Here is a 232,239-nt window from a genome sequence, read left to right on the forward strand (position 1 = left end):
ATCCGTTAATCTATTTATTCATTCCTTATCCCTTCATTCCTTCATTCACTCATTCAATAAATAGTTTGGGGCATCTGCTATGAGCCTGGCACTGTTATTTACTAGGAAAATGGTAACGTGATACCACAAGGAATTCAGTTATAATTTTCTCAAAGGAGTCCATGCCCCTCAAAGTGCTCTTAACTCCTAAAGCTGTTATAGAAACTCCTTAAGGTGATGAACCCTCCTCTCAGAAAAATGACTATAACCATAAAATTATTCATGTAATTTTAGGGATTTTAATGAACCCCCAGAGTTAGACCTCCCAGTCTGATGACTTCTACCTGGGATCTCCCACCGGTTCTCCTGGACACAGTCTTTCCCTCTGGTAGGCTTCAGATTCCCCATCTGTAACATGAATTCTCTCAACTCCCTGAGGCGCTCTCAAATCTCAAGAGATGAGTGATTTCAGAAAGCTCCCAGTTCGTAGAGAGCTGGCCATCTGAAATGAGATTAGGAAGAGAGCATGTATGACCTTGGAAGTACAGGAGGGTGAATAGAAAGTGGAGGGTACAAAGCAGTGTCCTTAAGAGACAGAGGGAAAGAATGCTTGGTCCCAGCCCAAGGTACAAACAGTCCCCCTCCAGGGCAAAAGTTGTCTGGATAGCGCAGTAATAAGCCCCTCTTGAAAGCTTAGAGGCTATGGTGACGCGCAGAAGCCACCCCTTCTATCAGAGGAATTCCCAGGAGGATGAGGTCATAGAAACCCTCATGCATTCAATAATTAGTGAGGAAGGCTCTGGGGACACCAGGTGAACAAGCCAGAGGAGGCCCCTGACCTCCAGGGCTTCCTTTCTGGAGGAGCAGACAGACCACTCACATGTAAAACAAGGAAGATCATTTTAGGTAGTCACAAAGCAAGAACTGAATAAAACCAGTAATGGACTATCAAGGGGTGGGATCAGTCCACAGAAAATGTGATATTTGAGATTAGACCTGAATGACAAGAATAAGCCAGCCGGGGGAGGCTGGGGGAAGGGCTTTCTTGGCAGAGGGAACCACAAGGGAAAAGGTCCTGAGGTGGGAAAGAGCTTGGTAAGGCACTGAGAGGGGGAGCAGGAGGCACTGGGGTCACACCATGTGGAGCCTTATAGGCTGAGAGCTAGCAGCCATGGAAGGTTCTGTAGAGAATGGATGTCTTTAAGATCCTAGTGGATCCTCCTCCCTTACCTCTTTGACCTCCTTGCAGCACCCCCACCCCCACCCCCCAGCCCTCCTTGCTTTTCTACAAACAGGACCACTCCAGGGCACTTTTACCTTGAGTCGTTCAGACTGGCTATTCCTTCTGCCTAGAATGCTTTCCCCCCAGATATCCACATGGCTCACTCTCACCTGTGTCAATCTTTTTTTTTTGTTTGTTTTTTGGTTGAGGAAGAGTCACCTTGGGCTAACATCTGTTGCCAATCTTCCTCTTTTTCTGTGAGGAAGATTCACCGTGCGCTAACACCTGTGCCAATCTTCCTCCTTTCTGCATATGGGTCGCCGACCACAGCATGGCTGACGAGTGATGTAGGTCCAGGCCCTGGATCCAAACCCGTGAACTCAGGCAGCCTAAGTGGAGCGTGCCGAACTTAACCACCATGCCACGGGGCCAGCCCCTCACCTGTATCAATCTTTTCTCAGAGGATACCCTCTCGATGAGGCCTTCTCCATCTCCAAATTTAAAATTTGCAACTCCTTAACCCAGCACTGCCTAACTCTCTCCTCTGCTTTATTTATATCCAGAGTTTTTACCATCTTCTAACACATCAAATAACTTGCATATTCTTTTATTATCTGTCTCTCTGCTGGAATGTCAGCTCCATGAAGGCAAGGATCTTTGTGTGTCTGTTCACTGCTGATGCCCAGAACCTGGAACAGTGCCCGACACCAGCAGGTGTTCAGTAAATATTTCTAGAATGAATGAAGCACTTAAGAGACAGTTGCAGTGGTTCAGACACAAGATGATGGTGGCTGGTGAAAGGATGGTGGCAGAGGACATGGAGGCAAAGGGTGGCGAGAATTCTGGCATGTTAGGATGAGCAAGGCTAGAGCCAGCTGGTCCCCACCCAGGGCTCTTTTGCTATCCGCCACATACTAGGCCTGTGGAGCCACAAACACAGGAATCCCAGTCTCAAACCTGCACTTCTCCGCTCTCTTTCTTGCCTTTCTATTTAGCGTCAACATCTGAACTTGATCAGAGGCCAAAAAAACCCCTCATTTTTTTCAATTCTTTTTTTTTAATTGAAGTATAATTGACATAGAACATTATATGTTTCAGGTGTACAGTATAATGATTCGATATTTATATACATTGCAAAATGATCACCACAATAAGTCTAGTTAACATCTGTCACCATATATAGCTACACATTTTTTTTCTTGTGATGAGAACTTTTAAGATCTACTCTCTTAGCAAATTCCAAATATGCAATACAGTATTATTAACTATAGTCAATATGCTGTACACTTCATCCCCAGTACTTATTTATTTATTTATTTATTTATTTTTTCCTGTGAGGAAGACTAGCCCTGAGCTAACATCCCATGCCAATCCTCCTCTTTACTGAGGAAGACTGGCCCTGGGCTAACATCTGTGCCCATCTTCCTCTACTTTATATGGGACGCTGCCACAGCATGGCTTGACAAGTGGTGCGTCAGTGAGTGCCCGGGATCCGAACCCGCAAACCCCGGGCCGCCGAAGCGGAGTGCATGCACTTAACCACTGTACCACCAGGCCGGCCCCAGGACTTATTTATTTTATAACTGCAAGTTTGTACCTTTTGACCCCTTCACTCATTTCTCCCACCTGCCTCCTCTCCACTCCCTGCCTCTGGCAACCACAAATCTGTTCTTATTTTTTTTTTTAAGGAAGATTAGCTCTGAGCTAACATCTGTTGCCAATCCTCCTCTTCTTTGCTGAGGAAGATTGGCCCTGGGCTAACATCTGTGCCCATCTTCCTCTACTTTATATGGGATGCAGCCACAGCATGGCTTGAGAAGCGGTGTGTAGGTCCACACCTGGAATCTGAACCTGTGAACCCTGGTCTGCTGAAGCACAGCTCATGAACTTAACTGCTACGCCACTGGGCTGGCCCCCCAATCTGTTCTTTATAAGTTCATCAGGGATGGGGTTTAGATTCCACATATAAGTGAGATTGTATGGTATTTGTCTGTCTCTGTCTGACTTATTTCACTTAGCATAATGCTCTCAAGGTCTATCCATGTTGTCACAATTGCAAATTTCCTTCTTTTTTGTGGCTGAATAATATTCCCGTGTGTGTGTGTGTGTGTGTGTGTATACGTATATATGTATATATATACATACCACAATTTCTTTATCCAGTCATCCATCAATGGACACTTAGGTTGTTACTATATCTTGGCTATTGTAAATAATGCTGCAATGAACATGGGGATGCAGATATCTTTTCAAGTTAGTTTTTATTTTCTTCAGTTAAATATCCAGAAGTGGAATTCTGGATCATATGGTAATTCTATTTTTAATTTTTTGAGGATCCTCCATACTGTTCTCCATGGTGGCTGCACCAATTTACATTCCCACCAATAGTGCACAAGAGTTCTCTTTTCTCCACATCCTCACCAACACTTGTTATTTCTTGTCTTTTGATAATAGCCATTCTAACAGGTGTGAAGTGATATCTTATTGTGGTTTTGATTTGCATTTCCCTGATGGTTAGTGATGTTGAGCACCTTTCATGTACCTGTTGGCCATCTGTACGTCTTCTTTGGAAAAATGTCTATTCAGATCTTCTGCCCATTTTTTAATCGGATTGTTTGGTTTTTGCTATTGAGTCATATGAGTTCTTTATATATTTTGGATATTAACCTCTTGTCAGATATATGATTTGCAAATACTTTCTCCCATTCAGTACATTGTCTTTTCATTTTGTTGATGGTTTCCCTTGCTATTCATAAGCTTTTTAGTTTGATGTGGTCCCACTTGTTTATTTTTGCTTTTGTTGCTTTTGCTTTTGGTGTCAGACTTTTAAAATCATCTCCAAGACAAGAAGCTTACTGCCTATGTTTTGTTTTAGGAGTTTGATAGTTTCAGGTCTTACATTCAAGTCTTTATCTATTTTGAGTTAATTTTTGTGTATAGTGTAAGATAGTGGTCAAGTTTCATTCTTTTGCACGTGGCTGTCAGTTTTCCCAACATCATTTATTGAAGAGACTGTCCTTTCCTCATTGTATATTCTTGGCTCCTTTGTCATAAATTAATTGACCATTTATGCATGGAAAACCCCTCACTTCTGAAACTATTCCAAGACTCCCAAATTCCCTACAAAATATAAATAAGTAGCACCCTAAATTAATGCAGAACTTAATATATTGTTTTCTCTCTATCATTTTTTTGAGATGTAATTCACATACCGTAATATTCACCCTTTTAAATTCAGTGGTTTTAGTATATTTACCACTATCTAATTCCAGAACATTTGCATCACTCCAAAAAGAAACCCTGTACTAAGCAATCACTCCCCATTCCTCCCTCCACCCATCCCCTGTCAACCATTGATCTACTTTCTGCCTTTGTGGATTGTATACTCTGGATATTTCTTATAATGCAATCATACAATATGTGGCCTTCTGTGACGGACTTCTTTACTTAGTATAATGTTTTTGAGGTTTACTCATGTTGTATAACATGTTGACATATTTCTTTCCTTTTGTGGCTGAATGATATTCCACTGTACGGATGTACCTCATTTTGTTTATCCATTCATCAGTTGATGGGCATTTGGGTTATTTCCACTTTTTGGTTATTACAGTAATGCTGCTATGAACATTCATGTACAAGTTTTTGTGTGGACATATACTGTATTTTCATTTCTCTTGGTTGTATACCCAGGAGTAGAATTGCAGGATTTTGTGGAAACTCTATGTTGAACTTTTTGAGGAACTGCCGGACTGTTTTCTAAAGTTTCACCTCCATTCTCATTCTCACTTTGCTGATGAGGAAACAAGTGGGAGGAAGTGAGGTGATTTGCTCATATTCACCAGTGGGATAGATGGGGTCGCTCATGGAAAGGAATCCTCTTTCCCTCCAGTGCATTTCATCCACTCTTCAAAACTTCTGAGTGACTTCTATGTGCCAGGCACTAGTCTAGGTGCTGGAATTACCTCTGAGAGCAAGACAGACATAAATTCTGCCCTCTAGGAGACATAGTGTGGTGGGGAAAACAGACAGTAAGCAAATAATTACAATTTTGACAAGTGTAGTGGCGAAGTTGACAAGAGGGTATAGCTTTACTTATCCTGTCCTTTGTGTAGTGAGTAAGAGCTTGGAGCCAGCTTGCCCAGGTTCAAATCCCTGCTCCTCATGTACTAGCTGGGGGCCTGGGCAAGCTCTCTAACCCCTCAATGTCTCTGTTTCCCGTGTGGAAATGAGCAGAGTAATAGTACCTACTTTGAGGGGTGTAAGGTGGATTTAATGAATCAAAACCTGTAAAGCACTGAAAAGCTGGCACTGGTGAACCCCAAATAAATACTAGCTGTTGAGGTTGCTGTGATACTGTCTACACCTCACCCATCATTTGGGGGTGTGAATCCTGGTCCCTCCAACTTGCACTGTTTCCCACTGCATTTCCCCACCACTGCCCCATACACACAGCTCTGCCAGAATTAACCAGAATTCCCACAGTGCTCTGTTCCAGCATCCTGCAGTTCAGCTCATCAGGTTTGACATTCCAATTAGAATCCCTGAATGCCAGGCTCCTCATTGTACAGAGAAAGAAATACTTTTTATCTCTTCATCTTTTCTTCTTAACCAAATTGCGAGCTCCTTGAAGCCAGACTTTCTCACTCCTGTACTGCTGAAAAATTTCGTCGAGAAAAACAAGTGGAGGCAAAGTGACAGAGTGGGCAGTAGGGCCACAGGAGCACAGGCTCTGGAGCCAGACAGACCTGGATCGTGAGCCCCCCTCTGCCACCTAGAGCCGCCTCACCTGGACAGGTTGCTGAGAACTTCTGAGCCTCCTTTCTCATCTGTGAAATGCAAGGAGTGCCAGCTGCCTCTCAGAGCTGTGGCAGGGGATCTGCAGAGAGCTGCAGAAGGGCTTGCTCGAGCACAGAAGACGCTAGAGAGCTGGTGGTTGTCCCTGGTGTGTCATGGCAGTGCTGCAGAGGAGCCCAAGCCCAGCCTGGGCAGCACGCCTGGCAGAGGCAGCCAAGTACAGGAAGTACACAGGGTCAAAAGGAAAACAAGCTCTCGGAGGCCTCCTCTGATCACTCTCTCTACACTGGGTCGAATGGAACAGAATTTGCTCTTTGGGCTTTTTTCGTCTCCTAACCCCATGGATGCTTCTTTTGCTATTTTTCTTAAATGCCAACAGCAACAGAAAGTATTCATTAAACTGTATCCAGTGAATTATTAAGAAATGCATGTGAGCAGGGATTGTGTAACTCCCAAACTGCCACGCCTCGTCTTCAGCATCCTGGTCCAAGAAATACTGTAACTCCTCAGCTACCCTCTATTCCTAAGAAATTTCCTGAGCTGTCTTTAACACATTACTCAAGAGTTATGACAGAGGATATAAAAAAATTGCTCCCACTCATGATGTTCTGCAGAGTGACCACACATTTGATATATATATAAAAGCTATGTAGGGAGGGTCATTGTCCCTGCAGGGCTCATGGTCCCTGAGCCTCCTGGGCTGTTGAAAAGAGGTCACAGCAGCTCCTGCTTCATCTACCATTTTGTGTTCAGAGGCACTTATAAACCAGGAGATGTTGGACAGAAGGAGCCCCCAAATATAATTCTAGACCCAGAGAAATCACACTCATTTTGGCAGGGGTGGAGCTGAAATTTACCTTTACTCAGCAAACTCCTGAGATCACGCAAATGAATCGTGCAAACAAGATCAAGAGAGGGGGGATTTCTCAATGATTTAAGAAAACTTAAGAGAACAAACTTTTCTAAGACCCCAATTTAGTCAAGAGATATGCTCATTATAAACCATTCTTATCTAAATTCCCTATTTCAAATATTCTCTAAGGCAGACCCTTCACTAATCAGCCTGTATTTTGTCCCAAATTGGTCAAATTTGACCATGAAATAAAAAATTGTTTGGAGCCAGGAAGAGGGCATTGGCTTCCCTTTGGTGGTGGCAAAAATTGGGCAATGCAGAAGAAAAGGAGAGGGAAGAGAGAAAACAGAGGAGAGGAATGAACTAGTCCACACTGAACTGGTATTAAACAGACACCAACCAGACCCCAGGGAGTGAAAGCAGGAGACAGAACTCTCAAATCCACGCCCTCCTACAGACACTACCAAGCCCTGCCCACACACTCCTACAGACACTACCAAGCCCTGCCCACACACTCCTACAGACACTACCAAGCCCTGCCCATACCAGACACCCCAGGGTTTTGCCACAGACCCTTCGTAATGACAAATTTTCTGAATCAATAACCAGGACCCACAACTGAAGGGAAATAGCATATCTGAAACGAACCCTGACTCAGAAAATCCAAGGCCTCTGGACAGAGCTCTCTCGAACCCCAGCCTTGGATACCTGCTGCCTGAATCACTCTTGAACCCTTTGGGGATTTGGTCAGCCCCAACTCAGGGAGGCTCAGCCCACTAGAAGCACATTCTCTACCCTCTCCTCCTGGCCTGTAGCTGGAGGCAGCTGGGAGATTGTGGGTGATCCTCTACTTATTTCCAGTAGGTTCCTTGTGTCACCAGCAGCCCCTCCACTATTGCGAGAGGTATCTGGGGAGAGCTGTCTGTCCTGGGCTGCTCAGCGCATACTGAGGAGATGCCATTTCCAGGCAGCCCAGGCAGGAAAGCCTTTGGCCCACTTTCCTTCCAGATTTCAGTGAGGTGGACACTGTGGGGTCCACTGTGGGTTGGTTCTTATTAAAATCCTAATATCTTTCTCTGCTTGAGGAGGAAAGTCCTAGATACAGAAGAGGCTAGAAGACTCTGCAACCTCTGCAGGTTATGCCTCAGGGAGAAAACTTCCTAGTCCCTTGCAGTGGAATCAGGATTTCAGAGGGAGGGTGAGAACTGGGGAGAAGTAGAGGCCTCTGCCACCTTTTATACCCGTGGGGTCCTGTGCTTATTTCTACCAGTCAGTTTCCCTGCTATGGTATAGAACCGGAAGTGTGGCCTACCCTCCCTCCCACTTCCTCCTCTCTAAGTGAGACAGTAAAAGGAGGGGAGAGAGGGGCCAACCCCGTGGCATAGTGGTTAAGAGCATGCGCTACGTTGCTGGCCGCCCAGGTTCGGATCCCAGGCACACACCCATGTACCGCTTGTCAAGCCATGCTATGGCGGCGTCCCACATAAAGTGGAGGAAGATGGGCACGGATGTTAGCTCAGGGCCAATCTTCCTCAGCAAAAAGAGGAGGATTGGCATGGATGTTAGCTCAGGGCTGATCTTCCTCACAAAAAAAAAAAAAAAAAAGAGGGGAGAGGGCATAAGACTAAGCCAGCAGGGACCTGGGGGCCTGGCTCTGCCACCAGCTGAGCGACTGATCATAGGGAAAATCTCTAGCTTTATTTCTTCCTCCTCTAAACCTGGGGTTTCCACACTGTGCGTGAGAATCTCTGAAATGGTGTGCAGAATTTAAATGATACATGTGAATTCTCCTGGGGAAAAGGGTCTGTGGCTTTCCCCAGGGCCTGAAAGAGTTCCCCGACCCCATGAGGATAAAAGGTCCTGTCGAAGGGCCCTGTTCTCTGACTCTGGGCATTTCCTGGGCTCACCATTTGACAGGGTTTTATTCTGGCCCTTACCTCAGTGACCTCCCACTCGCAGCTCAGACATCTGCCAGAGCTCTCTGGCTCCCCTCCAGGACTCCCGCCACCCACAACTATAATTCTCTTTGTTTCACAAAGCCGTGCTTTTGGCTGCTGAGCCAAGAGGTCAAGTTCCCCCACGGTGACACTGCCACCTCTTAACAACTGGTCACCAGTGTGCAGGCCTTCCACTGACATGTCCACGGGGGTAAGGGGATGGAATCCAGGGACACTGCTGTGAGCTGGAAAGCTAACACTCTTCTCCATCCAAGACCTTCCTCCTCAAGCAGAGAAAACACTCAGGATTTTAACAAGAACCAACCCCCGGTGACCCAGAGTGTTCGCCCCCGCTGAAATCTGAAAGGAAAGTGGGCCAAAGGCTTTTGCATCCAGGCTGCCGGAAACGGTGTCTTCTCAGCATGAGCTGAGCAGCCCAGGAAGTGGGCGAGACTCCTCTCTCCAGCTCTTACCTGTGCCTCTACTTCTGGTTTCCACTAAACAGCTGTGGTCCCACTGAGCAACCCACTGATAGCCCGGGAATGGGTGGGAGAGTGTGGAAGCATCATTTCCAGTTAACCCTGTTGTTTCTGATTTGCTCTGCACACCTACACCTGCCCCCCACTCCACACCTTCAAAGGTTTTAATCTCTTCCAACTCTGAGTTTTTAGCTCTGATTCCCTCCCTGGCTGTGAGCTCCCTGAGGGCAGGGACTGTGTCCAGGTCAGGCTTGGATTCTCCTGTGTCTGCTGAATTGAAGAAAGCTCTCAGGGAGGGACAATGGGAATCCATTGGTGTCCTGTTTCCTTCCTCTGGCTGACATGCTAATAGTAGGGGAAGATGGAAGGGTGAGGAGGCAGCGAAGAGCCCGTAGTCAACAGGCATCAGCTGAGGCTCAGGGCACTATCGTTTTTCTCCAGTCCAAGCTCTTGTTTCCTTGCTGTCTGGGTTGCCCCCTCCCCCGTGGGCTGACATGGCAGAAAGGAAACCCCCAGTGGGGCATCGACAGGAGGGCCTCCCCCAGGCTGCCAAGGGGGGCGAAGGGGTGCTTTTGCGGAGAGATGGGAAATGGGGTGAGTGAGCTGGGGGCACCCACCCCAAGGGGGAGGTCAGATAGCCCTAATCATGAATGGTGTGCCTTTGCCCGAAGCCCACACAAGAGAGCGAGTGACTGTTTCTCCTGTGTGCCACTTGTCTCCTCCTCCGGGGTCAGCAGGGAGCCTCCTCTGAAGGTGCATCTTCACCTCAGTCAGGGACACCTTTGGGGAAGCCTAGGGACCTGATGGGGCCCGGGGCAGGCCACCCCAAAATATCCCACAATTGCATGTTGATTATTTTGAGTTAAAGTTACTTGAGAAGCAACCAATGCATAAAAAAGGTATTTTGACCTTCCTCTCTCTGTTTCCCCTGAAAGCAGGAAATAAATCTCCCATGACAAGATACCCTCCTGGGACCAGGTGATAGACATCCTTATCAGCAGAGCCAGGGAATTCAGGGCCAAGAAACCTGTTTAAACAAACCTTGTTACCTTTACTAATTTACTACTTCAAGCCTAAACTTTATTTAAATTCCTCACTAATTATGTATCCCAAACCTAAGTTTCTTTCTCCAGTCGTTCCTCACAAATTTATTGTTTTTTTATACACAAGATACATATCCTGCCTGCTTTGTTCACTTTCTGAGCATCATTTCATGATTCTCCCATGCACACATAATGAAATTGGGTTTTTCTCTTGTTAATCTGGTCCTGTGTCAATTTTACTATTAGTCCAGCCATAAGAACCCAAGAAAGGTAGAAAGGGGGAATTTCTCCCTCACCGACAGAACGCTTCTCAGAATACTGTTTTATTTTTATTTACTTTATTTATTTTTTTTTTTGAGGAAGATTGGCCCTGCCCTAACATCTGTTGCCAATCCTCCTCTTTTTTTCTTTTTTCTTCCCAAAGCCGCAGTACATAGTTGTGTATCATAGTGGTAGAGTTGTAGCTCTTCTATACAGGATGCCGCCTCAGCATGGCTTGATGAGTGGTGGGTAAGTCCGAGCCCAGGATCCGAACCAGCGAATGCCGGCTGCCAAAGCGAGATGCACGAACTTAACCGCTATGCCACCAGTCCAGCCCCTCAGAATACTGTTTTAAAATACATATAAGATACATAAGATTTCCATGGAAACAATCACATTGAATACCAGTAATCAAAATCTTTTAAGACTTGTGATATAGTGGTATGTGTGCATCTTATTAACGCATTAAATAACAAACTCTAGGAGCAAGTCTAATAATTACCTTAATTTTGAAGTAGGGATGAACTTAAATGATATTTTGAGATACCCACAACAATCATAAAGTGATATGAAAATACCTGTGATTTCTATGGGTGACAAAGTCACAGGCACTGTTGACACTACTGTGGTTTGACACCCACATTAATAATGGAAGAAAATGCTCAGTTTCAGTTAGAGGTTGGTGAAAATTAAGGTGTAGTTTATTCCCATTCAAGTTCAGACTCCTCTGAATTCCATTTGTGGAGCTGTGGGGTTGAGAATTCCTACCCCGATCCCTCCACAGTGCTGGGACAATAGTGGGGCTTCTAGAGCCGTGGTTCTCAAACTGGCTGCACGCTAGAATCACCTGGTGAGGTGATGCCTGGCCCCACTCCTGACCGCCTGGATCGGAATCCCTGAGGAGGGCCCAGCATAGAGCCTACCGTGCAGCCAGAGTGAAGAACCACCAGCTAGAGGAAGAGAATCAAGGGAAGTGAGCCCCACTGGGTTATAGGGCCAGGTGCAGAGCAAGCCTGAACTCTGCTCCCGAGACTGGAGCATGGGCATGGCTGCCCACTCACCCAGCCTTCACCTACCGGGCACTGGCCCGGGCCAGGCCTTGTGCTGGGCCTAGAGAATACCACAGAGGCCGTCCTTGACCCATGTTCCACCTGGCCTTGGACTGGTGATGCTCTTGGGCTGGGCCCTCCCTGCGAGCTGTCACACTCTGCACGCTTGGGCCCATTCTCTCTCCTGAGCCCCACACCATAGTCCATTCCCAGGCTCCCCCCACCTACCTCACCCCCAGGCGACTGCCTTGCAGAACCTAAGGGCACCACTTACATTGTGTTCTGTGAAAATGGTGCCCCCTGGAGTTGTGTGAGGAGGGGAGCTGCCCACCCCCAACTAGAATGCAAAGTCCTTGAGGGCAGGCTCTGCATCCAGCTCTCCTCCCCACTGCTTCTGGCACCAGTCCTGGACACTCGAGAAATATTCTCAAGAATTCCTTTCTGTCCTTTGCACCTCAGCTCCCTTGTGGGGGAAGAAGCAATCACCCTGGACTCTTCCCGTTCAGCCATTTAAAGATTCTTCTCCAGGACCCATTCACTTGTTTATTCATTTCCATCCACAAATATTCGAGTACCTACTATGTGCCAGGCACTATTCTAGGTGCACGGGCTATATCAATGAAGAAAAGGTACAAATATTTGCCTTCACAGAGTTTACAATTTGGCAGGATGGGGGTGAGGAGTGGGGAAGACACTAAGTGACAGATGACGCTTAAGGAATTTACACAGTGTGCTGGGGGGGAACGAACGAAGTAGAGAGGACGGGCGGGTGGGAGCAGGATGCGCTCTTCTTAAATAGCGTGGTCGGGGAGCACACCTGAGAGGGTGATGTCTGAGGGAAGACTTGAAGGAGGTGAAGGGGTGAGCCAGGTGGAGAGCCCACCCCTGCAGGACACTGAGGGCTACCTGCCCCCTTCCGGAGAAGAGCAGGAGCCAGCCTCAAACCCTGGAGAGACAGAGTGAAGTCCCAGGCCTGTCCCTGGGGAAACAAGGGAGAAATGGAGGAAGGGGTTCGAGGAGCTTGAGTTTCAAGAGCAAATAGCAAAGACAAGACCCAATTCCGTTCCTATTGTCTGGAAAGGACAATATGACAATGGCATTGGACTGCTCCAGCAAGAGCCGAGGATAACCAGCCTCCACCCCAGCCAAACAATGGGGGAAGTGGGGCTGGAGGAAGTGAAACCCAGGAGCCAGAAGCCTTGGGAGACCCCTCCGCACTACCAGCCCTGCCCAAGCCCAGCAGCCCTGGACGCAGGGGCCGGATGCCCAGCCCCCAGCCCCGGCCTTCCTGTTGCTCCTTCCCGGCCCCAGCCCCACCTCGCCTGCGCTCTCCCCGACTTCCTTCAACCCATCAAGCACAGTCCTGTTTCAAGAGCTTTGTGCTTTCTCTTGCCTCTGCCGTGATTCTCTGTCCCCAGATACTTCTGCAACTCACTGGCACCTCAGCTCTATTCTCAGATGTCGCCTCTGCCCACCCTATCCTATCAAAAGTAGCCTACCACCTCTATCACCCTGTTCCTTTCTAGTCCCCCGCCCTACTTACCACAACCCGATATGATGCCCTATACCAACGTATCGATCATCTGTCTCCATCACCAGAGGTGAGCTCCATGGAGGCAAAGACTGTGTCATATTTACCACTGTGTCCCTAGAATTTAGACCAGTGCCTGGCACACACTAAGCACTCTGTTCTGCCCTGTCTTCGGGTTAGGAGATGCCAGGGAAACTACCCAAGAACTAACCAGATTCTTTGGAAATATCTTTCTCACAAAAGATACTCACCAACTGTACTGGGTTGAACAGTGTCCCCCCAAATGCACGTCCCCTGGAACCTCAGAATGCGACCTTGCTTGAAAATAGGGTCTTTACAGATGTAATCAAGTTAAAATGACGTCATACTGGATTAGGATGGGCCCTAACCCAATTGTCCTTATAAGAAGAGGAAAATTTAGACACAGAAGGAAGATGTGAGACAGAAGGAGAAGCCCAGGTGACCGAGGTGGTGGCGATTGAAGTGATGCGCGATTGCCAAGGATTGCCAGCCACCACCAGAAGCCAGGAAGAGGGAAAGAAGGATCCTCCCCCAGAGCCTTCAAAGGGAGCATGGCCCTGCCAAGACCTGACTTCTGGCTTCTGGTCTCCAGAACTGTGACAGAATTTTCTGTTTTAAGCCAGGCAGCTTGTGCCACTTCGTTAGAGCAGCCCTAGGAAACTAATACACCAGTGTCACCTGGGACTCTAGTCTCCTTAGTGCTCAAAGATGGATCCCTCCACTTGCTGGGTGTCCATTTCTAGAGGGACCCAGAAGCATAAGACATGCCCCTGCCCTCAAGGAGCTTTCAGTCTAGCTGGGAAGACACAACTTAGAGCTTGTCTTGCAAAGATTTCCCTGCCCATTCTCGTAACTGAATCTTCCAGAAAGAGGAAGTGATGGGCTTACAGTGAAGCAAGAATATGTTGTGAAGGGTGTCCACTGACTGAGGGGAAAGGGCGGTGAGTCCCCGCCCACAGGATGTCAGGATGTCTCTGAGCAGCACTATCTAACAGACACATATGCCAGTCACGGATGTCACTGCAAACGTTCCACCCACATGTTTAGAAAGCAAAAAGAAACAGGTGAAATTAATTTTAATAAAATATTTTAACCCCAAGTATCCAACTTATCTTTTAACATATAATCAATATAAAAATCATTAGTAAGATATTTTCCTTCTTTCATACTAAGTCTTCAAAATCCAGTGTGCACTTCGTGCTTACAGCACACCCCAGTTCAGGCCAGCCACACTCCAAGTGCTCAGTGGCCACATGTGGCTAGAGGTTACCACACTGGACAACACAGTCAGAGGCTTCCAGACGGTGCTTAACATGAGGCCCATGGACCCCCAGGACTTCATGAATGAGCTTTGGGAAGTCCATTAATTTATCTGAAACTGTTAGTCAAAATTTGAGTGCGAACCTTTTCCTCAGGAGAGGGCTGATGGTTTTCTTAGATTTTCAGAGGAGTCTGGCCCCCCCCGGAAGGTTAAGAAACCCTGCAGTGGGTACTGATTTATGGCTGAAGACTGAGTCCAGCTCCTCCGTTTTGCAGCACAGGAGTCTGTGGACAGAGAAGGGGGTGCCTTACTCCAGGGATCACAGTTGCTTTGTGACAGTCTGGACTAGAAGCCATGCTCTGGGACTCACTGTCCCTGCTCCCAGCCCTGGAGGGCAGCTGAGATTCTTGCTGTGACATCATCAGCGGGGAGGGGTGGGCACTGGAGCTGCAGTCAGCCAGCAGCAGTCTCCACAGCTTCTTGCGCCTACACGTGTGACACATTCGTCTGCCCTCATCTTTGTTCTCATGCAAGTTTCCACGGAAAGACGACTTCCGCTTTTGTTTGCTCTTGCCCCATCTTCCTCATCAAGAGCCTGGCACCCGTGCCTCTCCACTCTGATACTCAGAGGGAGGCTCCCAGTAGGAAGCCTTCACCTCCCACCCCAGGGTGGACCTACAGTGAAGGCTCTCTTACAATGAGGGTCCCCAAACCTGGCTAGTCATCAGAATCTCATTGAGGGGGCTTGAAAATGTAGATGCCTGGGCCCCAGACTCATTACACCTGAATCTCTGGGAAAAGGGCCCAGGAATCCTCTGTTGACAGAGTTCTCCTTGTGATTCCATCTGTTTGCCTTTGGGTTTGTCTTTTCCTAAGGAAGGTGGCAGGGCAGAGTGAGAATGAGGCTTTACAGAATCACCTGACTTTTGAAGCTGGACTGCTGCCACTTTTTAGCTCTGTGACTTTGGGCAAGTTTTTGTTTTAACCTGAGTCTCCGTTTCCTTACAGGCAGAATGGAGATAACAGGAGATTAAACCATTCCCTATAAGAGCTATAAGAGCCCTGCTCCACATGCTCGCAGACACCAGCCTCCCCGGCCCCGCCCTCCCCATCTCACCCCACTGACTCCCCGTTCTCCCCCATCTAACTGCGAAGTTTCTTTCAAGACTGTGATCTTGGGCCGGCCCCGTGGCTTGGCGGTTAAGTGCGCACGCTCCGCTGCTGGCGGCCCGGGTTCGGACCCCAGGCGCGCACCGACGCACCGCTTCTCTGGCCATGCTGAGGCCGCGTCCCACATACAGCAACTGGAAGGATGTGCAGCTATGACATACAACTATCTACTGGGGCTTTGGGGGAAAAATAAATAAAATAAAATTATAAAAAAAAAAAAAAAAGACTGTGGTCTAGTGGCTTGAAGGACCAAATGTTTCAGACACCAGCACATTTAGGGTCAAGACACTTCCTTGAGTTCCTGCCAAGATGCCAAAATAAAGATAACCATAGTTATTTTCCCCAAAGGATGGAAAAAGAATATTCCTGCAACCAATTTCAAAGTCTCGACATGATCCCAAGCGAGACTACACATTTCCCACCAAGCCAGTGGCTGGGATCCTGCAGTTTCCACCGACAGAAATGTTAATGTTGATCCTCAGCCATACTCACTCAGAGATGATGTATTTTTAAAAGTCCATAAACTCCCAAGTAGCAAATTATTTCAGAAAGTCCCATATTAGATTACTCCCAAAGATCCCCCGAGGGGGCTGCCATGAGGAACAAGCACGGATCGCCCTCCCCCTGGTGCCTGTGTGTGGATGAAGGGGGAGCGGGGAGCAGCTCCAGCCGTGGCCTCTCAGAACATCCTGACGTCCACACTCTCTTCCCCTCCCCGCTTCTTGGACGTCCACTCCACATAGGCCAGGCTCCTCCTGGTGCCCGAACACTGTTCAACCATCCAGCCTGAGTCCGGGTCATTACATGTGCCCTCTTTTCCTCCCCACCCCTTCTCATCCTTCAAGTCCCACCTCCTCCAAGAGGTTTCCAGGCCTTTCTAGCTCCCCAAGTTTGCAGGCTGTTTCTTCTGAGTTCCCAAAGCCTTGGTTACCTGCGCTTCCTCCTTGGCCTCTTTACTGGAAGCTGGAAGCCTGGGTTGACAGGCAGGGCCCAGTGCAGGGGCCTTGCCCAAAAGAACTGCTCAATAAAGCTTTATTGATTGCTGGGTTTGATAAGCACTCCAAGGGGTAGAAGTGGAAATTCAAATTAACTTAGGGCCTAGACATAAATTATATCAGCCTAAGAACTGGGCCTGCATGACTCATGTTTATGTCAAGTCCCATTGAACCTGAAGTTGCAAAAGAGGAAACAAGGGTTGCTACAAAACAGACTAACCACAGTGTGCACACATCTTGTTTGTTATCTTCATGTGATGCTTTTGGTTTCAGAAACACAGGCCTATAGCAAGATTAGTTTTCGGTCCAGGAAGTAGGTCAGCTGGAGACAGTGAGGGATGAGTCTCTACTTATGGTTAGGACCTCCATCACATTCAGAAACACTTTTCCATAAATGGGCTTCCCTTTAGCAAAATGAATCTCAAAGTCAAGGAGGAAGCAGATTGAGAAGGAAAAAATCCTGCCCAGACTGGGTTTTTCCTAAGTCATTAGCTTGTTTTATTTCGTGGACACAGGGTTGAATTGTGTAATTGGTCTAGTTTCCCTTTTCTCATTGGTTGCTAGGAAGCTCAGAGTCAATCCTGTGACCCACCAAAGTAAGGATGTCCATTTCTGTATTAGTCTCTTGGCTGGCTCCATTTTATGTTCATATCTTCATTTTTTCCTCTATTTTTCTCATCAACCTGCTGAAATTTGCCTTAAGTCCTATTTAGAATAAGGAAGAGGGTAAGGGAAGAGGAGAAGGGAAAAAAAATGGTCCCTGCCCTTGATGAATCAAAAATAGATAAATAAGGAAATAAGTAAAAATAATAAAAATAATATTATGGAAGTTAACATTTATTTAGCACTATGCAAGGCACTATGGTATAACATCTCACTAAATTCCCCAACAGGCCCATCGGGTAAGTACAGAACTGTATCTTCCCCAAATTTGTATTCTAGATGAGGAAAGGAAAGCTGAGAGGGGCTGAGTCATGAGGCCAAGATCACACGGCTGGTGAACGATACGGCTGGGACCCAAGTCGAGGTCTGGGGGATGCCAGAGCTTGGCTCATAGTTACCATGTCTACAATATCACAAGTTGGGGGTGGAAAGTGAAGGTGCCATTGGGGGGTTCATAGAAAGTTTGTGGAGTTCACGGTTAAATAAATCATTTCCAGCCAGCTGGCTCTAAAAAATGCCAATGTCTTTGACTCAAATGGAGACTATTACTAGGTTCATAGTACCTGGGTTGTAATGACAAATAGCTAAGATAATAAAGAGCCTGTAGGTCCCAACTCTACTGCTCCTCACTTCCCCTCAAAGCCAGGCTTCAGGGGTGACACTTGGACTGCATGCCCCCTGAGGGCGAGGACTGTGTCTTGCTCCCTGTTAGGTCCCCAGAGCCCAGCACGGTACCTGGCCCAAAGCAGGCCCTGTGCGGATGAAGGAAGCTATCCCCGAACCCACACGCATGTATTCTGATCACGTACACAACACGGACACACAGACATTGCTCACATAAGTGGTGCACAGTTTTTCAAATTTCAGTGAAAAGGAAAAAATTAGTAAGCTGGCTACTTTATATACAGAAATAACACATTAAAAACAGGTCTGCAGCCAGAGTCAAGTGGAAGATTCAAGGGGCCTAAATTGGCAGGTCACACTTAGGTGGCTGGGACGTTGGTTGCCGCCAGCAGGAAAAGCCGGTGCTGACGTGGAATTGTAAGAGGTGGGGTCTGCCCTGGCGTGCCCCTCACCAGGCAAGGCCATGGGAGTCTCTGGACTTCGTGTTCCCAGTGCTTGCTCAGTCGAGCCCTGGATTACTCTTCCGGTCAATAAGTACCATCAAGAGTTGGAAGGCAGAATGGGGTAGTGATTAAACTCCAGGGCTGTGGAGACCAAACGGGGCTCAGATCCCATCTCAGGTACTGTATTAGTCAGGGTTCTCCAGAGAAACGGAATATACATATTCAGAGAGAGGTATTCATTTTGAGGAATTGGCTAACATGATTGTAGGGGAAAGTCCAAAATCTGCAGGGAAGGCCAGCAAGCTGGAAATTCCCATGGGAGTTGATGTTGCAGTCTCGAGTTCACGGGCAGTCTGGAGACAGAATTCCTTCCTCCTGGGGGACTTTTCTTTTAAGCCCTTTCTTTTAAGACTTTAAGAAGGTCTTTTCTTTTAAGGCCTTCAACTGATTGGATGAGGCCCACCAACATTATGGGAGGTAATCTGCTTTACTCAAAGTCTGCTGATTAAAATGTTAAATCTGGGGCCGGCCCCGTGGCTTAGAGGTTAAGTGCGCATGCTCCGCTGCTGGCGGCCCGGGTTCGGATCCTGGGCGCACACCGATGCACCGCTTCTCTGGCCATGCTGAGGCCACGTCCCACATACAGCAACTAGAAGGATGTGCAACTATAACATACTACTATCTACTGGGGCTTTGGGGAAAAAAAAGGAGGAGGATTGGCAATAGATGTTAGTTCAGAGCCGGTCTTCCTCAGCAAAAAAAGAGGTGGATTAGCATGGATGTTAGCTCAGGGCTGATCTTCCTCACAAATAAATAAATAAATAAATAAAATGTTAAATTTTTTTTTTTTTGGTGAGGAAGATTGGCCCTGCACTAACATCTGTTGGCAATCTTCCTCTTTTTTTGCTTGAGGAAGATTAGCCCTGAGCTAACAGCTGTGCCAGTCTTCCTCTATTTTTTGTTTGTATGATGCCTTCACAGCATGGTTGATGAATGAAGTAGGTCCACACCCAGGATCTGAACCTGCGAACCCAGGCTGCTAAAGCAGAGTGCAGGGAACTTTAACCAGTCGGCCACAGGGCTGGCCCCTAAATGTTAATCTTATCTGCAATGGACTGATTGTTTATGTCCCCCCAAACTTCACATGTTGAAACCCTAATCCCAGTTTGATGGTATTAGGAGGTGGGGCCTTTGGGAGGCGATTAGGTCATGAGGGAGGAGTCCTCATGAACGGGACTAGTGCCCTTATAAGGGGCCAGAAAGCTGGCTCACTCTCTTTCCACCCTGTGAGGACACAGCCAAAAGATGGCCATCTGCAACCTGGAGGAGGGCTTTCCCCAGAACGTGACCAGGCTGAAACCCTGATCTCAGACTTCCAGCCTCCACAACAGCAAGAAATCACTTTCTGTTGTTTATAAGCCACGCAGTCTATGGTATTCTCTTACAGCAGCCTGAATGGACTAAGACATGATCTAAAAACTACCTTCCCAACAACATCCAGGCTGGTGTTGCACCAAATGACGGGGCACCATAGCCTAAGCTGACACATAAAATTAACCGTCTTGGGCACTCACTTGCTTTGTGATTTGGGCCTCCGTGACGACGTCTGCTTCATTAAATTGTTGGGAGGGTCAGACAAGGTGCACATGAGTGCTTTGCACAGTGTCTGGCACATGGTGAGTGGGGTCAGGTCTAAGAGAGGCTCCTGGCAGCAGAGTATGAAGGGGGTCCAGGCCTCTGGACTTCCACACAAGCGTCAATGGCAGCTGAGCCCCCTTTCCAACCAGGAACACGCATTCTGCCAGGCTCAGGAGCAGCCTGGGAGCAGGGACACATCCTCATGACCCATTCCTTCTGGGAACACAGAAACCACAGGTGTCAACTGCCTCTCTCTAGATGGCCTGACCATGGGTCACTTTTGAGCTGCACCCTGAGGACAGTGATGCTAATGTGCTAGCTGAAGGAAGACCAGCTTCCATCTCAAGGAGGGCCAGCTCCAGTGACCTGGCTCTCTGTCCTTTGGCACTACAGGAAGGATCAGGCCATCAGATACATCCATTCAAGAAAGGATCACCAAGGGGCGCTCTGCAGAAAGTTCATCTTGTATGACAAAGTTAAATCTAAAAATACACAGCTTAGAGCAAAAGCACATGTAAAGGGGAATTATTTCCCTAAGAATTCAAGTCCAAAGTTTAAGTAGTTTCCCAGATCTCCACTATCCAGTAGTTTTTAGCCCTTGACACTGCCCTAAGATGCCTGAAATAAAATTTAAAATTAAGAAAGAATGACTTGATTGAAATCATACTGACCTTAAAAATGTCCATTCCAGGCTTGATGGAAAAATTATAGGGACGTGTAGCTGCTGCCTCCAAGACGATGGCCCCCGCGCATATCCTGGAAAAGGAGAGCACTGTGCCAAGGGGAGGGGAGAGAGGGAGGGTCCCCATCCTGTGCACCCCCCGCGCATCTGCGGCACGAGTGGACGCAGATGGGGAAGTTGGAGTCTGTCCTGCAACTCCTCTTCATTCTTCTGTGAGACAGTAAAGAAGGACTAGAGTGTCAATGATCTTCTGCTATAAATCCCAACTTCAAGAATAACATGAAAACACACATTTTCCGCCTTCCACAACATGAAATAAAACAGCTCAGGGGCAAGGTAACCTAGGTAAATAAGCGACTAAGTGTGAAGCGACACCTGAGGACCAGAGTACAGCCACAACCCCTCTCTGACCCTTGTTTGTCCAGATCTTGAGCCTAGTTAAGTGATCTCAATTTAAAAGGATGGCGTTTCAGCCAAAGCTTCAGGAAAGACCCCCTTGTTGATTAAAAGCAGATGTTTCCCGAGGAGACTGGCATCCTTGTTCACAGGACAGCTGTATCAGAGCCATCCCCTCTTCCTCTCCGTACCCCAGGACTAGTCGTCCTTCCCTCTCCCTGGTCCATCTCCACCTCCGCTCCCGAGCAGTGCATTTTCCCCCCGAGTGCATTCAACCACATCAACAAACTGACTGAGTGCCTACTTTGTGCTGGCACTGTCCTCAGAGCTGGGGCTCCGTGACTCGGTCCTTCCCTCACGGAGCTGGCATTCTTGGTCTTTACATCTTCCATTTCCCCCTGTGAATCTACCCCTCACAAACCTGGACCTCCAGCTGGGACCTGAGCCCAGAGCTCCAGCCTGGCTGGTCCATCTGCATCGCCTATCATCAGCTCAAACTCAACACAACCCGATCAAACTTCTCTTACCCCTCCCCCTGGCTCCCGCCCTTTACGTCCCTGGTTCAGATGATGACACCACTACTTGCCCAGTCACCCCAACCCAAAACTTCAGTAACAGTAGAAATGGGTCACATCTACTGAGTGCTGAATATGTTCCAGGCACATATATTACTAATTTAACCCTCACCACAAACCTATGAAGTGAGCTCCATTACAGATGAGAAAAGGTAAGCTCAGAAAGGTTAAATAATTTGCCCAAGATCACACAGCTAGAAAGTAGTGATATAGCACCTCTTAATCTCAAGTTCCTGTGCCTGATGCACAGTAAACCAATCACTGAGACACAGGCGCTTGGACATAAAGTTTTATTGGAGTTGGCCAAAATGAGAAGGTAGGAGGACAGGTTCAGTCAAATCCACCCTAACAAAAGAAGAAGGCAGGGGGTTTTATAGAGCTAAGGGGCTTGGGAGGAAGAGTTTTAGAGAAACAAAGGGGAAAGCCGTATTTCTTTTACTCCAGATAAGCTCTTGGGCAATCAGACTTCTGGGCGTCAATGGCAGCTGGGGGCTGGTTATCTGGTGATCATAACTTCTTTAAACACATTCTTTTTCTTCTGTTAAACAAGCTCATATATCTTTGGGACCCTTGAGTCACCTCTTAGGCTAAACAAGAAAACAGCAAATTAACAAGATTAACTTCTTTTCATCTGTGTCTGTGTTGGGAACAAGGTCAAAGGGTAATCACGTTCCTATTGAATATTTACAGCAACTCTCAGGTACCTGGCTTCAGTAGCATAACCAGAACTCAGACCCAGATCTACTCCCCGTGAGCAGCAGGTTTTTTTCAATGTGTCCAGGATCTTGGGGATCCCTGAGACCTTCTCAGGGGTCTGTGAGGTCAAAACTATTTTCACAATACTGCTAAGATATTATTTGCTTTTTTTACTTTCATTCTCTTGGTACAGTGGAGTTTCAGGTAGAGTGGAGTGTCAGAAGCTATGTGATATGTGGTATCATGATAGACTGAATGCAGAGACAGATATGAAATCCAGCAGGCTGTCTTTCTCGTAAGCTGGACATCAAAGAGATTTGAAAAAATGTAAAACAACACCACTCTTCTCGCTAGTTTTTTCATTTTGGTATATATAGTTATTAATCATAAAATATGTTAACATGTAATGGGTTTATTATTAGATTTTTTCTTAGTTTTAATTTCTTTTTTGTTTTGTTTTTTTGTTTGTTTTTTTTTTTGAGGAAGATCAGCCCTGAGCTAACATCCATGCCAATCCTCCTCTTTTTGCTGAGGAAGACTGGCCCTGAGCTAACATCCGTGCCCATCTTCCTCCACTTTATGTGGGACGCCCCCACAGCATGGCCCAACAAGCAGCGGGTCAGTGCGCAGCCGGGATCCGAACCTGGGCCGCCAGCAGCGGAGCTCGTGCACTTAACCGCTATGCCACGGGGCCGGCCCTAGTTTTAATTTCTAATATGGTAAACATCAATGGATATAACCCACAGCAACAAAATTCAGTAATTTTAAAAAGTACAAAGTGGTCTTAAGACCAAAAAGTTTGAGAACCACAGATTTAAAGCTTCTCTTACTGTCTTTCCATTTCCTCAACATCTCACATCTGAATTTGTTTAAGAACTTTCCGATGTTTTCTGACCTCCAGGCTGCCATTGATCCACCTTGTCCTGTAGCTCCTGTTTGTGGATTTCTCTTGCTGCTTTCTACCCAACATTCCTTATCCTTTTTCTTTTAAATTATGGTTATGCATTGTTTTCTATTTTAAGGCAAATGATTTAATATGACACGTGTGCTCCCAAGTGTATCACATATCACTTTATGCAATAATTTGTATCCCCTGAAAATCCATGGTTGAATCCATTTGTTCAAAGTGAATAATACTCAGGAAAACTACAAAACAAAGAACTCTTTAAGACAGTGGTTCTCAAACTTGAGCTTGCATCAGAGCCACCTGGAGGGCTAGTTAAACCCTACGTTGCTGGGTCCCACCTAGATTTTCCTATTCAGTGGGTCTGGGATGGGACCTGAGAATTTGCATTTTCTACGAGTTTCCAGTTGATACTGCTGCTGCTGATCCAGGGACCACCCTTTGAGAACTACTGTTTTAAGGCAATAACTCCCAATTTATATTTTCTATTAAATTGAATTGCCATACACAGAGTTTGCTTCATGTGAGCTTCACGTACATAAAAATATTACATCTTTTCATTCAAACTGGGCACTGTGAACTGAAAAGCTTAGCGAGAATGCACTGGTAGCTCCAATAGGTTTGGTGAATTCCCACCCCCCCCCCAAAGAAGATTCACCCTGAGCTAACAACCGCTGCCAATCTTCCTATTATTTTTTTGCTTGAGGAAGATTCGCCCTGAGCTAACATCTGTGCCAATCTTCTTCTGTTTTGTATGTGGGTCACCACCACAGCATGGCTGACGAGTGGTGTAGGTCCGCTTGCCCAGGATCCAAATCTGCGAACCCAGGCCACCGAAGCAGAGCACGTGGAACTTTTAATCACTAGGCCACAGGGCCAGCCCCAGGTTTGTGATTTTTTGAGAGTTGATATATTCCTCCACCGGCATGGTGTGAGGCATCTTCTTTTTTAAGTCTGTACTCTTTTCATTGCCGATGACAGAAACTCAAATTGAATTGATCTAAGCATATGAGGGAGTTTATTGGGTGGGTTGGGGCTTCGGGCACGCCAGGATCCAGGTGTGGCAATCATCATTAGGAATCTGCATCTTTGGGCTCTGCTTTCCTCGTGTCCTCTCTGCTCTCAGGCAGGTTCTCTCCCCACATGATGACATGATGGCCCCAGCAGCTCCCAGCTAGGCTCAGACCAGCCTAGTAATCTCTGTGGAAAGACAAAGACCCTCTTTTCTAACAGGTCTAGCAAAAGGCCAAGAGTTAACTCTACAGCCTCAATGATTTTTTTTGTGTGGCAAAAAACACATCACATAAAATTTGCCATTTTAGTCATTTTAAGGATCCAGTTCTACGGCATTAAGTGCATTCACATGGTTGTGCAATTATTACCACCATCGTTGTATTTTGGGTGGCATTCTGCCGCTTTTCTTCTAAGGAACCACCCATCCTCAACTCTCAGTCCGTGTGCTTTGGTGGGGCTCCCCCTATCTCAGCTCCAGGGGTGCATATGAAACTCCTGCCTGGCCCATGAGAGTTGTCTCCCAGGCCACCATGTTTGTTCCAAGGACAGCTCTGGACAGAAGCTGGGTCACTCAGAGTCAATACTTATCATCCTGGGTTATGCTGAGACTACTGGGAGAGGGGACTCATCCTTAACGTTGCCAAGCTGATAGGACGTAAGCCTGGTGCTTCCAGGGGCCTCTCCTAGACAGAGACTGCCTGAAAGCCAACAGAGAGGAAAGAAGATCCAAGCAGTGAGGAGAGAAAGATACAGAGGCCTCGGTTATTTGAGCCAATGTATTTCTTTTCTTTAATATTTACTTTTATTTATTTTTTGCGTGCAAAGTTTCCCAACTAACACAGTATGGTAGGCAGAATAATGGCCCCCCCAAAGATGTCCATGTCCTAGTCATCCTAATCCCTGGAAGCTGTGACCATGTTACCTTACATGGCAAAGGGAAATTAAGGTTGCAAGATGGAATTAATGCTGCTAATCAGATGATCTTAAAACACCGAGTAGCCTGGATTATCCAGGTGGGACCAATGTAGTCACAGGAGTCCTTAAAAATGGAAGCAGGAGGCAGAAGAAAAGGTCAGAGTAATGTGATGCGAGAAGGACTCAACTTGCCTTTGCTGGCTTTGAAGATGGAGTAAGGGGCCATAGCCAAGGAATGCAGGAAGCATCTAGAAGCTGGAAGAGGTAAGGAAACCGATTCTCCTCTAGAGTTTCTAGAAAGGAACACCCTGCCAACACCTTAGTTTTAGCCCAATGAGACCCACGTCAGACTTCTATAGAACTGTAAGATAATAAATTTGTGTAGTTTTAAGCCACCAAGTTGTTGGTATTTTGTTACAGCAGCCACCAAGTTTGTGATAATTTGTTACAATTTACTTTAGAAAACTGAAACACCCTGTATCTTGCCTCCTAACGCTTCCCTGTGCTTTGACAGTCAACGTCTCTACCTGCCTGAGGACAAGCCCACGCTCCTCGCCTACAATTCAGGCCCCTCAGGGCCGCCCTGTCTGGCCTCAACCTATCTTTCCAGCCTCACGTCTCCATGGGTGCCTCTTTCAGTATCTTCTTCAGCCTGGGTTACTCCTTATTTTCCTCTCTGGGCCTTTGGTGTTAAAACTGACCCAATCTTCCTTTCCATCTCTTCCCCGACAATTTATGCCACATTCTCCCTTCTGCCTATTGTAACCCCACCGTCCCTTCCTTTGGGGCTCAGCTCTAGTCCCACCTCCCCTAGGTGACCTTCATCCTCAGGCTCCACACACACACACACACACACTTTCTCTCATTTGGGCGTGGACCACTCCCGCTAATGCTCTCACTGTCTGAGATGTGTGAGGAAAATTGTCTGCCCTGACTGGCCTTGAATTGCAGATCCTGGAGGGCCTGCCTCCTTCCCAGGCTGTGTGTCTGATACTCTCAGCACCTCCAACTCCTTCTTCTTAGAGGGGAGAAAACAGGCTCTGAGACGGCAGCGATGCCCCAAAGCCTCCTGACGTTCAGTCCACAGATCTTTCCACCTTTCCCTGCGGCCTGCAGCCCTCAGCAGAGATTTGTTGCACGTGTGACTGCTTGATTGTTGCCTCGACCAAGCTGGATAACTTTCTCATCTCCACAGCCAGCCATTCCTGCCTGCATCAGCAGGGCTCCCTTCCCTCAAGGCCCCCAAACCAGTCTCTGAGACAAAGAGCTTGAATGAGGCATGCTTAGCGAATTTGACAAACTAGGGAGTGATCTCTGATTCCTTGCTGAGCCCTACACCACTGTCCTAACCACAGACGTGAAGCTTATGTTCAAGTGACTGAGGCGAGATCAGGACTCTTCTCTGAGCCCCGGTTTTCTCATCTGTAGATTAAGGAGTTTGTGCCATCATGTTCAAATTCACTGGTTGGTCAGAAAAATGCAAATTAAAATAACAATGAGATACCATTTTCACCCATCAGGTAAGCAAATTTGTATAAAGTGATGACTTCTGATGCTAGCGAGGATGTGGGGAAACTAATACTTTTGTGCATTACTTGTGAGAATGTAAATTGCTACAACTCTTAAAATGAAAACTCTGCAGGCTATTAGAGGTCAGGAGAGAGAGTACCCTTGGGAGGGGAGTATTGACCCAAAGGGAGTACGAGGCAGGCTCCTCAGGTGCCAGCAATGTTTTGTTTTTTGATCTGGGTATTGGTCACAGATGTGTGTTCTGTTTGTGAGAATTCATTAAACTGTACATTCATGATTCATGCACTTTTTGGTATGTATGTTATACTCTGATAGAAAGTTAAAATAATATATGTATGCCCTTTGGTCCAGTGATTCCAGTTTTAGAAATCCATCCTACAAAAATAAAGCATCAGTATGTAAGGATTCATTCATAAGCATGTTTATTGGTTTGCAGTGACATAAAAACTGAAAATGACCTGACTGTTCATCATAGGAAATGGGTGAATAAATAAGGTATAGCCATGCTATGGAATCAGAAGCAGCTTGTAAAAACAGTGATATCACTCTGTATTGAGCTGGAGAAAGGTCTATGGTAAATTAAGTGGAGGGGAAAGCAAGTTCCAGAGTAAGATGTACAATACGATTCCATTTTTGTGAAAGAACAAAATAGAAGGAACCTATATATGTGTTCACATGTTTGAATATGTGCATTTGAGCATAGAGGTGTAGAAGGGCACCCTCCACACTGTTAATTTAGGTTCCCTTGGCGGTGCAAGTTTGGAGGAGAATGAGGGGAGATTTTTATATATGTCCATATTTGACCAGTTATAACAAACATATATTACTTTTTTAATTAAAAATCTAATAAACCAAGAAAAAGAAAGATATGGGATCCAGGAAAGAGTGGCTACCCACTGGGAGCACAGTGAAGGGAAATCCCAGGATGACGGCCAAGCAGCAGATCTAGGGAAGAGTCAGCGCAGACTGGAGCGGGAAGGAGGGCTCCTGGAGGGACGTCTGTGGGGGGAACAAGGATGAACAAATGATTCTAAGAGTGAGTCTGACAGCCAGAATATAAGGGCAAATACTGAGGGGGGGCAGGGGGAAGGGAGTTAGAAATTCCCAGAAGAACATAAATCTGTATGAGAAAGCAATATAATCATAGTATATTTTACTTAATTCTGCAGTGAGTGATATTTACATAGTCATTGTAATGTAAATACAGTAAATTTTAGAATCCTCCTACCAAGATACAAGAACTTGATTATGACAGAGTAAAATGTGTACATAATAGAATGTATGTCTATTGCAGTATATCAACACTGCAAATGTATAAGTGAAAATATAGATGCTTTGTGAGCTTGATGAAGAAAGGAAAGTTAAAAGGGAAGGGTATGGGCAATAATATCCTTATCTTAGTGGATGGTCGAGAAATGGAACAACACATGTATATACATATATATTTAAATATGCATATTTATTATACATTATTTACATATGTATACATGTATCCAGCATATGTATTATATTTGCACATGTAAATACATGTAGTTGCTATGCATTAATCTACATATGTAAATATATGTATGTTAATTACATGTTATATAATACATATATAGCTTAATCAAAAGCAGTGTTAATATTGGGAGATGTATTGAAAGAGGTGAGAAGGGGAAGGAGGGTGTTGTAAGTGAGCTAAATCCTTTACTATCATTGGGACAAGTCAATAGATAATATTTTAAATTGATAAATCAAGAAATAGTGATAAGAACATGTTATTACCACATATCCAGGTAATCACCAAAAGACAAACAGGCTCCCCACCAGGAGTTCCCCCCAGGTCCCCCAGGCTCCGAGGGGGGTGGTGGTGTAAGGAAGGGTAGTACTGGGGATGCTACTTTTCATTTTAAACTCCTTGAAGATATTTTTTAAATCAAGGCTATTTCCTAAATTGATTTAAAGAGTATTATTTAAAATAACTTTTTTTAAAAAGAAAATTAATGCAAGTGTGTGTGAGTGTAAGGAACATTCAACAAACTCTAATCTGGGTATAAGTGAACTAAAAAGATTAAGAGATCCATATCGATGGTAACCAACATCCTAAGAATGGATGGCATTGCCCTGGGAGACTGGAGAGACCAAGAACCTAGGTCAGAATCCTGTGGATCATCATATTTAAGTGATAGATTTTAAGAGCCCTTAAAAGGAAGACAAGAAACAGCTGGCGAGGTAGAAGTATGGGAAAGTGCAGTGTTGTGGAAGGAAGAGGAAAAAAGTGTTTGAAGAGGGAATGTCAGTCTGTCAAATGCTATACTATCAAGAGGTCAGGAATGATGATGATTGGAAAGTTTCCATTGGGCTGAAAAGCATGGAGGTCCCTGGACTTCTGGTCAATGGCTAAGTCTACCATATGCTTTATGCACATACTTTGGTATATTGGACTATATGCACTGTATGCACACATATTGGTGTCTTGGATGGCCTGGCTTCAGAAACATGAGGGGAGGGTTGCATTTTTCTCGTTCACAAAGTTCCAAGCTCTCATCCACCTGGCATGTGATTCTCATCCCTTCCAAAGGAAGATAGTACTAATGGCAGGTCCAAGTTACAAAAATATGTCTCCATTCTGCAATTCGAGGATTTCCCTAGGGAAGAGATGCTCTGTCTACTATAGGAGAAAGGAGAAAGGATTGTGTCCCCATAAGCAGGCATTCAACTCTCATTTAACCAGATGTCACCAGGACAGAAACTTTCTTGGGGTGAGAGTGGAGGGATCTGAGTATTTGCTCCATCCAAACTTGTCAGGGCCTGAGACATGGTCCTGGTTCTACAAGCAGAGTAGTTAATAGCACACCACTGGAACAATCATTTGGGTATTTCCATTCAAATCTCCCAAGAAATGCCGCTTGTCTAGTCTGTATTCCTTGTCAAACAACCTCTCCCTCCTTTTGCTCGCCTCCCTTGAGGCATTCTCGAATATTCTTCAGGGGCCATTAGGGAGTCCTTAGCTTTCATCTAGGATGCTTCCCCTTGGGCCTTGAGAGACCTAGTGCTGTGGTTACCAGGCTCAGCCCCCCACTGGCATGCACCCAGCAGAATTCTCCTCCTAGTACAGGAGGAGGTGCTCAGAGAACTAGGAGGAGAGAGTTGCAGCTCCTTGGCTACCTAAAGCTGCTGGGAATATTCATTTTGTCCTCTGTCCCCAGGCTGGGTTCTCTTTGGGAACCGAAGGCGCAGAATAACTTTCTGGTTCAGGATGCTTCTCCCTATACAAGCTACTCCAATACACTCTAGCTCTGGCTTCCTTCTCTTAATTCTAAGAGCAGGGGTTCTTGCACTTAATGTCTTAAGAATCACAGGTGGTTCTCCTAAAATGTAGATTCCTGGAACCTACTCCCAGAGTTGGTGATTAGTTCTGGGCTAGAGCCTGGGAATCTGCATTTTAATAAGTTCCTCTAAAAGATTCTGATGCAGGTGGTCCTGGGACTTAACTCTAGGAAACAATGCCTACAGCTTGTGCTAATACAATCTATTATTAAAAATATCTTAAGTATAATTATCCCAATTATTCAATAGTCATTAACTATTATTACATAATTATGTAAATGAATTCCTGATGCTGATCGTGGAGTAACACAACGTTGCCCATGTGAGAAGCAGCTTAATTAGCAATCAATACTTGAATTTGGAGCTCATATTTGAAACCTATTTGTTTTCTCTGTCTCTGGCAGCTTAGTACCATCTCTGCTGAACAGTGGTCACCTAAGCCTCTCACACCTTATCAGCTGTTCTGGAGGGTGTCTGCCTAGTTCTCTAAGCACCCCAAGGAATCTCAAAGTGACTTTCATTTATAATGCATAATCATTGACAAGAAACTTTCACATATTGAGGTATATGGGGTAGCTATTCTGGTTTAAAACTAGTGCGGGTTAAACTAAAGAAGCCTGACTTATGTCCTATCAAACATACACTATACATTTGCTTTAACCATTAAAGTAAAGAATGCATTAAATATTATCTCAAAGTAAAAGAATGCACTCTGAAGATAGGAACACATACTTCCCCTCCTAAGACACCAGTATGTGTAACGCCCCCATCAGTACTCTTGAAGATAAGTTTCCTTTCCCGAATATTAGGATCATGTTGATCTGCTAATTTGTATTTGAATATCTCTTTGAAACTTTGATGAATATGTATCCTGGGCAATGTTTGATGTATGTTCTTTGTCCTAAAAAGGTATAAAACTGTACTGAAAACCATGTTTCTCCCGAATGCTTTCTTCCTTTGTGGAGGCTGCCTTCCTGGATTATAATCCTCAGCTTGGCCCCAGTAAAACTCACTTTCTCTCTCTCATCTGTAGAATAGTTATTGGTAGATTGCGTCAACATTATATATCAAGTCAGGTCATTGCAAACATACCCTCTATATTTGGTATACATGCTCTATTGAAATCATGTGATAAGATATATATTATTTTCAAATTAAGAAGGTAAAAGCAGGCCCATGGACCTTGGAACACTCTGGCACATCCTCAGTGAGTGAAGCTTATGCTAGTCTTCCAAAGGATCTTGGGAATCATTTCTCCTTTGTGTGTGTGTGTGTGTGAGGAAGATTGACCATGAACTAACATCCATTGCCAATCTCCCTCTTTTTGCTTGAGGAAGAGCCGCTTTAAGCTAACATCTTTGCCCATCTTCCTCTATTTTATACATGGGACACTGGCACAGCATGGCTTGATGAGTGGTATGTATGTCCACACCCGGGATCCGAACCTGTGAACCCCGGGTCACTGAAGCAGAGTGTGCACACTTAACCACTACACCACTGGGCTAGCCCCTCTCCTTATTTTTAAGTGGAATGTAATTAGATTTTATGGGCTCCATGCACAAAGAAACAAATGGAGGATTAAATATTCAGAAGCAGAGTTCAAAACTCTTGAGTCTAAAATGACAATAAGTTCTTGACATAAAGCTGTCCTATAGTTTTGCATAATCAGTAGAGCAGATTTGAGATTATTCTGTTTTTCCATTTTTACAATTTCTTACATGATTGTACCATTTTTCTTAGTGTCCAAGCAATAACTTTTGGGTAAAAACTAAAAGCATAAAAATTATCCAAATGAGATTACAGATGATTTTGAAGGGTGATGAATCTCTTGATAAAAACCTGACTTAGGATGGTAACAGGAAAGGCAAAGTGATTGAGATAAGCAGTGGAGAAAAAGTGAGATAATTCAAAGGAAGTAGGGGGCAGAGCTCTTACTGAAAGTGTTGGTGTGTGGCTGCCGCAGGTCATGTCAGATTCAGAAACTCATTGTCATCCAGCAGGTTATCTGGTTTGTTTTTCTTAACTATATTTTTGAACCCTCTTTTCAGACAGAGCATGTATAAAAGGCCTTCTTGTCACTTCCCATAGATGAAAAATTAATATTGGGTCATGACCTCCCTGAGAAAGAAGTTACTGTCTTCAAGAGTCTGGTTGGATTATATGGGTCATATGGGTGAGATTTTATGAGAGCTGTACTTTCTCTGGGATTTCTCCTTGATGCGTAGTTCCTGGATGCTTTCTTGAATTTTTTCCCCATCCTAGGCTTTTTCAAAGTCCAATAATAATAAAAGTAGTGATAAAAACAATTTACATGGATATTACAGCCCCAAATTGATTTTTTTTTCCCCCCAGAAAGATTACTTCTCTCTGGAGTGCAAAATGACTAAAGGGCCCATTTGTGTACTGCCACTCACAGTATGAGTGCATCTCTGTGCACTGGGCCATTTACAAAATATTGTTGCCCTAACATATTTGAGTTTTCTCTCCTCGTATCTCATGATTAGTAACTGATTGTGATAATCAAAAACAGACATGCAGTGCAGGTAGTCATGAAAAGTTTGGAAATACTGCAACAGCTACTTAGCCACAAAAGCGATAATTTTTTAAAAATCTACATCTATACAGAGACAGCAATAAGTATGGTTTGCACAATGTGTGATTTTAGGTTAATCTCTTGGTACAGCTTCTGCCTGGCTTAATGGCTTGTCAGCAATTTCGCTTGAGGTGTAGTTGTCCCTTCTTATGGTCCATTCACACTATAGTCCATTCAAACTAAAATTGATAGAACCAGCAGCCTGTTAACTCTGTGAAAGTTATTCATGTTGACCTGGGTTCAGACAGCTTTGCCACTTACTAGCTATGTGACCTCGGGCAAGTCACTGAAGCTCTCTCTAAGCCTCAGTTTCACATTCTGTAAAAGGAGGATAATAAAGTTTTTAAGACAATTGTATGAAATAATGCATATAAACTGCTTAGCAGAGGGCCTGGAATAGATTAGATAGTGCTTAATAACATTAGCTTTTATAAATATGGTGTAAAGAATATAAACATTATATTTATATAAATATTATATAAAGAGTATAATATAAGGCGTAAAGAAACTCCAAGTAAACCAGTAAAAGCAAGAGTTGGCAAACTGTGCCCACAGGCCAAATCCGACCCGCCACTTGTTTTTGTGAGTAAAGCTTGTTAGAACACAGCCATGTTCATCCAGTTATGTATTGTCTACAGCTGTTTTCACAGCAGCATTGAATAGTTACGATAGACTGTATGGCCCCAAAAGTCTAAAATATTTACCATTTGGCCCTTTACAGGAAGTTTGCCAACTCCTGAGTATAAGGGGAAGAAACTTAATTGGCCAAAATAAACAACATCTGACATGTGGACATGTCTATTTTCTAGTCAAAACAAAAACAAAAAAAGGAAAATACGTGTCTGTCAAGCCGTTCCTCTTACATGATTCAGGGAGAAACGGACAGCATTGGCTCAAACTGGGATCTGAGGAGCAGAGATGAACAAGATGTAGATAACCCAGAAAACTCCACCGAGTTACAGGCAATTGCTACCACTTTCCCCGAGAATTTGCAAGGAAAGAGGAAAAATCTCTCCTTCACCCAGTGTTCTCCCGAAAATAACAGCAAATAATGAGGATGGTATTTAAACAAAGCTGTTCTTAATAATGACAATTTCTCCAGAAGATAGCCTAGACTGTCTGGAAGACCCTAAAATTCATACAAATTTCAATGTTTTTCTCAGACAACTGCTCAGGATTGACAGGTAATATGCACTCTTCTGATAGTCGGCGTTCAATATATAGTTGTTGAATAAGTGAATAAATGAATGAAGTGAATAAATGATGCCTTTAGCCTATTAGTTGTCGAAATCTAGCAAGATTGAAAAGACAATTGTAAGAGACTTTTGTATCCAAAAAACACATTTTTTAAAATTAGTTTAGTATGTAGTCTTTGCCCCAATTGGTTTTAGGGGTGAGGAAAAGAGGAACAAAAGGTTATTTCAAATAAATCTGATATTTGAAATAATATCTGGCTCTGATAGGTCACTGACTCTAGCTCAAACTCTATCATGCAGACAACACTTCTAAGCGTTTTGGGCATATGTATTTCATGTAAGATTTGGCAAAATTAGCCCAGAAGAACGAACCAACTGTTAAGGTAAGGGAGAGCCTCTACTACACTTCAGTTACCCTACAGTAATAGGGATGAAACAGCTTTGGCAGAGTTCAAGCAGATAAAACAGTATTCAAGAATCCAGCATTGCCAAGAAATCCAATATATTCTGTGATAAATAACAATTAAAGACATGACATTGCCATGACTCCAGACTCAACCAAAACCAATGTGTACTAAATAATAGAGGATTCAATTTTTTATTTGGATGTGAGATCTAGACTAGCCACTGTAGCGACATTAGTTTCCTAAACCAACCCTCAACATCATCCACTCTGCACCATGCCCAACACAGAGTAGGCTAGGGCAGCAGTTCTCAAAGCGGGGTCCAGGGAACCTCAGAGTGGGGCAGGAGAGCCCATGAAACTATTTCCTAATAAGAAAACATTGCTTTATCTACTCTCTCACAAAGGTACAGTAGAGTTTTCCAAAGGCTACATGACATGTTCTATCATACCAGTTATAAGAATCAACCTGTTTCCTATTAAGCCAGACATTAAAGATATTTGCAAAAATGTAAAATACATCACTTTCCTTTTTTTGGAAAATAATTATTTTTCATAAAAGATTACATCTAAATCCAATGGATTTATTATTGTCATTTTAACAAATTGTTAAAATTTTAATTTGGATTTCAGATAAGGTAAATATAGAAAGCTATAACCTACATAAACAAAATTTTTTTGGCATCCTGAATAATTTTAAGTGGAAAGGGGCCTTAAGACCAAAAAGTTTGAGAACTACTAAGCTACGGAAGCAATGCAGTCTCGGAGGGCGGCTGTCTTTGGAAAGCCCTGCTCAAGGAAAGCAGTTTGTGGAACAGGCTATGTGACTTGAGTAGGGGATTGCAAAGCAGCCAGTGAGATTTTTCTGCAGACAACTAAAGACAAAGTCTTAAAATATGAAAAGTCACTACAGGCAGCAAATGACAAACAGCAGAGTATGTTGATGGCTATTAGGATAAAGACTGGTTTTAAGACCAGTGCCTTTTATACTTGAATTTTATCTTTTGAACTCAAGTTGAATAACACAGTTGGAAAGAAGAAAAGCTGTCAAGACTTAAGAGGCTGTCTTACAGATCATATTCTCAGAGCTCAGCAGTGACTAGCACACAGAAAGAGTTAAGTATTTTTAAATGAATGAATGAAAGACTACATAAATGAAGTTGAATTAGGTTGGTAGCAAAACGGCTATATCAAGAAAGACTTATAACTGGGGGACTTGTTCTAGAAGAAGTTCTCAAGAGTTGAAGAAATGAGAGTAGCTGAGAAGCAGAGCAGCTGAGAAGCAGAGCCGTATCACTATCCCCAAGAGACCTCCCTCCCCTTTTAGTCCCCCCCCCTTTTTTTTTTGTGAGGAAGATCCACCCTGAGCTAACATCTGCCAATCCTCCTCTTTTTGCTGAGGAAGACTGGCCCTGGGCTAACATCCATGCCCATCTTCCTCTACTTTATATGGGACACCGCCACAGCATGGCTCGACAAGCAGTGCGTTGGTGCGCGCCCGGGATCCAAACCGGCGAACCCCGGGCCGCTGCAGCGGAGCGCACACACTTAACCGCTTGCGCCACCGGCCAGCCCCTTAGAACCCTCTTGATCCTCTTCACTTTCCTTTTCAAGTCTGATTAAGGGATGTTATTAGCAGTCATTTCATCTCAAGCATGTTAACATCCTAAATTCAATATGACCTAAATAGAACTCTTAATTCTAACGCCACATCACCCTCATAAAAAAGTGCTCCTCCTGTATACTTCCACTTACTATGGTTCTTGATTCTTCTTTTCCCCTCACGCCTTACATTTACTCCTTTAGCCCATCCTATGATTCTACTTCCAAAGCGCATCCACTTCTCTATCCCTACTCTATCACCCTAGTCCAAACCACTTGGATTAATCTTAACAGAACCTATCCTGTCTCCCTGCTTCCCCTCTGGTGCCTCCCCTTCCCCTACAATCTATTTTCCCCCTAGAAGCCAGAGTGGGTTCCTAAGAATGCCAATCAGATCATTCCCCTCCCCTCTTAAAAATTCTAGAGGTTTCCCACTGTACCTAGAATAAAATCCAAACTCCTTACCCTCATCCACAAAGTCCTCTCCATCTGGCTCCCTACCCCTGCTCCATTCCACCCCACTCCCCACCCTCTTCTGCTCCAGCCACACAGGCCTTCCCTATCTTCTAAAATGCCAAACTCCTTCCTAAACTCGGTCCAGCCTGAGGGCCTAGCATTCTCTGGAATACTCTACCAAAGAATCTTTGCTGCCTTTTTTTCCCCACTTAGTTCTCAGCTCAATGTCACCTTCCACCTTTTCAGTGGCCTTTCCAGATCACTATAGCTAAAGTAGCACCCCTTCCCATGAGATGCTTACCATATCACTCTGGCTCCTCTCATAGCAGCACTCAGGACCTGAAATCATCTTGCTATTTGTTTATTCGCTCCATGAGAACAGGACCTGTGTTACCTTGTTCATCACTGAATCTTCTATGCTTAGAAGAGTGAGAACAGTGCCTGACTCACAGTAGACATTTAATAAATTTTAGTTAAATACTGAGTGAATTACACATTGCTGTTATACAAAGATTTTTTTCCTGGCAAACTGATCTCAAAGGAAAACCAAGGTGTTTATCACACATACATAAATGTTACAGAATCTTAGAGTTGACCTAGTCCTAACCTTTCTGAAGCAAATTAATAGGCAAGCCAACATACAGAGTTATTCTCTGTATCAAATTTTACTAAAGATCTTGATTTTTGCACTGCATAGGGACTCCATTTCAATTCTGTGTTTCTTAAAATCACTAAGTATATTAACAACGTACATATCCTTTTTCAATAGCGTTTAAAGGTTTATAAATATACCAGGATCCTCTGATGAAAACCTGCAGCCACGGGCCGGCCCCGTGGCTTGGCGGTTGGGTGCGCGCGCTCTGCTGCTGGCAGCCCGGGTTCGGATCCCGGGCGCGCACCGACGTGCCGCTTCTCCGGCCATGCTGGGGGCGTGTCCCACATGCAGCAACTGGAAGGATGTGCAGCTATGACATACAGCTATCTACTGGGGCTTTGGGGGGAAAAATAAATAAAATCTTTAAAAAAAAAAACCTGCAGCCAATGAGAGTTTTCAGGCACACAGTAGTATCTCAGTAAATATTTATTCAATGAATGAGATTTTAATGTTTTCTATCTGTGCAATGTTACCAAAGAAATATTCTTCTCTGGCTTCAAATAAGGCAATACCTTTTGAAGCATCAAAAATAAAACCAACTCTCACAACAAAAGAGTAAATGGAAGCTTTTATTAGTGAAACAAGTCAATTTATTATATTTCCAACCAGGCCTTTTTCCCCTACAAGACAAACTACAACAACATAACTTAATTTTTTAATATTTTCAAAAAGGAAAGATTTCTTTGGGAATTTAGGAAAGTAAGTATTTTGGGAAGAATAACTACAGGAAGTTACTTTTTCAATTTTAATATAGTAACAGGCTTGTCTACCAGGTACATTACCTAGCATTTTTCCTCTTAACGAATTCGAGTACTAGCCAACAAAGAATCTATATTTAGAAACCGAGGCAGGAAAGGTTTTTATTTAAATAGGAAACAAGCAATCTAAAATACCAATCACACGTCACTTTAACAAGGCAACTTACATTATTAGGTGTAAATTATTAATTATCTTTATGGTGATTAAGGTCCTAGCAAAGACTGTCTTGGTCTCACTATCTCAAGTTCGAACTTCATTCATCTGGCTATAAAGGTAAATATCACAATGGAATTGGGCCTGTTTGACTAAGGGAAAAAAAAAACCTCTTCAATGTTGCACATTTTCTTTCATTAAAAATAGAGATTATTAAGTCTGGGCCATTTTGGTTCTGAATCTCTCCATTTTTGTTGGAAGGAGACTCACCATCTCTTTACTAAGTTCTAGCTCAACTTCTATTTCCTGGGCAGCCTCCGGGTGCTTTTCACAGTAATCAACAATAAACTTGTAATGTTCCAATGATGTTGCCAAATTTTCTAGCTCTTTCTTGGGATCTGCAGTGATGATTTTGCCATAAAGACGGGCAACTCGAAACTTAGCTAACATGGCAGGGCGAAGGACATCTTCCCCTATGTGCTCAGGAAATACTTTATTTGGGTCTCTCAGGGAGTCTAAGAAGAGCTGGTAGTACTTCAATGCTGACTTATTAAGACTGTTTATTTTTTTTACGATGTGTGAATCAGGATCCCTCAGCTTGTCAGCAATGGCAACCTTCAAATCCATCATATCATAGTAAGCATGTGCAATTTCAAACTGAATCTGTCTGTTGACCAACAGATAATACTGTGGATTCAGGTCCACAATGAGGGGCTCTAGCATGGCTATTCTACGTTTATGCATCTTGCACCGTCTCTCCATGTCAGTTTCAAAGAACGCAAGCACCTTAAACAGAGCGCTGTGGTCTTGAACAACTTCAATATGGTCAGTGACATAACCATCGATCTGAAAGAACTCTTTTGCCTCAAAGACATAGTGCTGACCCAATAAGAAAAGTTCTCTGGCTTCTTCAAAATCTAAAGGTCTCAGATAGGTCACTTTCTCTTCCACTGCAGAGATGGCATCACACAGTTCACCAGTTCCAAACTGCACGGCTTTTTTCCTAACGCTTTCTTCCTCATCGAGTTCTTTTTTCCTTAAAGCTCTAAGTTCATTTTGTTTATCAAGATCAAGCTCTCCTATGTTGTCCTAAAAGAAAAAAATAAATTATGGTTAAGTAGGACACTTAACCTGCTCTCCTGCTGTCAAATGATATTAAAGCAAACTTAAGAGTAAAGAAAAGAAACCCTCTAACTTCTCAGCCTGGTTAGAGAGGTATTATAACCTGAAACATCTTTTCTTCTAATTATATTCCAATTATATTAAAAATGCAAGAAAGCAGGAAAAAGTAAGATAAATCACTTATATATTACTTTCCTTTTTGAGGAACTAAAACTCATTTACAGTTACTCCTTCAGATAATCGCATATGAAAGAACTTCAAGGACTGTGAAACATTATATACATGTAATACATTATTATTTTAACATTAGAGAAAGACTGTAATCTACAGCCTAAAAATACCTCACAGAGATGCCAGTAAGATTAACGATATGATATTTGTGCTGGGATAAGTTACTTAGTAAAATATATTACAGAGAAATGCTCTAGGTCTCTTAAAGACCCTAAAGTGAAGACAGTTAAATCTACCTTCATAGTTAAATCTACCTTCATAGTTAAAGTTATCTTCTCTACCTCCTGGGACAAAAAAAAAGGAACTAAGATGGTTAAAAAATAGAGTACAGTCAGCCTTCTCTTCTTGGCCAATAAAATTAAACATAAGATCCCTCCATGCTCAGCCCCAAGGCCTTCTCTTCACTTGAATGTTGTCTCTCTAGACCTGCACTGTTCAAAACAGCAGCCGTCAGCCACCTGTGGACGGCTACTGAGCACTTGAAATGTGGCGAGTCCAAACTGAGACGTGGGCTGTCTGTGCAAAATATACGCCCAATTTCTAAGACTTAATACAAAAATAAAGAATCTAAAATATCTCAATTTTTTAATACTTATGACATAGAAATGACAATATTTTTTGATATTCTGGGTTAAAATGTGTAATTTTGATTTCACTTTTTTCTAAAATGGCCACTAGAAAATTTTACATTATGTATGTGGCTGGTATTCTATTTCGATTGGACAGTGCTGCTCTAGACAGGTGACTCCATCCACACCACGGCTGCAATTGCCATCCGTGGAAGGATGACTCGCAAATCTACAGCTACGGCCCAGACCTCTTCTCACGCCCTAGACCCGTAACTACAGCTCCCTAGATGACATCTCCTCTCGGAAGACTCAAAGGTGCCTCATCCTCAACATACCCACAATGGAACTCCTACTCTTCTTCAACAAACAGGTTCCTAAATTCTAGTGTTATTTTAGTGAAGGACACTCCATCAATCTGGACAGCCAGCATCCTAGGAATCATCCTTGAGATGTCCCTCTCCTCTCCCCTTTACTCCACACTTCCAATCTATCACCAAGTCCTTTATGTTTTGCTTCCTAAATACCTCTTGAATCCATTCACTTTTCACTTCTGCCACCATCTCACCTGCACTGTTCTGGTGGTCTTCTAACTAATCTCCCTCACCCACTCTTGCTTTCCCTCAATTCATTCTCCATTCTGCTACCTAAGTGATTGTTCCAAAAACCCTTCAAGGCTGCCATTTCTCGAAGGCCCTGCTTGTTCTAGCCGCTTTCTAACTCTATCTAACATCACATGCTCTCTCACTCTGCCCCAGCCTCACAGGCCTTTGTTCTACCCCTTCTAATACCATGCTCCCTATGCCACAGAACTTTTAAACATGCTGCTCCAGCTCCTTGGAATGGTGCTCCTTCTTTTCTCCAGTCTAGGTAATTCCTACTCTTTCCCAGAGCTTCCTTCAAATGTTACCTCCTCCTGTTACATCTTCTCATATCATGTGTCTCTCCTTTGTGGAACTTATCAAAGTGCACTTTTAGGGGGCTGGCCCAGTGGTGTAGTGGTTATGTTCGCGTGCTCCGCTGCAGCAGCCCAGGGTTCGCAGGTTAGAATCCCAGGCATGGACGTATGCACTGCTCATCAAGCCACGCTGTGGCGGCATCCCATATACAAAACAGAGGAAGAAGGGCACAGATGTTAGCTCAGGGCTAATCTTCCTCAGCAAAAAGAGGAAGACTGGCAACAGATGTCAGCTCAGGGCTGCTCTTGCTCTCGAAAAAAAACAAAAAAAACGTAAAAGTGCATTTTTACATGAAGTCAAAAACCAGGTCTATTTTTGTACATCATAGGACAATGACTCACTGAGCTGGCATAAATTCTTAAATAAATTTGTGTATTATTTTAAGCTTGAATTGAAGAAGGCTTTTCAGATAAACATGATCAAAGAATGAAGTTCAAGTAACAAAAAAATGAGATTAAGGAAAATCTGAGTAACTTAGTAGCATAGCAACTATTTGAGTTTAAAGTAATCAGGTGATAAGTTCTAGTTCATCAACTAAATGAAGGGTAAGAGTTAAACTGTAGGGTATTTTGCTTGACACAATTACTTCCAATGCAGGCTACAGACTCTAAATCTCGTTTACTTACTCGCTTCCTGGCTGCTTGTTTATTTACATGCTTTCTAGGTTGCTTTCTGATGACAGCTCTTCCTGGTTCTAACTTCTCCAGACATAAAACTCCCTAGTTTTCTCCCTACTTCCTTTCTTTCCCAAATATGCCTCATCTTTACCCTCTATTTCTAAAATGCTCTCATCTTTGCAAGACCTATGCTTCTGGGGTTTTGTGGTTTGGTTGGTTGGTTTTGTTTAGTAGTTTCACAAGGTTCTATATTTACTAGTAAATTACTATACTTTAATGCATGCAAATAGAAAAAAAAAAAAGCATAACTCCTCCTCCAGGAAAGTCTCCTACGTATCTACACTTACTATATTGCATCCAAATGATTTATTTTCCTCTTCAGTGGTTAGGAACTAGGATTCAGTATGAACTAGTAATAATAATGATAATGATGATGATAGTTAACATTTATTGAGGACTTGGTATGTCTCTGGTACATTTTTTACCTCCATCTTACTTGTGAGGAAATTGAGGCACAGAGAGATTAAGTAAATTGCAACGAACAGACAGCCACAAACTGGCATATAAAAAAATATGCTGTATAAAGTAGATAAAGATTAGTAAGAACTGTTTCCTGCACTCGAGTTGCTTATAGTCTAAAACAACGTAAAAGAATAAGACAAGAATATGAACAGGGATAATACCAAGGTGAATTTAAGTGACTTAGGAAAGGGTAAGAAAAGTTCTATGGAGTTTAAAGGGAGGGAGATGACATCTGTTGGGGATAAAGAATTACATATTCAGCAATTATTTATTGAGAACCTATTGTGCCTGGAGATAATGATATAATATGAATATAATGTAGACCCCACCTCTCAAAGAATTTATGTTCTATCCAAAGGAAAATCTTCAAGGAAGAGGCAGTATTTGAGATAGGCCTTGAATAGTGAGTAAGATTTTACAAGGCAGAGATGGGGAGAGCAAGAAATAAATACCTATGAAAGCATTCTGCATGTCTTGCCTAACAAACATGCAGAGAACCCAATGAGCATAATCTCCATTTTAAGCTTTTACTTACATCCTGTTTATTTAAGAAAGAAAATGTGACTTTTGACTGTATTACCTGCATGGAAAGTTGGGCATTCTGCATGAGAGTCAAACAGTATTTGATCCAGCATCTTGCTATTTCCCCTTTTCTTTGATGATAAAGCTCTGGCACATCTCCTTCAGCTTCAGTAGCTAAAATTACACAACGTGATTTGTCAAAGTTAATGATCACAACTGTAATTTTCATTGTGTACTGCATTCTTTTTTAATATCACTTTTTCCTGATTATAAAAGTAACAGATCCTCACTGAAGCAGTGGGGGAAAAAACCCACCCAAAACTTCTACCACCCAGAGGCACTCACTACTATTATTTTGGCATATTTCTTTCTAGTTTTTTCTTATTATTTGTAGATTAAAAGTTAAGGTCACAATGTATATTCAATTTTGAATACTGCTTTTTCTTTGCATACTAAACCACTAACACTTTACCCGTATTGTTATCAACTCTTTAACATCATTTTTAAGTATAGCATTATATACAATTAAATAGATGTTCCATGCTTTATCTAACCATTCTTCTAATACTGGGTATTCATTGTTTCCAATTCCAATATTACAAACAACTCTAAACAGGAAGATCTCTGGGCATAAATCCGTCTGGGTTTTGGATTATTTCCTCAGGACAGATTCCTAGAAGTAGAATTTACTGGGTCAGAGTTTACACCATTTTAAATGTTCTTGACACATACTGCCAAATTATTTTCAATAAATACTCTAACCAACAATATATGAGGCTGTTCAATGAAAGCATTTTGGAAACATTAAAAATTGTCATTTTTAGCTTTGTTTTGAAGAATGAGCACAAAAGGATATCTCGCTAGTGGTTTAGTTTTTACTCTTTTTGGACAAGTGCCTTTTAGACTTCAACCAATCTACAAGTAATTCAACATAATAAATAAATAAAGGGAAAAACCCCACTATTATTTGATAATGTTTATTGCTCTAACCCTGTATTCTTTTGATCCACAATGATCAAGAAAATTGTGACTTTATTATAAAATCTGTTAAATGAATCAAATACACATTTTTTATTGAAATATAACTGACATATATTAGTTTCAGGTGTATAACATGATTCAATATTTATATTGCAAAATGATCAAAATAAGTCTAGTTAACATTTGTCACCATACATACTTATAAAATTTTTTTCTTGTGATGAGAACTTTTAAGATCTACTCTCTTAGCAAATTCCAAATATGCAATACAGTATTATTAACTATAGTCACCATGCTGTACATTACATTCCCATGTTTCTTTTACACCTGGATGTTTGTACCTTTTGACCCCCTTCACACATTTCACTCACCCCCCACCTCTAGCAGCCACCAATGTGTTCTCTGTACTATCTATGAGTTTGTTTTGTTTTGTTTTCTAGATTCCACATATAAGTGAGATCGTATGGTATTTGTCTTTCTTTGTCTGACTTATTTCACTTAGCATAATGCCTTCAAAGCCCATCCACATTGTCACAAATGGCAAGATTTCCTTCTTTTTTTTTCCACAGACCATTGTAATAACTCTTTTTTTTTTCAGTTTCCAAGAAATAATTTCCCCCCCTACTAAGAATACATGCTTAGGGGGCCGGCCCCGTGGCTTAGCGGTTAAGTGCACGCTCTCCGCTACTGGCAGCCCGCTTTCGGATCCTGGGCACACTGACACACCACTTGTCCAGCCATGCTGAGGCGGCGTCCCACATACAGCAACTAGAAGGATGTACAACTATGATATACAACTATCTACTGGGGCTTTGGGGAGAAAAAGGGGGGAAAAAAAAAAGGAGGAGGATTGGCAATAGATGTTAGCTCAGGGCCGGTCTTCCTCAGCAAAAAGAGGAGGATTAGCATGGATGTTAGCTCAGGGCTGATCTTCCTCACAAAAAAAAAGAATGCATGCCTTAGGCATTTCAAGCATCTTATTAGAAACCAATGCCTATTATAACATTCACATACTTATTCCCAAACTTACTACTGTGGGTTTGATTTTTATCTGTCCTTATTTCTAAGCCTTCCCAAGGTTGCAGAGTCCCCCACCCAACTCAAGAGAGCAGCTCTCTCTTCTCGAGCCAGCAGAGATCGGGACAGCGGTAGTTCTGCTCAAGCAGTGGAGTTACGAGTTACAAGCTTGGAACCATCCTGCCTGGGTTTGAATGCCAGCTCTGCCCCTCACACTCTGTGTAATATTGGGCAAGTTGATCTTTCTGTGCTTCAGTTTCTCCATCTGTAAAGTGTAGGTAGTAACAGTGACTGTCTGATAGTGTTGCTATGAGGATTTTTTTGTGTGTGTGTGAGGAAGATCAGCCCTGAGCTAACATCCATGCCAATTCTCCTCTTTTTGCCAAGGAAGACTGGCCCTGAGCTAACATCTATTGCCAATCCTCCTCCTTTTTTTTCCCCTTTTCTCCCCAAAGCCCCAGTAGATAGTTGTATGTCATAGCTGCACATCCTTCTAGTTGCTGAATGTGGGACGCGGCCTCAGCATGGCCGGACAAGCGGTGCCTCGGTGCACGCCCGGGATCCGAACCCGGGCTGCCAGTAGAGGAGAGCGTGCATTTAACCGCTAAGCCACGGGGCCGGCCCTGCTATGAGGATTTAATGAGAAGATACCCACAAAGAATTTAGGACAGGATCTGGTATATGTAGGTGTTCAACACCATTATTAATCAAATTGGATTAATAAAAGACTTGCTCATACAGGTTTTTAGAATACTTAGTTACTTCTATACTTCTATAGAATCCTTCTATAATTCATGTCTATATACGGATCTTTATGAGGTGATTGAAAGCAGTTTCCTCTGTTTAAACATTTGCTTTTATCACCTTGCCTATGCTGTAGTCTCTGTTACCAATTTGTCAAAAATTCCAATTTAGTGGAATCCAAATTGAAATGGATTTCTCATGAATTAAAAGTAGTCCTGAGTTGGAAGCATCCCCCAAAATAACGTTCAGAATGACAGAGGTGGTTTAATGAAGGGCTAATTATTTCATTTTGTAATTCAAGTCCCATGTCCAGTTCTACCAAAATATTATTGTTACATCTGTGGAAGGAATTCCCTTTGCAAGGAAAAATTTATTCCAAAAATTTTCATGGTTTACATTATTTTGGTTTTCACTAGTATTTTTTAAAAATCCTTCATAACATGAAGTAACATTTTTGATCACCATGTTAGATTTAATGCAGTATTGCTATTAATCCGCATACTTTCCTCTGTGGTCTTCCTTTTGGGTGTGCCACCAATGCCAAGTACCACAGTTACGCTGCCCAGCCCTACAGGGAGAGAATCAAGCTGCTCACCTCCCAAGCAACAAGGAAACACAGCACTGATCTAAGTCACCAGTGGTTTGGATTGTCTCCTTCAGATGAACATCCATTTCAGTAGAAAAAGTGGTTTTCATCCCAAACAGTAAAACTTTCTACCTGGATTCTCTTACAAGGAAACAATGTACAGGTGACTCTCATTATTCATGATAGCTATGTTCTATAAAATTATTGTGAACACTGAATTGCGAATGCTAAACACTGCTCCTAGGAGAAATATAGGAGTAGGTTCCTATGAGCTTCTGGTCACAACATTTTCATTAACTGATCGATATGTAACCTTATTTTATGTGTTCCTGTTTAAAGACACCTTATTTAATATGTATTGTTGACTCATTAACACTGAACTCATTGCCAAATAGCACTATAACTCGTGCCTGAATGAAGCTTATCTAACACTGTATTTTCTCCGTAAGGCACATCACAGCCTTCACGTGCTTAGGAACACTAGATAGCACTTCAGCTCTACACTTAGGGGCCATTTTAAACAATGGAATCACTGTATGCACGAAAATGTAAAAAATGTGGCACTAAATAGACTGCAAAAAGGATACTTATTTACAGTATGAGAGCTGAAACAAGAAGGCAGAGTGTCACCTTGTTCAACCCCAGCTGGGAATGTGCACCCTGGTTGACTCAAATTCTTTGCTGTTCTGCACATCTGTAAATGACCAGAAAAGTGCCTTGGTACTGACTTTGGGGCTACAAGTGAACTGTAATAAGTAGAGGAATTCGCAAATATGAAATCCACACATAATGAGGATTGACTGTACTTTGGAACCTGCACTTAGATATGAAGTCCTTGATCTTTCTTTTTCAGAAATGGCCTGTGGATCTGGGTACTTGACTTCGTTAAGGTTTGGAAGTAAAAGTTACTGGATGATATCTTACTAAAATGTGCTCAGGGGCCCTGTGTGGGCAGGTTACTGATTTTATAATGGAAAATACCAATCTTTTTTTTTTAATTGAGGTGTAATTGACATATAACATTATATTAGTTTCAGATGTATAATATGATTCAATATTTGTATATATTGTGAAATAATCACAGTAAGTCTAGTTAAAATCCATCACCATAGTTACAAAATTTTTTTTTCTTGTGATGAGGACTTTTAAGATCTACACTCTCAGCAACTTTCAAATATGTAAATACAGTATTATTAACTATAGTCACCAAGCTGTACATTACATCCCCATGACTTAATTATTTTATAACTGGAAGTCTGTACCTTCCTCTAAAGATTTCCTTCTTTGTATGGCTGAACATTCCATTGTATATATATACCACGTTTTCTTTATCTATTCATCCACCGATGGACACAGGTTGTTTCCATGTCTTGGCTATTGTAAATAATGCTGCAGTGAACATGGGGGTGCAGATATCTTTTCGAGTTAGTGTTTTCATTTTCTTTGGATAAATTACTCAGAAGTGGAATTGCTGGATCATATGGTAGTTCTATTTTTAATTTTTTGAGGAAACTCCATACTGTTTTCCACAGTGGCTGCACCAATTTACATTCCCACAAAAAGTGTACAAGGGTTCCCTTTTCTCCACATCCTTGCCAGCACTTGTTATTTCCTGTCTTTTTGATAACAGCCATTCTAACAGGTGTGAGGTGATAGTCCACTGTGGTTTTCATTTGCACAAATACATGTTAACTGTGATTTTTAAGACTAAATAAAACACTATTATAAAAAAGCTAGATTTTTGGACACATAACTTATGTAGTATTCCAACCAAAAATGTATAATCAGAATCTTAGCATAAGGAAAGACCAAACACCACTTGATGAAAATTCTGTGAAATAACTGGCCTGTATTTTTCAAAAATTCTATGTGATAAAAGAGAAGGAAAGGCTGAGGAATTGTCCCAGCTTAAAGAAGATTAAAAACATGTGACAACTAAACTCAATATGCAATCTTGAACTGGATACTCTGGTACTAGAAAAAAATTGCTATAAAGGACATTATGGGAACAATTAATGAAACAGAAATATGCACTATAGATAAAAGAAATGTATCAATGTTACAATTCCTCTTCTATGTGTAAGAAAATATTCTTATTCTTAGGAAATACACACTGAAGTATTAAGGAGTAAAGAAGCCTAATGTATGCAATCTTCTCTCATTGTTCAAAAAAAAAACACAATGTGCTTGCAAATGAGGCAAATATTAAAAATTGGTGAATTTAGAAGGGCATATGATAGTTCTTTGTTCTGTTCTTGAATTGTCTAAAGTTTAAAATGATTACAAACTAAAGTTTTTAAAAAGCTGTATAAGGAAACATGCACACATAAACTTACTGTCTTCTGTGGTTGGCATCTTTCCAGTTTGACTAAAAATGACATTAGCAGCTGATAAACAGTGCCTAGCCTCCATAAAGCATAGCTGTTGAGGAAAAAAACAAGAGTAAATGCAATTATCACACAGCCTTATTTGTAATTTATATTTGTATAATGGCTTTTATAAGGGAAAAGCTATAAAGTCAGGTAAAAATCACTACTAAGTGATTTTTATACAGCAACTGTATAGTTGCTGAACATTAAGAAGGTATTTAAGACATATTATAGTGTAATCTGGTTAAAAAGCTCCCTCAAAGATTAAAATAACAATGCCCCCAAACTCTTAATAATAATCCAAACTTGCAGAAAGACAACTGCTGACTGAAATTTAGCTTTCCTCAAGTAATCAGTAAGTATACAAGAATGGCTATCACCCTAGACTCAGTGCCTCAGTCTTTTAGGTTCAGTCTAAATAGCCAACGTTCCATGCACAATAAATTCTTAACCCATTTACATTGTCAGAGGACTTGAAGATTTAATTCATTTTCTTTTTTTTAGGTTTAGAGGTTCCTTTTACATCTACCATTCAAAGGCAAAGAAGGATAAATTGTGATAGGAAGAGATTCCTGTCTCCTAAAATCTTTGGAATTTACATGTAATGATGCTTCCCACCAAGTTTTGAAGTCAACAGATTTCCACAGGCGAACTTTATGAAACTGCTTTACCAACACACTTGAAGGCTTCATAATTCAAATCTGGGCATGGTAAACTTCTCAAACACTTAGGGAAGATCTCCTTGTTAATATAAACACTTTGCATTTGTCATGTAAGTCACAGGACCACCCAGCAGAAGTACAAAGTTAAAGTCCAACTTTTAGTTGGAAGCCACCCTCATTAAATACAAGGTCTACTTCATATTAGTAACACCTGATTTTGCTAAGATTTTTAATGCTTGGCGATGACTTTAAAATCTCAGTATTAAATGTCTCTCTCCACTATGGCAAATTCAGAAGCCATCTTGAAAATAGCTGGGCACCATGTGTAGTATCAGGCCAGCAACATCTATAAATCAAAATGTTGGTGTTAAACCCCGAGAACCAAAAGAAAGTTAGTTTATATAAAGAAGCCTTAATTGTCCCCCTACAGTCTCTTACTCATCAATATCACTTCAGCTTTGTCCAGACTGGCTCCCTGTGAGCAACCACTGCTAGAACAGTGAGTGCCCTGTGCCCTCTAGGTGGCTGGTAAATGTGAGACTTTAGCACCCTGCAAGGTAGGGACTCACCAAGTAGCAAAACCTTATCACTGGAACCAGATGAAGATGACAGTGATATAAATGACAATTGCATTTTTTAAAAACATGGTTCAAATCTCTCTTTTTGCAATATAACTTAGCTAGCTGTAACAAAAACTTATAAAACATTTTGGTAGAAAAAATAAAAGCACAGGGTGGGGGAGGTACACATGACAATTATTGCATGCTCCACATAAGCAATGCTTAACAACTTTAAATTTTTAATTACACATTACATTAATATCTAGATATCTTAGTACTATTAATATCCATGGAGTTTTAAGTGTTAATTAAAATCACAGTGAATATGTCATTTTAAAGTTGCTAAACAAAACAAACAAGGGGCCTCCAGAAGCTATAAAAAAGGTGCCACAAGCAGAGGCACCAGATAACACTCTTTGATGATGACCACAATGAAATGGATTCATGAGAGTTAGATTTAACTGAATGCTCTGATATATGCAGGAGCATTACTTACACGCTTGATCTTAGACCAAAGTCCTAGAAGCGATGCTGCAGTCACCACAGCCCTTTCTCGCCTGCTAATAGCTTTTCTGAATGAAATTCTGTGGGACAATACTTTAAACATAGGGCGCATTTACAGAACCAGCACTGACAAAAAGCTTAGAAAGGATAAAGGCCCAGTAAGGATACGGCAGCAGGCAACGAGAGAGATCTGAGAAGGAACTCTGATAAGCAAAGAATTACCAAAATTTCAGAGAGGCTTGTGAAATAGAAATACAAATGAAAGTAATTTCTATTGCTGAGCTATCTTATTAAGGATTAATAGCAAATCTGGCTGGGAAAGGTAGCTTAAAAGTGTTTTAGCATTAAAAATTCTTAAGGACTAAAAGAATAAATAGGTCAATTAAGAGTACACCAACATGATTCTGAAAACAACTAAGAAGCTCAGATTTGTCCCTGTGTAATACTCCAGAAGAAGTACATCATACAGACCTAGAACTGAGCAGAGCCATTTCCAGTATAGAAAAATTATTATAGAGGAGTTAATTCTAAAGAGCTGAAATGTGTCACATGCTTTTATCAAAGCCCACATTTAACAGTCAACTTCCTCAAATTCTCATAGTTACCAGACTACCACTGCATAAAGATAAAAGTTATATCTACAAGATAAAATCTGCAATTTAAGGTAACATCTCACTAAAATGAATTGAGATAGCGTGCCTATATCAAAAAAGAATTGGTCTTAGATAACATGTAATTTTAGGCGCTAGCAACATGTAAGACAATGATAAAACTCAGTATGTTAAGATTCAAAAGGATTAATGCAACAAAAAGCTACAAAATTTTAGTACACTAGCAAATTGGGCTGCATTTTTCTGTCCAATTTACATCATAAAATATAAGCTACCTGTTTTTAATTTTATTTATTTCTCTTCCTCCAAAGCCCCAGTAGATAGTTGTATGTCATAGCTGCACATCCTTCTAGTTGCTGTTATGTGGGACGCGGCCTCAGCATGGCCGGAGAAGCGGTGCGTCGGTGCGTGGCCGGGATGCGAACCCGGGCCACCAACAGCGGAGCGCATGCACTTAACCGCTAAGCCACCTGTTTTTAAAAGGTGACCTTGTCAAGGTACTATTGGTTCTATTTTTATACCACTATCGGTAACTTTGTTAGATAACTACTTCCAGAAGCTTACCTTATTGATGTAAAATTGTGACAAGGTAGCAGCATTAATAGCCCACTCTATAGGATGATAGGCATTGTGTTCAAGCTGGCGTTTTAGGGTACTGTGGCAATAATGAGCCGCCTTCTCAAACATTTCCAAATGCTGGTAGACTTGAGCCAGGTAATAGAGGTTGTGAGTATAAACTTTTTCAAATCTATCAAGAAAAAAACCAATATTTGCATAATGGTTTACAATTTATAAAGAACTTGCATATATATTCATCTTGATCCTCCCACCAACCCTTTGAGTTGGGTATGGCTATTGTATCTATTTGACAGATAAGGAAACTGAGCCTCAGATTTGAACGGGGTCACATATCTAGTACGTGGCAACTGGAGGTTTTAATCCAGTCAAAATCCACATTCTATAACCTTTATGAGTGCCTTGAAAGAGAAAACATTGTGCTTTTTTGAACAATCATCTACACTATGTGGAAATACCTGTGAGGGCTGATTTCTAGACCTACTCACCTTTTCGATCTCTCTTGTTCAGCAAGTTTCTCTTCTTCAGGGAGAAAATGCTCAGTAGGATCCAGAGGAGGACTCCCAATCTACAATTAAAGAAAAACAAACTCGAAAATTTTACTGCAAACACCAAGCGCCCTCCCCTGGAGGAACTGGAGAAATCACATTTTAAAAGCCCAATATACTTCTTTACTAGTTCACTTTCATGTTACCCAAGAAGTAATGTTCTTAACCATAAAATCTAGAAGAGTCAAACAAATAAAAAAAGATTACCTACAAGCTCATACCTGACAAAATTTTAAACTGCCGTTGCAGGTGAATTTCAAATACACTTAAAAAAAATCTACCAATTTGCTTTTAGAGATGTGTAATTCTAAGTATTTAAAGTCTCAATTTTGTCTGGTAAAAAAAAACTCTTTTAAAAACCTATATAAGGGGCCGGCCCCATGGCTTAGCGGTTAAGTGCGCGCACTCCGCTGCTGGTGGCCTGGGTTTGGATCCCGGGTGCGCACCCACGCACCACTTGTCCAGCCATGCTGAGGCCGCGACCCACATACAGCAACTAGAAGGATGTGCAACTATGACGTACAACTATCTACTGGGACTTTGGGGAGAAAAAGGGAAAAAAAGGAGGAGGATTGGCAGTAGATGTTAGCTCAGGGACTTTGGGGAGAAAAAGGGAAAAAAAGGAGGAGGATTGGCAGTAGATGTTAGCTCAGGGCCAGTCTTCCTTAGCAAAAAGAGGAGGATTGGCATGGATGTTAGCTCAGGGCTGATCTTCCTCACAAAAAAAAAAAAACAAAAAAACAACCTATATAAGCACAACAAATAGGAAAAATATACACGTCCTTGTTCTAAACTGACCACCAAAGAAAATCAAATAAAAGTTTTTAACATTTATTCTAATATCTTTTCCTCAAGGGAACAAGAAAAGTATATAGATTACCCTCTTTCAACACAGGGACATTAAAACCTGTGATTCCATTGTTTATTGCCTTGGGCAAGTCACCCAATCTCTTGTGCTTCTGTTTCCTCATCTATAAAATAAAAATGATAGTTCCTACCTCATAAGGTCAAGAGGATTCAATGAGTTAATATGTGTAATCACTTATAATCCCATCTTAAGTTTTCCAAAAGAGCAGAACTACTTAACCTCTGCCTCATTTTATTTCTATGAGATGGTTCCATCTACAAGCCCATCCTTGCTTTAAATTGAATTCACTTAAACTCCAAATAGCAACAATGCTTTCCATTAAAAAAAAATGTGATCTTACATTATGGATGCAAACACTAAAATCATCAAAACTTGGGCTCCTAGAATTCACAGAAAGTGAAATGACCAGGAAGCAAGGCCCAAGGCAAACACAATAGATAAGAAATTCTTCCGAGACCTCCTCAATAACTCTGAGGGCTGTTTAGTATGCTTACCCGTCTTGATGAGGGGATTAATCAATGTGTTATTTTATGTACGTGCTTCACTGTTACAACCAGCACAATTTATACTTAATACTAACAATTAAATCAGTCTCTTCTCTTAACCAAAATAGAGGTATAATTAAGTACAAAGAGTTTTGCTATTTTATGTTTCCATATTAATACTAGTTTTTAATGAAGTATTATAGATGTTTAGTACCTTCACATTTTAAATTAACAATTCCATGTATGAGTGTGAGCCTAAAATCATGAAAGGAGACTAACATCTCAATTGGCTTTGTGGTGCTCTACTCCTCTTAGCACTTTAGGAGGAAAGTTAAAACACCAAAGTAGAAGAGCCGACTTCTACAATTCTCCAATTTGGGGATGTAGTCCTCAGAAAAAAGTTGTTAAGGGCCTATAAACACATATTCTAAACGTACATTCTAAAATTCCTTGTGAGTATAATTAACATGTTGGTTTGCTCCAATCTTTATCCTCCACGGGAAGCCTGTTATGGGCGGAGACCATATTTTATTCATATTTGATTCTCTAGCATTTTGCATAGTACCTGGCACACAGTAAAAACAATAAATGTCTAGTAAATTAAACTGACAAAGCAAATAGATATGCTCAGGTCTATGCATTCTTCTTATAGCACATTCCTTTTATCTGCCATCTTCATTTTGGTATAGATATGGGGGTCCTCTCTACACTACACAATTCTTTTTCTTTTTTTTTGTGAGGAAGACTGGCCCTGAGCTAACATCGGCCCTGTGCCGATCTTCCTCCACTTTATGTGGGAGGCCAACATAGCATGGCCTGACAAGCGGTGCGTCAGCGCACGCCGGGGATCCGAACCCGGGCCACCAGCAGCAGAGCGCGAGCATTTAACCGCTACGCCACGAGGTTAGCCCCACACTACACAGTTCTTAAAGGTGCACCTCACACTTGTGTTTTAGACTGAGCCCAACTACTAAGTGAGGCAGTAGAAAATGGTGGTTAAAAGTATGAGTCCTCGGGCTGGCCCCGTGGCTTAGCGGTTAAGTGCATGCGCTCTGCTTCTGGCGGCCCGGGTTCGGATGCCGGGAGCTCACCGACACACGGCTTCTCCGGCCATGCTGAGGCCCCGTCCCACATACAGCAACTAGAAGGATGTGCAAGTACGACATAAAACTATCTACTGGGGCATTGGGGAAAAAAAAGGAGAAGGATTGGCAATAGATGTTAGCTCAGAGCCGGTCTTCCTCAGCAAAAAGAGGAGGATTAGCATAGATGTTAGCTCAGGGCTGATCTTCCTCACAAAAAAAAAAAAAAAACACCACATTGAGATATCATCTCACACCTGTTAGAATGGCTGTCATCAAAAAGACAAGATAACAAGTGTTGGCGAGGATGTGGAGAAAAGGGAACCCTTGTGCACTGTTGGTGGGAATGTAAATTAGTGTAGCCACTATGGAAAACAATATGGAGGTTTCTCAAAAAATTAAAAGTAGAACTACCATATGACCCAGCAATTCCACTTCTGGGTATTTATCCAAAGGAAACAAAAACACTAACTTGAAAAGATATCTGCATCTCCATGTTCACTGTAGCATTATTTATAATAGCCAAAACATGGAAACAACCTAAGTGTCCATCAGTGGATAAAGAAAATGTGGTGTACGTACAATGGAATATTATTCAGCCATAAACAAAAAAGGAAGGAAATCTTGCCATTTGCAACATGGATGGACCTTGAGGGCATTATGCTCAGTGAAATAAGTCAGATAGAGAAAGACAAATACCATATGATCCCACTTATATGTGGAATTTAAAAAAAAACAAATTCATAGATAGAAAGAACAGATTGGTGGTTGCCAGAAGCAGGGTTTGGGGGGTGGGTGTAAAGGGTGAAGGGGGTCAAAAGACACAAACTTCCAATTATAAAATAAATAAGTCCTGGGGATGAAATGTACAGCATGGTGACTATACTTAATAATACTGTATTGTATATTTGAAAGTTGCTAAGAGTGTAGATCTTAAAAGTTCTTATCACAAGAAAAAAAATTACAGATATGTGTGGTGATGGATGTTAAATAGACTTACTGTAGTGATCATTTTGCAACATATACATATATTGAATCATTATGTTGTACACCTTAAACTAATGTTATATATCAATTATATCTCAATAAAAAATATTTAACATAAAAGAGCAAACAAATCAGCAAGAAGTCACAAACTTGAGTAAATAAATGTAAAAAGGTATTCAGTGAACACTTTCAAAAGAGAAAATAATGGGATATAAACATTTAAAATTAATCTCTTTAATCAAAGAAATTCAAGTTAAAATGAGACCATTTTGCCTTTAGTATTAGCAAAGATTTTTTTTTTAGCCATATGAGGAAAAGTAGTGAAGGAGATGAGAACTCTCATACATCAGTAGAATAAGAGTACACTGGCAGTCTTTTTGAAAAGCAATTTTACAATGCATGTCAAATGCTTTTAAAATGGTCATTCTCCAAATACTGTAAGGCAACAGTTAAATGTAGAATTTAAAAAAAAATATATCAGGGCCAGCCCTGGTGGCCTAGTGGTTAAAGTTCAGCACACTCTGCTTCAGTGGCATGGGTTGTTTCAGGGCACGGACCTACACCACTCGTCTCTCAGTGGCCATGCTGGGGCAGTGACCCACATACAAAAAGAGGAAGACTGGCAACAGACGTTAGCTCAGGGCGAATCTTCCTCAGCAAAAAAAAAAAGGTGAACTAATAGAAACAGAGAGCAGTATGATGATTGCCAGGGACTGAGAGGTGGGGGGAAATGGGAAAATGTTGGTCAAAGGCTACAAACTTCCAGTTATAAGATGAATACATTCTGGGGGTCTAATGTACAGCATGCTGACTATAGTTAACTACTGTATTATATACTTGAAAGTCGCTAAGAAGAGTAAATCTTAAATGTTCTTACCACATGCATAAAAAAATGGTACTTATGTGAGGTGATGGACATATTAACTAACCCTATTGTGGTAATCATTTGGAATATATCCATGTATCAAACCATCACATTGTACACCATAAATTTACACAATGTTATATGTCAATTATGTCTCAATAAAGCTGGAAAAAATTTAAATAAACAAATAAAATATTCCTCTGGCTTATAAGATTTTGTCTCTTAACCACCCCCACCCAAAACCTACTAAGAAGTCTTCATAACTATAGAATACATTTTCTTTCTTATTATTCTATATTTGAACTATTTTAGGGAAAAAAGAACTCCTTTATCTTAACACAATAAATATTTAACTATATTACCTTGGAAGCCAGCATGGTAGAGTAGAAAGAACAAGAATTTGGGGTCAAACCAGATTTAAACCCTGATTCTGTCACATAGTATACGTTAACCTCACTGAGTCACAAATTCCTTACCTATAAATGGGAATAACAGTACCCACTTCATAGAGTTTTTGTAAGCATAAAATGTATCCTGCTTAAGTACTCAATAAACATTAGTTTTTATTAGCTACATCTTCTAAAACGAAAATGTTTGTTTTTATTAGTTATATCATCTACTTCATCTTAGCGAGGCCTTATCATGAAAAAATGTCAACATAGTTGTAATCAAAGTGTACATATGTATTGTATACATTTTCCATGTACTGATGATCCAAATATTTATCATTTTAATGGTTATATCTTCTTCCCTTTTATTAGTGTACCATAGTTTACTTAACCATTCTGCAATTATTGGATATGTACAACATATTTTTATGACTCTGCATTAACTACATTATTATCTGATCCCCACATTTCTGTATCATTGAGATAGGAGGGTTATCCCCGTCTTACAGATGAGGAATGGGTGGCATAGAAAGTTTGATTTCTCCCAAGTCAGTTAGCTATAACCACAAGTCAAACTAGAATCCCAGGTCTCCTATCTTCAAATTCAGTGATTTTCTCCCCTTTGTTTAAATCTCTCCTTTACCTAGAACTATATTTTTTATCTGTAGGTTTTTTAAAAATGACATTCTAATTTCTGCCACCATTAGGTCGATAATTTATGAAATATTAAAAAGATTTTTAGGGCCAGCCCAGTGGCAGGTGTAGTGGTTAAGTTAGTGCACTCTGCTTTGGTGGCCCAGGGTTTGCCGGTTCGGATCCTGGGTGTGGACCTAGGCACCGCTCATCAAGTCATGCTGAGGCGGCGTCCCACATAGAGCAACTACGAGGATGTATAACTAAGACATACAACTATCTATTGGGGCTTTGGGGAGAAAAGGGAAAAAGGAGGAAGATTGGCAATAGACATTAGCTCAGGGCCAATCTTCCTCAAAAAAAAAATTTTTATTTAGAATTACTAATTACTGATTAATACTAAACAAGTAGAAAACCATATAAGCTTCTAAACTTCTATAACTGAACACTATTTTTTATATTTTTAAACTGAAATCCTCCATTAAATTCACTCAAGCATTCACACAGTATAATACTGTTCTTTTTTTGGTTGATCTGGATGGACAGATGGAATACCATTTGTTATTTCAAGAAATAGGTACTGTTCTAGATGCTGGGGATACAGCAGTGAATACAATAGTAAAAAATATCTTCGTCATCGTGGAGCTTACATTCCAGTACTGAAGAAGGGTGATAAATAAGATAAATCACTAAAGTAAACAATATGTTAGGGGCCGGCCCGTGGCTTAGCGGTTAAGTGCGCATGCTCCACTACTGGCAGCCCGGGTTCGGATCCCAGGCCCACACCGACGCACCGCTTCTCCGGCCATGCTGAGGCCGCGTCCCACATACAGCAACTAGAAGGATGTGCAACTATGACATACACCTATCTACTGGGGCTTTGGGGACAAAAAAGGAGGAGGATTGGCAAAGGATGTTAGCTCAGAGCCAGTCTTTCTCAACAAAAAGAGGAGGATTAGCACGGATGTTAGCTCAGGGCTGATCTTTCTCAAAAAAAAAATAAACAACAATATGTTAGATGGTGATAACTGCAAAACAGAAACATAAAGCAGGAAAGAGGGACAGGAGGTGTTAGAGAGGGTGGATGGCAGTATTAGATGGAGTGGCCAGTGAGTCCTCCCTGGATAGAAGACATCTGAGTCAAGATCTGCAGGAAATGAGGGAGTGAGCCAGGCAGACAGCTAGGGGAAGAGCAGTCTAAGCAGAGGAGGAAGGTAAGTGCAGAAGCCCTGAGCTGGGAGCTTGTCGGGTGTGCTTCAGGAACAGCAAGAAGGTCACTGTAGTTAGAGCAGAATGAGACAGGGAAAACTAGTAGAGGATGAAATTGGAGAAGTAATGGTAGCCTGATCAGACAATGTACTTGTAGGTCTTCATAAGGTCTTTTATTTTTATTTTTTTTATGAGAGAGATCAGCCCTGAGCTAACATCCGTGCTAATCCTCCTCTTTTTGCTGAGGAAGACCAGCTCTGAGCCAACATCTATTGCCAATCCTCCTCCTTTTTTTTTTTTTCCTCAAAGCCCCAGTAGATAGTTGTATGTCATAGTTGCACATCCTTCTAGTTGCTGTATGTGGGACGTGGCCTCAGCATGGCCGGAGAAGTGGTGCGTCAGTGCGCGCCCGGGATCTGAACCCGGGCCGCCAGTAGCGGAGCGCGCACACTTAACCGCTAAGCCCCCGGGCTGGCCCTTCATAAGGTCTTTAGAGTCTACTCTGAGCGAGACAGGAAAGCCATCAGAGGATTTTGAGGAAAGGAGTGATGTGATCTGATTTACCTTTGAACAGGGTTAAGGAAACACTGAAGGGGGGCATGAGATTAGGAAGACCATTAGGAGACTACAGCAATAATCTCGGCAAGAGATGATGGTAGTTTGGATCAGGTAATAGCAGTGGTCTGATTCTAGATATAATTTAAAGGTGAAGCCAAAGGGTCTTAGACTGGATAGAGAGTGTGAGGAAAAGAGGAGTCTCCAAGGCTTTAGGCCTCAACAACTAGAAGAAAGAAGTTGGTGTTTAAGCAAGGGAGGTGGGGAGAGGAAGGGTATCAGAAGCTCAATGTGAGACAGTAGTTTTGGAGATATCTTCTCCATAAATAGTGCAAATGTCAAATCAACAGCTGGACAGACAACTCTGGAATTAGAGAGGTACAGACTGGGAGATAACGTGGGAGTTGTCCGCATGGATAATGTGGGAGTCATCTGCATAGGGATGGTATTTAGAACTAGGGAATGAATGCAGATGTAAAGAGGAGACGTTCAAAGACTGAATTCTGGGTACTCCAGTGTTCAGAGGTGGGGAAATAAGGAGGAAGCACCAAAGCCTGAGAAGAAGGAAAAACAGACAAGTGGAAGCTAAGCAAAAGAAGTGTTTCAAGGAAGAAAGACTAATCAACTATGCCAAATGCTACCAATAGGTCAAATAAGATGAGGACTAAGAATTCACCACTGAATTTAGCAACATATAAATCACTGGTGAACTTCATAAGACACTGATTCTTAACTCTGAATTTGAAATACCTCAAAATATCTGGTTACTTAAAGGAGTGCTACACATAGCCTCAAAACAAAATTAACTGAAATCCATTTCAATTTTAGAAGACTGCCAACCATTTTTTTTAATAATTTTATTTTTTAGAACAGTTTTAGGTTCACAGCAAAACTGAACAAAAGGTACAGAGTTTTCCTACATACCTCCTTGCCCCCACAGATGCAGGGCCTCCTCCAGATTGCCAACTTTTAGTAGGTAATTTATTAAGGAAATGGATGGTAACACAGTGGTTTGTTACCTTCGTAGAGCTGTGATCTGCTAAAATAAAAGTTTTCAATCTAGGCTCCCTAGAGCCTTAGAAGCTCTACAGCCCCTCTCTTGTACTACCACAGTGGGGAGGGAGGAAGGGATCTGTAGTGGGTTGGGCTCAGGGTCTTTCTAACCTGCTTAATCAGAGTTGCTCAATCACTTTTTATATATTGCATTTCAGAAGGATTTCAGAGGCGGAAAAAAAAAAGTCACTGAAAACCACTGCCCGGAAGCAGTCGTTCTCAAAGTGCTGTACCCAGAAGCAGCATCAGCATCACCTGGCACCTTGTTAAGAATGCAAATTCTCAGGCCCCAACCCAGACCTACTGAATCAGAGTCTGGGAGTGAGCATTCTGTTTTAATTAGCCCTCCAGGTGATTCTGATACATGCCGAAATTTGAGAACCATTGCCTCAATGATCTCAGATATTTTGCTTAAGTATTTGTTTGCTTTCCTTTAATCCCTGCTACTCTCAGTGGAAATCGAAATAGAATTTTTAGATTATAAATGAAAATATGCAAATATCAGTATCTTAGGATGACACTAGAATAATATCTCCAATACAATTATATTTGGACAAAGGTTGCCATTAGACCCTATCCAAGGATTATTTTTAAGAACCCTAAAGTCTTTAATATAAAATAATTTCAACTATTAGGTGACCACCTAGACAGCTCTATAGAGAGGTCCCTGAGTATACTGAAGAATCATATATATGAGTGATTATGAGTGAGGAATTCTTTTTTTTTTTTTTTTTTGGTGAGGAAAATTGGCCCTGAGCTAACATCTGTTGCCAATCTTCCTCTTTTTGCCTGAGGAACATTGTCCCTGAGCTAACATCTGTGCCAATCTTCCTCTGTTTTGTATGTGGGATGCCACCACAGCACAGCTTGATGAGCAGTGTGTAGGGCTGCGCCCGGGATCCAAACCCACAAACGTACCCCGAGCCGCTGAAGCAGAGTGCACAAACTTAACCACTATGCCACCAGGCCAGCCCCAAGTGAGGAATTCTTAACATCAATTGTTGACTAATTTCAGTCAAAACTTAAAATTTATCTGACATGCAACATACCTCTTTCATATACTGATTATACAGCACTTCTGATGATTCTAGGTAAGCTTGTGCAGTTTCAATTTCTTCTCTTTCAGACCACAAGATACCTAGGTTATTCTGGAAAATAAAGAAACGAGAAATAAATAATGACAATATAAATCTTCCACTTGCAGTAAGTTTCATAGTCTCAAAGTCAATATTCACCTAATAGTACCAGAGTCTGATTAACAAATTAATTATTCATAATAATATTGTCCTCATTTAGTGGTAGGCAGCTACTAAGTTGGATCCCCAATGACCCCTGCCTCCTGGTATTCATACCCTTGTATAATCTCTTCCCCTTAAGTATGGACTGGATTTAGTGACTTGCTTCTAACAAACAGAATATGGCAAAAGTGACAGAAGGTCTCTTCCAAGATTAGGTTACAAAACACTGTGGTTCCCTTTTGGGTGCTCCCTTCCACTTGTTCTCTCTGAGGGAAGCCAACTGCCATGCTGTGAGCCACCCTATGGATAAACTCACGTGGCAAGGAACTGAGGGAGGTCAACAGCCAGGAAGGAACTGAGGCTCTCAGACCAACAGCCTGTAAGAAACTGAATCCAGTCAACAATCATGTGAGTGAGCTTGGAAGCGGATCTTCCCCGAGTTAAGCCTTCAGGTGCAGCCCCAGCAGGCCAACAATCTGATGAGAGACCTTGAGCCAGAGGCAACCAGCTAAGGCATGCCTAGATTCCTGATATAATACAAGTTTGTTGTTTCAAGCTGCTAAATTTGGGGGTAAAATGTTACGTAGCAATACATAACTAATATACATAGAGACAAAGATGAGTCAGAAACATATAATGCTTTCAAAACATCTACAATCTCCTCCAGAGATCTTTTTTTTTTGTGAGGAAGATCAGCCCTGAGCTAACATCCATGCCAATCCTCCTCTTTTTGCTGAGGAAGGCTGGCCCTGAGCTAACATCTATTGGCAATCCTCTTCCTTTTTTTTCCCTTTTTCTCCCCAAAGCCCCAGTAGATAGGTGTATGTCATAGTTGCACATCCTTCTAGTTGCTGTATGGGGGACGCCGCCTCAGCATGGCCGGACAAGCAGCGCGTTGGTGCGTGCCCGGGATCCGAACCCGGGCCATCAGTAGAGGAGAGCGTGCACTTAACCGCTAAGCCACGGGGCTGGCCCCCCAGAGACCTCTTAAAAAAGGAAACATTCTCAACAGTAACTGTTTGGTTCAAGCCTGAAGAAAGGGAGATAAGCTCTCAAATTCCAATAATTCAAATTATATGATATGAAAAATCAGAAGATGCTACATGCCTTTCCTCATCAGTTAAATCAGATTCCTAATGTTTACCATTTCAAACTACAAAACATTTGTTTATATTTTCCAGAGTTCTTAAAATTACATAACTTTATATCCAGTCCCCAATCAAAAATTCTTCATTGGTAGTGTCTTTTCTTGTATTGATCACTTCCTTTTGATTTCCAGAGCACCAACTTCCTTCTACTACCATGAAGGCGGTAAAGAGAAGTTGATTAGATTTGGGGTTATACCCTAAATAATATTGCTAAAACTAAGCCACTTTGCTCCCTGCCACATGACTCTTTGTCAGGCTCTATACAGGGCAAATCAGGCCCATTTAGATGGTCAGAACTCAAGACAGGATGCCTAGCTCCCCAATGAGGTTAGACTGCCTCCCATCCCTTGGGAAAGTCCTTCAGGCACAAGAATACTTCTAAGGCTGGGCTTCTACCATCTTTTGCTTACTTCCCTAGGGAAGGGAACAGGATAAGGAAATAGAGTTTTTAATGCAGATTCTTAACCTGGGGCCCATGAACCCACAAGGTATACATGAAGAGAATTCAGAGTCTATAAACGTGGATGGGGAAAACATTACAAATTTATTTTCAATATGTTCTACTAAAATTTAGCATTTCTTCCAATTATGAATTCAGAAAACAAAATGCAACAGTATTACAGTACCTGGGATTTTGTGACCTATAAAGTAAAAAAATCTTCATACTACAGTTTTCAGATATCTCAAAATATCATGTATATTCATTTGCTACTTTAAGATTATGGAAGTTATTAGATACATCATTCAATATTATTAATGTATTAATAAAGAAGTATGTATATTACTATATCGTACATTTGCTTTAAAAAATATTTCAATAACTTACTTCCATATTATTGGTTTCTATTCTAACTCTTTACATTTTATTTTATACATTTAAAATCATTCTGGGGCCGGCCCGTGGCTTAGCGGTTGAGTGCGCGCGCTCCGCTACTGGCGGCCCGGGTTCAGATCCCGGGCGTGCACCGACGCACCGCTTCTCCGGCCACGTTGAGGCCGCGTCCCACGTACAGCGACTGGAGGGGTGTGCGGCTATGATATGCAACTATCTACTGGGGCTTTGGGGGGAAAACGAATAAATAAAATTAAATTTAAAAAAAAATCGTTCTGGGCCGGCCCCATGGCTTAGTGGTTAAGTGCGCACGCTCCAATGCTGGCAGCCTGGGTTCGGGTCCCAGGTGTGCACCGATGCACCGCTTCTCCCGCCATGCTGAGGCCGCGTCCCACATACAGCAACTAGAAGGATGCGCAACTATGACATAACTATCTACTGGGGCTTTGGGGGGAAAATAAATAAATAAATAAAATTTAAAAAAAATCATTCTGTTTTATGAAATACAGGCTTCACTAGACTGCAAAAGGGGCACATGACACAAAAAATTTTTAGAAACCCTACAGATTAAAGGTGACTTGATCATTCCCCTGGAACAGACTGCTGGTCTTCTAGCTTCACATAATACGTTTATTTTATACATATTTTTTTAAGTGACTTGATCAGTCCTGTGTCTAGAACTGTAGGTCATAGTGACAATGTGCTGAGATGGGGGAGTTCTCTCCTCTATGTCACTTATGAGGTTCTTTGCAAGACCCTGAGAAAGTTAAATATAAAATAAAAACAGCTGGGGCCGGCCCGGTGGCGCAAGCGGTTAAGTGCGCGCGCTCCACTGCGGCGGCCCGGGGTTCGCTGGTTCGGATCCCGGGCGCGCACCGACGCACTGCTTGGTAAGCCATACTGTGGCGGCGTCCCATATAAAGTGGAGGAAGATAGGCACCGATGTTAGCCCAGGGCCGTCTTCCTCAGCAAAAAAGGAGGAGGATTGGCGGATGTTAGCTCAGGGCTGATCTCCTCACAAAAAAAAAAAATAAAATAAAAACAGCTAAAAAAGTACTACTGGTGAATTCTACCAAATGTGTAAGGAAGAAATAATACCAACTCTACACAAGTTCTTCCAGAAAAGTGAAGAGAAAAGGACACGTCCCATCTCATACTAAAGCAAACACCTAACAAGAAAACTACAGACTAATATCCTTCATGAACATAGATACAAAAAACGTTAACAAAATTTAGCAAAATTTGAGCAAATATATACAAAAGGGTAATACTTCATTCAAGTTTTACTTGGTAAAAACTCCAAGTGGAGTTTATCACAGGAAGGAAAGGTTGGTTTAACAATGAAAAATCAATGTAATTCACCATCTTAGACTAAAAAAGAATAAAACATGATCATCTCAGACACACCAATGAAATAATGATGCTGAGTGAAAGAAGTCAGACCAAAGTAAGAGTATACACTGTATGATTCCATTATGAAATCTTTAAAAATGTGGGGGAGGAGGACAAGGAGAAGGGAGGGAGGGATTACAAAGGGTCAAAAGGAAACTTTTAGTGGTGATGGGTATGTTCATTACCTTGACTATAGTGATTGTTTCATAACATATACATATGTCAAAATTCATCAAATTGTATACTTTAGATATGTGGGTTTATTGTATGTCAACTGTACCTCAATAAAGCTATAAGCACACACAAAAGGTACTCCTTATACATATATATCCTGGCAGTGGGGAGAATAATCTACTAAATTTTTAGGGAATTTTACTACAGTGGATTAGTTGAATTTCACTCAAGATGATAATGCAAGTATATATTGCTGACAGCAAAAATTAGAAGAAAACCAGAGAGGGCCGGCCCCGTGGCTTAGCGGTTAAGTGCGCGCGCTCCGATGCTGGCAGCCCGGGTTCGGATCCTGGGCGCGCACAGACACACCGCTTCTCCGGCCATGCTGAGGCCGCGTCCCACATACAGCAACTAGAAGGATGTGCAGCTATGACATACAACTATCTACTGGGGCTTTGGGGGAAAAAAACAAATTAAAAAAAAAAAAAGAAGAAAACTAGAGAAAAATCTTCCTAAGGCTCCCAGAACCTGGTGAAGATAGAAGGGGACAGTCTCTTTTGATAATTTAATGTGGGTCCATGTTCTATATACCCATAGTTTCCCAGGAAGGAGACACCAGATTGAGACAAAGCAGTCAAAATATCATAAATTCCCATTAACTGACACTTTCAAACTTTTTCCTATACATATGCACACTTACACATATATAGGTAGTCTTTTACCAAAATGAAATCATTCTACACAATTCCAAACATGCCTTATAGTCTTCCCTCTCCCTCTTAATATTGATATTTTTAGTTAACAAATATAAATCATTATTTTTAATGGCTGCATACTGTTCTTCTCTATGGATGTACCAGTATATATTTAACCATATATCTACTGACTGATATTTATTTTCTTCTTCTTTTTTTAAAATTAACAATGCTGTGATGAACATCCATGTTAACAGGCGTTTGCATACCTGTCCCAATATTATTTTAGAATATTGATGTGGAATTTTTAAGTCAAAGTCTTGACTCAAGAGTTCTGATACCTACTCATCTCCAGAAAAGTTCTACGAATTTATATTTCCACTAGCAGTAATGCTAATGGATAGTATCCATTTCCTCAGTCTCCCCAACAATGAGTATAATTAATATCTTTAATAATCTCTGCCAATCTGTTATAATTTTTCTATTTCATTCTTTTAGTTTGCTTATTATTAGTGAGGTCAAATCTCTTATCATGTATAGCAAATATTAAACATAATAAAATGCTATAGTGTGGTAATACCATTGCAATAAACAGATCAACTGAACAGAGTTCAGAAACAGACTAGCACAAACAGGATCTAATTAAATTACTATTGCTGTACTGTTTTAGCACCTGGTAGGCTAGTTTTAGTGTATTACTTTTCACATTTTTTTCATAGCTAATGCTTATTATTGCTTTAGTACTGTTTTTAAAGATACATCTGTGTTCATTTGGCTTTATGATGCTGTGACTTTTGTCTAAACACACATACTGATTAGATTAAACAAGGTTCAGAGGTGAGGTGAACGTATAGCCTTGTTCCACAAAACATCCATACACTTGGAGCATCTTTCTGCATAGATTAGGCAGGGCTGGGGTTGCAATGTCGTGTCTAACCTGGGCTTCAGAATTGGAACTAGTTCACGTGGAGAATGCAAGTGAAACCGCTGAAGCAATGCAGGAAAAAACAGGAACATTTCCATGGGAGCCAGCTGTTCTCCAAGACAAAATCTAAGCTTCCTTCTTGGCAAAATATCTACTGCTGTCCAGCAATCACTCAGGATAGAATATTTCTGGGTCTCTCCAGCACTTTTCATCAAAGTGCACAGAATAAAGATCTGTAATTACTGTTGTGCCTTTAGGAATGGAATAACCACATACAACTGCATCTACAGAGGCTACATGGAAAATCTCTAATGGCATCATACTACAGAATCTTAAAACTTCACACAAAACTGCCTCAGTATAACGCATTTTGCATTTGTCATCCCAAGATGACTTCCCACTAGGTCCCATAATTAAATCAACCTCTTTCTAAACTTGTTCTTGAATGTTAGGATAAAGGGCCACGAAAAGAACTGCCCACCATAGCACACTGGCTTAGTTTCGGTTCCAGCAACAATGAGTTCACCCACAGAGAAAATTAGGTTTTCTTTGGAGAAAGAAGATGACGGGCCATTTTTACCTTGATCCATCCCATCTAAATAAGCATCAACAAAATAAGGTGAGGTAACTGAGGCTTTCTGTGAACGAAACATTTTCAATAAGCCTGGAGAGAAAATCAAAGACCACAGATGCACTTTTTTTTTTTCAGGGAAAGATTCGCCCTGAGCTAACATCTGTTGCCAATCTTCATCTTTTTTTTTTTCTCCCTAAAGCCCCCCAGTGCATGGTTGTATATCCTAGTTGTAAGTCCTTCTAGTTGTTCTATGTGAGCTGCCACCACAGCATGACAACTGACGGGCAAGTGGTATGGTTCCACAACCGGTTAACGAACCCAGGCCGCCAAAGTGGTGAGAGCGTGGAACTTTAACCACTGGACCATCAGGGCTGGCCCCATAGCTACATTTCTAAACAGCTATTGATGTTTTCCAAAAGGTAAGATGGCAATCCATGGAAAGGTATTAATGAGGAAGAATGAGGCACTGGCAGCTAGCTCCACATTTTCACTAAATAACTGAATCAGTGTCTTCATAAGTGAGTCATTCTCCAAAAATAATCAAATTGGATATGTTTGAAACAGCATTTGTTATTAACTGTTTAAAGTCAAAAGGTCTACTTTTGTATGTTTCAACAGCATCAATGAAAAATTTGGTTTCTTCTACGATTTTAGATCAACAGACTTTTGGCTATATCTAAAATAGTGAAAGCTGTTTACAGCTAATCTTCTGTAATCAACCCGTCCTCAGCTGTATCTGGAATTGAGTAAGCCTCCCATTTTTGTCATCTTCATGAATAAAGGAAAACATGGTCTGTCCACAAAAATTTTCTCTTTGATGAAAGGGCATTCCTTTACTACATCATAGCCATTTAAAACCACAGTTGCTATACCTCCAAGATCTAAACTGAAGATCACTTCCTTCACTGACACTCTGATCCAAGCCACCTTCATTTCTCCCCTATGCTATCACAACAGCCTCTTGTCTCTTTAAAGGTGATTCTCAGTATGGTATCCTTCTGCTTCATGGCCTCTGTACTTGTTCTCTTGGCCTGCAATGTTCTTCCCCTAGATATTCCTATGGCTTGCTCCTTCATTTCCTTTAAGTCTTTGCTCAGATGCCTTCTTTGTAGTGAGGCCTGCTCTGACCTGAATTTAAAATTTCACCCCCTAGCATCCATCTCCCTTACCTTGACTTAATTCTTTACACATAATTTACTTATTGTGTTTAGCTGTCCATCTTGCCCGCCAACTAGAATGTAAGCTACATGACGGCACGGATTTTTATCTCTGTTTTGTTCATTGCTATATTTTCACACCTAGGACAGTACCTAGCATATGATGACAATTGATAAAATACGTTGAATTAACGAACAGTGGTGGAGACACACATTTAAGCATATTATTACAACACCATGGGCTAAGTGCTAATAACAGAGGAACGTGAAAAGTGCTGTTGATGAAAACTGATAATTGCCACATACTTTTCAACCTTTGCTTGGGCTGCTCTCTCATTTGGAATGCCTCCCTTGACTGCCATACTGTCCAAATCATACCAAATCTTTAGGCACCATTCTCCACGAAGCCTTTTTTTGGTGCACTCTCTTTCTCTCTCTCCTTTGAACCACCACAGCACATGCTTAGAAGCTCCCATGGCACTTATCTAATACTACCTTGAACCAGAAACATTCATATTCTTGTCTTCTGCTTGCCTACTAAATTATGAACTCCTTAGAATCAGTGATTTCATCTCTTTCATCTTTGACCGCTCCACAGACTCTCGCTCAGTGCTGTCCACAAAGGTCTCAATAAATCTTACTATATAAATAATAAGTTATCAACTCTACTTACCTTAAAGGAACTATTTTATTGTCCCTATGTTTACCTGAAAATAATCTGTAAACCACTTGTAATTTTTGCTAGCTAGGGAATGCTTCTCAAAATTTGGATTAAGATTAAAGTCACTGCAGAGGCTCACACATTCAGAGTGAATCTCCAAGGAAAGAGTAATTCTCAATGTGGTGCATTTCTGTTTAAGACTGCCTTTAAAATGAAGGTGTAAGATCAGAAGACTGGTTGTCTTCAAGAATTATAAAGAATTGAATTCACAGACTTCATAAAAGTAGGTGTCACTTGAAGTGATTGCCATTTCTCATAGGCAATTTTCAAGTCCAAGTTATTTTTGTGAGCACACACCTCCGAATCCTTCCAGAAGTGCAAGAGATAACAGTCTCCTCCCACTTCCAAAAAAGGTATAGTATTTTAACAACTTATACTAATTTTGAGACTGTCAGAATTGGGAAATACTTCTAAGACAACGGGAGACCTTTAGCAGTGTTTCACAACTAAGATCAAATGCTTCCATAGCTTAAAGAGTTAATACGATAGGCAGTTTTCAACTTAAGTCTAGGCAGATTCAGGCAAACAACGTCTACTCTTCAATGCATACATCCTTTTCATTTTTGCTCCCTTCTTTTTCCTCTGCCTCTCTTGCACCTAATAGCACTGATTAGCCCTATTCGATTTTACCACCTTCAGTAAAGTGCCCTCTTTGTAAAGAACCATGGTCACCTCAAATAGCTGTACCAGCAATGAAACTGGTTAATCGTGCCCAATTCTTAAATACATTGAGCCAGATCTACCTATTCCAAGATGAGTCTTCCAGCACGTTTATAATTTAATTTGTAATCTATTATGATAGGAAACTTAGATTAGCCCTTCCAGAAAAGAATGTTCATTGTAAATACAGCGTTCCTTTCAAATATTTATATATGAAAAACAATTTCCTATTCTGCAAGATACCATTTCACATAATTGGTTTAAAAATACTTTTTTTTTTTTGAGGAAGATTGGCCCTGAGCTAACATCTGTTGCCAATCTTCCTGTTTTTTTTCCTTTTTTCTCCCCAAAGCCCCCAGTATATAGTTGTACATCCTAGTTGTAGGTCCTTCTAGTTCTATGTGGAATGCCACCTCAGCATGGTTTGATGAGCAGTGAGTAGGTCTGCGCCCAGGATCCGAACCAGCAAATCCTGGGCCACTGAGGTGGCACGCACAAACCCAACCACTGTGCCACTAGGCTGGCACCTAAAAATACTTTTAAATTTGTGGGCCTAATAAACTGTTCTGTAATTAATAGCCAAGAAGATTAGAGTAGCACCTAAGTGCTTTCAGTTATTATTCTCATTACTCATATGAGAAAAAATTAAAATTCAGAGAAGTGAAGGTCAAGTTTTATCTGACAAAAGAGGACTCAATCTCCAGTCTCATGCTTTCACATCTCACGATTTCTCTAGAATATTATGATGCTTTGTACCAATATACCAGAGATCAAGTATATTCAATGGAAATACTCAGTTCCTGGAGAACTAGAGGGTGGAAAGTAAAATCTAAGAATTATATATATTTGCTTTACCTAAATCCATTTCCCTTTAAAAATGTAAAGCACCAGAGAGCTGCAAAAACCTAAAATAATTCTTGTAAAAAGTGGTTTAAATAGGATTTAAGCCCCCACCAGAAATAACACAATTACCAAACAGCCCTGCTGTACTTTTCCTTCAAAGCACTCACCACAATTAGATTAATTTTCTCTCTCTCACTAGACTGTAACTCCCTAAAACCCTTCTTCACTTCTTTCCCAGCACCTGACAGAGCCTGGCTCCTTGTTGAGTATAAATGAATGGATTCAAAACAAATCAGGTGAGCTCCATCAGTGCCAGAGCTCTGGAAACTTCTGCCTCCTTCTGAGGTCAGGACACCTTTCCAAACACAAGCTCGTGTTCTGGCCTTTCCCCCTGCCAGTTAGCAGCTCTGTGACTGTCTGCAAGTCACTCAGCATTTCTGTGCCACAGTCTTCTCCTCTGTAAAATGGGAAAGACCTCTTTTCATAGTTTTATATTCCCTTTTCTTTATTCTTTCAGATAAACACATTTCGTCAAGTTCCAAAAAAAAAAGCCTATTGTGATTTCAGCAGGAATTGCATCACACCTATAAATGAATATCAGAATAACAATACCATTATATTTAATCTTGCCACCCAGGAACATGGTATATCTCCTCTTAAGACTATCAGTTCTATTACCCCTAATACTGTGTTGTGAATGCAATTTCTAAAAATAATATTTTTAACAAATTATTGCTTATATAGAGGAATACTACTAATATTATATATTTACCTTATATCCTCTGCTTTATTAAACTGATAATTCTAACAGTTTTTCAGTTGATGACTTTAGGTTTTTTATGTATACAAGGATCACATGTGCAAATGATATTTATTTTTATAAATTATTTTATTTTTCCAAAATTAATAACTCTTATTTGCCTTCTATATTATTGCAATGGCCAGAACCTCTAATCAAGGTTTTGTTCCCAATTTTAGTAAAGATACCTCTAATAACTGACCCTTCAGAAAAGGCTGGCTGTTTGAAATACTGTATTTCACTGAATGTAAGATGTCACAATTTGTTAAGACACATGATTATTTTATCAACAAGAACACACTGCCAAGTAAATTATAACACAAAATCAATCAGCTTTAAGATGCAACCTGATTACAGAGATATTAAAATATGAAAGAATGTGCATATTAAAATCAATAAAATACAGTAACTACTGGAGATTTCTATATTACATTAAGGAGGATTTCTAATTCTATTTATGAGATATTGAATTTTGGGGGGGGGGGGCACGGGCGGAGATCAGCCCTGAGCTAACATCCATGCGAATCCTCCTCTTTTTGCTGAGGAAGACTGGCCCTGGGCTAACATCTGTGCCCATCTTCCTCTACTCTATATGGGACACCACCACAGCATGGCCTGACAAGCGGTGCCTCGGTGCCCGCCGGGGATCGGAACCCAGCAGCCAGCAGCGGAGTGCGCACACTTAACCGCTACGCCACAGGGCCCGCCCCATGAAGTAATTTTTTAAATGTTTATTAAGATCTTAGGCAGCCATATGGTTAAAGAAAATTGAAGTTTTGTCTGAATTCAACGTCTCATGAATTTCATTACATCATTCATCCACTCAACAAATATTTAGAATGGCCTACTATGTGCCAGGTACTAAGGCTATATAGAGTGAGCAAAAAGAGATAGAGTTCCTGTTATTAAGTAGCTTTTAATTTTATTGGGCCATGATAAGAGAACATGACCTATACGATTTACTTTTTAATTTTGAGGTTTTCGTCTGAGGCCGACTTAGCATATGATCAATTTTGGTAAATGTTCCCTGGATCATATATATTAGGAACTGGAAATACTGGATGTAAGGGTTTGTGAGCTGAAGCAAAGAACCTGGCACATACAAGGAGTTCATACATTTGTATTTTGAAGTGTTATGTTCCCGAGGAGAATGTCAGATTTATTTCTTAAGAAACCAAGTACCATATAAATGGGAAACAATAAGTATTATAAGAATTCAAAGGTAGGAGGGAGGAATCAGTTTGGAACAAAATGATCCAAAGAAAGTTACTAAAAATATGAGGTGACTCTTGAGATGGGTTTTGAAGAATGGGCAGGAATTCCCTGGGGTGCAAACAAGTGACAATCACAAGAATGGAAGCTGAAGATTTTATATACTTTGCTTTAAATTAAGAATGTACTCTGCTCACTCTTTATAATTTCCTTGAGACTTTAAGATTTAAATTACTTTGGATTTTTTCTTTTTTTTTTGTGAGGAAGATCAGCTGTGAGCTAACATCCATGCTAATCCTCTTTTTGCTGAGGAAGACTGGCCCTGGGCTAACATCTATTGCCAATCCTCCTCCTTTCCCCCCCCCCCCAAAGCCCCAGTAGATAGTTGTATGTCATAGGTGCACATCCTTCTAGTTGCTGTATGTGGGATGAGGCCTCAGCATGGCCAGAGAAGCGGTGCATCGGTGCGCGACCCGGCTCCGAACCTCGGCTGCCAGCAGCGGAGCGCATGCACTTAACCGCTAAGCCACAGGCCGGCCCTGGATTTTTTCTTAATAGAATGAACAGGATGTCGGCTGGTGGAGGAGAATTGGAAAAGGCATTTACGATTTATGAGCGTCTCGGAAACCAACGCGTTGACCCCGACTAAGCGAAGCAGCAGATGATGCTGCTGGAGCGGCGATGAGGGTGGAGAGGGGGTTTGGAAGCCGCTTATCCCAAAGCTTCAACAACGTGGGGGCAAACTGTGCCTTAAACATTCGCCTTTGGCCTCGGCAAGAACTGGGGCCATCTCCATCCCCTCGCCGCTGGCCGACGGCAGCGGACTCTCACCTGCGCCTGGATGTAGAGGGAGACGCAGTCGTGCGACAGCCGGTACTTGCGCAGCAGCCGCAGGCATTTCACCAGATGCTCCTCCCCCGCCGACAGCTCCTCGGTGTCGATGTGGTTCACCCCGAGATGGAACTCAATAACTGCCAGCCTCACTGCCCCCTGGGCGATGGGTCCCTCGGCCTCCACCACTTCAGCCGGCAGCCCCAGGGCGTGGTCCCCCGCGCCCAAGCCGTCTTCGGCCTGAGGCCGCTCATCCTCGTCCTCGGGCGCGGGGCCCAGCAGCGCCTTGACCTCTTCCAGCAGCGCTCGGGCGCCGTACTTGGACTTGTACGGTTCCTTCTCGGGGTTTTTATGCAATTCAACCCGCGACAAGGCCAGCGCAGCCTGGAATTTCTCACAAATCTCGGCCCACGGAGCATTCGCCATAGCGGCCTTTATAGCCTGGCTTTCCTCAATGTTTGCAATCGGGACTCCCGCCTTCTTTCTGCTTTACGACACTTCACTTACGGCCCCGACAGGCGCTGCAGAATGGTAACCAATGGAGTCCGCCAGAGGAACTGCAAGATGCTCGGCAGTGACCAATGGGAAGACGTACTGGGCACCATAGCAACCGTTGTCATGGAAACAAAGCTGTCAATGAGGGTGGTCACACCTGCTGCCCCGCCCTCTGCAGTAGTGAGTTTCTCTCTCTTGACCCGGTGAAGTGGTTTATATAAAAATATCGGCTGACTTGAACAGAACACATGGAAGTATTATTTACAAACATTGCTAGCTAACTACTCTCGTTAACTGATATAAGGTGAGAGGAAGAAACCTTTTGACATTAGTGTATATAACCCACCTCATTACTGGATAAAAATGTAACAAGGATTTAACAAGGGTAAATTTATTATTAACTAATATATAGCCTCTTGAGTGAAAGCTATGAATGTAAAAAGCACTCAGTGATCGACAAATATTTTCACTTCAACTCTGAAATATAGGTTGTAGAAATGTGTATAACTTCCCAAAGTAACACAAGAGTTAAGTCCCAGAGCTGTGACAAGCCACCTCATGCATGGCATTTTCCATTACATACCTTCGTAAATTATCAAGTCAAATGCGGGGAAGGGGCGTAGAAGGTTTTAACTTTTTTTTTTCCCAGGAGGAAAAGGACATTTATTTCCATACATCAGGTAAACAAAGAAGAGAGAGCATATCCCAATGAGTACAAACCAACTGCGGGAGAGAAGCGGGGACAGCTGATGGGAGCGGCACCAGGCACTGCCCTTGGGCCCCCAAGTCTGATGGTGATGGCAAGATGACCTTTGGGAGGGGGCTGGGACTGTCAGGCCGCATGTTGTCATAGCTAGGATAAGTGTGTGGAGGCAGGGCGATTGGACGAAGAAAAATGACTCAGGCTCAGAGCACAGGGTGAGGACTCGTGTCTAAAACGCATTAGCACTGACCAAAACATCCATCTTCAGTTTTTCTGATCACAAGCCCTCAACCCAAGGCCTTCCTTCTCAAATTGAGCTTATGGTGCAGGCAACCTGGACAGAGGGGGAGAGAGGCAGTGCTTGGATAAGCCCTGAATTGGCGTAGGTGGAAGGGGTTTACTCTTAAATAGGTCATTGCACTTAACACATCCATGAGATGAAGAGGGGTGGGGGCTGGAATTTCCGGATGGTACATATGCACCCCTGTCTGTGTAGGCTTGTTCAACCCAAACCCAGAAGCACCTGAGAGCCCCTCCTCATGCTGCCTCTTGGGAACCTGGACCCAGCTCTGCTCACCCATCTTTGCAGCTGCACAAAAGACTGCTCTCTGAAGAGCGAAGGTGGAGATGAGATTCCCCTAGTTAGTCCCTGGGTCCCAGTTGCCACTGCAGTCCCCTCCCGCTCTCAGGGAGGCAGCTGTGATGGAGAGGTTGGGTATTTAAATTAAAAAGTAAAAAGATAGCAGACACTAAGAGAAAGCCCTCACTGCAAGCCACAGGGAAGAAGTTGCTGTTCCCACCCCCTAACTCCTCCCCATGGACCCAGCAACCTAGAATGTCCCCGTAGGCAATCTATCCACCATCCCTGAGCAGGGGGCTGAGATGGAGGTCAACTTGTTGGCTCAATGCAGTGCCAAGCCACCTGCCATTGCCCATGGTGGCCCAAGGTAGAAGCCAAGAGTATGGCATTTTGGAGGCAGAAGAAACGAAAAGTTCTCTTTTCAGAAACTCCTCTTCCCCTACCTCTTCCAAGTGGAGATGTCAGACACCCACAGCCTGGAAAGCCCCCTGACCAACGAGGGTTGGGTGTTTCCCATGCAGTTCAGTAGTCAGGTGGGGGAGACCTGTGCCCCACCATTTCCTGGGAGAGGCGCCACGGCAGCAGTGAGCCATGGGTGGGAGGGGTGTGGACCACGCCCCTGGGGTATGCATTGGTCTCCATTGGCTTGGTCTCTGGGTCGCTGTCACTCAGATAGTTGTGGGAGTATCAGGGCCTGGGGGTGCTGTCGAGAGGGTCGTGCTCATCTGACCAGTCAGCGGCAAGGGACTTCCAGTAGCTGATGGAGCTGGAACTCTTCAAGCTGCCATCATCGGAAGCTGCCTTGGAAGGCCTCTTGTTTTTCAACAACCACGACTTGACCTCATCGACCCGGTCCTCCAGCTCCGAGTCCACACCTGAATCCCCCTCGCTGTTGATAAGGTCCTCATTCTCATTGCTCTCCATCTCGTCCTCAACGGCAGCCTGCAGGTCCCCGATGTGCTTGAATGCTAATTTTAGATCAGACTGCAGGTGCATCTCCAGCTCCTGTATCTTAGCTTCCTGCCTGCTCACCATAGACTTGTCCATTAGGGGCTGCTCCAGGAGCTCCACTTAGCTCTGGAGGGCTTGTAGCTTCTCCTGCAGCTCTTGCTTCTCCTTGTTGGCTTCTTCTAGCTGAGCTTGGAGATCATTCATTTGAGCCAGGTCCCAGGAGGCCTGAGCCACGAGCCACGGCCGCCTTGTGCTTCTTCATCAGCTCATTCATGTCCTCCTGATCCTCCTCCAGCCAGTACTGGATCTCATTCTTCTCACACTGAAGGTGGCTCAGCTGCTCCTCCAGCACCATCTTGGCTTTGGTGATGTCATCGATCTGCAGGTGTGGGTCTTCAGTCTCCACCTCCATTGCTTTCTGTGCTCCGACACCTGCTGCACAGATGAAATCGGACTCCTCCAGCTGGTTCTTCAGCTGGGCGATCTCCCTCTTGCTGGGTGCAGTGTTCTTCAGGTGGTCCAGTACTAGCTGTGTAAAGTGCTTTGAGATATACAAAGGCGCACTGATTTTGGAAGCTCATAGACATAAAGTTTGAATCTCAGATTTGCTTCTGACAAGTTAACTTTTCTAAGCTTCAGGTTTCTCACACTAAAACATAAATGATAATATTACTTATCTCTACAGAATTATTCTAAGGAGTATAAATGAAATTAAATGTCTGTCCTTAAAATGTTAGTGTTCCTCAGGATTCCTTCCTGAACTCCCAGGAAGACCTTAGGCATTTCCAGGGCTTCCATGACATGTGCTGCTCAGTTCCAAAACTTGGTCTATGGGCCAGATGGCTCTCCTGAGCTCCAGACTGTAATATCCTTCTCCCAACTGGAACAACCACACTTGAATGTTCCACTGACTCCTGTATATCAGCATGTTCAAATCAGAACTCATTATCTTCCTCTTCACATGTCCCCTCCCTCCCACACATTGGCTCTTATGTTCTGCATCTCAGTGAATGGCACCACTATACACTCAGCTGATGATTTCCTTTCTTCTCTCATCCCTTTAAATATAAAACCAAGTATTGTCCAGTCCACCTCTTAAATAGTTCTTACATCTGTCTACTTTTCATCTCCAGTAGTTTAGACGACCATCGTATGAATTACCTTTAATAGGTATTCTTGCTGCCAGCCTGGCTTCCTACCAGTGCATTTTCCACAACACTTCAGATGACTCATTCACTCATTCAATAAATATTTAAAGTATTAATTTGCCGGGCACTGTTGTAGGCTCTGTGAATTCAGTAGTTAAAAACAGACAGAAATTTCAGCCCTAGTATAGGGAAAGATATTAAATATATTAAAAAGTAAACTATACAGTAACATCAGATAATGAGTGTTATGGAAACAAAACAAAGGAGGGGATGAGGAGTATTAGCAGGTGAGGCAAGTTTGCAATTTTTAAACAGGAGGGTCAGGAACAGCCTTTCTGAGAAGACGTCCTTTGAGTAAAGATCTGAGGGTGAGGGAGTGAGCCATGAAGACTTTAGGGGAAGTGTATCCCAGACATAGGAACAGCAAATACAAAGGCTTTGACACAGGAGTGTGCCTGGTGTGTTCAAGGAACAAGGAGACCTCTTGGCTGGAGTAGACAGAATGGAGATGAAGTCAGAGCAGTAATGTGGGCCCAATTATATAGAGTTTGTAAGGCCACTATAGGGACTGTGGTTATTCTGAGTGAGATGGGAGCTGTTGGATGGTTTTGAAGAAAGGAGTGACAAGATCTGATTTACAGGATTATTCAGAAAACGAACTGAAGGGGGGTCAAGGGAAGAAGCAGGGAGACTGGTAAGGAAATTACTGTAATAATCAGAGTAGGTGATCAGTATCTATCTGTTGATGAATAGGAAAGCAATTGACACATGGTTAATAATGGCAGCTAATTACTTACTAGGAGCCAGATAACATTCTCTATATTAAAATCATCTAATCTTCAGAACAATTCTGTGAGATACTATTATTATTCCCATTCTGCAGATTAGGCATTGAGATCCAGAGATTAATAGTTTACAAAAGATCACATGCAGTAAGTAGGCAGTTTTGCTCCAGAGCCCACTTTTTTTTTTTTTTTTTTTTGGTGAGGAAGAGTGGCCCTGAGCTAACATCTGTGCCAATCTTCCTCTATTTTGTGTGTGGGTCACCGCCACAGCATGGCTTGATGAGTGGTGTAGGTCTGTGCCCAGTATCTGAACCTGCAAACCCGGGCTGCTGAAGTGGAGCGCACCAAACTTAACCACTACACCACCAGGCTGGCCCCCAGAGCCCACCCTTTTAATCATCACGCTAGACCGTCTTATAGTAGGAGCTCAATAAACCATGACACACGGTGCTGACCTCTGAAGATCTGGCTGGAAGAACACCCAGGTGAAAACTAAAATAGAGATTTTTGAAAAATCCTTACACAAACACACCTAAGAAACACAAAGATGTGGGACTAGGAAATGAGATGGAAGCGTTCTGGCTGCCATTTGGGGAACATATTTCCTCTTGGCCTTCTTTTTACATCAATATTTTGAGGGTTGAGCATTCTTAGATCTCTGTGAGATGTTATAAAGCAGTCCCTCTGGAAGTTGTCCGATAAACGGTATAAAGTACAGATCACCAGATGCAGTGACCTGAGATCTGTCTCATGGAAGATAACAATTAGAAGAGACAGAAAAGTATAAGGCATGTTGTGGTGAAAGGGAATTAACTTGTTTGGTCAGAGCACAGTTAATGTCTATCAATTCTGTTCCTTCCAGTAAAAATACCTCACTAATAAGAGCACTACTTTTTTTGTCTTTTACATGAGGGAGACCACTCAATGGAAAATTCATTAATAAGACTAGGGTGACTGACTGTATCATCTTTAGTATATAATCTTCATATGAAAGTGCCAGAAAATGCAATTGGACAAAAAAATCTTTAAAAGAAGAAGTATAATGATTGGGAAGGAGATGGGAAAATTATCATTATTTACAGATGGTATGACTGTTTTTCTGAAAAAGCAAAATAAAACAGCTGAACACAGGAAAAAGTAAAAAAGTTCAGTAAGTAGTCCAGTCACAAATAAATATACAATATCAACAACTTTTTATTGGAGGAATGATGCAATAGAGGAAAAAGATCACTTTCATAATAGCAATAACAACAAAAATCTAGCATAAATTTAAGCTATTTAATGAGCCAAACAAAAATAATAATAATAATGTAGGACATAAAATAAGTCTGGGTTCCTAGATTGTAGGCCTCAAACAGTATTTCCTATTAAAAGGAAAGAGGGTTCCTTGGAGAATATGATTTTGGTTCTGGGGCAGGATGAGTCTGCATGTCTTGTCATACCAGAAATCAAGGAAACAAAGATGAGGAGGGTCAGGTCAGAAGGACTGAGAAAGTGCCAACTTAAAAACAGGCTTTTGCTGGCCGAAGATGGGACAATATGAGCATCAATAAAATAAACGTAATAGATTAAAGTATATCAAATATGTTAAAATCCACAAATTTATAAGGAATCAACGGTAACAATGAAAAGCTCATTGGCCACCTTTGAAGGAAGCAGGGAGCCGGTCATAATTCTGAAAACTAGTACACAAACCAAGGGAAAGAATCAAGCTCTTGTCCTGCCCTTTCTGTAGGAATAGTATTCAGGGAACCCAAGTGTTGATTAGCGCGTTTCCTTCTTTAGAGGTATTCTAGCTAATGAATGAAAAAGAAATGACAGAATATCACCATTTTCAAGAACCCTAATGAAATTAATGGACTTAGGGAATGATCATCTCTTGCTATTAAAAGACAGAGGGACAACTGGCCGTCGTATACCCCGCTAGATCTAATTATCAATTTACATTAAGTGCAGCGGGGTTAAATGACAGGTGAAGATGCATCAACAAAATTCAGAGTGTGGCAGAATCTACAGAACAAATGGCCTGGCTTCTTCAAAAAGTAAATTGCAAGGAAGGATTCCCCTTCTAGAGGGGAATTCGCCAATACATAATAAAAAACTACACATGCACTTATCTTTTGACCCAGCCATCACACTTCTAGGAATCTACCCTGAATGAAGATCCACCTCTGACAGTGTGAAAATACATATACGCAAGGTTCCTCACTGCAGCAGCTTGTAAGTGCAAAATATCGGAAACAAGCTATGTGCCTATGCATAAGAAATAAGAAAATGGTTTAATAAACTACCCACACAATGGAGTATGATGCAGATGTAAAACAAACAAAAAATGAATAAGATTTCTATAACTGATGTGGAGTGATTTCCAGGATATACTGTTACATTGGTGGAAACTGGGTTGAGAATATACAAGAACTCTCTGTACTATTTGTGCAACACTTTTGTAAGTCTAAAATTATTTTAAAGTAAAAATTAAAAATCTTTTAAAAAAATTACAAGCAGTAACATGCTCTTGGAGAAGACTCCCAATTCTATGTAGTACCAATGGAAAGAAACAACTTAATAAAATGCTTTTCAAGTTACCTTTAAAAAGAGACTTGCCTCCAATTAAAGTATACAGTAAAGACAATATTTAAAAATCAGTGAGAAAAAGATGGATTATTCAATAAATGGTGTGGAATTACTAGTCACTTGGGAGGGGGGTGGAGAGAATAAAGCTAGATTCCTTCTTGATCCTCACATTAAATCCCAGATGAATTAAAGATTGAAATATAATCAAGAGTTCTAGAAGAAAATGTGGGTGAATATTTTTACAACCTTGGAGGTAGAGAATACTTTTATAAGCATAAAACAGCCAGAAATGATAAAAGACTGATAGTTACAACTGCATAAAAAAATAACTTTCTTAAGTCAAAACACTCCACACAGTTAAAAGACAAATGAAAATTTGGAAAAAGTATTTGCTATGATGTTTGTTACTAATAAACAAAGAACTCTTATCAACAAGAGACAGACCCCAATAGAAAAAGACAAGACAAATGTATAGGGTAATTTTTAAAAAATGCAAATAGCCGATAAACTTGAGATGTTAATTCTTGCTCAATTAAAAGATGCAAATACTGGGGCTGGCCTGGTGATGCAAGAGGTTAAGTGCGTGCGCTCCGCTGCGGCGGCCCGGGGTTCGCCGGTTCGGAACCCCGGGCGCGCACCGACGCACCACTTGTCAGGCCATGCTGTGGCGGCGTCCCATATAAAGTGGAGGAGGATGGGCATGGATGTTAGCCCAGGGCCAGTCTGGCTCAGCAAAAAGAGGAGGATTGGCAGATGTTAGCTCAGGGCCGAACTTCCTCACAAAAAAAAAAAGAGATGCAAATACGAATGATACAACAGGGGCCAGCCCAGTCCCGTAGTGGTTAAGTTTGCGTGCTCCGCTTTGGCCCCCCGAGGTTCACAGGTTCAGATCCTGGGCACAGACATATACACATATACACCACTTGTCAAGCCATGCTGTGGCAGTGTCCCATGTAAAGTAGAGGAAGATGGGCACAGATGTTAGCTCAGGGCCAATCTTCCTCAGCAAAAAAAGAGGAGGATTGGCAACAGATGTTAGCTAAAGGCTAATCTTCCTCACACACACACACACACACACACACACACACACACACACAAAAGAATGATACAATGTTATTTTGTGCCTAGCAAACTGGGAAAAGGAAGCCAAAATCCCGTGTTACAATGCTGTGGGGAAACAGGTTCTCTCATATGCTGTGGGGTGGGAATGCAAACTGGGACTGCTTTGGAGGGCAACTTGCACAAAAATTTAACACATGTTCACTTTGATCCTCCATTTCTACATTTAAAAAATTTATCCTAAGATGACAGACAAGTAGGCAAAAATTTATACAAGGACATTCATCTTAGGATTGTTTATAAAAGTGAAAAATTACAAATAACCAATATGGCCATCTAGAGTCCTCGTTAAATATACAGTGGCAGAGCCATACTATGAGATACCATGCAGTCATCAGAATGTCATAGATCTGTACGTAGAAAAAGCGTGCACAACACGTTGAGGGAGGAAAAGCAATTCACGAAACTGAATGAATGATTCCAATTTTGTAAATGAATTCCTGGAAAAGATGCTCACAAAAATGTTAGATATGGGGAGACTATTACTTGCTTGGTTTTTCTCCTATGTTTGGATTTTTACATCCATCCTTTATTATTTTTACAATAAAAATTTCAAGCTATTTTCAATTTTCGGAAAAAAGTCACCAAAAACATAAATAGTAAGTACTAATATCTTTATTACGGTGTAAAGCAGTATTTTATACATTAACTCAATTTTACAGTAAAAACATTTTATGTACAGCTGTAAAGTAGCTGCTGCTCAGACAGTTCCAACGTAAAAATGGGTTGTATTTTAAAAGTTCATTGAGTTGCTACTGATACATAAATTGGAAAATTATTTTCTCTGTAGAAAATAGTAAAAATGATAACATTTCTCAGGCAAGCCCAACAAGCCCATTTAAACCAAATAGTAGTTACGTTATACATTTATAAATATGGTTTGAATTCTGGGATCCGGGGGAAACTTTAGCTTCGTTTATTGAAACAGCCATGTTTTCCTTAAAATCAAGTTATGTAAAGTGAAATTCCCATTAGTCTTCCCTCTTCCTCTTATGTCTGATTATTTTTCTTTAGGCTAATCCACACCAAGGTTTTAGCTTTTCCTTCCTAAAGGACAGGTACCATGTCCTTTTAATCTGCTTGATGAGGTACCCATTCCTATCCAAACTGTGCAGGTTTTGTTTATTATTATTATTATTTTTTAAAGATTTTATTTATTTATTTTTCCCCCAAAGCCCCAGTAGATAGTTGTATGTCGTAGTTGCACATCCATTCTAGTTGCTGTATGTGGGACGCGGCCCCAGCATGGCCGGAGAAGCGGTGCGTCGGTGCTCGCCCGGGATCTGAACCCGGGCCGCCAGCAGCGGAGTGCGCACACTTAACCGCTAAGCCACGGGGCCGGCCCCCGGTTTTGTTTATTATTAAAGTATGCTCAGTATTGGAAGAAAACCAGAATCTAATATATTGTAATTCACAAGGTACATGAGTTGTCTGTCATCAAACACCTTCCCCTAAATCCCTGTGGGCTTGATGGGAAACCATGTGGAGGAGAAAAAGGGATAAAACTGACAAGTCGATTAAGGAATAAAAGCCAAGAGAATTGCTGAGAACAGAGAAACATCCAGCCAGGATTCAAGGGTAGAACTGACGTCCAAATATAAAAAGGAATTGCCTCAAGAATCAAAGAGTTGAGTTGACTATCTCAGCCCCTTATCGCAAGGTGATCGAGTAAGAGGCAATTAGAGATAAAGACCCAGTTAAGTGAGATAAACCAGGGCTCAGAAAGACTTCATTTGTTCAAAATAATTAAATGAAAACAAGACAGGCCATGTATTTTAACTTCTCCTCTCATAGTTTATTCCGAGATTCCCCGTACAGAATTTCTAGGAATTAAGGTGAGAAGACGACACCACTCAAGCTCCTGCACCATGCAGAAAGTTTCCCTGAGAAATAATATTTGAGAACTCAGAGAGCGATCTGGCCAGGGGCTATATATGGTTCTTCAGCAACAATTTAAAACAACCATATAGAGTTTGTCTTAAAAGGAAGTCTCAAGCAGCTAAAACCTTTCAATGGAGTAACAGTCTAATAGAAAGAAATACATCCTATACTGTGGCTATAGGAACTTGGCCTTTGAAAAACTAAATTAGATCATTCTACCTAAAAACTCCAGTTTGCCCATTAGAAGTTAACCTCTAGAAACATTAATGTTCTATTAAGTTTTCACCATTAAAAAAATGCTTTATCATGCATCTTCACTTGTTCTTCTCTTTGCTCTCAACAGATATGTTTCCTTCTTGCGTGTGAAAAAAATTTTCAGTGGCATTTTTGACTTGTCAGCAATGCAAACCTGCACCCTACTTCCTTAATTGCTTTTTGGTAAATAATGTTAATCTTCCAATAGTAAGTGGAGTACACTATAAAGCACCATTTATCAGCCTCCTTACTTAGGAAGAAAGTTATGGTTCTTATACATTTGGAATTCCTTAGAGACACCTGCTTTCTATTAAAATACTTCTTTATATATAGATAGATATATAAAATCTATAAAGAATTCACTGAAGGATGAATCACCTTATATCGAGAAGTTAAAAATGTACCAAAATGCACATAATGACAGCTAATCTACATAATGTCTCCTATCAATGTATCGCCATCCTCCAAATCCAGAGCATATGCTGGCATAACTGTATTACGTCTCAGCTAAATTTGAAATCTTGCTTCAAACCATTGCTCAGTGTTAATTCTCAGAAGACATGTTATAGGCCCTTAGGAGTAATTGTTACGCAGAGGTGGCTGAGGAATGCCAATTACAGAACAAAGTCTTGACTGCTCAAAGTGCTTCTCTAGAGATTGTTGCATTCCTCATAGGCATTTCGGGAAGGACAGTATTAACAGACACTTAAGTATAAAGACAGATCAACTTAAAAAGTATAGACAGATATATACTTGATTTTATCTTACAATCTATAGACAACGCATTAGAATAAAAATGTAATGAATTCATATACCTTTTCAAAAAGAAAACCTGATACAGAAGTAGTAATAAAGTAGCAAATGATAATAATCAGATGAAATAATTTAGATGAAGCTTGTCTCTCTGGAAGAGATGGGGACTAGGCAAGTGGTCAGGAAGGAAATGCAACGTGCTTGTAACTTTGTATGAAAAATAATGTTCAGTTCTGTGTTGCCAAACATAGTTCTGTTTTTGCCATATAAGTCCTCTACTTCAAATTACTGACCAAATGCTTTATTAAAACTCCGCTTCTGGCCTTTGTTTTGGAATCTGTTACTTTTGTTGCCACCTCCTGATCGCTGTCCTCTGGAGCTTCTATTTCCTTCCCGGCGTCCCCTGAAGCTTCTGTTTCCGTCCCGCTGTCCCCTGAAACCTCGACTGCCTTCCCGCTGTCCCCTGAAGCCTCGACTGCCTTCCCGCGGTCCTTCCAGCTCCGGCTGCTCCGTGGCCACAGAGAGCTGCCAGCGCCGTGAATCATGCCATTTTTCCTGTTGAGAGATCGTTGTGTTTTTACTTGCTTTGACTTTTATTGAATTTGGTTTAAAAAGGCAAGAGAAAGACAATATTTTTGCCCTTTCTCTAAAGAAAAACCAGATTGCTAACCTGACTGCTCAAAAGGTCACTGGTCAAAAATAATACTAACCTTCATGGCCCAAAAGCCAGAGTCACTGAAGTGTAGGGAAATAAGATTCACTATGTGAAGTACCCTCATCACTGTATCATTTATTCAATTCAATTACTACAGGGTATCCACAGCTATCGGGCAGCAAAACATATAAATATACCATGTACAAACACATTTCTCACAGCAGTACTGAATAAAGATATAGAATTGAAAAATGTCTATGTAAACCCCACCTAACACTTTCAGGGAAAAATGCTGGATATTGTTTACAACTCTTTAGAAAGGAAAACAGACAGACTGAACAAGAAAAATATCAGATTAAAAAGGCTAGGAGAAAAAATACTAAAATTTAATTCTTAATTGTCTTTTAGTAAAGAGACTAGAGCTGTTGTTTCCCTTTCTACTGTTCTGTATTTTCAAGAATGAACATTTTACAACTTCAAAATCCAAGAGAAAAGAATACCTGTACTTCTGTCACTACTGCAGTAGGGACATCAAAGCAAACACCCTAGAAATCAAAACAAATTCAAGTTAAACCAGCCTTGGCTAGAATCATAAAATGCACATTAAGTGATACACCAAAAGACTAGGTATTATGTAAACAAAACAAAAAAACAGGTATTAATTTTAGATGAACTTTAGACCAAGGCCAACACATTATACCTCCCAAAAGCACACTAGCAAAAAGCCAAGGATATTAAAAAAAAAAAAGGACTCAAAACAACTTAGAACTGACTAGAGATCATCCTTGGCTATCACACTGTGCTAATCCTCAAGTAGCTATTAGCTACATTTTATAGCTGAGGAAACAGAAGCTTGGAAAGGCTAACTGACCTGCTGAAGGCCCCACAGCTGGTAAGTAGAGCAGGTTTTAAAATTATCTGGTCAGCATGGTTCCCAAACCTATGGTCTCAAACCATTAAAATATACCACCTTCCATCAGACAGAATGTCAACTATTCAGGATGACCTAACTAAAAGCAGAAAAATAAATTATCTTCTATGGTTAATTTTCTAGTTTTTCTTAACTCAGCCTCCTATGAAAAAGTTTTTTAAAAAATTAAATACTTGACAAGGCACTATCTTTGATAACAAGCAGTGCCATCACCGCCAATCAAGGAATTCCTCCTGTTTCTCGGTCTCCACAAATATAGTCAAACTACCTCTGCAACTGACACAGGCACCCCTCTCTCCTGGCTGACTTTAACTGAAACATTTTATGAGGAATACCCCTTCTAACCAACAATTTACCCAATTATAACTACAGGTAGCATCAGGTACCGGATTTTGCCATTTGTGGGAATCTTCATTCACATATTTACTAAGTATTCAATACCAGGCACTCCCTGGGGTATAAAGATAACTAGAAACAGTTTTTGCCCTTGAGTAGGTCATCGAGTTCTTGAGGCTCTCAGGCAGTAAGCAAGCACAGCAAGGTAAAATTTACCTGAATAAAGGTATGCCCTAAGAACTCTGAAGTACAGATAAAGATGCCCCCAACTCTGCCACGTGGCCAGGCAAAGCATCGCAGGGAGACTTAAGGCTAAGCCAAGTCAAAAAGGATACCGTAGAGGGAAGAAATACTATAAACAGTGGGTTGAGCATGCACTTAGGATGAGAGAAAGCAAGGTGTAACTGGCACTGCTAGAGTGGAGGGTGTTGGCAGTGAGGAGGTAGAGATGAAGTTGGTCAAGGTGACGGGAGCCAGGTCATGAAGGACCTTATCCTCCATGCACAAGTTGGGACTTCATCCCACAGATTATTTGGAGTTGCTTAAGGAAGTAAACAACATGGTCAGCCACGAAATGAGTTGAAGATAAATCTGATTTGGTTCACTAGGCAATGGTTCTCCAAGTATAGTCCATGCACCCCTGGAACCCTGAGATCTTTTAAGGGTTCCACAAAGTCAAACGATTTTCAGAATACTAAAATGCTATCAGTCCTTTTCACTCTCATTCGGGTACAGTGGAGTTTCCCAGACGCTACATCACATGTGATGACATCATTGCTCTGATGGCTAATGGAACATGATATTCTTATGTTCTAGAGTTCATTTTAATTTCTAATACAGTAAATATCAATAGATATAAACAAAAGCTTTTTGGTGTCCCCAACATTTGTTAAGAATGTAAAGGGGTCACGAGACCAAAATGTTTGAGAACTGCTGTGCTAATCTATGCCATTAACAGAGAGCAGAACTCAGAAGAAAGAACACCAGGTTTGGAAGGCAAGATTTTAAATCTGAATGAAAAATTTTGATAATTTTATTTATTTATTTATTTTTCCCCCCAAAGCCCCAGCAGACAGTTCTATGTCATAGTTGCACATCCTTCTAGTTGCTGTCTGTGGGACGCGGCCTCAGCAAGGCCGGAGAAGTGGTGCGTCGGTGCACATCCGGGATCCGAACCCAGGCCGCCAGCAGCAGAGCGCACGCACTTAACCGCTAAGCCACGGGATGGGCCCTGAATTAAAAATTTTGAATAAGTTTAAGTTGCTTAATAAAGGCCATTTGGGTGGGGATGTCAGGGAAGCAGCCAGATCTTTAAGTTCAGCACTGCGTACAGATGGTTCAGGCTAAAGATACAGATGGAGTAGCTGTCAGTGACTATGTGGCAACTGAGAGTCATGGATGACACTGCCTAGAGAAGACTGTACACAGGGAAAAGATGCAGCATCCCCGTAAAATAGGGAGAAGGCACCGTACAGTGTTTTACTGCCTACATGGACCTACTGAACCAAAGGGAGGTCACAACAGAGGCCCCAGCCTTCCTTACCTGCTTCCCTTTGAGAAAGACCATTCCCTTTATTTTGGAATCAATACCCTCGCCTAGCTGCTCTTTAAGTTCTTTCCAAGCATAACTAATGTTTGGCATTTCAATTGAGCACTGCAGGATCATGGTCACAAAGCCCTATGGAAGAAAGGGGCACAAAATTAAAGTCTGAAAAACACATCTAATTGATAAATACTTGCTCTCATGTTTCTAAAATATTTTTGGAAAAGTTCTTCCTAAAAGCATATACCTTCCCCAGCCCAACACACAAATTAGTACAAGTAAAACTGGGGAACTCTGAGTAAGATTGGTGGACTGTGCCAATGTCAATATCCTGGTTGTGATGGTCTAGTTTTGCAAAATGTTACCATTGGGGGAAAGTCGGCAGAGTATACAAGGGATCTCTCTATATTATCTCTTACAACTACATGTGAACATACAACTATCTTAAAAATTTCAAAAAAAAAAAAAAAGCATACACCTTCTCAAGTGTCTAGGTATGCTAGCTAGGTATTATACACATTTGTGTGTGTGTGTGTGTGTGTGTGTGTATGTATAAATATATACAGTCATGCATCACTTAACACCAGAGATATGTTCTGAGAAATGCATCATTAGGTGATTTCATCATTGTGCAAACATCACAGAGTGTTACGTGGTACAGGACTATATATATAGGATCCTAAGATATATATATTTATTTTAGGATTTAAAAAAAAATCAAGATACAATTCATATACCATAAAATTCACCATTTTAAAGTGTACAATTCACGGGCTTTTAGTATATTCACAACGTTTGCAAGCATCACCACTACCTAAAATTCCAGAACATTTCATCACCCTAAAAAGAATCCCCATGCCCATTAGCAGTCACTGCCATTCCTCCCCTCCACTGAGACCCTGGCAACCACTAATTTACTCTCTGTCTCTCTGGATTTGTTTATATATATCTATCTTCATGCAATTAAAACAACTGGAAAGTTTAAACGGAACACTTTCAAATCCTGCTCAAACTGCAAATTAGTGTCAGAAATTCAACAGGGACCCTTACCGCTTCTGAGTTGATCAAGGAGCGCTGGTCTACTGATGTGGCACCAGAAATATGGGCCAGTGCCGCTGCCAGGGCTTCCACTGCTCCTTTCTCCTCTATCAGTTTCTCGGCTGACTGCTTGAAGTGACTAATAGCAGTGGGAGGCACAGAATCCAAAAGCCTACGGTTTGATTGAGAGTATATTTGTTAGGAGAAAGGAAGGCAGAAGTGGATAGATTTCATTTTCAAGACAACAGCTTCACAAGATAAATCAATAACTTTCAAACCAAGCCTTTCATCTAACACATCATTTTGATGCCATGGATACAATCATCACATTTCTATAGTAATAAATCCATTCTTTTGATTGTATCTAATCCTAATTTACCATCAAACCAAAAAAAGAAGTTTTATCTCAAGAAAATAATATGAAACATTAAGAAACTCATCACAGTATTATAGAAAGAGTGTAAACAATTTCAAAATGTGCATCAACATAGACTGGTTAAATAAACCATGAAACAGATACAATGAAATGCCATACTGCCATTAAAAGTGATGTTAATAAAAGTTGAATATTTTTATAAGTACATGTTACTTTTAGAATCAGAAAATACTACAGCTATTTCCATTCTGAAATAAAAGAAAAAACACAGGTTGAAAATGATAAAGACTTCTATGAGACTATACATTTCTTAGGGAATCACTATGATCTTGGTGATAATAAATGTCACATCTCAAAGCTGAAATGATCGCCCAGGACAAAGATGAACAAGGCAATGTGAGGCAGCTTCCTTGGCCAGGGCTGCCCCTCTAGAGGCCATCTCTCGTACACCACCAGCATCTTTGTCTCTTCTCTCCTTCCTGGCCACCTAACCCCAAATTTCCTTAACTGGCGTCATAGGAAACCCTGTCTGTAGGACACTTAAAGAAAAGCATGCCATACTAAAATAAATTTGAAAAATGCTGAGTTAAATTATTTTCATTTGCAGAACTTTCCCAAGCTATTAATATGCTAATATTTGGCATTTTTTTAATCATGAACTCCCCCATCTGTTTTTCTTTTTTTTTTTTCCTGAGGAAGAGCGGCCCTGAGCTAACATCTCTTGCCAATCTTCCTCATTTTTTTTCCTTTTCTCCTCAAAGCCCCCAGTACATAGTTGTGTATCCTAGTTGTAGGTCCTTCTAGTTCTTCTATGTGGGATGCCACCTCAGCATGGCTTGATGAGTAGTGAGTAGGTCTGTGCCTAGGATCCGAACCAGTGAACACTGGGCTGCTAAAGCGAAATGTGTGAACTTAACCGCTGTGCCATCGGGCCGGCCCCCCTATCTGTTTTTTAAATAAGCACTTCACATATGTATAATAGTAATTGTGAAAAGCACTCTGAACATGATGCTCAGACTTTGGTTCTTAAGCAGGGGATGTGGCTCACCACTAGATATCTGGAAAACAGTCAGGACCTTTTTGGTTTTCATAACCTCAACCCCACTCACTCCCAGGAATACACTGCACAGCCAGGGATGCTAAACAGCTAAATATTCTTCAATTTGTAGGACAATCCCACACAGTAAATAATGTTCTTGTCCTCAACGCCGGTATAATTCTCACCATCCAGATATTTACTATAACTTAAAGAAATTATCAACTCTCATTCCTACCAGGTGGGGGACTAGATTAATGAAGATTTGGGATATAATCTGTGATCCAATCTAATCAATCTCCAGGTGGGAAGCACCCACACCATATCTAAGATACAGTTCCTTAAAATGCCCAAAACAAACCAAACTAGTAATAGTGGTTTCCTCTGGTGAACAGAATTGACTGGGCAGGGATGAGGAAAAAGGAGGCTTTTTACTTTGTAAAATTTTAGTTCAGCACAGTCTGAGTGTTTTTTTTTTTTTTTTTTTTTTTTTGTGAGGAGATCAGCCCTGAGCTAACATCGCCAATCCTCCTCCTTTTTTTTTTTGCTGAGGAAGACGGCCCTGGGCTAACATCGGTGCCTATCTTCCTCCACTTTATATGGGACGCCGCCACAGCATGGCTTACCAAGCAGTACGTCGGTGCGCGCCCGGGATCCGAACCAGCGAACCCCAGGCCGCCGCAGCGGAGCGCGCGCACTTAACCGCTTGCGCCACCGGGCCGGCCCCCAGTCTGAGTGTTTTTATAACAAGCAGGTTATAAACTGTTAAAAATAATGAATCAAGAAAATAACTTTTATTTTACTTATTTTTTTTTGTTTTGTTTTGGTTTTTTTTTTGGTGAGGAAGATTAGCCCTGAGCTAACATCTGTTGCCAGTCCTCCTCTATTTGCTGAGGAAGATTGGTCCTGGGTTAACATCCGTGCTCATCTTCCTCTACTTTTATATGTGGGACACCTGGCACAGCATGGCTTGATAAGCGGTGAGTAAGGTCCACACGTGGGATATGAACCTGCAAACCCTTGGCTGCCTTAAGCAGAGTGCACAAACTTAACCACTACGCCACCAGGCCAGCCCCAAGAAAATAAATTTTAAAAGGCCACATCTCATTCCTGCACAAAGACATGCAGGAAATAGAACAAGCACTAAAACAGCCCACAGCAGTGGTGGGGAACATACCTGATGGCGTCTTTGCTGGAAGCTTTTATTATCTCTGTTGCAGAAGGAACACCTATTCGTTTAAATTTAATTCCCTACAAGAAAATAAACCATGGTTTAATGTACAACGTGGCAATCAACTGTTTCCACTGAGATCAATAGTCCTCTAATTTTTTTATATTTACCAGACAAATTTATTACACATCTAAAAGATAAACTTTATTTTTCAGAATGGTTTTAGATTTACAGAAAAGTTGCGAATATAGCACAGAGAGTTCCTGTATACCATGCACCGAGTTCCCCTATTGTTATTACTACAGTATATTTGTCACAACTAAGAAACCAACATCACTACATTACTATTAACTACAGAGTTCATTTGAATTTCACTAGTTTTTGTACTAATATTCTTTTTCTGTTCCAATATCCAATCCAGGATACGACATTACATTTAGTCATCAGGTCGTCTTAGTCTCCTCTGATCTGTGGCAGCTTGTGTCTCCTTGTTTCTCATGACCTTGACAGTTTTAAGGAGTGCTCGTGAGGTATTTTGTAGAATGTCCCTCAGTTTGAGGCTGTCTGACGTTTTTCACATGCTTAGACTGGGGTTATGAGTTTGGGGGAAGACCAAGGGGAATGCCCATCTCATCACATCATATCAGAGGCACATGCTTATCACTGATGTTAACCATGGTCACCTGGCCAGGCGGTGCTTGCCTGCTTTCTGCACTGTGAAGCCCTCACCGCCCCCCAACCCCTACTCTATTCTTCCTAAGCAAGTGACTAAGTGCAGTCCACTCAAGGGGTAGGGGGAGATTAAGCTCCACCTCCCAGAGGAGAAGTACCTACTTAAGAAAATTAGTCTCTTTTCTCCTATTCTTAAATTTATCCTTTTGACGTATTCCCAACCTTTTGGTTTCAAGCAATTCCTATAAGCCCCTAATCTATGCTTAAATGTTTCTGTTGTGTTCATGTTATCATTGTCTGAAAACTGCCTTTCCAAACGTTAAGAACACCCCTTGTAATTATAAATATGAAAACAAAACCAATGCTTTCAAATGCAAAGTTATTTCAAAATGGACTTTCTATTATAGGACAACATATAAAACCTGTATCTAACAATAAGCTTTGGCCACATGATAGAAGTAACAATAAAAATAATTTAAAGTTAATAAAAATTGAATAAAGAAACCAACATTGGCTGCAAGAAGACTAAGGAAATCGTTTTACCGCTTTTTGCTCCACTTGTGCTAACTGATATTCTTCTTTGTGCTGATAAAAGCAGATGCAAATCCCCGTCCTGCCAGCTCTACCCGTTCGCCCGGAACGATGAATGTAGGACTCCACATCCTATTGAAGTAAAATATGTGAGTGACACTGAACGCCAAAAAGACAGAGAGACCTGGGCAGTCTGTGCAGAGGCAAGGGTGACGGTTACATACCGGGGGGTGTGAGGGGGAAGGTTCCTTAGCACTTCAATTTAAAGAACTGTTAAAGAATTTAAAAACCTCTAAACAGTGGTCTCTATCCAGTGGGCAAGTCTGCAAAAAACATCGTCTAAATAGTGCTGCCCAAAAGAACCATGTACGTAATTTCAATTTTCAATTTTCTAGTAACTACATTAAAAGGTTAAAAAAAAAAAGGTTAAACTAATTTTAATAATATCGTTTATTTAACTGAATATATCCAAAAATTTTATCATTTCAATATGCTATCTATATAAAACAAGTTATCAATGAGATATTTTACATTCTTTTTCCATAAAGTCTTCAAAATCCAGTGTGCATAATAAGTTTAAAATAAAAAAAATTCAACATGTATTTTATACTTGCAGCACACACGTCGATTCAGAACAGCTACATTTCAAGTGTTCAACAGCTACACAGGCTGTGGCTAGCATACTGGAGAGCACAGGCCTACAGGCTAATTTATAATGTCTATGTCAACGCACTTACGGGACGTCCTTCATAAGAACTGGTGACTTCATACTAATTACAATTTTCCATCATTGTAAACAACCTTTAATACAGAGGGATTTGCCAATTTCGGGGGAGGCTGTGGGATCTGCAACTTGAAGTGATGAGAACATGCTCCATGAAGCACTGTCCAAATCACATGAAGTGTGCTTCAGGGCCCTCCCTGAGAGGTTCCCATCACCCACAAACCCAAGCAGTTTTAACCACGGAGGCTGTTAACCTCAGGCCTTTTCTCCCCTCTCTATCCTCAAGCTCATAAGTTTATCTATCCTACCCCCACCCCATTTAAGTCCTACCCAGCTCAAAATTGTACCACCTCCATGAAGCCTTCCAGGACTCCTCTCTAACCAGTAACTATCTTTCCAACCTGTGGCCACTGACCGCACTTCTACTCAGCTGTCAGTTCCGAGGGGAGGGCCTCACCCTTAGCATCCTAGCCCTCAAGAGAGAGCTATTACTCATCACATGAAGGTAAATGATACAACTTCCAATTTGTTTTAGTACCCAAAAGAAACAACAAAATAAAATCTAAGTACAGAACACTTACCTTTGGCGGAGAACTTTGTATAACCAGATCAACCTCAGGGATGTCCAACCCACGGGCAGCAACATTGGTTGCAACCATAACTCCAAAATCACCATTTCTAAAACCTTTCAGGGTGATTTCCCTCTGCTTCTGTGGAATGTCTCCATGTAATGACTGGGCATCCTGCCAAAGAAACAAACTGGCCTAAGAAGATGAAATCCAACAATACAGGTATTTTTAAAATCACTAACTGAGCCTGTAAAAGACATTCATATTGTGGTGATACTTCTGTTGAAATAATACAAAGGGGAAAACATGTGCCTTACACGGACAAGCCTCAAAACTATTTCCAATCTTGGTCATTACATCAACTGTATCCACCTCTACTTACAAGGTAACGAACACCAGATAAGTGATCAAACCCACTTTGTCAGTGTAACCTTGGGTTTGAGCCACCCTTTCTTCATCTGTGAGATGAGACTGACAGATTAGGTGAGCTCTAACATGTATACTCTGACTATTAATTGCAAGATGCTTTCTCCCTAAAAGAAAGGGAGGGGAAGGACCAACCTGTTTTATGGACACATTCTGTGACAACTCCTGGGCTTCTTTCTTGGTTTCGCAGAAGATGATAGTGCGTCTTTGATAACCACTGTACACTCGGATCACGTCCCCAATGACTGCCGCCCTCTGAGTCCAGTGGCACTTGATAGCCAGATGCTTATAAGAGAGGGAAAAAAACCATCTATTTAGTAAAGCCTAGCTGGAACCCAAAATCATCTGCTCAACACTAATGGCACTAGAAGCATCGTTTGAGCCTGACTAGAGCAGACTGCTGCCACCACTCATCAGAGAAAAAAACCAAACCATTAAAGCAGAGAGCCTTTCCCCTTTCTCCAAAGACCTTCTGGCTTCTTTATCTATTTTCTGACTTAATCAGGAAAATATAGGAAGAAATGCCATTCCCTAGATTCCTACGGGAAACCACATAACTGACAAGAGAAAAGTCTCTGGATGTTTTGCCCTTTCCACTTAAAAATGCAATCAGTAGCCAGTTACCGTACAGGTCTATTCCCAAGGATTCCCAATGAATTCATCTAGGTATCCGACCCTAAGATCAAAAGGGCTTCAACACAAACACTAGATTTCTCTGCTGCCCTCTAGTGTTTAAATTCTAGGAGTAATTTCTTACATAATTCAGATGACTTAGTTAGGTTCCACAGGATTCTGAAATCAGGCTACCAGATGAAATTGAGAAAACACAGATACCATATACAACTCAAATAGAAATATATCTTTACTTAGCTTTTCACAAGGACTTAGTATTTATCTGGAAAAAGTTTGTATTTGCCAGTCTTAATACTATCAGACAGGAAAAGAATTATATACAATTTATTACTAATTCCAGCAACTGAACGAATCATTTACCTCCACAGTTATTGCCGTTTTCTGAGTCTTTTTACCAATCAGGTCCACCTGTTCATATGTAGATCTCATGTATTTCTTAGCAACATTATATACCCAATGAGGGCAAGTTGCAGAAAAAAGCAATGTTTGGGGATTGTCTTCTGAATCTTTGGGGGAAAAAAAGTCAGTATGAATAACCCAAACAAGCCTACATAGTATTCCACACCTCACCCAATTCTTCTAGGATCCATCAACATTCTACAGCAACCACTTGAGGCGAAGCCAGACATTGAGGACACAAAAATGAAAGACACAAAAGGTTCCCAATGAACAAAGAAATACTGCCTAAATAATTTATGTAAAGGATCCTTGAAATACCAAAAGTACTTTAAACGTATTTTGCTTTCTGACCACTGGCCTTTATGAACCACGAGGGCAATCTGTCCATTATCATGAGACCTAGCAACTGGAAAACACCAATTCCTCAAGCCCAGTAACCAACCAGTTTAGAACACTAAGCAAATACCCTATAACAACAGAACAGATTCTGTACTCATCTATAGCCCTCTTAGCATTTCCTCAACATTTGAGTTGAGAATTCCAGTCTACTCATTCTTTGAGGTCAGGTACTAAAAAGCTCCCCAACTCCAGTTCTTTTTTAGTTGCTCTTAGAACGGCATTTCATTTTCATATATTTCAAATGGGAGTGTTAGCCAACAGAACCCTTTTGGAGAGCAACTTGACAATGTACACTGAGAAGTATGAACTATCGATACCTTTCAACTCAGCACAGCAGCCCCCCCTTTATCTGCGGGGGGGGGGGGGTAACATTCCAGGACCCCCAGTGGGTGCCTGAAACCGCAGATAGTACTGAACCCCATATATACTATGTTTTTTCCTATACAAACCTATGACAAAGTTGAATTTATAAATTAGGCACAGTAAGAAAATAACAATAACTAATAATAAAATAGAACAATTTAACAACATACTGTAATAAACTACTCCGGTGCTTTGGGGCCACTATTAAGGGTTACTTGAACACAAGCACTGTGATACCTCGATAGCGCATCTGACAACCCAGACAGCTACTAAGTGGGCAAAAGAAAGGTAACATATAAAGCATGGATATGCTGGACAAGGGATGATTCACTTCCCAGGTGGGACAGAGTGGGACAGCACGAGATTCTATCAGGCTATTCAGAACAGCACACAATTTAAAACTTATGAATTGTTTATTTCTGGAATTTTCCATTTCATATTTTCAGATCACGGGTGATCGCAGGTAACTGAAACCATGGAAACCAAAACCATGGATAAGGGGGGACTACTGTAATTTCACATCTTCAGGATAGAATTAATTCCACATACTAAGGTGTGAAGGAAACTGCCTACATAAAAATGTCTGTGAGCAGAATTATTTATATTATCTAAAAATTAAAATTTGTAGATGGAATTAAATGATGGCACAACCCCTTCATGGAGTATTATGCTAAATTTTTATAGGTACAGTAGATTAAAATTAACATACACACATACACACAACAGCACAAAGTGAGGAAGAAATACACCAAAAGCAAAGTATACCAAGCTGGTAGAATATGGAATTTTGTTCTTTTACTTGCTCAAATTTTCTCCATGGTAGTTATGTGTAAATCATGATTTTTTTTTAATTTAAGTTTTCCTAAATAAAATAAGTCACCTCCCAATTTCCTAAGGCTTCATTTAACTTAGAAGACTACTTAAGCACCACCTTTTCTCCAATCCCTGACAACAGTTCCTTGAATTTGGAGTTTACCTTTCTTGTATGCCACACTTAAAATCTCTTCCACTTGATCAGCAAACCCCATGTCCAACATCTGGTCAACTTCATCCAGGACAACATGCTTAAGTTTGGTGAGATCTAGCTTGCCATTCTGCAGGTGGTCTTTGATACGACCTGGTGTCCCAACCAGGATGTCAATCCCATTCCGCATGCGTTCAACTATAAAGAAGACCAATGATAAGATATACTGGGTTTTTAAGTCCTTTTATTAGGCTGGGGTACCAACTAAATATATTTTTATTCTAAAATATTTACTAACTACAAGTACAAGGTAATATGCTAAGTAGTGAAGACAAAGACACTCAAGGAACGCCTTAATCTAGTGGGGAAAAAATGTAAGTGACGGTCCAGCGTATTTCATGACACAACAGAAAAATACACCAGTGGGGGATGGTAGCACCGGGAAAGAAATGACTCCCTTGCCTGGTAGAAAGTGTCAAGGTTTCACAAACAAAATAAAAATAAGAATCTCAAAGAAATAGAAATTTTCTATGAGGTAAGCAGATACAGACAGAATGATAGGATAGACAGGCAAGTATTCCAAGAAGGTATAGAAACGTTCTGGAAAATGGAATTCAATATAGCTGAGATGAGATGGTAATAATTCAGCTTTTCACTGAGTTGCTATTGCAGCCTAGGGATCATACTAGGCACTTTACACACATCATCCAATACAATCCTCCCAACACCCCTGCAGGGTGAGTTTAGTAACCTTATTTTACACATGAGCAGAAAAATCAAGCAACTTGAACTTAAAATCACACAGCTATTCTGTGAGCAGAGTCTAGATTCGAACTCAGGCCTTTCTGATGCCAAAGCCTATGTTCATTCCAGTAAAGCTGGAAAGAAATAATCACAAGCCTTGAGTGCCAAAGCTAAGACCTTTTTAATGCCTGAAGTCCCATCCTGAATTATATAACTGCTCTACATAATGAAGCTTCAAGGTCTTGAGCTGGAAGTAATGGACTACTACAGGAGGGGCTGTAACATTTGGCCTTGGGCCCAGAGAAAAGAAAGCCCGCTTGAAGCAAAAAGAGGCCGAGACCCAAGGTCCTTGACAGATAAAAAGAATAACCTTAAATTCTGACTTTTTCATTCCAAGGGCCTAACTGGACTATCTTCTTGGGTTCAGTAAGATACCTTTGCAGCCTTTAGATAAACACAGCTAGGTAATACAAAAGTCCCAAGAACTGTATACAGGATTTGACACATCATCATGCAGGACCATGTTCCTGATCATCTTTAAACAATAATGACAAAAGAAAACCACCATAAATGACTAGACCAGGTAGGTAAAGCCAGATGTCAAGATCAGAAGAAAGCCAATCAGGGCATCCAACAATGGATGGCATTTCCTTTCCTCACTTTTACATTTACTTACTTTGACCTCCATAAGGAGTTCCACCATAGAAACAAGCCACTGCTAGCTTCTTTGTGATGTCACTGAAGTCTCTGCTTACTTGATTTGCCAACTCCCTTGTGGGTGCGAGAACCAGTACCTAAACAGGAAAAACTAACAATTAAATTCAAAGTTTTATGCAGTATTTGTTTCTTAACAAATCTGGAATTCACCAAAGGTTCAACTCACCCTAACAATTATATTCAGAACAGCTATTATGTGCTTTGCAATGTACTGTGGTATGGAAGGATCACAAATATAATAGGGTTCCTAAGACAGCTACTCAGAAGAAAAGCTTGCGATCTTACCAATCAGAGAAGTAGGTGCCCAAATGTATGGTGTTTCAGGAGGGTTGCATGGAACAGGCTGGAGGAATTGCGGAACGTTTCATGGAGCTGCTAGTACTTAAAGAACAGCACTCCAGGAAAAGAACAGCTTGTGCAAGGAGTCATACCGCTGATGATGATAACAGCAGCTAATATTCCAGCTTTTACTATGTCTCAGGCCTACTAAATGCTTAACATGCATTATTCTCACTTAATTCTCACAAGTTATTCACCTACAATACCTACAATTCTATTATAATACTTATAATAACACACAGTAGATTTCTAAAACCAAAAGGCTAAGAAGAGGCAGAGTCTGGATTTAAATTCAGGCAGTCAGGCTCCAAAACCTGTAGTCCGAACCTCTACACTACAGTGAATTGGAAGTAGAATGGAAGTCAGACAAATAAGGTAGGGCCAACATGAGGAGTTTGATCCAACAGGACATACAGTACGAAACCACTACAGATCCTCAACTAGGGTAACAGCATGAAACAAATATGATTTAAGAACAACAACCTAATACATTCATCCAACAGATACTTACTCAACATCCACTAGGCACTGTTCTAGGTGCTAGAATAATTCATTTGTTTACTGATGTATTTGTTTACAGCAGTAAAACTTAATGAGGAGGGAGCGTGGACACTGGAAGGCCAGTAAACTAGTGAGGTGGGGCCAGAAAGTCAGGTGCAAGAACCCACAGCCAAGAGGACAACATACACATTTCAGTGAGGTTAAGGTTTGTCAAATTCCAGGTTCTCCAAAAACAAGCTCAATGAGCACCATCCTCTTAGAGGGCTTAGGGGGCTTGGCCTCTTCACCTCTCAGAGTGCTCCTCCTTCTACTCATGCATCTAATAAACCTGCTTTCTCCATTTTAGGAAAAAATGGTCAAAGACACTTGACCAAACCTGTGAGCCCCAGGGACATCTAATAGTTTGAAAGGAACATGATGAACATTAATAACATAGGCGATCACAACAGTGGGACAGATTACAATAGTTAAACAGATAGGGTTTGTAGCCAACAGTGTTAAAAGAATTATCCTGGTTTACCTTTAGATAAAGATGTAAAGCAAATAACAAAAAAAAGCTTTAAGGAGAATCCAATAACAAACAACAGGGGCCAGCCCCGGTGGCCTAGTGGTTAAGCTCGGCACACCCTGCTTTCGCAGCCCGGGTTTGGCTCCCGGGCACGGACCTGCACCACTCATCTGTCCAGTGGCCATGCTGTGGTGGTAGCTCACATACAAAAGAGGAAGACTGGTAGTAGATGTTAGCTCAATGCAAATCTTCCTCGGCGAAAAAACAAAAAAAAACCAATAGGGTATGTAAACAATGCCTAAGAGATGCTCTTTCCTGGGCAGATTTGGAGACCCTGAAGTCTGTGTTAGAAATAGTTACCTGAGGGGCACGGCCTCTCTTCCGGTCTTGTAGGTTTCCCTGAAGTTTTTCAATCAAAGGGATGGCAAAGGAGAATGTCTTCCCAGTTCCTGTCCGCGCCTGTGCGATTAAGTCCTTCCCACTATAGACATGGTGAAATGTCTTTGCTTGTATAGGAAACAGGAAGGTCACCCCACGGGCTGTGAACAAATTAACCATGTTATCTCACACTGCACTTCTTAAAATTCTAGCCATCCTGGAGGACCGAAGCATATCCATGCTCCTAGTCCTGCAGAATTAAGGAACTCTACCTTCTTGTCAACATCTACAAAGTCAGGTTCAAATATATTCTGGTAAAGAAGAATCTGCTTGACTAAAAAATATCAACAAACTTTGGGGTCAGCCCGGTGGCATAGTGGTTAAGTTCGCGTGCTCCGTTTCAGCAGCCCAGGGTGCGGCCCTACACACCGCTCATTAAGCCATGCCGTGGTGGCATCCCACATGCAAAACAGAGGAAGACTGGCACAGATGCTAGCTCAGGGCCCATCTTCCCAACCAAAAAATAAAAATAAAAAATATATATATATCAACAAAATTTAAAGCATTGAATTACTGTAAATATTTATTATTTTAAGAGATTAAGTCACTTGTCATGAAATCTCATCCATAGGCCAGTGTAAGCCTGAAAATCAGGAGCTTTGCAGTCCAGACTGTGCCACACCTGATTCAGAACATACTTAGTCGAGCATCTGTGACTACCTAGAGCTCATCCACAGGCACACTGCTAAGATAAGTCTGAGTCAAGCTGGTATCATTAACCTAGAGATGCCTCAAGAAGTAGAAGAGGATAAAAAAGAAAATATTAACATGGCATCAGCTGTTTAATTGCACCAGCACTATCAGTCGTTACTTCTGAATATACATACTGTATTGAATAAATTTTCATCACCCACTTAAGAGGCAACAAAGGCCATCAACAGTACAGTTCTGTACTGAATATACAGATCTAATTCATCATATGGTTGCATATATTGTCCACCAATAAGAACACGTCCTAGTTCATCTCAACAAAAACAGTGGAGTGCTTCCAAATAATATATTCTAACATCATACAATAGGTCTAAGAATATTACCTTTGAGAAGTTTAATAGTCTCTTCAGATATGGGAAAATTAGAGAAAGCTCCTTCTTTTTGTTCCACAGGTATTTCCTATCAAGAAAAGGGCCACAGAAAGAAATTAATAACTTTACCCCTACAGGTTAATAAAAAGAAGCCTTCTAAAAAAGAAACAAAAGAACCTATTGTATCTCTTCTAAATCAACCAAAAAGACATAAAAACGTTGGTAGGTAAATCGAGATCTGAAAAGGAAATATATCATTAATAATCGATAAAACCCTAACAAAAGAAAAATCTGTAGCAAATGTACACTGCACATATACTATGTGTGCTAGTGAAGGCAGATTCGGTCTCAACTAAGAACCATTCCATAGCCATTCCAAACCAGCAACACACTGCTGAACAGGTCATTAACCCTTTTCCACAGCAACATCTCTCATATAATTCTGTAGAAAATAAGGAACAAGCATTTACAACAAAGTGGTCATGGTGGCACTATTTGATAGTAAAAAATCTGAATGCCCAACAGAAGAATAATTAAGTGAATTTCTAAACATTTATATGACGGATTACGTAACCATTAAAAATATTTAATATTTAAAAGTGGGAAAAATGCTTATATAAAAAGAGAAAAGATGGCATATAGTACAATCCTAATCTGATAAAAAATAATAGCTGTGGGTTGGCCCGGTGGCGTAGTGGTTAAGTTCCCATGCTCCACTTTGGCGGCCCAGGGTTTGCAGGTTCGAATCCCGGGCGCGGACCAACCCACTGCTCATCAAGCCACAGCGTGGCAGCATCCCACATACAAAATAGAGGAAGATGGGCACAGATGTTAGCTCAAAGCCACTATTCCTCAGCAAAAAGAAGAAGGTTGGCAACAGATGTTAGCTCAGGGCCAATCCTCCTCACCAAAAAAATAAATAAATGACAGTTGTATACAATAAAAGTACAGTAAGGAAACATCAAAATTCAACAACAGGTTACCTCTTTACCTGAAAAGTGCTTAATATTTACCAGAATGCTTAAATTATAAGGAACTTTTTACTTTTTGGTAAATTTCTATATTTTCTAAATTCTCTAGATCACATACTTTTTATGACCAGGGAAAAAAATTTTAAATACTGATCACGACCTATGGAAAACAGAAAATTACTTATTAGAACTAGGATTTTTCTTTAATGACTGAGTTTTTGAAAGGTAACAGAATTAGCTTCCAAGTGGACATTTAAATCATCTTGTTCAACTCAAGTTAGTTAATGGCCTGAACAAAAAGACTTATGCAGTCAAGCAAATACCTTTTCAGTGGTGCCACTTAATCGTGATTTATTTGGTGAAACCCCTCAGAGGGAAGCTAGCACCTATTCGCATAACTATATCCCTCCTGTTGATTTCTGACTTGCAAATAAGCAGACCAAGTGTGGAGAGAAGACTTTCCCTAAACTTAAAAAGATGTGCTTATTTGCAAAGGAGGCATTCAGACACCATGCAATTTTTAAGATGAAGTTTCACCCTGCAGCTCAACGGACCCCTATGAAGGGCTGACACATCAAATTTCCTCCCATTACTACATAATTAATACATGTAGTGATTACCTATTTATTTTTCTTAAAAAACAATGAAAGATACACTCCACCTATTAAAATGCAACTTTACCTGCTCTAACTCACTGCTACTTTCTTCACTGGCAGCTTCACTGGAGTTCGAGTCAGGTCCAGAATGAAGGAATCCATTCTTCAGTTGGGGGCTTTTCTCTCCAATTTCTCCATTCATTTCCTTTTCTTTCTTCATCTTCTTCGGCTTAGGAGCGCCTATTTCTTCTTCAGAAGGCTCCTTACTTTTTATTACTTTTTTGGTTTTAGGAGAAACAACTTTCTCTTCAAAAGGCCCCTTGGGTTTTTTCACACTTTTGGTTTTAGGAGAAATAATGCTGTCTTCAGATGGCTCCTCTTTCTTTTTTGGCTTTTTGGATTTAGGAGAATTTATGTCAACCTCAGAAGGCCCTGCTTTCTTTTTAGCTTTTTTAGCTTTGGGGGAAATAGTTTCCTCCTTTTCTCCTGCTGCCTCTTCAGTCTTATTCGATTTTGGCTTCTCTTTTCTACCTTTCTAAAAAATTAATAAAGAAAATACAAACATTGAACAAAGCATCTATACATTTGTAGAGTACATCAATTCTGGATTCTTTCAAGGTTGCATAATTATGAAGAACACAATTTTGGGGCATTTTTCAACATTTGTACTTTCACCTTGCAATAAGGCAAAAATCAAACAGTATGTTTTTTAGTACCATTTCTTAGTTATACAGAGATAAGTATATATCAGTAATTTCATTAGCTTGGAAGAGAATGCCTCTTGGTAACGATTCATGTTGGTTGAACAGGTTGTAAAGTCAAAATTTCACAAGGGATTTGGGGTGGTTCATGGGATGCTCTAACAGGCTCTACGGTAAATACTACTATTGAAAGTCATCCTGTACAGCTTAATTTAATTCTGATAGAGTAACAGGCCATATACATCCACCGATGGATGATGTTAAGCAGATTTCTTTTTCTGCAGAATTCCTGTACAACAGTGATTCATAATATGTCTTGTCTATCTCACAAGCACAAACGCATTTACAGAGACACTTTATGAACAAAAAGCTATAAAACCCCACAACCTATCACTCCATGTGTAAAAAAGATGTACCTAATTTAAAGAAGGGGGAAAAAAGCACAAATTACAAGGAAACGGAAGGGGTGAAACATCAAAACCATACCAGACTATGGCTCGTATCTGAAATGTCTGACCCACTCCAACTTTTCATATTACTGAAAACAACTAGACAGGTGTTGGAGCCTCTGTTAAAACCTCTCTGGTAGAGCTCCAGGCCAATCCCAGAAGTATGGAGACTATTACACTGAGCTGAAATCTGCCTCCCTGAAACTTCAGGTCTGGCCTCTGCTCTCAAATCAAGTATGAAGAGTAATCTCTCCCACACGATGGTCCTTCAGGCATCTGAAAAATAATCCGGTCTTCCCTGCAAGGCTTCAGTTCTTTCATCCCTTGGTTCCATCAAATAAGAGTGGATTTCCCATCCCGGTGGTCTCTTTTGGAATGTAATGGAGTTTGGTCATGTCCCTTCTAATTTGAGCATCACACAATTGAACAGGTTCGCTAATACAGCGCAGGTAAACAAGGACCAATTCCTCCCCACCTGTGCCGACAAATCTGCGATCCCTTGGCTTCCGACGACGCCAAAATATTGCTGTTGTAAAAGCTCCCCATCAAAAAGACCCACAAACAGCAAGAAAAAAAACCTCTAAGTCACGTACAACAGTTGAGGGACAATCTTTGCTCCCACTGACCTTATCTCAGAACAGAGACTTAGTCACAAGTTAAATCACTATCTAAGGAAGCATCAACAATGTCACTTAAGACTACTGCACACGACTGGCCTATATCAAGATATGGAGTAAACTTAGCACCACAACACGTCCTTACATTTCCACGGGAAATCTGGTCAATAAACATTAAGAGGAACTGAATTACTTCGTCTTCTAAGGTCTGCTTACCGGAACACAAACTGTACTTCCCTCTCCAGGGTAAAAGGGATGTCACCGCAGGCGCCGCCCACGTGTGCCGAGGGGTTGAAGGTCTCGCTAGTCTAGTCCAAAGCATCAGTCCCTACCTTGACATGACTTACAATCCCCTCCGCGCACGCTCACGCCCAGAGTTGGGTCTGAGCCTGAGCCAACAACGGAGGGCCTAACCGTGAGCGGCCAACTCTGCGCACCGGGTGCCGGGCGCCCCGACTCCGGGACCACGTGGGACACCCGGCCTCTCTCCAGTTCCGACCCGCCCCGGCCTCCCCGTGCGAGATGCCGGCGCGCGGCGGCGCGGGCTCGGTGGGGCGGGCGGCGCGCCCACCGTCCGCGAGAGAACCACTCCCGGGCGCCCTTGGCCGAGACCCACGCCGGGCTCCGGACGAGCCGGGTCCGCGCCACGCGCTCCAGCCCCGGCACCCCTCCTCTCCCGGACCCCGCGGCCGCGCTCCTCTCAGCGTACCTTCTCATTTTGCTTTCGCGGTATCTCCACTTGTTCCATGGCCGTGTCTGATTCCAAATCCGCGTCACTAAGGAGTTTCCCCGGCATCATTCAGCACAAGATGGATAAGCCGACTGTTCTCGTCCACCGCGTGGAGAGGAAGAGACTGTCCTACCCCTTCAGCCCACCCAGTTTCGTCACTTCCCGTAACAAAGCATTTCCTGCGGAAGCAGGAAGCCCCAGGGAGGCCGGGGCCCACGTGGTAGGTGCAAAGCACCGGCATCTCTTGCTGGCTGCGCTTGGTGAATGGACTGCTTACGGCGCCGGGACTAGAAGGCACTTACAGAAAGGCAGAACTGGAAGGAACCGCAGAGGTTGGCCTTGTATTGTCGTTCAAACACTGGCCGGATTCTCGCTAGCCCTGGCCTGATAAATGAAGACCTGTAGTTGCTTTTGAATGGCGCCTCTTCAGTGCTTTAGATTCCTCGAGTTTGCAAGATCCTTTCACGCGCACATACGCGAGGTGTGTATTCTTGATCGTCTTGTGGAAACGTCGACACTGAAAGAGACGCCCAGACTCACAGGCCTGGATAGGAACTAGAATTCAGTCGGGCTTGGTCATTCATTCGTGCGTGCACTCAACAAACATCCCCCGAGCATTCACCGTGTCAGGTATGAGAAACGGGTAGGATTCAGTAACAGACAATACACAAGCCTTAGTCTCCAAGAAGCTTTATAGATTGGTGGGAGATGGAGGAGTATCAGTTGTTCCAAAGGCAGAGAGAGGCACTTAAACCTTCCTTGAGACCAGGAGAAGGGGGCGCCAAACCACACGGACCTCTATTAGAAAATACCGCTCTTAGTCTTGCATAATTTGGACAATATACTAATTCAAGCAGTTGAAGGAGTGGTCCATTGAATGATCTATGACAACGTGGCTAAACTTCCTGTGAAGAACTAGTGATCCAAAGAATTGGGAGCCAATTCATCATAAAATCTTTTTTTTAAAAATGGGTTGAAATCAGGCCGGGCTTTGAAAACCTGCACTATTTGCTTTGTGATTTTTGTACGTTACTTAATCTGAACCTGAGTTTCTCATGCATGAAATGGGGATAACAAAGCCTACTTCTTCGGTTGAGAAAATTAAGATAATGGATGAAAAGGGTTTAGCAGTGCCTGGCACATAGAGCACAATAAATGAGAGCTATTAAAACTCACAGGTCGGGCCAGCCCTGTGGCATAGCGGTTAAGTGCCCGCGCTCCACTGTTGGCAGCCAGGGTTCGGATCCTGGGCATGCACCGACGCACTGCTTGTCAGGCCATGCTGTGGCAGCGTCCCACATTAAGTGGAGGAAGAGGGGCACGGACATTAGCTCAGGGCCAGTCTTCCTCAGCAAAAGAAAACAAAAAAAACTCAGGTCTGACCACTTAAAGGAAAAATTTCATGTTTCACACGAACTATTGATGTTTCACAGTCTCAATTTAACAGATAAATTTATGTAAATATACATAAATATACAATGCTTTAACTCTGTGACATCCTTGAGCCAGGAGCCTTAATTTATCTATCCTTGTATCCTTAAGACTTCAGACAGTGCCTGGCACATAATAACCTGTCACTAAATGTTGATCGATCATTAAAATGGCAATGTGGGGAGTCAGGGGAGGGAAGGAACCCCTTGAAATAAATTTTAGCTATATGCCCAGGCAGGAAAGCAATTAAATCATCCTGGCATTAGGAACCTGAAGTCTGGTTAATAAACCACAAAACTACGTGATACTGCTGTAGGTGATAACTGCTATAAACAGTACAGGGACATTTTTATTACCAACAGATGTTCAACAAGAGAGTAAATGGAAAATTGTTGTCAAGGCTTATAAAGTATGTAAGTTCCTTTTTAACATTCCTACACATAGGCACGAGGCCAAAATTCCAAGAAGAAACATGCAACAGGCCCTTTTTGGCTCAAAGGTGGCCAAATTACTGTATTAAATCTAGTCATCAGTATAAAACTCAGTAACAAGTATAAGAAATGGGTCTTATATACATTTGATAGGAAATGTGAAGTTTTGCTTGAATATTGATTCTGCCAGACCAGTTTCCTCTGATGTAGATGATGTAATATGTTTTCATATAATTGGGAGAATTTCTATTTCAAAAAGTATGTATACACACACACATACATGCAGTGAATTTGAAAGTCTACACAACAAAAATGTTGGCAGTAATTATCTCTGAGTGATGTGATTATGGGTGGTTTTTATTTTCTTCCATTTGCTTCTGCGTTTTTTAAAATTTTCAACAATGGACATATATTACTAATATTTAAAAAAAGGAATATGGTTTTAAAAAACTTATTAAGCACTACCCCCAAAATATACAAAACAAAAACAATGTGAGAAGAGGCTCTTGGACATTCACACCAAAATGTGAATTCATTATTCAAATTTCTAATGCTGAAGGGAATAAAAGATATTATTTACAAATTCAAAAACTGAAGATCAGGGTAACTGATTCAAGTTCAAATAGCTGTTAAGTGACCACACTAGGCACAGAGTACCAAACAGGAGGCTCTGAAGAGCCAAAAGTGGAGTCATGAAGGTGCTAGGCTTTATGAGGAAGGAGTAAAGATAAGTGGCTGATTGCAGCCCAAAGCTGAGAATTTGGTTAGGAATTTGCCCCGGTTCCTCCTTCCAGAAGATATGGAAAGTTATTATTTAATCTTGTTAGGATTTGCTCCACTTTCCTTGCTAATAGAGAAGCCAGCCTTTAGCTAGTGCACCCCTTAAGTCCATCTCCACCCTGCTGGAATTTAGCTACGTGCTTATCTCGTTCACTCTCTTCCCTGAAACCCTTCAATGGCTGTCCAACACAAGGCCTAAGAAACCTTCCAAGATATGACTCTTGCTATGTTTTCACCACTGCTTTCCTCATAGTGAAGATCCCAGCAACAAGAGCTACTTAGCTTACCATACTTAGACTTTGTTAACAGTTTTATTAGCTATTCTGTACCTTTGCCTGGATGCCCATTCCCACATCCCCATTTCTTTTACCTGACTTAATTCGTGTTCAGTCATCATGTCCAAAAAGCTTTCTCTGAATCCCCACCCCCATTCCTGGGCTGGGCTGGGTGCCCTTGTGCAGAGCTCTCAAATCATTGCATTTAGTCATTGCTATGGACCTAAGTTTATGTGTCTATCTATTGCACTAGATTCTGAGTTCCTGAGTGCAGAGACTGGGTACTCCATTCACCTTTGTACCCCAAACATAGTCCCTGGGACATTGTAGGTAGACAGCATATTCTAACTGAAGACAGCATATTCTAACTCATGCACTTTAGTAGGAATGGAGCCCCTACTTCACCTTGGTTATAAATCCAGAGCTCACAATTACTCAAATGCACAGCCAACTGAGATTCTTTCCCCCGAGTCATAGTTATCTGGAACGCCGTTCCCCATAATCAAAATTTCCCCCTTTCTCAATCCAGCACTGAGAGTCCTTTCTCCTTCCTTGGCTTAACTGAAATCTGGCTTCTCCTGAAAAATATTTCCCCTGTAGCTATCTCACACATATGTTGCTCATTCCCTCACACTCTATGTACCCTGGTAGCAGTGTCCTCTTTCTTTCAAGGCCATTTCCAAACTATTACTCCTTGACTTTCATGTGAATACCCTTGTCCCTTTGAAGGTAGGTGGTAGTATCACCGCATACCCCTCCTAATTCAGGTAATTTACCAACCTCCCCCATTCATTGATATTTTGGCACCTGGCTTAGTCTTCCTCTCCCTCCTTAGTCTTGGTTTGTCTTCATTCTAGGAGACTTCATTGTCCATGAAAATCACCCATATAACACCTGGCGTCTCAGTTTTTGGACCACCTCAACTGAAATAACCTTTGCCCCCAACAACCTACTACCGTACTCTGCACCTTTCTCCTCCCCAACTGCTCCAGTTGTGAAATCTCAAATTCAGACAGCCCTTACTGACCTTAATCCCTTGCCCCTTCTACATTCTCCCTCTTATCAACCCCATCTCCACTTCAACCCCTAGGCAGTCTGGACTCCATGGACCATTACTCAAATCACTTTTGCAGAGTCCTTAACATCTTCACCTTGTCATCCTTTCATCTCAGAGCAAAACTCCAACCCTCAATCAACTGTCTCCCATCTCCATTCCTACAAGAGAAAGCTGAGTGTTGCTATAGGAAATCACTCAATCACTCTAACTGCCGCCACTACAGATTTAGTCTCTAATCTCAGCTGGACCCCCAAAGCTGCCTGGGACCCTCAGTTTGCCTGGTGAGTTCTCCATCTTGTTCTAATAATTGATACCTCAGCATTTCTCCACTTTCCTCAAGTCTCCTAACCTACTACTTCCTTCTTCACCCTCAGTAGATGACCATGCAAGAATACTACAGGAAAAAATAGAAGACATCAGACAGGCACTCTCTCAGCTTTTTATACCTTGACACCTGCAAACTCACCTACATGATAATCACACGTTAGAGATGTGCTTCTGCCACCTAAGGCTAAAATCTCCAGTGTGTGCTTGATCTCATCCCTCTGGGTTTTCATAGGGATTTTGCTCCATCATATATTTTTTCCCCCTCCCTCCTTTCTGGCTCCTTCCCATATTAGTATTTCAACATGCTCAAATTTCCCTCATCTCCTCCCACCACACACAAAATTCTCACTGCAACCTCCTGTCCTTTCTTCTACAGCCAGCTTTAACTTATTCTTCCTTATTCACAGCCCAATTTCTAGAAGACTGTTCATGTTTGTTGTCCCTACTTCTTTAACTCCCATTTCCTGCTGAACCCACTGCTAAATGGCATCTACTCTTACACTCTATTAATATTGTTGCTCCCCATGTCAAACGTCTCCTTTTTGCCAAAATCAGTGGCCATTTCAGGATCGTCTTCCAGTTCCTTTGAAAGCCTCACACTTCCGGGCTTTTTGCCCTCTTATCATCATCCCTTCTCAATGGCATCCCCTTTCCTCTGCTATGCAGTAACTACATTGGTGTGCCTCTGGGTTCCTCTGTCCTCTTTTCCTATACTTTCCCTGGATAATCTCATCTACTACCTTAACTACAATTACCATTTTTTATTAGTCCCAGATCTTTAGAATAGATAGACCTCTCTCCTGCTACAAACCTATATATTCAACTGCCTACTGTTTGTCTCCTCTTACATATCTCATGGGCTACTCAACACTAAAATATATCTAATCCTGAACTAACCATATTCCCACTCCCTCCCCACATAACTTCACTTGCTCTTTGCCCTTGTACCTTATCTTAGTGACAAAACTCTAGGTTTCATTCTTTTTTTTTTATAAATTTTATTTATTTTTTCCCCCAAAGCCCCGTAGATAGTTATACGTCATAGCTGCACATCCTTCTAGTTGCCGTATGTGGGATGCGGCCTCAGCATGGCCAGAGAAGCGGTGTGTCGGTGCGCGCCCGGGATCTGAACCCGGGCCGCCAGCAGTGGAGCGCACGCACTTAACTGCTAAGCCATGGCGCCGGCCCATAGGTTTCATTCTTCTGCCTCTCTCTCATCTTCCAACTCAAAGTACTAACAATTCTATTTCCTAAAAACCTCGGAAATCTATCCATGTTTCTCAATGTTCACTGCCACTATTTAGCACAGTAGTTAAGAGTGTTGGTTCAAAAGCTAGATTTATCTTGGTTCAAATCCTCACTCCACTACATATTATCCAGTTGTGTGATATGGACAAGCAACAACCTCTCAAGTGCCTCAGTTCTCATCACTCAAAATGTGTTACCTATTATTAGTGCAGACCACCACCACCTCTACCTTGGATTACTCTGACAGCATCTGGAGAAGTCTCCTCACCTTCAGTCTAGCCTTTCTGCAATCCAGTCTTCTCAGTATAGCCAGTAATCTTTCTAAAACACAAATCTCATCATGTTACTCCTTATTTTAAACCCTTTAATGGTTCCTCACTGTCTTCAAGAGAATATTTAAACTCTTTTACAATGCACACAAAGCTTTTAAAATCTGGTCCCCGTTAAATACTAAATCCCCTCTCTTATTCCTGTCCTCTGCCTATCATGCAAACCATACCAAACTAATTGTAGGTCCTCAGACTTACCATGGTCTTCTTTGCCTCTGGGTTTCTGCATATACTGTTCTCTCTGCCTGCAAACACTCTCCCTTCTAAACTCCTCCTCCCACCAAACACATATACTTGGCTAGATTAACTGATCCTTTTGCTTTACTTCTCCTTTTGGGTATCACTTCTTCTAAAAGCCTTCCTGACTCCTGCAACTGGTTAGGCATACCCCAACTAAGTCCTTAGCATTCCATACCTACCTTCATTTTAGCCTTTAGGTGTTAATCTCATTCATAATTGCTTGTCTTTAGACTAAGTTCCTTGAGGATAGTGACTGTGCCTTGTTCACCACTATATCTCTAGTGATTAGTAAAGTTATGGGCACAGAGTAGACATTCAACCAATATCTGCTGAATAAATTATTAAGTGTGCACTGTTTGCACACCCTTTTAATTAACTATATCTAGAATTTAAAATGCTACACCTAACCAATCATGTCACCAGTTTATACAGCCCTTTAATGTGGAAGGGATTTCTTATTTTCTACCACATATCCTATGGAAGGAATGATCTGAATACAAATACACCACATTTTGTAAAATGCAAGTAACCTTAAGTAAGATTAACTTGACTACCACATTTCAGAAGAAATTTTAAAAGATTACATTGACAAAATTCTTAACGCATAGTGAAAAGAGACAATAAAAGGAGGTTTTTTTATTCAAAGGTATAACTAGATAAGTAGACTTGTTTACAACCATTCTTGTGAAATACTTTTTAAAAAAATACGACCAACTTCTTTGCAAATAGCAGACACATACCTCAACTATGATGACCTAATTTTTGGTGGATAACGTACATGATTAGGCAGAAACAGGCAAGCTCACATTGGTAGATTAACTATCAAATTCTCAGTCAAAACTCCGTTTGTGGCCCCCACTTCTTGATCGATTTCTATTCCCACTTCGTCTTCTACCATCTTGTCGACTTCCTGACCGACTCCCCTGTCGACTCTGTCTACCTGACCGGCCACCGGATCGACCACCTGACCGGCCCGACCTGCCCGACCGGCCACTTGACCAGCCACTGCGCTGTCTGGAATTAGAAGATGTGTTTCCATCATAATATTCTTCAATTTCAGGTAACTTGGCTGGCACTGAGAGTATCCAGTCTGAATCATGCCACTCTGCCTGTTGGGGGAATTTACAGGATTAACATAAATGCAAAATAGAAACCATAAGATAAGCAAGCACATGAGTATAGGAAACTCTTTTTCCATATCCATTATCTATTAGCTAAGGGCCATCTATCCATTAAATTCAAAGTATCGGGAACAAAATTGAAAACCAGAAAAAAAACAAAAACAAAAACATATTCAAAGCTCATTCATTAAAGTTCCTAAGTTTTAGCCTCAGTAGAAGCTCGGAGGCCCATTTTGAGACTCTAAATTCATGTATAAATGTATAAATTATACATTCTAAAAAACAGCACTGGTTTCTCAGAAGAAAACAAATAGGCCATTAATAACTAGTGCATTGCATTCAGTAGGTATATTGACAGAAGCAAGAAGTGAGAACTAATAATGAAGATTAACAACCTGTCAACACCAGCCGGGGAATAAAAAATGTAGCCACTGGAAACAATTTGGTATCAGAATAAACAACTCAAGATACACAAATCAGCAGCTCATAAGAGCATCACTATGTCATATCCTGCTACAGTAACTGTGCTACATTGTGATCATGAGTTGCTAAGGAAAGTTCATATTAAAATACCTTGTTGGTAAAAGTGAGCAGAGACACACACCCCCACACACCACTGTGGCAATATATGACCAAAGCCTTTAAAATGCACAGACCTTTGGCCAAGCAGGCATCTTAAAAAATTCACCTTAAAGAGATAAACATGGTTGGGCCAGGCCTGTGGCTTAGCAGTTAAGTGCGTGTGCTCCGCTGCTGGCAGCCTGGGTTCGGATCCCGGGCGCGCACCAATGCACTGCTTCTCCGGCCATGCTGAGGCCGCGTCCCATATACAGCAACTAGAAGGATGTGCAGCTATGACATACAACTATCTACTGGGGCTTTTGGGGGGAAAAAATAAATAAATAAAATCTTAAAAAAAAAAAAAAGAGCTAAACATGGCAGTGCATAAATAGCTATACCAACGTTCAGGGCTGACCTGTTTATAATAGTATATTATTGGAAATAACATATGTCAGAAAATAGGACACTGATTAAGAAAAGTTGGCCACCCATATGGCCAAATGCCAGAGAGCTGTTAAAAATAACTGCAAAACAAGTCTCAAAAAATTTAAGAAGACAGCAACAAAAAGAATAAAATATCTAGGAGTAAATTAAACCAAGGATGTGAAAGACTTATACAATGAAAACTATACATTACTGAGTGAAATCAATGATGACATAAAGAAATGGAAAAATATTCCATGCACTTGGATTGGAAGAATAAACATTGTTAAAATGTCCATACTACCTAAAGCAATCTACAGATTCAATGCAATCCCAATCAGAATCCCAAGGACATTCTTCACAGAAATAGAACAAAGAATACTAACATTCATATGGGGCAACAAAAGACCCCGTATAGCTAAAGCAATCCTGAAAAAGAAGAACAAGGCTGGAGGCATCACAATCCCTGACTTCAAAACATACTACAAAGCAATAGTAATTAAAACAGCATGATACTGGTACAAAAACAGACACACAGACCAATGGAACAGAATTGAAAGTCCTGAAATAAAACCTCATATCTATGGGCAGCTAATCTTTGACAAAGGAGCTAAGGACATACAGTGGAGAAAGGAAAGTCTCTTCGATAAATGGTACTGGGAAAAGTGGACAGCCTCTTGCAAAAGAATGAAAGTAGACCACCTTCTTTCACCATACACAAAAATTAACTCAAAACGGATCAAAGACCTAAAGGTGAGACCTGGAACCATAAAACTCCTGGAGGAAAATATAGGTAGTATACTACTTGTCATCAGCCATAAAAGGATCTTTTTGAATTCCATGTCTACTCAGACAAGGGAAACAAAAGAAAAAATAAACAAGTGGGACTTCATCAGATTAAAGAGCTTCTACAAGGCAAATGAAACTAGGATCAAAATGAATAGGGAACCTACCAGCTGGGAAAAAATATTTGCAAACCATATATCTGACAAGGGATTAATCTCCATAATATATAAAGAACTCACACAACTGAATAACAAAAAAACAAACAACCCAATCAAAAAATGGGCAGAGGAAATGAAGAGACACTTCTCCAAAGAAGATATACAGATGGCCAATCGGCACGTGAAAAGGTGATCAACATCACTAGTCATCAGAGAAATGCAAATCAAAACCACACTAAGATATCATCTTAACACCCGTTAGAATGGCTATAATCACCAAGACAAACAGCAATAAATGCTGGAGAGGCTGTGGAGAAATGGGAATCCTAATCCACTGCTGGTGGGAATGCAAACTGGTACAGCCTCTATGGAAAACAGTATGGAGATTCCTCAAAAAATTAGAAATAGAAATACCTTATGATCCAGCTATCCCACTACTGGGTATCTACCCAACGAACCTGAAATCAACAATCCAAAGAGGCTTATGCACCCCTATGTTCATCGCAGCATTATTCACTATAGCCAAGACATGCAAGCAACCCAAGTGTCCCTCGACTGATGACTAGATAAAGAAGATATGGTATATATATACCATGGAATACTACTCAGCCATAAAAAAAGAAAATCGTCCCATTTGCAACAACATGGATGGACCTGGAGGGTATTATGTCAAGTGAAATAAGCCAGAAAGAGAAAGACAAACAGTGCATGATTTCACTCATATGTGAAAGACAAACCAACACACGGACAGACAGAACTGTTTGGTGGTTACCAGGGGCTGGGGGGGGGGGGCGGGGGCACAAGGGGTGGAGGGATGCACTTATATCATGACTGATAAACAATAATGTACAACAAAAACTTCACAATAAAAAAAAAAAAGAAAAAAAAATTTAAGACAAATAATACTAAGCATCTTTTCTGACCACAAGGGTATGAAACTAGAAATCAGCTACAGGAAGAAAACAGAAAAGCCACAAATATGTGGAGATTAAACAAAGTGCTACTGAACAACGACTGGGTGAATGAAGAAATCAAAGGAGAAATAAAAAAATACCTGGAGACAAATGAAAATAAGACATGCCAGAATTTATGGGATACAGCACAAGTGCTTCTAAGAGGGAAGTTTGTAGCAATACACGCCTACCTCAGCAAACAAGAAAAATCTCAAATAAACATTCTAACAGTGCACCTAAAGGAACTGGAAAAAGGACAAACAAAGCCCAAAATCAGTAGAAGGAAGGAAATAATAAAAACCAGAGCAGAAATAAATGAAACAGAGATGGAAAAAAGAATAGAAAAAAATCAATGAAATGAAGAGCTGGTTCTTTGAAAAGATAACCAAAACTGACAAACCTTTAGCTAGACTCACCAAGAAAAAAAGAGAGAAGGTGCAAATAAATAAAATCAAATGAAAGAGGAGAAATTACAATAGACACCTCAGAAATACAGAAGATTATAAGAGAATTCTACAAAAAGCTATATGCCAACAAATTGGATAATCTAGAAGAAACGGATAAATTCTTAGAATCATACAAGCTTCCAAAACTGAATCAATAAGAAATAGAGAATTTGAACAAACCAATCACCAGTAAGGAGATCAAAACAGTAATCAAAAACCTCCCAAAAAATAAAGGTCCAGGACCAGATGGCTTCCCTGGTGAATCCTACCAAACATTCAAAGGAGACTTAACACCTATCATTCTCAAACTCTTCCAAAAATTGAAGAGGAGGGGAAGCTTCCTAACTCATTCTACAAAGCCAACATTACCCTGATACCAAAACCAAGCAAGGACAACACACAAAAAAAAGAAAATGACAGGCCAATATCACTGATGAACATCAATGCAAAAAACCTCAACAAAACACTAGCAAATCAAATACAATACGTTAAAAAGATCATACACCATGATCAAATGGCATTTATTCCAGGGATGCATGGATGGTTCAACATCCGCAAATCAATCAACATGATACACCACATTAACAAAATGAAGAATAAAAATCACATGATCATCTCAACAGACGCAGAGAAAGCATTTGACAAGACACAGTATCCATTTATGATAAAAACTCTGAATAAAATGGGTATAGAAGGAAAGTACCTCAACATAATAAAGGCCATATATGACAAACCCACAGCTAATATCATTCTCAATGGAGAAAATTCCTCTAAGAACCAGAACCAAACAAGGATGCCCACTTTCATCACTCTTATTTAACATAGTATTGGAATGAGCAATTCCAGAGCAATCAGGCAAAAAATAAAAAAATAAAGAAGATCCAAATTGGAAAGGAAGAGGTGAAACTGTCACTATTTGCAGATGACATAATTTTATATATAGAAAACCCTAAAGAATCCACCAAAAAACTTTTAGAAATAATAAATGAATATGGTAAAGTTGCAGGATACAAAATCAACATACAATATACACAATGGAATACTACTCAGCCATAAGAAACGATGAAATCCAGCCATTTGTGACAACATGGATGGACATTTCGGGTATTAAGCAAAGCGAAATAAGTCAGAGAGAGAAGGTCAAATACCGTATGATTTCCTTCATTAAGTAGTAGTTAATAACAACAATAAACAAACACATAGAGACAGAGATTGGATTGGTGGTTACCAGAGGGGAAGGGGGGAGGGGGAGGGCAAAAAGGATAATGCGGCACATGTGTGTGGTGATGGGTTATAATTAGTATTTGGGTGGTGAACATGATGTAATCTACACAGAAATAGAAGTATAATGATGTACACCTGAAATTTATACAATGTTATAAACCAATGTTACTGCAATAAATAAAAAATTTAAAAACAAAAACAAAAACAAAATCAACATACAAAAATCAGTTGTGTTTCTATACACTAACAACTAAGTAGCAGAAAGAGACATTATGAATACAACTGCAATAAAAAGAATAAAATGCCTAGGAATATATTTAATCAAAGAGGTGAAAGACCTGTACACTGAAAACTATAACACATTGTTGAAAAAAATTGAAGAGACAAAGAAATGGAAAGATATTCCATGCACATGGATTGTTAGAATTAACATAGTTAAAATGTCCATACTTCCTAAAGAAATCTACAGATTCAATGCAATCCCTACCAAAGTTCCAATGAAATATTTCACAGAAATAGAACAAAGAATCCTAAAATTTATATGGAACAACAAAAGACCCCAAATAGCCAAAGGAATCCTGAGAAAAAAGAACAAAGCTGGACGTATCATACTCCCTGATTTCAAAAGACACTACAAAGCTATAGTAATCAAAACAGCATGGTACTGGCACAAAAACAGACAAAGAGATCAATGGAACAGAATTGAGAGCCCACAAATAAACCCACACCTCTATGGACAGCTAATTTTCAACAAGGGAGCCAAGAACATACAATGGAAAAAGGAAAGTCTCTTTAATAAACGGTGCTAGGAAAACTGGACAGCCACATGCAAAAGAATGAAACTAGACCATTATCTTACACCATACACAAAAATTAACTTGAAATGGATTAAAGACTTGAATGTAAGACCTGAAACCATACAACTTCTAGAAGAAAACACAGGCAGTACGCTCTTTGACATCAGTCTTAGCAGCATATTTTCAAGTACCATGTCCGACCAGGCAAGGGAAACAACAGAAAAAATAAACAAATGGGACTACATCAAACTAAAAATCTTCTGCACAGCAAAAGAAACCATCAACAAAACGGAAAGACAACCTAACAATTGGGAGAAGATATTTGCAAACCATATATCTGATACGGGGTTAATATCCAAAATATATAAAAAACTCATACATCTCAACAACAAAAAAACTAACAACCCAATTAAAAAATGGGCAAAAGATCTGAACAGACATTTCTCCAAAGAAGATATACACATGGCCAACAGGCACATGAAAAGACATTGAACATCACAAATTATTAGGGAAATGCAAGTCAAAAAGACAATGAGATATCACCTCACCTGTCAGAATGGCTATAATTAACAAGACAAGAAACAGCAAGTGTTGGAGAGGATGTGGAGAGAAGGGAACTCTCATACACTGCTGGGGAGTGCAAACCGGTGCAGCCACAACAGAAAACAGTATGGAGATTCCTCAAAAAATTAAGAATAGAAGTACCATACGATCTAGCTATTCCACTGCTGGGTATTTATCCAAAAAACATGAACATACAAATGCATAAAGATATATGCACCCCATGTTCACTGTAGCATTATTCACAATAGCCAAGACCTGGAAGCAACCTAGGTGCCCGTCAAGGGATGAACGGATAAAGAAGATGTGGTATACATACACAATGGAATACTACTCAGCCATAAAAAAGGATGAAATCTTGCCATTTGTGATAACATGGATGGACCTTAAGGGTATTATGCTAAACAAAATAAGTCAGAGGGAGAAAGTCAAATACTGTATGATCTCATTCATAAATAGAAGATAAAAACAACAAACAAACACATAGAGATGGAGATTAGATTGGTGGTTACCAGAGGAGAAGAGGGGAGGACAAAAGGGGTGATTAGGCACATGGGTATGGTGATGGATTGTAATTAGTCTTTGGGTGGTGACCATGATGTAATCTATATAAAAATCGAAATATAATGATGTACACTTGAAATTTATATAGTTATAAACCAATGTTACAATAAAAAAAAAATAATAATAATAATAAAAAAATAAGTACATAGTTGACAAAGAAATGTGTTCACAATATACTCTGCATTTTTAAAAAGAATTATTAAACAGAATAATTCCATTCTTGTTTCAAAATATGATAAACAAAAGCTAAGGGAGTTCATGGCCACGAGACCGCCACTACAAGAAATACTCAAGAAGGCCCTCAGGCCTGAAAACAAGAAGAGAAAGGGAACACAAAGCTTGGAGTAAGGAGAAAAGTAGGTAGACAAAATCAGAGAAATAGTAGATCTTTACCGGAATAGGTTAGCAACCACTTAAATACTAAACTCAAAGATCAAAGGAAGAAATTCACCAAAAATAAATTTAACCTCATCACTGTAAACACACAGCCACAACACAAGATAGAATAAGGTATAACAAGAGCAACTTAGAAGGGGAAGAGGAAAGTGACTGAATTGACTTAGTATAAGGAAATAGGAGGCTATCAGATAATGGACTATCTCATACAGAAGATTTTTCGCCCAAACCTCAAGGTAACCACTAAACAAATAATCAAATTAAAACCACATATGATAAACAAAGAGAAAACTAGAAGAATCATAAGACAGAACAACCAAACTGAATTGGCAGTCCAAAACAAATGGGACAAGAAACAAAGGTAATGCAAAAGAACAAGAAAATAAGTGACAAAACAGCAACATTCAACCCTCATATTTCAATAATTACCCTAAATGTAAATGGATTGAACTCTCCAATCAAAAGATACAGAGTGGCAGGATGGATTAAAAAGCAAGACCCAACAATATGCTGCCTTCAGGAAACACATCTTAGCACTAAAGATAAGCACAGGCTCAGAGTGAAAGGATGGAAGACAATACTCCAAGCTAATGGCAAACAAAAGGAAGCAGGTGTTGCCATACTCATATCAGACAAAGTAGACTTCAAGATAAAACAGGTTAAGAAAGACAAAGAAGGGAAATATATAATGATAAAAGGGACACTCCATCAAGAAGACATATCACTTATAAATATATATGCACCCAACATAGGAGCACCAATGTACATAAAACAACTATTAACAAACCTAAAAGGAGAAATCAACAACAACACAATAATAGTAGGGGATCTTAACACCCCACTTACAGCAATGGATAGATCATCCAGACAAAAAGTTAATAAAGAAATATTAGACTTAAATGAAAAACTGGACGAGATGGACCTAGTAGACATATACAGAGCACTCCACCCAAAAACAGCTGACTACACATTCTTCTCAAGCGCGCATGGAACATTCTCTAGGATAGACCATATGTTGGGAAACAAAGCAAGCCTCAATAAATTTAAGAAGATTGAAATCATAACAAGCATCTTTTCAGACCATAAGGCTATGAAACTGGAAATGAACCAGGAAAAAAAAACTGGGAAAGTGACAAAAATGTGGAGATTAAACAACATGCTACTGAACAACCAATGGATCATTGATGAAATTAAAGGAGAAATCAAAAACTATCTGGAAACAAACGAAAATGATAACATGCCATATCAAACCATATGGGACGCAGCAAAAGCGGTCCTGAGAGGGAAACTCATAGCGATATGAGCCCACCTTAACAAACAAGAAAAAGCCCTAATAGGCAACCTTAAATTACACCTAACAGAACTAGAAAAAGAAGAACAAACAAAGCCCAAAGCCAGCAGAAGGAGAGAAATAATAAAAATCAGAGCAGAAATAAATGATATTGAGACCAAAAAAACAGTAGAAAGGATTAATGAAACAAAGAGTTGGTTCTTCGAGAAGATAAACAAAATAGACAAACCCTTAGCCAGGCTAACTAAGAAAAAAAGAGAAAAGGCTCAAGTAAATAAAATTAGAAATGAAAGAGGAGAAATTACAACGGATACCATGGAAATACAGAGGATTATAAGAGAATACTATGAGAAATTATATGCCAACAAATTGGACAATCTAGAAGAAATGGATAAATTCTTAGACTTATACAACCTCCCAAAATTGAACCAAGAAGAAATGGAGAATCTGAATAGACCAATCACAAGTAAAGAGATTGAAATAGTAATCAAAAACCTCCCAAAAAATAAAAGTCCAGGACCAGATGGCTTCTCCAGTGAATTTTACCAAACATTCAAAGAAGATTTAATACCCATCCTCCTCAAACTATTCCAAAAAATAGAGGAAGATGGAACACTTCCTGAATCATTCTATGAGGCCAACATCACCCTGATACCGAAACCAGACAAAGACAATACAAAGAAAGAAAATTACAGGCCAATATCGCTGATGAACATTGATGCAAAAATCCTCAACAAAATATTGGCAAACCGAATACAACAATATATTAAAAAGATCATACACCGTGATCAAGTGGGATTTATACCAGAGACGCAGGGATGGTTCAACATCCGCAAATCAATCAACGTGATACATCACATCAACAAAACAAAGAATAAAAACCACATGATCATCTCAATAGACGCAGAGAAGGCATTTGACAAGATACAACATCCATTTATGATAAAAACTCTCAATAAAATGGGAATAGAAGGAAAGTACCTCAACATAATAAAGGCCATATATGACAAACCCACAGCTAACATCATACTCAACGGGGAAAGACTGAAAGCCATTCCTCTGAGAACAGGAACGAGGCAGGGCTGCCCACTCTCACCACTCCTGTTCAACATAGTACTGGAGGTTTTGGCCAGAGCAATTAGGCAAGAAAAAGGAATAAAAGGAATCCAAATAGGTAACGAAGAAGTGAAACTCTCACTATTTGCAGATGACATGATTGTATATATAGAAAACCCTAAAGAATCTGTTGGAAAACTGTTAGAAACAATCAACAACTACAGCAAAGTGGCAGGGTACAAAATCAATCTACAAAAATCAGTTGCATTTCTATATGCTAATAATGAACTAACAGAAAGAGAGCTCAAAAAGATAATACCATTTACAATTGCATCAAAAAGAATAAAATACCTAGAAATAAATCTTACCAAGGAGGTGAAGGACCTATACAATGAGAACTACAAGACATTATTGAGGGAAATCTACGATGACATAAATAAATGGAAAGATATCCCATGCACGTGGATTGGAAGAATAAACATAGTTAAAATGTCTATATTACCTAAAGCAATCTACAGATTCAATGCAATCCCAATCAGAATCCCAATGACATTCTTCACAGAAATAGAAAAAAGAATACTAAAATTTATATGGGGCAACAAAAGACCCCGAATAGCTAAAGAAATCCTAAAGAAAAAGAACAAAGCAGGAGGCATCACAATTCCTGACTTCAAAACATACTACAAAGCAATAGTAATCAAAACAGCATGGTACTGGTACAAAAACAGACACACAGATCAATGGAACAGAATTGAAAGCCCAGAAATAAAACCACACATATACGGACAGCTAATTTTCGACAAAGGTGCTAAGGACATGCAATGGAGAAAGGAAAGTCTCTTCAATAAATGGTGTTGGGAAAACTGGGCAGCCACATGCAAAAGAATGAAAGTGGACCATGTGCTATCGCCATTCACAAAAATTAACTCAAAATGGATCAAAGACCTGAAGGTGAGACCTGAAACTATAAAACTCATAGAAGAAAATATAGGCAACACACTATTTGACATTGGGTTTAAAGGAATCTTTTCGGATGACATGCCTACCCAGACTAGGGAAACTAAAGAAAAAATAAACAAGTGGGACTTTATCAGACTAAAGAGCTTTTATAAGACAAATGAAATCAGAATCAAGATGAACAAACAACCAACCAGCTGGGAGAGAATATTTGCAAAACATACATCTGACAAGGGGTTGATCTCCATAATATATAAAGAACTCACACAATTGAACAACAAAAAAACAAACAACCCGATCAAAAAATGGGCAGAGGAAATGAACAGACACTTCTCCAAGGAAGATATACAGATGGCCAATAGGCACATGAAAAGATGCTCAACATCACTAATCATCAGGGAAATGCAAATCAAAACAACACTAAGATACCACCTCACGCCCGTTAGAATGGCTATAATCACCAAGACAAAAAACAACAAATGTTGGAGAGGATGTGGAGAAACAGGAACCCTCATACACAGCTGGTGGGAATGCAAACTGGTGCAGCCTCTATGGAAAACGGTATGGAGATTCCTCAAAGAATTAAAAATAGAGATGCCCTATGATCCAGCCATCCCACTACTGGGAATCTATCCAACGCACCTGAAATCAACAATCCAAAGAGGCCTATGCACCCCTATGTTCATTGCAGCATTATTCACCATAGCCAAGAAGTGGAAGCAACCTAAGTGTCCCTCGACTGACGATTGGATTAAGAAAATGTGGTATATATATACAATGGAATACTACTCAGCCATAAAAAAAGATAAAATCGTCCCATTTGCAACAACATGGATGGGCCTGGAGCGTATTATGTTAAGTGAAATAAGCCAGAAAGAGAAAGACAAACACTGTATGATCTCACTCATATGTGGAATATAAACCAACACATGGACAGAGAAAACTGGACTGTGGTTACCCGGGAAGGGGGGGTGGGGGGTGGGCACAAGGGGTGAAGGGAGTCATATATGGGGTGATGGACAAACAAAAATGTACAACCCAAAATTTCACAATGTTAGAAACCATTAAAATATCAATAAAAATCAAAAAAAAAAAAAAAAAAAAAAGAATTATTAAACAGAATAATTCCATTCTTGTTTCAAAATATGTACATAAATATGCACAGGGATGCAATAGACAAATTTTACACTGTAGGAATCTAGTGGACAATTTCTTTCTTCAACAGATAAAATACAAGGAAAATTTTTAAAAAGAGAGAGAAAGGAAGAAGAATCTATAGGTTAAAAGAGACTTAAGAAACATCAAATTACAATGTATGAACCTTATATTTCAAAATATTTAGAAGACAAAAGGTAAAATTTAAACACAAAATTGGATGATATTAAGGAATTATTATTCTGGGGGGCTTAATTATGGTATTATGATTATGTTTTGTTAAAGTGTCCTTAATATTTAGGTATATGGATATATTTATGGTTGAAATGATAGAATGCCTAGAATTTGTTTCAGAAGAATATAGGAGAGTGGGGAAGTAGATGGAGGTAGACATGAAACAAAATTGGCCTTGAGTTGATAACTGCTGAAGCTGGGTGATGGGGACGTGAAAATTCAGTAAGCAATTCTATTTTTTTAATATGTTTGAAATTATTTATAATAAAAAGATGTTTTAAATTATGATACAGACTGGATATTTTATATTAAGAACTGTTAACTGATTTAGACATGATAATGATATTGTGACTATGTTTTTTTTAATCCCTATCTTTTAGAGAAAGATACTCAACTGTTTAATAGATAAAATCTTAAAAATACCTGTAACCTTTCTGACTCAGTTGTGGGAACATCAAAGCAAACACCCTAAAAGCAAAAGGAGAACAGTTTTATTTAGATGCATATGAGTTGATTTTTTACTAAAAGACAAATACTTGCTGGTAATCTTATATTAGCTCAAAAAAAAAAAAAAAAAGATTAGGTGCGTCCCACGATTGCTTATAGAATTCCAACAGCTAATACATAATAATGCATGACACAGAATGGGTGCTTATTGTATTTTTTAAATCTGAAAAGTAGTTAAAACACAATATCTAATAAGAATCTACTACTACTAAGAATCTAGAGTATTCTCTAAAAAAGTTTTTGTAGACACTATAATATTGTTCCATATCCCTTGTAAAATGATCCATCTAATAAATTCCTTTAAAAATTTAGTGCCAGAGAGTTTCCCTCCTGAGGAGCTGTGATGTTTATCAGATAATGAGAATGATGTAGCCCAAGATGTCTCCTCTTTGGTCTTGGTTGCCAATAAGTTGAAAGTTAATTTAATACTCAAGGATAACAACTAGTTTGGGCTAAGGATCTTGTTATATTTTCCCTCCTCCACATTTTTTTCTCAATGTGTATATTTGTCTCATACTTGCAACAAATCTTAAAAGATAAGCAATATTAAACTTTGAGAGAGATAATTATTTCCAATAAAAAAAATCGAGTTAATACAGACAGCTTTAATTTTGCTACCTCATAAATGTAGTAAAATACTTACTTCACATCATTATCCTCATTAACAACCAATAGCAGGACACTTTAAAACCAATATTGTGTATTCTCTAAAAAATAGAGCTATTTAGCTGCTGCAATCATAAGTTACTGAGTCTTAGAAAATAAACACACACAACCACACATAATATGCATACAAGGGCAGAAACTTAAATAACTTGGGTATTAGATAGTCAAACTAAGCAGAATGACTTACATAAGCTTTCTAGAGGAATGGGTTAATAACTCCCCAAATTTACAACTGGAAATGAACTAACACATGGAGAAAACAGTATTATTCATTCCCTTAGTCTTCAAAAAAAGGAAGAAAAATAAACTCTGCTGGTCTTTATAAACATTTACGGTAGTTGAGCAAAAAGCTTTTTACTTATCTAGAAAAGCCTACCATATTTCCTTTTAGGAGGCACATTCTGGTAATTTGGGACACAGCATTACTACTCAGCTTTCTGTTAAGTTCTTTCCAAGCACTGCTGACGTCCTGTATTTCTTCTGGGCTTTCCAGAGTCATGGTCACAAACCCCTGAAGGAATAAAAGTCACATTTTGTTTGGAAAAAAGCAGCAGCAGCAGGACAATGAAATTCTAACTCTACAGCCCTTCATGACTTAACTGTGCACTTCTTATGAGCCAACAGTATAACATAACTGCTAAAAAATAACTTCTCTGAAACTGTATTAATAGAAGACTAATGTTTACAGATCATTGAAGGTGTCATTTTCTATGCATTGCTGTAAAGGCTACATTTAATTCAAACCATAATGCTTTAAGAGAAAATTTTAAAAACTAGAGCATCAGAGAAAAGATAAGGTAGTAAAGAATTAAGGAAATGCTAAAGGAGTAAAAGTTAGCTTTGAGTGGAAAAACAAGAAGACATAAACCTCTTTAAACTTCTGAAGGAATATTACATAAGCAAAAATTACTTGTTCTATAAAACTTCACTGGACAGCAAAAGGATCAACATGAAGAAGATATAGGGAGGCATTCATCTAACAATGAGTGGCCCCATGTATGTGCCAGGGACTGTACTAGGTGCTAGAGATTCAGCAGTAAATAGTCCTTTCTCTCATGGAGGTTACATTCGAGTCAGGGAGGGGGGCGTGTGGGGGTGGTAAGTTAAGTGGGGGGTAGAGAGTAAACAAATAAGGAAGTATACAGAATGTCAGATAATAAGCATCATGAAGAAAAATAAAGCAGGGGAAGGGAATAGAGAGTAAAGGGAGGGATAAGCTATTTTAGACAGAGGGATCAGGAAAGACTTCTCTGATATGGTGATATTTGAGGAGAGACCTGAATGAAGTAACAAAGGAAATTGTGTGGTTATTAAAAGGGAAGAACATTTGAAACAGTGCAAGTAAGTGCAAAAGCCTTGTGCAGGGTAGGTTTATGTTTTGAGTAACAGCCCGCAGGTCAGGGTAGGTAAAACAAGCAAAGGGAGAGTGATAAGAGATCAGGTCAAAAAGGTAGCAAGGGAAAGACCCTATAGGACATTCAGAGTAAAGATTTTGGATTTTGGTTTAACCTGTAAAAGAAATTTCAAACCACTAACACTCTGTTTCCAAGATATTTAATCAGAGGTAGATGACCCATCTGCCAAAGAGGGATTCTATTATTAGATAAGGGCTGGAACTAAATGACCACTTAGGTACTTAGCTCTAAAAGTCTATGTTAATATTTTCTTTTCTTTTCTTTTTTTTTGCTGAGGAAAATTCACCCTGAGCAAACATCTGTGCCAATCTTCCTCTATTTTGTATGTGGGTTGCCGCCACAGCATGGCCACTGACGAGTGGTGTAGGTCCACACCTGGGAACTGAACCCAGGCTGCTGAAGTGGAGCACACTGAACTTAACCACTAGACCATGGAGCTGGCCCCTTAATATTTTCTTAAGAACTACAGTTTAAATATTTTCTTAAGAAGTATTTGGTGGATTATTAGGGATAGGGAATTTGCTCAGTGCTAAAGTATCACCCCACAGATTACTTACTAATTATAGAGAGTAGAATATACATTTACAATGGTGTGGTTTGTTTTGACATCCCATACCAACCTGGTGGGATACACACCCCCCCCACACACACACAGGCAATGCCTCCACATGTACAGGCAATCCTTACATGGATTACATCCTTACTTTGCATGGTACTGTGTTAACTGCACAGTCTATTTTTCAACTTGCATGGTTCCATGGCAACTTACAAAATGAAGAATAGGTTCTGGTATGCAAGTTTCAGTTAACACAGTACTGTGCAAAGTGAAGGTTTCCTGTATTTCTCTCCAGATAGACAGATATCTATGGTTCAATTTTAATCTTTCTCACCACATACAACTTTCTCACAGATTTCTACCTTATCAGAGGTGATCAAAGATCGTGGTTCAAAACTCGATGCACCAGAGATGTGAGCTAATGCTGCAGCCAATGCATCCACTGCCCCTTTCTCCTCTATCAGTCTCTGAGCTGATGGTCGGAAAAAATCAACAGCAGCATAAGAAACGGAAGCCAGAGACCTATGGTTTAAAAATAGTAAATTTTCTTGGTCAAGACAACGGGAAAAAATTAAAGATAAGAGAATGAATGGGAAAAGAAAGAGCAACGTTTTCGTATTTTAATATAACTAAATGTCTGCTGGTAAAACTGGTGATTAAATTTTCTCATATTTGAACTAGGAGAGCTTAAAGATGAATAGCCTAATACAAAAGAAAAAATTATTCAGCAAGGTCAGAAAGCATACCTGATGGCATCCATGCTTTTAGATTTAACTAAATCCATTGTAGAAGGAACACCTACACGTTTAAAAGTAATTCCCTGAAAATGAAAGAATTATATTAAAGAAAAATGGAAGTCTTTACAATTAATTTCTAAATTAATAATGTTCGTTGAATTTCCATTTCTTGGACTTAAAGATTTCCAAGCCCTAGCAGATCAAAAGATCTGCTTTTTCTAATAAATCATCAACTACAAATTCCAGAAAGAGAAAAAAATTTTTTGAATTGCCCCTTAATTAAAATCATGGAATTTCACTTGCAAAATATAGCTGATTCAAAAGAAGAAAAAGATGCTGTTTACATCAACTTTTTTTCTTATTACTCCCATTTTGCAAAGTATATGAAATAGTGTATAAAAACACACATCATAAAAATAAGAAAAAATGTGAAATACCACAAAAAATCCAGACCACAAAAAATGTATAATTTCTTATAGAAACTGGCTATTGTACCATTACTCAATATAATCTTAACTATTACACCAAGACAATGTCACAGTCACCCATTTACAATGCTGGACTAAGAGGTATTGAAATCACAATGCACTTCTGATTTCAGTATCAAGGGAGAAATTCAAGGGAAAAATGAGAAAGTCAGCTCTTCTGTCTTCACAATAAAAGCTGTATTAAAACAAAGTCTTGCAGCTAATACAAATTTAGCTCTTCACATGCTTCACATCCAAATGCAACTTAAACTGAGAAAAGTTATAAAGATCTATTCGTGAGAACAAATATAAAAAGAGCTCTTTCTAAGGCACCATTTGGACAATAAGCCTGAAATAATTTAACTCTACTTACTGCTTTTTGTTCCACATATCTTAGTTGACCTCTTTCCCTTGGTTGATAAAAACATATGCAAATCCCTGTCCGGCCAGCTCTACCTGTGCGTCCAGAGCGATGAATATAGGATTCAACATCCTAAAAATAAAAAAGGTGATACTTTTTAAAATTCTGGCAAATTACACAGTCATTCCAGCATCCAAAAAATAATGCTAATAATAACAAAACTACAACTAATAATAATAATATTTTTATTTTAATCCTGTTGCTCTTTTCAACATCCCAAGGAACTTTCATGCTTGAATTTTGGGATAAAGGGGATATGATTTAAAACCTTTTTATCCACCTCATCCCAGGGTTCTTTATATGGCAACTTTTTATAATTCCCTTGCATGGTTCCATGCTTCAAATCCAAATGATGAAGTTAATCATTTGCAAAGACATCAGATTCTGATCAATTTAACACTGCACTATCAAAAGAAGGCTAAGAGCAAAAACAGATAACATATTTTTCATATCCCAGGCAATATCTTGTAAATAAAATGGCAATTTATATAGGTGCTCTTATTTTCCCTAAATCGAATCTCATTTCCTTGCAAATTAAAACCACAATGAGATATCACCTCATACCTGTTAGAATGGCCATCATCAAAAAGACAAGAGATTACAAATGGTGGCGTGGATGTGGAGAAAATGGAACTCTTGTGCACTGTTGTGGGATTTTAAATTGGTACAGCCACTATGGAAAACAGTATGGAAGATCCTCAAAAATTTAAAAATAGAACTACCATATGATCCAGCAATTCCACTTTAGGGAATATAGCCAAAGGAGACAAAAACACTAACTTTAAAAGATATCTGCACCCCCATATTCATAGCAGCATTATTTACAATAGCCAAGACATGGAAACAACCTAAGTATCCATCAAGGGATGAATGGATAAACAAGTTGTGTTGTGTATATATATATATACACAATGAAATATTATTCAGCCATAAAAAACAAGAAAATCCTACAATTTGTGACAGCATGGATAGACCTGGAAGGCATTATGCTAAGGAAAATAAGTCAGACAGAGAAAGATAAATCCTGTATGACCTCACTTATATGTGGAATCTAAAAAAAAACTAAACTCATAGAAACAGACATCAGACGTATGGTTACTAGAGGCGGAGGGTAGCGGGAGGGGGAATCGGAGGAAGGTGGTCAAAAGATATAAACTTCCAGTTATAAGATAAATAAGTACTAGGGATGTAATGTACAACATGATGACAATAGCTAACACTACTTTACAATATATAGGAAAGTTGTTAGGAGAGTAAATCCTACAAGTTCTCATCACAAGGAGAAAATTTTTTTTTCTTTTCTTCCTTTTTTTTTTAGTGTGTCTATATGAGAAGACGGATGTTAGTTGAACCTACTGTGGTAATCATTTCACAATATATGTAAATCAAACCATCTGTATGCCTTAAACTTATACAGTGACGTATGTCAATTATTTTTCAATAAAACTGGAAAAAACCTCATTTCCTACCTGTGGAGGAGAACTTTGAATCACCAGGTCAACCTCAGGAATGTCCAAACCACGGGCAGCCACATTGGTAGCCACCAAAACTTTAAAACTACCTTCTCTGAAGCCTTTCAGCGTAATTTCTCTTTGTGACTGTGCAATGTCCCCATGTAAACACTGGGCATTCTATTTGAAAAAGGGGAAAGGTAAGTGTCCAGCTCATAATTGCAATTGATATAGCACCCTAACACCATACAGTCTGTGATCTTTTTTTGTTGGTTTTTAATCTTATTTTTTGATAATTATAATAATGCATGCTTATTGTTTAAAAAAATCAAACATTACAGAGAATATTAAACATAAAATGTAAAAGCTTCCCTTAATATCAGCCTCCTAATAATTCACTGCTAAAATTTGGTGAATATTCCTCCAGATATTTTTTTACTACACATACACACACTATTCACATGTACTAGCATATACTATAATTTTATGTATTTACTTATAAAAATGCGATCATACTATATATGTACTGTTTTGCCATCTGCTTTATAAATTTATTATATCTTAGCCATTTTTCCACATCTATAGATATAACTCTATTTAATTTTTTAAAACCATATATGATTTCTTCATATGGATGCAGTATCATTAATTTTAGTAATATCCTACTGATAAACATTTGGCTCATATCCAAATTTTCACCTCTAGAAACTATGCTACAATGAATAACCATGTACTTAGATCTCTGAACCCTCAGTATATGTATATTTCAGTAGGATAAATATATAGACGTTGAATTTCTGGCTCAAAAATTATGAACAGTTAACATTTTAATAGCTATGCAAAACTGTATTGTAAAAAGAGGTTGAACCCTCTTTTTACATTTACTCTTCAACATTTTATGAGTTTATTTCATCTTACTCCACCTACCTTGTATATTATATATCATTACAATTCTTGTGAATCTAATAGGCAAAAACAATTTCCCAATGTTCTTTTAATTTACATTTCTGTAATTTTTAGTGAAGTTTACCTATTTATACTGGGCTGATCTTCCCTTTGTGCTGAAAATAATTTTCCTAGTATTATACATAAATTTCCCAGTATTCCTAGCCACTATTAAAATTAAAAAGTTCATAAAAATGATTTAACCCCCACAGTATCTAAACTGTAGTATTCAAGCCTAATGCATTCACGAGTGAATTCACTGAGCACTTGCTATGCACCAGGCACTCCGTCGGGTTCTGGAATAATCATAAAGAAACAGCCCTGGGACAGACAAGTTGACAGGCATCTTCGATACCGTATGATATGTGCGATAACAAGGTGCAGGATGCTATAGGAACACCTAAGAGGGAAACCCAACACAATCTTGTTTGAGGGGAAGGAGGCACTGAAGCTGAGACCTGACAGATAATAAGGAACTAGAAGTCAGGTAAAAGGAGGAGCAGGAGGCTAGGGAGCTCTGGGCAGAAGCAATATCCCACATAAATAGCGTGTCTAGAGAACTACAAATATTTGAGTATTGCTGAAGCACAGAGTGAAAAGGGGAAGTGGTGAGAGATGAGGCTGGCAAGGAATATGAATTTTATCCTGAGGACAATATGGAACAATGGAATGATTATAAGCAGAAGATTATCATGAACATATTTGCATTGTAGAAGGAACACTGCGGGTGGCTACAATGTATAGAATGTATTAGAAAAGGGCAAGGCAAAAGCTAGGGAGACCCAGGTGGCAGGCTGTTATAGAAATTCAGAAGAGATATCAGTGGCTTCACCAAGGTGGTATCAATAACTATTCATTCAACCAATATTTAGTAATCTACAACATGTCAGGTACTAGGGATAAAATGGCAAACAAAAATAAGACTGCCTTTGTCCTCATGGTCTTTATACTCCGGTCAGGGAGATGGGCATTTATGAAATAATTAGGCATGCAAATCAATTTAGCCAACAAGTGTAATGGATGATGCACGGGTCTAAGAGGCAAAGGGCATTTATAAGAAGACAACCTGACCCAGTTTGGGGCAAGAAAAGAACTTCCTGAAAAGTGATGCTCTGGACTGATATCTGAAGGATGAGTAGGAGTTGCTAGGTAAGGCAGACTATACGTTCAAGAGCCTTGTGGTGAGAGGAAACATGGCATGTATGGAGAGAATGCAGAAATGAGAAGAAAGTATAATGATAAGTTGAGGCTGGAAAGGTAAGTAGGAGCTAGGCCATAAATGAATTCAAAAACTATCAGCAGATGAAACTGGAAGGACTTGGGAGTGGAAATGAGGTATAAGGGAAAGAAACGTATCATACATGATTCCCAGATTCTGAGCTTCTGCAATGGCAGTAGGAAAGAAACGGACCACTTTAAACCATGGGAGATAGAACCCAAAAATACTTTGTAGTTAACTGGATGGCAAATGGTAAGGAAGAAAAGTCAAGGACAATATGTAGATTTCTGGCTTAGGCTATGGATAGATGTATCATTCAACAATATGGAATGTTGGAGACAGAGCAGGTATTAGAGTGTAGAAGAGAATGAATTCAATTTTAGGTACACAATAGGTTGAGGTGTCTGTGGCCAGTAGGGTAGACACAGGTCTTGATTCTGGAGGCAGAGCTAACCCGGAAAGAGATTTGGATATCATCAGCATATATACAATCACCGGAGCCACAGGAGTGATTAGATATACGTATCTATATACAGAGCTAAACTATATTTCTGCACTTATTGACTGCTTGCTATAAGAAAACCATTGTACCAGGGCCAGCCTGGCGGCGTAGTGGTTAAGTTCGCACGCTCTACTTCGGCAGCCTGGGGTTCACAGGTTCAGATCCCAGGTGCAGACCTATGCACCGCTTATCAAGCCATGCTGTGGCAGGTGTCCCACATATAAAGTAGAAGAAGATGGGCACAATGTTAGCCCAGGGCCAATCTTCCTCAGCAAAAAGAGGAAGACTGGCAACAGATGTTAGCTCAGGGCTAATCTTCCTCACAAAAAAAAAAAAAAGAAAGAAACGCATTGTACTAAATGCTTTAAATAAATGATTTCACTTAAATCTTAAAAGTGTAAAAAATTTATTTTCAATACTACTTTTTTTCTGTGAGGAAGATCAGCCCTGTGCTAACATCTGCCAATCCTCCTCTTTTTTTGCTAAAGAAGACTGGTCCTGGGCTAACCTCCATGCCCCTCTTCCTCCACTTTATATGGGATGCCGCCACAGCATGGCTTGCCAAGCAGTGCGATGGTGTGCACCTGGGATCCAAACCGGCGAACCCCGGGCCACCGCAGTGGAGCACGCACACTTAACCGCTTGCACCACCAGGCCGGCCCCTCAATACTACTTTTTAAAAAGGAAACATGGGCACTAAAATATGAAGTGACTTGCTTAAGGTTACATAGCTAGTAAGTAAGACAACTGGGATTTAAACTCTGATCTGTCTGACTCCAAAATCTGTGCTATTAATCACTATGCTCAGGAAGAATATGTTGAATGAGAAGAAATAAGTACAGAGATTAGAACTGTGAGAAATGCCAATATTTAAAGTACAAGTAAGAATACAAAAAGACCTCAACAAAACCAGGAAAGGTTAGCCAGAGGAAAAGGAAGAAAACCTGTGTGATATCATGGAACCCAAGTTAAGAGAAATGTTTCAAGAAAGGAAACATTATAATATATATATTTTTTAAGTTATAAACAAACATACTTTAAATACGTTGGACAGTATTTCATAGTGAATTTTTCAAATTCATTTTTTAAAAATTTGACACAGCACAGATTTTTTACTTGATAATTAGTCCTAAGAAGGACATAATACATTCATGATACCAGTGACAGTGTCCAGGTCGCCAACTTATGAATAAATTATTTTCCAAAAGTTTGTGTGTGTGTGTGTGTGTGTGTAATTGTTTAGAATTAAGAAGGCATTTTTCTGATAAAACCTACCTTAAGGAAAAAATTCAATTAAATCAAAATTTAAAAATAAAAATAGGGCTGGGCCGTGGCTTAGCAGTTAAGTGCGCACTCCGCTACTGGCGGCCTGGGTTCGGATCCCAGGTGCGCACCGACGCACCGCTTCTCTGGCCATGCTGAGGCCGAGTCCCACATACAGCAACTAGAAGGATGTGCAGCTATGACATACAACTATCTACTGGGGCTTTGGGGGGAAAAATAAATAAATAAAGTTTAAAAATAAATAAATAAATAAATAAAAATAAAAATAAACTAACCATTAAAGTTCCCTGGTTAGTCCATAAAATCCCCTATCGCCCATAACGATACGCTACTACTGCTTTTTACCTAAATAGCAGTCACCAGCAGAGGAGAAATTACATGACTCCCAACCATAGAAACTGATTTCATCCACTAAGAGAATTCTCACCCAGCCTTCGCAGCAAGGCAACTCCTCCCTACAAAATAAAACAATAGCTTCTGCAAGACAGCTGCTGCTGAGTGTTCCAAAGCAATGACAGGAGAGGTAAATCAACTGCCCTCCAACACTCTTTCACTATTTAGCCTCCAATTGTTTATACTGGGTACAAAGCTAAAGCTACACAATTAGTTAAAACGACACTGGGGAAGATGGTGACAGCATAGTTTTTGAATCTCCAGTTCTCACGTAAAAACAAACAGAGCAACTAGGATAACAAAATTAAATGACAAAACTAAGTGATAAGGCATTTTCATGATTTCTAAAACATGAACAGGTAGGGACAAGACCTGTATGTATAGGGGGGATTTTTCTAGTCCTAAGAGCAGATACTCCCTGGAAAGCATAATGGGCCAATTTGAGAACAGCAACTGAAACGGGGGGGAGTTTCTGCACATTCAAGGGTGATTGTGAGGAGCCACAGGTAAGGTCTGAAAGAGGCTGGAGAAGCCTGAGCCCTACATGAACTTTCAAAATTAACAAGCCAATGCTCCCTTGCCAGGACAAAGCCCCACGCTGACAACAAACTGTTGGACCTAGAATCCAAACTGAGGATGCCAGAGATGACAGAAGCAAAGGAAAGAGAAGATCCAGATAAAAGTGAGGGAAAAAGACAGCCAGAGCTCAGAAAGCAGGAGACCTTTTTTTAAAAGCTTTATTGACATATAATTTACAGACTGTATTCTTAAACACTAACAAAAATAACAGTGAAGCTAGAAAACTATTCTGATCCATGCCTCTCCATGTAAAGTTCAGAAAGATTTACTTCATCTAAAAATAAGCAACAGAAAAGATCATGGTTAAATCCCATAGAAAGTAATGGGGGGAGACGGGGGACAGAATAAGAAGCAGGATAATATCCCTACAAACAATGAAAGAGCTCTAGAAAGGCATGACAAAACAGATGAAAAGTACAGCATTGTATTTCTGAATGAGCTATAAGAAAATTTTTAAATGATATATGACAGAACAAGAAAAATCAGAATGAGAAAAACCAATGGGGTGAAATGACTCAAGAAAGAAGTAGAAATAAAAGATAAAGACTTTTTGCAAATGAAGACTACACTGGAAAGAATACAAGATTGAGTAAGCACAACAGATTGTGCCTTAAAAACGGGAAATTTTGAAAACTGAAATAAAGAAAAAGATGAAAAGGGTTTGAGATAAAGTGACAAAGGAGAGAAGAAAAAAGCCAACACATATATAACAAGAGTCCCTCAAGACAAAAACCAAAGCAGACAAACCAAATATCAAAAAATTATAATTCAAGAAAATTTTGCTGAAATTAAAAAAATACATATTTGAAACCATAAATTGAAAGTGCATACTGTGTACCCAGAAAAAGTGACCAAGAACACCACCAAAATATATTCTAATAAAACTGATTTTTTTTTTTTAAAAAGTCCTTTGCATTCAGGCAAAAGACCAAATCACTCACAAGAAAAAAAAAATATCAGACTGACATCAGACTTTTTACAGTATGCTTTATTCCAAAAACAATGGAAAAATATTTAAGATACTAAAGGAAAGAGAATGTGAACCAAGAATTTTATATTCAGCCAAAACGATTTTCAGGTATAAAGTTACAAACAAGCTATTATCAACAGGCAATACTGTTTCCACGAGCCCTTCCTCAGGAATCTATCAGATAAGTCACAGAAAACAAAAATGACTGCAGAGACACTGACATAAGGACTGATGGTGTTATTACCAATGGACATTAACATCACAAAAAGAGAAAGAACTACACATTATATAGCTCTTGATGGAAGTACACTACCTATAAAAGTTTTACTCTAAACAAACACACACACCTGAATTTTCAGGAAATACAGAAGACAGAGGAACATGTTAAAGGGTATCACAGGAAGGCAATACTCTAGATTATGGAAACATGATTTCTTAAACAACAATAAAAAAACAGATGAAGGAGGAATCCACAAAGTAAAGATATTTAATGAAATCGCACAATGTAATTTGGATCCAGATTCAAGAAAAGAAACTATAAAAGAAAAAACAAAGCATTTATGAGGCAATAGAGAATCTAAACACTAATTGATATTTAAAGATATTAATTACTATTAATTTTTTAAATGTAATAACAATATTCTGGGTTTTTGAAAATAATCCTTTTCTTTTAGAGACACATAGCCAAATATTTATGAACGTATTAATATGTTATCCAGGGCTTGCTTCAAAATAATTCAGGAGCAGGAAGTGTATGGGCATTTTGATGAAACAGATTAATTGTAGTTGGAGAATGAAAACACAGGGGTTTATTACAAGTCACCTTCTGTATATGTTTGAAATCTTCTACTATAAAAAGTTAAAAGAGGGGGCGGCTGGGTGGCGCAAGCAGTTAAGTGCGCACGCTCTGCTGCGGCAGCCCAGGGTTTGCCGGTTTGGATCCCAGGCGCGCACTGATGCACTGCTTCGCAAGCCATGCTGTGGCGGCATCCCATAAAAAGTGGAGGAAGATGGGCAGGGATGTTAGCCCAGGGCCAGTCTTCCTCGGCAAAAAAAAAAAAAAAAGAGGATGATTGGCAGATGTTAGCACAGGGCTGATCTCCTCACAAAAAAAAAAAGAAAAGAAAGTTAAAAGAAAAAAGACACATGGATTTAGTATTCTGATCCATTCATTCAATAAATATTTGGATTCATTTTATAACACACTTCTAAAACATTACCCACTCTTACCCATAGAAACTTATTTTGTTTCAACCTTTGTATTTTGAAGATCACATTTGCAAAGTCTTGAAAAAACTTTTGATGAAAATGCATATAATTCCATCCTGACTTAAGAGATTATGGCTATAACTTCTTTCTGAACTAGACTCAATCTAAGAATGACTATCAAACCTGGCTCACAAAGGATAATGAGCTTTTGTTCAGTGATTCATCCCTATAATCTCAATTAGAGAAAGTATGAAAAAGACTTACCTGTTTTATGTGTGGGTTCATGGCCATTTCAGTTACATTCTTTTTGGTCTCACAGAAAATGATAGCCCTCCCTTCAGACCCACTGTAGACTTGAAGGACATCTCCAATAACTGCTGGCCTCTGAGACCAATGGCACTGGATAGCCAGATGCTTTGAGGAAAGAAAATGTCAAATATGTTTCATTAAAATTATTCAAAAAGATTTCTCTTGTACATTTTTTTCTACCTGTTCAAGAACTGGCCTTCCTAGCAAACAATAAAACAACGATTCTCTCCAACCTCATTTAAAAACAATATACAAATGACCACACATCTATGGACAGCTAATCTTTGACAAAGGAGCCAGCAACATACAACGGAGAAAGGAAAGTCTCTTCAATAAATGGTGTTGGGAAAATTGGACAGCCATGCACAAAAGAATGAAAGTAGACCATTATCTTATACCATACACAAAAACTAACTTAAATAGATTAAAGACTTGAATTTAACACTTGAAACCATAAAACTCCTCGAAGAAAATATTGGCAGTATGCTCTCTGACATTGGTCTTAGCAGTATCCTTTCGAATACCATGTCTACTCAGGCAAGGGAAACAAAAGAATAAATAAACAAATGGGACTACATCAGACTAGAAAGCTTCTGCACAGCAAAGAAAACCATCAACAAAACTAAAAGACAACCCATCAACTGGGAGAAAATATTTGCAAATCATATATCTAATGAGGGGTTAATTTCCAAAATATATAAAGAACTCATACAACTCAACACAAAAAAATGAACAACTCAATCAAAAAATGGGCAGAGGAAATGAGTGGACATTTTTCCAAAGAAGATATACAGATGGCCAATAGGCACATGAAAAGATGTTCAACATCCCTAATAATTACGGAAATGCAAATCAAAACTACAATGAGACGGGGCACCTCCGTGGCCTAGTGGTTAAGTTCAGCTTGCTCTGCTTGGGCGGCCCAGGTTCGGTTCCCGGGAGTTGACCTACACACCACTCATCAGTGGCCATGTTGTGGCACTGACCCACATACAAAAATAGAGGAAGACTGGCAACAGATTTTAGCTCAGGGCGAATCTCCCTTAGCAAAAAAAAAAAAAAAAAAAAACTACAATAAGATATCACCTTACAACCATCAGAATGGGTATAATTAACAAGACAAGAAATAGCAAGCATTGGAGAGGATGCAGAGAAAAGAGAATGCTCATACACTGCTGGTGGAAATGCAAACTGGCGCAGCCACTATGGAAAGCAGTATGGAGATTTCTCAAAAAACTAAAAATGGAAACACCATATGATCCAGCTATTAATAGCACTACTGGGTATTTATCCAAAGAATGTGAAATCAGTAATTCAAAAAGATATATGTAGCCCTATGTTCATCAGAGCATTATTCAAAATAGCCAAGACGTGGAAGCAACCCAAGTGCCCATCAACAGATGAATGATAAAGAAGATGCGGTATACACATAGGATGGAATACTACTCAGCCATAAAAAAAAAAACGAGATCATGCCATTTGCAAAAACATGGATGGACCTTGAGGGTATTATGTTAAGCAAAATAAGTCAGACAGAGAAAGACAAATACTGTATGATTTCACTCCTATGTGGAAGATAAACAAACAAACACATAGATAAGGAGAACAGATTGGTGGTTACCAGAGGTGAAAAGAGTGAGGGGAGGGCAAAGGGGGTGAAGGGGCACATATGTATGGTGACAGATAAAAACGAGACTATTGGTGGTGAACAGGATACAGTCTACACAGAAACTGCAATATAACAATGTACACCTGAAATTTACACAATGTTATAAGCCAATATGACCTCAATAAAATAATTTAAAAAAAAACAATATACCAATGGCCATCAATAGGTGAAAGGATAAACAAACTGTAGTATATTTATACAAGAGAAAACTATTCAGTAATTAAAAGGAACCAACTACTAATACATGCAACAATACGGATGAATCTTAAAACATATACTGGGTGAACGAAGCCTTATAGAAAAAGAGTACACACAGATAATTCCATTTACATGAAGTTCTGGAACAGGCAAAACTAGTCTATGGTGGAAAAAGAATCAGAACAGCGGTTGTCTCTGGATGGGGACTGACTAGCCAGTGGCATGAGGGAACTTTCTGGGATGATGGTAATATCCTATATTTTGATAGTGGTGTGGGTCACACATTTATGAATTTATTAAAACTAAGCAAATGTACACTTAAAATTTTACATTTCATTGTATGTAAATCTTATTTTAAAAACTATAAACATTGGAGCTGGTCCCGTGGCCTAGCGGTTAAGTTCAGAGCACTCCACTTCGGCAGCCCAGTTTCTCAGGTTCAGAGCCGGGGTGCAGACCTACACCACTCATCAGCCATGCTGTGGTGGTGACCCACATATGATATAGAGGAAGACTGGCACAGATGTCAGCTCAGGGCTAATCTTCCTCAAGCAAAAAGAAAAAAAAGGAAGATTGGCAACACATGATAGCTCAGGGCGAATCTTCCTCAACAACAACAAAAAAAGTTAATATTATATGGATGAACCTCAAAAACATCATGCTAAGTGAAAGAAGCCTGACAAAAGGAAGTCACATGTTATATTATTACATTTATATGAACTATCCAGAATAGGTAAATTCATATAGACAGAAAGCAGATTGGTGGTTGCTAGGGGAAGGCGGGAATGCGGAGTAACTGCTTAGGTGTTACAGGGTTTCCTTTTGGGGTGATGAAGTGTTTTGGAAGTAGAAGCAATGGTTGTACAATATCATGAATGTACTAAATGACACTGAATCGTACAATTCAGAAGGGTAAATTTGTTATGTGAATTTCACCACAATAAAAAAATTGTAAATACTGAGCTCCAGTTAAAGATAGGCATGCTAAAATACTTACGAGAAGTATACTGATTTCTGCAATTTGAAATGAATCAAAAAATAAGATAGATATAGGGATGGGTAGATATGTGATAAAACAGAGTAAAATATTAATGGCAGAATCTGGCTGGTGGGTATATGCGTGTTCACTCTAAAATTCTTCCAAATTTTCAGTGTTTGAAAATTTTCATGATAAAATGTTGGGAAAAAACATAATGTACATTTTATTTTATTTTATTTTACTTTTTTTTGTGTGTGTGTGAGGAAGATCAGCCCTGAGCTAATATCCATGCTAATCCTCCTCTTTTTGCTGAGGAAGACCGGCTCTGAGCTAACATCTATTGCCAATCCTCCTCCTTTTTTGTCCCCAAAGCCCCAGTAGATAAGTGTATGTCATAGTTGCACATCCTTCTAGTTGCTGTATGTGGGACGCGGCCTCAGCATGGCCGGAGAAGCGGTGCATCGGTGCACGCCCGGGATCCGAACCCGGGCCACCAGTAGCAGAGCGCACACACTTAACCGCTAAGCCACGGGGCAGGCCCCATAATGTACATTTTAAATCTGTGCATTTTAACATATATCGCAATAAAATTGTTTTTAAAACATAACACATAGTAATTATAGAACACCTAGAAAACAGAGGAAAGCACAAAGAAGAAAACTAAGAATCATTTGTACCACGTACAACAGTTTTGCTTCTTCCCCTACTCTCAAAGAAGAAAAAAGAAAAAAGAACTTGAATCTGAACCAGCCTCACAATCTAACCATCAACTCACAAGAAAATGAAGGCAGGGGCCGGCCTGGTGGCGCAAGCGGTTAAGTGCACGCGCTCCACTGCAGTGGCCCGGGGTTCACCGGTTTGGAACCCAGGCGAGCACTGACGCACTGCTTGTCGAGCCATGCTGTGGCGGCTTTCCATATAAAGTAGAGGAAGATGGGCATGGATGTTGGCCCAGGGCCAGTCTTCCTCAGCAAAAAGAGGAGGATTGGCAGATGTTAGCTCAAGGCTGATCTTCCTCACAAAAAAAAAAAGAAAAGAAAATGAAGGCAGAGGAACGTGTTAAGTAACACCACAGGGTTGCCAATAGCAAAACTGAGACAGTGGGAAACTTGCAGGACAAATGATGATTCTTTTCAAGAAAAAATTGCAAGGAAAAAAAGGACAGAGGAACCTGTAGACTATAAAAGATTTAAGACATATATAAATAACCAGCAGCAATGTAAGGATCTTATTTGGATCCAGATTCAAACAAACTATTAGACAACTGGGCAATGTGGACAATAGATATTTAATATTAAAGAATTACTGCTTTTTCCTACTGTGATAGTAACTTTGAGGTTTTTTGTTTGTTTTTTTAAGAGCCCATATCCTTTTAAAAATATACACAATTACATGAAAGATGAAACGATGACTGGATTGCTTCAAATATAGGGATGAAGAATGTATAGAAAGGGGGTATAGAAAAGATCATTGTTCAAGCCTGGTGATGGGTACATCAGATCCCTTTACTATTCAATTCTTGTACATGTTTGAAAATGTCCTTAATAAATTTTCTTTCACTGGTACATTTTGTGTTCTTATTGTAAAACTTTCAGCCATTACAAAAGATACAAAGCTTGCTTTGACCATCCTGTACTACAATAGTCCTCTTTCCCAGAAGTAATCATTACATTAGTTTGATGTTTATCCTTCCAATCCATCTTTGTACATTTAAGTAAATACCTTAAGAATTCATTTAGCATTATTTGTGTATTTTTTTAAAAAATAGTATGATTTTGTACATATCATTTTGTAATTTGGTTTTTATCACTCAAATTCATTCTTTTCAACCATTACATTGTATTTACAAATTATACTATTGTTCATTTAACTTATTTTTTATCTACATATACATATATGTACATCTATTAAATGGAAAAGCGACATATACAGAGGTGACTTTAAATAATGCAAATATTACCTTTAATCTTTTTTTTTTTTTAAATACTATTAAATTTTCATGGAGTCAAAATTATCAACCTTTTCCTTTATGGTGTATCTTCTTCAGGACTTTATGTTTAGAAAAGCCTTCCCTTTCCTGAAATCAAATGACTGTTCTTCTACATCTGCTTCAACTTATTTTATGGCTTAATTTTTAAAAATCTTTTGGGAATATTTTTGGTACAGGGTATGAGATGAGGATCTAACTTTTTTTCACCTAAGCTTTAACAAATTATCCCAGCACTATTCTTTTTGAAATGGTATGAGTCGTCTCCTTTGCCACATTCTACATACTTTAATTCTGTCTCTATGGCTGCTTGTATATCTCCCGTTAGGACTTGCCTGTTGACATACTTTCCCCCCCTATTTATTCTATTCTGCTCCTCAGTCTCAGACTAGAAATTAATAGGTATCTTATTGACTAAGGGCAAAAAGGAGAGATTTGGCCTGAACTGGTAACTAAAACATAAGTTTAGCTTCAACAAATTTCAAAATACCAACTAAAAGCTAAAATCTATCATGCTGGAAAGCTACTTACTTCCACAGTAGTTGCAGCCTTTTGAGTCATTTTTCCAACAAGGTCAACCTGTTCATATCTGGATTTCATGTATTTTTTTGCAACTTTGTATACCCACTGTGGGCAAGTTGCAGAAAAAAGTAAAGTCTGAGGATTGTCTTCAGAATCTTAAATAAACAAAAAGAATTCAAACGCTTTCTTAATATCCCATGGTGTAGTCAGCTCTCAAAAATCCCCCCAGACTTCAAAGAAATAATGAAAAATTTAAAACTTGGAGTGAATTTTGGACATACAAACTTCAATGCAATTATTAAAATTTTCAACTTTCAAAACTGGGGGAAAAATATGAAGAAAACTAAACCCAGAAGGAAGGTGAGAATTTAAGAAGGAACAATGAGCAAAGAAATCAGTAAAATGAGTTAGTAAATCTAACTACTGACTTTAAAAATGTAATACATGGAAGAAAGCATAGAAAGCTAAGAACATACTGAAACTATGCTACTGTACTTTCTTTTTCAAGAAGAGAACAGATACCAAATAACTTTAATTTTGTTAGAACACTGGGGACAATGTAATAAAAATTATGAAATAAAAAATTCATAAGCTTTACAAGAAAAGAATAACTGCTAATGTGCTTATTTTGAATTAGGATATACCAGTTTTGTAGGATTCGTGGATAATATCTTCAACTTGTTCAGCAAAGCCTAAATCTAACATTTGATCCACTTCATCAAGGACAACATGGCGCAGTTTAGAAAGATCTAATCGGCCGCTCTGTAGATGATCTTTGATACGACCAGGGGTCCCAACCAAGATGTCAATACCATTTCGAATATGATTAACTATGAGAGGAGAGAAATACCAGTAACTCGTAAAAATAAAATATATATTATCACACTATTTCTTTATATTTAAGTAGCAAATAGATCTTTGCACTACTAACACACATATTTACTCACTTTGGCTTTGATATGATGTTCCACCATAAAAACACGCCACGCTGAGTTTCCTAGTTATATCTTTGAAGTCTTTGGCTACTTGGTTTGCCAGTTCCCTTGTAGGAGCCAAAACAAGTACCTGAGCAAGAGGTTTAAAAAAACAAAAAGATACTTTTCTATAGAATATTCAAACTGAGAAGATCTTTTTTTAGACGTATTTAAAACTAGGAATCTCGGGGCCGGCCTGGTGCCATACTGGTTAAGTTTGCACGTTCCGCTTCGGCGGCCCGGGGTTCACCGGTTCAGATCCTGGGCGCGGAAATACACACTGCTCACCAAGCCATGCTGAGGCGGCATCCCACATACAGCAACTAGAAGAACGTACAACTATGACATACAACTATCTACTGGGGCTTTGGGGAGAAAAAAGGAAAAAAAGGAGGAAGATTGGCAACAGATGTTAGCTCAGGGCCAATCTTCCTCAAAAAAACAATAAATAAAATAAAATAAAACTAGGAATCTCAACATTAATGTCATAGTATTTAAAAACAGCACAAATAACAAGAACAATGGCTTGTATTTATTAAATCTTCCCTTACTTTCTTCTGGTCTCTTTTCAAATCTCACTTTCTCAATGAGGTTCCTAACCCTTTTCATATCCTCCCACCCCTGCTTAACTGTTTCTCCTTAGTACTTATACCATATAAAACAATTATATTTTACTTATTTGCTTATTTTCTGTCTCACCCACTAAAATGTAAGCTCCATAAAGGCAGGGATTTATATCAGTTTGAGTTAACTGTATTCTTTGCACTTCAAACAGTGCCTGGAACAGAAAAGATGCTCAAAATAATGGTTAAATGAATGAATGAATGTTCACCATGTGCCAGGCACTAGTGCTTTACATGAGTTATCTAATTCGATCCTCACAAAAACCCTATGAGGTGGCATTATTATTCCAATTTTACAGATGAGGAACATGAGTCTTAGAGAAGTTAAGAGTCTTGCCCAAGATCAAATAGCTAGAAGTGGTGGAGCCAGAATCTCCAGTAATGTCCTTCTAACATAAAAACTTCTTTAAGGCAGAGTTGGGACTATGTCCTATTTCTATTACTTGCGGTCTTTCCTAATTTCACTTAAGAAACAGAACTCTATAAAAAAGATTTGTCCTGTTGGTCAACCTAATCCAAGGCCACTATGATTTAAATATATTCGGGGCCAGCCCAGTGGCACAAGCAGTTAAGTGCGCGCACTCTGCTGTGGCGGCCCGGGGTGCGCCGGTTCAGATCCCTGGCGTGCAACGACGCACTGCTTGGCAAGCCATGCCGTGGCGGCGTCCCATATAAAGTGGAGGAAGATGGGCACAGATGTTAGCCCAGGGCCAGTCTTCCTCAGCAAAAAAAGAGGAGGATTGGCAGATGTTAGCACAGGGCTGATCTTCCTCACAAAAAATAAATAAATAAATAAATAAATATATTCATACAGTTGTGCGCTGCATAACGACATTTTGGTCAACGATGACCACATATCTGACAGTGGTCCCATAAGATTAGTACCAAACAGCCTAGGTGTGTAGTAGGCTATACCACCTAGGTTTGTGCAAATACACTCCATGACGTTCGCACAACAAAATCGCCTAATGACGAGTTTCTCAGAATGTGTCCCCGTCATTAAGCAATGCATGATGTATGTAACTTTACTTTCATACTGTAATACCATTTAGGAGTCTCAAAGAACAAATTACTTTTAGTCATCTATCTGTTCAAATTTTGATGCTTATTTTTTTTCTTCACTTTATGAACCTTAAAGTGAACACAGGTTCTAAAAAGGTCAAATTTTAGGCTAAAATTTCACTAAGTCCTCTCTGTTCTTTACTGCTGATAAATTAAGACAGAGCTCCAGTACCCCAATAACATAGGGACTAGCAATATCACTTCCGTAATAGTCTTCTTAAAGTCAACCAATGAAATAAATGATACTGATTATTTACTAAACAGCCAAATTAATGAGTATCTATTTAGCAAATTCATTGTTTAAAACCAAAAGTCAGGACCAAAAAAGGAGAAGAAAAAAGCCACTAAATATACTAATTGTAAATACTCCTAAAATTGGATATGCTGGCTTCATAATATACAGTTATAAAGACATCTATGGATCCATACACATTACATGCATATGCAATAACTACTTCACTTTAGCTTTACTTGAGATTTCTTTATGTTAAAAATTAACAAATTTTTGCTTTAGGACCCAAATTTTTACTTTATGCCACAGGGCTAACTTTTCTATCTTGGGAGAATTTGAACTTAAGACCAGTATACTCTTTCTTTCTCTCTCCATTAAAGTAATGTTTAAACCTTTTACTCCCTATAATTGTTACCTTTGGTGAGCGGCTTTTTTTAATCATCTCTTGATTTCTTTGGAGTCTTTCAATCAAGGGAATGGCAAAAGAGAATGTCTTTCCTGTTCCTGTCCGTGCTTGAGCAATTAAATCTTTTCCTTCATACACAGGACCAAAGGTCTTAACTTGAATAGGAAAGAGATATGTTACCCCTCGACCTGTAAAACAAGATTTCATTTAAATACTTATTTAAGACTAGCATTAGGAAAAAATATATTTATTTGAAAATGACAATCCTGATTCCTCAACGTCTGCCTAAAGATACACCACCACTATAGTAACATTTACAGTTATTCCTACCCCAAAGAGGAATTATTAAAAAAAAACTGGTCTCAACTTTTGACAAACACAAATATTCTTTAAAGTTAAAATAGGTCAGAATACCAAAAAGGATGATGCATAAATAACTTCAACTAAAGAAAAGTGATTTCTCTACGTTTTCTATATTCTCCTTTTGGTCAGAAAAGGCACAAGAGTTTTTATAAAATCTAATTGTAGATTTTCAACTGCATATCCATTAAAATTCATAGTACCTTTCAGAAGCTTTATAGTCTCTTCAGAAATAGGAAAATTGGAGAAGGCCCCTTCTTTCTGTTCTCGTGTTAGGGTCTGTCAAAATGAAATCAAAGTTCTAACTAATATAGTTCATATTTGACTAGGTATTTAGAAGCTTTTACTCATTTACTGTTTTTAGTTTTACTACATGAGCTAACACATTGACTTTAGCTAGTACTTGCAAAAACTGTATACATTAACTTCAAGATAAATTAGTGAGAAATTCTTTTAATTTTAGAAGTATCCCTTTAAACAGTAAGCTTACTTAATACATTTCCCATGATACATTTAAAAATGATTAATTCACAAATAAAACTCACTTTAGAAATACAGCTACTACCTAAATCAAAATATATTTCCATTTGACTAAGATATTACAAAAGAGTTATTTAATAATCTAAATCATATTAACAGACACAGACAATATTAATTACAAAGATTAACACAAGCCTACAAACCAGCCCTAACAGAAATTACACAATGAGGAAAGCAAATTATTTCCAAAAATAAAGTTAAAAAAGTTGTTCTATGGCTCTAAAAAACATTTTTTAGGTCACTAATACAAGGAAAAGTTCCCGTAAGCTTGAAAATTTCTTTAACATATATACTGGTTAGCATGACCTTATCACTTAAAATCTATTGAAAACTTAGTGTACTAGTCAATGTATATATAGAACAAAGACAATATATCTACTTGTAAACTTTATTATTGGTGTGTTTAAAGAAAGTAGTTCCAAAACCACTTACAATAGCAGTTTTCAAACCAGGGACCAGATAAAAAACATGATATTGAATTCAAATTGTAAACCATTTAAGCAAATCTCAATGCTGTTATCTTTTTAAGATTAAAAGAAAAAATTGTTATTACAAAAGCAATACACTTTCATTGTAGAAATTTTAGAAACCATATATTAACAGAAAGAAATAAATTATCTATAATCCGGTCAACTAAAGCCACATTTAAAACACACACTCCTCCAATCCTCACTCTATGCCCATATAAATTTTTTAAAATAAAGTCATACTGTACATACTGTTTTGTAATATGCTTTTTTCACTTAATAAGATACATTAAATACCTTTCTAACATTCTTCTATGCCCTTTAGGATAGATGTATTCTACTGCATGGACATACCATATTTTATTAAACCAACAACCTACTATCAGACATTTAGGATGTTTTAATTTTTTGCTATTATCAACAACGTCACTGTGATAAGAGTACTTATTAATACATCTCTGCACACCTCATGATTATCTCCTTAGGAGGATAAATTCCTAGAAGTAGAATTCCTGAACTCTAACATGATCTAAACAAAATAATAAACAGTTAAGCCTATTATTATACAGAGCATTGTATCAGGCATAATCCCAACAGAACAAGAGGCAACCATATTCCACTACTAGCACATACAGATTTATAGGGCCTTATTTAGATCAACGCTCTAACATATGTGCTTCCCAACAAATACAAATTCACAAATAAAAAAAACACCGCATTGCAAGGCAAGGATTCAACATCTTTTCCCAAAGCTCCCCAAAGATTACACATGAAATTAAGCTCAAATGTATTTAAATTATCAACAACTATCAGATTTTAAAAATATAAAGAATTATTAATTACCAAGAATTATTAAGAATATCAAAGTGGTTTCTTCTGAAGACCTGAGTAATTTACTGACAATCCATAATACCTAGATAAACCTATGAGCTCTGCTAGAAGAAAAGTGTAAGAACAAGTTAAACAAATTCTGTGCCAAAAAATATCTAGTCTAACGGGTACTGGCAAAAGCAATGGGTCCAGGAAGGCAGATTCCATACTAAGCATGTTTTCTACACCTCTCAAAAAATTAATACCCAGGAGAATAGATTTCTTCAGATCATTTTTATGTTTCATTTCTGTTTTAAAAATGCAAACAGCTTTAGGATTGAGTTACAATAGGACCTAAAGATCATGTTGCTATTGTTAAAGAAGCAGAAAAAGCAGAAGGCAAAATACACAAAGTCACGAGGCCTTCAGTACCTTGTTTCAGGCAGTCAGAAGTCAATTCATGGATATGGTAGGGACTGAAATAACCATAAGAAAAGCAAGTAGGTGACCATCAATAAGCAACTTGGAAAAACTGTTCAGGAATCCAAAAGTACAGGAAAGGTTTAAATTTGACCATCCCCCACCTCCACCCCAAGAAAAAGGCAATACAATGAAAGAAACAACGAACAAAGGAAAAAATGCTCAGGTTTCAGCTGTACAGACTCCCTGGTCCAACTGAGAGTACTGAACCCTAAGCAGGAAATATTATAGAATCAATTCTAATTAGTCTAAAAAAATCAAATTTGCCTGTATTTCAAGGATAATGTCAAATGCAAAACAAAAAGTGTCCATACCTCTTCTAATTTATTATCACTTGATTTATGAGTAGAACTATCTAAGGATGACACTCGTTTTGATTTTTTTTCATATTCATCAATATCTCCATTTGATAGATCTTTTCTTCTTGACTTCTGAGTTTTAGAAAATTCATCTGAAAGTCTATTACATCCTTCTTCGGTGTCTCCATTTAGCTTCTCTTTCATTTTAACTTTTTTGGGCTTCGGAGCATCCAGGTCATCTGCAACACCATTTTCTCTCGTTTCTGATTTCTCGTCTGAGTCATAATGGTGCCTTGACTTCCTTCTATCACTCTGTGGAAAAACAAAGAAGCAATGACAAGAAGGTCACAAGGTCTCCTTTTAAGACTCTTGATAAGTTAGAGCATGACCCCCCCAACCAGCAAAGCTCAATCTACCATTATCTTGAAAAGTTACCTGGTAAAATCCAGACTGGTTGCTAATGCCAAGGCTAAGACTCACCTATTGCTTTCTTTCTCATCCCAATTCTAATATTCTCAAGACTTGGCCTCTAGCCCTTCCCCAATGCCATCATAACATATGAGGGAAATTAAAATAGTTCCTTTCCAGTGGCCGGCCCTGTGGCCTAGTGGTTAGGTTCCGCACGCTCTGCTTTGGCAGCCCAGGTTTCGTTCCCGGGTGCTGATCTACACCACTTGGCGGCGGCCATGCTGTGGTGGCAACCCACATACAAGATAGAGGAAGACCGGCACAGATGTTAGCTCAAGGCAAATCTTCCTCAGCAAAAAAAATAGCTCCTTTTCAGAAAAAGAATGAGAACCCAAGATTTATAAATTAAAAAACAAACAAAAACTCCCAATATCTCCAAGAGAAAAAAATTAATATTTATTGAGTACCTACCTAGCACGTGTAATGTGTTTTCGGCTTATCTTGTTTAAATCTTCATAACAACCCTATAAGGGAAGTACAGGTCCATAATCCCTTATCCGAAATTCCGATATCCATAAAGCTCTGAAAACCGAAAGTTTTTTTGTAACTTATTTGGAGACAAAACCTTACCTGACCTGAACTCATTTGGTGGCAAAATCTGACTTGAACTAATGTGAGGCTATTTATAATTTTTATTTATTCCACTTAGTATGAATATTCATATTTAATATTAAGATGTTTGATTACAGGTTGGGGGCCCCAAACCCTACTGGGGTGTTACCTTTCTATAAAAATCCCCAGAATTCTGAATTTCAAAACACATCTAGCCCCAAGGATTTTGGATAAGGGATAGCGAACCTGTATCACCTCTGCCATTTTACAGAGGAAGAAATAGAAGTTCTTAGAGGTAAGTAACTTGCCAAAGACCCACATGTGGGATTTCCTGCAAGTAGAAATGTTAGAAATCAAGCCCTGTCCGACTTGAAAGCCCACGCTCTTTTCACATCGTGCCTCCTCCCTGAACTCTGATAATTAAGACGTTAAAGAAAAACCAAACCAAACAAAATTATATAATTCATATAAAACTCCAACTGTTAGACTCCCATGGAAAAACAAGTATATTAGTAATCCTGGAAAATTTTTTAAGGTTTTTTTAATTTAGTTAATACAACTTAAAAAAAAAAGACTATTCTGCAACTTTAGTTTTTTGTTTGTTTGGTTTTGGGTTTTTCTGGCGAGGAAGATTGGCTCTGAGCTAACATCTGTCGCCAATCTTCCTCCTTTTGCTTAAGGAAGATCGTCCCTGAGCTAACATCTGTGTCAGTCTTCCCCCATTTTGTATATGGGATGCCACCACAGCACGGCTTGACAAGCTGTGCACAGGTCTGCACCCAGGATCCAAATTAGCAAACCCTGGGCCACCAAAGTGGAGCACAAGAACTTAACCACTACGCCATGGGGGTGGCCTCTGCAACTTCAGTTTTAAAACATCAAACTGGTGACAAGTGTTTTAATATTTGCAGAGAGCAAGACATGATTTGGAAATTTAGCATTTCGAAATTACTTGGTTAAATGTTCAAAATAAATTAGATAGTAGTGACTAGTGATAATAAAAACTACCACCACCAAAATTTTCACCATGATTTACACAATTTTTACAGCGTGCTTTCACATACAATTTTCTCATCCATAAAATAGTTGTTGTGAAAACTGAATTAACACATGTGAAAATGCTTTGTAAACAAAGCATTTGTTACATTTGTAAAGCATTAAAACTGTACATTAATGTAAGTTATAGTCATATGCTACATCATCTGATCTTTAGTTAACCAAACTAGCCTACATCTCCCCAAACCAACAGGCTCTATAGAAAAACAAGGTTATTTATAGAGCTAGCCTTGGGGTTTGAACTACTCCTGGGCCCTGCACTTCAGGGAGATGAAGCAAGGTAAAGCGAGACCTCTAGGTCCAAACCCAGCAATATCCCAAGGTGATGAAATACGTTGTTCCACATCAGATCCACAGTGCTTGACACTCTCCCCTTCCTTAGCTTCCATGACACTCTATATTCGCTCCTTATCCTCTTACCTCTATCCTCTTCAGTGGTTCTTCTGCCTCCTCCTTCTGTGGACACTCTTTAAGTCTCTTTATGTACACTTTCATACCATTTTCATGATTTCAACATACACTTCCAGCATCCTTCCTCACCTGTACCCCAGTTCTGAGAACCTAAAGTCCAGCTCCCTATCTCAACATATCCAAAACCAAAGTTATCTTCATCTCGATGCCAGATCACTATCTGAATGCTCTATTTCCTTTTTTTTTGTTTTTGCGAGGAAGATCAGCCCTGAGCTAAGATCTGCCAATCCTCCTCTTTTTTTGCTGAGGAAGACTGGCCCTGGGCTAACATCCATGCCCATCTTCCTCCACTTTATATGGGTCGCCGCCACAGCATGGCTTGACAAGCAGTGCCTTGGTGCATGCCCGGGATCCGAACCGGCGAACCCCGGGCCACCGCAGCAGAGCACGTGCACTTAACCGCTTGCGCCACCAGGCCGGCCCCTGAATGCTCTATTTCTATTAGCTGGAATTCCAATCTGTTTCCAAATCTTTAGTTATCTTTCATAGTTAAAGGAAATTCAAGTACTGCTGGAGAATCTACAGTGTGAAAGCCATCAATTTACAAGAATATAGTGAAATGTAAGGATGGACAAAGATATGGTCATTTCCCTCAAGAATCTTTGGGAAAGAGGCACAGAGGAAAAATGAGCTAATTTTGTAAGAGAGCACATAATAAATGCCCATCTAATGATAAAGATAGCACTGGAACAAAACTTCAAAGGGGAATAAGATTACTGTACTTATACACTACAGTGGTTAGAACACACATAAACTAAACCTTGACAGACAGACAGGATTTAGATGTAAAAGGAGAGACAAGCATTTCAGGAGGAGCCAAAATTAAAATAACTGCTTGGTGATTCCACTTACATAAGTTATCTAGAGTAGCCAAATGCATAGAGACAGAAAGTAGAATGGTGGTTGCCAGGGGCTGAGGAGATGGGGCACAGAGAGGGGACACAAAGTTTGGGAGGATGAAAAAGTTCTGGAGATGAATGGTGGTGATGGCTGCAGAACAATGTGAATGTACTTTATGCTACAAAACTGTACACTTTAAAATAAAGTCGTAAATTTTACGTTATGTGTAGTTTACCACGATACAAAAATTAACTGCTTGGCTGAAATGGCAAGTTTACCTTGGTGATATGGTGGAAGGGTAGGTTCTGCTCTCTGGAGCTATATATAATATTTTCATCCTTTTGTCAAATGTCAGCTTTGGAATACCGCTTCCTTACCCTCCAAAGCTCCGTTTTCTTTTCTGTAAGTCCCTCTTTCTTTCGAGGAGTGGGATGGGAAGTCTCTACAACTCTTTTACAGGCTCCTTGGTGCCCAGCAAAGAGTCTGGCACAAATTAGGCTCAATAAATACTACTTGCGGATTGAATGAAAATACTAACAGTAAAGGCCATTAATAATACAACCCACATGATCTCCATCACAACCGAATCCCGGCAACGATTGCAGTGACACTTTTTCTTAAGCCTCTACAGATTAGTTACCGAGGTTTGTAAAGCTAAGATCGCTTTCCCCAAGACTCTCGCACACAGGACAGGGTGACGGAGAAGTAACACATATTCAAGACAATCCTTTTTCTTAATCATCTTCTAAGACGGCCAGTGAGAATCAAATGACAGGCCTCGCTGCTTAAGGAAGAAGAGGAAAGAAAGATTCTGCGACGGGAATTTGAGTTTGCCCATCTCATAGGCGCCGACGGGAAGGTTTGAGGGACCACGGGAGGCCGGGCCAAAACCTAGTGCCGCCCTTCTCCAGGTTGAGGGTGTGGAGGTGGAAACGGCCCAGGAGCGACCTCAGAGGGACAAGGGCGGCGCGAGGGGAGGCCCTCGGATTCTCCGGCCCAGTTGCGACAGGCCTCCAGGGACAGCTCCCCTCCCCGCCCAAGCCGGCGCAGCCCCAAAAGGAGGTGCGGCCCATCCTCCGCGCACCTTTTGCCTCTCCTTCCTCTGGCTCTCGGTCTCCTCCAAGGGTGCCTCCAGCTCCATAATGTCCCCCCAGAGGAGTTTCCCAGGCATCATTCGCCGCCACCGCCGCCGCCGCCTCCCTCTAAGCTAGGCGGCCACAACCACCTACTGGCAGCGACGCCGTAAAAGGAAGCGGGGGCAGGGCGGCCGCCCGGCCAGGGCCGTGCGTCACTTCCGGGGCACGCACCGCACGGCGGGGGAAAATAATCCCGGACACTCAGTTTAAATTCTTCTCTTGCGACGCAATCTCCCAGCCAATGAGTGTGAGCGGTCTCGACTGGTCCACCCTTGTTCTGAAGTGATTGGCTTCTAGAGTAAAACCCTGGCCAATCGCCATAAAGGACGCAATAACTGATTAGCATAAAATGATTGGGGGGGCGGGTTCTCTTTCTGTCCTCCTACCCCGCTTGAAACATTTCTCCTCGGCACCCCAGAGATGCTTCGGGCCCTCAGTATTCACTGCTGGGCCTGGGGAGCCCCTCAACGGCGGCGGCGAAGGGCCCGCGCGCCCGGGCCTTGCCGGTGGGGAGCGCCACGTGCCACCTCGCCTTCCGCCGCCGGAAGCTGCAGGCCTCGGCCCCACCCATTGCGGGGTGAGGCGTTAACGTCCAACGGCTTCGCGCGAGGCCGGAGGCGCGGCGTAGGTGGGAAGGGGGTTGTGGGGGGCTCGAGTGGGCTAGGTGGGCTTCAGCTGAACGCCGGGACTGGACAGTCGTCCCTCAACTCTTACGTTTTAGTCTTGAAGTTGTTCCTTGGTTCATTTTAGGTCCTTCCCACATTCCTCATTTGACATTAGAGGAAACTAAACCCATAAAGAAAGGGATTATAAAAGGATTTTATTTTGCTGATAGGGATTAACTGCCCGTGAATTACAACCCTATACAAAACTGGGAACCTTTTGAGAATACAAAGGGTTAACTTCTTAGCATATACTTTTTCTTACATCACTGGTGCCAGCTGGTTGGCTTTCTTTTCAGAGCCATTTCTTTGTCTCGTCATGATTTGTTCAACCTGGCTATTCTTTTTTTTTTATAATTTTATTTATTTATTTATCTTTTCCCCCAAAGCCCCAATAGATAGTTCTATGTCATAGTTGCACATCCTTCTAGTTGGTGTATGTGGGACGCGGCCTCAGCATGGCGGGAGAAGCGGTACATCGGTGCACGCCTGGGATCTGAACCCTGGGCCGCCAGCAGCGGAGCGTGCGCACTTAACCGCTAAGCAACTGGGCCGGCCCTAACCCGGCTATTCTTGAGTGGAGAACGAGAAACCAAATTGAGATGTAGGTTCGGGGGCACTTCACAAACCACTTGACACTGTCTAGCACACCAGCCTTGTAGCCTGAGCATCAAACTTGTGTCTTACCAAAATTACTAATGGCTACGCGTCATGGAGTTTGGGGATTGGTACTGAATAGCTGAAACCACGAATATTAAATCTGTGATTGCAACAGTCCTTCTGCATAATTATGGATTGGCCAGAGTCAAAGGCTATATGTTTATCTAAACGCTACCTTATGGTTTCAGTACTGTGAACAAAAGGAGTGTTCAGCTAATGATGGTGGGAAAATGCATCTCTCTCCCTAAATTATGAGAATAGCTATGCATTTCTAGATCTGTGCTTTTCTAAATCTTTTTGTCCCACGCCCTCACACCCACCCTCAATTCTACCATTGTAAAGTCTTTCTGGCCCTACAACAGGGTATGATGTGCATAAGGAACACAGGAGTGGATGTGGCTAAGAATGTCACACACATAAAATTGGGATAATGACAGGAATAGATGTTAATATGTTGTGGTTGAAGATCAAACATAGATGAAGTAAAGTTTTAGCTCCTCAAGCTTCTGTTTTTGGCATTCCTTTTTATGTTGAGGTCATACAGCAGGTCTGAAAAAGGAAATGACTAGATTGTTTGATTCTCCCGTTGCAAGAGACTAACAAGTATATTAGTGTTTTTCAGAATGACCAGTGATTGAGATGCTCTACAAACTCTGCTTTTCTTTTTTTTTTAAAGATTTTATTTATTTATTTTCCCCCCCAAAGCCCCAGTAGATAGTTGTATGTCATAGCTGCACATCCTTCTAGTTGATGTATGTGGGACGCGGCCTCAGCATGGCTGGAGAAGCGGTCCGTCGGTGCGCGCCCGGGATCCGAACCCAGGCCACCAGCAGCAGAGCGCGTGCACTTAACCGCTAGGACACGGGGCCGGCCCAACAAACTCTGCTTTTCTAAGCCCCAAATTCATTGAATCAAATCCCTGGTTGCTATCTATGTCAGGTGGAAAGGGCAACTGTGTGTAAATTAAAGCAAGTCATAAGTAACTTGACCAAGCTGGGGCTTAGTTGAAAAATTTTGGCTAATACCACATATGTGTTCTCAGTGGGTATCAACTAGAAAATTTGGAAAAGGGGATGAGGGAATGGAGAATTTTTTTTCCTATTTGTTCCCTCTATAAATCTCAAGAGATTTATATCTGATGATGAAATTAATTGGGGGAAACATGAAGGGGTAGCATGAATAATTAAAATGTACAAGTAACTCAAAATATAATCTTATTAGAACATCTTTATTTTCCAAATATCTTACCAGAGTCACTGATGTAATTTCTTTCTCAGAATTTGAGTTGGGGTGCCTCATCTGTTGCTCTGTTTCAATGTTCTATAAAGATTTCCTTTGCCTTTGGCTTCAGTCCATTAAACTTAATGACGTTAAGACCTTGCTTTTAAGATATAAAAATGAGATGACTATAAACTTATCTCTGGCCATTCTCAAACCTACAGTGCTAGATTTTAATTTTTACTCCATAGTTAGAAAGTAGAAGGTAAAAAGAGCCATCATTTTGCATCTGCATGTCAATCTTATGTGACAAGAGGAATTGAACCATTATTTTAAAATGTTATGGGGCCGGCCCGGTGGCATAGCTGTTAACTTCACACTCTGCTTTGGTGGCCCAGGATTCACAGGTTTGGATCCCGGGTGCGGAACGATGCACCACTGGTCAAGCCATGCTGTGGTGGCGTCCCATATAAAGTAGAGGAAGATGGGCACGGATGTTAGCCCAAGGCTAATCTTCTTCAAAGACAAGAAAATGTTATGACATGGAAATAGTTTAAGGGGCTGCTATAAATTGATCAAGAGACACTGGAGGCAGAGAATGAGTGTTGAGATTACTAAGAAGTAAGGAGAAAATGAAAGAGGGTACAGGAGGGCTGTTTCTGCCATTGCTAGACACATCACCTTGGCCAATTCAACTCTAAAACCTGTTTTTTGTTAGTAAAGTAGGGACAAAAATGCCTTACCTGCTGATAGTGCAGGGAAATTGGGACAATCAGAGATAATGTACAAAGGTGCTTACGGTTTCCCCCTTTAGCTCCAGGTTTTGACAGCGTTAGAGAGGCAACAGCTTTGAACACATTTATCACATGTATACTTATGTATGTTTCTAGCTCCTAATTCAAATTATTTGGAAAAGCTTTTTAAATGTTGAACCTTTGGAGGGAGTTCTGCTTCTATAGTCAATTGCTTTGTAGATGTTTTGAATCAAGTGGTGGAAGGGAGTAGTCACATCAGTTATCCCAGAAGAGGGCACCATTACCCAAGAAATAGAATCTGCTACTGCTAAAGAGGGAACATGCTTCTAAGGTCCCAAAGGAGAAAAATCTGTAGAGGCCAGCAAAATAATCATGAGTTTGTTTTTGATACCCCCATTCTTATTTCATGACTCTCATGTCTCTCTTCTCTGTTCCCTTTAGGCACTAGTCTGTCTTCCCTGTCCCCTAAAAGCCTTCTCAAGTAGCTTGTAGGATGGCTTCTCAAAACACAGTTGTTCCCAGTCTTTTCACTACCACAGCTCTTTCCATTGTTTTTCACTCATGGATCTGACATTTTGAAACATCTGTCTGCTAAATTGCATTTAGTAAAAATTGATTCATGGTTATTCATCTAATCTTTAAGATACAAATGCAGCTTAGCAATGTCATACAGCATGTGATAGTGTTGCATCACTGAGCTGGTATAATTTCAGCCACTGGCAAAGAAACTTGACGTTTTAGTTAGCAAGAAGTTAGGCAAAGGAAATGTACAATTTCTATTAGGATTTTTGAAATAGTGAAAATAGTTTGCAGAACACAGCCACTTTGAGCATTCTTAGGAGTCTGAGATCCCAGATGAGGATGAACCAGATCTCACATTGTATGAATGGCTACAATAAGCCCATGCATTGCATATTTTATTCCTATTTATAATATAAGGTATTAACTGAAAACTTGTCAGCCAAAGGCATAATACCTCCCCCAGGCATATCTGGATCTTGACTGCCAATACTTTCTATAATCTTAACATTAAAGGACTGACTCTAAATGGAGGAATTCCAGACAACCTGGAAAAAGACGGTAGGCCTACTATATTGTATTTACCTATCAGGCAAGTTTTGTGGATATATAAATATATAAAAATATACACATATACATTTATAACTATATTAGGTGCCTTCTGCATTGGGCACTTTCAATAGATTATCCTCAAATCTTACAACAATCTTGTAAGGTAGATATTACTGTCTCCCTTTTACACATAAGAAAACCGAATCAGAGAAGTGTAGTAACTTTCTCCATTACACAGCTACCAAAGACTGGAATTGGGATTCAAACTTGTCTGACTCCTAAGCTCAGGTCATCATGCTGCCTCAAGAGAACAGTTTTCTCATTAAAGAATAGACTACGAGGGAGAAGAGAAATCAAGAACTAAAGTTTCCACACACAAAAATTAATATTGGGAAAAAATGCAAGTCACCTCTTTTAGAGAATAAGCTCCCAAACAACAATTTAATAACACATATACCCATCGTTAACATCTGAAGTCAGATGTTGTGTTTTGTAGAAGGGAAGTTTATTGGTTTCATAATAGGCTTCATTTAATGCACTTAGAGAGTGTAATAATGCATCCAGTGGCAAAATTAGATGGATTTCATTTGGTCCCTAGATGTGGCTAGAGCCACAAAAAAGTTTGGATTCCTCACTCTTCTAAGAAACTTGTCCAGGTCCAAAATCAAAGACAGACTGAGTTGTTGGTGCTTCTTTTTCCAAGGATTGGCAAGGATAGGTGCAGAAATGGAGAACTGGAAGCAATACTCAGGAATCTTACATGATCATGTTCAGTATTTCACAGGATGCTCACTGAATTATTTTTTCTTTTTTATTTATTGAGATATATTTGACATATAACTCTCACTGAATCTTATAAGCACAAAACCTTAGAGTTAGAAGGAATCTTCAAAATCATCTAGTTCAGACACCCTGTTAAGCTAAGTACTGGAAATACCTCTGCAACATAACCAGTCAAGGGATCACCAAGACTCTGCTTGAATGCCCTAAGTAATGGGAAATTCATTTGTTTACAAAGATGTCTATTTCATCTATAGATGGTTTTGTCTAATGGGAAGTTCTTCATACTGAGCTGAAATCTTTCTCCTAACTTCTATTCACTGATGCTGATTCCAAGCTGTAAGACCCCCTAAAACAATGCCTCCCCTACAAGGCTTTTCTATCTAGATTACCCTTCTTGGTACTTTGCCCAGGGTTTTGAATGTCCTTGTGACCACAGCTAATCTTGGAATGCCATGGTAGGTTGGTCAGGGATACTGAAAACCAGTAGTCAGGAGAGAGTGGTCCAACCACTGCAAAACAGAGCAGCGAATCTGATCTCCCCTCCTCTGCACACCCATAGGGCCTGGAGGCAGCTCTCCAGTGCTGAGCTTCATTCTGGCCTTCACTGTTATCAGGATGATGAGAGTTGGAAAGAGGCACTCTCCAATTATTCAATCATCTTTGAGATTTAAGGCCTTGACAATCCTTAGAAACTTTTTAGAAGAAACATCCCTTTAACCACAGTCAGCATTAGCATCTACCCAATATGCCAAAACCAGTCTCAACTGCTCCACGTTCCCCAAACCAAGACAACTAACCATTCCACTACTTGGTCTGAAAAGGCCTGCCAGAACAAACTCTGGCAAAGCTAAGGTCTTATCATGAGTGGAAATGGATCAAATGTAGATGGACTATCAGCCATCTTCCATCTTTTCTCTAAATCTCTAATTCAGAACCACTCCTTCACTCACAAGCAATTCTGCAACCATTCTGCTTCCCTTCTATCTCCACCATCTGAGAACATCCTGACTTCTCACTGCCATGCGATAGAGAGCCTCAAATATGAGAAGGAACCAGAGAAATAGCAGAGCCAGATGCCTACTGCCATAGGTATTTTGGACACTGTTAGTCAGTCACAATGTGGAGCCGTTTGTTCATGTTCAAGCTGGTCGCAGAGAAGATCCTTGGCAGCCATGAATGGATGGAAGGAATTCTTGTTGCAAAGTACCCAAGACATCTACATAAATTCTTTCTGATAACGATAAAATACTTTAGCTGCAAACAAAGTATCTACACAACCCTAAAACACTATTTTCTGGATTTTTGTGTGAAATCTGGTGAGATCCACCTAACATAAGAACTCAGCTTTAGTGTGGATAGACAAATTCACTGCTGGGTAGTAAATTAACATCCTACATATTTGAGAAACTAATAAATGTCTAAAAATTCGAGTTAATTACAGTTAATTGGAGAAGGACCAAGGATTCCATGTTCTTTTTAATTGCAAACAATCTACATATTCCCAATAAATTCATAGTAAAATAAGCTAAAAAAAAAAAAAAGCTTCAAAATCTCAAAAAAAGAAAAAAGCCAGTAACTAGAACAAAATATGTAATGAGATTAATAGCATATATGCTTGGCTTTAGAGAATTCTTGTATACTCAGTTGATTAAAACATTCTAATTAATGCTGTACATTTTTACAAAGAAAAAGTTTCTAGAAGGACAATAAGAATTAAACATTTATGACTGGAGTTAGCTGTAGTAAGGGATTGGATGTGAGTGTTTGACTGCTCTTTGTGCCTTCAAAGTTCTGCAGAAAATTCTGTCTTCTTTTTAGTTCATCCAAAATGACTGAATTATTAGATGCCAGACTCTGTGTCCTAAAGATATTAAAAATAATAGAATTATTATCTTCAAAAAGGGCCTGGATTTCTAATCAAGGCCTTATACCTTCATTTGTTACTTTGAAGCAGTCTAACATTTACTAACACTAAGGTGAATTGATACGTTAACCTTTAAAAATCTAAAGTGCTCTTCACATTTTAAAGGTTTCCCATAGCACCTCAGTTACTTGACAGCTGCTTTCCAAGAAGTTCATATTTTCTGAACATCTGTTCTCAGGTCCAGTATCAAGTATAATCTAGTCAGAAACAATAAGTTCCCTGAGCAACTGAAGTGACCAATATCTTGTTGTATAATTTATTTCTTTTTTGAGGAGTCCTACGGAAGAGAAAAGCCAACTATATTTTTCATATTGACAATGTTCCTTTCCTAGGAGCTGTAAGCTATGTTAACCCCTTATCTAACACATCTGCCTTGCTTCAGCCAAGTCACACTACTGTTTGGGCATTTTGCTTTTGACATTCCTCTTTGACCACCTTACCTCCTCGCCATCCCTTGTCCATTACATTAAGATATGTCTCAAAACTGTGTCCTCCAATAAGTCTTCCCCTACACAGCCCATCACTCTTAATTCCACATCTCTTTGGCAGTTATGAAGAGTTTATGCTTTGTTCTTGCATTTAATTTGTCTGTTTATTGGTCTCCTCAACTACACTCAACTGTAAGCTTCCTATAGGTAGCAACAATATCTTGTTCATCTCTGTTCCCCTAATCCTTATAACAGTTGGCACATAGCTGATACTCAACTTCCCTCCCTTTTCCTCTACGTCTTTAATGATTATAGTTATGTGTCTTTCAAGAAAACCATATTATAAGCAATTTTTAAGAAATTAAATTTCTCAAGATTTTGCAAATTTAAATTCTCAATTGCATGTCAAGGATTAATTTCCCTTATCTGTTTTGGTTTTTTTTGTTGTTGTTGCTTTGCCAGAAAGAAAGGGAATCCATGGCTTGTTGGTTTACACCACCATTGTTTACTTTGGGGACAACATATTTTGATACTTTAAAGACTTAATATGTTGTGACAATATGGATGGACATTGAGGGTATTATGCAAAGTGAAATAAGTCAGAGGGAGAAGGTCAAATACCGTATGATTTCCTTCATTAAGTAGTAGACAACAACAACACATAGAGACTGAGATTGGATTGGTGGTTACCAGAGGGGGAGGGGGGAGGGAGGAGGACGAAAGGGATAATTCAGCACAGGTGTGTGGTGATGGGTTGTAATTAGTATTTGGTGGTGAACATGATGTTATCTATGCAGAAATAGAAGTATAATAAAGTACACCTGAAATTTATACAATGTTATACACCAATGTTACTGCAATAAACAAAAAACTAAAAAAAAAATGTCCATCTTTTCCTCACTAAAAAAAAAAAAAGACAATATGAATTAAACTCTTGTTTTAAGCAGAAAAGATCTGTTCCACAATAAAGAAGTAAAGGTATATTTTAAAAATGCAGACTTCCAGAAATTTAGCCTAAGTTATAAATAATCAGAAATATCTGAAAACATTTATATGGAAAAAAATCACTGAAGATTGATTTATTATAGCAAAAAATTGGGAATCTAAATGTCAAAGGAAGGAAAATAATGGTTATATAAGTTATTATATACATAATGGAATACTAGGCAGCCATTAAAAAGAATGAGCTGGATCCATACATACTGATTGCAGGATATCCATAATTTATGTGAAAAAAGAAAGCCACAGCTCTAAGTTGGTTGTTAAAAAATAATTATATTTATAAATGCATAGAAAAATTCTGAAAGAATATATATCGAACTGTTAACAATGTTTAGGTCACCTCTGTGGAATGGGAATGGGAAAGGTTGGGGAAGGAAGACTTCTAGTTTTACTTTTTACATTTCTATTTTTCTTTACTTTCTCAAAAGGAGGTAAACAATAATTTTATATAGTAAAAAACCTAATAAAGGTATATGCCAAATTTTAAGATGACCTTTTAGAAAACTATTTAATAACATGAGGAGAATGTTCATGATATACCTTTTTGAAGAAGAAGAAGATTGGCCCTGCACTAACATCTGTTGCCAATCTTCCTCTTTTTTTCCTTTTTTCTCCCCAAAGCCCTAGTACTTAGTTGTGTATCATAGTTATGGAGTTGTAGCTCTCCTATATGGGACGCTGCCTCAGCATGGCTTGATGAGCGGTGAGTGGGGCTGCACCCAGGATCCGAACCGGCGAACCCTGGGCCGCCAAAGCAGAACACATGAACTTAACTGCTATGCCACTGGGCCAGCCCCCATGATATACTATTAATTGTAACTACAGTATGAGCCCAATAGACAAAATATATAGATCAATATGTTCAGACTGAAGTGTTATAAATACACCAAAAAAAAAAAAGGATTTTTAAAGAATATCTAGATGGTAGGGTGATTATATGTGTTTTTTTTAAAATACTTTTCAGTACTTCTCAAATGTTCCATTATGATCATATTACTTTTATAATGTGAACAATGTTATTTAAACAAATTGACTTGGAGAATATTAGCGGAAAGTAGCCGTATCTCTTTCTCACCCTGTGTAGAACAAGGAATATAAGGGAAATCTTTCAACAGTCAGTTCAGGAAGTGCTTGGTTTATAGCAGTTCCATCCTAGTAAGATTTAGTAGTAGTGGAACAAATTTTGGTTAACATTAAAAATGAACTCTATCCTATTATATAAGAGAGTTCACTGTAGCTTTATACAATTTATTCAGTAAAGGCTGGCAGAATTGTATCATAAAATGCTTATTCAGGAGTCTCCCACTAGGTAACTCAATACACCCTTAATTTTAATAATTCCTGTGGGATAGCGGCTAATCAAACACTTTTGTATGCACTTACCGTGGAGAATCTATTCCACTATCTCCTGCCATGCTATGATTTTCTGTTCCTTCCAAGTGACTATGTTTTTGTTGGATATCCTGAGCCAACACTGGCATAGGTGAAGTGTTGAAAAGGTCTAACTTCTGTGTGAACTCTTTTCTCATTTCCTGATTCTGAGCATTCTGACTCCAACTAGCTGATTTCTTTCCTGTGCCACCAACAGAGTCGTGTAGAGTTTCAGCTTCAGAACTGGCGTTCCTTGTGCTATAGTAATCAAAGATACTTCCATCAACAGATGCTAAGGCCTGTCCACATTTAGCAACACTAGGTTCCTCTTCATAGTTAAAACTGGACCGGGTCCCTGAATTGAGGCCACAGCTTTCAGCAGAGAGACTAGGTTTTTGGCTTTCACCTGAGTTAGGGAGCAATCCCGTAGGTTTGTAACATTCATTTCCTTTAAGCACCTGAGGCTCAAACCTATGTATTTTGCTGTTGTACTCAGTCAGAGATCTTTCAGTCACCTTTTGTTTTCCTAAATGATTCCACTTCCTTCCGCCTGTAAAGGAATACTGAATGTAGCCAGGCAGCATTTGACATAAGTCATCATTTTCAGAAAAGTCATTCTCATCTAGATATAATGAACTGCAGGCACCATCATCATCTTCCACTTCATTCTGATACAAGGCCTGGTCATCATCACAGGGCCCTTCATTTTCTAGACTTACAGTCTCTCCTTCCTGGACAAATGCCTTTCTCATTAGTGTTTCTTCTGAGTCTGTGTCTTGTCTCTCAGGTTGTCTCAAACGGTTCGCACCAACTGGATAATCCAAAAGACCAAGATTTTGGAACTGGTGCATTGTTTTATCAATTAATCTACAAGCAGAGGATGCTTGGTCTAAAGAGGAGGAACCTCGTGATGGCAGGACATGTTGTGTTTCTTTTATCTCCTCTAATGTGTTAAAGTGAGAATAATTTTTTTTCAAGACTTCAGAGTTTACCTCATTTTCTCCACCATACACATCATATCTCAACATGCTTTCTCTAAAGGAACAGCATTTACCAGCACTTTGCAAAACACTACATTGAGAGTAATTTAAGAGGTGATCCCTAAAGTCATCACCAGTAGATTTGACAGTGGAATTATGCATATAAATGGACTCCGCCTTCAGTTTATCATTACATTGTTCAGCATACAGCTGTTTGGCTTCACTTTCAAAGATTCTTGAGGAATCCAAAGACCCTGACCTTTGGGAAGACTCTCCATTCAGTCCAGTCTGACTGGGTTTCAGATCACCGGTCTTCTGGATGGTGTGCCCTTTGGTAATTGGGCTCCCTCGGTGAGACAAACCCTGGAAAGGATTACTGATTCGCTTTTTGTAAATCAAATGGGAACCTAGCACTGACGTATTCTCACCAAGTGGTTTCTGAACTACTGCTTCGTTTAGCCTCTTAATTCTGGGGGTGGACTCTGTAGCAGGAAGCTTGGGGCGTTTGTCCAGTCTAATGCTTCCTGGCTGAGGCTCACTTCCCTGACTCCTGGCTTTGTGTCTATCCCTATGAGAATGGCCTCGCCTTTGAGACTTTGCAGACCGGCCCTGCCTTTTCTTAACTCCCTCTCTTGAAGGATACTTGTGCTTGACTGTCAGCATATCAGTGGAAGTGCCCTGGCTATTATATTTTTTCTTTTCTTCATATTTTTGCATAAGGATGGTATGTTTGATTAAGTTGTCAACAGTCAGAACAGGATTAATTCGTTTGATTATCTCATGTTCGATGTCTCGAGGGATATTGTCCAAGTTGTCTTCATCTCGGACGGGCCATTCTTCCGGTGGGAACTGGGCAGAGAAATTGCTGTGCTGTGTTCTGGACTTCTCCCTTCTGGATATACTGCGCCAGAAGAGGCTAAAGCCAAACTTCTTGCCTTTTTCTCTCTCTTTTGTGGATGGTAAAGGTTTGTTGCTCTCACAGACGTGATTCTCCTCAGACACTAAAACTGCTCGATTCTGTACCAAAGATTTGGATTCCCCAGGACCTTTCTGGCCTTTTCTGGTCACTTCTGCAGCAGCCGGTGGTTCCTGTCCATCTTGAGTGCACACATCAGGGAAACACCGGCAAGACTGACAATGGGAAATGGGAGCAGCATTTTCTTTGGCTACCTCTGCACAGCTCTCCGTGCTCACCAGATATGTAACGCAAGTTGGCATTGGGTGACTTTCATCTGACAGGACTCTCTTATTTTCTTGGGGGTTTATATTAGTGATGAAGTAAGTATGAGGAGTAACTATGAAGTATCCTTCTCCAGTGTGATAAATCTTCCTTTCTTTAATCAGAATTCCCAGAGTGGTATAGAGAATATCTTGAGATGGAACTGCAATGCCTAAAACAAACAAAAATTTTACAGTGATAGATTTTGAATAAGAAACATGCTAATGAGTGAAATCAGTAACTCAGAAATGACCACACATTTGCTTGATGAACCCAGAGCTAACTGTAACACAATATTTATAACTGCAATGCCAAAGAAACATTAATAATAATCATAATTTAACTGAATAATAGGAATATAATTTGGTCTACACAAAAACATATGGCTAGCTTAATGGTTAAGTAGAGGAAAAAAATCTGAGTTCACTCAAATACAAACACCAAGTTATACAACCCCATTATAAGTTTAAATTTTGACTAAGGAAAGCATTCTTGAGAGCAAACATGGGAGTTTTTGAAAACCAGAGTCTCATAGCTCAAGTCATAATAAGAAATCTAAAGAGAAAATGAAAACCAATCTGCTTGGGTGAGGGCACATCACCTAACGTTTGGATTATGGTGGTTTTTCAAACTGAGACGGTAACAAATAATTTTAAAAGAAATTCCCTTTTCCAAATAGCAGGATTCAAAACTATATTTATATTGTGAAAACAATGTTAAAAATGTTTATATAAGTATAACACTGGAAGAAAATACATCAATATGTTAACATGGGTTTCCTTTGGGTGGTGGTACTGTAAGTGGTTACTTTTCTATATTTCCTGGATTTTTCTACAATAAATACATTCGTTTTATAATGGGAAAAATAAAAAATACTCTTCTACATTCGTGCACTGGGATATCATGTAGCCATGAAAAGAATGAGATAGATCAATATATGCTAATATGGAAAGATCTCCAAAATATGTGTTTTTTTTTTTTTTTGTGAGGAAGATCAACCCTGTGCTAACATCTGCCAATCCTCCTCATTTTTGCTGAGGAAGACTGGCCCTGGGCTAACATCCATGCCCATCTTCCTCCACTTTATATGGGATGCCACCACAGCATGGCTTGCCAAGCAGTGCGTCGGTGCACGCCCGGGATCCGAACCGGCAAACCCCGGGCCGCCAGAGCGGAGTGCGTGCACTTAACCGCTTGTGCCACTGGGCCAGCCCCCAAAATATGTTTTTAAGGTAAAAAAGGAAAGGTGCAGAGAGAATGTATAGAATGATACAACTTATGTTATAAAAAAAGATACATATACTCAAATAAGATTTATGAAAGTATACATAAGAAGCCATAAGCAATAGAAGTTGTCACCTCTGGGAAGTGGCAATGGAAGAATAGGAGGCGGGGGGAGAAGACGCACTTTTCCTTTTTTGCTTTGCACCCGTTTCTACAGAGTATGATTTATTTATTGCCATAAATGTTATTTTTTAAAAGGAAAGTAAAAGAAATACCCTTATCAAATTTGTTGATGCAGGCCTTTTCCTGGCAGGGCTCTAATATAAGGTTCTATAATAGAAAAACAAAAATTGGATATCGCCCAGTTTATGTGTTTAAGATAATTTATAAATAGAAACCAAAAACATGCAATGAACTAATAGAGAAAAACTTGTTACTCTACCTGGGTAATGTTTCATCAAATGCTCCAACAGCGATTCCTGTGTTACTACAGTCTGAGCGGCATTCATATCAGATATAGCACAGCAAAGAACTTCAGCCAAAGGTACAAACTGAGATTGAGCTATTGGATTCATTTGCACTGGAAAGACATCACCTAAATTGGAGATTTTTTAAAAAAAAAAAGAAAGGTGATAAATTTGATGTGGAATAAAATATTTGGAATTAGTGAATGAAGGATAGGTAGGATAGTTATAAAGACTGAATAGCTGGTAGACTGCTATTCTTTCATCAGTCTTTACTCAGAATCTGTTAACATGACATGCACAATGATAGAAACTAGGGAAGAAAATGGTTTACATTATGATCCCTACTTTTAACAAGTCTGTAGTATTTGTCACTACTTTACAAGCAAGAGATAGTTAAGTTTCCATACGAAAGGCACAAAGTGCTATCAGAGTTCAAGTCAGACAATGCTTATATGGCAATTCACATCTTTCAAAGCCTTTTTTCATATTAGCTATCAGAGACAGGCAAGGATGGAATTGTTTCCTTCTTTAAAATATATAAAGCCATAGAAAGCTCAAGTAATTGTCCCAAGGTCTAAATGCAAGTAAAGTAACAGAAATAGGTCTTCCGACTCCTAATCCAGTATTTTCATCATTCCTGATGAATTCCTGATTGGAATAATTAGGATGATTTGAAGAAGGAAAGGGCAGAAGTGTTTTCCAATTAGCAAGAAGACACGGAGCAAAACCATGGAAGGAGGAAAGCATGAAGTATATAAGAGCATAGATACAATTATCCTAGTTGGATAGAGTTTAAGGGTTATATCAGACCGAAGTGGAAGATAAGGCTAGAAATGTAAGCTAGACCATATTGTCTTTCCTTCTTGCCAATGTATTAAATATTCTTCTTAACCTGACATTACTCAGGTTGAGTTTTAGATTCTGCTGGACATCCAAGGGAATCCTCCAATTAATTGGAAATGAAACACCAGGACTCAGGAAAGAGATTTGGCAATCAACTAATAGAAGTAAGATTTGAAGCAAGGAGTGGAAAAAATTCTTTAATAGGAGAGTAAAGAAGAGAGCAAAAGAACACTTAACTAAGAGACTATCTACACTTAAGAGATAGTAGAAATAGGAACCCACAAAAGAGAGAAGGCACAGTAGTGGGGGGTAGAAGAGAGAGAACTAAGAGTATGAAAAAAAATGGCTTCAAAATGAATAGAAAGGCCGGCCCGTGGCTTAGCGGTTAAGTGCGCACGCTCCGCTACTGGCGGCCCCGGGTTGGGATCCCGGCGCGCACCGACGCACCACTTCTCCGGCCATGCTGAGGCCACATCCCACATACAGCAACTAGAAGGACGTGGAACTATGACATACAACTATCTACTGGGGCTTTGGGGGGAAAAAAAAAGGAGGAGGATTGGCAATAGATGTTAGCTCAGAGCTGGTCTTCCTCAGCAAAAAGAGGAGGATTAGCATGGATGTTAGCTCAGGGCTGATCTTCCTCACAAAAAAAAAAAAAAAAAAAAAAAACGAATAGCAAATCAACAGTGTCAAATGCTTGAAAGAGATAAAAAAAGGTTGAAGGAGGAAGAAAAAAAGCCATTGGATTTCTTGCTTGGAAGGTGACCATTGGTGACACATGGAGAACTGTCTCCATAGAACAGAACATAGAAACTAAATGTCAACTTGAAGAGAAGCCAGTTGGTGAGAAACAAGTGAAGTTAATGGATCTTCCTTTGAGAGCAGCGTGCTCTGAGAGCAGGGTCCTTCCTCGCCGCTTTTGACATTTTGGGCCAGATAGAGGGTGACCAACTGTCCCAGTACACCCAGGACTGAGGGATTTCCTGGGACGTGGTATTTTCAGTACTATAACTGGCAAAATCGAAGGCAAACTGGGATGGTTGGTCACCTTTGCCAGATAATTATTTGGTGGTGGGGGGCGAGTCTTGTGCATTGTAGGATGTTTAGTAGTGTCCTTGGCCTCCATACACTAGATGCCAGTAGCATCTCCCACAGTTGCAGCAAACAAAAACGTCTCCAGACATTTGTCAGTTGTCCTGGAAGAGGGAGGATGCAAAACCACCCCAACTGTAAATCACTGTTCTAGACCAATTGTTGGAAAAATCTGATTGCGGAAGAGGAGAAACAGAACACACACCAGAAAGGAGTAGGATCAAGTGAATGTGAATGTGTGTGTATGCTGTGATTTTCTTAAAACAGGATCTCTGCACATTTGGATGCAAAAAGGAAAGGCCTAGTGGAGATGATGGAAATGATTCTGGGAAAGAGAAGACCAGTCAGTAAGACAGCAAGACCCCAAAGGAGAGGAAAGGGAAAATGTATAAAAGGCACAGGTAGAAGAACTATCTTAGAAATGAGGAAAATATTACTTCCTATGAGAACTGAGAAAAGAATAAAGGATGGTAGAAGACCAGAAATATACTGAGGCATAGAAGGAAAAAAATATTAGCACAGCAAGGTCATCTGATCTCTGTAAAGTTAGACAGGGGGAGAGAGGAAGGAATGGGAGGAGGAAAAAAACGGGAATGAGGAGATGAAGAGTGGCAAGGAGGTTTGAAGAGCTATTCTTGGAGTATACTAGGAAATTAAAAAATGAATACAAAGATTATGAAGGAAGCTTCAGTCTCAAGGTTACTTAAGTGTGGTTTCTGGCAGACAAAGTGGCAATCTGGAATAAAAAAGGATGAAGGGCCGGCCCCGTGGCTTAGCGGTTAAGTGTGCGAGCCCCGCTGCTGGCGCCCCAGGTTCGGATCCCGGACGCGCGCCTACGCACTGCTTCTCCGGCCATGCTGAGGCCGAGTCCCACATACAGCAACTAGAAAGATGTGCAGCTATGACACACAACTATCTACTGGGGCTTTGGGGGAAAAAAAATAAAAATTATAAAAATTATAAAAAAAAAAAAAAAAAAAAAGGATGAAAACCAGGGAGGCCAGCAGTGCTTCTAAAACTTTAAGGTGCATAGAAGCATCACTAGGGGATTGTGCTAATGTGCAAATTCTGATTCAGAAGGTCTGAAGCAGAGCCTATGATTCTGCATTTCTAACAACCTCCCAGGTGATGTCCATGCTGCAGGTCTGAGGATCACTTTTTGGAGTGGTAGAGGGTTAGGGTGAAAATGATAGCAATGTTAAGGTAGCTAACCATTCAACAAATAAACATGGCCCTGGGGCTGCATGGAGAGTTAAGTGTAGCCAGAGGGAAGCCAAAGAATTGAGAAAACTCGGCTATACCCTGCAGTTGACTCTCCCAGTGACAGTGCAGAAGCCAGTACATTGCACTGGTTGTTGAGAGGGAAGGAAGGTGGTGAGAGAATTGGTGAGGAGTGAAGAGTTGGAGCCAAAGCTGGTAAGTGGCCCTTAGTACTTATTTTATCTGCATGAAAATAAAGAACTTCCATAAGGAAACGGATAAGCAGTTTGCTGTTATAGATTACATTGGTCTGTTTCCTTGTTCTCTGCTCTCTGAAGCTCCTGTTTCCTGAAGCTTCTCCATCTAGGGCTGGGGCATCTCTGGCCTTGGAAGGTCACAACATGAGGAAGAATAGCTGCTTTGGCAGCCTGGGGACGGATCTGTTGGTGAGCTTGTGGCTATCCCACTGGGTGATGCTAAGATACCTATAGTATTCTGGGAAGCTAGGATAAATGGCAAATCACTTACTTAGTATTTCAAAATGCAGTGATAAGACATGGTGCTCTGAAATGTCCAAGTGGGACATTAATTGACCTAAAACTCAAAGTCCTCCTAGAAACTCTACCTCTCACCTAAGGGTAATAAACCTCTCTCCCCGTCTTCATTCTCTCTTTGCCTTTCTTTTTTCTCCTCTGCATCTGAGATTTACTTTCTTCTCTTTTATCTCCCTCCTCAACCCGACAAAATATAGAATTAAAGTACAATTTCAAATATTTTTATGCTTCTTTAACATAACTCTATGTGCTTAATTTAAAATAAGTGACTCGAGGGGCCGGCCCCGTGGCTTAGCGGTTAAGTGCGCGCGCTCCGCTGCTGGCGGCCTCAGTTCAGATCCCAGGCGCGCACCGAGGCACTGCTCCTCCGGCCATGCTGAGGCCACGTCCCACATACAGCAACTAGAAGGATGTGCAGCTATGACATACAACTATCTACTGGGGCTTTGGGGGGAATAAATTTAAAAAATTATTAAAAAAATAATAAAATAAGTGACATTAAATTTGTTTTTTTACTTTTTTTATTGATGTTTTAATAGTTTATAACTGTGAAATTTTGGGTTGTACATTTTTGTTTGTCCATCACCATATATATGTCTCCCTTCACCCCTTGTGCCCAGCCCCCACCCCCATTGCCCCTGGTAACCACAATACAGTTTTCTCTGTCCATGTGTTGGTTTATATTCCACATATGAGTGAGATCATACAGTGTTTGTCTTTCTCTTTCTGGCTTACTTCACTTAACATAATACCCTCCAGGCCCATCCATGTTGTTGCAAATGGGACGATTTTGTCTTTTTCTGTGGCTGAGTAGTATTCCATTGTATATATATATACCACATTTTCTTGATCCAATCGTCAGTTGAGGGACACTTAGGTTGCTTCCACTTCTTGGCTATGGTGAATAATGCTGCAATGAACATAGGGGTGCATAAGCCTCTTTGGATTGTTGATTTCAGGTTTGTTGGATAGATTCCCAGTAGTGGGATAGCTGGATCATAGGGCATCTCTGTTTTTAATTCTTTGAGGAATCTCCATACCGTTTTCCATAAAGGCTGCACCAGTTTGCATTCCCACTAGCTGTGTATGAGGGTTCCTATTTCTCCACATCCTCTCCAACATTTGTTGTTTTTTGTCTTGGTGATTATAGCCATTCTAACGGGCGTGAGGTGATATCTTAGTGTTGTTTTGATTTGCATTTCCCTGATGATTAGTGATGTTGAACATCTTTTCATGTGCCTATTGGCCATCTGTATATCTTCTTTGGAGAATTGTCTGTTCATTTCCTCTGCCCATTTTTTGATCGGGTTGTTTTTTTGTTGTTCAGTTGTGTGAGTTCTTTATATATTATGGAGATCAAGCCCTTGTCACATATATGTTTTGCAAATATTCTCTCCCAGCTGGTGGGTTGTCTGTTCATCTTGATTCTGGTTTTATTTGTCTTGTAGAAGCTCTTTAATCTGATAAAGTCCCACTTGTTTATTTTTTCTTTAGTTTCCCTAGTCTGGGTAGAAATGTCATCAGAAAAGATTCCTTTATGACCAATGTCAAATAGTGTGTTGCCTATATTTTCTTCTATGAATTTTATAGTTTCAGGTCTCACCTTCAGGTCTTTGATCCATTTTGAGTTAATTTTTGTGAATGTCGATAGCAGAAGGCCCACTTTCATTCTTTTGCATGTGGCTGTCCAGTTTTCCCAGTACCATTTATTGAAGAGACTTTCCTTTCTCCATTGTATGTTCTTAGCTCCTTTGTCGAAAATTAGCTGTCTGTATATGTGTAGTTTTATTTCTGGGCTTTCAATTCTGTTCCATTGATCTGTGTGTCTGTTTTTGTACCAGTACCATGCTGTTTTGATTACTATTGCTTTGTAGTATGTTTTGAAGTCAGGGATTGTGATGCCTCCTGCTTTGTTCTTTTTTCTTAGGATTGCTTTAGCTATTTGGGGTCTTTGGTTGCCCCATGTGAATTTTAGTATTCTTTTTTCTATTTCCGTGAAGAACGTCATTGGGATTCTGATTGGGATTGCACTGAATCTGTAGATTGCTTTGGGTAATATAGACATTTTAACTATGTTTATTCTTCCAATCCATGTGCATGGGATGTCTTTCCATTTCTTTATGTCATCATCGATTTCTTTCAATAATGTCTTGTAGTTTTCATTGTATAGGTCTTTCACCTCCTTGGTAAGATTTATTCCTAGATATTTTATTCTTTTTGATGCAATTGTAAATGGTATTATCTTTTCGAGCTCTCATTCTGTTAGTTCGTTATTAGCATACAGAAATGCAACTGATTTTTTTTTTTTTTTTTATAAAATGAAATTGCAGATATTATAATTTTTTTTTTTGATTTTTATTGATATTTTAATGGTTTCTAACATTGTGAGATTTTGGGTTGTACATTTTTGTTTGTCCATCACCCCATATATGACTCCCTTCACCCCTTGTGCCCACCCCCCCACCCCCACTTCCCGGGTAACCACAGTCCAGTTTTCTCTGTCCATGTGTTGGTTTATATTCCACATATGAGTGAGATCATACAGTGTTTGTCTTTCTCTTTCTGGCTTATTTCACTTAACATAATACGCTCCAGGCCCATCCATGTTGTTGCAAATGGGACGATTTTGTCTTTTTTTATGGCTGAGTAGTATTCCATTGTATATATATACCACATTTTCTTAATCCAATCGTCAGTAGAGGGACACTTAGGTTGCTTCCACTTCTTGGCTATGGTGAATAATGCTGCAATGAACATAGGGGTGCATAAGCCTCTTTGGATTGTTGATTTCAGGTGCGTTGGATAGATTCCCAGTAGTGGGATGGCTGGATCATAGGGCATCTCTATTTTTAATTCTTTGAGGAATCTCCATACCGTTTTCCATAGAGGCTGCACCAATTTGCATTCCCACCAGCTGTGTATGAGGGTTCCTGTTTCTCCACATCCTCTCCAACATTTGTTGTTTTTTGTCTTGGTGATTATAGCCATTCTAACGGGCGTGAGGTGGTATCTTAGTGTTGTTTTGATTTGCATTTCCCTGATGATTAGTGATGTTGAGCATCTTTTCATGTGCCTATTGGCCATCTGTATATCTTCTTTGGAGAAGTGTCTGTTCATTTCCTCTGCCCATTTTTTGATCGGGTTGTTTGTTTTTTTGTTGTTCAATTGTGTGAGTTCTTTATATATTATGGAGATCAACCCCTTGTCAGATGTATGTTTTGCAAATATTCTCTCCCAGCTGGTTGGTTGTTTGTTCATCTTGATTCTGATTTCATTTGTCTTATAAAAGCTCTTTAGTCTGATAAAGTCCCACTTGTTTATTTTTTCTTTAGTTTCCCTAGTCTGGGTAGGCATGTCATCCGAAAAGATTCCTTTAAACCCAATGTCAAATAGTGTGTTGCCTATATTTTCTTCTATGAGTTTTATAGTTTCAGGTCTCACCTTCAGGTCTTTGATCCATTTTGAGTTAATTTTTGTGAGTGGCGATAGCACATGGTCCACTTTCATTCTTTTGCATGTGGCTGTCCAGTTTTCCCAACACCATTTATTGAAGAGACTTTCCTTTCTCCATTGCATGTCCTTAGCACCTTTGTCGAAAATTAGCTGTCCGTATATGTGTGGTTTTATTTCTGGGCTTTCAATTCTGTTCCATTGATCTGTGTGTCTGTTTTTGTACCAGTACCATGCTGTTTTGATTACTATTGCTTTGTAGTATGTTTTGAAGTCAGGAATTGTGATGCCTCCTGCTTTGTTCTTTTTCTTTAGGATTTCTTTAGCTATTCGGGGTCTTTTGTTGCCCCATATAAATTTTAATATTCTTTTTTCTATTTCTGTGAAGAATGTCATTGGGATTCTGATTGGGATTGCATTGAATCTGTAGATTGCTTTAGGTAATATAGACATTTTAACTATGTTTATTCTTCCAATCCACGTGCATGGGATATCTTTCCATTTCTTTATGTCATCGTAGATTTCCCTCAATAATGTCTTGTAGTTCTCATTGTATAGGTCCTTCACCTCCTTGGTAAGATTTATTCCTAGGTATTTTATTCTTTTTGATGCAATTGTAAATGGTATTATCTTTTTGAGCTCTCTTTCTGTTAGTTCATTATTAGCATATAGAAATGCAACTGATTTTTGTAGATTGATTTTGTACCCTGCAACTTTGCTGTAGTTGTTGATTGTTTCTAACAGTTTTCCAACAGATTCTTTAGGGTTTTCTATATATACAATCATGTCATCTGCAAATAGTGAGAGTTTCACTTCTTCGTTACCTATTTGGATTCCTTTTATTCCTTTTTCTTGCCTAATTGCTCTGGCCAAAACCTCCAGTACTATGTTGAACAGGAGTGGTGAGAGTGGGCAGCCCTGCCTCGTTCCTGTTCTCAGAGGAATGGCTTTCAGTCTTTCCCCGTTGAGTATGATGTTAGCTGTGGGTTTGTCATATATGGCCTTTATTATGTTGAGGTACTTTCCTTCTATTCCCAATTTATTGAGAGTTTTTATCATAAATGGATGTTGTATCTTGTCAAATGCCTTCTCTGCGTCTATTGAGATGATCATGTGGTTTTTATTCCTTGTTTTGTTGATGTGATGTATCACGTTGATTGATTTGCGGATGTTGAACCATCCCTGCGTCTCTGGTATAAATCCCACTTGATCATGGTGTATGATCTTTTTAATATATTGTTGTATTCGGTTTGCCAATATTTTGTTGAGGATTTTTGCATCAATGTTCATCAGCGATATTGGCCTGTAATTTTCTTTCTTTGTATTGTCTTTGTCTGGTTTCGGTATCAGGGTGATGTTGGCCTCATAGAATGATTCAGGAAGTGTTCCATCTTCCTCTATTTTTTGGAATAGTTTGAGGAGGATGGGTATTAAATCTTCTTTGAATGTTTGGTAAAATTCACTGGAGAAGCCATCTGGTCCTGGACTTTTATTTTTTGGGAGGTTTTTGATTACTATTTCAATCTCTTTACTTGTGATTGGTCTATTCAGATTCTCCATTTCTTCTTGGTTCAATTTTGGGAGGTTGTATAAGTCTAAGAATTTATCCATTTCTTCTAGATTGTCCAATTTGTTGGCATATAATTTCTCATAGTATTCTCTTATAATCCTCTGTATTTCCATGGTATCCGTTGTAATTTCTCCTCTTTCATTTCTAATTTTATTTACTTGAGCCTTTTCTCTTTTTTTCTTAGTTAGCCTGGCTAAGGGTTTGTCTATTTTGTTTATCTTCTCGAAGAACCAACTCTTTGTTTCATTAATCCTTTCTACTGTTTTTTTGGTCTCAATATCATTTATTTCTGCTCTGATTTTTATTATTTCTCTCCTTCTGCTGGCTTTGGGCTTTGTTTGTTCTTCTTTTTCTAGTTCTGTTAGGTGTAATTTAAGGTTGCCTATTAGGGCTTTTTCTTGTTTGTTAAGGTGGGCTTGTATCGCTATGAGTTTCCCTCTCAGGACCGCTTTTGCTGCGTCCCATATGGTTTGATATGGCATGTTATCATTTTCGTTTGTTTCCAGATAGTTTTTGATTTCTCCTTTAATTTCATCAATGATCCATTGGTTGTTCAGTAGCATGTTGTTTAATCTCCACATTTTTGTCACTTTCCCAGTTTTTTTTTCCTGGTTCATTTCCAGTTTCATAGCCTTATGGTCTGAAAAGATGCTTGTTATGATTTCAATCCTCTTAAATTTATTGAGGCTTGCTTTGTTTCCCAACATATGGTCTATCCTAGAGAATGTTCCATGCGCGCTTGAGAAGAATGTGTAGTCAGCTGTTTTTGGGTGGAGTGCTCTGTATATGTCTACTAGGTCCATCTCGTCCAGTTTTTCATTTAAGTCTAATATTTCTTTATTAACTTTTTGTCTGGATGATCTATCCATTGCTGTAAGTGGGGTGTTAAGATCCCCTACTATTATTGTGTTGTTGTTGATTTCTCCTTTTAGGTTTGTTAATAGTTGTTTTATGTACATTGGTGCTCCTATGTTGGGTGCATATATATTTATAAGTGATATGTCTTCTTGATGGAGTGTCCCTTTTATCATTATATATTTCCCTTCTTTGTCTTTCTTAACCTGTTTTATCTTGAAGTCTACTTTGTCTGATATGAGTATGGCAACACCTGCTTTCTTTTGTTTGCCATTAGCTTGGAGTATTGTCTTCCATCCTTTCACTCTGAGCCTGTGCTTGTCATGTGTTTCCTGAAGGCAGCATATTGTTGGGTCTTGCTTTTTAATCCATCCTGCCACTCTGTATCTTTTGATTGGAGAGTTCAATCCATTTACATTTAGGGTAATTATTGAAATATGAGGGTTGAATGTTGCTGTTTTGTCACTTATTTTCTTGTTCTTTTGCATTTCCTTTGTTTCTTGTCCCATTTGTTTTGGACTGCCAATTCAGTTTGGTTGTTCTGTCTTATGATTCTTCTAGTTTTCTCTTTGTTTATCATATGTGGTTTTAATTTGATTATTTGTTTAGTGGTTACCTTGAGGTTTGGGCGAAAAATCTTCTGTATGAGATAGTCCATTATCTGATAGCCTCCTATTTCCTTATACTAAGTCAATTCAGTCACTTTCCTCTTCCCCTTCTAAGTTGCTCTTGTTATACCTTATTCTATCTTGTGTTGTGGCTGTGTGTTTACAGTGATGAGGTTAAATTTATTTTTGGTGAATTTCTTCCTTTGATCTTTGAGTTTAGTATTTAAGTGGTTGCTAACCTATTCCGGTAAAGATCTATTATTTCTCTGATTTTGTCTACCTACTTTTCTCCTTACTCCAAGCTTTGTGTTCCCTTTCTCTTCTTGTTTTCAGGCCTGAGGGCCTTCTTGAGTATTTCTTGTAGTGGCGGTCTCGTGGCCATGAACTCCCTTAGCTTTTGTTTATCTGGGAGAGTTACTATTTCTCCATCATATTTGAAGGATATTTTTGCTGGATAGAGTATTCTTGGCTGAAAGTTTTTGTCTTTTAGTATTTTGAATATATCATTCCAGTCTCTTCTAGCCTGAAAAGTTTCTGTTGAGAAATCCGCTGAGAGCCTGATGGGAGTTCCTTTGTACGTTATTTTTTGTTTTTGTCTAGCTGCCCTTAATATTGTTTCTTTGTCGTTGACCCTGGCTAGCCTTACCACTAGGTGTCGTGGTGAAGGCCTTTGTCTGTTAATATATATAGGAGTCCTGTTGGCTTCGCTTACTGGTATTTCCTGCTCCTTCCCCAGATTTGGGAAATTTTCAGCTATTATTTCTTTGAATAGGCTCTCTGTTCCTCTTTCCCTCTCCTCTCCCTCAGGAATACCTATAATTCTTATGTTACATTTTCTAATAGAGTCCGATATTTCTCGGAGTCTTTCTTCATTTCTTTTTAGTCTTAGTTCTCTCTCTTCTTCCATCTGGAGTATATCTGTATTCCTATCCTCTAAAGTACTAATTCTTTCCTCCATATTGTCAGCTCTGTTCTTTAAAGATTCCAGATTCTCCTTTATCTCCTCCATTGTGTTCTTCATCTCCATCAGCCCTGATAGGTTTTTCTTTATGATTTCAATCTCTTTTGTGAAGAAACTCCTAATCTCATTTAATTGTTTGTCTGTGTTGTCTCGTATTTCGTTGAGTGTTTTTATGATAGCTATTTTGAAATCTCTGTCATTTAGTTTATGGATTTCTGTGTCTTCGGGGTTGATTTCTGGTTGCTTGTCATTTTGTTTCTGGTCTGGTGATTTCATATATTTTTGCATTGTGGTTCCTGTGTTGGTTTTGATTTTCCTCATCCTGGAAGTCTCTGGTTGCACTTTCCAGCTGCCGCCACTGTGTGGTGGTAAAGGGCTGTGTAGTCTAAGCCCCCTGCGCTCTGCCCCAGTTTTTCTGCTGCGATCCGCAGTTTTGTTTTGTTTTGTTTTGTTTCTTTTCCCCACTGCGATCCACGGGTCCAGTCCAATTTATTCAGGTCTGCCTCGGACCGCTAGATCTGGTCGAGCTGCAGACTCCGGGTTGTGGGGAGGGGGGAGCTCTCTCTTTTGCCCTCTGGGTCCCTGACGTGGGAGGCTTCTCGTTTGCCCCTCTTTATCCGCTCTCTGGGTTGCTCAGATGTTGATGGTAGCCCTGTGGCTCCTCTGAGCCCTCTGTGCGGGAGTTTCCCACTGGCTGAGAGTGCCCGAAGAGCTACAGTTTCCCGCCGAGGGCCGCCCCTCCCCCCTCTCTGGGAGCCGCGCGGACCGGATCGCTGATCTGATGGGGAGGGAGCGGAGTTCTCCTTACCTCTCCCCACTTCCTCCGGGGGCCCAGCACGTTCCGCTCTCAGATGTGCGGCAGTGTGGATCCCTCCGCTCCAGCTTTTGACTGTCTGGGATTCCGTTGTTGGTCTGTGGCTGTTACTTTTGTTGTATTTTGTGGGGGAAGAATTCACGGGAAAGCTCACTCCGCCATGATGCTGACGTCACTCCAGAAATGCAACTGATTTTTGTAGATTGATTTTGTACCCTGCGACTTTGCTGTAGTTGTTGATTATTTCTAATAGTTTTCCAATGGATTCTTTAGGGTTTTCTATATATAAAATCATGTCATCTGCAAATAGTGAGAGTTTCACTTCTTCGTTACCTATCTGGATTTCTTTTATTCCTTTTTCTTGCCTAATTGCTCTGGCCAAAACCTCCAGTACTATGTTGAATAAGAGTGGTGAGAGTGGGCAGCCCTGCCTCATTCCTGTTCTCAGAGGAATAGCTTTCAGTCTTTCCCCGTTGAGTATGATGTTGGCTGTGGGTTTGTCATAAATAGTCTTTATTATGTTGAGGTACTTTCCTTCTATTCCCATTTTGTTGAGAGTTTTTATCATAAATGGATGTTATTTTACCATAAATGGATGTTGTAAGTGACTTTAAATTTTTATATATCTCTCTTCTCCATCTCCCAAAACACTATGACTTTTTCTTGTATGTGATCTTAAATTGATTTCTTGCCCCCACTTCATGTGGACAAGAAATTCTTAATTCAAAAAGGCGGGGGCCAGCCCCGTGGCTTAGCGGTTAAGTGCGTGCGCTCTGCTACTGGCGGCCCGGGTTCAGATCCCGGGCGCGCACCGACGCGTCACTTCTCCAGCCATGCTGAGGCCACGTCCCACATACAGCAACTAGAAGGATGTGCAACTATGACATACAATTATCTACTGGGGCTTTGGGGAAAAAAAAGGAGGAGGATTGGCAATAGATGTTAGCTTAGAGCCAGTCTTCCTCAGCAAAAAGAGGAGGATTAGCATGGATGTTAGCTCAGGGCTGATCTTCCTCACAAAAAAAAAAAAAAAAGGTGGGTGGTCTCCTCTCCTAGTAAGATAAGGGGTAGAGTATTGGAGAAGTAGAGGGCAAAACCTAAAAAGGCTTTGCTCGACCACACAATACACATTCAAGTCTCACCTCACCTCTACCCTAACCCCAGTCACTTTAAATTTTGAGATAGGAGAAGACGGGGAGACATTAAAAGGAAAGAGATGAGTGGCTAAAAAATCAGCACATGTCCTGTGCCCCTGCTGTGCCTCCTGCCAGTGGCTGCCCATTTCTGTACAAATGAAACAAAGGAGGTATACTGGGGTCCAGTACTTGGGTCTCCACTATGCCTTTGGGTTAGACCTGAAGCAGCCCATATTCTAATTCAATCCTTAAGTTTGTTTCCTCTTTTCACAGGAAAACTAACAAACAAAATAGAGATTTCATGGGGGAGACGGGGTGTGCAAGGGATGTTCCTGTACATTTCTTTGTAACTTCTTACATATTGTGAAAAATGATATGAGTAGAGCCATATTAAAATAGAGCTGGATATCCCACTACTGGGTATTTATCCAAAGAACATGAAATCAAAAATTCAAAGAGATTTATGCATCCCTATGTTCATCGCAGCATTATTCACAATAGCCAAAACATGGAAGCAACCCAAGTGCCCATCAACGGATGAATGGAGAAAGAAGATGTGGTGTGTGTGTGTGTGTGTGTGTGTATATATATATATATATATATATATATACATATACATATATATATATATATATATATATGATGGAATACTACTCAGCCATAAAGACAAAATCGTGCCATTTGCGAAAACATGGATGGACCTTGAGGGTATTACACTAAGTGAAATAAGCCAGACAAAGACAAACACCACATGATTTCACTCATATATGGAAGATAAACAAAAAAACAAACACATAGATAAGGAGAACAGATTGGTGGTTACCAGAGGGGAATGGGGTGGGGGAAGGGCAAAAGGGGTAAAGGGGCACATATGTATGGTGACAGATAAAAGCTAGATTATTGGTGGTGAACGTCATGCAGAAACTGATATACAATAATGTACACCTGAAATTTACACGTTATAAGCCAATATGACCTCAATAAAATAATTTTAAAAAGAAATAGAGCTGGAGCAGCCATTTCAGAGGTATTGCCTTGCACATCTTGTTTTCTTTATCTTCCAAACTGGACCAAACCACCAATGTTCCAAGAAGTCAGTAGGGACAAGAATATCCTGTTTGTAAAGACTGACGAAACTGGACTTTGTTGATAACCGAATTGCTAACCAATCAATGATGTACAAGTCTAGCCTTACCTCATCTAGCACCAATGGACTCTTCTTTAATACAATTTACCTCATCTTCCTCCCTTTCTCTCATAAAAACCCTGAGCCCCTCTCCTGTAATCAGGACACTATTTGAGTTTCTACCAGAATCTGTGCTCTCCGAACTGCAATTCTTTAATTTCAAAATAAACACCTCTCTACCTCTCATTTTGGCTCTTTATTTTTAGGGTAACATACATGGTGTCAGAAGTGGGATCTGAAGCAATCGTGGGCCAGTGTCCCCTGGAACTGGGTAAAATACCTACATGAGCCCCTTGTGCTCAATGTTCCCAGATCACTGACTCTTCCAGTCACGAATCCTCTCAGGTTCTGACTTCCCTCCATTTGGTTGAGGTCAGTGCCTCTTTTGGGGACCAGGGGCAACTGCCCAGGAAACAATTGTCTCAGTGCTGGTGCAGACTTTTCAGCTGGCGGTCATTGCTGCAGAAGGGGATTCTCTCAGGAGGAGTTTTTCCTTGGTCAGTGAGTACTCTAAATTGAGAGATTTCCCTATTGTCATTCTTGTTTGCATGGCTTTTTATTTTTTTACCACAAAATTTTCATTTTCTAAAGTTTCCCAAGAAGTTCCTCCCTTGGAACTCCAGTTGGTTTTATATTTAAGAACTATGATCCTGTATATTTGTCCCAGTGGATCAATAATACAAAAGATTTAAAATTACAGTGGCCACTTTGGGGCTCTTTTGAGCTTCCAAAACTTGTCTTTTTGCACACTACACTTGAGAACCACAGACTTAAGACCAAAAATAAGACTTTTAATTTCTAAAGAGTCAAGTGTGCCACCTTCTGGCACACCTGCTTAAAAACTATGGTCTTAGAAGCTGCAAATATTTCCAAAGAACAGCAAAATCTTACTAAGCTTGTTTCATGTCCTGAGAGTTTGGCTTGGTAACCATCCAGTTGGGGGCCCCAAAATATGGTCAGACAGAAACGTGGGTTGCACACCATTTGTGGCCAGATGTGGCTGGGCAGAAATGTGGGTTGCACCCCATTTACACACAGCCAGATATGGTTGGGCAGAAATGGGGGTTAAAATCCACTTGTGACTGGGGTCCTACCAAAGTGCCACCAGCCTCAGGGGAGTTACAGTGGTCAATAGAAGAAACATTATAATTAGATAACATCATTCAAAAGGTGCAGTTAAAAAGAAAGGCTTCGAAATTCCAAAATAACTTCATTGAAACTTCTGTTGCAAAAAAAGCTAATGAAAAGTTAAAGAGATAAGATGTACCTGAAAGAAAAGACTACACAACTGTAAACAAAAGTCCACCAAGTTGATGGCTTTACAGACACCCCCATATCTACCTTTGAAGGAGGGTCCCTGTATGGGCCTCTCCTGGAGTTAATGAAACTCTTGAGACTTTTTTTCCTGATAAAATGCTATATTATTTTCTTAAACAGCCAAGGGGAAATTAAAGTTAAAAACTTTAGAGTTGTTGGGCCAGCCCCGGTGGTCTAGTGGTTAAGTTCGGCATGCTTCACTTCAGTGGCCCAAGTTCAGTTCCTGGGCACAGACCTACATCACTTGTCTATCATTGGCCATGCTGTGACAGCAGCTCACATACAAAATAGAGGAAGATTGGCAACAGATGTTAGCTCAGGGACAATCTTCCTCAGCAAAAAGAGGAAGATTGGCAATAGATGTTAGCTCAGGGCGAAACTTCCCCAGGAAAAAAAAAAAAATTTAGAGTCGTTTAATACTGCCAGAAGTATTTACTGTTTGACCCCAGCTGAAAACTGGCAAGATATTTAGGTAGGTTTTTTTGGTGAGGAAGATCAGCCCTGAGCTAACATTTGTTGCCAATCTTCCTCTTTTGCTTGAAGAAGATGGTCTCTGAGCCAACATCTGTGCCAATATTCCTCTACTTTGTACATGGGACACCGCCACAGCATGGCTTGATGAGCAGTATGTAGGTCCACACTTGGGATCCGAACCCACAAACCCCAGGCCACCGAAGTGGAGCATGCAAACTTAACCAGTACGCCACCAGCCTGGTCCCATGGCAAGATATTTAGAAGGATTTTTTTTTTGAAGCTCTGTGGTCAAAAATTGGCCAAATTAAAACCTGATATTCAGAGTCTGATAGGAATTTTTATTGGCTTTCTTCCCTAAGTTAAAATAAACTGTGTACTCAGAGAGAAAGAAGCAAATTAGGGATGATGTAGTTGGACAGGTAGATCAACCTATGATGTCATTTAAGTTACAACCCAATTTCTGAGGAATTGAAAGCAACCATCCTTATCTTATAAATCTTTGCAAAACTGGAAATGCAGCTCTAGAGGCAATTCAGATTCTACCTATTCTCTTTCACCAATTCAAAAATCTCCCCTATTTATCTGAAAAGGCTTGCAACCTCTCTGGGAACTCTTATTTAGACCATCCCCAAATCCTAAGACTGAAGCGGGAAAAAGAGGGCAAATGGCTATAGATGCACCCTTACCCAAAATCAAGCATCTTAAAAGTCTCCTCCACAAATATTAGTAGGAAAACAAAAAAAAAGGTTTAGCCTCTTAAACAGGTAATCTTAATTTATTCTACCTGCCAGAAACAAAATTTGGATCCAATTATTCTTTTTTATAACTAGTGAGCTTTGTATTACTATACCTGATTCATGGCAATAATTTTAAAACAATAGCTATGGGGTCTCTATGTATATGTGTCTACACCTATGTATGTTATAAATGTGTGATATTTTTCTACCTCTGAATGGTATTATCAAGTTTAACTTGTAGAGAGCTCTACTTAATTGGCTTAGAAACAAATAAGCACTATATAAATTGAGTATACTCTCAAAAATATAACAGAAACTAACCCAAATGAATTTCAGGATCACGTGATTAGGAAAATATTCAATATTAAAGCTAATTTAAGTTTGTCAGTTTAATTAAAATAGTCAAGTCTTCAGAGTTATCAACGTTGGATGTAATGAAAACATGCAACTTTTATTCTACCTGGGTTATCAAACAAGCTCATGTTATCTCTATTACAAAGTTTGCCAGCAAGAAAAAAATAAGATGATGGCTAACTGCTTTAACGTCTTATGAGATTTTTATAAATAATCTAAGTATGACTGTTAAGAACAAATGAATTAAATAGATGTTAATGCAATAAGAATTTTTGGGGGCCGGCCTGGTGGCATAGCGGTTAAGCATGCGCGCTCTGCTGCAGCGGCCCGAGGGTTCACAGGTTCGGATCCCGGGCACGCACTGACGTACCACTTGTCAAGCCATGCTGTGGTGGCATCCCATATAAAGTAGAGGAAGATGGGCACAGATGTTAGCCCAGGGCTGATCTTCCTTGGCAAAAAGAGGAGGAGTGGCATCAGATGTTAGCTCAGGGCTGATCTTCCTCACAAAAAAAAAAAAAAAAAGAATTTTTTAATTGCAATAATTATGTTTTATGGTATGTATACTTAAAAAATAACTTCAAAACTTTTTGGTAACTTGAAACTTTAGAGTTTTGCTAAGTTAAACTAAATGATTGGAAATTCATTAAATATCTAGATAATTTCCAGATAAAATATTAGACATTAATTATTGGCTTCTTATTACAGAAAAGCTAAAAGATGTTTGGATCTATTAGTAAATATGCCTTGTGCCATGTTAAAATAATGTACTCTATGAGAAAATGTATGTTTTCAGGAAAAAAAAAAAGGCATAATAAATGGAGATAGTTTTGTTAAAAAAGTTAATTGGTCCTAAAAAGTAAAAAGTTATGGAAAAGAAGAAAGGACAAATTCTGAATGTAAAAAAGAAAGTTATAGAATGTTTGTGGAAGAGGAACCCTGACAAAAGAATTTTGTGCATGGCCAAGACTGGAACAAATTTAATTAAGTAAACGAGTTTTAATATCAAAAGTAAGCTGGAGCAACATTAGAATTTGCTTTTCTTCCTATTAAAATTATAAGATTTTCTTGCACTTTTTTCCTGCTCTTGATAAAGAGATTATGAAAGGTTTTTTTCTTTACTTTTGAGTAGTCTACCTCAATGGCAGGGATTTTATGTTTTATCAAAATAATTTCCTGTATTATTTTGATCAGATCTTTAATTACCAGATCTGATCATTTAACTTCCTGAATTTGCCTGAAAGTCTTTTTTTTTGCCTGAAAGTCTTTAATTCTCACCACGCTTAAAAGGATAACTAAGCATTGTTTCATAGTGACCCATGATCCTATTTGACCAAGTGTTTTAAAACATTCTGATATTTTTGACAAACTTCCCAAAATCAGATTCTAAATGAAGTCTTTTTTACCTCTAGCTAACTTTGGGATTTCTCAGAGGATCCCTGAAACATCTCAAAGATTTGTTCTCTCTCCTTACAAAAAGAAGGAAATTAAACGAATTAGTCTTATCAGATATGTTAAATTACGTGGGAAGCACTGTCAAATAAGTGATGATAAAACTTATTAGGTTATATTGTGTGAGTGAATATTATTAACATAAATGTTTTAGAAATTATATGAAATTTTAAAAATTTTGATATGTCCTGGTATAATATTATCATTTATAAGTCTAGTTATTATCTTAAAATGTGTACGTCATAAAAATAACCAAGTTTCTCTGTCAATTGCATTACAGTGTTAAGTCTTTTGTCATTTATGGATAGTTATGGTTTACTGATGCTTTTATAAAAATGTTTCATCTTCAGAGAGATCCATGGAAAGGACTCTGACACTCTACAGGTTTCTGATAAACTTTCACATCATAAAACTGAACTGGGTAAGAAATTACAGAACTCTTAACAGAGAGACTGATGGCTTCATAAAACTGCTAACAAAAAATCAAGAATAAATATTAATTACATGGGGCTACATGAACTGAGGAGAATGTTAATGTTTTGTTTTTCCAGATCAAAATTAATCTTTTCTCATAAGCTGTCAACAATCTGGTACGATATACCTTTGTGAAGAAAGATGGAACATTTACTTTTTCTCCCTACCTGATCCCTCCAGAATTCAGAAACTCTCAGTGAATATTCTTATTTTTATTTATATAAATAATAAGGCCAAGTTTTAAAATAAACAAATTAGTTTTACTGTGATTATCTTTGGTAAAAAAAAAAATGAGAGTAATTGTAGAGAGAAAAATTATGTTTGCACCTTTGTAGATATTAGATTCTAGTCCCATTAATTGTCTTTGAGATTTTGTTATATACCTGTAGATTGGACTCTCCTGGACTAAGGTATTGCCTTTGATCTCACTGACTGTTCCAAGTACCCCCTTTCAGAAAACATAAACTCACTCATAAGTCACCAGCAGATCAATGTCTTTTGGTATACAACCTTCTGCTGATCCCTTGTTGTCTTATGTTAGTATGACCAGCTCTCTAATGTCTTATACTCAAGCCTATCATCAACAGATTAAAGAAGCTTTCCTGGATTCCCATTTAAAGGATCCTGTCGGACACAGCCTAGAGCCTGGTGACTGGGTATTCTGGAAGCATCATCAGAGGAAGACAGCCCTTGAACCCCATAGGAAAAGACCTTACCAAGTGCTCCTGACCACGGACACTCCTGCAGAACTAGAAGGCACTGAACCTTGGAGATACACCTCACAGCTAAAGAATGCTCCACCTGAGATCTGGTCCTATACAAATGCTGAAGACCTTCAAATCAAATTGACTAGGAAGAGAAGCAGCCCACATTGGAGGCAGACAGCTTTCCCAAGATGGCTGGACCAGGTCTATACTTTTTAATCACTGTTGCTTCTTATCTTATTTTCTTCCTCTCTTTCTTGGGAACATAATACTCTTATCTGCATCTCCCAATCTATTACAAAAGGAGAAATCCTTCTGACTATTAAATTTGTCATCAGAAGCCTCATTCTGTAGACGAATCTAGAGAATCCTTTAGTACATTTAATTACCAATCTCTCCACCATTCCTCCTCTAATTCCTTGTGCTAAGTGTCTACAATTCTTGCCTAACTAATCAAATCCCCAGAGATTTAAGACGTAACATTTGTACCTGTTGTAAATACCTCTTGTTTTACTTGGGTAAACACCTCTGGCAAGGTAGAGTAAGAATTAGAATTCAGGCACAAGTCAAATGGTTAATTCAGTGTCCACTGACATCCCATGGTTCTTTGATCTCTTTAGCTGGCTGCTCTCATCTCTTTAGCTGCCTGATTCAGGTCTATTCTTCAACTTGGACTTAGCATTTTGTTTGTTATTATAGGAATTCTTGTTGTGGTAAACGTTGTCTCCTCTACATAGCTCGATGTTATAAAAACACCACTCAAATAATGGTCACTCAGCACTTTGAAACGATTACTAAGGCTTATGAAACTTCACACGAGAAACTTCAAGGAACTGCATAAGATGTTTATCCTTAAAAGAATTTGGCAGTAGAGCCTTCCTCTGCTCTGGGGCTCTTGTTGCTCAAATGTTGTCTAAAGGCTCCTAAGGAAACCACTGTCCCTCCTATGTGGGACATGACACACCAGGACTGAGTCTTCCTGGAGATGAGGGACCAATGATGCTTTGATGGGTGATCAGCAATGCTTTCCAGTAGTTGATCAGCAATGCTTTCCAGTGTTTGATCAGCAAACGTTTTTGGAGAAAGATCTTGATCAAAAGGGGAAAATGTGAAAGTTGGTATGAGTGCAGCCATATTAAAATAGAGTCAGAGCAGCCATTTCAGAGGAATTGCCTTGCATATCTTGTTTTCTTTATCTTCCAAACTGGACCAAACTGCCAACATTCCAACAAGTCAGTAAGGACAAGAATATCCTGTTTGTAAGAACTGATAAAATTGGACTTTGCTGATGACTGAATTGCTAACCGATCAACAAAGTACAAATCTAGCCTTACCTCATCTAGCACCAACGGATTCTTCTTTAATACAACTTACCTCATCTTTCTCCCTTTTCCCCATAAGAACTCTGAGGCCCTCTCCTGTAATCAGGATACTATTTGGGTTTCTACCTGAATCTGTGCTCCTGGAACTGCAATTCTTTGATCCCAAAATAAATGCCTCTGCCTCTCATTTTGGCTCTTTATTTTTAGGTTAACAATATCTACAATTATTTCAAAATAAAAGTTAAAAAATTTTTCAGAAAGCACTACTTTTAGTTAATAAGCAGAAATGTATGAGAAACAGAACTTTTTTCTTACATATCTTAAAATTACAAACAACTTTTTAAAAAGAATCCTAACACTGCTTGCCAAATCCAAAGACACTCTTAAAAATGTTATTCATTAATTCCTACCATGGTGTGGGAATGTGTATTTTAAAAGAGTAAACAAAACTACTACAAACTAGGAAGACAAATTGCCTTTTTTTCTCCTTAATACAACTGTACGTTAACTGCATTTTAGAGAACGTGTTAAATTGCATTTAACTTCTGCTTTGGAGCTTCCTCTAGACAAAGCCTAGAGAAAGGTTCTCAATGTGTTTCCTTCACAGCCGTTGCTAAGATACGTCGTCAGGTGCATAAATCATCAAGAGATTTTTGTGCAGGAAAGCAGAGTAAACGCTGACATGGGAACATTTGTGACAGATGCAGGAATCATTTTTAAGCTACAGCCACAGTTTGTTTCAGTTACTTTGCATTTCTTGCATTTTTGGAATACAATAATTAAAATACAAAAATTAACTTTCTCTGTAGAAGATCCCACTTATAGATGTAACCAGATTTCACAATAAAACAAGGCTAGCCCTTTGGCTTTATCTTCAACTACTATGGAGTAATTGAAGAGCACCCTTAAGTCCAAGCCTGCTGTGTACCTCTGACCCTTGAGCTGGAGCACAGATCAGAACGCTAGGAGAGGCTGTGGGTCAGAGTAAACAGTTCACAACAATGTTCTCTCTGTTTATACAGTCTTGTACTCTTGGGTGCTGCGGAAATGGGAAAAATGTTTAGGCTGAAAGACTGGTTTCACAAAAAATAGCAACAAAGCAGAACCATATAGATTTGTGCCCGCTACATTTAATGCCACCTTTTCTGCAAAGGACATTTTTGTTAATTTATTGATACCTTGCTGTATTTCCAAAGGATTTAGTTGGTATATAAATTTTTTTTAAATTTCCAAGTTATGATGAGGCAAATTATGATGAGTATTAAAACAATTATTCTTTAAAAGTCCACTTTTTTGGGGGGCAAAATAGTGGAAGGCAAATGTATGTAGCATGTAGACACTCAATCAGCAAATGAAAATGTGAAGCTCTTAACTATCAAAAGCCGATGATATCCAGTAAAGTCCAGGGCAGGCCCCTTATAGCTTGGGATCCTAAAACTGTGACTAGAATCTGCCTCCTGTGTGATGGACATAAATTCATATAACCCAGGCAATCAATCCCTGCCCCCTGGTGCCTAACAACAGTGGCCTAGAAAGCCCCCGGCCAATAGGAGCAGAACCCTGGAAAAGTGTGGCTTTGCTCCTGGAGTTGGTGACAATAGCTCAACAATAATCTGGTGCTATCAAACACCTCATCAAAATTCTGAGGAAAAGGGGGTGGTTTCTTTATGTCAGGACACAAAGGCCTCCTCCATATGCCTCAGGTAGAAGGCCTCTAGAAGAATACTTTATCCTGGCTGTTTTCTATCCACAAAGAAAAGTAGCTGAAAGAGACATTTCCTCGCCAATTCTTGAGGCACGAATACTCATGCCCCAATGCAAAACGGCAAGAGGCACATTCATGACAAATATGAACACAGTAAGACTGCCTTCTGTCAGACCCAGAGAAGGCAGCTGGAGTAGACCAAGCAAACCCTCCCCAAGAACTGTGAAGAAATTGTCAACCAGGGACACTAGACTCCTAAATCTGCCAGTTACAGATCATCAGTTGGAGGCTTTAGTAAAATTAAAGCAAGCCTAAACTTTGCACTGTCATAAATGGGAGCGCTGGTGTCAGCATGGTGGGCTGTCCAGCGAGGTTATTTTCCCCAGGGCTGGTGGGTGTGCAGAGCACAAACCAACATAAGTATGACAGTGATGGGTCCCAGCACCGAGTGAAGGTCTGACACAAGGGCAGCAATACTGGGGTTCAAACAACATACTCACCCCACGTCTGGAGGGTGATTATCAATCAGTTTAAGGTGAGGTTTGGTATCATGACCATTTTAGAGGAAACAGCCAGATGCAAAGAAACCATGTGACCTCAGGTCTCCAAATGAGAAAGGCAGAACCAAAATCAAGTTACAATCTGTCTGGCCCAAGCCTGTGTCTGCTTAGTCCACGGAAAAAATCCTTGAAGTAAAAGCATCTTTATCAAAATTGAGTGTGTTTATTCTGATATCTGAATGCTCTAGTTAAATTTCAGGGACAAAAAGTTTTACGGGAAAACGTTAGGTGAAGAAAAATAACTATCATGCAATATTTTCATTTATATTTTTAAGGCACCTAAACACATTCCCAGAGGGCCTCCTCATGGAATCTAAATTCTGACATTTTAATTCAGGGCGCTTGCATTTGATTTTAAGGTCCATAAGAGACTGTGCTACCAAATGTGCAAAAGAGAGCAAAGATTTCTTTGGAAATTTGGAAAGCATTTACATGAGAACTTTTTTGTGTCATACTAAAACATGAATTTGCAATAAAATTCTAGGCAAAACTAATCCTAACATTACTTATTTCATATTCAAAACACAAAATTTCCCTACTATAAAAATGTTTAGTCCCTATACAAGTATGTTTATGGACTCTGTGCTGGGCAGCCTGCCAGAAATTCATGCGTTATTGACCTTCAAACAGTTTAACTGAGCAGCTCAAACTCAGCTAATCACCCAGACACATGAAATCTGAGACCATCTTTTTGGGCGCCTGTATTGAATCACTGTGGGAAAGCTATCTTCTACCTGCATTAGAGATGACAATAGAGCATGAATAAAACAGCCTGCAGATACACTCAAGTTTAATAAAAAAGGATGTTTTGTTCTAAGTAATCCAAGAAGCTTCTCTGATTTTAAACTGCACTTTTATCCAATACAGAATTTCCAAATTCCTTTAACATTAAAATTAATCTTGAACTTTTAAAAAACGAAAGTATCTTGTAACAAAGCACATCTTATCAGAGATAAGATGCTATGCAAATTTTCCATGGCTTTAAATAATTAGATCTATTGTGTTATAACTTTAAATAGGTTCAGAAAAGCAAACAAAATGGGAACAAAAAGAAGAAAGCTTTCAGGCCAGCAAAACCAAGCCCCTCTCTATGTCTCCCTTTTATTTTCATAAAATAAAAGAATGCAAACACTTTCCTCTGCATTTAGAAACAAAAGAGCAGCAAGACTCAGAAACTGGCTGTAGATCTAAGGGTGGTCGGGTTATCTACCATGGAAGCTGAAATCCTTTCTCAAGCACGGTATGTTTATTTTGGACTCCTAGACAAATGGCTCCCCTTCTGGGAAATGCCCTCTGCTGAAAAGCTACAGTCTTCCCTCAGAAGGCTGGGCTGTTCAACAGCAGGCATCCTTAGTGCTATCTTCTTTAATAACCACACTTCAACCTGTCAGGATTAGTAAATCAGTGGCCCTTTTCCTTTCAAGTGATATGTCCACTAATGTCGACCGACCACCAGTTGAGTTGCAGAGGCCTTAGGCCATTTATGATGGGACCCCACGATTTGGTTGTCAGACAGCACATGGATATATAGAAAAGATACAGAGGTGGCCCTACTCCAGGGAGCCCTTTAAGCCTCTAGCATCCCTCCCCCATGACCACCACCCTCTCTTTGAGTAGAAATGCAGGGACACCTGGCTGGGAGGGAAGGATGTGGATGACTCAAACCAGCTGATTTTTTAAAAACACTAAAACTCATTCACACTCAGCCCCAAGGCCCTTCAGGCCCTGTGGTCCCCTCTCCTAACCTCTCTTCCCTTCAAAGACATTAGCACTCTAACTTCTCTTCCCAAATTAGGGATATTAAACTTGATCATCCCTTGTTCCATATCAGTATTAGTACTTGTAGGGCACTGGTTCTGCACGTGGATGGATTTCTCAGCCAGTCCTGACTTTTCTTTTCCCAACTCCCAACACCAGTCCTGACCACGACCTCTCCACCCGGGAGAAAACAACTTACGTTGGCAAAGCCTCTACTGCGAGCCCTCCTCTGTTTCTGAGAGGCATGCCTCAGCGGTCTGCTCTACTCAGTAATATTTTGTTGTGACCCCTTGTGACAAATACTGTAGGTTGGCACATTCAACACATATTCTCAACCACCTTTTTCCTTGCCTTCCTCTAACGTGGAGGCAGGAAAGCATAACACCCCATTTCCCAGCCTTACTTAAAACTAGCAGACATGTGACATCATTGTGGTCAATCAGATAAAGGCAGCTGGCTGCCACTGCCAGAAGAGGCCTCACAAGGAAAAGGGACTTCCTTTATCTTTTACCCTTTCATTCTTGATTCTTTCTTCCAGTCTGGATCTTGAAGAAGATGTAGCCATCTTGTGACCATGAGGTGACAAGCATGATGTCAAAAGACCATCCACTAAGGAAGGCAAAGCAGAAAGAAAGAAAGAACCCAGGTGTCTGACAGCCGTGCTGAGCCAGCGTGCCTGGCCCCAGGCTGCCTACCTCCAAACTTCTTGTTATGAGATAAATCTACCCCTCACTTGTTCATGCCATTTTTAGAAGGTTTTCTATAATCTGCAACAAAACACATTTCTAACCAAAATACTTAGTCAAGGACATTTGACATTTATCTCCTCTTCATATTTTCTGCTGTGGACAAAATGTTTGTCTTGCTGAGGGCTTGATTAAAGCTTCTGGATTTTATACCAGCTGGATGCTTTTATTTCAGCACCATAACTGCTGTGAAGCTAGAATGCCACACTGATGGGTATTTACAGAAGAGGTGTCAGGGCTCCTGTTGCTTTACCCATATCACATCAAGTCTGGGACATGCCATGAGAAGAATGAGATGCAGAGGCTTTAGCTAGTATTGCTAATTTCTAACTGCTTGGGGAAGTCTGTACTAAAAAGGTTACAACAGGCACCCTCCTCTCAATGAAGAAGGATGTGCTTATTGCACATAGAAATCACAGAGGAGAAGTTAAGAACTGTCACAGCTGTACAGCTGGCTCTCAAAATGGGTATCTACAGTTACAGCCCTGAGAACGGGATGCCTTTCAATCTCTCCTGAAAGGAAGTCTTGTGAAATAGAGCCAATAAGTAAATATCACCATTAACATCAATGTAAGATTAACTCAGGATTTAGAGGCAAATATTTCAGGGGTGGGTAATCCCTGCCATTTGTTGAAGAAAGTTGCCTTTGGTCCTGAAACAGCCCGGATCCACCCAGGCCCCAGGTCTCTGCAGCTAGGTCTGCGTGGTGGTGGATTAAGCCCAGCAGAGGCCTCCTGCTCCAACGAGGACTGGGTTCTGGGATGATGGAAACAGAGAGGGCTCTACTTTGCATCATGAGATAAACACACATCATGCTGCCTTTTACTTTAGACTATCAAGAAACACATATATCCTTTACCAAAAAGCATCACAACAATTGCAGACTTGCCTGCTCCTCTCCTACTGAAGAGGTGGGGGTTGGGTGATCCAGAATAATGAACAAGATCTGCCCCAGAATCCAGGGAGGCTTATCCATGCCCACAGGTGCCTCCCTGTGGCCCTCAGCAGGGATGCTCTACCCGGTCAGCCACCCTCTCTCCCGCCTCCGAACCACTTTTGCCCCAATCTGGAAAGCATCATTGAGTTTCTGCATCAATGGTCTTTTTCTCTTCTCCCAGACTGTCTGCCATGCTCCAGCTGCTTTCAAGTTGATTACAGACTCTTCTGGCCCCCTGAAATATTAACTTTTAAAAGATAAAAGCCACTCCAGGGATACAATTCACATAAATGTAGTTTCACTGAGAAGTACTTCTAGGCTATTAGAAACTTTAAGACATAAACTTTCCAATTTTAAGATTCTGAATTCCCTTTTCTTCAGCACAGAAGGCTTCATATTACATCTGGGCAGATGTGACTGCACCTCAGTAGGACTTGAGCATATTTTCACAAGGTCATTGCCTTAGAAATGAAATGTAAAGTTCACCACCCTGAGAAATCTTAAAAGAGGCTGTAGGTCTTGCTTAATATCAGTGGCTCTGATCTTTACACATGAGGGTCATCTGATCACTGCTTCCAAGAGCCGACCACCCACTTCACTCGAAGCCATCCATTACCGCACCTTTGACCCAAGGCAGCCAGATGTTTTCTCAGATTATGTTCTGGTAGAAGGAGTGCGGGTTTGTGCTCATCGTGCTGTGAGTGTGTCCAGGCAGAAACTGCCAGGGTCCCCCTGCAGAGGTTATCTGACCTCTCCCCTTGCCATTCACACAGACATGGCTCCCCAACCCCACTCAAAACAAACGCACATTCTCTCTTCCTCATTCTCTTGGGTTTCAGCCCAGCAAACGGGCTCTAGCATATCTTTTAAATCCACTTGCTTCCTAGCTTATAACTGCTCTAGCCCCCTCTTCTTCCTTTTTAGGAGTCTCAGACTGACATTCTCCATTTAGTCATGAAATTCTCTCTCTCCCAAGGACTACACAGACAGCACTCCCGCCACCAACATGCTGAAGGCTGTCTCAACTCCTGCTCACTTCACCAGCCCTCTTGCCTAAGCCATCTCCCGGGCTTCCCACTGCCACCTCACTCTTTAGCCTGGCAGCGCAACGCCTGGTGCCTAAACTCAGACACAGGAGAGCAAAGCCAGTTCCTGTGGAATTGCCTGGAGCAGCACACACTGCTGGGCCATGGGAGTCATGCATCCGTTCTGCTCTCAGTGTGGCCCAGTGGAGCAAATCATTAGCAAGAGAAGCAGAATCTTTGACTGAAGAGTTGGAACTTTCTGGATAAATGTTGCTGAAAACTTGGGATCCTTAGCTAAGTTAATTTACAACTACATAGTGAGAGAACTCTAAAGAGACTGACCTAACTCTGAAGGTGTGTTTACATTTCCAGGGAAAATGAGGCCCAAGTCTTTGAAGACGGCTCTAGGTCATAAAAACTGGAGATACCAGGGCTGCTCTGGCTCCTACAGAGATGTATTTATATTCCAAAATGTTAGAGGGAGACCCCAGGATCCTTTCCATCCTGTCTCTAAGCAACAAAGGTTTTTCTCCCTCCTTCCTGGAAAGGAGAAGGAAGCAGTTGCCTCTTTCTCCTGTATATAAGCTAAGAAAATTCATTTCCTCCATCTCTCACCTATGGAGTGTCTGACCGTCCATGCTGGAGATTTTTCCATCTGGCTTCCACCACATCACCCCAGGGGAAGCACTGGGGCAAGGGGTGCTGATGCAGTTATAATTATTTACATAATAATGGTTTTTATTATTGTGTAAATAATAACTAATCCCTCTCTGATCTAGAACACCTCATGTGCATTCAGAATAAAATTCATAAAGATAAATATTAGAAGTCCAACAGTCATGGCAGCAAGGATAATGGGATCCTGTTTGTCACACGGTTTACTGGGAGAGAAAGATCAGAGCCCTGAGGCTGGCCAGCAGGATTTGAAGAACACCCATGGGAACTAGTAGCAGATCCGGTGAAAGGATTGGGAAGTTTGTCAGCCAGGTATTAGGAGACTGACTTAGAAAATGCAGCCTGAATGGCACTTTTGGATTTTGCTCTCTCCTCTAGGTGGGCCCAGAAATTCTTAAAGGTGGGCTTCTGGTGGGACAAGAGAAGCTTATGTTACTCTCTCCTACAAGGGAGAGGAGAGTTAATTAGCTGCCACAGCAAGTCTATGAGGATTGCAGAGCTAAGCTGCTCCATATTGCAGGGAAGGTGTCTGGGTTACTATCTTGGGGACACTTCTCTGCTCCCCTCTGATCCTCAGTTCCCTTTCTACCCCTGCTGATCTTCCCATTTCAGAAGGCACCACACTAGTCCCTTTACACAGGGGGAAACAGGAGAGTAGACAGGAGATTTGAATGTTGACAGCTCTGTTGGATACTAGCACCCACGTACCCGTGTGGAGAGGGGACACGGAACACGGAGTAGATGGAGATGCTGCGGAATGTGGAGTGAAACCTCCGTCAGCGAGCAGAAAGAGTCCTGGGGACTTCTCACATAGGCTAGATGGGAGTGGAAAAGGAGCGTTGTTCTCAAATGCCACTCTGCAGCCTGCATTTTGCCTCATTTCTGCATTCCCCACCAGGGAGGAAACAGCTTCTCTCTGCAGCTGTGATTTTTATCCCTGTCAATGCTGACTTTAACTGCTAGCAGTTCATGCAAAACTTTGCACTGGGAAGAAAAAGGAGTTCAAAAATGGCTTTGTGGGCTGGCCCCATGGCTTAGCAGTTAAGTGTGCGCTCCGCTGCTGGCGGCCCGGGGTTCGGATCCCGGGCGCGCACCGACGCACCGCTTCTCCGGCCATGCTGAGGCTGCGTCCCACATACAGCAACTAGAAGGATGTGCAGCTATGACATAGAACTATCTACTGGTGCTTTGGGGGAAAAAAAGGAGGATGATTGGCAATAGATGTTAGCTCAGAGCCAGTCTTCCTCAGCAAAAAGAGGAGGATTAGCACAGATGTTAGCTCAGGGCTGTTCTTCCTCACAAAAAAAAAAAAAAAAAAAAATAGCTTTGTACTGTTTTCTGTGCCTCTGCATCTGAATGTATGCCAGAAATTGATCTGGATGTTACATGCTTGTCATAAGTGCTCGAGAGGGACCATCCCGTCTCCTCCCGATCAGGGAAAGCCGCAAAGAGAAATGTTAGCAGGACTCCCGTGCTTGTTGCCACCTGTGGGTGGGACAGATGCCTCTTAACCCTGAGGTTCCGGCAATAAAAGGAAAACTGTTGGCTTCTTACCATCAAATTGGAGGCCTGAAATCTTATTAGACTCTAGATGTGAGAGACAGAACAAGTCCCTGTGCTGCATTTTTGCTGTGATGTTTGCCTTAGGACACTTAGTATGCCCAGAGAGCAGGAAAAGGGAGGCAGTTTCCAGATTAAGGTACATTTTAGGAGTTTTTGGCACGGTTACTAGATATGTGCCTTTTTGCAAAGCAGTCTTTAAGCTTGCTAATGAGCTGTTGTGGAAATCAGATGCACCCATTTGTGGAATGGGTCAACTCTGGATTCCATGACTGACAGATGAAAGGAGCTTTAAAAATAAAATCCTTGGGGCCGGCCCCGTGGCTTAGCGGTTAAGTGCACGCGCTCCGCTGCTGGCGGACCCGGTTCGGATCCGGGGCGTGCACCGACGCACCGCTTCTCCAGCCATGCTGAGGTCATGTCCCACGTACAGCAACTAGAAGGATGTGCAGCTATGACATACAACTATCTACTGGGGCTTTGGGAGGAAAAATAAATAAATAAAATTATAAAAAAAAAAAAAAATCCTTACAAGAAAGGCTTTGCTAGCTAGGCAGTGTCTCAGCTTTGCATGAGAAAGGGACAGCTATCCTCTTCTGCTGCCCCACCAATGAAAAGCCGCTGCCCTTTTTGGGGGAGTCAGAGGGAATCCTGGATTCACAAGGTTTCCCTCAATTGCCTGGCCTGGCTCACAATGCCTGTTGTGGTTTTCAGCTCTGCTAAGCTGAAAACAGGTGTGGTCGCCCTGCTCCCTGAGCAGAACTTGGACTCTGAGACTGTTGAAAGACACCCCTTTGTGGCGCTGTGAGCTGGGGAAACGAATCATGAATGCTGGTGGACCTGTCTGGATTGCACACAGATGCCTGCGGAAAGGGCTGTTCTCTGAGGAGGGCCCGCCGATCGAGCCTGACTCTTTAATGGTGGGATTCCTGGGAAAGGTACAAGTCAACGGAAGATGAAGTCACAAGAAGCAGGGCCCCTCCACTCACTCAGGTAGACTGAGTCAGATGGGACTCTGGGCCCTCTCTCAGGGAGATCTCATTGCTGTTGGCTTTTTGTGTTCGGCCTTTCTGACTTCTGCAGTCGGGCGATTTGTGCCTTGTCTGGTTCTGGCAGAGGTCACTCAACAGTCAGCTGCTGGTCTGTCTCACCTTTCTCCTGGTGCACACACCTCAGTCAGGCAGCTTGATTGCTCAGTGCAGCCATCACCAGGGAGGGCCGACCCTCTCTCTAGGGTTTTCACTGGGTCACGGTCAGGACAATCTGGGCGGGGGCAGTATTTCAAAATAATTTTAAATTCAGAATTCTGCCCTGACTGTTCTCCTGGACATGATGTATCTTTGTCTCTCTCCCCTAACCAAAATCCCAGATCAGTTTGCATGAGAGGTGTCTTAGGAAATTTAGATTTAATAATTAAGTCTGTTTGAATTGTGTGAAAGTGTTCTGTGAAGAGCACTTTTCTCTCTTGCACTCAATGTTTCTGGAAGAAAGGTCTGGGTGAGAGGAGAGGTTGATGGAAAAAGCCTGTGAAGTTACAGTAATGAGACACAGACTTTGTCACAATGGAAGGAGAGCAAAAATCAAGGCCCCAGAGAAGTGAAAATTTTAAACTTGGGAGATGGAAGGCGGAAGGCAGAGGGTTAATGATCTATGTTTTTCAGAATCTGCTCCTGGAGCCCTCCTCCCAGAAGGAGACTGCTCAGCGCTGCTCCCCGGACCTGCTGCCCTGTGCCCCTTCTCCTAACTGCCTTCCTTGCTGCTGTGGGCACTCCAAACTCAAACGGACTGCCGAGCATGCTCCTGCTGCCTGATGGCTGACCACAGACAGGAGGAGATGGTCCCAGCTCCTGCATTTTCCACACAGAACACCTCCAGACGTCACCCACACCTCTGGGACAGATGACGGTGTCAGGAGCACCATGGTACGGTGGCATGAAATCTGTTCCCCTCTTTAGCTGATTCATGACCTGGCCTCGCCTCAAAGGCATTCAGACCAGCTTCAGCTCACTGGGGCCAGTTATATGCATGACAGAATTTGCCACCGATTTCTTTCTTACAGGCCACAGGAAAGTCTGTGCAAAGCATTAATACAACCAGGTGTACCTGTGTATATGCCTTGGGCCAGGTAGGCAAGGTATTTAATACAGAAACCTGAGAAAGCCACCAGGCATTCTAAGGTAGACCTTTATGGTAAATGAGATTTGTTTGACTAAAACCAGAAAGAGCCTTGGAGGGTGAGGCTAAGATCAATACAATGAGATTGACCTCATCCTTCCCTTGGAGTCCTGCTGGCAATAGCTGGGTAAGTGCTGTTTAAGACAACCCCAATGGATTTGGTCCTAGCTCCTATTGGTCAGATTAAAACAAAATGACCAATGATGTGGCATATTATAGAAAAGTTTACCAGTAGCCCATATGGAGAAACACAAGAGGTGGAATCATGGGGTAGAGAGAAAAGAGTTTTGTGTTTCTGCACAATTGGGGTTTTCTGAATAAATTTGCTGAAAATTTGGGATCCTGGGCTAAGAGCAAGTCTTGGAAAATTAATTTGCAACTGTATAGATAGAAAACTCCAGATAGATTCACCCACCTCCGGAGATATGTATTTATATTTCAAGGGAAAATGAGGCTCAAGACCCTGGATACATCTCTAGGTCAAAAAGCAGAGGTTATCTGACCCCCAGAGAGATGTGTGTGTTTGTTTGTTTGTTTGTTTACTTATTTTTTTGGTGAGGAAGATTAGCCCTGAGCTAACATCCATTGCCAATCCTCTTCTGTTTGCTGAGGAAGACTGGCCCTGGGCTAACATCTGTGCCCATCTTCCTCTACTTTCTATACATGGGACACCACCACAGCATGGCTTGACAAGCGGTGCATCGGTCCGTGCTTGGGATCTGAACCTGCAAACCCCGGGCCACTGAAGCGGAGCGCGCAAACTTAACCACTACGCCACCCAGCTGGCCCCCAGAGAGATGTGTTTACATTGCAAAAGGTCAGAGAACCTGGAATGCTTTCCATCCTGTCTCCAAGCAGCAAAGGTTTTTCTCCTTTTGGGAGAGGAAGGAGAGGCAATTGTCTTTCTCCTGTGTATAAGAAAAGAAAATCAATTTTTCTCAGTCCCATGCCTATGGAATAGTCCAACCACTTGTGTGGGAGGTTTTTCCAGCTCCTTCTCATGGCGTCGCCCCAGGACTGATGTAGTTTTTATGTAAGTAATAACTAATCTGGTTCCACTTCGAGATGTATGTGTGAGAAACTCTGTGGAACACTTCCTAGCAAAACAAAGCTGGTGGAAACTATTAAAAAAAAAAAACATTCAAAGTCTCTGGAAATTCTTCTAAGGGTATACATCAAATAAGGAAACATTTATTCAAGAAAATCTAGTAAATCTCGGTAAGAACAATGAGAGTTCAATGAGAGGTGGCAACTGAGCCACCACCCTCATCCTCCCTCCTCCTTCCCCCCACTCCAGCTCAATTTGATGAAAGCTCCACTCCAGGTGAATGTGGCCAAGAAGCAAGGGCCCCCTCTCCCTCAGCTCCCAAGGAAGGTTTACCATATCTCACTGGGAGGGGCAGGCTGCCAGCATTTTCCATCCCCTCCAAGTCCAAGCTGAAGAGGCTAAATTTAAATTCCTGGTGAGTGTGGCTAAGAGATTGGGGGTTCCCTTCTTCCACTCAGTCCCTACCCACCTAGTCCTGGCTCTACCCCAGGAGCAGCAGGCCAAGAATACTGGAACCCCAACCACCTTCACCCTAGCTCACTCATGGAGCATAGGTTCCACCCTGGGAGAGCAGGCTGAGAAGACCAGAGGCTACCGTTGTGCCCAGCACCCAGAGCAGTGGCTCAGTTTGCCCAAGGGGAAGAGGCAGTCCATGAGAAAGAGTTCCAAAGCACTCCTCAAAGGAACTGACTTTATTTGAAAAAGTGTGCAGGAAAGTTCAAGCCTAGGGGCACTCCTGAAAACAATAGCTCCTCTTAAGAACAATGATCTAAACTATAGCCCAGCTAATGCACTAGAGAGAACCAGAAAAAGAGGCAGCTAAGAAGAGCCCTCCTGGGGTCAGAAAAAACCTCAAAGACTGACCTCAAAAACAATCTCTGCCAGAATTTAATTGGATCAGACTGCTGAGCAAGTCTGCCCAGGACATTGTTGAAAACAATAGAGCAATCAACTGGTAATTAGAGCCTAATAGGAGTAATGTAATACCAAATGAAGCAGACATCTTAACTAAGAGATCAGGGAACGAGACAGTCAAAGAGAGCCCTGCTAAAACCACTGTCATCTCAGGGTGACTGTGTGCATGACTAAGGCTGCACTCTCTGAGGAGCAACACCAAAGGCTAGGGGCCATGGCTTAGTGGTTAAGTGCATGTGCTCCACTACTGGCGGCCCGGGTTCGGAGCCTGGGCGCACACCGACGCACCACTTCTCCGGCCATGCTGAGGCGGCATCCCATATACAGCAACTAGAGGGATGTGCAACTGTGACATACAACTATCTACTGGGGCTTTGGGGAGAAAAAGGAGGAGGATTGGCAATAGATGTTAGCTCAGGGCCGGTCTTCCTCAGCAAAAAGAGGAGGATTGGCATGGATGTTAGCTCAGGGCTCATCTTCCTCACAAAAAAAATAAATAAATAAATAAATAAATAACACCAAAGGCTACATGCTGCAGGGGAAAGAGATTCCACTAAAATAGTCTAGTGAAGTCACAAAAGCAAACAAATACAAGTCCCGGAGAGAGGAAAGAGGAATCTGTATCCAGAGCTGCTATAATACATTACCTAAAAGGTCCAGTTCTCAACAACATCACAAGACATGCAAAGAACCAGGAACCTGTGACCCATATGCAGGGGAAAAAGTAGGCAACAGAAACTGCCTGTGAAAGGGACTAGATGTCAGATTTAAAAACTTCCAAGTAGCCAACACACGCTCTAAGAACTAAAGGACTATGCTTAAAGAAGTAAAGGAAAGTATGAAGACAATGTCTCACCAAATAGAGAATACTGATAAAGAGAAAACTACATGAAAATTCTGGAGTTAACAAGTACAGTAACCAAAATTAAAAATTCATTAGAGGGGCTCAACAGTAGATTTGAACTGGCAGAAGAATCAGTTACCCTGAAAATAGATCAATAGAAATTAAATAAGCAATCCAAAGAACAGAGAGAAAACAGAATGAAGAAAAGTGAACAGAGCCTCAGAAAAATACAAGACTCCTTTAAGTGCACCAATCTACGTGTAAGGAGAAATACCAGAAGGATAGGAGAAAGAGAAAGAAGCAGGGAAAAATATTTGAAGAAATAATAATAGAATCTTCCCAAATTTGCTGTAAAAATATTAATCTATACATCCCAGAAGCTCACAGAACTTCAAGTAGGATAACGCTACACACAGACACATCAAAATGTAAACACTGAAAACCAAAGACAAAAAGAAAATCTTGAAAGCAGCGAGAGAAAAACAACTCATCACATGCAAGAGAGCCCCAAATAGATTAACAGCTGACTTCTCACCAGAAACAACAGAGGCCAGAAGGCGTTGTGATAACATATTTAAAGTGATGAAAGAATAACTAATTTGTCTGTGATCCAGAACACCTCATGTGTGCATTCCAGATAAAATCAATAAAGATGAATATAAAAAATTCAACAATGCTCTAACTAAAAGATTTTAAAATTTAGTGACTTTTTCCTGCCACAATTGGAGGACAGTTATATTAGAAAGTAAGTTAATTGGGGCCCAGCCCCAAGGCGGTTAAGTGCACGCGCTCCACTGCTGGTGGCCCGGGTTCGGATCCCGGGCGTGCACCAATGCACCACTTGTCAGGCCATGCTGTGGCAGCATCGCATATAAAGTGGAGGAAGATGGGCACAGATGTTAACTCAGGGCCAGTCTTCCTCAGCAAAAAGAGGAGGATTGGCATGGATGTTAGCTCAGGGCTGATCTTCCTCACAAAAAAAAAAAAAAGAAGGTGAGTTAAAATCCATATGATTAAGTTTACTTATGGAACATTCAAACTGTCTAGAATATTGAGGCTCCCTCTTGCTCTCATTCTTTTTGCAAGGATAGAGTTGTGTTTGACTTTGTGTGGAGATTTATTTCCCCTTATCATATCACGGAAAGATATTTGGTCTTTGTCCCCAGTTCCTGGCACAGAGCTCCTAAAACCCTTGGAATTTCCTGATAAGAGTGAATCGTGGGCCCCTAAATAGCCTCAGGATGGGGTCTGGTTGCCAGAAAGACCAAGCCTTGATTGGAAGATTGGAACCCCATTCCCCAAACTCTAGGGATAGTAAGGGGCTGGAGACTGCATTGATCACCAATGGCCAGAAATTTAATAAATCATGTCTATGTGAAAGTTCCATAAAAACTCCTGAACAACAGAGTTGGGAGAGCTTCCAAGTTGGTAAATACATCAAGGTGCTGAAGAGGGCATGGAAGATCTGAAGCCCTCTCCCCTATACCTTGCCCTACGCATCTCTTTGGCTGTTCCTGAGTTGTGTCCTTTATAATAAACTGGTAGCAGTAAGTAAAGCACTTTTCTGAGTTCTGCAAGTTGGTCTAGTAAACTATTGAACCTGAGGAGGGTGGTTGTGGGAACTCCTGACCTTGTAGCCAAGCTGGACAGAAATTTCAGTAACCCGAAGACCCAGTACTTTCAACTGGCATCTGAAGTGGGGACAGTCTTGTGGGACTGAACTCTTAAACCTGGAGTCTGATGCTAACTCCAAGTAGTTAGCATGAGAATTGAATTGTAGGACACTCAGTTGGATATGCACAGAGAATTAGAAGGTGTCAGGAGGAAAAAACACCTCTCACCCTCTCCCCTTTCCCCTCATTCTCTACGCCTGCACCCTGTATAATCGAAGCTAACTGTCCAAGTCAGTAATGTCCCCGTAACCGGAGCCCTCCCTACAGCCCCCATACTCCAAGAGGCCTGGCCGAACCACACAAAAGTATAAGTATAAATAAATAAATAAGATGTCATGGAATCTCAGCTACAGACAAAGTGTCAACTTTAAAATGAGTGTGTAACACAGTATTAAACTCCAAGGAAACGTTCGCAACATAAAACCCACCAGGGCTTTCTAGAGGGAAGTTGAAAAGTTAGTGTCTTAGAAACTCTAGTCCATTATTCCTAAACATCAATCATTTGGGTCACCTGTGGGATTTGGGACTTATCCACATACATAATATGTATCTTCAAATCAATTGTATTAAAATCACTACTGAGGAAACTTTATGTCCTTACTTTAAGTGGAAAATCAGTACCATTTGCTATAATAGAAAATACACCTTAGTTCATTAAAAAAAATTTTAATGTTTAAATATATATCTAAATCAACTTGTGTACCACCACCAATGCTATACATGACACATTCTGAGAAATAATGCCCTAATCTGTTGTGTGGGATGAAAGGGTAAGAAGGGAAATAGGGCTACTGTCTTTGTAAAGTGCCCTGGGTTTGAGAACAAGGCTTCCTTCTGGGAAGACTGTCATCAACTTTCTTTATAAAGGCACATCATGTAACCACTAACCTCTACAGTTATAACAGAACACTAAAAAAAGAAAAAAAAAAGTTCTTTTTATTACCAGGGCTTTCAACCAGCAAATATAACTATGGGCAACCGCAGGGCTAGACAATTAAGCTCAGTTGAAAAACAAAAAACACAGGCCTGGGCTTTCTGAAAAGCATCATCACCAAATGCTATTGCTCTCCAGAGACAGGCCATTTTATGTGACCCACAATTACCACTTAAAGGGCACATTACTCCTATATTTCCTTTCTTAGGGTTGTGGAGAGCCAGACGATGGAAAGTTTAAGAGAAACGGATTCTGGAAAAGGCTGTGACAAAACAATAAAAAACAATGACAAAAGCAAACACCAAAACTGCTCCTTGCAGGAAAAAACCAAACCAAGAAAAAACCCCAAAAACTGCTCCTTGCAGATAATTTTTCAACCTGTATTCTAATAGGAATGAAAATACGGAACAGGGATGAAAGAACAATCATGAAAGGAATTTGAGGGACAAACATGCATACCTGGTCCTGCTAAGCTTCCACCCTTACTAGCTTTCCGTTTCTGTGCACGGGGTCTTTGGCCCAATCCGATGGGAGAGGCCTCACACACCAGAAGACAAGGCAGGGGCAGGCCTTGAGTGCCCTAGGTCTCTTCAGTCTGATCCAGAGATGAACATCCTCTGGTTGAGGACTCCTACCACAGCTCCGAGAGGCTGAAAGTGCCTCTGTTAGATGGGGAGTGGTGGAAATCACACAATTTCCAATTTTTCTAAATATAATTTTTATTCTCTCTGAATTAAAAATAATATGGACCATTCCACATTTTTAGGAAATAGTGATTTATAAGTTAGGAAGAGGTCAGGAATTACTGGCCTATGAGAATCATTCACTGATTCAATGGGATGAGAACAGTCCATTATGATGTGGAACACTCCCCCTCCACAGACTGAAGCTGAAGTCCAGAGCTGGTCAGAGACTGGCCAGTTAAAGGAGGAGTTAAGACCGGAATCCAGGCATCATGGACTCAGAGCCCAATATTGCCTGGTCGAATCTGAAACAGCAAAGCCTGGGCCACACTAGTGCAGTCCTAATGAAGAAGAAAATTGTTTCTCTGTCTGTTTTAACACCGTACTGATTTTTCAGCACGTGGAATCAAGATGGCCAGAACACACTCTCCAGAGTGATAGAATGAGGCCTCCAGGACAGTCTGAGATGTCAGACTTGGATAGCATGCCTGGCACCCTGCAAGGTCCACAATAATAATAAATTGCTAACATTTATTGAGAGCTCACTGTGCTGGGCACTCTGCTAAGTGCTTTATCATTTCATTTACTCCTCCAACAACCCACTGTAGTAGTATTATCTAAGTTTTACAGAAGGGCCAGCAGAGACATGGAGAGTGAAGTAAATTCCCACTGTCTTGGTTAGTAGCCTTCACAGGATTTGAAGACCAGCAGTCTAGCTCCAGAGCTGGTTCTCTTGACCACTGATATCTATTGAGCACTATGTTCTGAAACCCCTCTCCCCCTTCTTAAATATCGGCCCTGACTAGCAGCATCAGAGGCCCCCGAAAAGCCCAAGCAAAGGCTGGGTGAAAGGAGGCCTTGTGGGTAACTTGGGCTTAGATGGCACGTGGCAGTGAAGCTGGGTTGGGTCTGACTGGGCTGAGGTCTGGCTGGAATTAGCACCTTTCAGTTATGGTCAATTAGCGGGGACTAGGGGCAAGCTCCTAGCCTCTGCCCTGAAGGAGATATGAGAAGAAAAATGACAGACATATTTTCCAATACAGGAAATGCCGCTCGGCCTATGCCCACGGGACAAGGAGACCCAGCACCCCTCGCTCACTGTGCTGCCCTCCCTGGCACCCAGGTCAGAGCTGGCCTAGGATGATTCTTCACCAACAACTAAAGGACAGGCCTTGATCAATTCCAGGCCAGGTACAGGCAGGAGAAGAGAAGACAGAAAAACTTCTACCCTCTAATCCCCAAACCCACCCTTCAACCTGACAAAACAAACTCCCCAACAACCAAAGCCCCACAATAAACATGTATCTGCTGATGCTCTTAAAACGTAAACCAGGGTCATCTCTTGCTGCCTTTCAAAATATTTTTCCCCTCAGTGGATATGGATTTTCTAATTTTTCCCAAAGGATTTGTTCCTTTTTGATCCTCAGTGCCCCTGTGCCTCTCAAGAATTTAAATGGGTCTTCTGGGGTTTCCATTTTCTCTGCTTCCTCGTGCACCTGCATTGCTCACTCCTTGTAGGAAGGCATCTGATTTCACAGAAGGCTTTCAAAGGCTCCAGAAGTCAAAGGTCAAAATTTACATTTGTAACACACAGTCAGAAACAAAGAAGATTTAACAGAAAGATATACTGTGTCCACACATCAGCAGACTTAATACTGTTCAGATGTGAATTTTCCTCAAATTGATCTATAGATTTAACACAATCCTAATAAAAATCCTAGCAGGATTTTTTTCTTGTAGAAATTGACAAGCTGATTCTAAAGTTTATATGGAAAAGCAAAGGACCTATAATAGACAAAACAAAAAGAAACAAAGTTAGAGGTCTCACACAATACCTGATTTCAAGATCTACTACATAGCTACAATAATCAAGACAGTGCACTATTGGTGAAAGGACAGGTATAAAGACAAAGAACAGAAGAGTCCAGAAACAGACCAACACATATGTGGTCAAATGATATTCAACAAAAGGTCAAGGTTATTCAATGGAGAAAGGACAGTCTTTTCAACAAATGGTTCTGAAAAATTGGACACATATGCAGAAAAAATGAACTTCAACCCACTCAAAGCATCTAAAAAAATTTACATGAAATGCATCATAGATCTAAATATAAACCTAAACGTATAAAATTTCTAAAAGAAAACACAGGACAAAAATCTTTGTGATGTTGGTTAGACAAAGATTTCTTAGATAGGACACAACAAACACACAAACAATAAAGAAAAAATCGATAAACTGGACTTCATTAAAATTAAAAACTTCTGTTCTTCACAAGACGCTGGTAAAAATAATAATAACAATAAAAAGACAAGTCACAGGCGGGGAGAAAACATTTGCAAAACACATGTCCGATAAAGGACTTGTATCCAAAATATATGAAGAATTCCTAGAATTCAAGAGGGAAAAAAACAATTTTTAAAAATGGGAAGAAGATTTTAACAGACACTTCATCAAAGAAGATACATATGGCAAATAAGCACAGGAAAAGACGCTCAACTCACTAGGTATTAGGGAAATACAAATTAAAGCTACAATGAAATACTACTATCGACCTATTAGAATAGCCAAAAAAATAAATAAAATATCCAATGCTGAACTGGAATACTCATACATTGCTGGTGGGAATGCAAAATGGTACAGTCACGTTGGAAAATGGCCCTCTAATCCCATGCCTAAGTATTTACTCAAGAGAAATGAAAACATATGTCCACACCAAGACCTGTTAGTGAATGTTCATTGCAGCTTTGTTCATAACCACTAAAATCTGTAAGCAACCCAAATATCCATCAGCTGGGTGAATGGATGAATATACTGTGGAACATCTACATGACGGAATACTCAGGAACAAAAAGGAATGAATTACTGATATACACACTGACAAAGCTCAAAAGCATTATCCAAAGTCAAAGAGGCCAGACACAAAAGGGTATACATACTGTATGATTTATTTATGACATTCCAGAAAAGGCAAAACTACAGGGACAGAAATCAGATCAGTGATTGCCAGGGGTCAGGGGTAGAAGGATGGGATTGATTACAAAGGGTCAGTAGGGAATTTTGGGGGGTGATAGAAATATTCTATATCTTAATTGTGGTGGTGGTTGCACAACTGTTTACATTTGTCAAAACTCAGACCTGTGTACCTAAAAAGGATAATTTTTTCTGTATGTAAATTATACCTCACTAAACCTCCAAAAAATAAGCCAAATATTTCATTTTAAAAACATAAGTAATTGCACTTATGTAAGACTAATCAGGGCCGGCCCCGTGGCTTAGCGGTTAAGTGCGTGTGCTCTGCTGCTGGCGGCCTGGGTTCAGATCCTGGGCGTGCACCAACGCACCGCTTCTCCAGCCATGCTGAGGCTGCGTCCCACATACAGCAACTAGAAGGATGTGCAACTATGACGTGCAACTATCTGCTGGGGCTTTGGGGAAAAAAAAAAGGAGGAGGATTGGCAACAGATGTTAGCTCAGAGCGGGTCTTCCTCAGCAAAAAGAGAAGGATTAGCACGGATGTTAGCTCAGGGCTGATCTTCCTCCCAAAAAAAAAAAAAAAAGACTAATCAGCTATGGAAAAATCTATGCTGTGACCCTTTCATCAAATGAATAAAGTTACAACTGTCGGTTTTAGGCCTGAAGGGACAAGAGCTGTTTTGATTTAAAAAGAATTTCACAAGGAACTTCCTGATCCTTAACTGCTACAGAAATGGTGCAGAGCCATAGAGAGGGGCCTTGCATCAACAAGAAGGGGATCATTTTGCACATTTTTCCCCCCAACAGATAAATTTTTTTTAAAAAAGTCAATAATCATGTCATGAGCTTAATATTGTAAATGATCTTGGGCAAGCAGTTTCTGGTTCCTCATCTGTAAAGAGTTAGCTGATCTAAAGAGTTCTCTGCCTTGTAAAAGCTTAAAGTCTGACTTCCCCTACTAGCACAGTTTAGCTGAACCTCCAGGGGGCCTTTGAAAGCCCTCTAATCTATGAAACCTGTGAACTCAAGGGAAATCAAACTCTACTCCTTGAAACCTCCACTGTGTGTGTGTGAGGGGGAACAATATCTTCAGAATAGAATATTTCCACACTCAAGTCCCAGAGCTTTGGAGCAGGGCAAGCACGGCAACTGCCATCTATAAGGGGAGGACTGCAGGATCAGGGTGCTGGGAAAACTCTGCCCCAGGTCACATGATTAATCCTCTTCAAACAGCCCAGACTCTGTCCAGTGCTCCCCATGCCCCACCCTCCATCCTCCAAAACTCCTACCTCCCTGGGGGAGGGGCACTTTGGCAGTTTTTACTTCGTGTCTCTCCATCCCACCATCACTACTGCTCTAAGACAGTGGCTCTCTGCAGGGCAGGCCTCTGGGCCCACTCGATGAGCTGATCAGCTCTTTCCTCAAGAAGTTGCTCCATAGGGACCCAGAGTTTCCCAAGAATGCCTCAAACATCTCCCCCAGAAAGGGCTTTCCATGGTAAAATAAGCTTCGAGCACTTAAATTTTTGCCTCCTGGATGTAGACAATCAGCATACCAAGGTCTCCCAGAAGTCTCTGCAGTATTGAAACCTGTTCACACATGGTTTCCAAACTCACTTAGCTAGGAAACTCTCTTTCACATAATACCTATTTACATGCTACGGAGCTAGAGTTTCTGGACACACTTAGATCAATGTTAACTTTCTTGCATTGATACTTTTCCTTTTTTTAATGACCATTTTAGAAAACTTTTGTTTCCAAGAAAAAAAGATACATGGAATATGCTAACATTTACGTAAACATGGGGGAGGATATATCTATACATATTGCTTGTAGGTGTATAAACTATCTCTGGAAGGATTAGGGAACTGGTAACTGCAGCTGTTTCCATAGAAGGGAAATGAGTAGCTGGGAGCAGGGGAAAGAGAGACTTTTTACTGTGTATCCTTTGTACCATGTTAATATGTTCCCTAAGCAACCTATTAAATTAAAATCAAATTAAAATAACAGGTACTTAAAAAAAGTTATACTTTAAAAATATAAAAACATTCACAAGTGCATGTGCACACACACACCTCTACCGTAATCAACACCAGAGATAACATAACCACTATTCATATTTAGTGTCTGTACTTTAGTCCCACTTGTCTATTTTTGCTTGTGTTGCGTTTTTGGTGTCATATTCAAGAATTCATTACCAAAACCTATCATGAAGATTTTCCTCTATGTTTTTTTAGGAGTTTTACAGTTTCAGGTCTTATGTTTAAGTCTTCAATCCATGTTGAGTTGATATCTGTGTATGGTATAAAGAAAGGGTCTAATTTCACCATTTTGCGTGTGGATATCCAAAACGTTTTCCCAACACGATTTGTTAAAGAGACTACCCTTTCTCCATTATATATTCTTGGCACCCTTGTCAAAAATCAATTGACTATATATGTGTGGGTTTATTTCTGGGCTTTCTATTCTTTTCCATTGGTGTATATGTCTGTCTTTATGTCAGTATCATAGTTTTAATTACTGTAGCTTTGTAACATATTAAAATCAGCAAGCGTGATGCCTCCAGCTTTGTTTTTCTTGCTCAAGATTGTTTTGACCATTCAGGATCCTTTGTGATCCCATCTGAATTTTAGAATTGTTTTCCGTTTCTGTAAAAAATGCCCTTGAGGTTTTGATACAGATTGCATTGAATCTGTACATCACTTTGGGTGGCACAGACATTTAAGGGGCTGGCCCAGTGACGTAGTGGTTAAGTTCGCGTGCTCCACTTCAGCGGCCCGGGGTTCGCGTGTTCGGATCCTGGGCACGGACTTATGCAACGCTTATCAAGCCATGCTGTGGCAGGCATCCCACATATAAAGCAGAGGAAGATGGGCACAGATGTTAGCCCAGGGCCAATCTCCCTCAGCAAAAAGAGAAGGATTGGCAACAGATGTTAGCTCAGGACTAATCTTCCTCACCAAAAAAAATTAATAAATAAGTCTTCCAACCCATGAACACAGGATAAAGTTCCCCTAAATTAACCTTAATTAACATAAAAAAGTCCATATATGAAAAACCCACAGCTAACATCATAATCAATGGGGAAAAACTGAAAGCTTTCCCTGTAAGATCAGGAACAAAACAAGGATGCCCACTCTCACCACTTTATTCAACATAATCCTAGAAGTCCTAGCCAGAGCAATTAGGCAAGAAAAAGAAATAAAAGCCACCCAAATTGGAAAGGAAGAAATAAAATTATCTATTTGCAGATGATATGATGATATATGTGGAAAACCCTAGAGACTCCACAAAAAACTGTTAGAACTAATCAACAAATTCAGTAAAGTTGCAGGATACAAAATCAACATACAAAAATCCGTTGCATTTCTATACATTAACAAGGAACTATGCAAAAAGGAAAATAAGTAAATAATCCCATTTACAACAGCATCAAAAAAGTATAAAATCCTTAGGAATAAACTTAATTAAGGAAGTGAAAGATTTGCATGCTGAACACTATAAAACACTGATGAAAAATACAGAAAACATAATAAATGGAAAGACATCTTGGGGCTTGTACTTGGTACTTTTCAAAGTGTGTTCTGATAGTATCTCATTTGAGCCTGGCCTGATGCCAACTCTGTGAAGTAGAAAGGGAGGCAGAATGCTCGCCGAAAGACGAGGCAACTGAGGCCCCAAGAAGACTGGATGAGAAGCTGGTCACTCAGTTGATTACTGACAGGGGAATTAGATCCTGGGTGTTCTGCATGGCCCTCCGGCTCTTTCTGCAGCCTTACTCAGATGACAGACCACCACTTACCAAGCACCAATAGCATAATCTGCAGTAGGTCCACAGGGGTTATATAACCCGTCAAAGGCACTGCCACTGCAGGCGACAATCTCAATGGAAGATAATACACACATAAGGCTGGGAAATATCTCCCATGTATCATGTTAAACAGGATTACAAATATAATCACATACACATATATTCACTCTACTGCTTAATACTCTTCAGTGGCCTCAGGCTCAAATCCACACCCTTCAGGATAGCAGTCAAGGCCTGTCACAGGCCAGCCCCTCTCCAGGCCCTTCATGCCACTGCCCACCTCCCACTCCACACTCTGGCTGTGCTCAGCTGCTTGTGGTTCCCCATGTGGGCCATGCCTTGGGACACATGCCCTCCCCCTCTGCTTAAAATGTGCTTCTCATCGAGCTAACATCTACTTATTCTCCTATCTCAGTTTAGGCATCACTTCCTCCAGGAAGTTTTCCTTAGAAACATGTGCACGCACACAGGCACACACGGGACTCATGGTCAACTGTCCTATTGCTCCCTATAACTCACTTATTCGTCCACCTGACCGCTAGGCTATGAGCTCCTTGAGGTCAGGGCATGAGCCTTTTCCTTCTCTATATCGACCAGCACAGGGCCAGGCAGACAATTAATGCTCAAGGCACACCTAACAAATGATTGTGTGAGCAAGGGGGGCCCAGCATGGTATGGTTGCTCCAGCAGCAGCCATACTTCAGATGCTTCGCAAAGGGAGAATGGTACTAGAGAACAAGATGTCTGGGTGGAACTAAGGGGAAGGTGCAACTTCCCTGTTTGTGGAAAATATCTTAAGCAACTTTCATGCGAGCTTCTGTCTGTTCCTCCCTGGGCCTCCTGACACAGGAGGCAGGCTGATAGAGCCACAGGCTAGTACCAAGCCAGGAATCAGGAAGCCTCAGCAGTCAACAGAACCAAAGTGAGCAGCAAGCTGTTCACAGCTGAAGACCCAGAGGTCCAGAGAAGTGACACGACTGACCTGAAGGCTCCCAGGGTTAGCTCCAAACTCAGGCATCAGAATCCCAGTTCAGGGCTCTTTCTACAGCACCAGACATCCTTTGGGATCTGAGCGAAAGCCCAGGACAACAAAGGGCTGAGGACCTGACCAGCACCAAGGAGTCTGGGATATAACAGGAAGGACAGGACAAACGGACAGACAGAGATCTTGAACATAAACATGTGCCAGACTAGCAATGATGAGCACAGGCCCCAGTGGAGACAGTCTATCCAGAGAAAGAGAATCCAGAGACACGTTTTCTTCTCCCTCCATGCTGGGGATTGCCAACTGTTTGTTGTTTTCCTGACTTTGACTCTGGACAAGGCACAGACCAAGTGCTCTCAGGTACCTTATCTTCAAAACGACCTGCAAAGCAGCTATTATATCCTCATTTGTACCCACGAAGACAATAGAGCTGAGAGCAGTTAAATAACTATCTCAAGGTCATGTAGCTAATAAGTGGCACGGCAGGAATTTGACCCTGAGTTTTCTCCACTAACCAGAGTGGTTCAGGGTGATCTGGAAACTTTAAACTACAGTTTTCAGTGACTCTTCAAGTCTCAGTTTTGCTGTCTGAAATTGAAAATAATTTTGCACTACTGTTCTTTAGTAGTGATGCACATGAGATTCACAAGGATATTTAAAAGGCTCAATGCATGATACAATGAGAAAAGGAAGATGACCACATTTAAAAATAGACAAACAACGGGCCGGTCCTGTGGTGTAGTGGTTAAGTTCAGCACACTCTGCTTTGGCAGCCTAGGTTCAAGGGTTCAGATCCTGGGTGCAGACCTACACCACTCGTCAGCCATGCTGTGGTGGCAACCCACATACAAAACAGAGGAAGACTGTCACAGATGTTAGCTCAGGGCTAATCTTCCTCGAGCAAAAAAAAAATGAGGAAGATTGGCAACAGATGTTAGCTCACAGCTAATCTTTCTCAGCAAATAAATAAACAAATAGCCTGGAGCTGACCACCAAACTTTCTGGGACATTCACCTCTCAGCCAGAAGCAGAGGTAAGAATGAAGTGTCTAAAACTCAAGCATGACTCAACAATTTGCTATTCCTCGAAGAGCAACAGACATGTAAGTACAACCAGTGATGGGAGACTCTACTAATGGCAGGCATGGGGGAAACCAAACAGCACCTATCTCAGGCACCCAGCAGAGGGAACAGCATGCAAAGACAGCCTATGTGAGAGCCCAGCTTGTTCAGAGGACAGCACCTAGGTCTGGCTGAAGGGAAGTGTGATGGTCAGTCTTATATGTCAGCCTGGCTAAGCTACAGCCCCTGTTATTCAATCAAACACTAACCCAGGCATTGCTGTGAAGCTCTTTTATAGACATAATTAAAGTCTATAATCAGTTGACTTTAAGTAAGGGAGACTATCCTACACAATCTAGTTCAGTTGAAAGGCCTTAAAAGCAGAACTGAGGCTTCCCAAAAGAAGAAATTCCATCTATGCACAGCAGCTTTGGCTTGTGCCTGAGAGTTCCAGCCTGCCCTTCATGACGGCCAGACCTACAAATTTCAGACTTTCCTTGCCAGCCCCCACAATCACACGAAACCAATTTCTCATAATAAATATCTTTATATCTTATACTGGTTTGTTTCTCTGATTGACCCGGATACAGGAAGGCAGGCACCTTTCAGAAGGTAGGGAGAATGAAGACGCTCAGGCTGGAAGTGGATTAGAGAGACTTGCAGTGCATATTAAGGCTCTGGACTTTTCCTGAAAAGCTAAGGGGAGCAGCAAAAGGGATCCGAGCAGGTGAAGAGCAGAATTACATCTGCATTTTAGATGCCGTGAGTCTGCCTACCTGTAGGGTAGAGAATGAACTAGAATGCACAGGACCAGACAGGAGGCGGCACCACAAAAAGGGAGGAAGCTGGAGATATATACTTCAGGTAGCAAATGTGAGATCTTGGGTGGACAAAGGCCTAGCAGTGGAGACAGAGAGGAAGGGATGGGTTTGAGAGACACTGAGGAGTTAAGCCTCATGGAACTTGGTGACCTACTAGCCTGGGGCATGAGGGAGACTGCAGATAAATCCAAGCTGATTTTCAGGTTAATGGCTCTTTTCATCCTCCTGGACCTCAATGCTATATGGCAGCAACAAGAGGGGTCTTCTCTTATCCCCCAGTTGCTAAATCAAAACATGGAGCCAGGGACATTTATTAACCACCCAGATGCTATATACAGATCATCCAGCTTGATAACGACAAGACACCCTGTTGTGAGCCCGTTAGCTCTTTCAGACTGAACCCTTGGGCTGTCCCTGCACAGAATAAGGTAAGAGGCAACATCTGGCAGAACAAAGCCAGAAAAACATGGCTGGAAAGATCCTGGGTAGAAAGGAGGGAGGTGAGAGCAGGGGCATGGTCAGAGCAGCTGTTTCTGCCATTTCCTGGCCCTTGGAGTGGACCAAAGGCCTGGTGGGAACCTGACAGCCTCATGGGGAGTGTGAGTGCCGGGGCGCTGGCTGGTGGAAAATATCAGAGCCTTCACAGCATACCACAGCCTCACCCTGGGAGGATTGGCGGTGAATAGAGAGAAAGGCGAGAAACCCAAGCAACACCAACCGCATCACAGTGGCATCATAGGACAGCCTTGATCCCGTTTCCTGTCTGCAAAATGGGCAGAATTATTCCAGCTTACCACCCAACAGAGGAAAAGGGATAATCAAGCTAGAAAAGACTGGAGAGAAACCGAGACCCATCTGGGAGAAGGAAGGGATGGAACACAGGCATTTGGTTTTGGTGACTATCTAAATGATCTTGTCATGACCGTTAATTTCTCTATGGGCTAGTCATTTCTCATCAGAATGCCATTTTAGGGGCCGGCCCGGTGGTGCAGCAGTTAGGTTTGCACGTTCCACTTCGGTGGCCCCAGGTTCGCTGGTTCGGATTCTGGGCGCAGACCTCCTCACCACTCATCTAGCCACGCTGAGGCGGCGTCCCACATAGAAGAGCTACTACTCTACATCTATGATACGCAACCATGTGCTGGGGCTTTGGGGTGAAAAAAGAAAAAGAAAAAAGAGGAAGACTGGCAACAGATGTTAGCGTAGGGCCAATCTTCCTGAAAAAAAAAAAGATTAAAAGAAAAAAAGAATACCATTTTAAAAGAAGAAAAGACAGGAATTAAAAACATTCATTAAAGAGGTTTTGCTTCTAACAAAGGTGGACGAGATCGTATTATACCAATCCTCTTGCAAATAACAACTATAAACTTTGGACAAAAAATAAAAACCTTTACCTGAAGATACTGAAAAGCAACCAAAACCAGGTAGAAAGTGAAGGGGAGGTCCTCTTGGAAGGAAACGGCACTGGGTAAGTTTCCCATCTTTTACAGCTCTTCACCTAAAGGCAGGCCCCAGTAGGAGCCAGGCCAGGAGGCTAAAACTTTGGTAGAAACCCACAGTCTTACTGGCTTAAAGAATCTAAGGACACAGTTTAGAACGGCTTCAATAGCAGGAAAGTGGTAATGGAAAGGACTGAACCACAGAGGTGGAACTCCAAATTCTGCATATAAACTCAGCCTGACTATGGCTGAGCTATGAACTATGCGTGCACAGGGCACAAGCAGCCTACCTTAAGAAATTTTAGCTGCCATCTACTGCAGGGGAGATACAGTTCAGAGTTTTGACTCTGGTCAAATTAACGGCCTGATAAAATAAACAAACAAAAAAATCAACACTCTACAGAGGAACATAACAACCCAGAGTCTCTACTACATACCACCCATAATGCCAGAGACAGAATCCATAGTACTAGACAATATAGAAACGGGAAAATGTGACCCCTTCAAAAGAAAAGGCAACCAAGGAGACTGACCCTGAGATGACTGAGACGTTAGAATTACAAGGATTTTAAAGAATCTGGTATAACTATGCTGAAAGACTGAAAAAAGAAAATATGCTTATAATGAACAAACAAATTGGAAATCTCATCAGAGAAACAAATTATCTAAAAAATAACCCAATAGGATCTACCAAAGAATAAAAATATATGTCCACACACAGACTTGCACAGAAATGTTCACGGCAGCATTATTCATAGCAGCCAAAAAGTAGAAACAACCCAAATAACCATCCACGGATGAATGGATAAGCAAAATGTGGTATATCAATACAATGGAATATTATTCGACCATAAAAATGAAGTACTAATGCATGATACAACATGGATGAACCTTGAAAAAATTAGGCTGAGTGAAAAATACCAGACACAATAAGGACCACATATTGTGGGATTCCATTTATATGAAATGTCCAGCATAGGCAAATTCATAGAGAAAGAAGGCACAGGCTTGGGGAGAGGGGAATGAGGAGAGACTGCTAGTGGGTACAGGGTATCTTTATGGGGTAATGAAAATGTTCTGGGGGCCAGCCTGGTGGTGCAGTGGTTAAGTTTGGTGCACTCTGCTTTGGTGGCCCGGAGTTTGCAGGTTCGGATCCCAGGTGTGGACCTACACCACTCATCAAGCCATGCTGTGGCAGCATCCCACGTACCAAAAAAAAAAAGGAGGAAAATGGGCACAGATGTTAGATCAGGGCCACTCTTCCTCAAGCAAAAGAGGAAGATTGGCAACAGGTGTTAGCTCAGGGCCAGTCTTCCTTACCAAAAAAAAAAAAAATCTGGAACTAGATAATGGTACTGGCTGCACAATATTGTGAATACACTAAAACCCACTGAACTGTACACTTTAAAATGGTTAATTTTAGGGCAGGCCCCGTGGCTTAGCGGTTAAGTGCGCACACTCTGCTACTGGCGGCCCGGGTTCAGATCCCGGGCGTGCACTGACGCACTGCTTCTCCAGCCATGCGGAGGCCATGTCTCACATACAGCAGCTAGAAGGATGTGCAACTATGACATACAACTATCTACTGTGGCTTTGGGGAAAAAAAGGAGGAGGATTGGCAATAGATGTTAGCTCAGAGCCGGTCTTCCTCAGCACAAAGAGGAGGATTAGCACAGATGTTAGCTCAGGGCTGATCTTCCTCACAAAAATAAATAAATAAAAATAAAATGGTTAATTTTATGTTATGTGAATTATATCTCAATTTAAAAAAGGTAAGGTTAAAAACATTATGGAAAACTGGGTGATGAATATAGAACTCTGTACTATCTTTCCAATTTTTCTGTAAATCTAAAATTATTCCAAAATTAAAAGTTTATCTTAAAATAATTCCATTTATAATAGCATCCAAAAAAAGTACACTAAAAAGTATAAACCATTGCTAAGAGAAATTAAGAACACTCAAATAAACAGAGATATATGCCATGTCTATGGATTGTTAAGATGTCATTTCTCCTCAAATTAGGGTGACCAATTGTCCCAGCTTGCCTGACACTGAAGGGGTTCCCAAGATGCAAAACTATCATTTCTAAAACCAGGGTAGTCTCAGGCAAACCAAAACCATTAATTTCTCATCTAACTTCAAACTGATCTATTGCTTCAACACAATCCCAACCAATCCCAGCTGGACTTTTGTTTTTTAGAAATGGACAAGCTGATTCTAAAATTCGTGTGGAAAAACAAAAAAACCTAAAGTAGCAAAAACAATTTTGAGGAAGAACAAAGTTGGAAGACTCACAACATTGGATTTCAAGTCTTACTATAAAGTACAATAAGACAGTATGGTATTGACGAAAGGAAAGACTCAAGATCAATGGAAACAGACTCTCACATATACAGTCAACTGATTTCCAACAAAGTTGCAAAGGCAATTCAATGCCTTTGAATGCAAAGGCTACTCTTTTCAACAAATCATTCTTGAAGAACCGGACACCCACACGCAAAAAAAATAAACTGCAACCTACACCTCATACTAATCACAAAAATTAACTCAAAATGGATCATAAACATAAATGTAAAACTATAAAAATTCTATAAGAAAACACAGGAGAAAATCTTTGGGTTAAGAAAAATTTATTTAGGGCCGGCCCCGTGGCTTAGTGGTTGAGTGCGTGCACTCCGCTGCTGGCGGCCTGGGTTCGGATCCCAGGTGCGCACTGACGCGCCGCTTCTCCGGCCATGCTGAGGCCGAGTCCCACATACAGCAACTAGAAGGATGTGCAACTATAACATACAACTGTCTACTGGGGCTTTGGGGGGAAAAAATAAATAAATAAAATTATTAAAAAAAAAAATTTATTTAATAAGGATGCAAAAAGTACAATGAAAAATGGATAAATTAGTCTTAATCAAAATCTAAAACTTCTCTCCAAAAGACACCACTGAAAAATTGAATAGGCAAGCCACAAGCTAGACCATATTCACAAAACATATATCTAACAAAAGACTGGTATTCGGGATATATAAAGAACTCCTACAATTCAATAATAAAATAATAAATAATAATAAAAAGACAATCCAATTAAAAAAGAGCAAAATATTCAGACATTTCACAAAGGAAGTTGATAAGCACATGAAAAAGTGTGCCAATATGATGACCAATATCAATAGTCATCAGGGGAGTACAAAAATTAAAACTACAAGATACCACTAGATACCACCAGAAGAGCTAAAATTAGAAAGACTGACAACATCAGATGTTGACAAAGATGAGGAGCAACCAGAACTATCTCACTTTGTTGGTAGGAGTGTAAAATGGTACAACCACTTCGGAAAAATGCTCCATAAAACTAAACATAACCTACTCAATGAGTCAGCAATTCATCTCCTAGGTAAGGACCCCAGGGAAATAAAAGCATAAGAAAACTTGTACATAAATATTCACAGAAGCTTTATTCATACTAGCCATAAACTGGAAACATCCCAGGTGTCCATCTAAGGGAAAATAGATGGTATCTTCGTACAATGGAATTCTACTCAGCAACAAAAAGGAACAAACTAGTAATACAACAGAAATGAATCTCAGGAACATTAAGCTGAGTGAAAGAATCCTCACACAAAAGAGTACATACTATATGATTCCATTTATGTGAAGTTCTTGAACAGGTAAAATTAATTTATAATTTAAAAAAATCAGAATAGTGGTTACTTCTGAGGGTCGGGGCAGAGCTGACTGGGAAGGGGCAAGAAGGAACTTTCTGGGGTAATGGTAACATCTAAATTCCTGTTAGGAATTTGGGTTACACTCATGTACGTATTTGAAAAATGCATCAAATACTACACTCATGATTTGTGCATTTCACTAAATGTAAATTTCACCTTAAAAATTCCATTAGCTAATAAACCCTACAAGATGTCCTACTGCCAATTCAAGGTAGGACTTCAGAAACAAGGCAGGATAGTTGGACCATTCCCTCTCCTTGCCATCTCTACACACTCCCATGCCATTCCCTAAATCGGATAAGTCAGAACATTTCAGATGTTTGCCCAACTCTTGTATCATCAGGCACCAGGTACCCTTGACTGTTCCTCCTCTTCCAAACCAGATCGCAGAACAGATTCTGAAACCAGTCATTCACACTTAGCATAAATCAGTGACTGGCCTCTACTCTTCTAGGGCACTTGCAATTTTGCCTTGATATCTCTCTGTGCTCAGAGATGTTTCAGGCAGCAGGTAGGGGGGACATGAGGAGAGGTGGGAAGATCTTCTCATCACCTCCTCTTCACCAGCCTGAACTGCCTGATCTTTGGTACCCCCCCAAAGTACACACTAGGGAATTCTTGCCCAACCAACTAAATCAGAGGCAGAACCTGCAGCGCCCACACATCATCGTGGGATGCAGAGGACTGTGTGTGAACCAGCCAACTTCCAGAACACAGACTCCCAGTCAGCTATCCCCTCTTAAACTAAATATAGAGGAAACAGGCTGACTCCATTTTCTCTTTGAGCACACGCAACTTTGAATGAAAGATGCATTAAAACACAGAAACACCTTGGGGCCAGCCCGGTGGCACAGCAATTAAGTGCACACGCTCTGCTGCGGCAGCCTGGGGTTTGCAGGTTCGGATCCCTGGCGCGCACCGACACACCGCTTGTCAAGCCATGCTATGGCGGCGTCCCATACAAAAAGTATGGGCACGGATGTTAGCCCAGGGCCAATCTTCCTCTGCAAAACAGAGGAGGATTGGCATTGGATGTTAGCTCAGGGCCGATCTTCCTCACAAAAAAAAAAAAAGCACACACACAGAAACACCTAGAACAGAACCTGGCACATGAATGAATTCATAAAGCAAGTATTTAAAAAGCCACAGGCATTTTTATTCCATGAGAAAAGACGGAAGGTCACGCTAGGGTTGAAAGAGTAGGGATACCTAGCTATAAATTCCAGAAGGGAACAAACTTGTTTGGCCAAGTGGCCTTCCCTCCCTTACCCCAGGAAGCCATCATTAACCTTTCACCTCCCCAGTAGGTGTGGTCCCAGAGTAACAACTGATTCACCCAAACAAATCCAAGTGTCCCTCACCCCCACCACCTGCAGTGGCTCAGCTGGGTAAGCAGATGTCTCTCTCCAGCTTCCAGAGCTCACCCTTTTCATTTGTTGTCATTTGCCAAAAACAAAACAAAACAACAGAAAACACTTGAGGACTGGAGCACAAAATAAGAGTTAGCTCCTGGTTACCATACTCAAGATCCTATGTCCCTCTTTTTAGGGAAATGCTCTCAGCCTGGGAACTATTTTTCTCACCAGAGGGAAGCTGGAGTAGAGAAAGTGAAGAGGGAAAGAAAAGGCACACAACATGGAGAAAACATAAACCCTGCAGGCCTTAAATTCAGGTCTGCACCTGGGGCTTGGGTCACTCTGGCCTGCTTGGCCAGGGCGCTCCCTCCTCATACCTGATGAAGCCCCCAGAGCCCTGGAAGCCCAGAAGAAGGACCCCACGTGAGCACAGTGGGTTTATAAAGCTGACGGCCATCACTCCTTCCCTCCCTGTATTTTGTCTGAGCGGGCCAGCAACATTCCCTATGCCCAAACGCTTTTATGTAGGAGTAACTGAGCCTTAAAAAAAAAAAAAAAAAAAAACTACAGCAAAGAAACCAAATTGATCCCTTGTGTCTTTTCCTAGCGTTTTGCTCTTTCCCACAAAGTAACCGCGAGAATGGAGCGAGAACCAGCAATAGCACACAGCTGCTCTTGCCTTGCCTTCCCGGAAGCCTATTTTAGCTTCTGGAAGCCAATGCTGCCAGATTCAGGAAAGTAAGTGGACTGAAAGTTTCAATTCCTTTGGGGGAAGGCAATTCCTCCTGCCTTCACCACCTTCTTGGGACTCTGAGATGGCCCAAGAGCTACCTTGATGCCTTCTTTCCCTTGATCTGACCCAAGGACCCCAAGCTAGACTAGTAATTAGCAACTCTATTCAAAACAAACCCCCCTTGGGTGTGGCTCCCTGGTGTAGTAGTTAAGGTCAGCTCATTCCACTTACGTGGCCCGGATTCGCAGGTTCGGATCCTGGGCACGGACCTACACCACTGGTTAGCCATGCTGTGGTGGCAACCCACATATAAAAAGTAGAAGATTGGCAGAGATGTTAACTCAGGGCTAATCTTCCTCAGCAAAAAAAAAAAAAAACCCATATGCATCCATTGATTGCATCAAATAAGATCTTTTCCCATTTTGCTCCTCAAAATGTCCTATTAGGTGGTTTTGTACAAATTCCAACTAAATGTTGAAATTCTTATCAGGACTCTGTTAAAAACCTCAAAATCATTCCTGCCAAGAGACCCAAGTCAAGGGCAGTGTCCCAGTGTAAAAACCACTATATTGCACACTCCACAGAACACAGTGTCCACTGCATCCTTGGCTGTGTGAGGAGGCAGCATTGCCTAGTGGGTGGAGAATCAGAGCCCATGGTGAGATGTTCACTTTGCTGCATCTTTCAGATGGTAGCAAACAGGGCCAACCCAGGAACCAGCAATCTGCTCGCTGAACCCCAGGTGGTGGCATCATGGCTGCTTCTGGCTTACCACAAGCCCTCTCTTATTTCACCCTCAGATCTAGACCCCCACTTCACCCACTCCCTCTCTGCAATATACTCTATGCTCCCCTTTTGAAAGGGGGTGGGGGAACCAGAGAATGCAATTGCTAATTCAAACCAGGAAAACCGAGGACACAGAAGTGAAAAGAGTTTTTCATCCAGCCTGTTGGAAAGACCCCTTCCCCTGTGAGAATTTTGGCTTGGCTATCCCGCTCACTGCTTTCAGAGCCAGAAACCTATTTTCTTCACTCACTTTCGCAAGTAAAAGGAGATGAAACATGTGTATGTGGCTTTCCAATGAGCTTTTTTGCTCTTAAGGGGAAAAAAAGATGTGTGTGGGGGGACCCACACAGAATGGGAATGCACGGAGGTGAGAAGCCAAGGTTTAACTTCACTGGCCTGAGCTCCCTGGCACAACATGAAGCGTCTCTCGCTGCGCTGTTCCCTTCTCCCTGAGGACTGAAATAAATGTTTTTTACTTGCTGTTCCTCCTCCTCAGATGGAAGAGGAGGGTGATTTATGGACTGAGACAGAGGGGGGGTTCCCTGATAGGAGTCAAAACTCACTGGAACAACTGGAGACTTGTCAACAGCACACCATCAAATGGCCCCACAACCCCCTATAAATGCAGACAGACAGAACCAGGCTGTTACAGGGAGCTGACACGCCCCCCTGAGTTTAGTGGCGATGTCAGAGACCACTCACTAGTGCAGTGGTTTAGTTTCTCAAATGAGAAGCTATTTTGCAGGCAAAAAGCTGCTGTCTTCTAACAAACGGGCTCTCTGAAAAAAACTGGAAAGGTGGAATTCTCTCTATTTAGCTCACGGGATGGGATGTGTCCAGAGCGCCTTTTGTCATCTCTTTTTCCCAAGCAGTTAAGGACCCCAAACCTTCCGCTACGTCCTGATCCAAGACCACAACACCACCCAGTACGGCAGGACACGAAAATCACAGCCGCTCCAAGTCTGTAACCAAAAAAAAAAAAAAAAAAAACAGCAGCAGCCAGTTGAGAATCGGTAGATTCTGGCCAGCTCCTTCCTAAGCATCCTCATGGAGCAGAGACAGGGGCCCCGGTCTCCTGACCGCAACTCTGGCTCCCCAGGCCCTAAGCCTCTCTCCCCAGAGCATCACTTTTCTAAACAGAAAGTTCCTTCGGCCAGGAACCTGTGGGATCCACTGGCTGAAAGAGTTGAGGAATGGAGACATTCAGGAGTTGGCACATCTCAGAGGCCGAAGCTTCAGCGTCCTAGCGGGAGGTAATGTCTTGGGAGGCCAGTCCTCCTCCAGCCACTCGGCCTGGCCTCCCATCCGCCGCTGGCGTCCCATCCGCTCACGCGCCCCTGCCCCAGTTCCTGCTCCCTCAAAGTTGAGCCTGGGACCGCAGAGGCCCCCGCGGCCAGGGCTCGGTCCCCGCAGGTCGCGCGGGGCGCCCCTCCCCTCCGGGCCCCGCACTCACCCACCGCCCTGATGCGGAAGCCGCGGGGCGGGCGCAGCGCCCGGCGGCACCAGGCGTCGCGCAGCACCTGCAGGCTCGCGGGGGGCGCGTGCACCAGCAGCACCCCGCGCCGCAGCCAGCCCTGGAAGGCCAGCCGCGAGGCGGCGCGCGCCAGCCGCGAGTTCCAGAAGCAGCGCGCGTTGGCGCGGCGGAAGGCGCGGAACACCGCTCGCCCACCCGGCTCCTCCGCGCCCCCCGCCGCCTCCTGCGCCTCCAGCCTGCATAGCACCAGCGCTAGCGAGCCTGGCGCCAGCTGCACGGGCCGGGCCATGCTGCCGCGGGCGGCCGAGGCCCGCAGCCTAGCGCATCGTGGGGCGGGGCGGCCGCAGGGCCGCGGCGGCTGGGACTCCGCACGCCCGACGGGAGCGATCGGCTTACTGCGCGCCGTGCCGGCTGCCGGGGGAACAGGGCTCCAGGGGGCGGGGTCGACCGGACTCGCCCGGGCCGGGGGTGGGGCGGGACCGCAGCCCGCGTGGCGCCCAATAGGGTTTCCAAGTCTGAGTTACTAGGTCATTCTCCACCCCCCAGCCAGGGCTTTGCCCACTCCCCACCCACCCACCCCCCGCGACTCCCTTCACTCACCTTCTCTCGACGGGCCGCACTGAGGCCTTTCCAAGTCCTAGGGGAGTCCCGCAGCCCCTGGAGAGTCCAGCCGCCCCCAAGTGCGGCGCGAGCGGCACGGCCAGGGGTCCCCAGAGCCGAGAGGACGAGGGTGGCTGCCATCGCCCTGGCTTTGGCGTCGCCCCCAGTGAGAGAGGCCACTAGGGACATCCTGGGGGTGTCGTGGACCTCGCTCGGGCCGGGAGTCAGGAGCCCCGGGTTTGAGTCTTGGTCTGCTCCTAATCTCTTTACACAAGCTACTTCCCCTCTCTCTGAGCCTTAGTTTACTGACCTGTAAAATGAGGAGTTGGGACTCAATTTTAAAGACCTTTTCATCCATGACTTTCCGAGTTTCTAGGATCTGGTCCCGCCCCTGGGATATCCCGTACGCCTAAGTGGTCGAAGAAGTAAAGTTCCAGAGGCAGCAGCCAGACTGGCGAGGCACAGAAGTGAAATCCCTGGGATTCGGCCCTGGGTTGGATCTCGAGATTCAGAAAAGACTGAGACACCGTCTTGCCCCAGGAGTGAAGGGAGAGGGGCTTGTGATTTGTCACAGCAAACCGTAGCCAGCTCCTCGGAGCAGTGAGAGACAATTCAGATGCTAAGGGACAGAGAGTCTGGAACCCTGATTGCGATTGCCACACTGAGAGCTCCTCGAGGAGAGAATGGGGAAAAGGAGAGGTAGGGCATTATTACCGCTAGAAATCGGCACAGTAAGAGGGAGCAAAGGTGCTAAGCAAGACCTGGGGGTCATTCCAGACTTCCCACTCCCTCAGCTCATCAATCATCAATAACAACCATAATAATGTGAGATAATCTGCACCCTGCCTCTACCATTATCACGTAAGTGATGGATGATGTTATTAAATAACAATAGTTAACATTTTGTGTGTGTGTGTGAGGAAGATCAGCCCTGAGCTAACATCTGTTGCCAACCCTCCTCTTTTTGCTGAGGAAGACTGGCCCTGGACTAACATCCCTCCCCATCTTCCTCTACTTTATATGGGATGCCTGCCACAGCATGGCTTGATAAGTGGTGCATAGGTCCCCGCCTGGTATCTGAACCGGCCAACCCCAGGCCACCAAAGTGGAGCGCAGGAACTTAACCACTACACCACAGGCCGGCCCCTAACGTTTATTGAACATTATATGCTGGGGGCATTAATTTCACGACTTCATATTAACTACTATTAGTATCTCTATTATCTTTACCGATGAGAAAACTACAGCTAGGTTGAGATTAAGAAGTGTTTCCCAGGGCTGGCCCAGTGGCATAGGGGTTAAGTTCACACGTCCCGCTTCAGTGGCCCAGGGTTCACCAGTTCAGATCCTGGGCACGGACCTACTCACTGCTCATCAAGCCATGCTAAGGTGGCGTCCCACATAGAAGAGCTATAACTCTACAACTATGATATGCAACTACGTGCTGGGGCTTTGGGGAGGAAGAAAGAAAAAAGAGGAAGATTGGCAACAGATGTTAGCTCAGGGCCAATCTTCCTCAAAAAAAAAGGAAAAAAGTTAAAAAAAAAAAAGTGTTTCCCAATCACACAGATAGTAAGAAATGGAGTCAGACAAGTGCTACGTGAGGGTTCCCTATGACAAATAAGTCTGACACAATTTTGTGTGTGTGTGTGTGTGTGAGGAAGATCAGCCCTGAGCTAACACCCATGCCAATCCTCCTCTTTTTGCTGAGGAAGACTGGCCCTGGGCTAACATCTATTGCCAATTCTCCTCCTTTTTTCCCTCTTTCTCCCCAAAGCCCCAGTAGATAGTTGTATGTCCTAGTTGCACATCCTTCTAGTTGCTGTATGTGGGATGCCGCCTCAGCATGGCCAGACAGGCGGTGCGTGGGTGCGCGCCCAGGGTTCCAAACCCTGGCTGCCCCATGTTCTGGGTACCATGTAAGCTCCCAAGTTGTTCTGACAACCCCAAGGAGTAGATTCCCCAAAACATAGCCAAGAGTCCATTTTTGGCCAACTCTGGCAAGTTAGATTTTATTGGAGCTTAGTTAGATTTTATTTGGTTTAGAAAACTGAATCTGGAGGAGAACAAATGCGTACCTGCTACATGATAATTGCTATAGAAGATAAACTTGATCATTTGATGCTCACTTCTGCCTGGTGTCTGTCCTAAGCAGAACAGTCAATGCTCTTCACGCTCTGACCGCAGCCTGTCTTTCTAGCTTCATCTGCATTTCCATCCTTGCCTTCTTCCTCCAATCCTCACCAAGGACCTTATGTTCCAGCTACCCAAAATTACACACCTTCCCGAACAGACGCTCCCACGTCTTTGCTCACACTATTCCGTCTGCCTAGGTCTTTCCCCTTTCCACCAGGTGGTATCCTACAAAGCCCAGCTCGTAAAACCTGTGACACATCCAGGAAGATTTAATCTGTTCTCAGAGCACATTGTTAACCCTTTTATAATACCTGTGTGTCCAGGGCTATAATACTTAATTATGTTTCTCGTCAGGCAAACTGAGATTCCTCGAGGGCCAGGCTCCTGCCTGATTCATCTCTGTGACCCAGCATGTAGCTCAGTGCCTGGGCCATAGATTCATTCCACCTGAATTAAATCCAATTTAACTGGTAGTTGATCTAGGATAACTCTGCTTTTGCTGCTTGCTCACTAGCCTGGTGTTACCATACACAAAATCATTTATAGTTTGAGGGTGAATCACAGGAAGACCTAGCTATCCCACAGTCAACGCCAGGGCAAAGCCTCAAGGAACAGTCCACCAGGCCTCACACACCCAGGCCTCTGGATTTCAGTGGTTTCTCTGGAGTCTGTTTACAGCACACCTGTTATACTGAGGATGATGCTTGGATTAACTGCCTCAAAATTTTTTCCACACCAAAATTCATCAGGCTGATGTTCTCCCCCTTAACTCAGAAAGTCAAGTCCTGATACTTAAGGCTGATTTAGAGGGTATTTCCTGTGTTCTCTTTATTATGACCATATCTGCTTCTACAGCACCTTTCTTCTTTTAACAGGAAAAAAAAAGCCCTGGAGACTTTTGTTTCTATTTCTCAAAGGGAAATGTGAGGCTTTGCTAAGCAGCTTTGTTGACTCAAAGGGCAGAGAAAAGGAGGTGGGGCAGGGGACGGAGATTTAATGTCATTTCAAAAAAAAAAACAAAACCATTACCTCCTTTATTCTAACTGCTGAACTTAAACAAGACTCTGGACCACAGTAGCCTTATCTATAAAGTGGAAGTAAAAATACTTAGCCGACCTGAAGGATTTCTGAGGGTCTCTTCCAGGTTCATGATTTTACACCTCCACTTTCACACCCAAAGACAGGAACTCTAATGTAGTTTCTTTTTTTTTTTTTTAATTTTATTTATTTATTTTTCCCCCCAAGCCCCAGTAGATAGTTGTATGTCATAGCTGCACATCTTTCTAGTTGCTGTATGTGGGACACGGCCTCAGCATGGCCAGAGAAGCGGTGCGTCACTGCGCGCCCGGGATCCGAACCCTGGGCCACCAGCAGCAGAACACGCGCACTTAACCACTAAGCCACGGGGCCGGCCCTAATGTAGTTTCAGTAGTCATTGAGTCCAGTGAGGTACTAAGAGATGCAAAATCAGAGCTTGAGAGCCAGATATTCCCAAAGCTGATTCTGATTTGCCTTTAAACAGTTCACTCCTTTATTTTCCCAATGGCAAGAGGCCAAAAAAGAAATAAATATTGGAGGAAAAAGGTCCTTTAGCTTGGAACACTAAAAGGCTAAGAATACTAGAAACCCCATGATTCTGATGTGAGAAGTGTTACAGAAAAAATTATTCTGACACTTGTTAAAATGGTAAGGAAGACTTTATTCAGGACTATTGCAGGGGCCGGCCCTGTGGCTTAGTGGTTAAGTGTGTGCACTCCGCTACTGGCAGCCCGGGTTCGGATCCCGGGTGTGCACCGATGCACGACTTGTCCAGCCATGCTAAGACTGCGTCCCACATACAGCAACTAAAAGGATGTGCAACTATGACATACAACTATCTACTGGGGCTTTGGGGAAAAAAAAGAGGAGGATTGGCAATAGACGTTAGCTCAGAGCCAGTCTTCCTCAGCAAAAAGAGGAGGATTAGCATGGATGTTAGCTCAGGGCTGATCTTCCTCACAAAAAATAAATAAATTAATTAAATAAAATAGAGACTATTGCAAAGTCTAGACAGCAAAGCCAGCTATAAAGCAAAGACAGCAAAGAAGCTAGGGAGTTTTGTCAAGGAGCAGAGGGAGTCAGTGGATAGAAAATTACATTAGGAGACCTCAAGGGTAGGAGGATTCTTGCTCAAGTCAGGGCAAGGATTTTTACGTCAAAAGTGGGGGATGAAGAACTTGACTATCATCAAGGGTGGAGGGACTTGCACTAAACTAGCTTAGCAAGATTCTTGCTAAGACTGGGCTGTGCAGGCAGAAGAGAGGATGGAGCCTAAGGTTGAGGCCTAGTCAAAAAGAGGGCTCAGAGGAGCCTGACTAAAGTTTGGTCATGGAGAGTCTTTGTCAGGAGCCAGTACAAACTTCCCATCACTCTGCCCCTCCCCACTTCGTTAAAGAAACTAACACCCATTAAGCATTTAAAACACCCCAAAATCACGTTTTTGCTTGGGGAGGGGGAGAACTGGAATAATTATCATTATGTTTACAGAAATTATTTCTAGATGGTGGGATTATAAGCAATTTTTATTTCTTTGAGCTTTTCTATACTTTCCAAAAATTCTACAATAAAAAAAAGGCCCCAATAATTTTATGTTTAAAGGAAGTTAAGGCAGCTGGCTCTCCTGCACTGGGGCCATCAAAGCCAATAAGCTTTCCACCCAAAATGAGGAGACTCCATCACTCCACCTCCCCATTAAACTCGGGGTCAGAGGGCAGGTCTCAGAGCTGGAAAAAATTACTTCCGGAAAGAAAGCTGGAGAACCAGCCTGTCAAAAAACCATGCAAATAAGTGCCCTGGAGCCAGAGCAAGTCAGCAAAATTCTTATTATTTGAAACATGGAAAATCAAATCAACTCTTTCCTGACATCCAAAAAAAAAAAAAAAAAGAATAAAGTATGAAGGCCTAAGGCAAGATGCCAAACCCAGTTTCAGGATTTTAAAGAAGAAACCACTTCTCTTCAGTTTTATTACAGCAGAGGGTGTAAAGCTGGGCCTCATATCCCATTATTTACATGCAAATCCCATCAAAAATGAGTTGGCCCCAGGCCAGGTGCCCAGATCTCAATGGAACTCTGTTTCCAGTGAGGCCCCTGCTTTTAGCTACAAGTCTCTCTGCTTTCGTAGGGGGGGAAGGGAGAAAAGATGCTAAGGCAGCTCCTGAACACACCGAAATAACCACGGACTGAGAAACAAACTGTTGCTTTCCCCCTTCTCACAATCTACCTGTTACCAGTTGTTTAAGATTCTTGACAGCAGGAATCCAAGATTACCTCTTGTTCATCTATATATCCTCTAGAATGCCCCCCCACAGCACTGCTCAAAAGCAAGAAAATGGTTCCCTGAACAAGATGGTAAAGAACATAAGTGATACAGGAGGCCTAGATGTTCAAGTCAGTGCCAACTACCCCTGGTTTAGGACTAAATACGTGTTGTTCATCCAATATTCTACAGAGGATCCAAATGAAACATGGGGCTTTACAGAAGTACCTGTAATACAACAAGAACAAATATTTATTGAGCCTGCTAAATTCCAGGTACTGCTTTGGGTAATAAAGAGGAGGACGCAGATAAAGGAAGCATGTCCATTAGTTCAAATAGCTTGCAATCCTGTTTTCCAAAACATCAGAGTCTTCATAAGAAATTCAGGACAAGAAAAAACGGGGAAGGAAGGAACATGAATTTAAAAAGACGAACAGACATGTCAACCAATGCAATGGAAAGCGTGGACCTTATTTGGATCCTAATTTGAACAAAGCAAACGTAAAACAGTTTATAAGAAATTTCAAGATTGACTGGACATTTTTTTTTTAATTTTATTTATTTATTTATTCCCCCAAAGCCCCAGTAGATAGTTGTATGTCATAGCTGCACCTCCTTCTAGTTGCTGTATGTGGGACGCGGCCTCAGCACGGCCGGAGAAGCGGTGCGTCGGTGACGCCTGGGATCCGAACCCCGGCCGCCAGCAGCAGAGCGCGCGCACTTAACCGCTAAGCCACAGGGCCGGCCCTTGACTGGACATTTGATATAAAGAACAAAAGGAAAGGGATACATGAAATGTGATTTATGAAGAAATAGTATGATCTTAAAATATGTCCACCTTTTAAAAAAAATCAGTGTGTTGTTTAAGTTGTTTGGTGACTTTCTTTTCTGCTCTTCAGTAAAAATGATTACTAACCACCAGTCATCATTTCTTAAAATAAGGGACATCTGGGTAGCAGGGTGCTTATAAAATATACTTGCCAATAAGACTCAAAAACATTAATATTTTTAATAACATCTTTGAAGGAGACAAATATCTGTTTTCCAATAAACACTGGCATCATCCTCTCCCCACCCACCAAAAAAAAAAAGAGAAAAAAACCAGGAAAGAAAAAGAATAGCACTAGAAAAACAGAAAGAAGTGGTATGAGCCTTCAAATGGAGATGGGAGGCTACAAATTTTGGTCTCGCTATCAGAGTTGTGACATTGC

The 232,239-nt window shown here is 40.8% G+C and overlaps 4 protein-coding genes and 2 pseudogenes across 7 annotated transcripts; all 6 read right to left on the reverse strand.

Moving 5' to 3' along the window:
- Positions 1-37,444: 37,444 nt before the first annotated feature.
- KIFBP (kinesin family binding protein) lies at positions 37,445-73,301 on the reverse strand. The gene is made up of 7 exons (XM_058543302.1): positions 72,826-73,301; positions 60,674-60,772; positions 51,439-51,518; positions 50,939-51,122; positions 48,005-48,089; positions 42,399-42,514; positions 37,445-38,890 (listed from the first exon to the last, which is right to left on the reverse strand). The coding sequence occupies exons 1-7, from the start codon at positions 73,249-73,251 to the stop codon at positions 38,015-38,017; spliced, it is 1,866 nt and encodes a 621-aa protein (XP_058399285.1). The 5' UTR covers positions 73,252-73,301; the 3' UTR covers positions 37,445-38,014.
- Positions 65,873-68,372, reverse strand: LOC131407154 (vitamin D 25-hydroxylase-like; annotated as a pseudogene).
- Positions 73,302-75,125: 1,824 nt separating the features above from the next.
- On the reverse strand, positions 75,126-77,887 carry LOC131407589 (unconventional myosin-XVIIIa-like; annotated as a pseudogene).
- Positions 77,888-82,532: 4,645 nt separating this feature from the next.
- On the reverse strand, positions 82,533-105,286 carry DDX21 (DExD-box helicase 21). The gene is made up of 15 exons (XM_058543304.1): positions 105,148-105,286; positions 102,757-103,206; positions 101,117-101,192; positions 100,005-100,183; positions 98,256-98,373; positions 96,848-97,033; positions 95,071-95,216; positions 94,213-94,362; positions 93,664-93,825; positions 92,371-92,490; positions 91,162-91,235; positions 88,585-88,744; positions 87,535-87,669; positions 85,225-85,269; positions 82,533-84,624 (listed from the first exon to the last, which is right to left on the reverse strand). Exons 1-15 carry the CDS (start codon positions 105,235-105,237, stop codon positions 84,355-84,357), a joined length of 2,361 nt encoding a protein of 786 aa, XP_058399287.1. The 5' UTR covers positions 105,238-105,286; the 3' UTR covers positions 82,533-84,354.
- A 6,608-nt stretch (positions 105,287-111,894) lies between these two features.
- On the reverse strand, positions 111,895-153,828 carry DDX50 (DExD-box helicase 50). 4 transcript variants are annotated; one of them, XM_058543307.1, is made up of 16 exons: positions 153,679-153,744; positions 150,087-150,197; positions 149,223-149,519; positions 146,815-146,890; positions 146,261-146,439; positions 143,902-144,019; positions 143,599-143,784; positions 142,964-143,109; positions 137,555-137,704; positions 130,208-130,369; positions 128,691-128,810; positions 127,860-127,933; positions 127,476-127,635; positions 125,519-125,653; positions 124,393-124,437; positions 111,895-112,395 (listed from the first exon to the last, which is right to left on the reverse strand). In XM_058543307.1, the coding sequence occupies exons 3-16, from the start codon at positions 149,409-149,411 to the stop codon at positions 112,117-112,119; spliced, it is 2,019 nt and encodes a 672-aa protein (XP_058399290.1). In that variant the 5' UTR covers positions 149,412-149,519; positions 150,087-150,197; positions 153,679-153,744; the 3' UTR covers positions 111,895-112,116. The 4 variants fall into 4 exon arrangements, with proteins under 4 accessions (XP_058399290.1, XP_058399291.1, XP_058399288.1 ...); XM_058543308.1 differs by having other exon boundaries at positions 150,087-150,139; positions 153,679-153,693; XM_058543305.1 differs by lacking the exon at positions 150,087-150,197 and having other exon boundaries at positions 153,679-153,826.
- Positions 153,829-160,337: 6,509 nt separating this feature from the next.
- STOX1 (storkhead box 1) lies at positions 160,338-225,346 on the reverse strand. Its single transcript, XM_058543309.1, has 4 exons — positions 224,976-225,346; positions 167,470-167,622; positions 163,617-165,975; positions 160,338-160,740 (listed from the first exon to the last, which is right to left on the reverse strand). The coding sequence occupies exons 1-4, from the start codon at positions 225,283-225,285 to the stop codon at positions 160,593-160,595; spliced, it is 2,970 nt and encodes a 989-aa protein (XP_058399292.1). The 5' UTR covers positions 225,286-225,346; the 3' UTR covers positions 160,338-160,592.
- Between the last annotated feature and the right edge of the window lie 6,893 nt (positions 225,347-232,239).

The sequence above is a fragment of the Diceros bicornis genome, chromosome 6, assembly GCF_020826845.1.
Source record: "Diceros bicornis minor isolate mBicDic1 chromosome 6, mDicBic1.mat.cur, whole genome shotgun sequence".
In the NCBI taxonomy this organism is placed as follows: domain Eukaryota; kingdom Metazoa; phylum Chordata; class Mammalia; order Perissodactyla; family Rhinocerotidae; genus Diceros; species Diceros bicornis.

Coding starts and splice junctions, on each gene's coding strand:
- KIFBP (XM_058543302.1), bottom strand. CDS start 73,251: ATGGCGAATGCTCCGTGGGCCGAGATTTGTGAGAAATTCCAGGCTGCG. Junction 51,123..51,438: donor GAACAAGAGAGATCGAAAAG/GTGAGTAGGTCT, acceptor TTTTCTTGATAG/ATTTGAAAAAGTTTATACTC. Junction 48,090..50,938: donor CACAATTTTACATCAATAAG/GTAAGCTTCTGG, acceptor TTTCCTCAACAG/CTATGCTTTATGGAGGCTAG.
- DDX21 (XM_058543304.1), bottom strand. CDS start 105,237: ATGATGCCGGGGAAACTCCTTAGTGACGCGGATTTGGAATCAGACACG. Junction 97,034..98,255: donor AACTCCTTATGGAGGTCAAA/GTAAGTAAATGT, acceptor TCTTCTTTATAG/TTGAACGCATGCGGAATGGG. Junction 85,270..87,534: donor TCTTTCTCAAAGGGAAGCAG/GTAAGGAAGGCT, acceptor TTTGATTTCTAG/GGTGTTTGCTTTGATGTCCC.
- DDX50 (XM_058543305.1), bottom strand. CDS start 153,768: ATGATGCCTGGGAAACTCCTCTGGGGGGACATTATGGAGCTGGAGGCA. Junction 125,654..127,475: donor CTTTGATCACCTCTGATAAG/GTAGAAATCTGT, acceptor TTATTCCTTCAG/GGGTTTGTGACCATGACTCT. Junction 112,396..124,392: donor CTGAGTCAGAAAGGTTACAG/GTATTTTTAAGA, acceptor TTCCCCCAACAG/GCAGAGTGGCATGATTCAGA.
- STOX1 (XM_058543309.1), bottom strand. CDS start 225,285: ATGGCCCGGCCCGTGCAGCTGGCGCCAGGCTCGCTAGCGCTGGTGCTA. Junction 167,623..224,975: donor CTTCCGCATCAGGGCGGTGG/GTGAGTGCGGGG, acceptor TCTCCAATTTAG/GTGATGTCTTTCCAGTGCAA. Junction 160,741..163,616: donor AGTGGAATAGATTCTCCACG/GTAAGTGCATAC, acceptor TAATATCTTTAG/GACACAGAGTCTGGCATCTA.